Source organism: Phocoena phocoena, chromosome 5, assembly GCF_963924675.1.
Source record: "Phocoena phocoena chromosome 5, mPhoPho1.1, whole genome shotgun sequence".
In the NCBI taxonomy this organism is placed as follows: Eukaryota; Metazoa; Chordata; class Mammalia; order Artiodactyla; family Phocoenidae; genus Phocoena; species Phocoena phocoena.
The window spans coordinates 118,843,700-119,132,057 of record NC_089223.1 but is presented as its reverse complement, the minus strand read 5'-3'; the positions used below and the strand labels follow the sequence as shown (position 1 = coordinate 119,132,057).

General features: G+C 38.9%; 1 protein-coding gene and 1 non-coding gene across 4 annotated transcripts; one reads left to right on the top strand and one right to left on the bottom strand.

The window, feature by feature from the left end:
- The first annotated feature begins 60,000 nt into the window (after positions 1-60,000).
- PRDM5 (PR/SET domain 5) lies at positions 60,001-267,191 on the top strand. Of its 3 annotated transcripts, XM_065877614.1 has the most exons (16): positions 60,118-60,210; positions 78,294-78,377; positions 126,939-127,061; positions 151,890-152,064; positions 154,449-154,623; positions 155,771-155,863; positions 156,124-156,245; positions 160,105-160,184; positions 164,689-164,773; positions 166,020-166,177; positions 180,525-180,618; positions 183,998-184,158; positions 187,340-187,433; positions 221,167-221,252; positions 252,972-253,076; positions 266,879-267,043. In XM_065877614.1, the coding sequence occupies exons 1-16, from the start codon at positions 60,118-60,120 to the stop codon at positions 267,041-267,043; spliced, it is 1,893 nt and encodes a 630-aa protein (XP_065733686.1). The 3 variants fall into 3 exon arrangements, with proteins under 3 accessions (XP_065733687.1, XP_065733686.1, XP_065733688.1); XM_065877615.1 differs by lacking the exon at positions 155,771-155,863 and having other exon boundaries at positions 60,001-60,210; positions 266,879-267,191; XM_065877616.1 differs by lacking the exons at positions 155,771-155,863; positions 252,972-253,076.
- LOC136124010 (U6 spliceosomal RNA) lies at positions 161,660-161,766 on the bottom strand. The gene has a single exon (XR_010655959.1). It is a non-coding gene; the product is annotated as a U6 spliceosomal RNA (small nuclear RNA).
- Positions 267,192-288,358: the final 21,167 nt, after the last annotated feature.

Genomic DNA, 288,358 nt, shown 5'->3' with positions numbered 1-288,358 from the left:
TACACACACAAAAATAAAAAAGGAAAAATATATATATATATAAAAGAAAAAAAAGGAAGAGAGCAACCAAATCAGTAAACAAATCTACCAATGATAAACTCTAAATACTGAACTACGATAAACATAAAAACAGAAACAAAGTAGATACAGAAAGCAAACCCCAAGTCTACAGTTGGTCCCAAAGTCCACCGCCTCAATCTTGGGATGATTCGTTGTCTATTCATGTATTCCACAGGTGCAGGGTACATCAAGTCGATTGTGGAGATTTAATCTGCTGCTCCTGAGACTGCTGGGAGAGATTTCCCTTTCTTTTCTTTGTTCGCATAGCTCCTGGGGTTCAGCTTTGGATTTGGACCCGCCTCTGCGTGTATGTCGCCAGAGGGCATCTGTTCCCTGCCCAGACAGGACAGGATTAAAGGAGCAGCTGATTAGGGGGCTCTGGCTCACTCAGGCCGAGGGAGGGAGGGGTACAGATGTGGGGCCAGCATGCAGCGGCAGAGGCCAGTGTGAAGTTGCAACCTCCTGAGGCGCACTATGTGTTCTCCCGGGGAAGTTGTCCCTGTATCGCGGGACCCTGGCAGTGGCGGGCTGCACAGGCTCCCAGGAGGGGCAGTGCGGAGAGTGAGCTGTGCTCGCACACAGGCTTCTTGGTTGTGGCGGCAGCAGCCTTAGCATCTCATGCCCTTCTGTTGTGTCCCTGCTGATAGCCACGGCTTACACTGGACTCTAGAGCTCATTTAGGCAGTGCTCTGAATCCCCTCTCCACGCGCAGGTGGAGACAGGGTCCAGGCAGGTCCAGACTTTTCCCCAGACTGCCTTCAGGCTAGCTGTGGTGCACTAGCCCCATTCAGGCTGTGTTCACGCAGCCAACCCCAGTCCTCTCCCTGGGGTCTGACCTCCGAAGCCTGAGCTTCAGCTCCCAGCCCCCGCCCGCCCCGGCGGGTAAGCAGACAAGCCTCTCGGGCTGGTGAGTGCCGGTTGGCACTGATCCTCGGTGCGGGAATCTCTCCCCTTTGCCCGCCGCACCACTGTTGCTGTGCTCTTCTCCGCAGCTCCGAAGATTCCCCCCAACTCACCCCGTTCTCTGCCAGTGAAGGGGCTTCCTAGTGTGTGGAAACTTTTCCTCCTTCACAGCTCCCTCCCAGAGGTGCAGGTCCTGTCCCTATTCTTTTGTTTTGTTTTTTCTATTCTCTTTTGCTCTACCCAGGTACATGGAGAGTAGGGCAAAAGAAAAAAAGCCTTTTGGGAAGTCTGAAGTCTTCTGCCAGTATTCAGTAGGTGTTCTGTAGGAGTTGTTCCTCATGTATGTGCATTTCTGATATATTCGTGGGGAGGAAGATGATCTCCACTTCTCACTCCTCTGCCATCTTGAAGGTCTCTCACAGCTGTTGATATCTCTGTAATTAAAATCCTTATGGGGAGAGCAGAAAGCTGGGCTTTTACATCATTTTCTCATTATTTTGGTTTTTCATTCCTATTGGCTCATTGTTTAGGCTTGTCACAGGGGAACTTTCATTAGGATCTTTTGGCTGCAATGTTGTTTTAGCAGAACAAATGGGATTCAAAAACCCAACAAGTATCTTCTCATCATTTTCAATTGATAAAAGAAAGATGCTACCAAACAAAACAAGCTTTAAAGGTATTATTTCAACTGTACTTAATATTTGATCTACAAGTTTAGGTAAAGACTATTGTTTAAGAAAATTTTACAAATATTAAGTCAAAATTTTAAGAGAGTCAGTTGAGTTTTCTACTAGGTATAGAATCTAAATGCCAGAAACTTAAGAATGTGGAAACTAACTCTATGTTGTTGCGTTTCTTTCCTTGGTTATGACATTAGCCTCGAAAGCAGATTCAAAGATACAACTGAAAACTGCTGCTTTGGGGGCATTGAAATCCTTTGATTTTTACTAATTTTGTCCTCAGCCATCTCTTTCCAAATTCAAATATGATATTTGAATGCCTATTTAGGTATGTATGTATCTATAAAATACATGTCTATATATCCACCTCTAAATTTTCATCTTTTGTGGAAGCCCACTTCCAACTCTGGCTAGATGTTTTATTGCTAGGTCAAACAGAACAGAGTAAAGGTAGCTGCTTCCCCCCCATAATTCTGCTCTGGTCTGACCTTTATCACCCAGACATTTAGGGAAGCCTGGTACCAGGATTTCACACATAGTTAGATTATACCAAGGAGCCATAAATAAACTCAAGGTTGCTGACACCACTGCAGACATCAGGATCAAAAGAGGAAATTGCATTGAAACTAAACCTGAGTTCAGATAAGAAAACCTTAGCCTTCAATTTTTTTTGTTGTTGACATTAGTCTTACTAAGGTTTCCTCTTATACTACCTTTGCCTACTTATAAACCAGAATGGAGTCCCGGAAAAACACAACTATAACACAGTCTTGGAAAGCACACACATTTTGAAACTAAAAATTCAATGACTTCCCATTGCCTATATCACAAAATAACCATAGAAAATTTATTAATTTGATAATGGAAGAAAAAGTTTGTGTTAGTAATAATCTATGTATCGGGAGCTGGCAAACCTTACCATTTAAATGTGTTATCCAAGCCATATACTCTACCAAGGGCCGACGAAAAATGTCTGTTTGCAAATAAAAGGTAAATGGCCCTCTTCTGGGTCTGCTTAATGTCATGACTTGAGCTTTTGTGATTAGTTTCTTTAACACATGCCTGTTCTAAGAAGCTTATGCAATGGTCCTGCTGTTTCAGTCCTCACTTATTAAAAACATTCTGTGATCCTCCACATTTACAAAATAGATAATGTGGGTGCCTTGAAACAAGGGCTGTAAAACTGCAATGTTATGAAGCAGATGGGCTCAAATGATGAGAAATGAACAATTTACCCCGTCAACAACCCAGAAACAGAGTGGAAACAATCTCACCCCTCCACACCAAGTAATTTCTAGCAAGTCATAAAACCACAGAGAGACCACTATAGATAATTAATCCTAGAAGAGCTCTCTCAGCTAATCCAAACATCCTAAGTTTAAAGTTAACAAGGCAGTCTCAGAATGATGAAGCAGGTTGCCCAGGGTCGCACAGCAAGTTACAGAGCCTGTTCTTTGATTGCTACTGAAAGGCTTTTTTCTACAATATTTCCTTTGTTTGGCGCCTCCAGTCACTGGCACAATTTCAGAATTAGTTAGCAAACTTTGACCTGATAGTCATAATTATTTCTCAGAAGTATTTTCAATAATCAAAACTTCATGCAAATATAAATTTCAGATTTCAGTGGTAAATGTGATGGTCAGGAGGATAGATTTCTACTCCCCTACATGTTTCCAACTTGCAATAACATTGATCATTAAAACTACCTGGAGCAGGACTTCAGAAATAGCATATACCAATTAACAAAAGTAACATTAAAATGAGAGATTGGCCTATAAATCAGTTCTCCTTTTAGCTGCCCTTTAAGACATTCCATGTCTAATCAAAGTCTATTTTCTTTTGGTAAACAAGTTCTGACCCACTTTTACTTATTGAGGGGCTGAGGAGCAATAAACATTAATAACAACTGTGTGAAACTTAAAAGGTACCAGTTGTTTGCAGGCTTCTGGGTGAAACTAAACGCATTGCTTGCCAAAGCTATAGGCAATGAGGCTTGATAAATGCCAGAGCTGGTACAGAACAGAAACTCTACATCCTCCATCGTTCAAAGTAAGAACGAGCCACAAGCAACACAAAAGAAGGGTGGGCTTATCAGAGAGGATGCTGGTGGGTTTGGTCACATGTGGAATAATGCAGAGGACTTCCAGAGAAGCCAGACCTTGCAAAGCAAGAGCAGGATGAAGCCAGCGCGGGGCTCTTTGGGGCACCTCTGAGTCTCCCACGCTACAGTGGTATCAGCGGGAGCTGTGAAACGGGCCAGCGCTAGTTTCTTACACCATTGTAAACAGTCAGGAGTGAAACTGGAAGGCTCGGTTGTTTGCTTTGTTTATTTTTCCCATCTCTAATATATAGATTTGAGGGATTTCAAATAAGAGTATTGGGTCAAATGACAATCTTAGTGATAAGCTAATGGCATGGGCTGTTTTAAAAGTAAGTATAAAAGCTTATAGTACGAAAGCTATCTTTTATTTCCTTCTAAGTGAAGATACAAATCTAACCTAAAAGGAGAGTTGAGGGTGAGATGTTTTATTGCTCTGCTCTTGAATGTCAGAGCTGGATTGTTAGAAGGGAAGCGCTGGAATAAAGAGGCAGATGTAGAGGATGGACTTGAGGACATGGGCAGGGGGAAGGGTAAGCTGGGACGAAGTGAGAGAGTGGCATGGACATATATACACTACCAAACGTAAAACAGATAGCTAGTGGGAAGCAGCCGCATAGCACAGGGAGATCAGCTCGGTGCTTCGTGACCACCTAGAGGGGTGGGATAGGGAGGATGGGAGGGAGATGCAAGAGGGAGGGGATATGGGGCTATATGTATATGTATAGCTGATTCACTTTGTTATACAGCAGAAACTAACACACCATTGTAAAGCAATTATACTCTAATAAAGATGTTAAAAAAATAAATAAATAAAGAGGCTTAAATTAAAAAAAAAGAAGAAGGGGCGCATTGGGTGACAATGCAACTCGGACCAAGAAAGACAAGTTCTATTAGGAAAACTTTTAAAAACTTCAACCCCAGAAATATTAACATTTCTATGGGAAAATGATGTTATCTAACTGATGTTATCTAACAGTGTAACTGTTGTTATCTAACAGTGTAACTGTTAAGTTTTCATTTCCTGTATCACGGTGGGGGGGTGGGGGGGGGCCTCTGCCCCAGGGATGCGGTGAAACTTATAAAAGGGCATAAACTGTTGAGAGGCTGGGCTGAATTGGAACAAGGCCTAAGCTGGCAGTGCTGATCTGGGAGCCTAGAGCTGAGGGCTCTGCCCAGGTGGAAACCTCACTGGCTGTGGGTGAAAGTGACTTCCTTTTTCAGGAGCTTCACTTTCTCAATGCAAAATGTGGGGTTAGATTAGAGCTTCCCTAATGTTCCTTCTAATAATAAAATTCTATGATTCACAGCATAAGTAACTCCATGTACTCTTTACTTGCCTGAGATCACTGAAAATTATATTTAGTGAAAATCAAAAAGCAGAACGAAAAAGCAACGTTTTATGGATTCAACAATACTTAAGTCAAAAAGAATTCATTATAGCTTAAATTGAATAGAATTCTTAGCAAATTAGGCAGAAATTAGGAAATCACTTTCAGGAGTGGTAAAAATTAGATATCTTTCCTAGATAATAAAAACTTCCACTATGAGTGTTATCCAAATGTTCTTTCTTGTTTCCAATTTTAAGTAATAAAAGAGATCTTGGATATTTTAGTGTCTAGGTTCCTCATCACATAAAACTTAAGACACAATTTTACATTCAGTTAGCTCTTCATGCTATTAAGCAATTTCAATAAAAAGGATTTAAATATTGCATCATTCAGTACTTCCTATAGACACAATTTGTCATAAAAAATAATTTGACAGTATTATTCTTAGAAAAGTCCACAGTAATCACACCTTGTATATTTGTACAATGATTTACACTTCAGAGCAGTCATATACTCATTATTTTACTTAGTTGTCACAGTCATCTTGTTACATAAGTCTTTTATCCCTATCCTTAGGTCGGGATACTGAGGCTCAGAGACATTTAGTGACTCGCTGGAGGTCACACAGCTGCATGTAGCAGCCTTAAGATTGTGCTGACAGTTCTATTGTCAAAGCCAGTTTTGCTTCTCTTTTAATTTTTAGTAGAGTGCTATTGTCTTTAGAATGTGAGCTCCACAGGGCAGGGAGTTTTCTGTCTCTTGCTCCCTTCTCTTTCCCTGATGCCCAGATGAGTGCCTAGCTGGCAGGCACCCAACAAGATTTTATTGAATGTACTATTGGTGATGTTATTATTAAAAACATAATACATAGTTAACATTTTTTAAAACAGAGGAATTGAAAAAAGGTACCAATATTCAACCATTCAGACATAATCACTATTACGTTTCTGATAAATTTGCTTTCATTCTCTATACACCTTTATTCAGATTTTAGTTTTATGTTGTATTCTGTGATTAGGACAGGATGTATTAGATATATGTGTGTATGGATGTATATGTACATACACACATATATACATATATAAATTTTTTCTAGCATATCTTTTGAGAAACTTCACCATTCTCAATCCATACAGTTTACATGGGTTGATTTTTCTCCTTCAAGGGCATTTAACCCTAGTCATGGTGATTGGTTCAATAATCATTTAGAAAAACAACACCACCAATAATAAAGCTAATATTTATTTTGTGCTTACTATGTTTCAGGAACTCTAATAAATATGTATTAGTAATTTGCATTTAAAATCTCATTTAATTCTCATTTAATTCCTCATTAAAAAATAGTAATTATTTTTACCTTCATTTTCAAAATGAAGGTCTTCCCTGGTGGCACAGTGGTTGAGCGTCCGCCTGCCGATGCAGGGGACATGGGTTCGTGCCCCAGTCCGGGAAGATCCCACGTGCCACGGAGCAGCTGGGCCCGTGAGCCATGGCCGCTGGGCCTGCGCGTCCGGAGCCTGTGCTCCACAACGGGAGAGGCCACAACAGTGAGAGGCCCGCGTACCGCAAAAAAAAAAAAAAAAAAATCAAAATGAAGCACCTGAAAGACAGAAAATATAGGAACTTCCACAAATCACATGACCAGTAAGTGGTAGATCCAATATTTAAATTGCAGAGTCTGACTACAGAGCCCACACCAGGCAATGTGGGAAGAGCCAGCTAGAGACTAGAGCCAAACAAGGAGAGCTGGGGCTGGACAGAGAAGCAGGCTCTGCCATCATTTTTTTTTTTTTTTGGCCCCAGATCCAGAGATTCCTGAAGCCATATCCACCTCTAGTTCGACTGGCACACGTGTGGAATATTCAAGGGAATTCATGGCTTTATTACTTAATAACAAAAGACCAGAAATAGCCCAATGTCTACCAATAGAAGACTAATTGTGATATTGTGATTTATAAGAAATATATATTTGGTCATTCAGATAACCAAAATATATTTCTCATATATATATCTGTTCTTCATCCACAGTTCTTGGTTCACAGCTCCAGAAACCTGTGGAATTTCCCAAGTGTTGACAGTGATAAAATTGTCTTTTGTTATATGAATGATGCGACTTTTGGAAAGCACCTAAGGATGGGGGCTGATTTGCCAAGAGAACCAATCATGTGATTAGAGGGTTGGAACTTTCAATCCCACCCCCTGACCTCTGGGGAGGGGAAGGAGCTAGAGGTATAATCAATAATGCCTATGCAAAGAAGCCTCCATAAAAACCCAAAAGGACAGGGTTTGAAGAGCTTCTGGGTTGCTGAACTCATGGAGGTGTTGGGAGAGTGACTCAGAGAAGGCATGGGAGCGCCACACCTCTTCCCCATACCTGTCTTATGCATCTCTTCCATCTAGCTGTCCCTGAGTTATACACCAGTTTATAATAAACTGGTAATCTAGTAAATAAAATGTTTCTCTGAGTCCTCTGGGCCTCTATAGCAAATTATTCAAACCCAGGGATGGAGTCTTGGGAACCTCTGTTTTATCGCCATTTGGTCAGAAGTACAGGTAATAACCTGGGCTTGTGACTGGTGTCCAAAGTCTTAACTGGGGATGGAGCAGGCCAGTCTCGTAGGATTGAGCCCTCAATCTATAGAATCTGATGCTATCTCCAGGTAGATAATGTCAGAATTCACTTGAATTCTTGAACTCCCTGCTGGTGCTTGAGAATTCCTTTATTGGAGGTATGGGGGAACCGACCACCACTTCCCACATTAGAAACTGGATGCTCAGAACATTAAAAGAAGAGTAAAAAAAAAATTTTTTTTTGAAGTATGAAAAGAACAGTAAAAAAAAAACAAAACCTGGAACCCAGCAACTCTCTACCTTAGGAAGGAGAATCTTATAATCTTTTGATCTTTATGGGAGAATTTTTTTTTTTAGATTCCCTTGGTTAATCCTGATTTCATTTGTTTGCACCTAAAATTAAGAAATAAGGATTCCCCTGGTGGGGCAGTGGTTAAGAATCCACCTGCCAATGCAGGGGACGTGGGTTCCAGCCCTGGTCTGGGAAGATCCCACATGCAGCGGAGCAACTAAACCCATGTGCCGCAACTACTGAGCCTGCGTGCCACAAATACCGAAGCCTGTGTGCCTAGAGCCTGTGCTCCGCAACAAGAGAAGCCACCACAGCGAGAAGCCCATGCACCGCAACAAAGAGTAGCCCCCGCTCGCCGCAACTAGAGAAAGCCCATGTGCAGCAATGAAGACCCAACGCAGCCAAAAATTAATTAATAATTTTTAAAAAAGAAATTAAGAAATGTTAAGCAGGTTATATTATCATAGATCAAAATTCACCGTTAGAATATGAATTTCTATCAAGTTGAATCTGCCAAATGGTTAATCACTCTCCCCCGAGACAATCAAATCACAAGAGTTAGAGAGCAAATATTTACTCTGAGGGCAGGTAACCTTGTAGGATAGGCCATGATGAGGCAATGCTCCCCAATCAAAGAGCTGATCTCTTCAGACACTCACATAGAAATGAAAACAAGTTAAATATTTAGCCATAATAAAACTGGAGACTCAATCAAAGCAGAATGATCCAGAATCTCATGATAATTACCTACCTGGTCACTACGCTAAACAAGCAGCAGTAACTAAAACTACTGCACTCGTACCACTCAAAGAGATTCAAAAAAGGCCATTCTTTTTTTTTTTTTTTTTTTTTGAGGTACGCAGGCCTCTCCCTGTTGTGGCCTCTCCCGTTGCGGAGCGGACGCGCAGGCTCAGCGGCCATGGCTCACGGGCCCAGCCGCTCTGCGGCATGTGGGATCTTCCCAGACCGGGGCACGAACCCGCGTCCCCTGCATCGGCAGGCGGACCCTCAACCACTGTGCCACCAGGGAAGCCCAGTAGCCACGTTTTAATGGAATCACCAACCTCACAGGACATCTTTCTGAACAGCTATACTGATGATATCATTATAATAGGCCATTAGGAGTAGGATGTAGCTGTAACTTCCTAAACACCTTAGTGAAATAGTCATGTGCCAGAAAGAGATATAACCTGGGAAAGAGCAGATTCTTTCAATCTCAGTGATTTTTTTTTTTTTTTGGGAGTCTGGGACATATCAGAATACGATCTCCAAAGTGAAGATACGAAACAAAGTGCTGCATCTTGCCCCACTCCACACTACCACCAATAAGAAGAAGCATAAGGCTTGAAAGGCCTTTATAAAGGATTTGGATTTTGAAAGAAGCATACGTCACATTTGTGATGTATGTTCGTGAGTGTGTGTGTGTGTGTCTATAATATGCATATATATATGTATGTGTGTGTTACTCTCTCTCAGATAAGCCATAAAGCTGCCAGCTTTGACTGGCCCTGGGCATTAGAAGTCTTTCCAGCTGGTTCAGTGTAAGCAGTTTCCAAATCAATGGCTGCATACCATATGTTAACAGCAGTGTTGTCAATAGAGCACATCTGGAACAGCAATTATGATTTGAGTCACCGCCTTATTAATTTCAGAAAAATTCCTTTTTATTCTCTAAGACAAAACCCAAGTTAAAAGAGAACATGATAGGAAAAGCCACTTCTACTTATTTCAAGTGTTTAACGATGACGTTAACATCTGTAATCACCCAGAAAATCTATATTGCATTTGGTTAACCCTTTTGATAGGGAAGGGTGATTACAAATGCTTCCTCTTGGCACTTACATCAAAATAGGCTTTACTTCAGAAGTTAGTGAGCCAATGTATGTATTTTGCTACTTGCCAAATGTTCCTATTTTAAAATCTATATTCATAAATGGGGGAAATAACCAGGGTATGTTTGTGGAGCCATTGCGTCAAGATAAAAAAACTCCGTTTATCACCTGAGCTCCGTAAGCCCCAACTGTAACTGGTAGAAAGCAGTGGTATTTAAGCAGCAAGCCTCAGCATCCAAATAGAGCCCAGGGGCTTCCCTGGTGGCGCAGCGGTTGAGAATCTGCCTGCTAATGCAGGGGACACGGGTTCGAGCCCTGTTCTGGGAGGATCCCACATGCCGCGGAGCAACTAGGCCCGTGAACCACACAACTACTGAGCCTGCGCGTCTGGAGCCTGTGCTCCGCAACAAGAGAGGCCGCGATAGTGAGAGGCCCGCGCACCGTGATGAAGAGTGGCCCCCGCTTGCCACAACTAGAGAAAGCCCTACGCACAGAAATGAAGATCCAACACAGCAAAAATAAATAAATAAATCAAATAGAGCCCAGTAATTCCTGAAAAGTCTAGATAAACAACTTCAATAAACAGTCACAGGTTCTTTTAGTGAAGTACAGCAAAAATATCTACAAAACAAACTTTATGCCTTATTACAGTCCTTTGCCTTTAATGTACTCTTCACTAATGAAGCTCTGCAAATTGCATGAGAAGCCATTCCTCTCTACTGAGATAATTCAAGTCAGGCTGCTGTATTGGTTAGGTCTAGAGTATTGTAGAAGATTTGGGTCAGTTGCCTTTCTATTTCAGTTTGAGGACGTCCATTGACCCAGTAGCTATTGCCCAAGTTTTTTGCAGGTAAAACCTTTCTGATTACCACTTTTACCCTGATGCCTACTGTGATAACCATGCGTATCTTAGCTCTGGTGACTGAGAGTTGCCATTCAGCCTTTGCCACCATCAAGCCCATTTCAACAGCGATATTTTCTAACTTCATCCCTAGGAAAAAGGAGAGGGAGTTTCCTCCACTTTTGACAAGCAAGGTGCAGTGAAGCTTGGGCTCAGGTGCTATAAGTAATCAAAATCCCCCTAAGTGTTCCCATTCCAATTTTCAGCTCCCCTCTCTCCCAACCAATACTCTAAATTTCATATAAGAGGCCAGGAAAGACCATGAATTCAATTTACTTTGTGAGGTTGGACTCTATATCTGATCTTGGTTATTCCAGCAAAGAAGCACCAAGAGAGAATGCCTTTTTAAAACACTCATAGAAGGTCCCGGTTCTCTGCCTTTTTAATTGGAGTAAGAATTTAAAACCCTGAGCTTTACACTTCTTAAATCTCTAGAAATCAGAAGGAGCCAGCCCACCCTCAGTCCTTGTATTCCATCCATAATAGCCCATCACAGCAGCCTCTCAGCCTGCCCAAGCCTTGCCTTCAAAGGCCTTTATTCCAGGGGACAATTTAAATAACTATTTTGCTGTTGCTGTGTCCCATTTTCCACTGATAACTGGATTGTCCTCACTGCAAACCCAAATAAATCAGATAACCAAACTTAGTTTACTGTACTTGAGGTTTAATTGCCTGCAACTATTTTGAAACTCACGACTGAATGAAACAAGGTCCAATGGCAGAAAACCAAAACTATTCTAGCAGTCATGAAGAGAAAGGGATTTAGCTGTTTAAAAATCTTAAAAAAAAAAAAAAAGAAAAGAAAACTTAAGAAGAGTCAGAGAAGCACACTTCAGAATAACACTGCAAAGGAGTTTTTACCTCTGCTCTAATTGGCTAGATTGGAATCAGGAAGCTGTAAGTGAACTGTTGACTTCAAAACACATTGCCTACACCCATGTTCATAGCAGCAGTATTCACAATAGCCAAGCGGCGGAAGAAACCAAAATGCCCATCGATGGATGAAAGGATAAACAAAATGTGGTATATATACACAATGGAATTATTCAGCCTTACAAAGAAAAAACTTGTGACACATACACGAGATGAATCTTGAGGACATTATGCTAAGTAAAATAAGCCAGTTACAAAAAGACAAACGCTCTACGAGTCTACTTACGATCTACCTAGAGTAGTTAAGTACATAGCGATTGCAAATGGAATGGTAGTTGCTCGGGGCTGCGGGCAGAGGGAAATGGGGAGTTGCATTTAATGGGTATAGCGTTTTTGCAAGATGAAAAAGTCCTGGAGATTGGTTGCACACAATGGTAATATGTTTAACATTACTGAAATGTACACTTAGAAATGGTTAAGATGGTAAAATTTTATGTTACATGTATTCTACCACAATTAAAAAGAAAAAGCACACTGCCTTAGCTGAGATCCAGGGAGGAGGTCATGACACTGTGACTGCCATAACCACATCTTGTCAGTAGCATAGTAAATGACTGGATATCTGATGTTTGATGAAGAAAAATCCCATGCCTCAAAGATTGTGCTTCCTGGTAGAAAAACAGAACAGTAGGCAGAATGCCTCTGCCTCTCTGGCCTGTGAAACCCTACATGGCTATTTCTGATAGCCACAACCTCAAACCAGCCTCCAGACATTTTAGCAAGCAGTACAGGAAGATTCATCAGAAGGAGGTTAAATGGATGCCAAGTGCCAATCCACTCTATCCACCACAGAAAAATACTTTTCTATAAAGAAAAAATATTTAAAGTACATTTTCAAGACTTCTGGTTTTAGTAAGAGCAAAAGCAATATAGTCTGGGGCTTCCCTGGTGGCACAGTGGTTAAGAATCCGCCTGCCAGTGCAGGGGACACGGGTTCGAGCCCTGGTCCGGGAAGATCCCGCATGCCATGGAGCAACAAATCCCGTGCGCCACACCTACTGAGCTTGCGCTCTAGAGCCCAAGACAGCCACGACTACTGAAGCCTGTGTGCCTAGAGCCCATGCTCCGCAACAAGAGAAGCCACCACAATGAGAAGCCCTTGCACCACAACAAAGAGTACGCCCCGCTCGCCGCAACTAGAGAAAGCCCACACACAGCAACGAAGACCCAACACAGCAAAAAGTAAATAAATTAAAAATATATATAGTTCTGAATCATCCCACTTCTCCTCAAACCTATACAGACAAAGAAGAGGCACAATGGAAACAAAAAATTCCCACAAACTGCATTTTCTGTAAAACAAGGCAATAGAGAAAACTACAGATTATGTACAAGAGGTGTCATAGGCAGAGGTAGGAAAACTGCAAGACAGAAGAACAGAGTGCTGGGAAGCTAGTGGCAGCAAATTCCAGAGATCTCTTGAAAATATCACTCCCAGAAGGAGACAGCGTCATCCTGAGAGGGAGCTGCAGACACCTGGGCTGAGATCAGACAGAGCTCAAGGCTGAAGGAGGCTCATACTGAGCAAAAGAATGGGCAGAGAGGCCGAGAAAGAAAATGGTGAGGACTGTAGCCAAAGGAGCCTGGAGGTGGCAGACCTTTAAAAGATCTTAGCAAAATATAAATTGGATAGTGTGCATTTGTCACCTTGGGAGGTAAACTGATATCTTTTGCTGATGGGCAAGAGGAGAGGACCCCAGGGTATGGAGAGGGAAGATGGGGGGAAGCCTTGGCTGGTGGCAAAAGCCCTCCTGAATCAGATATGACAGGCTGTCGGAGGAAGTGGCACAGATGAAAAAGAAACAGTCTATCAGTCTAGCGCAGCGATTTTCGACGCAGCACAATTTTCTTCTCTAGACAGAGGACATTTGGCAATGTCGGGAGACATTTTCGTTGTCACCCTGGAGAGCATCCTACAATGCACAGGACAGCCGCCACGATAATGAATGATCAGCTCTGAATGTCAGTGGTACCAAGGTTGAGAAACTCTGGTCTAGTAGCAGAAAAGGGAGACCTTAAGCTGTGAGTTTTAGAATGCTACCTTGGCTCATTCCTTCCTCCACTGGAAACTCCTGCTAATGGTCCAAGAAAATCAAATACATTCAACTACTTTGAGAAAGTAATAAGCACAGAATCATATGAAGAGCCCATAAAGGAAACTGTGAAAAAGAGAGGCTCAATTTTTCCAATTTATTATTTTTTTAACATCTTTATTGGAGAGTAATTGCTTTACAATGGTGTGTTAGTTTCTGCTTTATAACAAAGTGAATCAGTTATACATATGTCCCCATATCTCCTCCCTCTTGCGTCTCCCTCCCACCCTTCCTATCCCACTCCTCTAGGTGGTCACAAAGCACTGAGATGATCTCCCCGTGCTTTAGATAATGAAAATTCTTTAAAAAATATTGCCACAGAAGACATTAACATTGTAATCCAATGGTCCTACAGAAATTTGGAAAATTCATGGACGACTACAGAACATAAGTACAATAACTAAAGTAAGAGATGGACACATAAAGGGAGAGAATAACTACAATCTGAAAATTTGAAGGAAATCTGGAGACCACAGGTCATTTTGAACATGTAGGAGGCCAAGAAACGACTAGAACAAAAATACAAACTTCCTAAAATTTAGAATTATATATTTTTTAAAAAAGGAAACAAATCACACAATGAAGCACTTTTATAGATAGAAAAATAATATAAAAGGTAAGACCAAATATATAAACAAGTATAACTAGATTAGTTGCCTGACCAGGGATCAAGCCCGGGCCCTCGGCAGTGAAAGCTCAGAATCCCAGTCACTGGGCCACCAGGGAATTCCCTTCTCCTTTTTTTTTTTCTTAAGATTTAAAAACTGGGGCTTCCCTGGTGGCGCAGTGGTTGAGAGTCCGCCTGCCGATGCAGGGGACACAGGTTCATGCCCTGGTCTGGGAGGATCCCACGTGCCGCGGAGCGGCTGGGCCCATGAGCCATGGCCGCTGAGCCTGTGCGTCCGGAGCCTGTGCTCCGCAATGGGAGAGGCCACAACAGTGAGAGGCCCGCACATCAACAACAACAACAAAAAGATGGCGGAAGAGTAAGACACGGAGATCACCTTCCTCCCCACAAATACATCAGAAATACATCTACATGTGGACCAACTCCTACAGAACACCTACTGAACGCTGGCAGAAGACCTCAGACCTCCCAAAAGGCAAGAAACTCCCCACGTACCTGGGTAGGGCAAAAGAAAAAAGAATAAACAGAGACAAAAGAATAGGGACGGGACCTGCACCAGTGGGAGGGAGCAGTGAAGGAGGAAGGTTTCCACACACTAGGAAGCCCCTTCGCGGGCGGAGACCGCAGGTGGCGGAGGGGGAAAGCTTCGGGGCCGCAGAGGAGAGCACAGCAACAGGGGTGCGGAGGGCAAAGCAGAGAGATTCCCGCACAGAGGATCAGGGCCGACCGGCACTCACCAGCCCGAGAGGCTTGTCTGTTCCCCCGCCCAGGCAGGTGGGGCTGGGAGCTGAGGCTCGGGCTTCGGGTGGAGCGCAGGGAGAGGACTGGGGTTGGCAGCGTGAACACAGCCTGCAGGGGATTAGTGCGCCACAGCTAGCTGGGAGGGAGTCCGGGGGAAAGTCTGGAGCTGCCAAAGAGGCAAGAGACTTTTTCTTCCCTCTTTGCTTCCTGGTGCGCGAGGAGAGGGGATTAAGAGCGCTGCTTAAATGAGCTCCAGAGACGGGCGCGAGCCGCGGCTATCAGTGTGGACCCCAGAGATGGGCATGAGACGCTAAGGCTGCTGCTGCCGCCACCAAGAAGCCTGTGTGCGAGCACAGGTCACTGTCCACAACTCCCCTCCCGGGAGCCTGTGCAGCCTGCCACTGCCAGGGTCCAGTTATCCAGGAACAACTTCCACGGGAGAACACACGGCGCGCCTCAGGCTGTTGCAACGTCATGCCTGCCTCTGCCGCACAAGGCTCGCCCGGCATCTGTACCCCTCCCTCTCCCCGGCCTGAGTGAGCCAAAGCCCCCGAATCAGCGGCTCCTTTAACCCTGTCCTGTCTGAGCGAAGAACAGATGCATTCAGGTGACCTACATGCAAAGGCAGGTCCAAATCCAAAGCTGAACCCTGGGAGCTGTGCGAACAAACAAGGGAAAGGGAAATCTCTCCCAGCAGCCTCAGGAGTAGCAGAGTAAATCTCCACAATCACCTTGATGTACCCTGCATCTCATAAACAAGGAATCACCACAAATTGAGGAGGTGGGCTTTGGGAGCAATGATACATATTTTTTCCCCCTTTTTCTCTTATTGTGAGTGTGTATGTGTATGCTTCTGTGTGTGATCTTGTCTGTATAACTTTGCTTTTACCATTTGTCCTAGGGTTTTGTCTGTCCGTATTTTTTGCACTTGTTATCATTGGTGGATTTGTTTTTGGGTTTGGATGCTTTCTTTCTTTCTTCTTTTTTATTATGTAAAATTTTTTTTAATAATTGTTTTTTATTTTAATAATTATTTTATTTTATTTTACCTTTTTTATTTCATCTTCTTTCTTTCTTTCTTCCTTTTCTCCCTTTTATTCTGAGCCGTGTGGATGACAGACTCTTGGTGCTCCAGCCAGGTGTCAGGGCTGTGCCTCTGAGGTGGGAGAGCCAAATTCAGGACACTGGTCCACAAGAGACCTCCCAGCTCCACGTAATATCAAACAGAGAAAATCTCCCAGAGATCTCCATCTCAACGCCAAGACCCAGCTCCACTCAATGACCAGCAAGCTACAGTGCTGGACACCCTATGCCAAACAACTAGCAAGACAGGAACACAACCCCATCCATTAGCAGAGAGGCTGCCTAAAATCATAATAAGGCCACACACACCCCAAAACACACCACCAGACATGGACCTGTCCACCAGAAAGACAAGATCCAGCCTCATCCACCAGAACACAGGCACTAGTCCCCTCCACCAGGAAGCCTACACAACCCACTGAACCAACCTTACTACTGGGGACAGACACCAAAAACAATGGGAATTACGACCCTGCATCCTGTGAAAAGGAGACCCCAAACACAGTAAGTTAAGCAAAATGAGAAGACAGAGAAACACACAGCAGATGAAGGAGCAAGACAAAAACCCACCAGACCTAACAAATGAAGAGGAAACAGGCAATCTACCTGAAAAAGAATTCAGAATAATGATAGTAAAGATGACCCAAAATCTTGGAAATAGAATGGAGAAAATACAAGAAACGTTTAACAAGGACCTAGAAGAACTAAAGAGCAAACAGTGATGAACAACACAATAAATGAAATTAAAAATTCTCTAGAACAGATCAATAGCAGAATAACTGAAGCAGAAGAACGGATAAGTGACTTGTAACCCCATAAGTTATGGGGTTACTTATGGGATAAGTAACCCCATAAGGTTAATGGCTGATCTTTCAGCAGAAACTCTGCAAACCAGAAGGGAGTGGCAGGACATATTTAAAGGGATGAAAGGGAAAAACCTTCAACCAAGAATACTCTACCCAGCAAGGATCTCATTCAGATTTGACAGGGAAATTAAAACCTTTACAGACAAGCAAAATCTAAGAGAATTCAGCACCACCAAACCAGCTTTACAACAAATGCTAAAGGAATTTCTCTAGGCAGGAAACACAAGAGAAGGAAAAGTCCTACAATAACAAACCCAAAGCAATTAAGAAAATGGTAATAGCAACATACATGTTGATAATTACCTTAAATGTAAATGGATTAAATGCTCCAACCAAAAGACATAGACTGGCTGAATGGATACAAAAATAAGACCTGTATATGTGCTGTCTACAGGAGATCCACTTCAGACCTAGGGACACATACAGACTGAAAGTGAGGGGATCGAAAAATATATTCCATGCAAGTGGAAGTCAAAAGAAAGCTGGAGTAGCAATTCTCATATCAGACAAAATAGACTTTAAAACAAAGACTCTTACAAGAGACAAAGAAGGACACTACATAATGATGAAGGGATCAATCCAAGCAGAAGATATAACAATTGTAAATATTTATGCACCCAACATAGGAGCACCTCAATACATAAGACAAATGCTAACAGCCATAAAAGGGGAAATAGACAGTAACACAATCATAGTAGGGGACTTTAACACCCCATGTTCACCAATGGACAGATCATCCAAAATGAAAATAAACAAGGAAACACAAGCTTTAAATGATACATTAAACAAGATGGACTTAATTGATATTTATAGGACCTTCCATCCAAAAACAACAGAATACACATTCTTCTCATGTGCTCATGGAACATTCTCCAGGATAGATCATATCTTGGGTCACAAATCAAGACTTGGTAAATTTAAGAAAATTGACATCATATCAAGTATCTTTTCCGACCACAACGCTATGAGGCTAGATATCAATTACAGGAAAAAAAATCTGTAAAAAACACAAATACCTGGAGGCTAAACAATACATTACTTAATAATGAAGAGATCACTGAAGAAATCAAAGAGGAAATCAAAAAATACCTAGAAACAGATGACAATGAAAACACAAGGACCCAAAACCTATGAGATGCAGCAAAAACAGTTCTCAGAGGGAAGTTTATAGCAATACAATCCTACCTTAAGAAAAAAGAAACGTCTCAAATAACCTAACCTTACACCTAAGGCAATTAGAGAAAGAAGAACAAAAAAACCCCAGAGTTAGCAGAAGGAAGGAAATAATAAAGATTAGTTCAGAAATAAATGAAAAAGAAATGAGGGAAACGATAGCAAAGATCAATAAAACTAAAAGCTGGTTCTTTGAGAAGATAAACAAAATTCATAAACCATTAGCCAGACTTATCAAGAAAAAAAGGGAGAAGACTCAAATCAATAGAAGTAGAAATGAAAAAGGAGAAGTAACAACTGACACTGCAGAAATACAAAGGATCATGAGAGATTACTACAAGCAACTCTATGCCAATAAAATGGACAACCTGGAAGAAATGGACAAATTCTTGGAAATGCACAACCTTCTGAGACTGAACCAGGAAGAAATAGAAAATATGAACAGACCAATCACAAGCACTGAAATTGAAACTGAGATTAAAAATCTTCCAACAAACAAAAGCCCAGGACCAGATGGCTTCACAGGCGAATTCTTTCAAACATTTAGAGAAGATCTGACACCTATCCTTCTCAAACTCTTCCAAAATATAGCAGAGGGAGGAACACTCCCAAACTCATTCTATGAGGCCAGCATCACCCTGATACCAAAACCAGACAAAGGTGTCACAAAGAAAGAAAACTACAGGCCAATATCACTGATGAACATAGATGCAAAAATCCTCAAAAAAATTCCCCACAGGCCCTGGCGCACAGCAGCTCCAGTCATCCACCCGGGGGGCCTAGATGTAGTGTGCCGTAGGCTCTTCACCTCAGTCCACTTCAGCTCCAGCTGTCCCACGAAGGTGGCTCCAGCACAGTGCAGACCTGATCCCTCATTCCCACCCCAGCCATCCCATCAAGGCAGCCCCAGCATAGCACACCCCAGGACACCCCCCCTCAGTCCACACTCTCTCCAACTCCAGACATCCCATCAGGATGGTCCCAATGTGGCACCTCCTGCCACCCCCTTTGGTCCACGCTTGCTCCAGCCAGCCTGTCAAAGCCACCCAGCACATGCAGTCTCCACAGGGAAGTTCCTACACAGGCCATGACTTCAAGATAATGAGAGGTAGCTGTTTCATCTAATTCATAGAAACAAATACAGGAAGTCAAACAAAATGAAGAGACAGAGGAATTTGTTCCATATGAAAGAACATTTAAAACTTCAGAAAAAAACCCTAATGAAACCAAGATAAGTAATTTACCTGATAAAGAATTTAAAGTAATGGTCATAAACATGCTCACCAAACTCAGGAGAAGAATGGAGGAACACAGTGAAAACATCAACAAAGGGTTACAAAATATAAGAAGGAACTAATCAGAGTTGACGAACACAATAACTGAAATGAAAAATATACTAGAGGGAATCAACAGCAAATTAGATGATACAGAAAAATGGATCAGTGATCTGGAAGACAGAATAGTGGAAATCACCCACCAGAATGGCGAAAAGAAAAAGTATTTTTAAAAATGAGAATAGTTTAAGGGACCTTTGAGACAACTATACTAACATTTGCATTATAAGGGTTCCAGAAGGAAAAGAGAGGAAGGGGCAGAAAACTTATTTGAAGAAATAAAGGCTGGAAACGTCTCTAAACTGGGGAAGGAAACAAATATCCAGGAAGCAGAGAATCCCAAAACAAGATGAACCCAAAGAGACCCATATCAAAATATATATCATAATTAAAACGGCAAAAGTTAAAGGGAGAATTTTAAGACAGCCTCCAAATTCATTCTACAAGGACAGCATTACCCTAATACCAAACCCAGACAAAGACAATACAATAAAAGAAAACTATAGGCCGTTATCCCTGATGTATGTAGATGCAAAAATCCTCAACAAAATATCAGCAAACCAAATTCAACCTATATTGAAAGGAGTATACACCATGATCAAGTGAGATATTCAGGGATGCAAGGATGGTTCAATATCCACAATTCAATCAACATGATATACCACACTAACAAAACAAAGGATAAAAATCGTAAGATTATCTACGTAGATGCAGAAAATAACTTGTGACAAACTACAGCATCATTTATTATAAAGCCTCTCAAAAAAGTGGGTACAGACAGAGCCAAGCTCAAAATAATAAAGGCCATATATGACAAACCCACAGCTAACATCATAGTTAAACTATTTTTGATTTTATATTATGTTCCATGGAAAGCCACTGAAGTGTTTTAAACAGGAAGTGTCCTCACCAGGTAAATATTTTTAAAAGAGCACTCTGGTTTCTCTGTACAATATAGAAAGAAGGAGACATAAATGGAAATGAGAAGACTAGATAGAAGACTATTTTGGTAAATGGAAAGTGATGATGGTAACTTGGGCTTGGGTGGCTTCAGTGAAATGCAGTTTAAGACGTATTAAGGGGTAGGATCCCCAGAATTTATAGATTCATTTGATGTGAGTATTAGAGGAAAAGAAGGTATCAAGGATTTTACTTTTCTTTCCAGTTACCTTGCCTCAAGAATATCAACTGAAATTAGAAACAATGAATCAGAGATCCTTGAGGGCTCTTAGTTGTAAAATTCCATAAATTTGTAATGTTAAGTTTGTGCATTAATAGCTTCATTATTTATGGTTGTTATTATTTTAAACTTAAAATTTAGGGCATGTTAAATATAATTATCAGTTTAAAATTATGACTATCAGGCAAGTGTAAATGAATGTGTATCAAAGATGTTACTTAACTCATTAATAAATGAAAGATGTTTTAATTGGCTCAAAGAACATTTAAGAAATAGCTATCTGAAATTTTTAAAAATTGTTAGGATAAAATTGCCTGATTAGATAATAAACTGGTTAATATCTTCCAAGGTGGTTAACTTTTGTGGTTATCTGTTCCACCAGACAGAAACTATTCATATAACCTTTGCTCCTACAGAATTGTAATATACCCCAGTCATTCAAACATCAAGCCCAGTGCTACACTAAAAGGACACCATATCATCTCCTTTGCCTATTTTCAAATTTCATATAGTTTTTCTATTAGGTACATTATGGTGTCCATAGTGGAATAAATGAGATTGCTCATTTCAGCATAATATAGATTTATAATAATTCTATTTCTATTCTAATTTCTGTCATATTTGGAACCTAGCGAGGGATAAGCCAAAGAAGTCTTTGACATAAGAACAATATAAGGTGGAAAGTGAGTTTTATATAGAATGATGGTTAGAATACTTCCTTCAGATTTAAGTGTAAGTTTTCCATTCCTGGTTAGTCACTAAAATTTTGTTTTAAATCCAGAAGTCTAATTTTAAATACACAAAACTGAATTTGTAGTAGGGAAAAAATACTCTTCTTAAAACTGAGAGCAACATTAAAAATGACCTACTGCAGCCAAAAATAAGATTTAAGGATATTTTCCTTCATTTTTTCATATGACCTTGGCTTGCCTAGTAGACAGCTTCGTAATTCGAACATGTCCTGCTGTGAAATGAAAAGCTGACCAGACTGTTTTGAAGAGCAGATCATCAGGATTGCAGTTTATAGCACCAGCTATCGTTTGCATGTAAACCTCTCATTCTTCTCATCTAATTGTCACACTTAGGAACTGGTTTTCTCTCAGATGTCTAATTATAAAGCATATAAAATTAAATGCTTTACTACTCCATGTTTGTTTTAAACTTTGATACTTTCTCAAAGCATACCTTTGTGGGCAGTAACTTGTATCATTATTCATCTCACTTGCCAGTGGGAAGTCTGAGCCATGAGAAGCAAACATCATGCCAGTGATTTCCCACTAAACTATTCAAAGAAGCTTAGAGTGTATTTTCCTGGGGAGTTAAAGGAATCAGATCATGGGAATTTAGTACTGGCCTAGAATTTGAGTTCCTGAAAACCTATTTTGAAGGTCAAAAATAAAAATTCTGAGAAGAATAATTTTACAGAGGAATTCTAAGAATCTTTGGCTTTTTAGTAGGTGTTACTCATGACTAATGAGGTGTTCTGTTTTGAACTTGGATAAGGTAACTCCCAAAGGTGCTTTCATACAATAGGGTGGGAAGGAGGCCATATCATTCTAGTATCAGACTTGGGAAATGGAAATGGAATTACTCCCAGGGCTAGGATTTGTCTGTCATTTACTACTAAGTAAGCTCAATGGCCCAATTCTCTTTCTCTCCCTGGTAAACTAATTCAAAAGGCAGAGGAAAATTAACTATTTCTTGCTGAATTCAGACAGTTCTAGGTATAATCCAAATGTTCAAATGATTTCTTTGGCTTGTGGCATGCATTTTTTTTTTTTTTTTTTTTTTTTTTTTTTTGCGGTACGCGGGCCTCTCACTGCTGTGGCCTCTCCCGTTGCGGAGCACAGGCTCCAGACACGCAGGCTCAGTGGCCATGGCTCACGGGCCTAGCCGCTCCGCGGCATGTGGGATCTTCCCGGACCGGGGCATAAACCCGTGTCCCCTGCATCGGCAGGCAGACTCTCAACCACTGCGCCACCAGGGAAGCCCTAAAATCTGATTCATTATAAACATATAGGTCAGTTTTACATTTTATTTCATAATACATATGCTTTTATTTTACAATTTAATGATTTTTTTAAATTAATTAATTTATTTATTTTGGCTGTGTTGGGTCTTTGCTGCTAAGCGTGGGCTTTCTCTAGTTGTGGTGAGAGGGGGCTACTCTTCATTGCAGTGTGTGGACTTCTCATTGCAGTGGCTTCTCTTGTTGCGGAGCACGGGCTCTAGGCACACAGGCTTCAGTAGTTGTGGCTTATAGGCTCTAGAGCGCAGACTCAGTAGTTGTGGTGCACTGGCTTAGTTGCTCCATGGCATGTGGGATCTTCCCGGACCAGGGCTCGAACCCGTGTCCCCTGCATTGGCAGGCAGATTCTTAACCACTGTACCACCAGGGAAGCCCAATGATTCTTAAATGACTGAAAAAATAGAAATTTTCTTCCCTATAATCAATATTCTTTATCTGATATTTGAGCCTCACTTTTATTGAAACACTCTTGCCTCATGAAGTAATATACCAACAGATATTTTTTAATGTTAAATCATTTAATGAGCTAAAAATTATCATTAAGATGAACCATGAACTAATTTACTTTAAGATTTTTGTCCTCTTTTCTTCTACCTCTGGAAATTTCCCCATGAGTTCAAACAATTTTGAACAGCACCTTCCGCAACTTAATCATATAAAGTAACCCAAGGCTAACAAGGCAGTAATGAACTCTGAGGCCACAGTTCATCGGCTTCTCCAAAGTACAGTCCTTGAGGCTGCCTCCTGTGTGAGTCTGTTTGGTTAATTCCTCTCTTAGTCCCTGTAAAGAGTCAGCCTGGACGTGAAACAATTTTAGTCATCCTGACATCCCGTTTTATTACTCTCAATTTTGATTAGTGGAAGAAAAGTGAGAGTTTGAAAAACAAAGGCTGTTCATGTCCAATTTTAAGGTTCATTGTCTTTATTTACATCCTCACAAAAGTAAGTCTTCATGTCCACTCTGCACAGCCCAGCAAAGGAAAAATGCAAATTTGCTTGTAGTAAAATTTCTTTGCAGTCTCTAACATCGAAACATTTTTTCTTCAAACCTCTGAATAAACATTTGAATTAAATCCTTCTGAAAGGATTCAACATGTTCCATTGACTTCTTGTATCCCTGCAGTTCACTGCAATGTCCTGGAGGCTCTAATATGCAAATGAAGTTGTCTTAGATCAAATTTGGTTCAGAAAATTGCCCAAGATAGCTGCCAAGCACTGGCCAATCAGTAGGTAAGAGAATGTAGGATAGAAAAGTGGAGTCGCTTTAGGAGAATTCAGTGAAACAAGAGCATATATTGCAGAGCTATTTCTTCCTAGGTCTTTGAGACCAATCCAGGTATATGACAAAGTGAGGCTCTTAGAGATGTCCATGAAGCCTTTCATCCTCTCACTACTAGGACATATTAATGACGATAGGACCATCTTTTGCTATGTTGTACTGATATTATTGTCACATGTGAATGTACATCTTTCAGGAATAAATTGGACAATGATTAAGGTGATTGTTGGGTTATAACCTGAGGAGTTTCCTGGGTGATCTGAAACCAGGGAGGGCAGGGAGAGACCTAAGAAAGAGGCAAGGCATCCAGATTGATGAAGTTTTAATGAGCAAGGGAACTTACATGAGAGGCCTGTCCTGGGTGGCTACAAGGCGAGGAAATTTCTGCACCCATGGCCAAATCTTAAAAGTTTCTAAAGAGGCCTTAACTGGGGTTGGTCATGTATAGTATCCAGATGTCCTCCTTACTCTCTCAAGGCTACATCCTTGGAACAGCACTCACTGTAGAAATGGTAGGCAGACCATACATTCCAAGGACAGGGGCAGGGGTGAGCAGCCTCCGATTGCCTAGGTCCAGCCCAAGGGTCAACTGGCAGTCACGTCCTCTTGATTACCTCCTTAAACAGTGAAGTGACAACCCCTAGAGTGCTTTTGAAAAGGAAGATTCTAGTAAAGAAGAGTAGAAGGAAAGATGGACTGGGGTGACTTATACAAGGCCCCTACATGTTTAGGGTCAATGACCTCTCAGGTCACAGCAGAAGGAACCTCGAAAATTAAGAACAATTGCCATTCCACCGAGATGACTCTGCCCTATTCTGAGACATTCACAGCATTCTTGGTAAGTTAAAATTTTCCCTCATTACCATGGAAAGAGGGAGAAAAAGTGACACCAAGGAAAATAGAGGCCGTGTTACCTTAAGTCTCCCTTGGCCATTGATCAATTTTGTAAGCAAAGATAGAACAGGAAAATGTATCTATTTGCCCAATCTCTTCTTTCTCCTCACACCTCCTTCCACTGACTAACGATTTTGAGGTCCTCACTGCAAGCACATTGACTGGGCATCCCTGCCAAAAGACCCATTAAAACTTGTTCCACTGCTATAATGCAATATTTCCTGTCCTGCATTTTTGCTCTGCCATGGCTATCATTTGAACTTTATAAGTAATGGATAAGACCTGCGCAAGACAGTTTAGAGGCAAATAGCAGAATAGACTTGTTTAGACAAAGATTTAAAAACATACCATCCCAACTGAAGACAGATATATTTTCTTCAGATATTCTCCATGGACCCAGAACAATGGAAAGCTGTCCTGACTATACAACTGGTAAGCTTGCTTTTCAATTTCAATTCTTTTTTAGACTTATCAAGCACTCCAAGGTTGTTATGGAGTTACATATTATCAAAGAATTTCTTTCTGTCAGTATGCAGCAACTCTACACTTCATCCATCGTCTAGAGAAATCTGTCTTGGGGTCAGTTTTGCATGGTACTCTTCATCATGTATAGAAGGAACTGTAAAAGTTTGAGGTAATTTTTTTACATGCAGTACATCCTTGAAATGTTTTTTCCAGTGTACTGTTAGTCATGGAAACACTCAGAATGTGTCCATTCTTGTGCCAATACGAATATTACCTCTCTGGCAGTCTCTGGAGAATTATATCTATGCTATGTAGCTATTTATCACCTTCCAAATATAAGTTAATAAATGATGGGGTGATCTGAATACTTAACACTTCACGTTGAACATAGGTAAATTGGCATTTGTCAATTAGGAGCGCTTCTGCTCTAGCATAGACTTATTTCTTGGGGAACCTCCCAACATGGAATTTAAACTTCCATGTCCTATTCATTACAGAAACACTTCAGACTGTTAAAGCTCTTTCAAGAGTTCATAATTACTTTATTGTACAGTTGTACTGCCAAATGTAGAGAGTTAACTGATAGACCAAAATAGTCCCTTGATCAGTACCTAATTTATAGGGCTTTCCAAAAGGACAATCCCTGCACGGGGAAAAATAAGGCTTCTAAAACACACTGGAGCCACTCAATCACTTGGTTAACTCTTCTGTAAGTGAATACACTCTGTGACTTTCAAGATCACACGTGCTCTGTTCGCGACTTCTCTTCCCGCACCTGCACCTGCACTTCTGTTGTGCTTGGATGTCAGAGCAGACCGCTCTGACTCAAATTATCAAGAGCTCTGTGCAATTTGGAGTTCTGTTGTTTTCTTTTCTACTCAGTTTTGTTTGGCCCGAGTGACCCAGATGTAGGGTAACACCATATTTATGTACCTTCATAATACTCAGTACAACTGAAAGGTTAACCCACCTAGGCTTGACTCTTACAGACTTATTAAGGATGTGGATGATCTCTGATCATTGTTCATTATTCTCAGAATTACTCAATGGGGAGTAAGAAGCATCTGTTAGAGCACTAACTTTCAAATCTAGTTTTAAAATGCCATCCATCCATCATACATTTGGTGGGCACCTCTTATGTTTAGACCACTGTGTGTTAGGTGTTAGAGGCTTACCATAATGTAGGAGATAGCTAAAGAGAGTATGATTCTTAGTTTACAAACTCAAGTGAGCAAAATTTTTTAAAGTTGTATTTATTTTTTTAAAGCCCTCATTCTGTCAAGCTGGAAGAGAATGCAGTTTCAGTCATTACCAAGCTCCCCTGCGAAAACGTGTGGAAAGGTTCTAGAGTTTTATGTATACTTTAGAGTTTTATGTAAACATATATATGTGTTTTATGTTATAGCACATCATAAGATTCTTTGGGTCACTGCTGCTCATTTTTCCACACTGTTCGCTGATAAGACACCGAGGGTTATATCCTAAAGGGACTCAACAGGACTGGCCATTCTGATCCTGTGATGTCACCCTTGGCACGGATATTTTGGGGAAGTTTTAGTCACTCAAAACTGGCCGCTCTCAATGTCCCATGTGGTTATTCCTTCCAAGGGCTCTGTTAGAGAGCAGAATGCAGTTCCCCTGCACCCCAGAGACCTCCATTCCTTCCCCAGTCGAGAAGTCACTTTCTCTACTCTGTACTCCTCCAAGTTGCTGGCTCAAGCTTTGGGAAAATGAAGCCACAAAAGAAAGCATCAAGCAGACAATTTGTGCTTTTTGCCACATGACATCAAACACAGTCCCAAAAGGGGGAGAGAGAGAGATGCCAGAATCCCCAGAAAAATTCCTGATTTTTGTGCTATTCACCTTTTATTGCCCCAATTTAAGTCAATGGAAAAAAAGTGAGGGTTTCTATGACAGAGGTTGTGCATGTCCCCATAGTCCTTGAAATAATCTCTATGGCCAGGCAAATGTCTTGCACTCAGTTGCCTAAGCATGAGTCACGTGTCTTATAGCAAAGAAGATGGAATTAACCTGATTGGTTATCAATCAAGGTTCACTTCTGGAGTTTAGAGGTCAGCCCTCCAAACTGAATAGTTACTACATACAGGAGAGGTTGGGGAGAGAGACTTGATGTGTTTCATTACTTGGTTTAACAGACTATTTTCACCCCCAAACCTCACATTATTTTCTGGTACTCTGTATATAGAATACTTAAATATCAGTTTCAACTTTGGTGGCTGTCCTAAGGGAGCTGAGTGAAGTGCAGGAGACAGTAAACTAAGAAACCAAAGATCCAATTACTAACCACTCTGTTGCTGACCAGTCATGTTTCATTTATTTGCCATTCTCTGGGCACCCGATACGTAACAAGTTCTGCAAAGATAAAATAAACAGTCCCTGCCCTCAAAGAACCCAAGCTTGCGTTCTTCCCACTGATAGCCTCATATTTAGCATGTCTATTGAAAATATTTCCTACACACCTCTGTGTGTCTCTTGCAATTGAAGCAAATAAAAATATCTAAAGGATGGTAATAAACTTAAAGAGTAGGAGGGCATTTAAAAGCTTGTATGGGGCTTCCCTGGTGGCGCAGTGGTTGAGAGTCCACCTGCCGATGCAGGGGACACGGGTTCGTGCCCCGGTCCGGGAAGATCCCACGTGCCACGGAGCGGCTGGACCCGTGAGTCGTTGCCACTGAGCCTGCGCGTCCGGAGCCTGTGCTCCGCAACGGGAGAGGCCACAACAGTGAGAGGCCCGCATACCGCAAAAAAAAAAAAAGCTTGCATGAACATCCCCGATGTAACTTCTGGCAAATAGATCCTCAAATCCCCTTATTCTCAACTCTTAAAAACCTAACATAATTACAACAGCTCTGACCACTTCTTGAAAAATTGAAATGGCCCTTGCTCAATCCCCATCTCTGATTCTTCCTAGGCCTCTTTGTACCACTCAGACTTTCTTCAATTTTTTCTTCCCTTGGCTTGCCTTCCAGCTCTCTTCAGTGTTTCAATTTGCCCTTTGCTCTGACTCTTGCTGGTTCATCCTCTTTACTGACACTGCCTCCTTCCTTCCCCGGCAACCCTGGTTGGGCCTCCTATGCTGCTTTTGCACCCAGTTTTATCTGAGTACATCTGTTCATCTCTCTATAAGTTCCCAACCTTGAGTTCATCCAATTGCAGGGTTTCGACTGTCACCTTTTCAGATAATTCCTAAAGGAATATCATATTCCCTGTCTTTTGCCTGCATTCCAGGTCCCTACTTCCTGAGTGCGGATAGGACATCTCCTGTGAGAAGTCTCAGCATTAGCGGGACAACACCACGGCTCAAATCCTGGTGCCGACTCCTACCACTTGATAACTTTGAATAAGCCATGCCACCCTCTCGGTCTCACTATCCCTCCATTATAGAACGAGGAGGTTGGACCAGATGATCTCAAAAGTCTCATGGAATTCCAAAGACTTCGTGCTAATTTATTTCCAAATCTGAATTGGTCTCTCTCTACCTCAAAGCACTTATTCTTACCCTACTCTCCAGTTTCCGTCGCACTTTACTTTTGACTTTTTTCTGTCTTTTATAACATCTCTCACCAACTTCTCTCTTCAAACCTTGTCTATCTTTTCAATTCCGAGGGCTACTCCCCTCTACCACTTCAGCTATGCCCTAATTTAGCCTCCTTTTTCTTCCTAACCCAAACCTTCTTTATGCCTTTTCTAAAACAATATTTTTATCATGCCATCCCCTGTGTAAAAATTCACAATGCTTTTATTGTCAATGTCAACTTTCATCAAAGCAGATTTAATAGATAAAAAGAGTGTGTGCTTACCCCTTACAAGAGATTTGGGAGCCTAGACCAAGGGGCTGTCTGCAAGTGCAAAAATTCTTTTTAAATGTTTTAAAGTGGATTTTTCAGTTTTCTTCATAATACATCCATATAATAGTCATGATGTTTGGGAATTGAGGTATGGGTGCTGAAGTGGTTAAGTATTTGGACTCCAAAACCTGCATCTGAAGCCCACCCTAACCAACTGGGTGACCTTGGGAAGATAAAAATCTTTTTCCTCTTTGATTATACCCATCTACCGAATGAGGATGATAACAGTACCTATAATATGATATTGTTATGAGGGTTAACTAGTGAATGTAAAGTGCTCAGCATAACTCCTGGCTCACGTAACTCCTGGTAAGGACTTAGTTACATGTTTTGTTCTCCACACTTAACCACTTGGAGTTAAATCTTGGTTCCAGCCCTTGCTAGCTATGTGACCTTGGGCAAGTCACTTAACCATCCTGAATTCCCTCGTCTAGAGGTTATGATAGTATTTACTTTATAAGGTTGCCATGAAGGATAGATGAACTAATCTGAGGTGGATTTACCATGAAACTAAGCCTCTCATTTCTATGGGCTCCTTCTAAGACCCCAAGACCTTGGCAGAGGGTGGAGGAGGTAGCTAGAAATCTACTCATATGGTTATATGTTCTTATAAACTTTCCAAAAATAAGATGTCTTACGTTTGATTAAGACTTCCAAAGACTCCAACCTCCTCCATCCCAGTTTCTCTCTAGTTGGGTGAGGTTGGAGTGGCCCATGGCATTTTGGGGGAGGTGCATAGTTAAGTTACTGCTAGCTGTCCCTGGTGTAGAAATGATTTCCAGGAATATTCCCGTCCCCACCTATGCCATGACAGAGCATGGCAAGGACAGAGGTCACAGTATGAGCACGTTCTATAGCGCCCAGTGCTGAAGTGTGTGGATAATGGTGGAGAAACCAGGTTTGAAACGCATAGTATAAGACAATCTGTGGAAATTTCTCTCCTGTCAGGTATATAGTCCATAATGCATAGTATATAATTATAGATACATAATACTTTATTTTTGATGTCATATTCAATAAAGCTCTCGTACACCATTTTAATTGGAAGTTGTAAAGACGTTTTGGAATATTTCAATAAAGTAAGTGAAAAATTTATAAACTTCACTTGATTTGGTCATATCTTTTGTTATCTTTAAATTTACTTATTAAAGAACTGAAAATTCAGATAAAAATTAATGAAAGATGAAACAGAAGTGTTAAGGTGAGTGATGAAATCTATATAAATTATTTTGATGTTGAGAAGCAAATTGTAATAAAAAATACTTTAGGTGATTTCAAAAGTTGCAATTAATTAAAAGGAAGAGATAAGGTTTGAAAATAATAATAAATAGGCCCTGGGATTGTTTAACAATAAAATTCCTGAAGAGAAGTGAATTATATACACACAGGAAAAAGATTTGCTTGTCTTGATGATTGGCCATTAAATACTGACAGTAACAAATAAAATGAAACACTCATAACCACTGTTACAACCAAATATACCAATTAAATTTAGCTAATCATCAGTTTAATGAGTATGATCACTTCCTGAACGTATATCCACGCACATACACACACACACAACTTTAAGTGCCCCAAAGTCCTACAGTTTATAAAGTTTTTTAAAAAGTAGGGGACTTTAGCAAACTTAACAAAAAATACAAAAGTTTATGTGACTTTACTAATAATAATTTATGAAGCTACAAAACACTTTTTCCAAACTGTTAGCACTTAAAACAAATTTCAAGTAATCATGCTAGAGGAAATTTTAAATTATCTTTCTCTTCTCTCTATGGAAAACGACATCACTAAATCTTTGTCATAAGAAATAGCAACCAGGGTTTCCCTGGTGGCGCAGTGGTGGAGAGTCCGCCTGCCGATGCAGGGGACACTGGTTCGTGCCCCCGTCCGGGAAGATCCCACATGCCGCGGAGCGGCTAGGCGCGTGAGCCATGGCCACTGAGCCTGCACGTCTGGAGCCTGTGTTCCACAACGGGAGAGGCCACAACAGTGAGAGGCCCGCGTACCGCAAAAAAAAGCAAAAAAAAAAAACAAAAAACAAAACAAAAAAAAAAAAGAAATAGCAACCAAAAAGAGTGCACCAAAAAAATGAGGCAATGAAATTATTACAGAAGTGTGTCCAGCATATTGCATTTTTTTTTTTTTTTTTTTTTTTGCAGTATGCGGGCCTCTCACTGTTATGGCCTCTCCCGTTGCAGAGCACAGGCTCCGGACGCGCAGGCTCAGCGGCCATGGCTCACGGGCCCAGCCGCTCCGCGGCATGTGGGATCTTCCCGGACCGGGGCACGAACCCGTGCCCCCTGCATCGGCAGGCGGACTCTCAACCACTGCGCCACCAGAGAAGCCCTACAGAAGTGTGTCCAGCATATTGCATTTTTTTCCCCTGGATTTTGGGATGTTTGTGGTTTCATTGAAAAATTTTGGTTCGAAGTACAATTTATATACTACAGAATGCACTTATCTGTTTTTTCAGCTATTTAAAATTTATAATTTATTATTTCTTTCTCATCTAAATAAATTCTCACTTTCATACCTAATTTTGTGTCTTAATTTTGTATTTTTTTCCTTGAAGGTACCATCCCCTGCAACTGCATACACGTTAGAACCCACAAAACCTGGATCCGCCCCTGGCACTTTGGGAGAAATACTTGGCAGGCACATAGGAAGGTCTCAGTTGACGTTCGCTGTAATTGATGTCCTTCATGTTTTACGTTTCTTAGCTTTGGCGAAATCATGCACTAAAAGATAGGGGCATTCAGGTTTGTGAGTGATGGTTTCACTTATCAAACTCAGATTCCTTTGCTTAATAGACATTTTTTTGGTTCTAAGCTACCTCTTACATGAACATTTGCTGTAGACCTCAAGTTGTATCCTTTGTTCTATTCTGCCTATTTTCTATTCACTACTGACACTTTGCCTTTGCTATAATTTAGGAAAAAATTAACATGAGAATGTGTTATGTATATAATGTATATTTCAGTGGAAAAAAGTTTACAAATCTCAACTCAAGCATACCCACAACTATGCAAAATAAAAGTAAGCTTATGTGCAGAAAATGTACATCTATGTACAATTTGACTAATGGCTAACTTTGGTGAGTGGTTATTATTTTACTCTTTATATATTTCTGTATATTCCAACTGTTCTACAATAAACATTTATTCAGAAAAATTACTTAAAATTAAATAGAGCAAGGCTTCCCTGGTGGCGCAGTGGTTAAGAATCCGCCTGCCAATGCAGGAGACACGGGTTCGAGCCCTGGTCTGGGAAGATCCCACATGCTGCAGAGCAACTAAGCCCGTGTGCCACAACTACTGAGCCTGTGCTCTAGAGCCCACGAGCCGCAAATACTGAAGTCTGCACATCTAGAGCCCGTGCTCCGCAACAAGAGAAGCCACCACAATGAGAAGCCTGCGCACCACAACGGAGAGTAAGCCCCCGCCACAACTAGAGAAAGGCCGCACACAGCAGCAAAGACCCAACGCAGCCAAAAATAAATTAATTAATTAAAAAAAATTAAATAGATCAGATATATTTTATCTGGTTATTTTTAAAGAAGAAAAAGTGCCTTGAATAAAATGTGCCTATATTCAGACTTTTCAATGGGCCATTCTTTTGAAAGTGGTATTCTAATTGGAGCTTAAAGTCAAGAACCTGGCATTCCTGTGATCAACTCCCAGAAATAGTATTAACTTATTCAGTAGCCTTAAGCTCTTCACTTAACCTTTTAGCTCACCCTTTGTTAAGAGAGGATAATAGCCATTCTTGGGGAATTACAATGGCAAATTAGCTTAAGTTTGTAAAGTGTTTTAAAGATGGGTTCCTGTATTAAATTGCTTTGTAAATTTTGCTATTATTTAAAGAAATAATGAGGATGGTAATTAATTATCTTAAGTGTCTATATTCCTATAGTAAAAGAAAACAGAACTTTTTAATAATGTGTAGAGTAAAAGATTGGAATGGAGGTAAAAGGGCTTGGTGAATGAAAGCATGCATGTTTGAAAATAAAAGTCAGGTGAAAACATCAGAGTATGTGTCTTTTCCCCAGGACCCACACAGTTGGTTCTTTTTAAAATTTTGTTTACGTATGTATTTTTGAGGCAGATTGGGAGTTGGGGAATCTGAGATGAGGGGAAAGACAATATTCTTTGCAACATTAATTAAAATATGAATAGGATGGGGGAAAACACTAGAAAATTGAGAAATGATTATAATGAAAGCCTCTTCCTTAAAAGGTAGCAAATTGACAGCATAATGTCACTTTAATAAGCATGCTTCTGCTGATCAAAAATAAAATTCTCCAAACCTGAATTAACCCAAACTTAACTTAGTTGGGGGTGATGGTACTCGTGTAATGAAGAAATTAATGGCCTAGATTGAAATACTGATTGAAGTGAAATGGTTTTGAAATCACTTCTAGATGCAAATGTTACCAATTTTTATCTTCATAAATCATTTGCTCGTAGCAAATCAAAATATATTGGAGGGAAAAAAACATGTTTTTTACATCATCAAATGTATAAGCAAAGAAAAAACAACATGACATGGAGGAGGGGGAGGGGTAGCATTTTCCCAAAGGGTGGAAGGGCCCTCTTAAATACTGACAAAAGGCCTGTTTAATTGTTTAAGAAAGTAGATTATGTCTTTGATTTCTTTTGAGGAACACAAGTTTGAAATCAGTAGTGAACATGTGGTTTGTGTTGAGTTCATGTCAATGCGATTCGTTCCAGGTCTTATATCTCCAACTGTCCCATTCCTATTAACACCAGACTGTGAAGGAAAAAAGAGTCATGAAGCTTGATCTTTCAGAAGCAGAATGTAGTACATAGGATGTTATATGACCTTGCCCATGCCCTGCAGTGATACCACATCCTCCCCTTAATCCTCATCCCTCCTAATTCGCAAGGGGACTCCCCTCGTGCTGAGCTATTGCTGGGGAAGTACAAGAGCTGTCAAAAGCAATTTGATAAAGCAGGGTGTCACCTTCCAGACCCAAGCCCTGAGACTCAGCCACAAACGGGGCCCAGCAGTTTCAGACAATCTCACCTGCACCCAAGGAAGCTTGCTGCCCATTATAAAGGCTTAGTGAGGGTTTGTCTTGCAACTTCTGGCTCTAATTTTGTTCTTTTGAACATTAGCTTAAACCTTCCAGGAGTTCCTTCCAGGTTTATAATTTTCTTGACCTTACTTGACTTGCTTTGCCACTTTCACAATGAGCAGAAACAACTGAGAATTAGAAAGTATTATTCAGATATTTGCTGAAGGAATTGTTTACACTGCTCTTTTTTTATTTTTTAAATTTTATTTATTTATATATTTTGGCTGTGTTGGGTCTTTGGTGCTGCACACGGGCTTTCTCTAGTTGCAGCAAGCAGGGGCTACTCTTCATTGCGGTGTGTGGGCTTCTCATTGCGGTGGCTCCTCTTGTTGCGGAGCACGGGCTCTAGGTGCACGGGCTTCAGTAGTTGTGGCACGCGGGCTCAGTAGTTGTGGCGCACGGGCTTAGTTGCTCCACGGCATGGGGGATCTTCCCGGACCATGGCTTGAACCCGTGTCCCCTGCATTGACAGGTGGATTCTTAACCACTGTGCCACCAGGGAAGCCCCATACATTGCTCTTTTAGATATGTCAGAAAAGAACACAGTTTTTCAAAATCATGGACCGGTAGCTTTCCTATATTGTGAAAGAAGTGCACATTTCTGAGGATCTCTGTCTCTGTTTCAAGAATATGTATCAGATACTCCTCGTCTGATTTTCTCTGTCAGCAATGTCCCCATCACTAAAATAAAAAGAAAGTTTAAATATGGGAAAAAAAGTTTGATGCCATCATTTCTTATGGTTCTTGCTACTAAAGGCCTTGTCTCTGGGGTATAGATTTTTGGCCAGTTAGTCAGTAAACAGTCATTATTATATAATGAGTATTAATAATAGTAAAAGACTAAGTGTTATGGGATAATATTAGGGTACAGTATTGTCAACTTAAAAAATGCACAACGTGAGAGTTGTGAGTTAAGTTTTATTTGGGGCAAAATGAGGACTGCAGCCCCGGAGACAGCATTTCAGATAGCTCTGAGAAATTGCTCCTAAGAGGCAGTGGGGAAGGTCAGTATACATGTGATTTTGGTGAAGGGGAAATACATGCAATCAAGCACATATTTTTTGCATAGGTTTCTGCTAGTCTCGTGCACGTTACTGCTAGTCACAAGAGCAGACGTCACCATGAAGGATTTTAGTGCTTTTCTAGCTTTGAGGAGATGCAAGAATTGGGCTCATAAAATTGGCTCCTGCAAATATCTATCTGAAGACCTGTTCTGCCAGTTTTTCCAGAGCACAGAGTGTCTCATTCCTGCTCTCCACCCTGAACTCCTTTCAGGGGGTGTTGAAAGTCAGCAGCCGCAGCAGCACGTGATTTAATCCCTGTAGAGGTGGATGGCAGGTGCCAATTTGTAGTTGACAGTATGATGTGTATTTTAACAACCTAACGTCTTTCACAGTTTAGTATTTATGCTAAAGAGCTTGACCTTCTGAGACTTCTGTTTTATCTTTCTCAGAGTGTTTTTCATGTGTTTTGCATAAGCAAATGAATTTGAATAGAAAGTTAAAGCTGAATTAAACTCTGGAAATTCTTCACACTTTTTTTTTTAAATCACTAACTCTCCTTTACTAATAAACTCCCTAAAGAAGTTGGTTGGGAAGTTAAGGAATATAATGGTTCAGCTACCCGAATGAAATCCAGAGAGAGAGGACATTAACATTAGGTCTCCCAGTTTAAGAGGAGAAAGCTTATCTTCACTGGTTCAAAAATGCAATCTTTGCCTCCACCTTATTAATTCACTTAATGTTAATTATCATATATATATATATGCATGCCATTGGCCATAGATAATAAAAGGGTAAGCGAGTTGAGAGTCTGACGCTCCTCACCAAAAACTCAGCTTCAAGAAACACCGTTTAAAGCCAAATATTAAGTATGGTGCCTAATCTATCCTGAGCACACTTGTCAAACTGTTGACCACGGTTTGGAGGCTATATGTTTCTTCTATCTGTTTTCTGAAAAAGAAGGCTTAGCATATGAACATCACACTTTTATCCACACCTAAGTCAACTGATTTTTCTAAGGGAAAAGTGCACACTGTTTTACATTTTTCATTTTAATTGCATACTTACTTTTGTGGGTTATTAACACTTGCCAATATCTCCATGAGTTCCAGCCCATCACACTCCTCTCCCCTTCCCTGGATAACCTGCAGTGGACCAACCGTGAGTAAAGTGATGGGCTGCCCACGATCAAAGTCAAGTAAATGATGTGAATCACTTTTGAAGAGGATAAGTACCATCACAGTCATATATTCTTAATTGAAAGACAAATCTTGACCATCAATCGTCTACCATTTATGTGCCTTAAGTTATAAGTGCACCTGGTGTAAAACCTCCTCCTCTTTTTAAATTCTGGCCAAAAATGTTGTTGGGTTTTAAATATATGGAGACATTTGAGAAATTGTATACATACTCCAGTAACTTACCCAGTGAAACATGGCTATGAACTTCCTTTTGGAAGGTATGTGAAAAATATGTGAGTCTGTTAATTTGAACAGAAATGCAGTTCAGGCATCCTTCAGAGATACTGTAAGTTTGGTTCCAGACCACCACAGTAAAGCAAGTCACACAAATTTATTGGTTTCCCAGTGCATATAAAAGTTATTTTTACACTATACTGTAGTCTACTGAGTGTGCAATGGCATTGTGTCTAAAAATACAATGGACATATCTTCATTAAAAATACTTCATTGCTAAATAGTGCTAACCATTGTCTGAGCCTTCAGCAAGTCATAATCATTTTGCAATAGTAGCATCAAAAATCACTGATCATAGATCACCATAACAAATCTAATAATAATTAACAATTTGAAATATTGTGAGACTTACCAAAATATGACACAGAGAAAGGAAGTGATCAAATGCTACTGGAGAAATGACGCATATGCCAAAAAGACACTTGAGGCAGGGCTACCACAACCTTCAATTTGTAAGAAATGCACTATTGGCAAAGTGCAGGAAGTGAAGCACAATAAGAGGTATGCCTGTATTTAAGGGGGATCAGAGTTCCTTTTGATAATTTTCTTAACTATTAATAAATGGCATACAAAAATAACATGTTGTACCAATAAACCAGTCTCTGACTTTGCAGACAGTAGGGTCAGAAACTAATTAAATTAGGAAATTTTAGGTTAGAATGAGCTGGTTTTCAGAAATCTTTATAATGTTCTTTAATTCTGAAAGATTGTACAACATCTATATAAATATAAAAATACTTGTAATCAGAATATTATTTGTTCATGGAAATAGATTGTCTGCAGGAGAACTAGAGTAGTGATACCATGTTCACATCTCAGCAGCTGTTTAAATATTAAAACTACTTGTACAGAAAGAAGGCAATGTGGTCTTATGAATCAAGGAAGACTTCAAGGTTTGGACTGGGAAAGAGAAACGGAAAGAGTGTTCCAGATTGGTGGATTTAGATGAGTGAAGCAAGAAGAAAAGATTGAGGGCTTCCCTGGTGGCGCAGTGGTTGAGAGTCCGCCTGCCGATGCAAGGCGTGCCCGGTCCAGGAAGGTCCCACATGCCAGGGAGCGGCTGGGCCCGTGGGCCATGGCCGCTGAGCCTGCGTGTCCGGAGCCTGTGCTCCGCTACGGGAGAGGCCACAGCAGTGAGAGGCCCACGTACCACATAAGAAAAAAAAGAAGAAGAAGAAAAGATTGAAGACTCACTGACTCTGAGAAGATACATCTAAGAAAAACAGGAGAAAATGGTGGCTTAGAACCAATTATAGAAGGGCTATGCCTCCAACCATACTAATGCATGAATCCCTTAGAGGTTATTCATATTTAGTATTTATAATTATTGTTTGAAATAGTTTAATTGAAGAAGGATGGATCGAATGGGTATTTATCATTTATTGAATAAAGAGATTGATGTAACAGATGAGTTCACCCTTGCAGTTCATTTTCCCCAACATTCTTAAACTCCAATGTGTGGAAACTCTGTTTTCCTCAGGTTCTGGGAAGTTTGTTGAATATCATTGCATGTGAAAGCAATGAACAGTTCTGGAAGACCTATGCTTTCTAGGGGAAATAACCTAGATTGGTACTCTGTGATGTGAGCCATAAGAATAACCCTTGGGTGATGTTTACATGCAAACCCATTCAGTTAAATACTGTATTTACCAAAATTGCTTCCTATTGCTTGGAGGGAAAATGAGGGAGAATTTCATTTTAAAGTGATAAATTCTTGTGTGAGTCTGGTTTAAATGATCTAACTTAATGAATGACTTACTTCTAAAAGATTATTCACACTTGCTCACCGTAGAACCAAGCATAACAAAAAACTTAACTACTGCTTTTTTTTTTTTTTTCCGGTATGCGGGCCTCTCACTGCCGTGGCCTCTCCCGTTGCGGAGCACAGGCTCCGGACGCGCAGGCTCAGCGGCCACGGCCCACGGGCCCAGCCGCTCCACGGCACGCGGGATCCTCCCGGACCGGGGCACGAACCCACGTCCCCCGCATCGGCAGGCAGACTCCCAACCACCGCGCCACCAGGGAAGCCGCTTAACTACTGCTTTTTTACATTACCAAGCAATATTTATTTTATTGAAGTAAATATAGAACAACACATATCTATAAAAAATTAACCTCTACAGTGCACTACTTCATCTAGAGATGTGCAATTTCTCTAGCTGAATGGTAAGTAATAGTTGACTTTTGTGTTTTTTCTAGGAGGCGAGGCTGCAATTTTGTGTTGTAACGCTTTTAGTAACAAAAAATGGAGAAAGGAAAGCAAAAAAGTTATTAGTAGCTTTACATGTAATTATTAGAATTGGCAATCAGTTTTATGTCATCTCTTTGCCAATGCAGAATGGAGGTGAATTTTAAATGGTTACACATTATACATATTACAATATTTTAATTAGCGAAGAAAATCAGCCTCAAAATTGTCTTCCGCAAGTTAAGTATGCCATTAACTATGAACTTGAAAATAGGCCTCCACAGTGATTTTTAAAAGTCTAGTTGATACCTTTCATTGGTGCTGTACTTTATAAAATCTAGTTTTTGTAATAAAATATATTTATTGGAAATGAAACTATATGAATAAAAGTTTATACATTTTTGCACATTTAGTTTTCAAATAATGGCTGAATTTTACACCATTCCAGAAAAATCAATATGTATCTACCTAGTTAGTAAAACTGAAATGCTGAGTTGTATATTTCTGCATGTGAGAGTATATATTTTACTTTTTATGAATTTCTTTGAATCCAAGCTGAATGATTTAATAAAGACAGCCTGAAGGAATATGGGCACCTTGGACAACCAGCTGAGAGGACAGACTCCACTTGTGTGGAGTTTGGCAAGGAAGCATCTCTTAAGTTTTCTCTGCAAAAGTAAAGAGTAGGAGTGGGGAATGGGGCAGGATGTGTGGGGTTGGAGGAGGTGGGACTCAAGGAAAGAGCAACCCTGAGGCACTGGACCCGCACTCCCTGCTTGTGGAACCCATCAACTTATTTTACTGGTTTCATCTAGTTTCTCTGGCACCTTAGAATTCCTGGGAAACTTTATTTTCAGAATCTGACTGTACAGTTCAGAATGCATATTTTCTTCCTAAGAAAACACTGACAATCTGTCCAGGCTTCAGCAAGAGTTTCACACCACTTCCTGAATTTGACATCAAAATTTGCCTGCATCATTACAAAGGTTGAGGGCTATAGGAACACTGGCAGACACCAGCATGAGTCTTGGCTAGGTTTCTCTAGGTTCAGAACGTAACGTGGATTTATTAAATCCACAAGCTTAGAGGTGGGCTTGAATGATTCAGAAAAGAACTGAAAGACAGAAACCACAGTATTCTGACAATAAGTTTATTAAAAATCCATCAATGTTACATTTATTACATGAGAAATGTACTTCATATTTGGTTTAAATCCATTCTCAAATCTCCATCACCAGATCAGCTTCACAAAGATATTGCATTTTACAAATTCCAAGAGATTAAAAGGGGGTTATCAGACAGGAGAAAGAAATGCAATATAATTTGACACTTGTTTTTCATAGAGGATCAGACTTTCAAAGGGATTTTTTGATTAATTAGAGTTAGGCTTAATATCAGGATCCACATTATTATGGCTTGAAAGAGTTAATATGTCTTTGAAATGAGAATAGTTTAGCTCCTATTTATTGGTAGGGCCTGATAAATGGTCCCACAATGTGCTTTAAAATCTTTCTTATTGTATCGTTCTCATGGTATTCTTTTGAGACAGGTGATTACGGCCAGCTGTCAGAAGTCAAAGGTAGCAGAAAATTGTGACATTTTGTTATGGCAGCCCTAGGAAACTAACACAATGAGTGAAAAATAAGAAATCAAGAAATAAAAACTTTATGAATTCCAGTAACATGCTAGAGTTAATAATTTTTAGAATTCGAAGGTATCTTAAAGATTAACTGGGAATTTGCTGGCGTTCCAGTGGTTAGGACTGCGCTTTCACTGCCGAGGGTGCAGGTTCAATCCCTGGTTGGGAGCTAAGATCCCACATGCTGTGTGGAGTGGCAGGGGTGCAAAGAAAAAGAGATTAACTGGCCCAATTGCCTTGTTCTGCAACTGAGGAAACTGAGTTATAACGAGAACTTCGCAGCACATGTAAGGTAGAATTTCAATAAGACAGATCCATTCCATAAGATACCTATTCCTGGTCCTCTTTTCTCAATGGCTTACTGTGTTCAGAGAAAAAGTACCTGTAACCAAAGTCCAGAAAGACCATAAGTAAAATAGACAATATAGATGACTGTATTTGATAGTCAGATCAGACAAAGATCCATTTTTTCCGGGAAGATCAAGGAAGGCATCAAAGAGGATGTAGAATGTGTGTGTGTGGTTTTGTCTGTGTTTTGTTTTAATTTTTAGGTTTGAAGGATGGTAGGCAAGTTGGTAGGCAGAGTGGTGAAAAGAGGACATTTCAGTTGGAGATGGTAGGAACATCCTAGGTGGAGGCAGGACATACTGGCTATGTTTGGAAAAAGTGAGGGATCAGTTGATTGCTGGATAGGGCTCCTATGGAGGTTTAGTCACAAATAAAACTGGAATTGTGGCAAAGACCACGCTACTAAGAGTCAGAGCCTGGGGAAGGAGGGTCATGCTGTACGGATAGCAACATACCCTTGCTGGGTAAGGAAATTTGCTTTGATTCGGGGCCCAGGTGTCCCATCTGTCAAGATTCATTACTCTTTTCCCTGGCAGGAGGTAGTTGCCAATGGGTAATTCAGATCTGATTATAACAGCATCTGGGAACTACTATAATGTTCTGCCTGCTTCTGATTCCTCAAACCTGGTTATTTGAGTGAATGCATGTGTGCTTACATATGTATGTGCACAAGAGAGAGGCCCCCATGCAAAGCCCCAAATTAGTACACGTTGGTTCAAAAATGTCAGTCTATTCTAGCTGATACCATGCCTTTCTGGGCATTAGAATGCCATGAAAACCACCACGAGAAAGTGAGCCATAGCTCTTAAGGCCATATGTTTTTGACACAGAATGTTTGTAACTTCCAATATTCCCAAGAGGCAGAAGCAGTTCTCGAAGGGGGTTATATCTATTTATCCCTGTACGTCTCTAAAGGGAGAAATATTAAAGGAAGTTTTACATTGTGCAAATACTCATTAACAGCCATTTTAATTGCATATGCATTGAGTTCTTGCAATGTCAATGTACAAATTTTATATTTAGTGTACTATCCTTGCAAGAATTTCTTACAAGCCATTTAGATCACGCAGCAATTACTGCAGAATGATGGTGCCTTATGTTTTCATATATATACAGGTTATCACAGGATAAAGTGTTAATGACTTGATGATACCTCAAGTTGTTGTGTAAGGAAAAGGACTAATTTTTAAATCAAGGACTCATCAAGCTTAAGGTAAAAGAATAACACTTAGTCTTTAATCAGCACCTCTGTCCTGCAAACCCCCAATTGTTAAAGATTTTACAAATATTAATTTATTCTCATTCTTTTCAGACTAGTTTTACTTACTGTAAGAAAAATATATGGGTCAACTTAAAACAAAAAATTTCACCTTACATCAATAATTATATTTGACATACAGTTCTTAAGGCCAAATACTTTTTTAGACAAATTATCTTCATTGCAACTTGTACGCTGGGACATTATTTTGTAAGGTATATTTTATTGCTCCGTGAATTTAGGCACCTCAAGTACTTTGCATCTAACTCAAATTAAAATAGTTCCCAAATAACTGAGAAACAATTTAGTCCCAAATGTTTATCTCTAGGTTACAGATGTTTTCTTTCTTCATTTTTCTGCCTTAGATGCATTTGATTCCTTTTTAACTTTATAATCGGAGTTAAATAAATAAACGTTTCCACTGGGAAAATTGGGGAAAGGGCTTTCAGCAGCTGCAAGCTTCACCGCATCGGTAAATTTATGTTTATTCTGTAGTAAAACAATAATGCATGGCTCTGGCCCGAATTCACAGTTAAATTTAATCTGTTTAATTGGGTAAGTTCAGTCTGAGGTCCTTCTGTCCTTCATAAAACTGTACTCTGGCAGTTACGATTCTAACAAACCTCCAAGAGTGAGTTACGGTTTGGTGCTCAAACTGGGACTATCTACAGGATTATTCAGAAAGTAATATCCCAACTGGGGGCACTTTATCTTTTTACAATGGGATATTTAATTTTACTGTGCTTAGAAATATTTGTCAAAGAGGCAAAAAAAAAATGTTTTTTCAAAGACTTTTTTGGCTCTTTCCTCTAGTTTTCTAAGGTAATTAGTGTAATAATGTTTCAGTTCCTTTGAGTGAAGAATATGTTTTAAAACTGTCAGATGAGTTTTAAAGAGAAGTCAAGACTACATACAGGTTAATGAATCATGTCTGAATTTAGGATTTGGGCTCTTTCCCATCCTCGTGGTCAAGTGTTTCTCAGATACATTGAAGATAGATTGTAGGCCCACAAATTAGGTGCACCCTCATAAAAGGCTTAAGCACCATTACACATGCTCTGTTTTCATTGAATGGAGAGGAAGGAAACTGGCATTTTTTGAGCACCTGTTATAAACAGACAGAGTGCTCTGTGTGTTACACACATTAACTCATTCAATAGTCTCTCTCTTTCTATTCTCTCATATTTATCTACATATCTACATCTATATATAGTTTATCTTTGTAGTAAAAGAGGAAACTGATTTTCAGACATTAAATATTTTTTCAATGTGGAACCAGAAGCTAAAAGCTAAAGCCTAATCTTTCTGGCTCCAAAGTCTATTCTCTTTTTCCTTATTTTTACTTTCAAAATTTAAATAAGTAATGCAAAAATCCATTCTCTTTGTAAAAAACTAGAATATTGTGGTTAACATTTAAGTGCTTTTGGAAAACCATCTCTAATCCTGGTCTCTTTCTTCTCTCTGCTGAGATAAACAATTTTATGAATTTAATGTGTATTTTTCAGAACTTTAAAATATTTTGCTAACATATATGTACCCATAAAAATGTATAGCATGGTTTGGTATGTTTTGTTATTTATCACATAATAGTGTACAAATAATTGTATAAGTCACTTTTTATCACTCAACATTCTGTATTTGGGATCTGCCTATCTTGAGACCCACAGATCTAGCTTAACAGCTCTGTGACTATATCATGTTTGAACTTATAATTACAATTACAATGAATATTGTGACAACATTCTGTTACAATTCTCCTTGACCATATGTGCTGGTGTTTCAGTCAGAGGGTGAACCCATATGTAGAACTGCTGGGTAAGAGTATGTACATTTTTAGGTTTAATAGATACTGCTCCATTTCTCCCCAAAGTGGATCTCTCAGTTTTTCTGTGTACAAACAGAGTATGAGAGCACCCATTTCCCCATACCTCACCAACTTTGGAGGCTGTGCTCAGCTTTTAGGTTTTTGCCTAACTGATGAGACAAAAAGTGTTATCTCACTGTTGCTTCAATTCCTTTTTCCCTGATTACTAAAGAAGGTAGCTGTCCTGTTAATGGCCTATTACTCCTATTAATTACTTTTTCATTTTTGTCCATTTTTCTTTCAGGTATTTGTCTTTTTTCTTACTGACATATTGTCTGTTATGCATATTGCAAATATTTTTCTTAGCCCATAGTTTATCTTTTAATTTTGTAATGATTTCTTGAATTGTTCAGAAATTTTAAACAAATGTACTCCATTGTATTGATTTTTTGCATTAAAAATTATTCTTTACGAAGGATTTCTTCACTCCAGGGTCGTAGAGTTATTCTATATTTTCTCCTAGTAATGTTAAAGTTTTCATTTTTATACATGATGTTAGAGGATAGTGTGAAGTATTGATTGAAATTTGTCCTGTCTTTTGACATTACCAAATAGTGTAAGGCTAAAAGTAGAGACAGATCTACGTTGAGAACAAAGTTTCTAATTTTTCCAAGGTCAAGTTCAAAGAGAGCCTGGTCCTTGGTATAAGATTCCTAGTCTGACCCTGGGTGCCAATAGGGCTAACTTGCTTTGACAGCATTTACCAATGAAAGAGAGGAGAGGGAATTTGGAAAGAAAGGGTACTTGCTACAAAGTGTTCTATATGCTTAGAAATATAGCATTGTGTTCTCATCCCTGTAGATTGGGCGTAGTGAACTATTGAGAACTTTTTGTTATAAAACATTAGAGAAATGACACAAGAGAGGTAGAAATCATGGGTAAATATTAAGTCGATGCCATATTATGTGCAAGCAGGTTGGCATTTATGACCATGCCAGTGGTGCACTGCACAGCTCCAGACGGAGCCATTCACACTAACTATGATGTGACTGAAGCCCCTCAGAGCTGTGTAATGCATGACCTGCCTCACTCTGGACTGTGGCACTATCTTTATGGTAAGATGCTAGATAAATAAGGATATAATATGTAAGACATAGTATCTGCCTTCAAAGACCTTAAAGTAGTATTAGGTAAATATGACAGAGAAACACACACACACACACACATGCTCATACACAGGCACACACACACACCTAACAATGTAAGACAATGATTGTTAAGTGCCAAACGAAGGAATAAACAAGACAAACCATGGCTATATAAAGCAGGAGAGATCACTTGCAACTATGATGATCAGAAATGGTTTCATGGAAAAGCAGAAACACAGATTGGCCTGTGAAGGGTGGTAGAAGTTAAATGAGAAGAAAATAATAAAGAGGACATTTCAGACAATGGAAAAAATGTAAGCACAACATTGAGCCAGCAGTCACAATGTCTGAGAGAAGAGAGAATAAGTGGAATTAATTGAATAGGGGATTCTAAAAGAATAGAGGGAGTTAAGGTTGGAAGGGTAGGATGGAACCATATTGTGGACAGCCTTTTGATTTCAGGAAAAGGATTTGAAATATCCAGGTGGTATATGGACTTATTCAAATTGTTAGAGAAAAGGAGTGTCAAGAAAATATGTAAGGAATATTAATCTAACAGTGACGTCTACAGTACATTCAAGCAAAAAAAAAAAAGCTAGTGTAAGGATGTTATATAAATATTATAATAGATGTGGAGCTTCGAGGGTCTAAACTATGGAGAGCGCCAGTGACATGGGAAGAGGCAAGATAGGAATAAAGTGAATCTAAATCCAAGACATCTGGGGAATTCCCTGGCTGTCCAGTGGTTAGCCTCCGCGCTTCCACTGAAGGGCGCACAGGTTCGGCCCCTGGTCAGGGAACTAAGATCCTGCATGCCGCGTGGCATGGCCAAACAATAAAAAAAAAAAAAAAAAAAAAGATAAATAGGTAAATAAATAAATAAATAAATCCAAGATATCTGGTAAACAGGGAGTTGGTATTTCAAGCCGAGATGCTGGCAGACTATTTCTTTTTCTTTTTTTTGTGGTACGCGGGCCTCTCACTGTTTTGGCCTCTCCTGTTGTGGAGCACAGGCCCAGGCCCAGCGGCCATGGCTCATGGGCCCAGCCGCTCCGCGGCATGTGGGATCTTCCCGGAGTGGGCACGAACCTGCGTCCCCTGCATCGGCAGGTGGACTCTCAACCACTGTGCCACCAGGGAAGCCCATCTTTTTCTTTTTTACATCTTTATTTGAGTATAATTGCTTTACAATGGTGTGTTAGTTTCTGCTTTATAACTAAGTGAATCAGTTATACATATACAAATGTTCCCATATCTCTTCCCTCTTGTGTCTCCCTCCCTCCCACCCTCCCTATACCACCCCTCTAGGTGGTCACAAAGCACCAAGCTGATCTCCCTGTGCTATGCGGCTGCTTCCCACTGGCTACCTACCTTATGTTTGGTAGTGTATATATGTCCATGCCTCTCTCTCGCTTTGTCACAGCTTACCCTTCCCCCTCCCCATATCCTCAAGTCCATTCTCTAGTAGGTCTGTGTCTTTATTCCTGTGTTACCCCTAGGTTCTTCAGAACCATTTTGTTTTTCTTTTTTAGATTCCCTATATATGTGTCAGTGTACGGTATTTGGCTTTCTCTTTCTGACTTACTTCACTCTGTATGACAGATTCTAGGTCCATCCACCTCATTACAAATAGCTAAATTTCGTTTCTTTTTATGGCTGAGTAATATTCCATTGTATATATGTGCCACATCTTCTTTATCCATTCATCCGATGATGGACACTTAGGTTGTTTCCATCTCTTGGCTATTGTAAATAGAGCTGCAATGAACATTTTGGTACGTGACTCTTTTAGAATTATGGTTTTCTCAGGGTATATGCCCAGTAGTGCGATTGCTGGGTCATATGGTAGTTCTATTTGTAGTTTTTTAAGGAACCTCCATACTGTTCTCCATAGTGGCTGTACCAATTCACATTCCCACCAGCAGTGCAAGAGTGTTCCCTTTTCTCCACACCCTCTCCAGCATTTATTGTTTCTAGATTTTTTGGTGATGGTCATTCTGACTGGTGTGAGATGATATCTCATTGTAGTTTTGATTTGCATTTCTCTAATGAATAATGAAGTTGAGCATTCTTTCATGTGTTTGTTGGCATTCTGTATATCTTCTTTGGAGAAATGTCTATTTAGGTCTTCTGCCCATTTTTGGATTGGGTTGTCTGTTTTTTTTGTTATTGAGCTGCATGAGCTGCTTATAAATTTTGGAGATTAATCCTTTGTCAGTTGCTTCATTTGCAAATATTTTCTCCCATTCTGAGGGTTGTCTTTTGGTCTTGTTTATGGTTTCCTTTGCTGTGCAAAAGCTTTGAAGTTTCATCAGGTCCCATTTGTTTATTTTTGTTTTTATTTCCATTACTCTAGGAGGTGGGTCAAAAAGCATCTTGCTGTGATTTATGTCATAGAGTGTTCTGCCTATGTTTTCCTCTAAGGGTTTGATAGTTTCTGGCCTTACATTTAGGTCTTTAATCCATTTTGAGCTTATTTTTGTGTATGGTGTTAGGGAGTGATCTAATCTCATACTTTTACATGTACCTGTCCAGTTTTCCCAGCACCATTTATTGAAGAGGCTGTCTTTTCTCCACTGTACATTCCTGCCTCCTTTATCAAAGACAAGGTGTCCATATGTGCGTGGGTTTATCTCTGGGCCTTCTATCCTGGTCCACTGATCTATCTTTCTGTTTTTGTGCCAGTACCATACTGTCTTGATTACTGTTGCTTTGTAGTATAGTCTGAAGTCAGGGAGCCTGATTCCTCCAGCTCCAATTTTCTTTCTCAAGGTTGCTTTGGCTATTCAGGGTCTTTTGTGTTTCCATACAAATTGTGAAATTTTTTGTTCTAGTTCTGTGAAAAATGCCAGTGGTAGTTTGATAGGGATTGCATTGAATCTGTAGATTGCTTTGGGTAGTACAGTCATTTTTACAATGTTGATTCTTCCAATCCAAGAACATGGTATATCTCTTCATCTGCTTGTATCATCTTTAATTTCTTTCATCAGTGTCTTATAATTTTCTGCGTACAGGTCTTTTGTCTCCTTAGGTAGGTTTACTCCTAGATATTTTATTCTTTTTGTTGCAGTGGTAAATGGGAGTGTTTTCTTGATTTCACTTCCAGATTTTTCATCATTAGTGTATAGGAATGCCAGAGATTTCTGTGCATTAATTTTGTATCCTGCTACTTTACCAAATTCGTTGATTAGCTCTAGTAGTTTTCTGGTAGCATCTTTAGGATTCTCTATGTGTAGTATCATGTCATCTGCAAACAGTGACAGCTTTACTTCTTTTCCGATTTGGATTCCTTTTATTTCCTTTTCTTCTCTGATTGCTGTGCCTAAAACTTCCAAAACTATGTTGAATGAGTGGTGAGAGTGGGCAACCTTGTCTTGTTCCTGATCTTAGTGGAAATGCTTTCAGTTTTTCACCATTGAGGACGATGTTGGCTGTTGGTTTGTCATATATGGCCTTTATTATGTTGAGGAAAGTTCCCTCTATGCCTACTTTCTGCAGGGTTTTTATCATAAATGGGTGTTGAATTTTGTCGAAAGCTTTCTGTGCATCTATTGAGATGATCACAGGGTTTTTCTCCTTCAGTTTGTTAATATGGTGTATCACGTTGGTTCATTTGCATATATTGAAGAATCCTTGTATTCCTGGGAAAAACCCCACTTGATCATGGTGTATGATCCTTTTAATGTGCTGTTGGATTCTGTTTGCTAGTATTTTGTTGAGGATTTTTGCATCTATGTTCATCAGTGATATTGGCCTGTAGTTTTCTTTCTTTGTGACATCCTTGTCTGGTTTTGGTATCAGGGTGATGGTGGCCTCGTAGAATGAGTTTGGGAGTGTTCGTCCCTCTGCTATATTTTGGAAGAGTTTGAGAAGGATAGGTGTTAGCTCTTCTCTAAATGTTTGATAGAATTCGCCTGTGAAGCCAACTGGTCCTGGGCTTTTGTTTGTTGGAAGATTTTTAATCAGAGTTTCAATTTCAGTGCTTGTGATTGGTCTGTTCATATTTTCTATTTCTTCCTGATTCAGTCTTGGCAGGTTGTGCATTTCTAAGAATTTGTCCATTTTTCCAGGTTGTCCCTTTTATTGGCATAGAGTTCCTTGTAGTAATCTCTCATGATCTTTTGTATTTCTACAGTGTCAGTTGTTACTTCTCCTTTTTCATTTCTAATTCTATTGATTTGAGTCTTCTACCTATTTTTCTTGATGAGTCTGCCTAATGGTTTATCAATTTTGTTTATGTTCTCAAAGAACCAGCTTTTAGTTTTATTGATCTTTACTATCATTTCCTTCATTTCTTTTTCATTTATTTCTGATCTGATTTTTATGATTTCTTTCCTTCTGGCAGACTATTTCTAAAGTAGGAAAATTGGAGTGATTAAACAGAGTGAGGTTGTACCACTAGAGGTCTAAAATAAACTTTGGCTTATGAATCCAGTAAAGAAAATGATTAAAAATAATGAAAGCCAGTTTTTTGGTAATTTTAAAATTATTTTAGTTATTCAATATTTATCTCTAGTGTTCTTAGAACAAGTGTGAGGATCATATGATTGCAACTAAATATCTTACATGGACCAAATTTTTCTTCCTTAATATAGGCAATAATTGGAGCTTTTTCAGATTTTACATTAGAGCTAATTGCCATATGGAATATTATTGGGCTAGGAAATACTTATCCTTTGAAAAAATTGATGTTGGTATGCATAAATATTTTTGAATGAATGAATAAAGCATTCTTTATTAGATGTTTTCTTTAAAATGAGTTAAAACTCTTCAAAGCTAGATAAATTAACAAGTTCTTTTTAGTTGAATTTTGCTATATTATAGGCTTTTAATGTTTTCCTTTTGAAATTTCCACGGCTACCATATAATCGTAAGCATAAGAAATATTTTACTTACTCTACAATCATTTTAAATTTCATGGGCCAAATTCTCCCCTCAGATGTACTTTTTATAACTCCCAATGAAGTGAGTGGAAATTTAGTTACACTATCTGAGGGCAAAATTTGGAATCACATTTGCAAAGATACTGACCTTTCCTGATTCGTGTTTTATTGAGAAATTGGACATTTAAATTAGCTAGGATTAAGTGTAATAAAGCATTTGAACTTGATGCCATTTTGACATATTGGGAAAAGAAGAAAAATAATGTTTTACTGCAGGTTGCTACTTTTCAGATTTTGACTTTCATTTCCCATGAAAAAATTAAAAAATTGGAGAATTAAACACCTCTACATTTTCTCCTACTGAGCTTGAAAGTTAAAGAGCATTTCAATTGCATGAGTAAAATATTTTTTATAGCATATAATAACAGTGGAGCTCCAGGAGACTGGCAGGAAAAGTGAAAGGAAATAGAAGGTGGAAGAGGGGAATGTATGTGAAATAACTGGACCCAGGAATTCAAAATAAATGAACCAAATAGTTTTAAGATTAACTCATATTATTTCATCTCCACATTCTCATTGTGTGAAAACTATTACAAAGATTCCAAATGGTTCCATTTCTTTGGTGTTGACTTTAATTATCTTTTCTAAATCTCAAAGTAACAGCATATCCAGAAAAATTTAAGTCCTATGTAGACAGAATTTTTCGAGGCGTGTTGCTGATCATGTGTTGTTTACTCTGGGCATCATAGTTTTATGGCAAAGCATGGGTAAAGGTCATTCAGTTCTGTGTTGATAGTTAATTAATCTTGGAGGAACTCTTTTAGTACCTAATGGAAGATCTATTTAAGATGATGGGGCTCATTCTCTCAATGAGAACAATCTTCAGCTTATTCCTCACACCAGTATATCCTGTGCTATGTGTACAGTTTACTACATATGCTATGTACCTGTTGGGTTCTAGTATTCGTTCCATGTCTTCCCATTTCCCAGTGTGTAAAGAATCAGTTCCGGCCCTTGTGAACCCTCTTCTGTGTCAATCATGTCTAATATGCCCCTCATAATTGTTCTTTCCAGTTAAAATGTCCTATCAACTTTCACCTTCAGGAATTTTGCAGCCGAGTCTCCTCTTTGCTTGGGCACTTGCTCAAATACAAGGTATTCATGCTGTTGTTATCAGTTGATGCTTAGGAAAGGCTTTCTTCTGTCCTGTGAACTCTGCCGGATGCTTGCTGTGTCCCTGCAAGACTACAGGGCTCTGTCTCTAATGTGACTGCTCCATTTCTCTGTTCCCTTTCTATTAGTAAAATAAAGGCTATAGTGACAGAAATGCTGTTGAAGCCTCCTTGTCAGCAAGACTTTATTTCCCCACAAATTCTCTGTCTCCAACTGGACAGCAACAAGGACTGCATGGGACATCCCTTGTAGCACATTAAAGAGGCTCCTTCTTTCCTCATCCCAACCTGAAGTAGCGTGCGTTACAGTGAAATTTTCATGTGCTCTTAAGTTTGCAAAGTCTGAGAACTTGTATTGCTTGTTCCTTATGGTTGGCACATAGTTAGGAGTTCTAGAAATACTTGCTGCAGGAATATATAATGGTCTTAAGGATTTACTTTTTAAATGTATGCCACATAATTTGAGTTAAAAATTGAAGAACTTACGAAGTTTTAAATAAATTGGGAGTATTATCAAGGACTCCAAACTAACAAAATATGTTTAACAGAATTTAACTACTGGTAGGTTTCTTTTCTTCCCCTTTGAGAGACACAAATGATCTATGAGCCCAGGGAAGAAAAGAGTTTCCTACAAGCTCTCACTGGGAATTTTTACGGTATGGCTTGTCTCTGTGGAAGCAGCATTGTCTTATAGCCCGCATTATACAGATATTAAAGACATCATTCTTGCCCTGGAAGGATGACTAGGGGCTGCCCTGTGCCTCAGTACAAGCTAATGGATTCACTTCTGTGTCATTATAGCAAACTCCAGATGGCTTGGTGAAGAACGCTGCAATGTAGCTATGAAACTTAGATCTGGTCCATGGTAATAATAATAATAACTTCCATTTATTTTGAACCTATTTTGTGCCTGGGGCTCTGCAAAATAGGCATTATCATCCTCATTGTACAGACAAGGAAATAGAGTTCTCAAGTGGTTATTAACCTTTCCTATGGTCTCATGTTAATACTTTTCATCTCTGTGATTCAAACTCCATATTTCCTGATTCCAAAATTCTTCCTGTTTCCATGGCTCCTCGCCACTCCAACAGAGAGACTGGGAAGCTCTCCTAATAGAAAGGAGTTCCCCATGGTAGGAGCAATGGAGGGACACTCTTCTGGCAGTTATGTCTGGAGGAAGAGGTTTCCAGAAGCTATTTTTGTGGGTAGCCTGTATAATTTAGCACAGACTCTGGCACGATCTGTATGATTTTTTACAAAGTCTTTTTGCTTCCTTCTGGTCTAAGGTTCTTTGCGGTAAATTTTTGCAGAAACATTCAGAAATGATGACTTGAGGAATCAGCGTGATGCCAGTTTTTTCTTCACAGCTGCATAGTGGCCTTTTATAAAGACAGACTTATAATAACTGAATTCCTCAAGCAAAGAGAACAGCAGTGCAAAGGCTGGCTGGATTATAATTCACGGAGGAAACATTTGACCCAAGGATATAAGAGAATCTGTTATTTTTGCCATATTTGATTATTTAAAATTTGGGGGGTATCTTTTCTCCAGGGAATACACCTGTCACACAGCCAGAAGCCTTCCAATTTGGTTTTCCATATGTTGACAAGTTTCTTATAACACAGGATTTAAGTTACCTTCAGGGCAAGCAGTATTAGTAACTTTCAGAATAATATATTGTTTCTTATTTCAGTCACGTATTCTATTTAAATACTATACTTCACAAGTTAGGTTTGGATATAAAAGCTTAAGGTCTGCAGACCTATTTCAGCAACACAAAGTTTTGTTGATGTGTTAGAAATAAGTGACATCCATATACCATTGCCAGTTACAAAGACTTTGAAACTAGGTAAACCAATGTTGAAGTACATTATTTTCCTGAACTCACCTAAAAGGCTAAGTAAAAAATAATGTTCTTCATTCATATGTAAACATATGTTAATATGGTACTTGGTTGCAATTGGAAACTACAGAGGAAATTTTAAAATTAATGATCTTCAAACAGTATTAATTTGCTATGATTGCATTAATACTCAGCATAACAGGATGGAGTTAGAAACTTACCTTTCTGATGATGAAATACTATGTGAAACTTCAATCTGCCAAATGTAAGAAGAAAGAAACAGTCAGCAGAGAGGAGGCCTTATGGAGACCCCAATTCAGTAGGGAATTACATCATTGGTTGTGTATGCTTCCCTTTGTACTGAGAGGTCACCAAGACATCAGCACTCAACTGTGATGTTTATTTGAAATAACATTTTCTATGGAAAAAGTTGTTTCTTGCCTCTGTGCTAAGTAATTAGTAAGACATTACAATTATTATTATTATTATCATGATTTTTGCTCTCTGCATAGTATCAGAGAGTTTATAGAAAATGATCACTTAAACTAAGTTCCTCCTTACTCATTTGGAATGGTATATTAAGAAGGTGATCCCTCCCCCCCTTTTAATAATAGTTCAGTAACTATTTTATTTTAGTAAGGGAAAAGGGAAACCAGTAGAACAAATTGAGTGGTTCTGACAAACGAGAGCATTGGTATTGCTTTTTGGTTAATTACTGAATCTTTTAAATATTATCATTTCTGTGGATTAAAAATTTGTCGATGAGCTAGGCTGTGGTTATAAATAGGATAAGCCTCAAAATATCTGCCAGGTTCAGAGAAACTTTCTGTAAAAGCAGGGTCTTATCTTATAGCCCTCTCTGCAGAGGGGATATCTTTGGAGAATCATATAATTCTACAGTCATTTGGATCAAACTGGAGCATCTGACCTCGGGATAACTATTTACTTGACCTTGGCCAGTCAAATTGTCTGCCCAGTTCTAGAGGAGTTGGAGGTGGATTGGGAGGGGACATGAAAGAAAAGGAGAAGGAGAAAGAGAAGAAGAAGGGGAAGGGGAAGGGGAAGGGGAGGGAGAGAGAAAGATGGAGAGTTCTGCTTGTTCTGGAGGTGCTGCTAAGCCTAATGGGAAGTGTGACTAGAGAGTGAGCCTGACTGAGTCAGCTGGAGGTAGAATCAAGGGCATTGGAAACAAAGTCCTGAGTTATTTTTACCTCCACCACTTCACGGATTCATGCAATTGATTAAGATCAATCACTTCTCTCTTGTGTTTAAAATGGGGTTAGTGACATTTACTTTGCAGGGCTGTTATGGTAGGGCTGTTAGGGCTTTAAGATAATGGATAGGAAGAACCTATCCAGTCCAGTTTCTGGCATATACTAGGCTCAATACCTGGAAATAATTATCCTTCTTGGTTTCTTCCTCTCACTTTACTTCAGCTTCATGTTACTTTTCCATACCTGCTCCATGAACAGCATCTGACTTTTGGGGTGAGAGGACCACTGATTAACTCTTTGGCTTTTCTTTTTATAACATCACTCACTATAGTCCCAATAACTTCTAGCTTTCTTCTAATTAAAGAATTTTATGATTTTTCTCTGATACTGCATACAAGTCTTTGGTGTCGTCATTCAAAACCAAGAGACTAAGGAAAATTTAATGTGCAGACTTTTTCAGGTTTCAGCGTCATCTTTCATGGCACTATTGCTACTGTGGAATCAATGCTATGGAGAGGATGGTTTCAGTGCAAGACTCCAACCACCCCACTCCAGATTTTATTTTTTTATTTTTATTTTTTTTTGCGGTACGCGGGCCTCTCACTGCCGTGGCCTCTCCCGTTGCGGAGCACAGGCTCTCGACGCGCAGGCTCAGCGGCCATGGCTCACGGGCCCAGCTGCTCCGCGGTATGTGGGATCCTCCCGGACTGGGGCACGAACCCGCGTCCCCTGCATCGGCAGGCGGACTCTCAACCACTGCGCCACCAGGGAAGCCCCAGATTTTATTTTTAAGGGTTTTTTTCTTTTCTTTTTTCTTTGAGTCATAGCAAATATTGGGTTGGCCAAAAGATTCATTCTTTTTTTTCCATAAGATGGCTCTAGTAGCACCTAGTTGTCTTTCACTTCATTCAAAACAGTTTTCTTAGATTGTATGAGACAGCTGTCATATCAGCGTGCATTTAAAAAAAGACATCAAAATTGATGAATTTTCGTGTAGCCATTTTAATATTGAAGATGGAAGAATAAAAGCAACATTTTCAGCATATTATGCCTTATTATTTCAAGAAAGGTAAAAACACAACCGAAACACAAAAAAAGATTTGTGCAGTGTACGGAGAAGGTGCTGTGACTGATCAAACGTGTCCAAAGTGGTTTGCGAAGTTTCGTGCTGGAGATTTCTTGCTGGACGATGCTCCACTGTTGGATAGACCAGTTAAAGTTGATAGCGATCAATCGAGACATTAATTGAGAACAATCAATGTTATACCACACGAGAGATAGCCGACATACTCAAAATATCCAAATCAAGCACTGAAAATCATTTGCACCAGCTTGGTTATGTTCATCGCTTTGATGTTTGGGTTCCACATAAGTTAAGCGAAAAAAACCTTCTTGACCGTATTTCCGCATGCGATTCTCTACTAAAATGAAATGAAAACATTCTGTTTTTAAAACAAATTTTGACCGGCAATGAAAAGTGGATACTGTACAACAATGTGGAATGGAAGAGATCGTGGGGCAAGTGAAATGAACAACCACCAACCACACTAAAGGCCGGTCTTCATCCAAAGAAGGTGATGTTGTGTATATGGTGGGATAGGAAGTGAGTCCTCTATTATGAGCTCCTTCCGGAAAACCGAACAATTGATTCCAACAACTAGTGCTCCCAATGAGACCAACTGAAAGCAGCACTCGACGAAAAGCGTCCAGAATTAGTCATCAGAAAACACATAATCTTCCATCAGGATAACGCAAGACCGCATGTTTCTTTGATGACCAGGCAAAAACTGTTACAGCTTGGCTGGGAAGTTCTGATTCATCCACTGTATTCACCAGACACTGCACCTTCAGATTTCCATTTATTTCGGTCTTTACAAAATTCTCTTAATGCAAAAAATTTCAATTTTTCAATTGAAAAATTTCAATTCCCTTGTAAAAGGCACCCACCTGGAACAGTTCTTTGCTCCGAAAGATAAAAAGTTTTGGGAAGATGGAATTATGAAGTTGCCTGAAAAATGGCAGAAGGTAGTGGAACAAAACGATGAATATGTTGTTCAATAAAGTTCTTGGTGAAAATGAAAAATGTGTCTTTTATTATACTTAAAAACTGAAGGCACTTTTTGGCCAAACCAATACATCTTTATTCTTTTCTGCTCGGGAAATTTGGTTTTATATTCATCCACTACAAGTCCTTCTGACTCTCAGGAAACTAAAGATAAATAAACCTCAGTATTTTTTTCCTATCAGGCTTTTAATCTACCATGACAGTTGGAAACAGTCATTAATAATTGAGACACAATCAAAAGATTTTACAGTATGTGTGGTAAAATAATTATTTATTACAGAATTATAGAATTAAATCTTCCCCTGTAATGAAAAACAAGGACTGCACCAGTACACAAGTTTGAATTCAATAACTAGAGCTTGCTTTAGGCATATCAATGAAAAAAGTTTCCTCCAAAAGCAAATTTGAAAATAAGGAGAAATGTATTTGGAGTCATTTCTCTTGTCTCAAGATAGTGCAATATTTTCTATAATAAGTAAATCAGGTGCATGGTAGTACTTTAATGTCAATATTTTGATTTTCTTATTTTTTTAAGACTGGATTTAAACTCTTGATATAAAGCAGAATTTTAATTTCCCTTTTTTCAAAGACAATGTTGAAAGGTCACTTTCTAGCTTTAAAAGTTTTAAGAAATGACTCATCGTACCACTACTGTCTTATAGGCTTCAAAATCAAATTTCCGGTCAGTATGGTGCCTTTTCATCGGGCAAGCACATATCCTTTTTTATGTGTTGTAAGAGAGATCATTATTAAGAGCTTTTTGTTGCTGTTCTCTATGTTTTAGGTGGTAGATCTTCAGAAAACTCCAACAAATAGATAAACAGAACATTGCATGCTTTAATGAAATATACTGTTTGCATTAGTTGTAACAAAATCTCTGACAGAGATTCATAAAAGATCTAGAAAGTTTTTCGTTTTATTAATCTCAGATTTGTTATCACAAACTAATTTTTATTACTGCTTCCTAATTAGTAAAGATGCCTACATTCCGAGAGATAAGCATTCTCAAGCTGACAGCTTTGTTCCCCAGACACATAGCAGCAATGAAAAGGGAGCTATGCCAAAGCAAGGGTCATCAGTGAATGAGGCCTGCGTCAGACCAACTCCAGAAAACACTTCTTCTTCTCTCTAGTGATCAAAAACTGTGGAAACTTTTGTGCCCAAAGAGACATGGCAGGGCATTTGACTGAGGAGCCAGGGTGGCTTGAGGGCCAGGGCTGAAAAGCTGTGTGTGACAAAGGACTGAGCGCCCTGGGGAAAGTGCCACGGCCACCCTCTGGATTGTGGTCTGGTTCCAGCTGGGCCCAGTGGACCTGGTCTGGCCTTATTTTAGCACTGGCTTAAAGGATTCCAGGAAAACCTACTTAGTCCAGATTCTTTGAGGAACAACAGTTGGAGTCTAGGCTCACTGTTGACTAATTTGAAAATCTCAGATTAGCCTCAGAATAGACTTCCAATCAAGACATATTTATTGAATCCCTATTACATGTTTCAAGGCCATCTAATTTCAAATTTCCCCCAAACATTGTTTATTTATTAATTCATATCCACCTACAGGAAGTTAGATATCTTTAATGCTAGGTCAAAGAGATCAAAACTCAAAGAATGATTAAGGCATTGTTCCTCTCACCCCTGGCAAAGCTACCTACCCTTCAGTTTAAAAAAAAAAAAAGAAGAAGATCATTTATTTATTCTGTTCTTTAAAATCTCCAAATATTGCTATTACATGATTTTCTTCATAAAGCTTTTTCAAAAACCTTTTTCTAAACTTTAATAAAATTCTCCTACTTAGGAGATTAGGAACTGTTTGTGTTTCAAAGCTTCCCTTAGTCCAGAAGACTAAGGAATCATTTCCATGTGTGTTGCTAAAAACAAGACAACAGGCCCCAAATGGAGTCCCTTATGCTAAACTCTCCATCACCAAACTGAGACTTAATTACAATTTCGGCTCTTCTAGAAATGGAAGCTTAAGCCAGCCAATTGGGAGGTGCCTGTTCAGCATTAGTTAGGTAATGTGCCTAACAGACTTCCACCATCCCCTAAGAGAAAGGTACCTTGCAATAGCCAATCCACTTTTTGCCTGGTATAACTTCCTCGTTCCTGCTTCCTTCTACCCGTGAAAGCCTTTCACTTTGTATAGCTCCTCAGAGCTCCTATCTGCCAGATTGGATGTTGTCTAAACCACGAATTGTTGCATAAAGCCAATAAGATCTTTAAAATGTATTCAGTTGAGTTTTTTTAATAGTGTGGCCTTTAATTTTGTCAAAATTATTATTATATTAGTTTATAAGAAACATCAAATATTTATTGGAAACATCAAATAGTTCCTGAGAAAAGAACCCAGAGTAGAAAATTATCAAGAATATCAAGAGAAATGAGTAGAGAGCACCCAGTTCCTCTTGAAAGATGAAACATCCTTCTAAAGTTCTTTCTGAGCGCCACTGCGATCGATACCTACTAACTTCATTAAAAACACTAAAAGAAGGGGCTTCCCGGGCTTCCCTGGTGGCGCAGTGGTTGAGAGTCCGCCTGCCCATGTAGGGGACACGGGTTCGTGCCCTGGTCCGGGAGGATCCCATATGCCGCGGAGTGGCTGAGCCAGTGAGCCATGGCCGCTGAGCCTGCGCGTCCGGAGCCTGTGCTCCGCAGCAGGAGAGGCCACAACAGTGAGAGGGAGGCCCGTGTACCGCAAAAACACTAAAATAAGACTTATGGTGTTATTTCACGGCCTTGTTTCCAGATTCCACTGTTCGTTCGGTCATTCCCTCTTATCTCCCCCATCTCCACTGCTCTATGTCTGAAAATCTGGAATTGGTCTGGTGATTTTCAAGGTAGAGGACTCAGGAATAGCTCATCTTTGGAAGTGTAAGAATTTCCCAGGGATTAGGACACCAGAACAGAACTAGTTTCTACTGGATTTAACTATTACTTCAATTGTTCACGACAAATTTTGAGTTAACTTGAAATGGATTAGCTGCAGGCTGCGTATACCCGCTTTCTCTGAACGTTAATCTACATATTTATTGGTCCCCTATGTGTTCAAACCTCTGAAACAAGCATGAAATAAACCAAAGATGCATAACTCACATGTAAAAGGACTAAAATTTCCTAGACCCCGGGGATTGCTCTCAGTAGTTAGGCAGTAAGTATGCCTTCGGTCTAGAACTTCTAAAGTTGTTTTGGAGGATGGCCCCAGCTCGGTCAAGGCCCATTTCGTTTTGCATCTGAAGAGTGCAAAATTCGCCGACTGGGAGTACCAGCTCAGAGACTCAAAACCCAGAGCTGGTCAAGGGCGGGTCCGCACGCGGCTGCGCGGGGCGCACGGTGCGGGCGGGTCGCTTCGGCTCCCCGGCCTCCGGGTTCGAAGCTCCGGGGTCAGCCCTGCCCCGGGCTCCACGCCCGGGAGCGGGTCCGAGCCGCTAACTTCGGGCCAATCAGCGCGCGGCGTCCCCGCGCCCGCAGCGTCCCGGCGCCCGCAGCGCCCGGGCCCGCGCCCCCCACGCCCCCGCGCCAGCAATGGCAGCTGCGGCCTCGGCGGCTCCGGGCCGAGCCAGACCCGGGACGAGGAGGGGCTGAGCCGCGGGGGATCCTGGAATCGGCGGGGAGGTGGGGATTCTGGGAGGAAAACTCCATTTCCTCCTTCCCCGCCGGCCTCTCCCCTCCACCCTGGCACCCCAAATTTCCATGTGTCGTCTCCCGGGCGCAGACCGCCGGTGTTAAGCGAGGCGGCGGCCGCGGCTGGAAAAATGCTGGGCATGTACGTGCCGGACAGGTTCTCCCTGAAGTCCTCCCGGGTTCAGGACGGGATGGGGCTCTACACGGCCCGCAGAGTAAGAAAGGTGGGTGACCCGGCGGCGGCCTGCGCGCCTCTGCTCCCGCCGCGCGCCCTGCGCCTCCCAGGCTCGCTCCTCCGCCGGGCCGGGGGCTCCGCGGGCTTCACTCGCGTCGTCCCTCGCCGGGCCGGCCGGGAGCCCCGCGGGGAGGCTAGGGCAGCGGGGGTGGCCTTCGCCCGCCGCGCCTCGCGAGCGGGCAGCGCCACGTAGGTGTCGGCGGGGCGCGCTCTGTAGCCGGCCGGTCCAGAGGCGGAACTGCCGCCGGCCGCCCTGCGGCAAGATGTCTTTCCTCCCCTGCAGGAAGTGAGTCGGGATGGAGCCTCCCTCTTCGGCGGCTCCGGGAGTGGGCAGAGGCACGCGTGGGCGGGTGTCTTCCCAGGCGCGCACGAGCTCCATCGCCGCTTTTCTTCCTATTGGGAATGCCTCACTTTCCCTGTGGGGATTGCGGGGAGCTGCCCAGAGCGCAGCTCAACGCAGGCCTTAGCATGTCATTCAGACACCCCGCAGTTCTTTCCTTCCAAAATGTGTAATGTGAATCCTGGGAGGTGCCAGCTAGATAATGCATGAATCGTTGAACTTTTTTCTCAGCCTTTCTGCATTTTCCTCGGATCTTTCCTTCCAGAGATTTAGAGACACGTGAGTAGGACCAGCACATGGCAGTGGCCCTAAGGGAACGGCCTGGGAATGTTGGATGTTGAAAGCAAAAAAAAGCCTAGGAGGAGAGATTACTGGACAGTACCAAGTCTTTGGATTTGATGAGACCTGTGTTATAGCCGTTTCAAAGGATGTGTGAAATCAGAAATCACGGAGGCAGTGGTGAAATGCCCAGGGTCATGAGAGCCAGCGTTTACTGAGCAGATACTAGGGCCCATGCTTGCTGCGTTACCTCTGTTAGTAACTTCACTGGCACAGCACTCCCGTGAGAACAGTCTTAATCCTCTTGTAGGAGAGGAGAAAGCAGAAGTACTTGGAGGTTAAATTTCCTGCTGAGTTAGTGAGTTAGGCTTCAGACCCATCGCTTCTTAGTCCAAAGCTCATGTCCTTCCCAGATCTGTTTCTGCCAGCTTCCCAGCACCCCTCACCCCCACTGTGTAGGGGTGAGGTTTGGGCAGGAGCAGACTTGTTCAGTTAAGGTGGGCTAACAAGAGGTTCACAAGATGCACCGGAGACACCAGGATGTCTTTCATCTGAGTATGAGTCTTTCCCCACCCTCTCACCTAAGGAGCAGGTGAAGAAAGGTGCACAGGTGCTTCAGAAGGCCTTCATTGACAGCAGGGCCTGTAAGTATCTCCCAGGGTAAAACTGGAAACAATAAACCCCGTATTTACTCCTTCAAATGGGAGTTTGGGAGAATGCGCAAAGGAGAAAAGCAGGTGTAAACACTTGATCTGAATAGATGTTTTTGCCAAAAGGGTAAATGTTAAATTCAACGTTCTTTCAAAGCAGAAGTTGAGATTCTGCTTTTAATTTTCTCACAAGCTATGAAAATTCCCAAATGGATTTTTCTTGAAGGTCTCAGGACTAAATATAAGTACTTAAAAGTTAAACACAGTTCTTAAACATTATTTTGTTTTATGTTTTTAATAGTGATATAGTAAAAATGGTACAAATATTAGAATTATTAAATGATCCTTATTTTTTGCCTTATATTATTTAGGTTTTTAGAAACAGCTGGCCAATGTATGTTCTTTTGATATTTTTATTAATTCCAAATTCTTTTTACATGAAATAAGTTACTTGGAAGTTTTAAATTATTTTGGGGTGTAGAATGAACAGCTTCCAAAATCATATATTATTGCATTTTATCATTGCAGTACTTACAGATACTTATCGTTTCCTGGTTTGTGTAACTTCAACACGTAAAACGCGTGGTTTCATCCAGGTCACATCTAGAATGCTTACCTATAGTTCAAGTGAATATGCAGATGTTTGCAATAAATCCAAATGACATACTATTGGTGATATAGGTTAGTGGTGATCACAAGATAATCATAAGGTCATTGATCATTGACAGGTTCATTGATGCCAGAACTGACCTTGAAGTAGGCTTCAGCTCCTTTGCCTTCCAGAAGCTGAGGACAAACCTGAAGCTGATTTTAGCTATTCCAGCAGATTTTAGCTGTACTGTAAAGCTAATATGAATATCATCAGTGCATCCCTTACCAGTTTGCATATAGTTTCTCGATGCTTAAATAGTTTTGAAGTTACCTTGTACTAGCTTTAACTCTGGCCATTAATCAGAGGGTCTGCGAAAAAGTATTTCAGCAGCTCTATTAAGGAACTTACTTAAAAGTTTTTATGTTCTCTATTCTAAACAAATTTTGGAATGTATCACAGAAGTTTTATCACACTTTTATAACATGTATGCTTGTATAACAATTCTGTTTTTCAAAAACAGTTGCAATTCATGTCATCTGTTGATTTCAGCTCAGAGAATCTAATCCAGAGCTGTACTGAGGTTGGGGGATTTTGCTAGACCCTCTACCCCCGCTACATTCACCATATTGATTGGGGATTCCCTTACCAATGGGATCCCTAATCCCATTCTAGACCCACCCCTTTTTGTGTGGAGTCTCCTAGAGTGGAGTCCCTGCAACAGAGTCACCTAATTCCCTGGCTCCACCTTAGTCCCACTCGGTGTTTCCTTGGCAGTTGTCCTTTTTTGTAGGCCTGGTGCCGCTGCTGCTTTTTTTTTTTTTTTTTCCTTGTATAAAATCTACAAAATGACAAGAAGAAGAAATGGGAAAGACTTCTTTTTCTTTTCTTGCCATTATGGAAAGTCCTTTCCTTTTCTTGCCATTATGGAAATTTAGAGATTGCACGAAGAGAGGGTCATCTGGTAGATACTTCTGTGTGAGCCATTATCCTTGGAGAAAGAATGGATGAGAGTCTGCTGGAAAGCCCTAGAGTAGAAAAAGGAGGCCTGAGTTCATTCACATTTATACGCATTGCAATTTGCTAAGGGTAAGATAAAAAATAATACAAAATAGTAGATTTAACACTTCAGCATGCCAGACCCTGTTCTAAGTGCTTGCCATGTGTTATCTCATGAGCACAGTTTACTGTTGTAAAAAAGCTGTGGAATTCTGGGTTACTGTGCAGATTAAAATTGTTAGGTACTCAGAGCTGATACAGGAAGTATACATACGATGAAAAGGTATGTAAACATCTCACTACATTACAGTTTTTTATATCATGACCATATTTTTCATTGCCGGCTTATATGATTAACCAGGGGGTGGTGTGTTTGACATTGTGTTTGAACTCAGAAAGTGGAGAGGTAAACCATAAGATTTCTTTGAGCTCTCAGATTCTGTGATTTTACGGAAAGGGTTAAGGTGGCAGATATACCACTACCACTCTTCGTTTCCTTGAGGTTTGTTGTAGGCTGTTGGTTTTTCTTCCCCTCTGACTTTTAGTCTTTCAGGTGTGGCAGTACCATGCTAGGCCTTGGGGATACAGACAGGTGCAAAACAGACAAGGTCTTTGTCCACATGGAGCTTGTGTTCTTGTGTGGGGAGAGACGTAGCAAACAGGTAAAGGAAGGGAAGATTTCCAAGACAGTTGCAGCATGTGTTAAGTGAAAGAAAGGAACGGGGTGATGCATTAGAGAGTGAATGGAGGTGGAGCCTCCTGGTGGAGCATTGATGAGGCTCAGGTCTCTTGATACACACCAGCCACAGTGAATTGACCCCACTGGGGTAGCTCAGTTCCTGGCTTCCTTCCCTCTCATCCCTGTGCCTTTTTGCCTTAGGGACTCCTGAGTGGCATCCTGTGCCCTTGAACCCTAGGGCCGTCTCCCCCTACACTTTGCTCTTCTCTTGAACAAATGCAGGTTCCTAGTTCAAACTTGCCAAATACCCTAGGATCTTATCCACAGCTTCTTTTCAGGACACAACTTATTGGCAGCATGGAGGCATTAGTTTCCTATTGCTGATTCCAAACTATCACACAGTTAGTGGCTTAAAACAAAACAGATTTGGGCTTCCCTGGTGGTGCAGTGGTTGAGAGTCTGCCTGCCGATGCAGGGGACACGGGTTCGTGCCCCGGTCCGGGAACATCCCACATGCTGCGGAGTGGCTGGGCCCGTGAGCCATGGCCGCTGAGCCTGCGTGTCTGGAGCCTGTGCTCCGCAACGGGAGAGGCCACAGCAGTGAGAGGCCCGCGTACCGAAAAAAAAAAAAAAACAAAAAAACAAAAAACAAAACAAGAAAAAACACCAAAAAAGAAAAACAACAACAATACAGATTTATTATTTTATGGCTCTGGAGAATATAAATCTAAGATGGGTAGGCAGGGCTGGTTCCTTCAGGAGGCTCTAAAGAGAGTTTAGTTTCTTGGCTTATAGTTTTCTAGAGGCTGCCCACGTTCCCTGGCTCATGACCCCACATCAGTCTGACCTCAGCTTTTGTCATCACATCTCCTTCTCTGACTGCAACCCTCCTGCTTCCTCTTACAAGGTCCCTTGTGATTAGATTGGGTCCACCCAGATAATGCAGAGTAATCTCCCCAGCTCAAGGTCCCTAATGTAATCCCATCTGCAGAGTCCCTTTTACCATGTAAGGTAACATACAGATTCTAGGGGTTAGGATGTAAACGTTTTCCGTGGGCCGTTATACATCCTGCCACAGCTCCAAAGTATAATTCTTGTGTCTGCATTACGTGGAACATTTTACAGTGCATCCTTCCTCACATACTGGTCCCAATAATATGTACGCATTACAGACCTACCACGTTGATGACTCTTCTGCCTTGTTTTCAGTGTTGATTCTAGCAGAGGTCAACAAGGTTGGCATTCATGCAGTAAAGCCTGGGTGAGTGGTTCCCTTATAAAGAGGAAGAGAAAATATGTACGTGAGAAGTACAATAGGAAATAATAGATTCTGATGGTGTTCGGAATGATGGTGTTTAAAAGAACTTCAGAGGGGATCCAGCTTGCACCTTCTCATCTTACAGATGATGACACTGAAGCCCAGAGAAGCTTTGCTGGGAACCTTGCTGCTCACAGCTGTATTGCAAGCTCCTCTTCCTTCCACAGCACCATCTCCCTCTCCTTCACACCAAGGCAGGCACCTTGGTTCTCTTTGAGGGATTTGTAGCAAAGACATTTGATGAGGTAAAATCCCAAGAGAAAAATAACTGAAAGGAGGGTTTGAATCTGAGTTCGTGAAAATACAAGAAGCTAAAAAAATGAGGCAAGTTGTATAGGGTTAGAAAAACATATGGGAAAGAAAAAACCCCCAAAGAAAAGTAAGTAAAAGCATAGAGGAAGAATCACCATGCATAAATTTTAATGCAAGAAGACTAGATTTTGTGGAAGAAGGTGTTTTGTTGATCCACTCAGAAGGTGACTCTCCTGAAGAAATAATGGGTCTTTATGCTCTGGCTAAAATTCTGCCAGTAGATGTTTGTTTACAGTTCCTGGTGGCTGGTGATAGCTAATCTGGAAACATAATCAGAGGGAAAATAATCACCATCGATGCCTGCCATATGTGCTATCTCTTTTCTGTGTTCACACATTTACACTCTACAAGAGTGACTCAATGCAGCTTTGTATTTCCTGGTGTTATTACAGATTCAGATTTTGTTTTTTGTGTGTGATTATAACAGCTACAGTTAATTCTTTCAACAAATATTTATTGAGCAATTGCAGTTGTTAGGCACTGGGCTAGTTGCTAGTGACAGAACAGTTACTGGATGTGTTACACAGTTTGTATTTAAGCCCTACAAGTCTGCGAGGTGGCCGTTGTTGTCCTTGTTTTATAGATGAGGACACTGTGAAGAAGGTTCTGTCACAAGGGGATTAGTCAGAATTGGAACTCAGATTCTTCCATACATCCCTTTCACTTAAAAAAGAAAACCAAAAATTATTTTTCAATATACTGATAAAATGTTCCATCCATGCTCATTTCCATGAGTACAGACACATACCTATTCACACACTTTTAAAAAGTTATTTTACAAAAAGGAGAAAAGAGTATCATTCAGCAGTATCTCGTAGAAATCCCTCTAGGTAATCTGCTTTGGCTCTAATTTGTTATTTTTAATAACTGAACATATTCTATGTGGAGGATATGACATTATTTTCATTTCTTTGGGTCTTGTTTTACACACTTATTAAGTAAATGTTTATTACCAAGATTGGTACCAGCTGTTTGGAATACAGTAGTGAACAAAATAGAAATTCTGGTTCTTGCATAGCTTGCATTTTCGTGAGAGGAGAAGAAAATTAACAAGGAACGATTAGAAAAGTCTTATACTGTGTTAAAATGTGATAAGTGCTGTAGAAAAGAAAAAGTAGAGCTGGGTGTTGTTGACTTGGCAGACTGTGTGCGTTTGTGGGAGGATGTTTTCCTACATAGGTGGTTGGTCCAGTTAATCCTCACTTTAAGCATTGACTTAAAGGATGGGAGGAAAGTAGCCAAACATTTCTAGGGCAGGAACATTCTAGGCAGCGGTTAGAGTAAAGGCCATAAGATGGGCGTTTGCCTGTTGTGTTCCAGGAGTAAGGAGGCTGGTGAGCCTGGAATGGACTTATCGAGGGGCCGAGTACTAGGGGAGGAGGTCAGAGAGATAGTGAAGAGAAGGGTACCAGGCCTACATTTCTTAGGGCCTTTGGGGGCATTGTGAAGCCATTGGCTTTACTTTGAGTGAAATGGGGAGCCACTGCTGGGTTTTGAGCAGAGGAGTTACATGATCGGACTTGAGTTTATCAGGGTCACCCTGATTGCTGTGTGGAGAATAGTTGACCAGAGGGTGAATGTGTAAACTGGGAGACTTATTAGGATTCTTTTGCAGTAATCCACGTGAGAGGTGATGGTGTCTTAGACCAAGATAATGGCAGTGTTGGAAGTGTAGTTTGAAGATAGAATATGCTGATGAGATAAGTGGAAGAAAGGGAAGATGATTCCAAGGGTTTTAGCCTGAGAAATTGGGAGGATTGGTTTGTCAGCCAGCAGCTGAGATAGGGGAAGATTTTGGTGCAACAGGTTTAAATGGGGAAGATCTGCAGTTTGGTTTAAGGCATGTTGATTTTGACAAGTCTGTTAGACAACAGATATCAAAAAGGCAGTGAGATATAGTTGTTATACCGGCAATTCCTCCTTCCCATCCTTTATGCCATCATTTTCATCGATTTTGTGTGTTATAAACCTTACAGTACATTTTTACTATTTGCCCTTTATACTATCAGTTATCTTCTAGAACAATTAAAAAATAAGGCAAATTGTGTTCTTTACCTTTATTTCCATTTCTGGAGCTCTTCATTTCTCTGTTTTGAGTTACATTTCTGTCTGCTATCATATTCTTTGAGCAGTTCTTGTATCACAAGTTTGCTGGCAGTGAATTTTCTCAGCTTTTGTTTTTCTAAAGTATTTTGCTTTATTGTTTGAAAGATATCTTCTCTAGGTTGACAGGTTTTTTTTTTTTCTCATTACATTGAAGATATCACTTGTTCTTTTTTTTTAGTTTACAAAGTTTCTGACAAGAAGTCTGCTGTAAGTTACATTCTTCACGCATAATCTTTTTTCCTCTACTTTCAAGGTTTTTCTCGTTTTCTTTGCATTTTAACAGTTTGAATATGATGTCTTTAAAAATTTTTTTTAAACTTGCTTTTTTATTTTATATGTGGTTTGATGTCTTTTATCATTTTTGGAAAATCCTTAGCCATTTTCTCCTCAAATATTACTTCTGGCATAAGCTTTATCTCTTCTGGGACTCCAATTACATGTATATTAGACCAGTTGATGTGATATTGTCTCACAGCTCTTACATTCTTTATTCTTTCTCTTTTTTTTCTTTTCCCACTTTGTGTTTGTTTAGGTAATTTCTGTTGCCTTCAAGTTTACTGCTGCTTTTCTCAGCTGTGTTAAGTTACCTGGTGAGTCTGTCAAAGGAATTCATTTTTGAAACCATGATTTTTATATCTAGCATTTTCACTGGATTCTCTCTTATAGGTTCCATGTCTTAGCTGATATTTCCCCTATGTTCTTGCATGTTATCTGCCTTTTCTAGTACATTCTTTAACAAATTAACCATAGTTATTGTTAAAGTCCTTGTCTGATAGTTCTAATGTCTGTGTCATTTCTGCATCTGATTCTGCTGATTGCTCTGTTTCTTGAGAATTTGCTGTTTTTTCCCTTGTTTCCTTGTATGTTTTTATTTTTGTACTTTTGACTGAATGCCAGTGTCAGGCGTGAAACAATCAGAGTGCGGTAAATAGTATTTATGTTTGGAAATATGCACGTGTTTTATTTTGTCATCCTGTTTAGTGTGGGAGTTTGGGTCAACCTAGTTAGGAGATAAGGTGGGTTTGCATTATGTTGTTGTTTTTGTTACTTTCAGTGCCCCCCAGGCTTCAGATTCTTCTAGAGTTGCCTTGTGATTAGGGTGGTGGCTGGGGTGCTCCAGGTTTTTCTCAGTGTCTCTGTTCTACTCTCAGCTTTCTCCTGTCCCTGAGTGCCTGCATCATAGTGGGATTCTCTCACCAAGTTGCCACGCTCTTGTCCTTCCCCCCACAGTAGACCGCTGTGTTATTTGAGGTCTGTGTTCTCTCTGTTCTCTGTCTTGGTCCAGCTTCACTCTTATCTGGGGTTTATCAGCCTGAGCTCTGGGAGTTGAGTTTCCATAGCAGTCCTACCTCTCTTTCCCGTAGGAGCCAAACTTGTGTCTTGTATCAGTGATGGGTTTTTTTGTGGGAGAGTGTTTCCTGTCCCTCACCCGATGGTAAGAATCCTTTGAGGTTGTGGTATAAATTCCTGAGCCCATACTGCTTCCTTCAGCAGCAGTTGATCTTTATTTGTATCCTGGAGATGACAGAGTTTGCTACGTTCTTGTAGTAGCTAAAGGCTTCTCCTAGTATGAGAGAAAGATAAGGGCAGGAGGTATGGGGTGTTGTGCATTCTTGCAGCAGCTGCTGTTCTCCTTCTGCACCACTGAAGGAGTCTCTCTGTCCTTTCTGTCCCCCAATCTTTCTCATATGGGGAGGCGCTTGGAAAAGAGTCTGTAAGTGTGTGTGAGCTCCCCTTGGGTCTGGGACTTCCGGTGGTTCTATACAGTCAAGCTGTCTCACATGCATTCTTTAGCAAACTATTAAAATGTTAATTGATTTCTTACTCGCTTGTATGGTGGCCAGCAGCTCCTCCTTCTGTGATCCGCCATAGGTAAGCCAGTGCACTCTTAAAGAAAAGTTATGATTTTATAGTTTATCAGACTTTCTTATTATTAGGGTAGGAGTGATAGTCTTTCTAAATCTTTGATGGATATTGAACTTTGAAAGTTTTAAGATTAATGGCATTTTCTGTATATTTTTATTTATTATTTTTTATTACTTAACCTATCTGTCCAATTTTGAAAGGTATTTTAAAATCTCCCTCTCTAGTTCTTCTTGCGTTTTTAAGATTTCTATGCTACTGGTTTTCTCACTGTTCCATGTTCTTCATAAATATGCTTTATATCATTACATAACGTAATGCTTTATTCTGTTTAGTGCATTCAGCTGTTAATTTAACCTTGTGTGGTACACTATTGCCTTTCTTTTCTTTGCTTTTATCTGTATATCTTTGTCTACTCATTTTAATTTACTGTTTATCATTTTGTTTTATCTTTTTGTAATCATGTTAGCTAGGTTATATTTCATAATGCAGTATTACAATCTCATTTAATAAGAGAATTTAGCCTTTTCATATGTAGTGTAATTACTGATATAATTGATTTTTATTCTTGTCATCTTTACACTCATTACTTATTTTATATTGTTATAACTTATTTTGAATTTTCCTTATTTTTGCTGTCTGTTCAAGTCACTGTTCATTCTTTTTCCCCCTCTTGTTAAGTTATTAGTTCTACTCTTCTTTTTCTTTAGTGATTTACTTCTTCTTCCCCTCTTTCATAATCAGATGCACATGATTTTTTTATTTGATAACTAGAGCCTCAACCATTTTCTCCACAAAAAATATGATTTCTTCCACAAGATGTTTATTTCTCTATTAGTTCCCTTTTCTCCTTTCTTCCTGCCACCACTCAGCACTCCCCCCAACCTCTGCCTGCCCTGCAACTTTGGGGATGCTTTTATCTTCCTGCCTTCCCCCCAGATTCCTAAGTTTTGATGAAATGGTGTGTTACTTAATAGAATTTCTTTTAAAACTATATCCCTTGTTTCAAGAGTTGTTATTTTTTAATTTTTTTTTTTGCGGTACGCGGGCCTCTCACTGATGTGGCCTCTCCCATTGCGGAGCACAGGCTCTGGACGCGCTGGCTCAGCGGCCATGGCTCACGGGCCCAGCCACTCCGCGGTATGTGGCATCTTCCCGGACGGGGGCACGAACCTGTGTCCCCTGCATCGGCAGGCGGACTCTCAGCCACTGTGCCACCAGGGAGGCCCCAAGAGTTGTTATTTAACTTGTATATTCTGCATACCCAGGTGTGTATGTACACTAGATATTCATTTTCTTCTAATTTTTGTCCTTTGTTCTGGTTGATTTGTTTAGTTAGAGACTTTTTATGGTTCTTTTTCTCATTAAATCATGTGGATAATATTCTCTCTGAATCTGTGTATATCATCAAGTAGCTCTCCTTCCCATCTGACTGTAAAGTATTTCCTGACTGGGTAAGTGATTCTCAGGTTGTTGTATTTCTCTTTCAATTTATTCTCTAAAAATATTTAACTAGGAAATTATGTTTTTTTCACTTTTAAAAGGTTTTTTTTTTGAGTGCTGTACTTGAATCTCCTTACATTCTCGTATGTAATTGACATATTCCAATTAATTAATTTTTTTTTTTGCCACACTGCATGGCTTGTGGGATTTTAGTTCCCTGACCAGGGATTGAACCTGGGCCCTCGGCAGTGAAAGCGCGGAGTCCTAACCAATGGACCGCCAGGGAATTCCCGACGTAATTCCTTTTAATTAAAGTACTCTGTCTCCTACAGATGTTCTGTTTTACAGAGTATGGATATTATTTTTCTGCTTGGTCTCCTTCATAGGCAGCTGGGCCCCCTTTTACAGGCAATTTGCCTTGGTGGTTTTATCGAAGCTCAAGACTGGTTATTGAAGAACACTCTGTGGTATCAGTCCTTCCCCGTAGGCAAAGGGGTCTCTGTTGTCATGGGCCTGCAGTGACAGATAGACTGTCAATTCCCTGTTGGCTTTCTGGTCTGCTTGCACTTTCCTGGGCGGCAAGGATGGGAAGGACTGTGGGCTATGGCCCCAGCCTTCTCTGCCTTTCAGGTTCTTCTCAGGATCCCCTAGTTGACCATCCTCAGCACTCTTATGCTGTTTTTCAGTTAATTACTCAGCCCACTTTAGAGAATGCCTCACACCAGTTCTGTGCCAGAACCTAAGGCTTCGCTTATACACAGTTACCCATACATGCTAGTAGAAGTCGTTTTGCTCAAGAGAAGCAAGTGGCTTAGAGTTGGGGTTAAAGGAAAAGGTGCTGCATTCAGGTCACCATATTCCAGAATCACTTCTCCTTCACAACTCTCCTGCATTTCCCATTTCATATTCATATTATAACTGATGAATTTCATAAAGAATAATTCCGCTATATCCTGGGCACTAGTGCATTTCTTTTGCCTGATATTTGCTGTATCAGCTCAGAGTAACAGAGGCTACTGTAGTAACCTGAAGCTTGGGGGTTATGTTCTCTCTGTAACAAGGTGGGCATTTGCTGCTATCAGTTCGGTGGCTCAAAATGTCAGGGTGGAAGTCTTTGCAGTTCTCTCGGCCTCAAAGTGGCTCCTTTAGCCCCAGCTATCATGCTTTGATTCCAGGTGAGGAGAAAGAGGAAGTAACCAAGGCATTAGGGTGTACCTCCAGACTTAGCTCTCATTTAAGAGCTTTTGTAGTAAGTTCATACAGTGATTTCTGCTTCCGTGTTGTTAGCTGTCTTCTCTGTCTAAATGGGGAACTGGTAATGTCATTTTTCTACCTGGATACATTAGTACCCGCAACAAGGTCAGCATTCTGGTACTAAGGAGGATGGATATAGGGAAGCAACTTGTCTCTACCTGGGCAGTCTTAGTAGGGAAAGAAGATTGGCTATTTTTCATATTGAACTTTTTGGAAATGTACTTTATTGATGGCCTACTTTTATTGCAAGAGCACACACAAGCATAGTACTTTAGCACTGAAATATGATTATGTTCTAAGTGAGGACTCTAGACTCCTTCTGTGAAAAACATCATTATTTTACATATAAATGATTCAACTGCAGATTGATTCACTTGAATATAACTTATTTCATCTATATGTATATATTTTTTATTTGCTGAACCATGTCAAAGTAAATTATAGATATTTTATGATATATTATGACAATCCATTCCTCCATATTTTAGCATAAGGACATTTTCTTAAGTAGCCATACTGTCATTTTAACATCCAACAAAAATACTAGTGATTTCCTAATGTCTTTTAATTCTAGCTCATATTCAAATTACTCCACGTGCCTCCAGAACGTTTTTATAGCTGTTTATTTTCGAACCAGGATCCTCAAGGACCACCTATTATACTTGGTTATGTCTATTAAATCTCTCTTTAACAGTTTCCCTGTTTCCATACCGTTTTTAAAAAAATAACAGTGACTTTCTGAAGAGATCAAGCTAATTGTTTGTGGTGTATCTCACAATCTGGATTTATCTGATGGTTTTCCAAGGCACATTATTTAATGTTCCTCTCTACCTTATGTATTTCTTGTCATCTGAAGAGTTAGATAGAGATTATTTTACTTTTTTTTTTGAAACACACTGACATTGTGTATTAAGCGCTTCTCTCTACCCTCTGGGTACTCTTTATGTTGCAGAAGATAGTACAGTTTTGGCAGTGGGAGACAGGAGGGAACATAGGAAGCCTCCCCCTCCCTCTCTCAATGTGTTTTATCCATGTGCGCTCTTCCTAGGTAGCAGGATCTCCCCAGGCGCTGGGTGAGAGGCAGGACAAGCGGGAAGAGTTCTGTGCATGTTCACTCGCCCTTTGGCCTCTGGAGGTGCCTGGAGAGTTTAGCAAACACTCCTGTCACTTCCCTATGGCAGACACTGGGGAATGAAGGGCTAGAATGATTTACTTCATACTGCGTTTTAGCAGAGGGCATATAATATTTGGTTTTTCCCTGAGTAATACCAGCACCGGGTTAACGTAACTTTTCCATTGTAAAGATAATTTGTGCTTAACTGGTGATCTGTGAGCTGATAGTGTATGAATACCTATTTTACTATCAGCCTTTTACCAGATGGTTTTAGCATCCATTGATAATCCTTCCCTGAATCACTTACATTATTAGGGATTTCAAAATGAGGATTTCACTTGAATGTTCCTCCTTTATTTATAAGTTAGCATTCCTCTGTAAAAAAGAGCTGTTCTTCATCGTTTGCTGCTGTCTGCTTATCCCGAAGTAGCGTAATTATTGAAAGATAGGACAAGATGCTTAGTTCTTTCTCTTTATTAATTTTAGTAAACTGTTATGCCAGCAATGAGACATTTAAAAAATTCTTTTTTTTTTCCTCTCTCTAGCAATCATTGTGGCCTTAAGAATTTGTTAATGTCGGGAGCTTCCTTGGTGGTGCAGTGGTTGAGAGTCCGCCTGCCGATGCAGGGGACGCGGGTTCGTTCCCCGGTCCGGGAAGATCCCACATGCCGCAGAGTGGCTGGGCCCGTGGGCCATGGCCGCTGGGCCTGCGCATCCGGAGCCTGTGCTCCGCAAAGGGAGAGGCCACAACAGTGAGAGACCCACACACCGAAAAAAAAAAAAAAAAAAAAAAAAGAATTTGTTAATGTGTTTCAATCAGTTATACTCTTGTTCTCTTTGATCCCCAAATTGTTCTAAATTTGGTCTGTGGAAGCTCTCTCTAATAGGATTTGAGAGCTGGAAGGAATCTTAGAAATCAACTAATCCAAATTTCTCAGTTCTATAGGTGAGGAAACTGAAGCTCACAAGTTTGTGACATCCTAATGTGTCACAGATAATTAGTGGCAGAGCCAGGATTAGGATCCAGATCCCTGGAGTGCTCAGGTAGTGCTTTTCCCATTATTCTAAGAGAGAGATCTGCAGTAAGTCTTGGTTTCAAATTCCTGCTAATAATATTAATCAAAATGAGAGAAAATGGCCCACATGTTTGCAATCGTACATTTTTTATTAAAAGTTATTGTCTAGTCCAGTGGGTCCCAAATTGAATGGATGTTTATCTGCATTTTTTAGAAACAGCAAAGAAGCGCCACTGTAGGCTCAGCATTGGGCCAGTCTGAGAAGTGAGTTTGACTTGGACATTTGGTATCTACAGGTTGAATTTATCTTACAATCGCATTTTATTGGATCTGCGCAGAATTTTGAAAACTTGAAATTCATTGCCAGTGTAGAATAGTAGTGATTTCACAAACAAATTTTTGAGTTGTCAGCCTCACTAAAATATTTGCAGGTATCTGGCAACATTGGGCTCCCCCTGTGATACAGCAACAGGCAGTTGGAGTTAAAAAGCTTTATAAAAGGGCATGCCCCTCCAACTCACCTCCCGGCCACTCCCTAATGCGTCCTTCCCATGTTTGTTGTCTAATGTTGTGCTGCTTTCCTGCCTCACCTTGTAAGCATTTGAGATAGTGACTCCAGATTGTTAGAAGTGAAGAATTCTTGGAAGGTGTTTTGTAACGTAGTCACAGGTTGAAGGTGATAATAATGATGCTGGCGCACATTAACAGCAAGAAAATGGTCGAGTTGATAGTTTTTCTGCTGCTAGTATGAGATCTTCAGCAGCTAAATCACAAAAAATAAAACCAATGATGATAGGAAGTCAACTAGAAATTTTTGAAATTTTCAAGAAGATAGTTTGAAACGTTAGTTTCCTTCCTACCATTAATTAATGAACCTCACTTTAGGTGTTTAATATGCACATGTATATGTAATTTATATTGTAATGAATCCTATGAAAAATTTTAATTTTTATGGCTCAAAAATGGTCAGATACTGGCAATAGCATATGGTTCATCTAAAAGAAAAAAATTACCCATGGGTGAGTGCCCTAAATCTTCCTTTCATGGGTATGTTACTCGAGCAGGTTTGAAGCCTACGGAGGCAGCAGAGGCTTACTCTTAGGTTAGAAATATCATAGGAAGTGGTTAGTGAACAAAGCAGTGTATACATTAAAACTGTGATGACAAGAAAGTGCTGTTTGTATAGTAGAAATGACAGTGAACAGAGAGAGAAGGGGGTGGGTAGTAGGTGCTGGGATCTTTAGGGGAAGGCCTGAAGTGGGTCAAGTAATTATAAAATCCTCATCAAAAACCAAATATAAATTGTTTTAATTATCTGCAGTGTTTCTTACCACAAGTGTATGGATAACTAAGTGTTGACTATTTATATTGTTGTAATCCTGCAGCCACAGAAACTCAAGTTTATTTGACCACATCATCCCAGTATACTCACTAGTTGTACTTTGAAGGCAATTTTACCAAATCGAGAAAGCCAAATATACTTAGAAATTTATCTCCTCCATCTGTATTTTTATGTCAGTGTTTTTCAGATTGGATTGCAACCCATTGGTGAGTTGTGAAATTAACTTTATTGGTCAAAACTAGTATTTTTTCAAAAGTGAAGTAAAACAGAGTAGACGGTATGGAATACATTGTACAGAGGAAGGGTAGTAGTATTGTTAAAAATTTACGTGTTAGTTTTATGTGTGTTTCTGTGTACACTTGACCTTTGAACAACATGGGGGTAATTTACATGGGGGTAAATGCACACCCCAATTTACATGGGGGTAAATGCACACAGAATTTATAGTTGGCCCTCCACATCTGTGGTTCTTCCACACTGGTGCATTCAACCTTAATTACATATCTTATGTAATTAAGATACCTGCATTTAAGTGGACCCACACAGTTCAAACCATGTTGTCATCTGTATAGATGTGAATATGGTAGGCTGAGATGCAAAATGTATTTCTTGGCTGAGGAAAAAAAAATTGAAAGCCGTATTTATTATAGTTAGAGTTTATGATAGAGTGATTGCTCCCTATTAATGGCAAGGCTTTAAACTCACAGTCCTGATTCTTGTTTTGAATTTTCAAAGCTGTAAGTCCCTTAATAATCTTCCTAGGCCTGCATACAAGCAGGCTTTTTTCCCCAAGCCCAGTGCATTTACTTGGGTTTCCATCCCTTTCTTTTCAGTCCTTTGAATGCTGCTGAATTGATTGATACAATTTTATATTTCCTCCAAATTTGTACTGCAAAGAGGAACTGACTGGCATGGGTAGATCTCTTGCATTGGAAAGCGTGTACTCAGATGATTTCCTTCTGCAGTAGTCGGTAAAGGCTAAATACATGACAAAGTGGAGTGAAAGTTGGACTATATATGCATTAATACCAAATCCTCAAATATATTACCAAAAACACACCTTAATGTTTGGTCTATCTTCCAGGTTGCCCGAAATAGCCAAATAGTCTCCCTGTCTCTTTGGTGTACCTGTTTTTGGTTTATTTAGGATTATCGTCTTGATTTCAGGGATCTCTGTAGCATTTTCTGCCTCCAAGTTAACATTAAACAGTAGGCCTTCAAAGCTTTGCCATTACTTGTGGCTTTTCAGAACCTCTTTTCTTTGTCTGTAACATGAGGGGCTAGTTGTAATTCCTGTAAGTTTTATCATTTGACTGTTGCCTGGAGTTGGGTTTTCTGTTGTTCATTAAGTCATTTATATGCCTTGAAACATTGTTTTGGTGGTTATTTTTCCCCCAACAATGTTCATCAAGATACCGTATGCTAACACATATATATGGAATCTAAGAAAAAAAGGTCATGAAGAACCTAGGCGTAAGACAGGAATAAAGACACAGACCTACTAGAGAATGGACTTGAGGATATGGGGAGGGGGAAGGGTAAGCTGGGACAAAGGGAGAGAGTGGCATGGACATATATACACTACCAAACGTAAAATAGATAGCTAATGGGAAGCAACTACATAGCACAGGGAGATCAGCTCGGTGCTTTGTGACCACCTAGAGGGGTGGGATAGGTGGGGTGGGAGGGAGGGAGACACAAGAGGGAGGAGATACGGGAACATGGGTATATGTATAACTGATTCACTTTGTTATAAAGCAGAAGCTAACACACCATTGTAAAGCAATTATACTCTAATAAAGATGTAAAAAAAAAAATTAAAAAAAAAAAGTTTGTCCACCTCCCAACAAAGAGAAGGGTTCTTCTGTAGAATAGTCACAGGCAGGTTTGGAGGAGGCTCACAAGGGCATGCGTGACCCAGTACCCTCTCTGCACACACGTCTGTGGATCGTCTGCCTGGACAAGCGTGATCCCACCCTCTCTGTCTCTCCAGTCCTGCTTTGGTTGCCTTAGTTGTGAGAACAGTTTTGCTTACCCTTTCACCCTGCCTCACGGGTCCCTCCCTGCCGGGGCCACTCCTGGTGTCTGCCAGCAGCTCTCACCTGGGAACTTGTCCAAATGCAGCTCCACACATCCCAGTCCCAGAGATTCTGATTTTAATAAGCACAGGATTCTGAATTTGTAATAAGCGACGCTGGTGACTCTCATGCTGGTGATTCAAGTACGCACTTTGAGAAGCCCTGGTTTATAGAGTGCCCCCTTGGTTGTTTGAAAGATTGGCAGGAGAATTTAAACTTTGTTTATGAACAGGCTTCCTCTGAGGATGGCAAGTCTACTTTCTTGTTCATGATTGGGACGAATTTATGATTTTTATGGAAACCAGGTGGTTTTCTGCCTGGTAGGCTTGTCTCAAGTCAGGCAAGACTCAGTGCTTCTCATTTTAAGACCACTTGCCAGTGGCTGCAGAGGTTTGAAACATGTAAGTATAGTGTTCAAGCCTTGTCTGAATTTAAATGTTGAGCGATTTAACCCTTTCTTGTTAGCTCCTGTGTTGTGGATTTAGGCTCTTCGGCTAAAATAGATTAAGTTAGATTTTAAATATGTAAATATCTTGTATTGGGTAAATTAATATTTTAAATGCGTCTCAATCATTGGGCATAAGGCTTTGGAGAAAAAAATTTTTCCAGAAGAGAAATAATAGTTTATTTTAGTAACTTGATTATTGATTATTGTACTAATCCTTTTTCAATGTAATCATTACTACTCAGGGTGAAAAGTTTGGACCGTTTGCTGGAGAGAAGAGAATGCCTGAAGACTTGGACGAAAATATGGATTACAGGTTGATGTGGGAGGTGAGCATGTGATTGTTTTAAATATTTAAAATATGTTTTTCTTTGTACCATTTAAGGCATGTATAAAGCTAAGTTAATAGATATTGATTCCAGTTGACAAAGCATTGAAATGTTTGAATTTTAAGGAACCTGAATACCTTGAAAGTTTAGCATTAAAATACTGTTGAAATATCTAACTAGACAATTCTTCTGTAACTCTGAAGTTTATATACTTCATCATTAAAAAAGAAGTTATCCATGAACAAGGATGTTTGGATTTCAAAATAAGCACATTATTTTTATGGATTTAGAATTTGATTTCTGTAACTGAAATTATACTTTAACTTTTATTTCCCAATTGCAGTGCTAATTGCCCAGAAACATTTCTTTTTTTTTTTTAACACCTTTATTGGAGTATAATTGCTTTACAATGGTGTGTTAGTTGCTGCTGTACAACGTGAATCAGCTGTATGTATACATATATCCCCATATCCCCTCCCTCTTGCATCTCCGTCCTACCCTCCCTATCCCACCCCTCTAGGTGGTCACAAAGCACTGAACTGATCTCCCACACAGAAACATTTCTGAGCTCTGTGTTGGAATGAAAATCCCAGCTTAAAATGTACCTTACCTTTAAAAACATATAGTTGAGGAGCTATGACACTGTAGATAGTCTTTTGCAATCTGAAGTCTCTTTGCTGCAGGAATTTGTATATGCAAGTGTATATCTATATATTATGAGAATTTTCATCCCAGTTTATGCCAGTTGTTTTCATTACTGTTCTTTCATAATCTTTAGAAAAAGAAGGGCCCGAGGGATGGAAATAGAAAAGCAGAGGTGTAGATATTGTTGAACAAAAACTTGGAAAAGGAAACTCAGTCCCAAGAATTTTATTTGGTGGGTTCCATGAGGAGGGTGGGAGCTGAGATGGTATAGGTGGGCCTAAGGGAAGTAGGATCATAAAATCAGAAAGATAAAGAATACTGAAACAGAGAACTACACATAAAATGTCTCTCTGAATGTGCATTTATCGGTTAGGATCTCCAGAGAAACAGAACCAGTGGATGGATGGGTGTGTGTGTGTGTGTGTGTGTGTTTTCAAGGACTTGGCTCACAGGACTGTGTGGGTGGCGGGTTGGAATCTGTAGGCTGGAAACTCAGACAGGAGTTGATGATGCTTCAGTCTTGAGGCAGAACTGCTCAGGCAAACCTCAGTTTTTGCAGTTAAGGCCTTTGTTTGGATGAAGGCCACACACAGCTTTGACAGTAGTCTCCTTTATTTGAAGTCAACTGATTGTAGATGTTACCCACGTCTATAAAACACCGTCACAGCAACACCTAGATTACTATTTGATTAAATAGCTGGGTACTACCATCGAGCCAAATTGACACGTGAAACATATCATCATGTATTATCTGCAAGCAAAATACATTTTTAAGCATCACCATGTTGCTGAAACTGCTTGATGTAGGGAGTGGGGTTGCTTGAAGTTCCTGAAAGATCTCTGAAGTGCAGGTGATGGAAAATGGAAATTCATAATACAGTCTTCACCGCAGTTTAAGTGGAAAATGTTATTGATTTGCCTTATTTTAATATGCTGTTTTAATTGTTTATTTTTATAAACCTGAAAATATTTTTAACGGCTTTTACTATTTTTCTGTAAGATCTTAATTTTCTCAGCAGTTAATTTTTTTTTTTTTACCGTGAAGGTTTTCAAAAGCCAAACATGTATGTGACAGAACAGATAACCTAAGTAAGTTGAAAATGATAAAAATAACAGTTTTTAAGGGGTTGTTGGTGACTCCTGATGTCTGTTTTGTTATCTCTGAGGATTTTAGTGTAGCGTCAGGTCAGTGTCTTGCACAGCTGCTATGACGCATTGCTAAGCAGATGATGATTATAATTTTTATTTTGAAAAGAAGACTTGCATATAGGAAACTTAAAGAGGCTGACAGTGCTACCGTAGCTCATCCAGTTTTGCATTATGTATTCCTGTGGTTCTTTGATGTCTTTACATTATTATTTGTTTTTACATACCAGTGTACCTAGTCCTCTCACTTTACCACCCAAAGAGCTATTGATTTTATACATTTTATGTTCAGGTAATGTTACATTCACATAATGATTGCCATTCTTTATTTTCTTTTACTTCTTATGTTATGCTTGTGTTTTGAATAAGTAATATTGGTACTTTTGACACAATTCGGAAGGGTATTGACGAAGAGTCTCCTTGTCCCCTATAAGCCTGCTCTTTTCACCTAAGACCTTTGATCCCTTTAACCCCTTAGTTCATGCACCTTTTCCCTCCCTCCTGTAGTTCTTCCTTCTCTGAGTCTGGTCTTCAGGGTGGATTGTCGGCCGGTCTCTGCTCTGTCCAGTTTTGCTGCCGGGCAGGGCAGGGGAAGACACTCTCAGTGGTATATCTTCCTGGGGGAGATTTGAAAAACAGTCAATACCTTTCCAACAGCAAAGATTTACCGCTTGCTGGCTTTAATCCTGTTCCTTATTATGTTAAACTGGGAGAGCTGCTTCCCAGCCTTGAATTATATTCTTAAAGTCCCTTTTTATTATTTTAACTTTGGAGGTGCCAGGATTCAGAAGGTGCACAGAGAAAGGAGGTTGACTGGTGTTACCGCAGTCTTCTCCTCTTGGAAACTTTTGAGCCTTCTCAAAGGGAGATAACGAGCCTTCCCTCCTCTGTGGGTAAATTGGGACCGGTTAGTTAAGTCATTTCTAATATGCCCCATAGCTCCAGAGCGAAATACCTGCAGCTCTCAAATGTGTGGTCCTTCTCCTCAAGCCAGTGGTTACCTATGTTTATGGTTATGGAACATAAGCCGATGCCTGCGAGAGAGCACATGGCATAGCTCTTTCTCAGTTTATATTTGCACTTGTGGTGCCAATAGTCCTGGTGGACAAGGCCAAGGGCCCCTAGGTGGCCATTTAACACCAAAGAACTTCGAGGTACCAGTGAGGATTGCACCTATTGGTGTGTGTGAGCCCCTGTTAGTTTGGGACGGGGTATAGAGGCACCTGAGGGTTTCATTGGGGAGCACTATCGTCGTCTGTTGCATCCTCCCCCGTCCCCCCAGAGGTGCAGCTTGGCACTCACCGATGCCCACTGGTTCAGAGCATTAAACAGCACCTCAGCCTCGTTCTGTGTTGGCCACCAGGATTTGAGATTGGGGTCTGAAGAGACTCAGTCTCCTCTGTCCTTAAGCCTTCTTGATACTTCAGATTTTTACTTTTATTTTAAAATAAACTGCATTAGCAAAAGAATTCTGGATTTCTCAGGCCTCAGGCCAGTTATAGAGCTTGAGTTTGGAAACCACTGCTCCACTGTAAATGCTTCCCATTGATAATTTGATGGAACGTGCCCAGTTGTTTGTATCGTAGTCTATTCTTCCCTTAGTTAGAAGTCTTTTTGCGTGTTTTCCCAGATGGCTTGGAGCTTGAGATACATTTCCTTGCACTGTCTACCTGCTCAGACTTGCTCTAAGACCAAAATCCGTTCACGTAATGTTGCTAAAGCTCTCAACGACCCTTTGTTTTTAAATCTCCAGCATCTTCTCTTTCTATAATATTTTCTTCGGTATTTCAAACCACAGTTCAGATACCACTCTGCAGGCACTGGCTCTTATTCTAGCACATACCTTTACGTTTTGGTACCTGTAGACTGCAGCACAGATCGTACATTTTCATCGCCACCTGCTCAGCCTATTATTCACGTATTCCAAAGGGGCCGTTGAAGAATCCAGTGTTTTCTTGAATGCTCCAAATGGCTCTGCTCTGATGGCAGTGCCTCTTCCCTTCTTTTCCCAGAGCATCCTCTTGCATTGTCTGCAAGAGGTTTTTGTGTGGAAACTGGCCTGGTAAGTTCTCAGAACTTGGCCTTTCTAGTTTCATGCTGTTGTGGTCAGAAAAGATGCTTGAGATAATTTCTATACTCTGAAATTTGTTGAGGCTTGTTTTGTGCCCGAGTACGTCATCAGTCCTAGAGAATGTTCCATGTGTACTTGAAAAGAATATGTATTCTGTTTCTTTTTGGATGTAATGTCATGAAAAAATTAGATCTAACTGTTCTGTTGTATCATTTAGGATCTCTGTTGCCTTATTAATTCTTTGTCCGGAAGCTCTGTCCATCTATGTGAGTGGCGTGTTATAGTCTCCTACTACTGTTTATGTATTCCTGTTGATTTCTTCCTGTACGTCTGTTAGTATTTGTTTTATGTATTTGGGTGCTGAGTGTAAAATCCTTTTATTGATCCCTTTATCATTATGTAGTGTCCTTCTTTATCTTTCTTTATGGCCTTTGTTTTAAAGGCTATTTTGTCTGATATGAGTATTGCTACCCCTGCTTTCTTGTTATTTCCGGTAGCATGAAATACCTTTTTCCCTCCCCTCGCTTTCAATCTGTGTGTGTCCTTTGCCCTAAAGTGGGTCTCTTGTAGGCAGCATATTGTGTAAGCTCTTGTTTTTTTAATCCACTTTTGTATATCTCTCTATCAAATATCTCTTGTATTTTATCTTGTTCTTTTATCCAATCAAAAGACACAGAGTCTGCCACTCTGTGTCTTTTGATTGGAGCATTTAGTCCATTGACATTTAGAGTAATTATTGATAGATATGTATTTATTGCCATTTTAAACCTTGTTTTCCTGTTGATTTTGTATTTCTTCTTTGTCCCTTTCTTTTTCTCTTTGTTTTTCCTTTTGTGGTTTGATGATTTTCTTTTGTATTATACTTATGTTCTCTTCTTTTTGGTTTTTGTGAATCTGTTTTATGTTTTTGGTTTGTGGTTACCCTGTTTTTCAAGTATGTTTAAACCCTTCCTATCTCTACTTGCCTTAGACTGGTGGTCATATAGGCTCAAATATATTCTAGGGAAAAAAAAAAAGTCTACATTTTCTTACTCTCCTCCCCCACATTTATGATTTTGATGTCCTTTTTTACATCTTCACGTTCATCCTTTTGCTGTTCACTGTGGTTGTCATAACTTTCACAGAAATTTTTTTAATTTCTTTTTTAATCTGTGTACTAGCTTATTTAAGTGATTTACTTTGCAATTGTGATTTTCTCTTTCCTATAGATTCTTCTCTGTTTAGAGAAGACCTTTCACCATTTCCTTTAGGATAGGTTTAGTATCGCTGTATTCTTTTCTTTATGTTTTTTATTTTTAAAGAAATATTTATTATTTGGCTGTGCCAGGTCTTAGTTGCAGCACGCAGGATCTTCATTGCCTCATGTGTGATCTTTGTTGTGGCATGCAGGATCTTTAGTTGCGGCACACGGGATCTTCATTGCGGCAGGTGGGATCTAGTTCCCTGACCAGGGACCAAACCCAGGCCCCCTGCATTGGGAGTGCAGAGTCTTAACCACTGGACCACCAGGGAAGTCCTGCTGTATTCTTTTGGTTTTTGCTTGTCTGAGAAATGCTTTATATCTCCTTCTATTCTAAGTGATGATCTTACTGGGTAGAGTATCCTAGGTTGCAGATTTTTCTCTTTCAGGACTTTGACTGTATCTTGCCAGTCCATTCTGGCCTGCAACATTTCTGTAGATAAATCAGCTAATAGCCTTCTGGGGGTTCCTTTGTAACTAACTCTTTTTCTCTTGCTGCCTTTAGCGTCTTCTCTTTATCTTTAACCTTCATCATTTTTATTATAATATGTCTTGGTGTAGGTCTGTTTGGGTTTTTCTTGTTTGGGACCCTCTGTGCTTCCTGTACCTGGATATCTGTTTCCTTCTTCAGGTTTGGGAAGTTTTCAGCCATAATTTCTTCCAATACATTTTTGATCCCCTTTTCTCTTTTTTCCCCTTCTGGATCCCTATTTTGCATAGATTGGCATACTTTATATTATCCCGTAAGTCTCTTATATTGCTTTCTTTTCTTTTTTTTTTTTTTTTTTAAATTTGGCTTTCTGTCTGCTGTCCTGATTGGGTGATTTCTGTTATTCTATCTTCCAGGTCACTTATTCATTCTTCGGCATTATTCATTCTGCTATTCATTGCCTTTAGCTCAGTTTCCGTCTCTGCAAGTGACTTTTCTAATTTTTCTTGGTTCCTCTTTATAGTTTGTAGTTCCTTTTGCCAGAACTCTGCATTTCCGTGAATGGCCTTTCTTAATTCCTTCAGTATTTTCATTCTCTCCTTTTGGAAATCAGTGTCTATTAGACTGAAGAGATCTGTTTCATTGTTTGTTCCTTCAGGGGAATTATCTTGGTCTTTTAACTGGGAGTGGTTCCTCTGTTTTTTCGTTTTACTTATATATTTCTCTTACTCTGTGAGTTTAGGAGGAACAGTTGTCTCCTGTGGTCCTGGAGGGCTGTTCATACGTCTGGGCATCCCCGTGTAGCTTGTGTGGGTTAATATATTTGGCACAAGGGCTGTTCTTAGTGTGAATGCCTGTCGCCTCTTTCCTCAGTGTGTGCTGGTTGATACCCCCGTGATGGGGGAGTGCTGACACGCGGCTGATTTTCAGTCCAGGGCGGGGGGGGGGGGGGGGGGAGGTGGGCAGGGGGTGGTGGTGGAGGCTTGGGCGTGTCCCTGGAGCACACGATGGGAGCCGAGGCGGCTCCCGGACACTCCTGGAGTCTGCGAGGGCGGTGGCGGGGGTCTCGTAACCACTCCTGGCATCTGGACGGGCAGCAGTGGTGGCTCGCGACTGCCCCCGGAGCCCGGGTCGGCAGTGTCCTGCCCGCTGCGAGCATGTGCATGGGGAGAAAGGCTGCAATCCGGGTTCATCCGCTCCTCTCCTGCACCCTCCAAACCATGGCGACTGGCCGATAAGGTGACCCAGGCTTTCTCCGCATAAACCCTTCATTGCAGTCGCACTGGATTCCCCACCCCCGTGGCTGTTTCCACACAGCCATCCCCAGTCCTCTCCCCCGTTCTGATCTCCGAAGCCCGAGTTCCAGCACCCAGCCCTTGCCAGCACGTGTCAGGCTGGGGGGTGCAGGACTGCGGCACTGACCGTCTGTGCAATTCACCCTCTGCTCTGGCTGCCGCAAACCGGCTGCTGAAGTTCTCCTCCGAGGGTCTGATGCTCCCCTTCTGTCCCGGCCGATCTACCTGCCAGTGAGGGGGCTTCCCAAGGTGAAGGAACCTTTCCTCTTTCACAGCTCCCTCCCAAGGGTGCAGGTCCTGTCCTGATTCCTTTCTCACTCTCTTTTTTTTTTCCTGCCCAGTTACACGGAGATTTTCTTGCCCTTTCAGTAGTCTGAGGTCTTCTGCCAGTGTTGAATTAGATATTCTGTGGGAATTGTTCCACATGTAGACATATCTTTGATGTATTTGTGGGAGAAGTTGAGCTTCACGTCCTACTACACCACCATCTGGATCGCTGCCTATACTCCGCTTCTTGAATCTTTCCCTTTGTACCGGAAGTGTACAGAGTGGGTACTTGATACTCTGCTTCTTAAATCTTGGTCTTTGTGGCACGAGTTGGGCCTGCAGAGGAGTTCCAGGTATATTTGTCCATCAGCCATAGGAGAATTGTGGCCTGACTCACAGGTTCAGTTTGCAGCATCTCAGAGAGCATGGGAGAGAGAGACAGGTCTGCAGTCTGCTGTGGAAGGCAGACCCTGAGTCTGATGGCGGGTCTGCTTAATGCACAGCAGGGGGCTGGGCATGGAAAGGAGTGACTGTCAGGGTCTTAACAATTAGATAAAGAGAAGGAACCATGAAGAAGAGAAACCCAAAGTATATTTACTCTAATTTCTCTCTCTCATGGAGGAAAAAGTGAGGACACATGGAAAGGTGGAGTAATAGTTCTTTGCTGAGAATATATATGTGTAGAATTAGCCTTTCTCATACTGAGAAATGGTAAGGCTCTTTGGAATTCTTTTTTTCTGTTTTTTTTTTTTTTTTGCGGTGCACAGACCTCTCACTGTTGTGGCCTCTCCCGTTGCGGAGCACAGGTTCCGGACGCGCAGGCTCAGCGGCCATGGCTCACGGGCCCAGCCGCTCCGCGGCATGTGGGATCTTCACAGATCGGGGCACGAACCCGTGTTCCCTGCATCGGCAGGCGGACTCAACCACTGCGCCACCAGGGAAGCCCTGGAATTCTTTACAAAACAGAAATAGGCAGGGTAAGTGAAACATGATAGAAAGAGGAAGGATACCAGGGTCGGACAATCTTTAGTCTGATTTCGCCCTGAGGATCCAGTAAAGCTTTTGCTGTCTTGGAGTTTATGTTTCAGCAGGGAAAGATAGACATAAAACACCTTTAATGAGTACTATAAAGAAAGATAGTGATATGGGTATAAAGAAAATAAAACAGGGCAAGAGAACTTACCTCAGATAAGAACTTGAACACATTGATACGACTGCTGAGAGCAGCTACAAAAGACAGATTAAACATAAAAGTGATATGTGTAAGGCCATCAAAGAGCTGTTAAAGCAGAGTACTAGAGTACTGTGATTCCAGAGAGGAGAAAACTTTGAACAGATGAATCAATCATCTATAGCCTTTTTTTTTCCTTGAGGAAGTGGTCAGAGCTTTGCTGATTCTGGATACGGGCAAGAGGCTGAACATTTGACCTCAGCCCAAGGAGAGGTTAGTGTTTGAGCACAGAGAAACAGGTGGAGCTTTTGGCAGTCTTGAGAAGTTGGAGTGACAATACTGGAGACCCAAAGGAACTCAAAAACATTGCTGTCTCCTACTCGAGACGTTTGCGGAGTTATGAAGCTGCATGAGAGGCTGCCGTAAAGTTAAAGCACATACTTCTGAAAGGCAGAGTGTTCTACAGGCTCATGTTGCTGTGGAGGGCCGCTCAGTGCACATCCTGCTTTTCATGTGGAAGCACCGTAGGGTGGTGCTGTAGGAGTAGGATCAACTGAGGCTCGCGGAAGCCTGCCACAGCTGCAGCCAGCTTTGAATCAGCTCACTGCTTGATTAGCTTACAGTGAACAGATTCCACTCTGCCTGGCAGAGGTTGGGGTGAGCCTACTCTGGAGAAATATATCTGGGTCCTCTAAAGTTCTTTTACTACACAGCATCCAGCATTTAATAGAAATTGACTAGCTGCTAAGAGATAGGACCATGTGACTAAAACCATGAGAAAAGCTGGACAATGGAAACTGGCATAGGATTCAGATATTGATTGGAGTTAGCCGATGAGGACTCTAAAATGAACATGATTGATATGTTCTAGCAAATGGAAGAAAAAAATGAACCAAACAGATGAAAAGATGGAGAATTTTATTAAAAAATTGGGAGGTATAAATGCCAAATGGAGATTCTAGACAAGAAAAATATATGAACTGAAATTGAGAACTCAGTGTTTGAATTAGATACTAGATATGACACAGCAAAAGACAGGATTAGTGGAGAGGAAAAGAAGTCAATAGAAAATATTGAAAATGAAGCACAGAGACTAAAAATAAATATGTGAGACGGTGAATACATCTAATGTATCTGTAACGTTAGGATCATTTAGCATTTGAAGAAGAGGGAGAAAATGGGGAAGAAGCAAATTTGATGCAGTAATGGCTGAGAATTTTCCAGAACTGTTAAAAAACATTACCTGATGAATTGAAGCTCTGTGAGCCTCAAGCAGCACTCCTATAAAGAAAGCCACACTCAGGTATATCTTAGTACAACTATGGAAAACCAAGACAATCTTTAAAGCAGGCAGAAAAAAAAGAGACAGTACCTTCAAAAATGAAACAGTAAGACTGATAGCTGCCTTTTAACAGAAAAGATAAAAAAAAAGGTAGTAAAGATAGTCAACAACTGAAATATATCTTTAAGGTAATAGAAAATAGTTGCCAGTCTAGAATTCTATACCCAGCAAAAATATTTTAAAATGAAGGTATAGTTCTCTGGGCCTCTTCAAATGTGATCATCTCCCTGTGTGACTGTGCTTTGGATTTGCTTCACAGCATTAGCCTCAACCGTGTCTTCACTCACTCTTCAAATTTGGAAACAAAGACTACATCCAGATCCCAGCCAGAGGAAAAATTTGCTACTCTGGATTCGCTGAAGGGAGGGAAAGAACAATAGGAAGCACTTAGGTACACAGATATTGTATAAATTGAAATTGACAGACTTTACAAACAACCAGTGAGGAAATTTTCAAATATAACAGAAGTGTTAACAAACTCTGCAAACTATTCAAAGGAGGTCATAATTGATCTCCCAAATCCCAAATTTAAGGGCAATGTTTGCTGACCATGTGCAGATGACTCCTTGGCTTGGGGATGAGAATGAAGAGATGCTGAATTATTTTCTCAACTGAAGTGACAGAATTTGAAGATATTAAATCATATTACAAACATGTTTTAATTTTGCTAAAAATCCTTGCTTTAAAATAAGCTTCTTTGCAACTCATTTTATCTCAGTAAGAGTGGTGACCCATCTTCAATGTTGACTGAAATCAAATGGGAATCTGGGAAGGACCTGATGAAATGTTTATGTCAGACACAAAATAAAGCTGTCTTGAAGAGGTAGCATGAAAAAAATCTCAGACATTCTTCACCTTGTTCACTGATGATATGGGTGCAGGTGCATGCAAATTAAGAGTTCATCAAAGATGATATTTGGCCATATCTATTGAACCTATTGATGATAAAGAAGGAGAAGGAGAAGCAGCTGATGTTCATAATGATGAAGGAGACTTGGTACCTGTTGATGATGAAGAGGATGAAGGTGAAAGGGAAGATGAAGATGGTGATGATGTAGAAGAAGAAGAAAGGTTGAAGGGGAAGATGACTAAAAGAATACTAATAGACTCCAACCTTCCTTTTATTTAAAAATTTTTATATTCTCTTGAGCAAGTTGCCATCTCCAGTTTTTTCCCTCTTATGCTTAGTTCTCTTGTCCTAATGAGGTTTCTTTATATTTTTTTTTGTCTCATATGATAAAGAGATTGCCCACTTATTTTGTGGGAGACTATCTTGAGCAAAGTACAATGGGGAAAAATATCTACACATTTCTTTTTTTTTAAGATTTTTTTTTTTAATGTGGACTGTTTTTAAAGTCTTTATTGAACTTGTTACAGTATTGCTGCTGTTTTATGTTTTGGTTTCTGGCCACGAGGCATGTGGGATCTTAGCTCCCAGATCCCTGGTTGAACCCATACCCCCTGCATTGGAAGGCGAAGTCTTGACCACTGGACCTCCAGGGAAGTCCCTCTGCACATTTCTGATTCAAGTTCCTTTTTATCCCTTCTTGTCTCAAAAAATGTGAAAGTAGTAATGTGTGTTCATCACCATGCACTGTGGGGAAGAAGAAAATTTTTTCCCTTTGTTCTGCCAGAAGCTGGAGGGTGTTCATCTTCCTTGTGCTTAAAATTCTTGATTTTTACTTCTTGAAAGTGCTCAGAGATTACATTGTGACTCTATGTAATATGGGCATTTAACATTATCACCATGTACATGCACTTTGTTAAAAAAAATCTAATAAAACGGAATTATATTGAGTGAGGAGAGGATGGGTTTGAGATGTTAGGGCATTTGAGTGTTGGTAGGAGAGGAGAGAGAGAATGGGGCAGAAACAAATTTGAAAAGATAGTGGCATTAAAGTGTGTATTTTGACAACATAAATTTCAGACCTTACAAATTTGTTTAATAAGTTGTACTGTTGAAAAAAAATTAAAGATGTTTTCACACAAGCAAAACCCAGCAGACCTGCACCAAAAGAAATACTAAAGTAAAGGTAGCTCTTCTGGGAGAAGAAAAATGAATCCTGATGGAAACTCAGAAATTCAGAACAGGGCAAAGATCAACAAAGGGTAAATATGTGGGTGAGTAAACGTAAATATTGATGGTACTAAACAATTATAGTAATGATTCGTGAGTTTAAGAACATACACAATTTATATAATGGTAGAACAATTTGAAAGGCAGGAGGGAAGCAAATGGAATTAAAGCGTTCCGAGGTTCTAGCATTATCAGGTAAATTTATCTAACTAAATTATCTAAAATAATAGTAGAAGATTGTTGTAACTAACAAGTTAAGAAAAGGAAAATGAGATAATTTATAAGATAATTTTATTAATGAAAAAAGCCAGGCAAGAAGTGAGGAAAAAAGAACTGGGTCACATAGAAAGTAAATACCAAAATTGTACCTATACATCCAACTAGATTAATATTTATATAAAATTTAAATGGGTTAAGTGCTTCCAGTAAAACATGGTTATTAATGGATTGGATCCCCGAACCAACCAATGTCCCTTAACAGGCAATTTTAAAATATAAAGACAAAGAAAGCCTGAAAATAGAAGATGGATAAAGATATATTGTGCCAGTACAAATGGAAAGAAATCAGGTTTAACCTTACTAGTATTTGACAAAGTGGACTTTAAGGAAAAGGCATTACTAAAAATAAAGATGGTCCATACACTAGACGATGTACATGTTCCAAATGTGAAAGCAATCCAGATGGAAGACTTAAGCACATCTTTCTCAACTGCTGATGGAGTAAGCAGGAAGATAAAACTGGAAAGGATAGAAAGATAATCTGATCAATATAACATACATGGTCTAATTGACATATATAACAGTACCCAATGATAGTTCATCAAATAATGCACATGGAATACTTACCAAAATTAACCATATGCTGAGTCATAAAGCATAAGTCAGTTGATTTCAAAAGGTGCAATCTTGGGCTTCCCTGGTGGTGCAGTGGTTGAGAATCCACCTGCCAATGCAGGGGACACGGGATCGTGCCCTGGTCCGGGAAGATCCCACATGCCGCGGGCCGGCTGGGCCTGTGAGCCATGGCCGCTGAGCCTGTGTGTCCGGAGCCTGTGCTCCGCAACGGGAGAGGCCACAACAGTGAGAGGCCCGCATACTGCAAAAAAACCCAAAAAACAAAAAAGTGCAATCTCATTAAAAATTCTAGCAAGTTTTTATTTTTATCTTTTGGTGGAAACTGATTCTAAAATTTATGTGAAAATCCGAGGGGTCATGAATTACCAAGGCAGCCTTAAAGTGAAAGAACAGAACTGGAGGAGTTATCAAACATCAAGGCATATTATAAAGGAATTATAATTTAATACTGTTATACTGGCGCAAGGATAGGCAAAAAGACATTACTTTTGACAAAAATGTCATTAACAACATGGTGGGAAAAGGATGGCATTTTCAATAATAGGTCAAAATAATTTTCTTATGGAAAAAAGGTACTTTATCCCTAACTCCCATCATATATAAAAAGGTCAGTTTAATACGATTATAAATGTAAATATGTCAGGTAAAAACAGTAAACCTTTAGAGCAAAATGTTGAATACCATAATCTTAGGTTAGGTGGAGGTTTCTTAAATAAGAAATAATAAACACTGTGGAGAGCAAAATGATAAACTGGAGAACAGTAAATACCATAAAGGGAATGAAAAAGCAAATAACTGAGGGGGAGAAGATATTGATAATGTATCTGTCTCAAAAAGGATTTGTATCCAGAATATATTAAAAACTACAAATCGATTAAAAAAAAAATGGGCCAAACACTTGAACGGGCACTTCACACAAGATATCTAAATGGCCAGTAAATGTGAAAAGATGGTCATCTTCATTAGTCATCTTGGACATGCAAACCAAAAGCACAGTGAAGTGCCATGATATAGTCACCAGAATGACTAGAATTGAAAAGACAGATAATGTCAAATATTTACCAGAATTATTTGAAATGCTGGGTTTTTAAATCAGTGCAGGCGCTTTGGAAAACTAGAGCTGAGTATGTGCATATGATGCAGTACAGCAATTCCATTAGACATATTCCTAGCAGAAATGCGTTCCTGTATTTACTAAAAGATTTGTACGAGAACTTTCATAGCCACAGCATGAGAAGTTGTCTCAAACTGTACAAATGCACATTCATGAGGTGGAAGATTATAAAGCTTTATGATAATGAATGTATTACAGCTATGCTTGCAACATGGGTGAATCTCAGAAACATAACACTGAGTGAAAGAAGCTGGAGACAAATGAATTCGTATTGTATGATTTTGTTTATATAAAGTTCAAAACCAGGTAAAGGTAATTTATAAATCAGTGTTGTGGTTACTTAGTGACTGGAAGTAGGGACCTGGGCAGACTTCTGGGGTGCTGTTTCCTTGTGTGCTAGTTTGTGAGTTTGTTGTGTTTACTTTGTGAGAATTCATTGAGCTGTGCACTTACAGTTTCTCTTTTTTGTTGTTGTTGTTGTATTATACTTCCACAAAAAGCTTACTTAAAAAAATGGGACAGAACGGTGGGATAAAATGCCTTGGCCATGAGTTTCTACTTTAGCTGGGCTGTCAGGTTGTACCGAGACCTACACAACGAGGGTGCAGCCATATGAAGAAGACCTGGATAAGAGCCCAGGGAGTAGCAGAGGTGGCAACGAATTTCAAAGGACAAAAACAAAGCCAGGGAAGCCAGTGGTTAATGGATGATGGGCCAGTGGTAGGGCATGGCATTAGAGAGGTAGTTATAGGTCAGATTATGAGGTTTATTACAGCAGCAGTAGGAAGTCACAGAAAAGATTTAGGAGAATGATGTGATTCTGTTCATGCCTTGAGAAGAGCAGTGTGTCTGCTGTGTGGAGAACAGGCTTGAGGAAGCCGACACACCAGGCAGGAGTCTGTTGCTATAGTGGAGGAGTGATCTGATGGTGACCTGAACTTGGGCCTTAGCAGTGGATTTGGTGAGAAGTGGTCGGCTTCTGGTTGTATGTTATTGGAGATTGGGGGTAGCTAACACCGATAGGGCTTAACTCTGATGAATTGTGTGTTGAAAGAAAAAAGTCCAGAATGACTTTTAAATATTTGGCTTGTGCCATATGGGTGGAAGTTGGTGACATTTCTGAGACAGGACAGCATTTCTGAGGTAGGACAGTTGGAGAGTGAGAGTGAAGGGGCTGGGAGGATGGGGTCGTCTACTACATTGTAAACTTTCAAAGACAGCGCATTGTCTTATTAATCTTTACTCCCCAGGTCTTAGCAGAGTATCTGGAACGTAAATATAATTAGCTAAAAGTTTGATTCGTTTTGTAGTCAGTATTTAATCATTCACATTCAGTGAACATATTGAATAAGTGTATAAGTTATTTTCACCATTGGCCTTCTTAGAAAATATGTAATTTATGGGTTAAAAAAACAAATGTTGATCCCTTGGTATTTTACTACCTTGGGTTTGCCTACTTTGTAGACATTTTTTTTTCTTTTGTCATGAATATGGTGATTTGAGTGAAATACAGCTTTTAAAGAAGCCGATTGGTTAGATATTAAACTGGACACTTTGTTTAGATGTTTTTCTCTTTCTTTGCAGTTATTTTGTGATTACAGCTGTTCTGCTCTCTGGGAATTTGATTGAGCACCAGGTTTCCAATGCGTTTTAGTTTTTGGAAGAAATGTTTTCAATTGTTTAAAATCTGTTTTTTTCTTTATTGTTTATGGAAGTCCTTTTAGGTGTTTGGAACAAGAAAGTTTCTTTACCAAATGTTTTTCTTTTGTGGATGATAACATTTTGTTTTAGATTCCAAATGGAACCACTTAGTGTAGATGTTAGTGGAAAAATACCGCCTAAGAAGCCTTGTAGAATGCTGGGAATCCTAGAGCAGATGTCATGGTACATTCTTCCTGACACTAGTCCTCTAGTTTGGGATAAATCAAAGCGATTCAATGTTACACGTCTTCCAGAAGTTCTGCATTTGTTTTGTGGTGGTGGTTTGTCTGCTCATCACAAGATGGCTCCTGCCTGAGTATGTCAGCCAACTTCTGGCCATTCAGCCAAACCAGAGGTGTGATTAGAAGAACGTTGGGAATCCAGGCTGAGTAGTTTGGTTAAAAAAAGGAACAATCAAACAAACAATATTTGTATTGTTGGAGTACTTTCATCATCCTTGTGCTTCTGATCACAACAGCTCCATAGAAATTTTATGAAATAGATGCATTTGGCAACAAACAGCAGCAGCTCCAATTCATTTAAATAAAAAGGACAATATGTTAAATAAGAGGAAATTCAATAGTCTAGCAGGCTTCAGGGATGGTTGTAGGGGACCAGGGTTCGAGCCCTGGTCCGGGAAGATCCCACCTGCACGGAGCAACTAAGCCCGTGCGCCACAACTATTGAGCCTGTGCCCTAGAGCCTGCGAGCCACAACTACTGAGCCCGCGTGCTGCAACTACTGAAGCCTGTGTGCCTAGAGCTCATGCTCCGCAGCAAGAGAAGCCACAGCAATGAGAAGCCCACGCACCGCAATGAAGAGTAGCTCCTGCTCTCCACAACTAGAGAAGGCCTGCGCACAGCAAGGAAGACCCAAACAGCCAAAAATAAATAAAATAAACAAATTTATTAGAAAAGACAAACCAAAAAAATCCAGTGCTTCTATAGGTTGGAGAAAGTATTTCCAGTAGAGGGAAAGTGTAAATGAAGGGAGATACGTATATCAACCAAGTTATTAGGTTTTCATAACATTTATTTTTCATTACACAAGTAACATGTGACAACATGATGGAAAAATTAGAGCAAAATACATGAAGTTAAAGTTTTACATTATCTTTTTTGTGTCTGTCTACTCTTACAGATCATTTTGTGTGCATTTCCATGATATATTTAAGACCAGCAGGTATTATGAGTTTTTATGTATATCCTATTTCAACATATGAAACAGTAATATCGCATACCTGATATGTGGTCACTGAGAGAGCCTTGTCTTTTCACTGATAGTTTGTGCATAAATGTAGGAGGCATTTGTGAACTATTTTTATAGCAGCTCTATTGAGATACAATTCACATACCATAAAAGTCACCGTTTAATATGTATCAGTAGTTTTCAGTATATTCATAGAATGTGAAGTTATCACCACTCTCTAAGTTAGAATATTTCCATCGCCCCCTAAAGAAACCCTGTACCTATTAGCGATTGTTGTTGAATATTTTATGTACCCATCAATATCATATGTAAAATTAAATTTTAAAGTGCCATGTTTCTCTAAATAGTTTTCCGAAGGTGTTAAGTTCTTACACTGAAAGTTCAGTTAATGCTTTAGGACTAGTTTCAGAGAAAAGATTTCAGATCCCTAGAGAGATCTCTGAGCAGTGATTGTATGCATTATGCACTCTAGCAGTGCAGGAAATTTTAGTGGGGATTGGTATAAGTTTTGGTGTTTATTGCATAAAAAAGAGTTCCATGAAGTTAGTGGAATCCGTTTCCTTATATTTTTAGATTTCTAATTATATAACAGAAAAAGAAGACATTTAGCAAAACAAGAAAAAATTAACTTAAAGTACAGTGCTAGGAGGATTACAGTAACTGGTCTTTATTACCTTCTAGCCCTATAATAATTAATAATTCTATTTTCTTTACATTGAGAACTTAAAAAAATGAGGGCCAAGGGGGGTAAAAATCTAAGTAACCTACTTGCAATCAAATCTTTCATATCTCTTTTAAAAGAGCACTTTTTTTTAATTAAAAAAATTTTTTTAACATCTTTATTGGAGTATAATTGCTTTATAATGGTGTGTTAGTTTCTGCTTTATAACAAAGTGAATCAGCTATACATATACATATATCCCCATATCTCCTCCCTCTTGCATCTCCCTCCCACCATCCGTATCCCACCCCTCTAGGTGGTCACAAAGCACCGAGCTGATCTCCCTGTGCTATGCAGCTGCTTCCCACTAGCTATCCATTTTACATTTCGTAGTATATATCAGTCCACGCCACTCTCTCACTTCATCCCAGCTTACCCTTCCCCCTCCCTGTGTCCTCAAGTCCGTTCTCTACATCTGTGTCTTTATTCCTGTCCCGCCTCTAGGTTTTTCAGAACCTTTTTTTTTTTACATTCCATATATATGCACTAGCATATGGTATTCGTTTTTCTCTTTATGACTTACTTCACTCTGTATGACAGACTCTAGGTCCATCCACCTCACTATACATAAGTCAATTTCGTTTCTTTTTATGGCTGAGTAATATTTCATTGTATATATGTGCCACATATATACAATTCTTTATCCGTTCATATGTCGATGGACGCTTAGGTTGCTTCCACGTCCTGGCTATTGTAAATAGAGCTGCAGTGAACATTGTGGTACATGACTCTTTCTGAATTTAAAAAAGCACTTTAAAATAACCTTATTTAACCTTAAGTGTACAGACCTCCACTGTCTAGTATTATAGCAGCTAGCTACATGTGGCTATGAGCACCTGAAATCTGGCTAGTATGACTGAGGAAACTGAATTTAAAATTTTATTTAATTTTATTTATTAAAATTTAATTAAAAAAAGCTAAAGCAGTGTAAAATTTTTCTGTTAAATACGGTTTTATTCTTTGCTAGCATAACATTTTACTTTTCCATTACATCATGTGAGATATTGTTGTATTATAGGTGTGTGTCAGCCATGTGCATTGTTTTCAGTATTTTATAGAAACATGCCACTGACTTAATACATGTCGGTGGAATGATTCAAATGATTTTTCTGAAGATAAATCAAATGATTTTTTCTGTACACCTATGTAACATTGTAATGTGTATTTGAATATTTTATTCAGACAGAATGAGTTGCAATGATACCTTTATGATTAGTAATTATATAGAAGTATTATATGTGTCTATATATATATTGTTTTTATGTATATTTTTATATTATAACATGGTTATTTTAATTACTATGTCATTATATTAGCTTTCTAATATAAAAATGAAGTACAGAAAAATAGTATATAAAGTATACAACTGATGCAGAATTGGGTGGATTGCAGAAGCTAGCACCACAACCAGAACAATAAAGGATAAAATGAGAATGGAAGAACGTATGCCACAGATTTCACAATAATGGCAATTGTGTTTTCTGCAGCTGAGTAAAACAAAATCTGTTTTTTAAAATAAAAACGTTAAATGAAAAGTAATAAAGATTACAGTATGAAGAGAGATTTTCAGCAAATACAGAGTAAATTTGATAAGTTTCCTTTCACAATTCAAAGAAGTATGAAATTGGTTGCCAAAAATCAGAAATAAATGTACAATTAAAGAATTGCATATGATTTCAGCAGTAGCTGAGAGTGTAATTTTGGCCATCTTGGTTCTTGCTCCAAGGAAAAAAACCTTTTAAGTTGGAGAGATTACAGGAGAAATTATTTTAGTTATTGAAAATTATGAGGAAAAAACATAAACTGAAAGGTCAAATAATTGTCTGTAGAGTACGTGGCTGTTCTAATAATAAAGATCAGTTGAGCCAAAGTTTGAAACATTGCAAGTCTGTTTCTTTGGCTTTAGGTGAGTCATGTGACATGAGACACCACAGAATTAATACTTTCTGCATAGTTTGTTTCAAAGGACTTACAGATTTACAAAGAACAGTCAATACATGGCCCAAATAAATGAACTTTTAGTGTAGATTTTTTAAAAAACGTTTGCATGGTATGGAAGGTAAAAAAATCAAGATTTATGGAATATTTTTAAAGAGAGACTAATGTTTCCCTAATTGTCTTTCTCTAATATTGCTTAATTCTGTTTCATGATACATATTGAAAATATTTGCATTCAGTTCTCTGAGTAGACTCTATGAAAAGTGTTATGGATTCAGTTGTTAAGTTCATTATGTGTGAATGATTTTAATCATTGCCAGTTTATGGAACTGTTAAAAGTAGTAGAAGACAACAAATTTAATGATCTTTGCCAATAATCAATGGCTCAGTTGTGGAAGAGTTTTACAAGGATCACTGTACTGCTAATTCCAAGGTTTTCCTGAAAGAGGAATGCTTGTCAGATGCTCAATAAAGACAAAAAAAAAATTCAATATGATTTACATTTTCTTACCAGTATTACACTGCATTAGCTGAATGAAGCTCCAAGGAAAGGAAAAGAGTTTTGTAACTTAGTTCGTTTCTGAAGTTAAAACTTTTAATAATACAAATTAGTAAAAATGTCTTTACACATTTTTAAAAATGAAATATGTAGATGATTTTAATTGTACATTACATCCCTAGTACTTGTTTATCTTATAACTGGAAGATACATATATTGTACCTTTTGACCACCTTCCTCCAGTTTCCCCTCCTGCCCATTTTGTTTTCTTATTGTTGACTTTTAAGAGTTCTTTTTATCTATTAGATACCAGCAAAGATTTTCTCCCTGTGTGTGTGCTTGTCTTTCATTCTTCTCATGTATCTTTTGCTGAGCAGAATTTTAAATTTTAATGAAGTCAGAATTATCTAACTTTCCTTTCATGGATTTGTGCTTTTGGTATTGTAGCTGAAAAAGCCATCACCAAATCTAAGGTCTGTCTAGGTTTTCTTCCATGTTATCTTCTAGGAGTTTCATAGTTTTGCATTTTACATTTAGGTCTATTATGCGTTTGGAGAAGTTAATTTTGAAAGTTTTAAGGTCTATATCTGGTTTAGTTTTTGTGCATGGGTGTCCAGTTTTTCCAGCACCATTTGTTGAACAGACTGTCTTTTCTACATCGAATTGCTTTTACTCCTTTGTTAACCAGCTTATTTTTTTATTGAAAGTTCTTGCAGATTGCTTTTTAATCAAGCGGTGACTTTAGTGAGCTTGTTTCTTAGGGAATTATAGTAAAGCACAGAAATGAAAGTCTACAGAAGTTAGCTGCTCAAAAATTGTATTATTCTCTCTGGAATTGTTAGTTACCATATGGACGCATAATATTTATTTATTAGGGATTTAAAATATAATTGAGTGACTTAATTGACAACCAATCTGAAAACAAGGTGGTTAGTTTTTTTTTTTTTTTAATAATCAGAAGCTAGTTACTTATTTTATTCTTCTTTTGTCTTTGTCATGTGGCCAGAAATTTTTGCATACCACATTTTATGATTTCCTGGGCAGTAAACATGAAGTTGGTCTAAAGATAATGTCGTTTTAATTGAAATTGTTCTTTAAACAGCCTGGAGTGAAAAATTGGTACCAGCAGTGGAAAAGCAACTGAATTGGTAAATTGGAAAGTTATCCCAGAGACAGAATGTGGTTAACACAGCAGCTGGCCAGTAAATGATTGCTAGGTTAAACAAATGTTACCTTGATTACTTCACTGGCAATTCCAACTTGAAAGATGTGGTACATGAAAGTAACCATGGTCAGAAGTATGGGTGATTGAGGAGGAAACTCTTTGCTACTTGTAAAGGTCACTTGTGTTTCAGGAACAGAGTCTTCTGTTTTTTCGGTGACTTAAAAAATAAAGCTGAACTTGCTTCATGTTCTCTTACGAACGTACTTTGACTCAAAGTTAACATTGGAGTCATTTTCAGCAGGCTACTCTTTATTTTTCTCAGGAAAATAAATGTTTTTTTCCGTTTATAATAAATTGTATGTGGTATTTCTCAGATGATTGTTTTTCTGGATAGGTCTTGATAACAAGTATTTTGAGTTTTGCAAGAGAATGTCCTATAAGAGTTTGTTTTGTTTTGTTTTTAAGGATTCCTCTGAATTCGACTGCTCCCACATGGCATTGTAAGTTTCTGTCAGTATTTTACTTAAGTTCCGTAAAGCAGAATACTTCCTAGTTACTATAGCAATAGAGAATGAAGGCGGCTTTTATTTTTCTAAATTTTTGCGTGCATTCCTTCATGTCCTGGGGATTCTAGACTTGTAGTAAATAGAATCCTTGAATTTTTCATCAAATGTATCTCCAGTAAATAACACTTACAAAAATTAATCTTATCCTGGAATATATATCAGACCTGGAATTTATTTTGTGGTCTTAAGTGTTTTCAACTCTTTTCACTCTGTGAGGTCTGTATGTTTTTGACCTTGTTTCTCTTCAGCTGTTTGGCTATACAGTTAGTTCTGCTATAAGGTGACATGCATGTTCTTAAAAATCAGTGTGCTATGCAAAATTGTTCAATTAAAAACCATAAGGCTTATGGGAAAAATAGGGTCAGGAACATGATATGCAAAAACTTTGTCAGTGACACAAAATAAAAGATAGGAATCTAATAAAAATGGTAGCATAGTTTTACACATGTTAAATAGTTAAGGAATACATAAATAACTGGATAAATAGGTCAATTTACCTTTAAAAAGACCTGAAGTTTGCTTGTGGATGTGTACATCAGAAGGTTTGCACCTTCTGAGTTCTTATGAAGTGGTGGAAAGAGGGTTTTCTGGAATTGGATAGGTTGGAACACCTGAAGTGGATGGGTGTGTCTCATAGCACATATGGTAAACTGAAGAAGGTGGTAGATATTTGAGATGGAGGTGTTTTGTGTATTTCTGTGGCTCATTTCAACTGGGTGCAGCTTTCTTTATTCACCTACGGTTTCTGGGAGACAGAATTGTGAACAAGCAAATGCAAAATGTGTTATGCTCAAATTGTTCCCTAATATATTAGTCACTTTGGAACCAATTGACATTTTCTTTCTTTTTTGAGTTTAATTGACATATAACCTTAGTTTCAGGCGTACAAAATAATTATTTGCTCTTTGTATATACTGTGAAGTGATCACCATGGTTAAGTCTAGTTTTCCCTAGTCACCATACAAAGTTACAAAATGTGCAACACAACATTACTGACTCTGGTCATCATGCTGTACATTACATCCCCATGACTGACTTATTTCATGACTGGAATTTTGTACCTCTTGACTTTCTTCACCCATTTGCCCACCCTCCAACCCCGACTCTGGCAATCACCAATCTGTTCTCTGAATCTTTGAGTGTTGTTTATAAGATTCCACATGTAAGTGAGATCAGATGGTGTTTGTCTTTCTGACTTATTTAACTTAGAATTATGCCCTCAAGGTCCATCCATATTGTCATAATGGTAAGATTTTTTTTCTTTTTAATGGCTGAGTAGTATTCCATTGTGTGTGTGTGTGTCTGCATGCGTGCATACATGTGAGAGAGAGAGAGAGAGAGAGAATCAGTGGACACTTAGGTTGTCTCCATGTCTTGACTATTCTGAATAATGCTCCAATGAACATAGGAGCGCATATATCATTTTGATTTAGTGTTTTTGTTTTCTTTGGATAAAGGCCCAGAAGTGGAATTGCTGAATCTTATGGTAGTTCTATTTTTCAGTTTTTTGAGGAGACTCCATACTGTTTTCCATAGTGGCTGCACCAGTTTACATTCCCACCAACACTGCACAAGGGTTCCTTTTTCTCCACATCTATGCCAGCATTTGTCATCTTGTCTTTTTGATGCTGTCCATTCTAACACCTATGAGGTGATATCTCATTGTGGTTCTGATTTGCATTTTCTTGATGATAAATGGTGTAGAGCATCTTTTCACATATCTGTTGGCCATGTGTACGTCTTCTTTGGAAAGCTGTTTATTCAGATCCTCTGCCCATTTTTAAATTGTGTTGTTTGTATTTTTGTATGAGTTCATACAACTCCTTATATTTTGGATGTTAACTCCTTATCAGATATATGATTTGCAAATACCTTCTCCCTTTCAGAGGTTGTATTTTTATTTTGTTGCTGGTTTCCTTCACTGTGCAGAACCTTTTTAGTTTGATATAGTTCCATTTGTTTATTTTTGCTTTTGTTGCCATTGCTTTTGGAGTCAGATCCAAAAAATATCTCTAACACCAATGTCAAGGTAACACCTGTGTTTTCTTCTAGGAGTTTTATAGTTTCTGGTCTTACATTCACATCTTTAATCCATTTTAAGTTACTTTCTGTGTATGGTGTAGGGAGTAGGCCAGGTTCATTCTTGTGCATGTGGCTGTCCAGTTTCCCCAGCACCCCTTATTGAATAGACTGTCCTTTCCCCATGTGTATTCTTGCCTCCTTTATCATATTAATTGACCAAATGTGTGGGTTTACTTCTGGACTCTCTATTCTGTTCCACTGATTTATGTTTTTGTTTTTATGCCAATAGCATACTGTTTTGACTACTATATCTTTGTAATATAGTTTAAAATCAGGGAGCATGATGCCTCCAGTTTTGTTCTTCTTAAGATTGCTTTGGCTATTTGGAATCTTTTGTGGTTCCATACAGATTTTATTTTCTGTTTCTGTGAGGAATGCCATTGGAATTTTGAAAAGGATTGAGTTGAATCTATTTATTGCTTTGGGGAATATGGACATTTTAACAACATTAATTCTTCCAATTCATGAGTGTGGAATATCTTTCCATTTATTTGTGTCTTTGATTTATTTCATCAGTGTCTTATAGTTTCCAGTGTACAGGTCTTTTACCTCCTTGATTAAATTTATTCTTGAGTATTTTATTCTTTTCGATGCAATTGTAAATGGGATTCTTTTCTTAATTTCTCTTTCTGATAGTTTGTTGTTAATGTATGAAAATATAACAGATATTGTATATTGATTTTGTACCCTACAGCTCTACTGAATTTATTTATTCTAACACTTTTTGTGGAGTCTTTAGGGTTTTCTATATATAAAGTTCTGTCATCCACAAATAGTGACAGTTTTACTTTTTCCTTTCAAATTTGGATGTCTTATTTCCTGCCTAATTGTTGTGGCTGGGACTTGCAATACTATGTTGAATAAAAGTGGTGAGAATGGGCATGCTTGTCTTGTTCTTGAAAGAAAAGCTCTCAGCTTTTCTCCTTTGAGTATGATGTCAGCTGTGGACTTCTCATATGTGACCTGTATTATGTTTTGGTATGTTCTGTTTATACCCACTTTGTTGAGAGTTTTTATCATAAATGAGTGTTGAATTTTGTCAAATGCTTTTTCTGCATCTTTTGAGGTAATTATATGATTTTTATCCTTTATTTTGTTAGTGTTATGTATCACATTGATTGATTTGTGGATGTTGAATCATCCCTGCATCCCTGGAATAAATTCCACTTGATCATGGTATATGACCCTTTGAATGTGTTGTTGAGCTTGGTTTGTTAATATTTTGTTGAGGATTTTTGCATTTATATTCATCAGAGATATTGGCCTGTAATTTTCTTTTCTTGTGGCATCCTTGTCTGGTTTTGGCATCAGTGTAATGCTGGCCTCATAAAATGAGTTTGGAAGAATTCCTTCCTCTTTAATTTTTTGGAAGAATTTGAGAAGGATTGGTATTTTTCAAATGTTTGGTAGAATTCATCAGTGAAGACTTCTGATCCCTGGCTGTTGTTTGTTGGGAAGCTTTTTTTTTTTTTTTTTTTTTTGCCATGAGACATGTGGGATCCTAGCTCCCTGACCAGGGATAGAATCTACCCTGCCCACCCCCACCACCATTGGAAGCACGGAGTCCCAACCACTGGACTACCAGGGAAGTCCCTGTTGGGAAGCTTTTGATTACTGATTTAATCTCCTTACCTGTAAGCAATTTGTTCAGATTTTCTGTTTCATCATGATTCAGTCTTGGGAGAGTGTATGTTCCTAGGAATTTATCCATTTCATCTAGATTGTTGAATTTGTTGGTGTATAACTGTTCACAGTAGTCTCTTATGATCCACTGTATTTTTTTGGTATCAGTTCTGACTTCTCTTTCTTTTCTCATTTTATTTATTTGAGCCCTTTTTCTTTTTTACTTAATGAATCTAGCTAAAGTTTTGTAAATTTTATCTTTTTGAAAAATTGTTTCTTAGCTTCATTGATCTTTTTTTTTAATCTCTGTTTTATGTATTTTCACTCTGACCTTTCTTCCTCCTTGTATTAACTTTAGGATTCATTTGTTCTCCTTTTTCTAGTTCCTTTAGGTATATAGTTAGATTACTTGAGATTTTTCTTGTTTTTTTGAGGTAGGCCTGTATCACTACGAACTTCCCTCTTAGAACCGCTTTTGCATCATCCCCTCAATTTGGGAAAGTTTGTGTTTGTTTCAAAGTATTTAAAAATTTTCTCTCATTTCTTCATTGACCCTTTGGTTGTTTAGTAGCATGCTGCATTTAGTGTCTGCATTTTTTTTTTCCAGTTTTCTTATTATAATTGATTACTTGTTTCATACTTTTGTGATCCATAAAGACGCTTGAGGGGCTTCCCTGGTGGTGCAGTGGTTGAGAGTCTGCCTGCCGATGCAGGGGACACAGGTTCGTGCCCTGGTCCGGGAAGATCCCACATGCTGCGGAGCGGCTAGGGCCATGAGCCATGGCTGCTGAGCCTGCGTGTCTGGAGCCTGTGCTCCGCAATGGGAGAGGCCACAACAGTGGGAGGCCCACGTACTGCAAAAAAAAAAAAAAAGACGCTTGATATGATTTCAGTCTTCTAAGTTTATTGAGACTTGTTTTGTGGCCTAACATATGATCTATTCTGGAGGATGTTATATGTGCACTTGAAAAGAATGTGTAATCTGCAGATTTTGGATGGAATGTTTATATATATCAAATTTATCTGATCTAGTGTGTCATTTAAGGGTGGTGTTTCCTTGTTGACTGGCTGTCTAGATGATCCGTCGGTTTATGTAAGTGGGTAAAGTCCTCTACTACTATGGTATTACTGAGAACTTCTTTCTTTATGTCTGTTAATACTTGCATTATGTACTTAGTTGCTCCTATGTTGGGTGTATAAATATTTACAAATGTTATATTTTCTTTTTGGATTTACCCCTTTATGATTGTGTAATGCTCTTGTCATTCAGAATTGAAGGACAGAGCAAGAGTTTTAATATCTTTTGTTATAGTCTCTATTTTAAAGTTTATTTTATATAAGTATTGCTACCCCAGGTTTCTTTTCGTTACATGTACATGGAATATCTGTTTCTGTTCCTTCATTTTCAGCCTCTGTGTTGGTGAGTCTCTTGTAGGCAACATATAGGTAGGTCTTTTTTTTTTTAATCCATCCAGCCATCCTGTGTTTTTTGATTGAAGAATTTGGACCATTTACACTTAAAGTAATTATTGGTAGGTATGCACTTACTTCCCTTTTGTTAACTGCTTTCTGGTTGTTTTGGTATTTTTCTGTTACCTTTTTCTCTTGGTCTCTTCCCTTGTGATTTGACGATTTTCTTTAGTGTTATGTTTGGATTCCTTTCTCTTATTTTTTTTCTGTGTATCCATTATAGGCTTTTGATTTATGTTACAATGAAGTTCATATATAACAATCTACATATAAAGCAGTCAGTTTTAATCTGATATTTGCTTAAGTTCAACTGCATTCTAAAACCACTACATTTTAACTCCCCAGACCACATTTTATGTTTTTTAGGTCATGTTTTATATCTCTTTATTTTGTTCATCCCTTAACTACTTATTGTTACAGTTGATTTTACTACTTTTGTCTTTTACTCTTCATACTAGCTTTATAAGTGGTTGATTTCACTACCTTTACTGTACATTTGCCCTTACCAGTGAGAGTTTTTTCTTTCATATGTTTTCTTATTTCTAGTTATAGCCTTTCATTTTTCAGTTAAAGAATTCTGTTTAACATTTCCTGTAAGGCTGTTTTAGTGGTGAGTACTCGTTTAGTTTTTGCTTGTCTAAAAAACTCTTGCTCTGTCCCTCAATTATGAATGATAACCTTGTCATGTAGTCTTAGTTGTAAGTTTTTTTCCTTTCCACACTTTGAACATATCATGTCATTCCCTTCTGGTTTGTACAGTTTCTGCTGAGAAATCCACTGATAGTCTTATGGGTGTTCCCTTATATGTAACTAGTTGGTTTTCTCTTGTTTTTTTTTTTTAATTCTGTCTTTATCTTTAACTTTTGACATTCTAATTATAATGTGTCTTGGTGAGAATCTCCTTGGGTTCATCTTGTTTGGGATTCTCTGTGCTTCCTGGACCTGAATGCCTATTTCCTTCCCCAGGTTAGGGAAGTTTTCAGCTTTTATTTCTTCATATAGGTTTTCTGTCCATTTCTCTCTCTCTTCCTCTTCTGGGACCTCTATAATTGCAAATGTTAGTATGGTTGATGTTGCCTTAGAGGTCCCTTAAACTGTCCTCCTTTTAAAATATTCTTTTCTCTATTTTGCTGTTCTGATTGGGTGATTTCCATTACCCTGTCTTCCATATTGGTGATCTGTTCTTTTGTATCATCTAATTCACTGTTGATTTCCTTTAGTGTATTTTTCATTTCAGTTATTGTATTCTTCAGCCCTGATTGGTTCTTTCTCATATTTTCTATTATCTCTCTCTTTTTTTTTTTGGCCATGCCACGTGGCATGCGGGATCTTAGTTCCCCGACCTGGGATTGAACACATGCCCCTGCAGTGGAAGCGCAGAGTCTTAACCACTGGACCACCAGGGAGGCCCCTCTGTTTCTTTTTTGAAGTTCTCATTGTGTTCATCCAAACTGTCTTGAGTTTGGTGAGCATTTTTATGACTATTACTTTGAATTCTTTATCAGGTATATTACTTATTTTCATATCACTAAGGTCTTTTTCTGAGATTTTTGTCTTGTGTATTTATTTGGAACATATTTTTTTGTTTCCTCATTTTGCTTGGCTCTCTGTCATTGTTTCTATGTATTAGGCAAAACTAGCTTCCTTGGTGTTGGATGAGTGTCCTCGTGTAAGTGATGATCCTTCTTGTTAATCCTGCCCTAGCTCTTGGTTGTCTTTTGATTCTTTGTGGTTGTACATGCCACCTGATTTATTCTTTTTTTTGGGGGGTGGGGAGGAGTGAAGATGGTTCTATGATTCTTTCTTTCTTTCTTTTTCTTTTCTTTTCTTTTTTCTTTCTTTCCCATCTTTATTGGAGTATAATTGCTTTACAATGGTGTGTTAGTTTCTGCTGTATAAGAAAGTTAATCAGCTACACATATACTGTATATCCCCACATCCCCTCCCTCTTGCGTCTCCCTCCCACCCTCCCTATCCTACCCCTCTAGGTGGTCACAAAGGTGAGTCTCCACCTGATTTATTCTTGATATGCCACTGTTCAAAACCTGTCTGTTCCAAAGGGCACAATCTCATTTAACGCTTAGTTTCAGGCTGATTAGAAGCCGGACCCCCAGGCAGCAGCTTTTAAAATATACAGGTATATACAGTCCTGTGTGGCTACAGTTATAATCCCTGCTGACCTCCAGACCAGGAGAACTACAGTTGTCCCCTGGCCAACAGTTCTAAAAATCAAGGCTTTTGACAAGTGTTTGAGTAGCTTTCTGGGGAGTCTCATTGTGCTGTTGTGAGGCCAAGGGCATGCGCAGGATGGTGTTTCCTTACTTAGATTCCCTGGGGGTCTCTGCCTATCCTCTAGACATGTGGGAAACCTGAATTCTGTTGCTCAGGGTGAAGCTCCAGGCTAAGTATAAACACATTTTTCACAGGAAGACTGGGGTTGTGTTGTAGTCTGCTGTCTGTGCAGTGTGCTGGTGGTCAAGAACTGTTGGCCTGTCAAGAGCTGTTGTTTTCAATTGTTGTGGTCCTGTGGGCTCAGGAATGCCAGCAGAGCCAGGTGATCATGGGGTGTCCCCTGTGTGGATTGTACCTTTCCCGGCTTTGGCAAGGCAGCTGGAGACTGAGGGGCAGAGCGTGCATTCTTGCTTCTGGAAGGCAGCGGGAAAATGATGTGAGTACACCAGCCTGTGGGCTTCAGCATTGCAGCCGGAGAGTGCCTAGTCTGCGCGAGAATGTCGGCCTAGGCCACGAGTGTGAGAACACCGTGACTGCCCGCCCCTGCCAGTCCCAGCCAGAGAGCAGCCACCTGAGGTCTCTGGCTTCAGCAAAGTGGCTGGTTAGTGCTGCAGTAATTACTCTCCCTGAGTAGGGAGCACATTAGTGTCTGCTAGTGCCTCCCTGCATCTGGGGGGAGCATTTCCACCATTCCCCACCCATTCAGCTGATGCTTTTAGATTCACAAATGACTCTCCATCGCATAGAGTCTTGGCATTTTTCAAACTGCTGTTATTTTGCTGTGTTTCCACCGAGTGAGACCACTTGAGAGCCCTTTAAGAGGGGAGTCTTAGTTTCCTATAGCACTTTGGGACCCTTGTAGGTCAACCCTTTTGGTTCTCTAAGTGAGATGTTTTGGGGGCTTGTCCTTCCAGTGTATATCCCAGGGACCAGGGTGCCCAATGTGGGGCACCAACCCCTCCGTCCTCTAGGAGAAGGCCCACCTGGTGAGATGCCTCCCTATCATGTGACCTCAAGCTGGCGGTGGGAATTTTGGCAGTAGTGCTTCTTGGCCTGTCCTACCTGTCTTGATGTGATCCTTTTTATCCTTTGCTGTGGAGCAGCTCTTCAGCTAGTTCTCAGGTTCTTTCCAAGGGGGTTGATCCATATGTAGCTGTATTGGGAAGAGCTAAGTTCAGGTTCTTCCTATGCTGCCATCTTGAATAGCCCCCCCGCCCCATTACTATTTCATAGTAGCCATCCTAATGGATATGAAGGATAGGTGATATTTTAAGATATATAGTCAATATTCAAAAACTGTTAGTAAGTAGAGTGATGAACCAAATACTTCTATGACGGAATTAAACATGGATCAATGTAAAGTCAATTTTCCAAGTTCAAAATGAGGCATACCAGACTTGATACTGACTCATATGCCAATGTCTCAAGGTTTACTTGGTTTATGTGGACATTTTGGTTAGCAGTATTACTTGGTGGCTAGATTAAAAACCCAGACTGCAAATAAAGAAATAGAATCTTGGAGAGAAGATGGAGAGAAAAGTGCCATTATACTGCCTACTGGTCAGACCACATCAGGAGAGTCATGTCAAGTTCTGGGTATTAGATATGAATCTGGAAATTGGTAAACAGGGGACATTCAACAGAGAGCAGCCGTACACAAAAAGGGTTTGGAAACTGTGACCTGTCAGTCAGTCAGAAGGGAACTGGGGTTCTTAACCTGGAGAAGAGGAGGGGCAGAATCAGTTAGCTGTCTTCATATGATTTAAAGGCTTGCTGTGTGGAGACCGTGCAGGCTTAACTTTCTCGTTTGAGGACAGAACTGACAAAAGAAAACAAAAATAACAATGTGGAAGTAGAGACAGATGTGTTCCTAATCAACATGAGGAAAACCTTTCTGGCATCAGGAGGACAGAGAGTTCCTGTTGTGGAAAGTGTTTGAGTCAAGCTACATGAAGGTAGGAGCTCTGCTGGGAAGGATATTCCTCTCCCACATGGAACCTGGCACAGTGGACTGTGTAAAAGCGGTTCTGTGCCTTCTTCCATGCACAAGAGAGTGTGAGACTCTGGACAAAAAATAGTTTCATACACAAAAGCCTAAAACATAGTAGGTGTCCAGTTTCGCCTGCCCGTGGTTAATCCTACCTGGACTGAGCGAATGAATCTCCCCTTAAGAAGAGTCTGGAACTCTTAGGTGTCCTGACTGCTGGGCATCCACTCAGGGGCATTGAAGAGTTATACTCTCTTTCCGGAGCCCTGACCCACTGCTGACCTCTCTGCGCTTGTTCTTGATATTTCCCGCTTCACACAGAACTCTTCAGTTTTACGTTTCATTCGCCTGCACACGTGCCTTTGCTTTTGCCAGTCCCTTTACTTTTTTGGTACGCGGGCCTCTCACTGTTGTGGCCTCTCCCGTTGTGGAGCACAGGCTCCGGATGCGCAGGCCATGGCTCACGGGCCCAGCCTCTCCGCGGCATGTGGGCTCTTCCTGGACCGGGGCATGAACCCGTGTCCCCTGCATTGGCAGGCCGGCTCTCAACCACAGCGCCACCAGGGAAGCCCCCCTTTACTTTTTTGCCCATGCCCCGCCTTCTTATTCCTGCCAGACTGACCGGGGGCGAGGGGGCCTCTCCTCACTGCTCTCGGAATACGTGAGGCAGGTCACTGTGTTGGCATTTACTACACATTGGGGTGTCTGTCCCTGCTCGCTGGGCCGTGAGCTCGCTCACAGGGATTAAGTGTTGTCGATGTTTGATTTCGTAGTGCAAACGAACCATGTTTATGAATGACATGAAAAGGGGCAGAGTCATGATCCGTGTGTCCCAGTGCCTAGTCCAGTGTTTGACACACTGCACTTGCTTATCACTTTGGAATAATACAAGAGTTGAATACGTGTTTTTTCAGTTTAGGTCATAACATCTTCATATAGTTCTAGAAACCTTAATCTGGTTGGGACGTGTAGGCGGAATCTCAGAGTGGGCATCTCGCAGGCCCTTCTCTTCCGTCTTCTTTCCTGCTTCTCTCCCTCTTCCTTTTCCTTTCTCCTGCCCCTCCCCACCCCTTCCTCAGCCTCCTCCCTCCTTCCTCCCTCTTTTCCTCTTCTTCCTCCATTTCCTCCCTTTTCCTGCTACTACCCCTCCCTGCCTTAACACCATGCAGCCTCCTTACACAGTGTTCTCATGCAGTTCGGCAGGCTTTTTACTCTGTAGTTCATGTATCAGTTAACTGAGCCTGAGTTTTTCCCAAGACCTCAGATCATAGATCATAACAGAGATTCCAGATCACCTGTGTGTTGACACAAGGGTTTTTATTTCCAATATGGCAAATGAGGTTCACACATACCTTGTTCAGTTTCTACACATTTATCTTTTTATTTACTTGTCTTTCTAGATTTTTTGTATTTGTGCCAGTCTCCTGATGCCAACCATCTGTGGATTCTTTAATATTATAGCAACACAGGCTCTGTTTGTATTCAGTGCAGTTTACATTTTTATGTTTGCCAAGACCTTTTGCTGTTATTATGTAGTAAGTTAAATGTGAGAACAACAGGCAGGCTAGAATTCGCTTTTTCTTTTAAACTTAACAAAAATTAATTTATTAATTTTGGCTGCGTTGGGTCTTCATTGCTGTGCGTGGGCTTTCTTTAGTTGCGTCAAGTGGTGGCTTCTCTTGTTGTGGAGCACAGGCTCTAAGAGCGCAGGCTCAGTGATTGTGGCACGTGGGCTCAGTAGTTGTGGCTCATGGGCTCTAGAGCGCAGGCTCAGTAGTTGTGGCGCACGGGCTTAGTTGCTCCACAGCATGGGATCTTCCCGGACCAGGGCTCGAACCCATGTCCCCTGCATTGGCAGGCGGATTTTTAACCACTGCACCACCAGGGAAGTCACTAGAATTCTCTTCATGAGCAGCTTGATTTATTTACATCTGAGTATAAAAAATGTGTAACCAGGTTACTTAGTTTTTGGTCTGTTTTAGTAACAGATCGTAGCTCTAATTTATGTTGAATATAAAAAAGTGGGTTTAATGAATTTTTTCTAAGGATAGGTATGGTGTTTCTGTAAGTCAGAAACACCAACATGTATGTAACTACTCTGCACACAGTGGAGGCTCTCCAAACACTACTGAAAGTTTGCATAAAATTCTACCTGAGAAATTTTGTGTTTTCTTTTTATATAAGGAAGATTAATGCTCATGGACTTGAATACATTCCAGTTAATGATGTGGCCTGTAATTTCCTTACTGTATGATAAATGACTACTCTGAAAGTACATTGTTCTTAGCAGAATTTTTAGGGCAGCTTAGATAATTAACATTTTGATGTGCATATTTGTTATTTTTTAACTTTTGATTAACGAATCACTTTTTTTTTTTTTTAATCTGCGTTGGGTCTTCGTTGCTGCACGCGGGCTTTCTCTAGTTGCGGCGAGCGGGGGCTACTCTTCGTTGCGGTGCACGGGCTTCTCATTGCTGTGGCTTCTCTTGTTGCAGAGCATGGGCTCTAGGCGTGTGGGCTTCAGTAGCTGCAGTGCACGAGCTCAGTAGTTGTGGCTTACGGGCTCTGGAGTGCAGGCTCTGTAGCAGTTGCTCCGCGGCATCTGGGATCTTCCCGGACCAGGGATTGAACCTGTTTCCCCTGCATTGACAGGCGGATTCTTAACCACTGCACCACCAGGGAAGTCCCCGAATCATGTTTTTAAAACACTTTTTCTTTCAGGCCCCAGAGATCAGTTGAAACGCATACATATTCCTTTGTCCGTATTGAAGATGGTAATTTTGTATTTTACAAATGTCAGACCTTTCAAAGCCCAAAGGAGGGCACCTTGCATGTGGTCTCCACTTTGCATATTAATAAGTAGATTGCAGGTGATCAAAGAGGAATGCGTTCTTACGTAGAGACTGCAGATCTTCACGTTGTGCCTAGTTTTTTTTTTTTTTTTTGCGGTACGCGGGCCTCTCACTGTTGTGGCCTCTCCCGTTGCGGAGCACAGGCTCCGGACGCGCAGGCTCAGCGGCCATGGCTCACGGGCCCAGCCGCTCCGCGGCATGTGGGATTCTCCTGGACCGGGGCACGAACCCGTGTCCCCTGCATCGGCAGGCAGACTCTCAACCACTGCGCCACCAGGGAAGCCCCTGTGCTTAGTTTTTAATCTATGGGCTTCACTTCCAGGTCAAAGACAGTGTCGGGGTAGTTCTCCACCAAGAAATCTGTTTTTTTAGCCCTTTTATAGACTGCCTACTGTCCATGCAACCTTTTACACATTTAGCACAATAAGGATCTCTGTCCCCAGGTAAATTAGCATGTTTTTCTTTAATTCTGTAGCGCTGTACTATTGCCAGAGAACCTGTTATCATTCTAATACATTTATGTCATCTCTGTGAAGAGAAAGTACTCTAACGGGTTAATTTCTCATTTTAACCTCTAGGTCCATAGACCTTTACCTGGAAGTCGGAAATCTAAAAAGCTCTGAAAACCAAATTTCTTTTTTTCTTTTTTAATAACACGTTTAGCAGCAGAATCTGACTTGAACTTATGTGAGGCCATTTGTAGCCTTTTGTTTTTATCCTACTTAGATGACTATTCATACTTGTAGTTGCAGAAACATGAATATGTTTGACTATGGGATGGTGTTCCAAACCCTGTAGAAAACATTACATAAATACAGTGTATGCACCATATTACTTTACTAAAATAAACTTTAAAAAAATCAGCTTTCAAAAACATGGTAAAATGTAAAATGGATGGCTAGTGGGAAGCTACTGCATAGCACAGGGAGATCAGCTCGGTGCTTTGTGATGACCTAGAGGGGTGGGACAGAGGGGCTGGGAGGGAGGCTCAAGAGGGAGGAGATATGGGGATATATGTATACATATAGCTGATTCACTTTGTTGTACAGCAGAAACTAACACAACATTGTAAAGCAATGATAGTCCAATAAAGATGTAAAAAAATATATATGGTATTGTGATGTTGTATAGGGTCATTGCCAATTCTTGTTCAGGTAAAAGCCTAAGAACTGTAGATATTTCTGTAGTAGAGACCTATTAAAGGTAAATATAATTGGGTAATAATAGATGAGTAAAGCAGTCAGTTTTAGAGTCAGTAAGGGACTGTTAATAAAAGTAAAATCTTTGTATTCATGTTACAGAACATGGTAATAATACCCACATGTCTAAGTTGTTCTGACTTGCAGGAGTTCATTGCAGGCAACTTTCCAATGTTGTTTCCGTTTCACCCTGTGAACACATTTGGAAGGTAAGGTCCTGGGTCTAGTGAGCTGGTCATTAGAGTTTAATATTAGGATTTTTGTTTGTGCATAAGACAGGTTTTTCTCATTTTTGAGCTAACAGCCGGCAGTAAAATGAGATATCTCTGGGCAAAGAAGGTGTTTTTGTCACTTTGTAATTTTAGATGACTTATCTTAAAAGGTAGTTTGTTGCAAAATTAAAAACACTCCCTTGGGGAAAGCCCTAGATTTGTAAGTACACTTTTAAAAACTCAAACCAGTGTTATATAATACCTTTTGATTTTCAATTTCCCCAACTTCTTCTCTTCAGTGTGTTCTACATCTGTAGTTTTAATGGTTTAATATGTCTTTATGAGGTGAGAAAGTAATAGAAAAATATTTATGGTCAGTAGTTTCCTTATGTCTGAAGTTCTTGATACAAGTTTGATGTCTCTATATACACTAGTGAAAATGTACTCAGGCAGCTCCATAATAAATGTAAAAAACCCCATAATTTAAAGTTTAAGATTTGGAGAGAACTGATGAAATGGGAAATGTAGAAGCATCTACTTTTTTTTTTTTTTTTTTTTAAGAGAAACTGATTGTTTCTGTAACCTAAGAATTAGAATTAAAATTTAAAAAGAATACATGTTAGGTCCCTTCCCTATTTTTTCTCTCCCCTTCTTTCATTTACTATAAGACTAAATTCCTTACATTAAACATAAGTTTATATTATATTTAAAGGCATTCACATTCTTTTTTACATAATTAACATTATTTGCAGATTATAAATCATCATCTATTATGTCATCTAAAGTGAAAGAAGCAAGTCTCTTGGTCCTACAGCTTCAAGGACCTGGAATTTGTCCAACCACCTGAGTGAACTTGGAAGCATATTCCTGCACAGAGCCTTCTTCGCAAACCCTAAGCACATAATCCCATTGAGCTCATCCAGCCTTCTTACCTGTAGAACTGTGAGATAAGAAATGGGTATGCTTTTAAGCTGTTTGTCGTAATTGTTGTGCAGTGATAGAAAACTAATGTAGATTTTTGGTACCAGGAGAGGGTTGTTAGTTTTCTGCTTTTGCCTATAACAAATCACTACAAACTTAGTGGCTTAAAACAACATCCTTTTTTTAATCTTACAGTTTTATTGGTGACAAGTCTAGGTGGATTCTCTGCTTAAGGGTCTTACAAGGTCATATCAGGGTGTTGGCAGGGCTGAGTAATCTTATCTGGAGACTTTGAGAATCAGTTTGCTTCCAAGCTCATTGAGGTTGTTGGTTGAATTCAGTTCCTTGAGGTTGTTAGACTGAGTTCTTTATTCTATTGCTGGGTTTGTTTTCAGTCCCTAGATTTCTTTGGGGTTGCTCTCAGGCTGCCTTGTGGCTTGTCCATCTGAGGAGTGGAGAATCTCCCTCATGTCAAATTCCTCTCATGCTTTCTAGCTCTCTGACTTCTTTTCTGCTATCAGCCAGAGAAGACTCTGCTTTTAAGCATCTTGTGTGATTGGATTAGGCTGTCCCCAAGGATAGTCTTCTATCTGCAGTACAACATAATCATAGTGATATCTCATCGTACTCAAGGTTCCACTCACACTCAAACAGAAGGACATTCTACAAGGGTGAGGGTCCTGAGGAGTTATTCTTAGAATTCTGCATATCGGTCAGCAGCTGGTGACCAAGGTTGTAAGTATATTGAGGTAGCGTAATGTGGTGGGCTCAGGAATTAGATTGCCTTGGTTCAGACTCTAGCTCTAGTACTTAACTAACTGTGAAAGCTTGGACAAATTATTTATTCTCTTTGTGCCTCAGTTTCATCATCTGTTAAATGTAGTTAATATGTAACACCTACCTCATAGGTTATTTCAAGGAGTAAATTATATAACATCTGTAAAGGTGCTTAGTGAAGTGCCAGATACATAATAAACACTCAACTAACAGTTAGCTGTTTCTATTATTATTATTTGTTATTTAAAGCAGTATCATTTTATTTTATGTTTTGGTTTTCGTAGAGTGAATTTGACTGAATCAAAGGCATATTTTCGGTAAGAGTGACATGATAGCCAAATGAGAGCCTTTTGTCACGGGATCTGACTCGTGAGCATCCCTCAGGTGGAAGTGTGAGCACTTTTCCCCTCTTCCAGGCAGAAGATGTGTGTTCTTAGATTGCCTGGGCCAGGTGTGTGTAGGTGTGTACCTGTGTGCAGTGCCGTGGGAGATGGGTAGAGTGACCTGGGCTGAGACAAGACAAATCAGCACGTGAAGGGCCTCCTATGTCATGCCGAGGACTTCTGGCAGAAAATAGGCAGCTTCTAAATAGGCGTTAGCATGGGGAGATGGGTGAATTACAGAGAGAACTCTGAGGAGAGTGTGGAGCATGGATTTGAAGATAGATTTTGAGTCAGTGTGGAAAAATACTCAATTAGGAAAATGCTCTTTATGTTCAGATAGTAGATCCTTGCCAGAACATACCCCAAATCCAATAGTTTTCCTTGACATCTTAACAAGAAAAGTTTAGGATGCTCTGATGGAGGTGAGGGTGGTCAGTCCTGGTGTATGCTCTTGATCAGAAAGAGGCAGAGCATCTGATCCAGAAGCAGGTCCAGGTTTGGGATTTGAGTCCAAGGGTAGATAAGAATCTAGGAGATCAGTCTTTGAGGAGCATCTGAGCTGATGCCCAGGAACTATAATCTGCCATCTGGGTTACCCATCCCCAAGGAGTGGGACTGCTGGCATGTAGAGGACCAAAGAGCACCGACTGGCAGGGACCTGGGCTGGCCTTCATCTGGCCTTGGACGAGTTCAACAGCACGTGACTGTGCCCTGTTAAAAAAAAGTCGGGGTTGAGGGAAAGGAATCCAGCGAATAGAGTGAGTACGTTGTATGTAAAGCAAGCTGGGTGGGATCCCAGTCACTTAGGGACTTGGTTGGGAATGAGATAGCAGATTATCCCATGAGAGAACAAATCAAGAATGCAATTTTAGGATTTTGTAGTACCAGAGTTGGAGCAGGATTGATATCAGGGCTGATTTAGCAATAGCACGAACTGAATAATCTCAGTGTCCACCCGTATTCTTCTCAAGTAGGCCATGAGCTGGTCTCAGAGGTGCAGGGATTTGAGAGTGAGGGTTAAGTGGCCTGAGTGGTAGAGTCAGAGGGCCCCCAAAGATAGCCCAGTAAGCCCCGGGTCTTTGGAAGGGACCACACTCTGGAAGAGTCCCTTGGATTCTCCAAGATTCTTTTTCTCAAGGGCTCTTTCCCAGGGGGATTTCTCATTTCCGTTGACTCCCTAGGCCTGGGCGTATATGGCCAGCTGCAGAGAAATCAGATCAAGGGGAAAGCCCCAGCTTTCTTTATCAGAAAACATCCTCTGCTGAAATATTTGTGTTCCAGGTTTGGATGGCATTCCTTACCAGCCCTTTTGTTGCCAGAGCATGGTTGATGCCAGACACAGCTTGGTCTGTAACAGGGAGACACTCCTGTTCCAGTGACCCTGCTTCCAGGCAACATGAGCCTTTGGGCAGAATTCTAGAAAATGAGCTACAGTAAGAGAGAATTATGTACAACATGGTTGTTGTGGCCCCTTCTGAGGCTGTCCTTCTGTTCACATTTGGATGATAGGAAGTAAGAACTTTCTCTGGAAATTTTGAGTGAGAAACCTAAATCTTTCAGGAGCAGGTGAAGATCCACTCCTTGAAGAAGACTTCCTTTTCTGAACATCCTTAATTCGGAGGATATACTGTTAATTACCCTTACTGATACTGTCCTGTGATACTCAAGGGCCTTCTGTGAATTGTACGTGAGGGTCATATTCCAACATCTTTCCGCTGTATCATGACAACTATAGAGAGTAGGGAATCCTTGGCCAACCCACCTGAAGGGCTAGATGTGTGGGAGGAGGATTTGAGAAGAATTTTCTACTTTCTTCTCTGCTTGCATATGACATAAATATTATTTACGTTCTGTGTTTGTATTCCTTCCTATAGCTGCCTTAAATATGCCTGTCTATCTTGTTTCCTCTTCTTTGGATTCAGACCTTCTAGGGGAATGGTCTGTCTGATTTTCCTTCTTCTAGACTCTATTTTTCAGGTATTAGGTGCCAACTTTCAGGGCCTCTAAACTTCCTACCCGTACCTCTTTCCAGAGCCTTATTATTTCACACCTAGGTCATGGTAATAGCCTATTTAATTCCTTTTCCTTTCATAAAATTTTCCCTCCACACGCATTAGAGTTGTTGGCTGCCCACCCATCATCCATTCTCCTTCATCCTTCCCAGTTGAATCCTCTTTCCTACTTTCCACTCTTCCTCCACGTAGTAGTACATTATTACCAAGAAGATGATTCCTGCTGGGCCGCATCCTGATTAGCCTTTGCACTTTCTGTTAGGTGAAGCACAGAACTTCCTAATTGACACATTTCCCGTTTATTTCTTGTTATTTCTCTGATTTTGCTGCCTGAACCACCACATTTGAGTCCCCTTGTTCTTTACTAGCTGTGTCTTCCCAACCAAATTTACCAGTGTCATTCATCTTGCTTCCTCTGCACAAAATGACTCAGCTGCTCTACCGTTCTTTCATTGTGATAACATTCCCTGCAGTGGAATCACAGCTTATGCAGGGCTTAGGTTCTCAAACCAGTCCATATGGCAACAATCTCATGTCATTAAAATTATGGACCATGAAAAGGAACGGTCCTAACTATAATATTTATTTTCTTTCTTTGAATTTTTCATATTTATTTTTTCCTCTCATTGAATGGATGTAGTTTAATTTGTGTAATTTAAATATGAGTATGATAAAACTGTTGATCTTGAAATGATGTTCTACCTCTTCTGTTGACAAATTTGTATGCCATTCATTCAGCAACTGGAACTAGCCTCATCTTGTGTGTTGGGGATTCCCAAGACTACCCCACATTCAGAGATTAACTAGAAGGACTCCTGGGACTCAGTATATAGTTGTACTCATGGGTAAGATTTATTTCAGTGATGTAGCAAGGCGGTACAGCTGGATCATAAGGGAAGAAGGCTCAGGTAGAGTCTGGAGGAACCCGTGTATAGATTTCCTTACGCTTTCTCCCTCCCATGAGGGGTCACACAGAGCTCACTCTTCTCCCAGTAATGAAAAAGCAGCCACACACATGTGATGTTTCTGTACAGGGAGACCCATTAGAAATTCAGTACCCAAGATTTTTACTGGGGGCTTGTAGGCACCTTCTGCCTTAGCATGCACCAAAATTCCAGATTCCCAGAAGAAAAGCAGGTGTTCAGCATAAACCGTAGTGTTTACACTGTCCAGGAACGGTGAACCACCCTTACCCATTAACTATTTACTGGGGGCACCCTGAGAACACAAGTTCCCATTGCCACTCAAAGGCCAATCTTACAAGCAGGCCTCTGAGGCCTGCTGGGTTTACTCCTTTCGCAAACCTTGTCTACTGAAAGATTTTCATAACATACTCTTTTCTAATATTTTATTTTCACTTTGGTCCATCCTCAGGACTTGGAATCTGTATGTACTAAATGTTTTTGAAATGAATGAAGTTTATTTGTATATCTACTTTATAATAACCAGGCATTGCTTTGTGGGTTTTTTGTTTAAATCATGTTTTGTTTCTTTATTAATACTGAAGATGTTGAATAAAGGAACTATATTTTAGAATTTCATTTGTTGCTTCTCATGGCATGTTTTAAAGTAACCGATAAAGAACTGCATACTAGATGTTGTTAAATAAGTGTTGTTTACTGATAACTAATGTTACCTTTTAGAATTCTTCAGCACAGAACTGTGGTTGTTGGATGATTATAAGAAGGGAAAGGATGAACCGTAGTGATTGGGAAATACTTGATTGCCTTAGGTGTATTCTTATAATAAGATCATTCATTTGTTTCTTTATCGAGGAAGTTGCGTATATTTTGAAGACGTGAATGAAGAGAGTACAGTTAATTTAAATGGGCTGGGCAGATTCAATTTTAATAGCTGTAGAAAAGCTATATATTTAGGAAAAATCTAAAAACAGTGACTACACCATGGAATTTGGGTTAGGAGATAAGAATCAAAGGAAAAATGGATCTTTCTTTTTCTTTTCATTTTTTCTCCCTGTGGACTACACAGTGCTCTTTGTTATTCAGTGTTTCTATAACCCTTGCCCAGAAATGTTCAGATACAAAGCATCATCTTTTAAAAATAGTATCAAAACTATGATCTCTGGATCTTATCATTGTTTTTTTATATGACCAACTCTTTGAAATGCTTTCATGTCTGATAAGTAGAATTTTGCTACTAAAATTTTCTTATTTTTGCCATATTTTCTGTGCCCTTTTAACATACCGTAGGGAGGGTTCTCCAAAAGCTGACTTCAAGGCTTTGTCTAAGTTTCAAATCTGTATTAAAAATAGAGCAACGCTATAGGCTCATAAAACTTTAACCAGATTTAAAGTTTTGTGAATCATTTCTAATGGATCTGATGGATCACACCAAATTGTCAAAAGACATGCTGACTTTATTAATGTGGTTTTCTGATTCCTTGGTGAAATAATACTTTACTTATAGAGAAGTTACCTGCCTTATGATATTGACAAAATCAAATGTAAAAAAAAAAGCCACTAAGCAGTCCAAATGGATGCCACCGTATTTATACACTATCTTTTGCATGTTCTTTACAGAAAACCCCTAAAGCGGTGGGTATAATAAGCTAATGCCAGCTAAATTTACTTTATTCTGTATGCAGTAAAAAACTAGTCTATCCAAAAATGTCACTGAAATCTGACTGTCTGAACATGTTTGTAAAACTGTAGAAAGGGACAGTGGCTACACTGCTAAGGCGCTCTCTTAAATTTACCATGGAAAAGATGATATGCTTTTCACTGTGTCTTTCACGTTGTCATGTCAGTTATTTCTTCTTTTAAAAAATTAGCCCAATTTAAAAAGTACTTTGAAAAGCAAGATATGGAGTGCTTTTAAAGTAAGTCTCTCATTACCTCTTATAAATTATTTTTGAACTTTTAAAGGGAATAAAGGCAAGACAGTTAAAAAAAAAAGACACATTAGCTGAGCTTTTAGTGAATAAAATATTTATTGAGACAGTACCAAATAAAAGGTTTCCATCTCTGAAACAATCTGTACAGGTGCCCAAGTACAGGATTTGCTTACCTACAGAAACCTAGCCGAGTTCCTCAGTTAAACTTGCCTTTGACGGTATCAGGAGAACTTCCTTGATACAGCTTACGTGATTAAAAAGGCAACCTCAGCTAAGACGTGGCAACCAAAAAAGCTTTTGTGATTTTAAATTGCGTCAGTAGAGACAGTGCCCAGATCATAATAGTCCTTTGTGTGCTGACTCCTGTCCCGTGTTAAGAGAGTTTTGACAGATCAGTGTGCATCTATAAGGGGACAACCAGGATGGTGAAGGAACGTTTATCATATCAGACAAGGAAAGAGTTATTTTCTTGTAGAAGAGAAAATGTAGAGAAGGAGGGACTCCTGCCTCCAGAAATTTGAAGGGCTATATGTATGTAGGAGAGAAATTAAAACTACTGAAGGGACAGAGCTGGGATCGAAGGCAGTTGGTCACAGAGCAACATGTTTGAATTTGGCGTAAGGAAGAGTGTCAACTCAGCTGAAACTACACCTGGGTTTGCTACTACCTAGTAATGGCACCTGTTCTTACTTCAGGTGTCCAAGCAGAGGCTACTTGTATGTATATGGGTTTGAATAGGGGTTTTTAGGATATCCTTCATGTTTGTTCCTTGAAAAAGCTGACATGGCAGAAAAATGGTACATACGTGCCCAGCTGTGCTGTTGAAAGCAGTGTTCGTCTTTAAGAATGTCTGTTAGTTGCTGTGAGCCTCACTTTCCTCAGTGTACTGATAACTTTGTGATTGCAAAATATTCATTGGTATAAAGAAGTCATGCATCTTATTCCTTTGAGGCTCACGCAGTGTCTGTGGGGTCACAGGGCAGGGACTGTCATCCCCATTTTAGAGGTCAGGAGACCATGGCTCAGCTCAGCTAGAGGAAATGACTCACCCTATGCGATACAGTCAGAGCTTGGATCACATCTGGCCTTTTGATTCCTGGTCCAGCATTTTTACCATTTTTTACCACTCTAGAATGCCTTCTTGAGGTTCCTTCCAGCTTGAAATATTTAGGGCACTAATTATTTATAATGAAAAAGAGACTTTATTTTTCTCATCAGTCTTTTTAAGTTATTTAATTTTGTGTGTATTATATTCTGGATGTTATTCAGTAAAGAGTCATCTGTAAAAGCCTGTGTTTTCTCTCTGTGTGCTTTGCCGTCTGAGGACGGGGGTTCTGGGGATTAGGATCCTGAGACACTATGTGGGGGAGATATAAGTAGATATGCTACGGTGATATGTGTGTGTGTGTTTAAAGGCACCAAAGCTGGGAAGAATTTTAGACTGAATACTTTGAAAAATCAACAGGAAAGGGCATCCCTGGTGGCGCAGCGGTTGAGAGTCCGCCTGCCGATGCAGGGGACACGGGTTCGTGCCCCGGTCCGGGAGGATCCCACATGCCGCGAAGTGGCTGGGCCCGTGAGCCGTGGCCGCTGAGCCTGCGCGTCCGGAGCCTGTGCTCCGCAACGGGAGAGGCCACAACAGTGAGAGGTCCGCGTACCGCAAAAAAAAAAAAAAAAAAAAAAAAAAAAAAAAAAAATCAACAGGAAAAAACCATCCCTTTGCTTAGAAACTGTAAATCATTAGCATTTCCTAGGGATGATCTTTGCTGATTTCTGAAAGTGTGTCTCTTTAGTTTAAATCTGACAACAGTGTGCTGTCAGAATTGATTATTTGAGCACACTTAGTTTTCTGTGGTCCTAAAGATATCATGAAGCCTGGATAATTAAATACTGAAGGCTGGGCATCTGGCCTTACTTCAGTTAAAAACAATTGCCGAAAGAATGCCTGTAATTTAAATACAAAAATATGATGACATTTTATCCTCTAAAGACATCCATACTCTAAATCTTAGTTCTTAAAACTACCTTCTTTGAAAAGTCTTGTTGAAAGACAGAAAGGAAAATATATTTTCTTTAATAAATCAACATAACATATTGTGACTTCTAATTAAGGATATTATTTGTATATTTTTGGAACTGACTATATTTCACTGCCATTAAATTTTACCATATGTTAAATAAAATTCCACTGGGTACATTTTGCCATGTCTGGGGACCAATCTGGCTGATTAGCTTTGCTCTGGGAACCCTGATGTCCTGTATGTGTTGAGTGAAAGATTCCTCAGGCATTCAAAATAATTGAAGGAAAATAGAGTAACATTGTCGACCCTTCTGCTGTGAAAATGAACCATCCAAGTAATAAATAAGCTTTTCTGTCTATAGTTGACACAATTTAACAGGGAAAATATTTAAATTTAAGGAAAGAAAAATTCTTATATATTTTATTGGATTACACATTTCCATTTCTTTCATTTACGTGTTAGGGTTTACTTTTGTTGAGCTGAATCTTTCTGTGATTTCTTCTGTCCTTTGCTGGGTGGGAAGACAAACTGTGACATATTTAATGCTGCTGATCTTTAATCTGGAAAAAAGACAGATCCGTTGTAGCACATTGTCTTGGACCTTGCAAAAGGATGTCGGTAGCATTTGACAGAGAGTAGAACCTGCCAAGTTCCTGCGCAGTGATAATCTTCATTTAATATACAGCGACAAAGTCCTAGAGATATGAATGACTGGATTAAAGGGGGAAGGTTTTCATTTTCACATGAGGGTTCCTTTCCCTTTCCTACTTTAGCTAACTTATTTTTGTGTAACTGGCTTAGGAAGACTGTGCAGATCAGAGTTTGGGATTGAGATGGTTTTTACTACAAGATGAGAATTTGACTTCTTTGTAGGCCCCAGGTATTCAGAAGATGACCATCAGTAGGACAGTAACCAATACACTTCATTTCCATGAAAATTCAAATAGAATAAGATGGCATTTGGAAGACTAGTTTTGAAAGGAAAAACAATACACATTGGCTGCAAAGGTCAGTTTGATGCTGGAACATGGTACTAAGAGGAATTTTGGATCTTCTTTATTCATTAGTCTTTAAAAAAATGTTCAATTTATTCCCTCAGGGTTCAGTATCAAATTAAAATAGATAGATGGAGACTTTAATAATAGCCATCTGTCTAGAGTTTTTTTGATTTGGTTTCTCTGGGAAGAGGAAAGATGGATTAGATTATCCTTGGATGTCTCTTAGATAGTTCAGTGAGGAGAATGCTGGGGTTAGGGTAGGGAGATAAAAGTCTTGTGAGCAGATAATCCAGCAGCTTGCAGTGAAGTGTTGAGGACTGGAATGGAGGAACAAGGAAAGGACCAGCCACTCGAAAGCTGGAGAAAACAGGTAGCCTGCAAAGACTGTGCAGGGACTTAAGAGTCACTTGGGTAAGTATGTTTAGAGTGAAACAAATGGGCAATGGCTTTGTTAATGAACAAAACAAGTTATCTCAAATATGAACGTGTAGGCCACTGTAGTATATCATTATAGTGTTGTTATGAGAGTATAAGCGATAATATATAAATTGAGATTATGGAATGTGACAAATCTTGTAAGAATTTTAATAAAAAATTAAACTGTGCATGTCTCTTAAGCCAGAATATGATGTGAGAAGGTAATAGACAACCAGAAAGTGCATACATCTAATGGACTGGAATTGAGTTGCTGAGTCATTCAACGTAGCTGGAGCCAAAGGGCCTGGGAAAAAGCTGAAAAAATAAGGAACAAACAATGCCCCTGGTAAAATGGGCTTATTATAATAAGTCACAGAGACATCTTTGTTGTGTTTCACATCTTTGAAGAAAGAATTTCAAATGTCAAACACATCTGATACATATTGTACTTAATACTGGGTAACAAATGTGTAACTAAGAAGAGCCATTATCCAGTTTCTGTAGGTAGTTCTCTCCTCTCAAGTGAGGTCTGCCATGGGCCAGCACGCTGGTGTTTCCCTACATAGAATTAGTTGGACTGTGTGGATTTCAACAACAGTTGTAGGTTTTAGATTTCAGTTCTGAGAAAATTTATCTTTCAGCTATCTAGTGGCGATGCTCCCCGTTCTGCTTAATTTAGTTGTTTGTCAGTATAAACAGTTTTGTTACTGTAGCTGTGGAGGAGCCTGGAAAGATATTTAGATATTATTGTACCCAGATATTTAGAATTACCTTTTTACTCTGCTTAAACACATGTGAACTGGTGTCCTCTTTGAGGAGGGGTTGTAGAGTGTCCTGTTTTTCCCAGCAGTGCGGCTGGACATTTTTGGCATCACCCAGTGGGCAGTGAGGGTTCTGAGTTAACGGGTAAGCAGGAAGGCAGGACAGTTTTCAAGGGCCTCCCAAAGCAGATCTCAGCGTGAGATTGTTATTTAGTGAGAAATTCCCATAGCTTCACACCTAAACATACGAGATGTAAATGTGACGTATTTATAGTCTTACGTTCTTTTAGCGATTACAGTATTGAAAATTAAATCCCTGCTTTCCAGTGAGGGTCTGCCATTTATTAGAGAGATTTTTAAGTGATTATTGAGGATCCTTGGGCCCTTAAGAAAACAGGGATCGTTTGAGAAACATGGCAGATATAAGATACAAGGGGCAGGCTAACTGTATTTTTTCCCAGACAATATGTATTAGAATCTTGAATATCAGTCCTTGCAGTGCACGCAGCAGATGTTCTTACACAGCAGCTTTTGGGTAACTTGACCTGTAGGGGTGGCTTCTTGGTTTCCAGGTCAGTGCACGATCTGGCCTATGGCAGCCTGTCCGATCTCAACGCCCACCATGGCCTATGGCAGCCTGTCCGATCTCAACGCCCACCATGGCCTATGGCAGCCTGTCCGATCTCAACGCCCACCATGGCCTATGGCAGCCTGTCTGATCTCAATGCCCACCATGGCCTATGCCAGCCTGTCCGATCTCAACGCTCACCATGGCCTATGCCAGCCTGTCCGATCTCAACGCCCACCATGGCCTATGCCAGCCTGTCCGATCTCAATGCCCACCATTGTCTTGGTGCTCCTTCTGTTCCAGCCTCATGACCTTCTTGCTGTTCTTAATTTGTTTCCAACTCAGGGCCTTTCTTTTTGCCCTTTACTTGCTGTTCCCTCTAGCCTGGAACCACACTTTCCTGAGCTCTCCCCTGGGCTGTGCCCTCCCTTCATTTAGGACTCTTTTCAGGTCATCTCATCAGAGAGGCGTTGCCTGACCAGCTCATCTGGAAGAACCCTTCTCCCCTCACTCTGCATCCTCCTCTTATGCTTTAGTTGTCTTCATAGCACTTACCTTTACCTGAAGTTATATTCTGTGCTTGTTTGCTCTTAAGTGCTGTGAGGTCAGGCTTCATCTATCTGTCTTGTTCACTGAAAGTTTCCCAGTGCATTAGCAGTACTTGGCACCATGGTAGGGACTCAATCAGTATTTGTTCAGTGAATGAATGATTGTCCAAATGTATCATGAAAACACGTACCTTATTAGGCTAGTTGTGCTTTACTTTATAAAAGTTTGGAGGTCTGGAATTTGTTTTTTCCCACTCCAAGTCAGTGAAGGTATAGTGTTTATATTTGTGTTACTTGGTGTTAGAGATGTGGAGTGCTAATCACTCATTGCTTCCCCCCCTCCTCTCCTCGATTCCAGTTGAATATAAACACACAATGAACATTGGGTAGAGATTGGTATATGCTTTATTAAACTGAGCAAGTACCCAGTACCCTACAATGCAGAGGTTTTGAGAAGCTAGATTCGAAGCAACTTGGATTCAAGAATGCCCAGTGGAGTACTTGCTCCTTTGGCAGTTACCCTCCTCCCTTGATTGAGAGTTGAGTAAATCTGACCGGGAGGGTTTATGGCAAGAAACAAAAAACAGAGAGCTCACCGTCGTTCTCAGCAAGACATGAGCAGGCCATGAAAAGACAAAATTGAACTTGTTTTATTCATCCACTAGTTAAAAATGTGAATTGTGGCCCAGGGGATGTCAGATTCCACTGGTTAGATTAGCAGATTCTCCGCATATGGAAATGATTCCGTAGGCAGGTGGAGAGAGAAATTGAAAGGATTTATCCAGCTCCACCCCTCCCACTTGGGGAACCAAGCAGCCCTGCCGTCTTGGGTGGAAAGAAAGGGGATGGTTTGCAATTATAGTTATCCCCTGAACAATTGCATTTGTGACACATATATTGAAATACACCTACAAATAAATAATCTTGACCAGAAAAGAGCTATCAACACAGGATGTTTCTGAGAGTTGATTGCAATTGTGAGTCATCTAGACATCTGCCAAATTAAAGTAGGCTCTGTTTGTACATATGTTTAAAGGGAAGAATGGATGTTAATCTTCAGCATCTATTCAACACCTGTTAATAAGAAAGGTAATACTTATGAAAAAATATCATGTTATTTTTAGTATGGATAATCTATTTAGTATGGTTAATATTAACTTCAAGTATAAATTCAGGAGCTTTTATGTTTCAGGTTCGTGGGAGTAAGGGAGAAGTTCTGTACATATTGGATGCTACCAACCCACGGCACTCCAACTGGCTTCGCTTTGTTCATGAGGCACCATCTCAGGAGCAGAAGAACTTGGCTGCCATTCAAGTGAGCTTATTTGCTTCTTATTTGTACTCTGTACTGCGAGGGGAGTGAACTAATTTATAACTGTACTCCCTGTTTTAAATTTATTTCCCAATGACCTGCTTCAAATAACAGTAACTAACTCATAAAAGCAGAGAAATCTCATCTAGGCAGCATGTGCAGGAAAGGGCAAGCCTAGCTGTAAATTGACACCAGATCACTCACTTTATGAGAATCCTTGAGGGAATGAATTACATGGGCTGATATTGTCCTTGGCGGATTCTGCTTTCAAGTACTTTTAATTCACTCAGTGAATGTTTATTGATAGTTTTTCTGTTTGATGGTTTATTTGGCTCATAGCACCATATTCTGTGTTATTGTTTGGGAAAGGCTTCATGGAGAAAGTTTATTTGGGTATATCCCTATGACTGTACTCTGAGCTTCTTGAGGGTATTGTATTACTCAGGGTTTTCAGAGAAACAGAACCAATAGGATCTGTGTATCTATATCTGTATATCTATATCTATGATGTGTAGCTGTGTATCTTTCAGTCCGTCCATCCATCCATCCAGAGACAGAAAGAAAGAGACTGAGAAAGAGGCTCATTGTAAGGAATTGGAGGCTGGCAAGTCCAAAATCTGCAGAGCCGATGTCCCACTTTGAGTCCAGAGGCAACAGGCTGCTGTAGAACAAGGAACAGCTGATGGATGGTCTAGTTCAAGTCTGATGACTGGAAGGCTGCTGTAGAATCAGCAAGAGGTAGTGTCCCACTTGAAAGGCTGTCAGGCCTGAAGCGTGGATATTCCAGTTTAAAGACCATCTGGCAAAAGGATTCTCTTTTACTTGGGGGAAGGAGACCCTTTTGTTCTTGTCAGGACTTCAGCTGATTGGCCGAGACCCACCTACATTGTGGAGGGCATTCTCCTTTACTCAAATTCATGCATTAAAACGTTAATCTCATTCAAAAGCACCCTCACAGAAAAACCCAGAGTAGTGTTTGAAAGACTCTCTGGGTACCCTGTGGCCCAGTCAAGCTGGCACATAAAATTAACTCTGCCAGGTGGGATCAATGTTTTCCTGAATTCTGTATCCCTGTATCTTAGTATAGTGCTATACACAACACCAGTCTCTAATACAAACTGTGAGTTGAACTTCGGTGATCCCTCAGTGGAAATTAAGGGAAGAAGAGAAAAGGTCAAGGCAGGGCGTTTTTAGAGAGGCTCTGTAATTAAAACTCATTGGACAGATCATTAAGAGGATAAAGAAGCATTACATTCTGTTGGGGAATTAACTTATCACATGTGAAAACTCAGCTCCTGAATCCTCAACTGCAGAAGAGGAAGCAAAGCTGTGGTTGGCAGAAGCAAGAGGGAAGGGAAAAGAATAAGGGAACTAACAGTTCTTTGAGTATTTACCCATGTGCACTATTCTAGAAGCTTCATATATATTATGTCATTTATTCAAAACTCTGAGAGCTTATGCTGATTTCACTCAATTCCAAGTCTAAAACCAACAGGAGCAAGAGGGAAAAATGCACAGAATTAGGTTTTAAAGTAACCAGAAAACACAGTCATTTAGAATATTTCATTTCCTGATGTTATTAGCTCACCAGATTTCTTCAGTAAAAAGAAGTAGTGGATCACCAGTGTGATTACTGTTTCTTTTGGTATGGATAAATGAGTGATGACTTACCAAAGGGGCCACGTGGGGGATGCAAAATAGGATCTTTTGGCAGCTAGCTGTATTCAAGCCACTTTTTAGATTGTTCATGACATGTGTTGATCCAGTCACACGTTGAAGTTGATCTCTTTTTTTAATTTGTAGACATTATTTTTTTTCAAGTATTTTATATTTTTTTATGGTTTTCTGAGGCATACTTATCTCACAGGATCTTCAGTTATATCCTAATTTTAATTTACAGACTCAGTTTAAGTGTTCCTTTGTAAATGTTAACAATATCAAAATTGCCTGTAGAACCATGAAACCTAATTTAGGCAAACCCATTGTTTTGTAGGTTCTTCATTATTGTGTTTTAGAGAATATTATTCTGTTTAAACTAGATTCTTTTCTTCTTATGCTTAAATAATGATTTTAAGCTGTTCTCAAATTCCTTTTTGGGCATTTCTTCCTATTGGCTGTTATTTCTGTAGCATCAGTAGCTCTCTCCATTTGCCCAAACTTTCAAGGTATAATACGCTCAGCTTTGAGTTTTGCCCCAGAATCTCTCAGGTTTATCCTTGTTGAAGAATGCCCTTCAACTGTACATTTTGCTTATACTGGGTTCTTTAGTTAACGGATTACTGTCAGTAAGTGTTTGTCTCCATCTTTCGCTACCCAGATTTGCTACTCTATGCCCTGTTTATTTCATCATATTGTAGCCACCTACACTTCTCTCCTTTTTGGTAACCAGGATTTCTAAGACTTACACAGTTTTCATGTTAATTCGGTGTATTCAGTGCAGTACTTTTCTTCCTCTATTTCAACTGTGTTTCTTTCCTTGAAAGCAAATAGGAATCTACAAAAGATGACTGTTGCAACTTTGGTACTCCAAGATGTTATTGTTTGACTTGCTAATAGGGGGTGAAGTGGGAGTGGGATTAGAGTAGGACTCATAAACTAGCTGGAGGCTATGTGAAGTTTCACACTTTAATTTAATTAGAATCTATGACTGTTCAGAGGCCACTGTGAGAGTCTTTGGGTGCAGAAGTGATGACAGTGCCTTTAATTCCTTTTAACGTGGTTTTGGCCTTTCCTAAGGGGGGGTTGAGTGCGGTGCTACCATGTTTCTTGCCATGGAGCACAGTATGGATCTTTGCTAGCTCCCTTGAGGTAACGTCTTTCTTACTTGAACAGTAGCTGGAGAAGTGGATTGCTCAGGGTGCAAAATCACATCTGAGCTAGAGGCAGAGAGCTTAATATTTGGGTCACATGGCTGACAGTGATATCATCCTTCTGATTAGTTGGGATTATCTCCTGAGGACTGCGTTCCAGAAACACTGAATTGATAAGAGAAGATCATAATGTTTCCTGCAAAGCATTATGAATCACTTGCATTCCAAGTTGCATCTGAAATTCAGGGTATTCAGGAAATTTTTTATTTGAGCTGTGTGTCCCAGGAGTGAAGTAAATGAGAAACATTTGTGGCTCTGTGGCTTGCTTGGTGGAAAACGTCAATACTTGGTCCAGTTTTTTTGGACAAGGGATTAAGAATTCGAGGTCTGTTTTGGCAGAGGATGGGAACTCTTTTTTGGAGACTCAGTTATACTTCTAGTTTTGCAGTTTATTTGATTTTGGAAGACTTGCTTTGGAAATGATGATTTAAATATCTGAATTACTGAAGAAGGGTCTCATAGGCTAACAATTCCTCCCACATGCGCACATTTCAGAATAATCAGTTGAAGTGGATGTTCAGACCCATGAAAACTATTTCCAACTAAACCAGAAAATTCTAAACATGAAAGATTTGGCTTAAAATGAACCAAGAGAATTCTTAAGCTCCGTAAGAAACGGGTGATTCTTATTAAATGCTAATTTTATTATACTAAAGGAAAAAAATATGTAATATTTGAAAAGTAATTGAACTACTTAGTGTTTTACAGGCTTTTGAAAATTTCTGATCTTTTGGTAGAAAACTATTTGTTTAAATACAGAATTATGACATTTAAAGTTGGAACTTGGAATTCTTTAGTCATTTCAGAGCTAGAGTATTGTATCTCATGTTCTTAAGACATGTGTCCAGACATACCTTTCCTGGGACTTTTCACAGTATATTATCTTATCAACGTAATGAAAGATGGCTTGTTGTTCTAAAAAAAAAAAAGGAGCATATGGAAGAATATTTGGGTCTTGGTCCACTACTCCGTGAGGGGTGCCAGGGGATGGGGTGGTCTAAGTCTAGAGGGCACTGGGCTTTGAGCTGAGCTTGTGGTATCAAAACAGCTCCACCCCGATTCCGATGTCAGTTTGGTTTCCCCATTACCAGGAAAGCTATTTTATTACATATTATTTGCTCTCCTACCTGTGCCTTGTGAGAGGATGGACAGTCTTAGACAGTTTATCCCAGAGTCTTTTCTGGTGACACATGGCATTTCAGTATGAAGAAGTGGGAGATCAAATGTGGCTCTCCAAGGAGAGCAGCAACTTGCGTGTTTTTAGAGCCCAAATAGTACTTTCTCCATTGTCATCAAGCCACCAAGGTCAACAGGCTTATCAAATAGTGTTGATGCAGAATGGTACCAGCCAAGCAGCCAACCAAAAGAAATATCAGAAGGATTTATCACTTATACCCAAAATTATACATAGTTTCCTCTAATTCTGTTTCTTCCCTATTTCTATTTTTTTCCTATCAGATTTATACAAATGGTATTTCTACAATATTTTCTAGACTCTGTATGTTACAGAATTGTAAGGTGCAGCTCTCTGGCAATTTTCTTCAATAAAATATCAGTTAAATAACTTGCAGGTTTGTCTTTTAATGGGTTATCTTCCAGTAAGGTACATATTTGTCTTTCACTAGGGTAAAAATTTAAACTAAATTAAAATCACAAGTAATTGGTCCTATGAGGTTTTAAATACCAACCCTACTGTTGCTGTATGTTCCTACAGGGAGTGGGGGAATTTTATTACTTATCAGTTTATTATTTTCAATGAGGTTGTAGTTTATTGGTAGGAAAAATGAATATGTATAGAGAGATCTTTAAGATACATAGTGATACCTTGAAGGATGAGTTAATCCTTAATAATGATGATGTTGGCAGCTAACCCTTTCTGCATGCTTACTATATGCCAGTAAATGGTGATATGTATTAAAACCTTAATACTTACTGTGACACTATAATTATCATTTCCCTTTGTCACATGAGGATACTAGCACACAGAGAATCTAAGTGACTTGTCTGAGCCACACAGCCTGGGGGTAGCTGGATAGGATTTGAACCCTGGTGAATTATCTCCCCTGTCTACTCTCTGAACCTCTGTGCTCTAATACCTTAGAGTTGAGATAAATTATAAAGGAGTAAAGTCAGATTTAAAAACCTTCCAGGGGGAGGGATAAATTGGGAGATTGCGATTGACGTGTACACACTGCTATATATAAAATAGTTAACTAATAAGGCCCGACTGCGTAGCACAGGGAACGCTACTCAATACTCTGCAATGACCTATATGGGAAAAGAATCTAAAAAAGAGTAGGTATATGTATATGTATAACTGATTCACTTTGCTGTACACCTGAAACTATAACACAACATTGTAAATCAACTAACTATACTCCAATAACAATTAAAAAAAAAAAAAACTTCCATATGTCTGAACTTGCTATTTACATATTTTGAAACTGCTGAAAATTTGCAAAACAATTTAATTTTTAAAAATATATTTTAAAGTTATTTACATCACATACTCTTTGATCTTTTTTAAGTTCCCCAACTACCCATAATTCATTACAAAGCATTGCACTTTCTTCTTTTCATATAAAGGTGATGTCTAGGCAATATCTGTCCTGGCCTCTTTTTCCCTTTGGTTCCTTACTTTTTGTCTTAGCTGCTAGCTAATGTGTTAAAAATGAGATAAAGTTAACATTTAGATCTCTTGAAATTAAAAAAAGTAAAATTTCAGAATCAGAGCATGTCAGGTTAGGTATAGGGGAAATTTTCGAGTAGGTAGGATTTTCTTTGTCTGTCAATCCAGAAACCATACAGGTAGTTTTCTCAACTACCTCCATTGAAGACCATCCTGCTTCCCAGTGTCCTTGTGTCACCCAGCAATAGAGTAGGATGTGTTGTTGCCTTTTGACTCATCCAAGGGTTCTATGAATCACTTTAGAGCTTTATTGGAGCTTGACTTTTGAGCTATTTTTTTTTGCATTGACAAACATTTATTTCATTTCTTATTTTAAAAATTTTTATTGGAGTATAGTTGATTTACAATGTTGTGTTAGTTTTCATATGTACAGCAAAGTGAATCAGTTAGACATATACATGTATCCACTCTTTTTTTTTTTTAGATTCTTTTCCTATATAGGCCATTACAGAGTATTGAGTGGAATTCCCTGTGCTCTACAGCAGGTTCTTATTAGTTATCTATTTTATATATAGTAATGTGTCTATGTCAGTCCCAATCTCCCAATTTATCCTCCCCCACCCCGCCCGCTACCCCTGGTAACCGTAAGTTTGTCTTCTACATCCATGCCTCTACTTCTGTTTTGTAAATAAGTTCATTTGTACCCTTTTTTCCTTAAGATTCCACATATAAGTGATATCATATAATATTTTTCAGAACGATTTTTATCTAGCCTATATTATTTCTATGTATTTGTGGTTACATTAGTTACATATTTGCTGTGTAACAAATTTCACCCACATTTTAACAGCTTAAAACAACAAACATTTATTATTCATACCTTTGCTGAGGGTCAGGAATTCAGGAGCAACTTAGCTGGGTGGTTCTGGAGTTCTGGCTCCAGGACTGTCACGAGGTTGCAGTCAGGTAGTCAGCTGGGGCTGTTTGGTCTCGGAAGACTTGATTAGATTCCACTTCCAAGTTCGCTCACATAGCTATCAGCAGGAGGCTTCAGTTCTTCACAGTGTAAACCTTCCCTAGGACTCCTCACGACAGAGAGAAACAGCTTGCTTCTCTGAGAGTGATGTGAGAGAGAGAAAGCAGCAGTCTTTTATAACCTACTTTTGGAAATGACCTACCATACCATCATTTCTGTACGATGCTGTTAGTCACACAGACGCAGACCAGCATGGCACAGTGCAGGAGGAGACTCCACGGGAGTGTGGATACCAGGAGGTGGGTCGTCACTGGAGGCCGTCTTCGAGGCTGGCTACAGCAATGATCAGTGTGGGGGATGTGCTTTATAGAAGGAAGGGGTAAGGTTAGAATCAATGACAAAATGAGGCCTTGATATAGAATCAGAAGGAATGCAGAACCCAGCCCAGTTCGGATACTGTTAAGGAAGGCCATTTTAGGCAGTAGTTTCCTGACCCTTAACCTCACTGGCTGAGCAATTTATTTAACTCGTTCAGTCAACCGATAGCTCCCAAGCGTCTGCTGTGTGCCAGGGCCTGTGCTCAACATTGGAGATATTATAGTTAAAAAGATGATCTAGTTCCTGTTTTCATAGCAGTAAAAATAATCTTTAAAACTCTGTTCCTCTTTGTGAATTAGTGGTAATAATACCTACCTCACTGGATTTTTGTGAGGATTATATTAAATGAGATAACATATGCAAAACCCCTGACCCCTGTATGTGCCAATATATGTTAGCAAGTATTTGCATTATCACTACCCCTGCCATGTCCATAGTTGTTGTCTTTATAGTTTTGTCTCTATGTAAAACAGAACGAAATCTGTTTTATTTCCTCTAAATTCCTCTCAAGGTAGCTAATATAATTCTAAGCATGTAGAAGACTTCTCAGTAAACATTCACCACTGACAGGACAACCTGCTGGATGGAATGATGGAACCATAAGGGGCCCGCCCCTGACTGTGGCTGCAGACGCCTGGATCCCGGCTCCTGGGCACCTTGGTTGTTGGATGCACAGGGACACACGTGATTGCTAAGGGCACTTGACCACTGTTTACCGTGACTTTGCTGGCTGTGGCTGTGTGGCCTGTCTTCCCTCTGGAAAGATAATTAGGACTTTATAGATGCAAGAAATGTCCTGACGTAGAAGATGTCTTGTGCTGTGCAGAGACCTTTACTAGATACAGTGGTTTGGCAACCTTAGAGATAGGTTTGGGATCATTATGATGTTTGTGCTAAGCCACTTTTCAGCTTTCTTAAAGAAGCAGGTTTTGTGCAGGTTGGTTGTTTCCTAAAGAACATGTCTACATTCTGCCTGCTCTCAGCTGTCTTTCAGTGAATGCTGGATACTAGTGGGGAGCATCCCTAGAAATCACTTAAAAGGCTCATAATTTTGTAACCCAGCAAAGCATTAACCAAAAGGAAGCCAGAGGGCTGAAGAGTGTGTGTTTCCTAATTGATTTGGGGCCTTTGGTAACAGGGTGTTAGAGATAGTGAATGTATGAAATAGAATTGAAAATAGAAATTCTGTGAAATGATTCTTTGTGGAGGAAAAGGTGCTGAGTCTTTTAATATTTAATCTAAATTTATTATTCATTTAGAATTAAATTCTATTTAATATTGGATTTAAAACTTAAAATTTAAAACTTAAAAAATATTTAATTAAAAATATTCCCCACACCACCAGAGCAGAAACCCAAACCACGTAATGTATCGATGGTCTCACTTAGAGAAATGATTTATTTACCTATGAATTTCTGTCACTAGTCGGAGTTCCTCAAGAACAGTCTGTGTCAGTTTCGTTTGTTTTCACACTGCCCACCCTGCATGGATGCGTCTAGTGGGGCCCAGTGGGTGCTTGCTCACGTGACTCCTCTGCTGACTTTTTCCGGAACTGGTACACCTAGTTGCGTGCGCCTTGGCAACTTGGAAAACCCTTATGTCTATTTCCTTTGAAATGACCGAGAGCAAATGCTTCCACTTGAACTCTGGCCTGCAGTTTGCGTGCCTGTGAGTATTTGGTCTGGCAGGGACACTTTCACTCTGTCCCTGCTGAGTATGTATGGTACATGTGTACACATCTCAGTCTACAGTGTAGGCATTTTTATCTCTTAGCCAGATGACTGTGTGGCCAATAGCACCTCATCATTATGTCAAGTCCTTTTACAGACATAACCACAGACAATCCGAGTCTTAAATTCAGATACTCTGTTGAGTAACAGCTAGACAGTCCAGTCTGGACTAACTCAGAAACCTGGGATATAGAGGAATGAAATAGCAAAGGTTAATGGGACAGGAGGTCTTTGCTGTGAAGTGGTAGGGTTCTTTGAAATCACACTTAACAAATGTAATAATGAAAGATTGGTATTTGAGAATTAATCAACATTGCATTAAATACACTGGAACCAGCCTATGCCATTACAAAGTTTAAGAAGAGGTATGGTAGAAATTAAAAAGAAGAAAGTTTAAAATCTTTTAGTTGCTAAAAAATATAGTGAAAAGAAGAGACAGTTGTTATTGATGCAGTGAAGCAAACAACATGAATACCCCATTTATCAGAGGAAGAAATTAAACTAATAAATATATATATTATATATATATTGCTTATATATTATATATGAAATTTATTTTTAAGTGTTAAAATCTAGACACCTAAAATTAAGTATACATACTACTTGTTGCCAGGCAAGATTTTTTTGTGTGTGAACATAAAGAAGGAAATGATTTGTTTTTGTTTTTCAAAATTGGAGATACATTTTATGATGTGTTTTAGATTTCGTTTTTAATGATTGGTATTAAAATAGGTAATAAACTGCAAAGTGCAATCAATGTAATGCATATAACAGAAAACACTAGAATTAGCCACATTTATTTATTTATCAGTGACAGTTGGGTTTTCTATGGAAATTTCTATTTAGAGAAAACGACTCTATCCATTTCACGAACAGATTCTCATAAAAGGTTCAGCCACTACTAGGCAATAAAAAGTAAAACGTGAAGTGCCACATTCCATCATTGAACTGATAAAATATTCAGAAGAAGGTGTACAATTTCTCTTACAATTTATGTATCTTTCAATTGACGCAAGCTCCACAATTCGGCTAAGTATGTTAAATTCAAGATCTTGGGGAAACTGGCTCACAAGGCCTTAGGAGCGATGTTACCTTAGAACCGAATCTAATCATCCATAGCTGTGTCTTAGTCCTCTTTGGAAATCTCACATGATTCAGAAAAGACAGGTTGGGGAAAGGAGAAAGGACGACTGCTTACTGGGTTGTAGGCCGCTGTCTGTGGTGCGTCATTGCGTCAAGAAGGAACAGAGTCCAGTGGAAGAGGAGTTCTGAGCTTGAGTATGGCCTTTCCTTTCACTTGGAACTTTGTTTAACAGGAGTCTAGAAAGTAATTAAATGTATCATTATCATGACTGATTTATGTCAAAACTATACACACTTTTTATTACAGGGTCATCCTTCAGTATCCGTGGGAGATTGGTTCCAGGACCCCTATATATACTGAAATCTGTGGGTGCTCAAATCCCTTATGTATAAAATGGTGTAGTATAGTCAGCTCTGTGTATCCTCAGATGCAGAACCCATGGATGTGGGATACGGAGGGCCTACTGTACTTAATTAAATGGGTAATCAACTGACTCATGTGTCTGTGATTTCTTAAGTTGGTATTTAATGAACATTTTTATTAAATTCACCTCAGTGCACAGAGATTAAAGCAGCATTTTCTGATTTCTTTTCCTGTGGTTAAGTAAGTCCTTTGCGATATAGTTGTGTACACTTTATGGTGGTTTACACATCTGTCTGTTCTATTAGTTTTTCAGACAGGAGACAGGAACAAAAAGGCACATGGTCATTCTTGCTGAGAATTTACCCTACTTTTCTTCAAGCAATAGCATGTAAAGCCAGCTAGGCTTTTGAGAGCTTTCCCTATGTGACTTAATTCTGTGCCCACTTCTAGACTTTGGAATGTAGTGTGCTTATATGTAGCTTTTATTTTTCTACTTTTCCAGATTTAAAATGCTTATTATCAAGCATTTATATGCTTCTATTAAACTTCTATAACTATATACTGCTTTGTTTCAATTCAGTAGGACCAATATCATGTTGTACCTAAGGGAGATTCATAATAATCCCTTGAAATACTTTGCACCTTGCTGTCAGGTAACACATATGTTAATACTCTCTTGACATCATCTAAAACCCATAGGAAACCCCACGATATTTTTACCTCTAGAAAGTCAATCAGTAAGTGAAAACAAAACAAATGAAAACAGATTATCCATGCTTGTGAAATGAGATTTCAAACTGTGCGACTTTGGCCCATTATAAAAACTTGTAGAATTTTTGCATCAGCATTATTTCATTTAATTCCAACAGTTCCCCCCAAAAGTAGTAGCGTTATACCCATTCTGCAGATGAAAAAGCTGAGCTCAAGTTTATAAAGCCTAGAAGTGGCAGAGCAGAGCTTTCTGACCCAGTTAGTCGGACATGCCGTTTTGGTATCCAGGTTCTCCCAGAGAGAGAGGGATGCTGAGCCCAGTTTTTATCTAGAAGACTCAGAGGAATACATGTACATTTTAAAGCAGTGATGAATATATACTTCAAATAGTATTTCTTTTTGTTCACCGTGCTGTACATTATATCCCTAAGACTTATTTCATAACTGGAAGTTCATACCTTTTGACCACCTTTACCCATTTAGTCATTAAATACATTTTCAATAAATGAAATTGCAGAGATGTTTACAATTGACCTATTGCCAAAATTAGTGAAATATGTAACTGTGAGACTTACAGGAGAAATCACAGGCAAAAGTTATTTGGGATTGAGTACACTTGATTTGGGGGTTCAGTAGTCAGGAGTATGCTTCTATAAAAGAATATAAGTAGCCTGTTTTAATGTGTGTAAATACTTGAAAATTAACAAGATGTTCTAAGAAGAGGCATTTTTCATTTATTTTGGTGAATGTTAAGAAAAGTGATATAAATAAGACTTAGAGATTCCGCAACTTCTGACATCAAACATGCACACCTACTTACAGCCGCACCTCTTCTCTCTCCTTTCTCCCACACAGAGAAGGGTCCCTCCTCTTTCCTAAGAGCAGGCCTCCCACCCGTGCATCTCCTCCTGGTGAGCACTTACAATGTAGGTTATCCCTTTTCTCCATTCGATATTTACCCTCTCACACTCAACAGCATTCTTTTCATTGGTTTTAAACATCAGGTTTCTCTTTCTTTTCAAAGTCTTTCCCTCTTGATTCCATATTCCCTTCCAGCAGGGACCCTTTCTCCTTCCCTGAATTGTGCATATGCCCGGTCTCCAGTTTTCTCACCACCAGTACCCTCAGCCCACACTGACCAGGCTTCTTCCTCTCTCAGCCTTCCAGTGGTTCTCTCTCAGGTCACCACTGCTCTCCAGGTCACTAAGCCACTTAAGGCTTTTCTTTGCTAGATCTTTGCAGCAGCATTAGGTGTTGCTGACAAGTGCCTCCATCCTGAAACATCTCTTCCTTTGGCTTCTTCGAATCCACCTACCATCCTAGCCAGCCTTTTTCTTTCTTTGTTTCTTTTTTTTTCTTTTTGCACCTTATACTTTTTGCCAGCTCTTAAATGTCTCAGTCCCTTCCATTGCTTCGCACGTGCATTTTCCCTTTGCTGGGTTCTTCCTATTTGTGTCCTTGGAATCCAAGCTAAGTTATCACATTACCAGGAAGCCGTCCCTTAACCCTGGAGGAGGTGAGTTCTCTCCGCTACATGCTCCAGTAGCACCGTGTCCCTCTCTGCTCTCACACTTATCAAGTCATTTTCCATTTCTCTGGTGGTTGATTCATGGCAGACTCCACTCCCAGTCTGTAAGCTCTTTGAAGGTAGGCACTGTATCTGTTTTATTTCACTACATTATACTTAGTCCTTGCATAGTTCTTGGTACGTAAAGTGCTCAAAAAATTCTTTTTTCAAATGAATTACTTATCTCTATCAGAAGTTTCATTTTAGTTAAAATAAAAACTCATATCTAGGTTAATATGTTTTCTTTCACCAAAAGGTATTTCAAATGTACTTTAGTTTTTCATATAGATTCTATTGTAACAGTATAACAAACATCTTAAATTTGATTTTATTAGCTAGGGTTCTCCAGGGAAACAATGAATAGTATGTATGTGTGTGTATGTGTGTATATATATAAAGAGATTCCTTATAAGGAACTGGCTTACGTGATTGTGGAGGCTGACAAGTCCCAAGAGCTGCAGGATGAGTCAGCAAGCTGGAGACCAGGGGAAGCTGATGCTCTAGTTCCAGTCTAAGTCTGAAGGTCTGAGAACCAGGATAATCAGTGGTGTAGTTCAAGTCTGAAGGCCCTTAGGCTTGAGACACAGGAAGAGCCGATGTTTCAGCTTGAGTCCAAAGTCGGGAAAAAGGCAATATCCCACTTTGAAGGCAGTCAGGCAGAAGGAAATCGCTCTTACTCCCTGACAGGTCAGCCTTTATTCTGTTCAAGCCTTCAACTGATTAGATGAGGCCCACCCACGCTGTGCAGGGCAGTCTGCTTTACTCAGTCTACTGATTCACATGTTAAGGTCATCCAACAACACTCACACTGACACACCCAGAATAATGTTTGACCACATATCTGGAAACCCTGTGGTCCAGCCAAGTTGACACATGAACTATACCATCACATTGATCAAATTAAGAAATATCTTACAATTTTCTACTTTCAGTCTTTTTTCTGTCACGTCAGCCTCTTGTGGTTGCCTTGTAATTTTCCTCAAATGCTGTAATACACAGGGCATGTTTAATCTATGCCTGACTTTTCAGTACTTCCATGTGTTGAAGCTGCTTTTTCTGTCTAGTGTTCTGCAACTTTCCTGTAATGCCCAATGTTCTAGCTAGGTTTGTTCTTTTCATAGCGCAAATATACCCTCTGTGATGCTGTGACTTTGCTGATGTCCTTCTCCCTACTTTAATAAACCCATTTTCTCATGATCTTATCTTGTGCAAAACCCATCCAGCTTGTGAATTTCAAACACTGTTGTGAAATTACCTCCCAAAATTCTACAGCTGCTACTCTCTGTGCAACTGTCTTGACCCTTTTTGCGCTTTATTGTATTTTAACCATTTTGTTCTGTTTCCACTGAGAGCATTTAAAGTGCTTCAGGACAGGAACAAATACGGGTATTCTTGTGAATGTGAGTATTCTGCAGTATTGTGCACATCATGTGCTACAATAAATGTGTTGAATGAATATTCAGTTTCTTTAACAGGTTTTTGAATTAACTCTAGGTCTGTTGAGTGGGGTATGCTTGGCCTGACTCTGGTCTTCTTTCTAGGGAGCACATCTGCTTGTCTAATTTGTTCCCTTATTTCCAGTTGGTTGAAGTATCCCCAAGTGTTGGCTAACTTTTGAATGCTTAAGAATTTGTTAGGGTTGGGAAATGGATTCTAGAACCCTTTTTGTAGTGAGTTTCACTTCCCTGAATGACATTCTTGCTTTTACTGTCTTATTAATTCAAAAGGAAATTGCATTTGTTTCCCTCTTACTTAGTTGAATTCAGCAGATCCTTTGTTGACACCCTTCCATGAGCAAGGTGTTGCATCAGTATTGAGATTCATATAAAGAGGAATATACTAGAGTGCCTGCCCTCAGGGAGCTGGGAGTCTTTGGGGAAGGGAGGAGACAGGAGAAGGGAGTGTGCTTAGCTAACACTTATGCAGTTTAGAATGATGACTGTTTAATGAATGATAATTTATATATAATACAGGTAAATATACTCTTCCCCGTGTACTTTACAGCCCAGTTGGAGCTACAGCTAAATAAATACAGATCAAGGGTAAACACTTTGAGAGGGCCAGCCAGATGGTTAGGGAGGAACGTTTGGGGGACCTATAGCTCTGGCTTGCTTATATAATAATTTGGGTGAGACCCTGTTTTCTGATGTGATGTGGACCAGTACTTGGTCAATTAATAGAAAACGAATTATCATAGAATTGATATTTCAACCATTGCATTTTAACTTGTTTTAGAAATATACATTTATTTGCCAGGATTTTGATCTGTGACCAAATTCTTTTTGATTCTGCCATTTAGGTTCTCTCACTAGAGTTTGCTACCGTATTTTTTTTCATAACCACTCTGTATAGTATCCAGTTTTACTAAAAGACACAAAGGTAAGGCTTTAAAAAAGCTGTCAAATTACACAAAGCAAAGCAATTATAAAAGATGGGAGGAAATCATAAAAATAGAAGGATTCTACACTCAGGTTGCTTTGCAAGTCTTTCCAAAACCTTCAGTTGATCTTCTTAGAAACTATTGAATTTTTTCTACTCATATATTTTTGCTTTATGTAGTGTTTAGCTAAGTTACATAATTAGAGTAACTTGTACCAGTGGCATAAACCGGTGTGGGAACAAACACAGCTGACCCTTGGGACTCAAGCAAGCAAGTCAAGTGATGAGGACAGGAGTGTGCAGGCAAACCAGGGAGCAGGCTGCTGACTGAGAGGATGTGGCCTTGGCCATTATTCGGCAGATTTTAGGATATGCAGAGTGTCAGGTAAATCTGGGAATCAGTTAATTGAAGGTCAGTTAAAAGCATTTCCAGGGCTTCCCTGGTGGCGCAGTGGTTGAGAGTCCGCCTGCTGATGCAGGGGACACGGGTTCGTGCCCCGGTCCGGGAAGATCCCACGTGCCGCGGAGCGGCTGGGCCCGTGAGCCATGGCTTCTGAGCCTGCGCGTCCGGAGCCTGTGCTCCACAACGGGAGAGGCCACAACAGTGGGAGGCCTGCGTACAGGAAAAAAAAAAGCATTTCCAATATAAAATAGAGCAAAAAAGGGAATGAAATGTTGCCATTTGCAGTAACATGGGTGGACTTGGATGGCATTATGCTAAGTGAAATAAGTCAGACAGAGAAAGACAAATACTGCAAGTTATCACTTATATGTGGAATCAAAAAAAATGCAACAAACTAGTGAATATAACCAAAAAGAAGCAGACTCAACAGATAAACCACAAACCTAGTGGTTACCAGTGGGGAGAGAAGGGGAGGGATGGGGGAGTAGGAAGTATAAACTATTGGGTGTAGGATCGGCTCCAGGATGTATTGTACAACATGGGAAATATAGCCAATATTTTATAATAACTGTAAATGGAAAGTAACCTTTAAACATTGTATATAAAAAATAGAGCAACTGTACTGTAGGAACACAATATGCCTTCTAATCCCTTGTATATAAAATAGCTACCCTATTCTCCATAGCATTATCTTATTCTAGAATTTTTTGGCCTGTCAATATTGATAACTTACCTTTAAATAAAGTAGCTGAGGTATAGTAGTTTTTTTTTTTCTGTGAAGAGCCAGTTTCTTAGGATCACATCACTTCTATATAGCAAATTTTTCTTTTTATTCTTCTTATTTTTTCTCTTGACTTTTTTCTCTATGATGTCAGATTTGTTTCTTATGATGCTTCAGACATTACTATCTTTGCTTGAACTCCTCCAAGAGAGATACGTGTATGTGTTAGTGATTTGTAATTGATAGTCTTTGCTTATAGATTTGATTTTTTGTTTCATATAGTATCCCGTTCCTAGGAATCATATTAAATTTTTTTCTTGCTATGTGGCTAATGATGAGTTGTGATTAGAAAAGAGACAATTTTATTTGCATTTGTCTTCATTTTTCTTATAGGAACTTTAATGCACTTCAAACATGAAATTAGCTTATCCTGCACTATTCACTGTTTTAAATACTGTTTTCCTTGATTGCGAGATGTTTTCTTCTTACTCTCAAAATAATTTTTAAAAATGTTATTTTGCTTAAATTATCGTATTGGTCAACTTTTGCCAAGAAGACTGCTCTAACAAACAACCTTAAACTCTTAGTGGTTTATAGCAATGCAGATATACTTCTTGTGAACACAAGTATGGGCTGCTGGAAGCTGCGATTCACAGCTCCATTCCACTTGGTGTCTGAAGGAACAGCCCTTATCAGGGACATGCATTTTCCTGACAGAGGGGAAAGAGCAGTGACCCAAACATGTGATGGCTCTGAAAGCTTTCCCTTGGACATGGTTCACTTTGCTTCTAATCACATTTCATGGGTCAGTGCAAGTCACCTGGTCAAACCTGATACAGCATGCCCCCCACCTGCAGCACTCTGAGCCACATGGCTACTTAGCACTGTCCTCCTCCCGGGAGGGGAGTGGTGAATAAACTGGAATGCTATGATCTGTCATAGTTATGTCTCATTTTAAGGATTTTTGGTTTTATTGTTAGTTCAAAATTAATAGATACAGTCAGTGAACTTTGCTGCAGAAATGATTTTTTTTTCCTGATTTTTTTAGTTTTGTGTATGGAGCTCTATAGAAATGATGTTGAGACTGATTCAGGATTTTAGTCAGGAAAAGTTAAGTGACAGGATATTAAATATGGAATTTTTACTATTTCATTATATTTTCTTTTCTCCACCTTCGTCACTTGTCTCCTACTTCTATTGATTATTGAGTAGAAGTCCAAACTTCCCCCGCCCCACAATGGTATAGATTGTTTGAATTTGTAAGACGAAGAATTGTTTTGAAGATACTTCCTTTTGTGCTGATTACCCATTAGTCGTCTTAGCTAGATAATCTGGATTTTCGCAGCTTACTACCTTTTCAGTACAGTGAATTGGGCCTTTGCCAATTAAAAAATCGTGATTTTTCTTACATAGTCCACATGTGGACAGCAGTCTGCCAACAAATAAACAAATACCAAGTTAAGTTACAGACAGATGCAGCTGAAATACCAAGTCACCCATGGCCTCTTCTGGAGTTATGTTTATTTGCTCACAGTGAGGATTAGCATTTCTTTGCAAAACAAGAGACAGTTACTTTTGCTGTTTAGAAATAGCAGAACTGAACCTCAAGTGTATGAGTTCAGGAAATCTATCCTAGGGAGGCGTGGTACTTCAGAAGGGACAATGGGCAAACTGTCAGAGAAAGTTGAGGTTTATACATAATGTCGGATGTCGAAGGGAGATAGGAAATTTAGTTACATCTCCTAGATATCCAGGAGTAAATGTTTTGAGATAGTGGTAGAATCAGAAAGGATTAGACTGGAAGGCATGTTTAGTTTATTTGGTCCTAACTGTGGTCACAGTACAGAAGCAGTCACATTGGCAAAATCTTACCAAGTGATGGCTTACGTTATCTGATGTAATTTCCAAGGAGGGGCCCTCTGACCTCACAAGGTTGTATATTCCAGCTTTTCCTTGACAGCCCAGTTAAATGGATCTCTCCATTCCATTCCTTCCGGTAGAGTGAGGCCCGAGAGGAAAAGCCATGATCACATCAGCACGTAGGCGTACTTTTCCCTTCATATTCATTAACTCGGTTCTCATGAAGATGGGTTTATTTCACTTGTGCTTGAACCCAGCTCTGGAAGGAATGCGAGAATAAAGTTCACCTCAGTCATTTTCCAGAGGTGATAGGAGACCTGCCTAAGGGGAAAGAGCCCAAGAGTGAAAGCCAAAGCTGTCTTTTGACGGGGTATTATTTTTTTCTGCTTTATGGTTGAGGAAGTTGAGGCCCACGGGGATAAGGGAGCTGCCCGCATAGCCGGAGAACGGCAGAATAGTATCAGTTCCTAGATCCCACTATCCTCGGCCTCCTCCCTAGGCCTGGCTTCTTGCTCTGGAGCGGGGGCTGGGATTCCTTTGTCCACGGACTGATTCCTGTGGTGGAACTTCCCAGTCAGTGTGCTAAGGTACCCTGGTAAGCGAAGAATAGGTTCCTATTGTGGTGTGAGATATTGGTATTGATGATAGTATTTTTTTTTTTTTTTTTTTTTTTTTCTGGTACTCGGGCCTCTCACTGTGTGGCCTCTCCTGTTGAGGAGCGCAGGCTCCTGACGCGCAGGCCCAGTGGCCACGGCTCACGGGCCCAGCTGCTCCGTGGCATGTGGGATCTTCCCGGACCGGGACACGAACCCGCGCCCCCCGCATCGGCAGGCAGACTCTCAACCACTGCGCCACCAGGGAAGCCTTGATGATAGTATTTTTATTTACACTAAGTTAACACATTCAAAATTCATGACAGTTGAATACGTCTGTTCATATGGCTATTCTCCTATAATTTCTGAATTCAGAAATGATTCTTCCAGTGCATACAAACTTTGGTGGAGCCCCCTGCCTCAAGAGAATGCTCTGTAGTGGCCGTACCACATGGCACTACCTCTGACTTTCCTGTTGAATCATCCCAGTCAGATTATTGCTTTTTTCTGGATTTGTTTGTCTTCATTACATAAGTTTGTTTCGGAAACTCTGACACTCAGAATTCCCAGAGACGTTTTTGTGTGTGTAAATTTGCATGTAAATCTGAATTCCATAATACGTGACGTTATCAGAGTGATGACTAATAAAATCCAAGCCACCACTATTTTTTTCAGCTTTCCTAAGAAACATCAGAATTCTATGCTTTTGTTATCAGAATGCATTGGCTGTCCAGAGGAAGAGCTTTGCAAGTAGTTTATTATCTAAAATAATTATTTTTCCATTGGGGATTTTGAATGACTCTTACTTTGCAGACTTGTCGAAGAATAGAAATTAGCTTTAGGGAATTCCCTGGCGGTCCAGTGGTTGGGACTGTGCGCTTTCACTGCCGAGGGCCTGGGTTCGATCCCTGGTCTGGGAGCTAGGATCCCGCAGGCTGAGCGGTATGGCCACAAAAGAAAAAAAAGAAAGAAAGAAAGAATAGTAATTAGCTTTAAAACGGCTGAATTGACTAATACTCTTAGGCCCCTGAGTGAAGGACCACATGAAAATACATTTATATATACAGAGAAGATACATGTTTAAAGCAAAAATGTGTAGTTGGTGTTTTAGTTTGAATCCTTAGGAAGAATTATAATTAAATGGAGTAACATCTGTGAACTCTTGAGGGAAAACTTCATCACCTTGTTCTCCTCCTTGACCCTTCTCCTCCTCTCACACTCCATATACAGTCTGTCAGGAAATGCTGTCAGCTTCTCTTCAGATCATACTCAGAATCTGATTACTTCTCACCATCGCCACTGTTTCCCTGCCATAATCCTCCCATGTCACCCCTGTCCGTGACCTAGACTACTGTAATAGCCTCCCACCAAAAGTAAATGAAGGCAGATATCACTGAACTTTTTACTAGTGCTTTTCTTCTGTAGACACAAGCATATTAGTGTTCTCTTTTACTATGCATATCTGTAACATAATTGAGCAACTCTTATGAGTATAGCTCATTCTGTGGGGATACATGGCAATTCTTGTTCACTTCCTTGAGGAAACCATCTTTGTTTGGGGAGACAAGAGGAACACATGAATGTCGTTGATCACATGAATTAAATGATGAAAACCACAGAAATAAATTACAGGTAAGTGTCCAGTTGAAGAACTCCTGGAACCTACATGAATTTAGTAGATTAGAAAAGGTTTCACGGAGGGTGGACGTGAGCTGTTGCTCAGACGCTGCTGAGAAGTCGTAGCCGGGAGGCCAGGTGGCATCTTTGCAGTTGTACTGAGGAGGAATGAGTTCAGTGTTTTCTGAGAGGAAGTGTACCAGTTGGACTAAAGAACAGAAGGCAGGTTAACTTGAAGGATAGTTGGGGATGAGAGGATGAAGTGTGGGTTTAGATTACCAATTGGTAAGCCATTGGAGCCATGTTTGGGACAGGACTGGTACCACATATTGAGAATCCTGAGCTGTTGGATACTGTGTGTGTGTGGGGGGGCAGCAAATATTACTGTTAGGAAATCTTTTTTTTTTTTGGCTGTACCACGTGCCCTGTGGGATCTTAGTTCCCCAACCAGGGATTGAACCCATGCCCCCTGCAGTGGAAGCACGGAGTTTTAACCACTGGACGCCAGAGAAGTCCCAGGAAATTTGTTTGTTTGTTTGTTTGTTTTGGTTGCGTTGGGTCTTCGTTGCTGCACACAGGTTTCTCTAGTTTCGGTGAGCGGGGACCACTCTTCGTTGCGGGCTTCTCATTGCGGTGGCCTCCCCCGCCGCGGAGCACAGACTCTAGGCACCACAGGCTTCAGTAGTTGTGGTGCACGGGCTCAGTTGCTCCGCAGCATGTGGGATCCTCCCAGACCAGGGCTCGAACCCGTGTCCCCTGCACTGGCAGGCAGATTCCCAACCACTGGGCCACCAGGGAAGTCCCAGGAAATCTTAAGGAGAGCTTAGAGTGTGCTTTGGAGAGCATGATGGGTGTAGCTAGAGTGACTCACTGTCCTGGCCTGCCCAGGACTCTCTCAGTTTCAGCACTGAAAACCGCATGTCATGGAAACCCCTCAGGGAAAGTAGATGGTTGGTCACTTAAGGTATAGTATAGATCAGACAAGCAGTTGGTACCTGAGGTCCAAACCAGAGTAAAACGTTAGCATGTTAGCAAGTGAACAGAGCATGACAATCAGAAATCCAGAGCAGTTCAGAGCTCTGGTAGGCAGGCCGTGGAGTTGAACTATATTTTGGCTGACAGCAGTTCAGCCAAATGAAATTGAGCATTGTCATAGCAACTTAGCTTATGTGACAGTCTAATTGAATCAAAATAAATATTTTAATCACTGACTTTCAAGTTTTGTTTAATAGTAATACTAATAATGATAGCAGTACTTATCATTAATGAAAACTTGTGTCAGGCACCTTGCTAGATTTTACAAATATTCTCACCTTTAATCCTCACAACCAGCCTATGAGATAGGCAGCATTATTTTCTTCATTTTATAGATGAGGAAACTGGTGGCTTGAGAGATGAAGCTGTTTGCTCAGTTCCACAGCTCATTAGTCATAGAAGGAGACTTGAACCCTGGCCATCCCAAAGCTCTTAGTTACTATTTAGTACCAGTTCCTGGTGTCACGGAACCTGGTTTGTTTATTATTTACTTTTTCCTTGTACTACAAAAGTAATACTTGTTAACTCTAGAAAAATTGAAACACGTGGGCTAGCAGGAGACTATGCAAAATACAATTTCCTCTGTTTAGAAACAAAGTCTGTTGACACCTTTGTTCATATCTTTTTCTTTGGGGGGCACATTGATATATGTTTTTTTCTATACAAATGACATTTGATAAATCTTTTAAAGCCAATTGTTAGACATTTATTCTTTTTCAACTTATTTTGTTGGATGTTTAGGCTGTTGTAACTTTTTGATACTACAAACAGCTTATAGTAGACATAATTAGCTGAAGACGTTATACAAATAAAACAAAGCAAAATGAAACAAGACTGAAGAACACAAAAAATTCATAATGATGGACAATAATGCAGGAGATGCATAGCAGTTGTAAAATCACTCTCTGTTGTATCTGGATCACCAATACAGTGAAAACCAGTGACTAAGGAATATTTGCTTCTGAACACACCATGATGTTGAACAGCTTTCTTTCAATTAAAGTTGAATTTTCAGCGAAGTCACCTAGAGCCCATAACAGGAACCATAAGCAGGACCCCAGCCCCCAGGCAAAGTCCCAGGAAGGCGCTTAATCCCTGAAATGTAAATACAAGGAGTGACTCTGCTAGGAGGAACTGTGTTCAGGGGAATAAGCCACAAACCCAATGACCAGAGACCATAGCTGAAATAAAGAGAAGTAAATTTAAGGATCAGAATATTAAAACAGTTATCAAAGCTGGAGGTCATGGCCAGCCTAGTGACCACTGGGAGTTGATGCTCAGTCCTGTAGTGTTGGGTCAACGCTGTTTAAATCCTTCTTGGCAAAGGGCCGGAGATTGGGCCTGGGATGAACCTACAGGTGGGGAAAATCACCCCAGAGAGTTTGAGAGAGCTCCAGGGATTAGAAATCTGGTAGGTTCTAACAATCAGAGGTTTTGAAGAAGGAGAATAATATAATGAAAGGTTGTTGAGTGATTAAATCAGTAAGGAAACAATTTAACAGGATACTTCTTACAGTAATTTTATTGTGGTGGCAAATGAAAAGGAAGAGGCTCTTGGTCTGGGTAGTGGTAGGAATTATATGTAGAGAGATATCTAGATATCTATCTGCATTAAATAAATAGATTGGAGCAGTACCTGTCATGACATTTCTCTTATCACATGTTTGGCACACAGATAGAACATGTACTTGATCCTTGGAGCTCGTAATGCAGCCATTACTTTTGTTAAATTGAAGTTTTAACTGGTATGTTAAAATTTTCTTTTATTACAGAACCCCTAAATAGGCATGTTGTGTCTTACGATTGCTGTTTAAGTTAATACTGTCATGTTTTACAATTAAAAATGATTATCTTCTCTTGGTGCTATGAAGGTCATTCATTATAAAATGGATGACTACTATGCTGGAAAGACATTTCAGTTAACTTTCTTGGATATTGATCAGATAACCACTAAGGTTTATGATTATTTTCTGAAATCTTCATTAGGTGAGCCCTTTGTTGCTTTGGTGACTCTTTTAGCAAGTAGTTTCCAAAACCTGGGAAGTGCCGCTTCTGAGTTAATTGAAAAAGAAATCTTTCTTTTGCTGAGTGTCCGCATTGTTTGTTTTTGTTGTATTTTTGTTGCATTAAAAGTAACAGTTGTATAGAAGTTAACTCTGTTCTTAATTAGAAATAACTTTCTGTGTTTCTGGAGGTATGAAATTCATGAACTTCCAAGAATGCTGTAAAATATTACAGGAACTTCATTTAATCAACTGCAGCTAATGGTCAATGTGCTTCATTGCTTTGAACTTCGGAGTCAGTCCTCCCTTACACAGTATTTGATAAATGTGATCATAATTTCTGCCTCATCCATGGAATTTTCTAATATTTATTGTTTTTAAAATTGCACTTTAAATTGCAAAGTAATCTTTGTTGTAAGAAGAAACTAAAACAGTATTCAATATAGACTCCTACTTCTCCCAGCCTCAAAATGATAACTTTATAACAGTTTGATGCATATTTTCCAGTTTTTCATGGGGTTCTGCTTGTGTATACATACATATATATACACGCATACATTCATTACAGATTTCTCCTACTCCTCTGTCTCTCCCTCCCTCACCTAGGTGCTATGGTATTGCCAGAGGAGAGGAGGCTTTGTTCTGTGTTCTTCGCTTTATTGGATTTCACTCCTGGGTGGAGCTTATTGTCCTCCTTCTTTCCCTCACTTGCCCACCGCAATTCAGGTTATGCTTTGCTTCTCTTTATCCTCAGCAGCCAAGCTAGGAGCCCTCCCAGAACAAACCCTCAACTGTGTAAAAGACATCAATTCAGGGTGTTTCTCCTGGGGACTGCCGGCTAAGCAGCCCCAATTCTGGCTTCCCTGGTAATTGGCCCCGGGCCCAGAGGGTTTTTTTTTTTTTTTTTTGCGGTATGCGGGCCTCTCACTGTTGTGGCCTCTCCTGTTGCGGAGCACAGGCTCCGGACTCACAGGCTCAGCAGCCATGGCTCACGGGCCCAGCCGCTCCGCGGCATGTGGGATCTTCCCGGACCGGGGCACGAACCCGTGTCCCCTGCATCGGCAGGCGGACTCTCAACCACTGCGCCACCAGAGGGGCTTTTTGTATCGTTGGTTCCAAGTATGAAGTTTCTCTGGGGTTTCCTTGGGTTATTCTTTGCTGCATTCCTCTTCTCAGTCTGTTATGGGTTGAGATTTCTTCTGCGTTAGCAACCCTGGCTAATTTCTTCCTCTAGAATTTTCTAAAAAATGGTGGTATGTTAAGGGTGGAACTTGCTTTCTTCTTTCTTCTGTCATTTTAGTGGGATTTAGGTACACGTGATGACCCAGTCAATGTTTTGAACCTCCCAGGTACCTAGTCTTTTTTCTATTACCGGTCCAGCTTTTTGGAAATTCTTTCAGGGTTCATTTGCAGTTCCTCTGGTTTGTGTTATAACTTGAAAGTTTTCTTCTTCTTTCAGTTTTGCATTTTATATTAATCATAATTAAGTCATTGATATCTCATTGCTCTCTGTTTGGGTTCAGAAGTGACACCATTACTTAACAAATTTATTTTCTACTGCATTTATGGACCTCCACAAGGTGTTACTGCATAAAGCCAATTAATGATGCAAAATTTAACTTTTAGAAATTTAAATAATTATCCTTATTTCATTTGATAGGTATACATGTCACTATCTTTAATATATATTTGTAGTTTATTTGCCAGGTGACTAAATATTGTCAGTTTCCTTTTTCAGTGTTCAGATCAAGTGGAGATATAAAAAACGGAGCAGTAACTTTTCTTGAGCCCATGATACTCAGTGTATCTTAAAAATGATTTCTTAGTTACTGTCAGAAACGAATGATTTAGCTTTTTTTATTATTGAGGTATATTGGTCATATAACAGCACATATTTTTAATTTTGTCTCAGGAAGGAGAAAACATTTTCTATTTGGCAATTGAAGATATAGAAACAGATACAGAGCTTCTGATTGGCTACCTGGATAGTGACATGGAGGCCGATGAAGAAGAACAGCAGATTATGACAATGATCAAAGAAGAGGAAGGTAAAAATTCTAAAGGACAATCAACAGCTGGCAGAAAAGGTATTACCTCTAATTGATGGTCCGAGAGAATGAAAATTGTAGGAGAAATAAAGTTTGAACTGTGCTTGATTATAATTGCAATATAATAGGGTGTTCTCAAAATAAAGTTAGTTTTTGTCAGAACTCTCGGAGGATATTCAGTTGTGTGCCTCTCTTCCAGCAGGAAGGGAATGATGGGTTGGGGTGGGTGATGGATGTGCCCTGTAGGACTGCCAAGGTCAGCGGCAGCTCCCAGCTTTCACTGCTCTCACGGGTGGGTAGCCAGTAATGAGGATTTTTGTACTCCAGCCCCGAGTCTGCCATTCATCCATGTTATAACCAGGCAAGTCACTAACTCTGAGACTTTACTTTCTCATCTGCACATGGGGAAAGGTGAGTGCAGAGGTCCTGCTGGGCCCTGTGGGATTATTCCTGGGCCTCACTCTTAAGATCCTTTGAGAATCTGGAGCATCTGGAAATCTTTCTTTGTTCTGATCATAGAGGCCTACAGCATTGCTGGGTTGTTCTAGTAGGGTAACCAAAAATGTATGATGACCATAGGTAGACTTGCTTAAATCAGCCCTGCAATCTAGGAGATATATGTCACTTGTTTGTCATCTGCCAGGGAATAATCAATTGTTATTAGGGCTTGTTTCTGTTTTGTTGTGTTTTACTCCTGATGGGGTTTGAGGGAAATTTGAATGGTGTTAAGGGTGTTCACATTTTGTAAAAGGTTGATACTTACTATAGAGAATTTTTCCATTTTGCTTAACAAAGCCGCTTCAGAAGTGACCCTGGTTTCTTTAGTCACTGTGGTATTAATGTCTTTTATATGAATTTTCTATTCTAACTGTATGTCATTGGCTGAAAAAGTATGAGTATTCCCAGTATTGCCAGATTATGCTTCTGTTTCTTTATTTTAGTTGGAGTATTTAAAAGGAAGATGAGGACGGGCTATCTGTTTTGTCTTTCCAAATATGCATTATGCTGTTTGGAATGTCAGATTTGGGGTGATGGGAATTATTTCTGTACTATTCTATGTTTTCTTTATTTTTGTATTTATTTTCAGCGTTGCCCCCAGGGTACGGTATTACTGTGTCCACTGTTTTACCTTAAAAATAAGTCTCCTCCTTATTATTACCCTGATATTTATTTAGTTAACAAAATATCAACTTCTATTACTTTTGTAAGAAGAATCAACAGAAACTTACACAGATTCTTAGAACATATGAATCACGTGCTTATATTGTTGATATTTTCAGTTTAGAATTCAGTTTCATTTATAAAAGCAAAATATAAAACCCCAAAAACAAACAAAAACCCCCCAAAACAGAAGCAAAACCAACCAAACAGTGATCAAAAGAAACAAAGAATCCACTCAGATGTCAAACAGTGGAGAGTTTGGTTAAATAAGTAAATTATGGTACCTTAAGTTAAAAAGAAATTTGACTTGAGAAAATATTAAATGGAAAAAAGAGCAATACATGAAATTGCATAAAAAGTATGATCATAAAGGTTCTTAGACTGCACCTGAAATATGAATGCACAAAAGACAACTCAGGCATGGAAATAGATCACAGCAGTTGTCTCTCCATGGTGGGCTTATTGGTGATTTTTATTCTCTTCATATTTTCTGCATTTTATCTAAATCTAACCTTGGGACTTCCCTGGTGATCCAGTGGTTAAGACTTCTCCTTCCAGTACAGGGCGTGCGGGTTCCATCCCTGGTTGGGGAGCTAAGATCCCATCTGCTTCGCAGCCAAAAAGGTAAAATGTGAAACAGAAGCAATATGGTAACAAATTCAATAAAGACTTTAAAAATGGTCCACATCCAAAAAAAATCTTAAAAAAATTAATCTTATTTGATAATCAGAAAAAATATGTAATTTAAGAAGCACACTTTGAAAAATTTGCGTAGAGCCATGAGAGTCCATATAGGACTGACAGCCAGAGAGACAGTGGAGCCTCACTCCGCCTACTGTAACGAGTGCTGTTTTTATGACCTTGGCCTTTTTTCATATATATGTGAGATTCCCCTTGGTAATTCAACATAGTTCCCCTTGGTTGAGTTTTTCTCTTCTTGCAGCTAAAAGTGAACTCAGGATAACCCGTTTCAGGGAAGACTTCGCCGTTGCAGTTCAACATTTGTTATAACTCTTTGATGTGAAAAGTTAATGTTACAGGGTAAATTAAAAATTGATTTTGATTTGGATTAATTTGGTGAAACACAAGTTAAATGATTTAAAAAATAATGTATTGTTCTAGTAACACTTCCTATTATTTTTCATGGGCAACCTATTCATACTCATAGAGATAATAAAAATTTACTAATCTGGTACCATTAAGCACAATTAATTTTGATTTTAAAATGAGGGCAAAACTGAGCAGTTCTTGGCTCTTCGCAGATCGCTTTGGCTGTAAAGAGGACTATGCCTGTCCCCAGTGTGAATCGAGTTTTACCAGTGAGGAAATTCTTGCTGAGCATCTTCAGACATTGCACCAGAAACCCACAGAGGAGAAAGAATTTAAGTGCAAGAGCTGTGGGAAGAAATTCCCAGTTAAACAGGCTTTGCAAAGACAGTGCGTACATTCAAGAGTATATCTAAAATTATAAGCTGACACGTTGTTTAACTGTTTCATTCCGTTTGTCTTATAGTTTCTAACCTGTGTGCGTGTGTGATGGTGTGTGTGTAGAAATTAAGCATTCTCTATTGTCACTGTCGTAAACTTCTCTTACTATAGTACACTGGTTTTTGAAACATTCTGATTATGAAGTTTAACAAGTAAACATTGTTTATGCTAATCAATCTTTGTCCATTTAATAACTTGCCGTTAAATATTAAGCTCATTGGTGTACTAATTTGAAATCTGATATGCATAATTTAGCTAGTGCTTTGAAGTGGCAGATCAAGTTTCAGCGGTCTGCATTCGATATTCCCTCTGAAATGTGTAAAAAAAAGAAAAGAAATAGTTTAAGAAATGGAGAGAGTTCAGAGTATGAAGAATACAGGGCCATTTTGGGAAGCACTGTTTATTTCCTAGCAATGTCGGAGAAATAATTTAAAGATGAATATGTACAAGATATGATGATGAAATGAATTAAATGGTCCCAGTCATTGCTCTGCACCCTTTATTATCTTAAATATATTAACAGCATATTAAGTTATCCTTTTACTTAAGTATTGTACAGTATCGTGAATTATTAAAAATGAGAAAGTGGATACATATATTTACAAACTTATTTTTAACAGAATGTCACCTTGCATATGAGCAAGAAATCTTTAACATAGGCTTAATGTTTCATTTTTTAATTCATTAAAGTAAAATTCTGAAACATGCTGTATTTCATATTAAGACAGTTTTCATATATGCATCCACTTTTGCTTATGAAATGTGAGGTGAAAAATTTCTGTTCAAAACTTAAACTTGGAAATTCTCTTATACACTCTTTAAAAAACCAGGCAAGGGCTATATAGTTTTTAATGAATAGATTTTAAAACTGCATTCTAGTCAGCTTTTATTCAATTTAGTATTACATATTCTACACCAAGCATACTTTTGCTGAGCTGAGTCTTATAGTTCAACTGTAGGTGCTACTTAAAATTTTAAAGGGCAAAAGGCAGAATGAAAGGAGAGATCATGAATGTGACTTCATTCAAAGTAGAGATATTTTCCTAAGTCTTTGTCTTAGACTTCCAGTTTTTGTTTTTTGTCCATTTCCCCTCAGTGTTCTTCAGTGCTCAGCGAAAAGCAGTCTGAAGGATTCTTCACGAAGTTTTCAGTGCTCTGTTTGCAATTCTTCCTTCAGTTCAGCGTCAAGGTTTTGTATCTGAGTTATCAGATGGCTGTTATATAATTGCGGGTCATCATTGGCATGCATGCTTTCATGCTTCTTAGTGATTTAGTATCATATGGCTGCAGAATTTCAGTGCTTTCCTTCCTACCTGCCTAGGTAACACTTGTAATGACCCTGAAACTCTACTGGGGAGCATGCATTACAAAAGCCAGCCTGGATGTTAGAAGTTTGTAGGTGTCTTCACCATTTCTTCTCCCTGTTTCCCATTCCTGCTTGTCTTGTAGTTTTGAGCAGCACCAGGAGACTTGCCGGGGAGATGCCAGGTTTGTGTGTAAGGCTGACAGCTGTGGAAAGAGACTGAAGAGCAAGGATGCCCTGAGAAGACACCAGGAAAACATCCACGCCGGTGAGAACTCATCAGAGGGTTGTTTTTAAAGGGGCTTCCTCTCCCCAGGCCACAGCGATCTGTTTTTAATTCTCACTCTTGAGGAGAGAGCTTGCTTTTCCATTGTATTTCACACAGATGTAGAGCTCTGGAAATGGAATTTTTTTCTTCCACTGAGCACTATTTCTTTTTGATTTCAGCAATATTCGTCATTTTTCCTATCTCTGAATTAATCATAACTGGAAACCTAAGCTAGAATCTAGTTGTGCTTGGTAGCCAGGTGCATTAAGAATTAATGTTTTAAATAATAATTTTAGTATTTTAGCATGTGAAATTTCTCTTTTAGTAGATATATTTTAAAACTGTTAAGTGGTGCCCTTCTGCCTTAATATTTTTACAGTAAAATTCCATTTTTTAAAATCCTTATATTTCTTCTATATTGGAGAAAATTACTGGCTACATTTTGACATGCTAACTGAATATATTTGGATTTATAAAGTAGATACAATTTGAATTCCTTCTAATGGCTAGCTAAACAATAAGACAACTAGAAAATTTGTCACTTAGATTTCATCTGCTTGGCACATGGTAAATGTATTTTGACTTTAGGGATTGACTGTGTTGCACTAAATCGAACAGATGATTATTGTCAGAGTTAATGTTTTATTTCTTCAGCGTCTTTTCCTTAAAGGAGGCTGAGGTTCATGGCACCCCTCTTATCCTTCTATACTTCCATTTTTCTCATGTGTTTACTTTTGCCGTTGGCTTCTGGGTGGAAATGTCTTTCTGCATATGAGGAAAGTGTTATTTCTTTTCTCCTATCCTGTTTATTCTCACATTCAGGAGAAAAGAATAACCGGTACTCAGTTTCTGTTTCCTGTATTTGTTCATGGTCCAGAAAGTGTCTCTTTTAATGCTAGTTACAACTTCGCACCACCAGTTTGGGCTGCATACTCAGTACAAGCCATATTTGAAAGCTCAGGGTGGCAGAAGTTGTGGGCTTGTGAAATGTGGCTTCAGAATGGTGCACATCACTTGGACTTCACAGTGTTCTGATTTCTTTCTTTCCTTTTGAAGGATATAGAGAAGATGACATTTTTCTGAATTCTTTCTACTTGGGCCTTTCCTATCTTTGCAAAAGGCAATCATAACTTTTTGATAGACCTGTCTCTTCCTAGTTTTCGTTTTTTTAAAGCTGTTATTTTTAAAATGCTGTTCTTAATTTTCTCCATCTTTGTCTGCGATGTATTATAACAAATCTTTCATGTCATTTTTAAGGTTAACTTTGCTGAACTAAGTAAAAAAACAGATGCACACTGAAACTCTGGAAACTTGCATTCTTGTTATTGGGCGTGTGGTCTTCAGACTGTGCTAGAAGCATAATTTCTTTGAGGATTCTTGTAGTTGGTCTTGGATATTAAAATATTACTGATTCTGAAAACTTACGGTGATTTTGTAGGAAATAAGATAAAAGGAAGTTTTTTATTTTTCTGTGTTGTGGATCACATAAAATATGAAACTTACTGTATTTCAGCCAGAGGCCACCATGCATACTTTTTGCTGGAGTTGGTGCTCAATCGGTCATTCATAGCCCCTCTCTTGCTTCTTCCCTCGCATCTGTTAGCTACACAGACATTTGGGGAAAGAATATTCCATATTCAGAATAGGGAACAAAGCAGTGTTCATACACATGGTCGTAGAACGCTTTACTGTAGAAAGACAAAGGTATTCAAGGAAAGAGAAGATCTTGCAGCTTTTACCACCGACAATGACAAATGTTCCTCGTTAGATGATATGAATTGAAGATGCTGAGACGAGAGAAGCTGAATTTTAAAATATGGATCACATTTTTCCATAGAAACTGTAACATATGGTGGGTAGGTTCTCAGACTAGCTCCTAGAAGCACACTTAACCCACATAGTGCTGAAACTCACAGTACTTAAGTGACTACGTATTCAGTACAGTTGTATTAATTTTCAGTGCATCTCCTACCTTTGTAAGTAATGTGTTCCTGACTGTTTTTGAAAGCTGAATCAGAAAGTCAAATGTCAGACTTAACCTGAATATAGTAAAACTAAAATGGTATAAAGTCTAGCTGTGGCTTTGTAGATGCTATTGTCCTTGAACCTGGGGAAGCTTGTAGGGTGACCTTCCCAGTTACTCAAGAGGAAACAGTGAAGGGTCTAAACTTCCTTAATTCACCGTAACCATCTTTCTCTTTTGATTTCGATTCTGCGGATGCTGACATAGAGATTTTGTATATATGGGAAATAACATTTATCTACATTCTCAGGCAAACAGTCATAAACTTTTCCCATGTTTCTTCTCTGAGGAATTAGGATTCCAGTCCTAGGATGAAGAATAGAAGCTATAGGAGGAGAGAAGAGATTGAAGAGTAGGGATGGGGGTTTGGTGTATTGCCTGTGATTCTAGCTGGAGGAGCCATGGCAGGAGTATTGGGATAAGGTGAAACAGGTGGTTGAGGAAATGTCACTTCTCTTTCTCTTCTCTCCCTCAAGCCTGACCTACCTTCTGGGAAAGAATAAGTTCTAGTCTCAGAGAGCAGCTGAGTTGAGGGATAAGCTAGGGAAATAAAGGACTGTGGGTTAAAGGAGGGACATACCCGCTGGTGCAAGCTGGAAAAGAGGGAATATTCTTTCTCAGTGGCCCCTCATGTATAATAGATATGGATGGAGAATTGATGACCAAATGCATGCTGTCGGATATTCATTTTCCTCGGGAGAATTTTCTCCTTTAGTAGCCATATTACTTGTCAATCACCAAGAAAATTTTTCTTGGCTATACTATTTGGCATGCTAAAAATAGTGCATTATATGAAATCCGTATCTTGAATGATAAGACAAAAATTAATCTTTTCCTTTTTCTGAAAGTGTTGCTATCTCGTAAACACAGTCTTTTAATCAAGTCATTTTGTAATCGTGTTTTCTACTGATTTTAGATTTCTTTCAAGAAAATAGAGAAGTGAGGTAGTGGATGAGGTTGAGGTTTTGGCAGGAATAGCCATGGATTAGTCATTTTGGGGGCCAGGCAGTGGCTACATGGTGGTTCATTTTATTATTTGTTTACTTTTTGAGTATTTGTAGTCAATCAATTCAAAATTGAAAAACCATTCTGTGGTTACTTATGGTCGTGCAGATGATATTGTTATTATATCGTATTTGAAAATCTTGTTTTGTTGAGTCTTTTGTTTTTTATAACCACTGTGAAATTTGAAATTTGAAATGGTCTACTATAATTATAATCACTCTATAAGAAGACAAAACTGAGCTTTGTTTTGATTTGTAAAATAATATGAATGCCAATATAATGTTTCATTGTTCTTGATTTTACCTTATTCTGGTTTTTAACATTAATATGATAAATCATATACTCTCAGATCTTGCAGGCTGATCAAGTCTAGTGCTGAAAAGAATAATCTCTGAATTCCATTTTTAAAAATCCAGCTGATTAAATCAAATATTCTGTTAAAATTTAAAGCAAGTAGCAAAATCAACTTACGAGTTAATAAATACAGGTTTTCTTTTATGTACGCATTTGATTAATTTTAAGTTTTCACGGAAGTGTGCTTTTCTCTTTTAATACTAAATTAGAACGTGGAAAGGTGAAAGGCCCATTTTATATATGTAGAAAGTGGTATACCAAGCTGAATATTTCTCAGATTTTGAAAGTGTTTAAAATGTAGCCTCTTCTTTATCTGAGTTTAATGGATATCTCTACAACACTGAAAATTTTGGAGTTGTAAGTTAAGAAGATGAAATACCTGTTTAGAAATTATAAATCACCTAGAAACACTGTATCTAATACTCCTCTTAATATTCTCATATAAATCATGGTGGTATTTTATTTTTTTTTGTTTAGGGGATCCTAAGAAAAAACTCATATGTTCAGTGTGCAATCAAAAGTGTTCTTCAGCATCAAGCCTGCAGGAACATAGGAAGGTCAGTAAGATAAAGACTAATGCTCATCATAGTGTAAGATCTTTTAGTCATTTATAGTGTCGGCCGTGAAAATTTTTAGCTGATTTTTGTATTGTAAAGACAGAGTTTTGTCATTAATTTAACTACTAACATATTCTAAAATGCAAGACTGATATGCAGAAGAGCGAACTCTCGCAAAAGAATATTTTGAGTTGTTTATTGTTGTTCAGAATTAGTAGAAATATTTCTCCACCACAGTATTGTGTCTGACTGACACCTCATACTGGTTTCAAGCTTTCCCAGTTGCTGTTTGCTCAGGAAATACTATATATTTGAGGAAACCATATATTTTTGTGTATTTATGATATGCTCTGCAGTGGACGCATATTATGGTTAAGTGTGGCAAAACGAAGACAAAGAGCTCTGTTGTTTTGAAGAGCTAAAAATAATGTAGAAGAATGTCAGAGTGTTGTTAGCAGAAACGATTATGCCGTTGACCCTTGAACAACAGAGGTTTGAACTGTGCTGGTCCACTTTTAGCAGATTTTTCCAGTAAATACATACTCCAGTACTACACGATCAGGGGTTGGTTGACTATGCAGATGCGGAGGGCCCGCTGTAAAGTTACATGATTTTTCCACTGCAGGGAGAGATTGCGGGGTGGGAGTGGGGTGCAGTGGGTCCAACCCCCAAAACCCCATGTTGCTCAAGGGCCAACTGTGTTAGGAGAAAATAAATTTAATACATTTCGCAATAAGCATTAAACTTACTAAGTTGCTATCTTAATGTGAAAGTTATCCTGAAAAGTAAATGACAGTTATTAACCCTAACAACATTAGCACTAGTTAATAGAATTTACGACAGAATAGAATTAAATTAAAATTTAGATTTTGTTCGTATCATGGCAGAGTCCAAAAATATATTTTATGTTATATTACAATAACAAAGATATAAATGATTATTTCCTGAGTTCATATATTATTTTTTCAGAATATCTAGGAGCATATAATATTGTCTTTTAGTCATTTAATACTAAAGAAGAGAGGAGATGATACTAGTGAAAGGAAAATTTTACTTTTGTTATGGTTTGTAAGTTGAATTTTGTCTCTTTGTGTGTGTCTGTATTCCAAAATAACTTGACAGGCCTTAAAACTCATATGATATTCGATGCTGTAACTCCAAGCATGTGCTGTGGATTTAACCTGTAACATATAAGACAGTTGAATTGTTAAGATGTCTGAGGTTATATCCTACATGTTGAGTGATTATGATCCTTAGGGAGAAATAATGCAACAGCACTGGACAGGAGTGAAGACAGTGGATGTCACCTTCTTCTGTCCCTAACCCCCCATGTATACAACATTGGGCCTGTGTTCTCTCATTTATGAAGTGTGACTTTTGAACTGATCAGTGTCTTTTAATTACTTCTCTTAAGTGCCATGAAACTACTTTTTTTTTCTTTTCAGTTTCCATGTGGTTGTTTTAACAGATTGTTTAAAAATATGGAGTACTTCAAGAATTTGCATATAATTCTTGTTCAGGGACCATGCTAATCTTCTCTGTATCATCCCAAACTTAGTGCAAGTGCTGCTGAAGCAAGCACTGAAGCTACTTTTTAAGGGAAGTTTTGCACAGAACTCCAGTCCAGATGCTGCTGCTTTTACGTCTCTCTTCCTCTCTTCTCATCACCCTTAAGGTTTCTGAAGCAGAACCTAGTCTGAGACAAAAAGATTAAATCCAGTTGAATAAACATTAAAAAAAAAATCCTCATACTTTTATACTTCTTTGATTTCCTTCCCTGATCTTAAGAAGTTGAAATTTAAGATATCTTACCAAATTTCAGATTTTCCCAAATAGACTATTTCAACAAAGTTGATAGTGGGGCATATTTCTGAAAAGTGTTCTCTTTTCCATTTATTTGCTTCATAACATAAGAACTTTTCCCCCAGGGAATATCTTGGTAGATTTAAATCCTACCTGGTGATGGTGGAATACAGCCATTCTGTTTCTGCAAATGTTAATAACTTACTAGCTCAGTGCAGCTCTTCATTACAGCATAACTCCTCTGACTTAGCCTTTCTGAATCCACAGGCAGCTTTTACTGACTCCATTTTTGACTATTCTTATAGTTGGGTATGTCTAATGTCTAATAGAGTTTGGTTGTAGTATTTCACCTTACCAGTAGATGGTGCTGTATGAATAGGTCAATTTTATATTATAGTCTAGAACAGTGTCTTACATTAGTATGTACTGCCCTATATTACAATAAGATACATTATGATCCTTCCTGAAAATTATTTAATTTGGGACTTCAAATGATAAGTTATTACCATCCATGTCAATTTAACAAGCTGGACATTTTACAAAAGGTGCTTTAGTTAGCATTAGGCATTAATTAGTGTCATTTTCACTTTAAATCTGATTGTTTTATTAAAACTTTTTTAGGAGTTTTGAGAATAGCTTTGGATTGAATTTTCTACTATAAATAAGATAGTCAATACAAAAATGCTTTCATGTACAGTAAATATTCTATTTTATAATTTTGATAATATCAATTCAATTCAACCTTTAAAAATGTTTCATGGGGCTTCCCTGGTGGCGCAGTGGTTGAGAGTCCGCCTGCCGATGCAGGGGACGCGGGTTCGTGCCCCGGTCGGGAAGATCCCACACGCCGCGGAGCGGCTGGGCCCGTGAGCCATGTCCGCTGAGCCTGCGCGTCCGGAGCCTGTGCTCCGCTACGGGAGAGGCCACAACAGTGAGAGGCCCGCGTACCGCAAAATAAATAAATAAAAATGTTTCATGTTTCAGAAGCCATGAGAGTTAAGTGAACAAATATGAGTATATTTTGCAGTAATTTATTTAACAGCTGCCACTTTTATATGGATAAATAATTTAAAATTTGTATATACTAATTAAAATTTAACATTAAAAATGAAAATAAATGTTTTCATTTATGCATGTCTCAGAAGGCACATCATCATTTTTTAGAGTAGCTTATTATAAAAGATATATGTTACGGAAACAGAATTTAAGAATATAAATCTGTTCTTATTATCTTTAAACATTACACCTCATATAATTGCTGTGAGGGTCTTTGATGATTGAAGATGTTGCCTTTAAAATTTCTTAGTCTGAAAGTTTTCCTGCTGTACTATGTGGTGCTTGCCTTCCTCAGACCTGTCATGTGGCTGGACATAGGCTTAAGGCACAGACTGCAGACCAGGGATCTGTGAGCCTTGCCCCAGCTTCCGTTTCCCTTCCTGGTGCCGTCTTTTCACCATTCCTGCCTTGAGTTCCTCTGTGGTCACTTAGGTCAGGGGAGCCGTTTACCAGTCCTCCACTCTTTACTCATTGCTGTACCACTTCAGAGTCTTCTGCCTTAGCTTTCACTCTGTAGTGGCCCTAGATATCCTGCAAGGATCACCACAGTATCTTGGCTTCCTGCAGAAGGACCTTTGCTTGTCTGGGGTTTAGTTTTGTGAGCACTACCTTTAATGAGGTTGAAACAAAAACAGGACCTCACCAAAACCATTTTTGGGTGATCAACGTTTCTAATATAAGGCTTCTTGCAACACATTCTTCTTAGCACTTTGTACCTTGTTACTGGTACTAAACTAAGCTTTTGCTTTTCATACCACCTATTCAGTTTCTCTCATTTAGTGTCTGGGAGGGAAAGAACTAAATTTAATATTAAACTGTAATATTTATTTAGCCAGTTGTTTGCTAAAGTTATGCTCCTTCCCCTTATAATTTTTTTTTTTTTTTTTTTTTTTTTTTTTTTTTTGTGGTACGCGGGCCTCTCACTGTCGTGCCCTCTACCGTTGCGGAGCACAGGCTCCGGATGCGCAGGCTCAGTGGCCATGGCTCACGGGCCTAGCCGCTCCACGGCATGTGGGATCTTCCCGGACTGGGGCACGAACCCGTGACCCCTGCATCGGCAGGCGGACTCTCAACCACTGCGCCACCAGGGAAGCCCCCCTTATAATTTTTTAAAAATAAAACTAATAAAGTTTTTTATTGTGGTCCTCCTATCCTGTGAGAGTTTTGCGGTGAGCTAAATGCTTTTCAGAATCATGTATCTCCTTGTCTTTAACATTAATTAATGTGTTGTTCTGTATTACGTATATTTAAGTTTAAAGGAGTGTTGACTACTGTAAAGGGGATATTTTTACTGGCAAGTTACGTATTTCCAAGTCTAAATTTGTGCATAACAGAGACGTAATGTATACTAGGTATAATTTTTTACAGAGAGTATAAATTTATTATGCACTTTAAAAATAGGTCAGCTGTTTTACATATTTAAATAACATGCAGTCTTACATTTTTTTAATGATATGTTTCTACTAGGTAACATGTTCATTGCATTTTCAATTTATGTAGGATAGTGTGAACAAATTAGGGCTGAATTATAATATATAGTTTGGATATTGCAGTAGCAACTGTCCACATGTTTATACTTTTACTTGAGCTCTGTACAGTTTTTGGCTTTGATAGTTGACTTAACTGTCAATTTAACGTTTTGCAGATTCATGAGGTATTTGATTGTCAAGAATGTATGAAGAAATTCATTTCAGCTAATCAGCTAAAACGTCATATGATCACCCATTCAGGTAAAATACATATTTTTCCATTTGTATTGAAATCTCTACAAAAGATTCACCTCGTCATTTTCAGGAGCTCTGAGAGTGGTAATCAGGAGACCTGGTTATTAGTTCCAGGTTGGCCATTGACCGGCCATGTGATTTTGAACAAGTTACTTAGCTTCTCTAGACCTCAGTTTGTTTCTGAAGCATATGTGGTTGGACTAAATGAAATTGAAGATCTTCAAACTCACCATTTAATTTGTTACCTACTCCTCCTTGGGCCTCTGTTTCTATATTCTTCATCTGTGAAAAGATATCCTACCTTTCAAAATTGCTGTTCAGGTTAAACGAAGTCATCTATATACCACGCTAGCAGAGTGTCTGATATTTAGGAGCGATTCAGCAATTATAGTTCTGACATTTCTAGATATTTTCACATTCTAACTAAGGAACTAATAAATGTTAGTGAGAAATTTATAAATACATTTTGAGAATATAAGTTTTTAAAGCCATAGTTTCATTTTAAGCAAGTTTGAGTAATAGGTCTGTTACACAGACTTAGAAAAATTCAGCTCTGAAAATAACTTTTGCTTTATGAAGTCTCTTTCTAGAGTTTAGAATGTCTGTACTTTGCGACCATTTAAGTCAGAATGTTTTTGAATAGCTACTTCATTTGGAGACATATATAGATATTTTGGCAAATGAAAATGGAAGATCAAAAATGGTGGATCGAAAATAGAAGATCTGGTGGCCTTCAGATATGCTTTGTTTGAAAAAGTTGTCAACATTACATGAATATTGTATAAATGTGGATTTTACCCAACAACCTAAGTGTGTAGTTTCTGCTGAGAATTGGAAGCTTGGCCTGTGTGGGGTCTGTTGGCCCAGCAGGAGGCAGGTCTGTCCTTTACCTTCATCACTGTCAGGCCACTCACCCTTTGCATTCGGAGTCGTGACCCTGACTTTGAACTCATACTGATCAGCAGATTTTTCATCTGGAAGTAGGATTTCTTCCTTGAATTGAAGCTTCATCTTTATATCTAAGCTGCTTTATACATTTAGCTTGCAAATAGATCAATAAAAGAACAAACTGATGTTTCTTTTGTGAATAGGCTCACATATCTAACAGATGGATTGGGTAATAGATTGTTTCAGTTGTTTGGATCATGTTTTAGTTGACTTATCCATAAGAAGTAATACAAGGTAAGGCTGTTTTCCTTTTTATCCTTTACCTTTATATAGATATGAGATTGTCTCCACTCATTTTTCACAGAAAAACGACCCTATAATTGTGAGATTTGTAATAAATCTTTCAAGAGGCTCGATCAAGTGGGTGCTCACAAAGTAATACACAGTGAAGATAAACCTTACAAATGCAAGCTTTGTGGAAAGGGATTTGCCCACAGAAATGTTTACAAGAATCACAAGAAGGTAAAAGCTTATTAATATTGTTATAAACATATGTATTTTTGCTGATTTCCTGATATAATTACCAATTGTTTACCTTCAAAGAAGTTTTTGGATATCCGAGTCATGCTGTGCATATGAAATAATTGGAGAAGATCTTGCTTCTGTTTTCTAACCACTCACTCAGGCCGTAACGCCTGTGGCCTTGTTTCCTATCTGTATTCTCTACTGACACTGTTCTCCTCACAAGCAAGAGTGTCATCCAGTGTTTTCCAGCGTTGCAGTAACTGCAAAGGCTTCTCTTCTTTCTTTCTATAAAGTTTGACACTCGAAATCCTCTTCATCTATGGCACCATTTTAGTGACTCTGCTAGGTCTTCTGCCAGTTTCTCTGAGTGCTTCTTTGTTCTCTGAACCCTCCCCCAGGGGGTTATCCTGGCTGCTTTGACTGTAGGCCTCTTCTATGTTCTCAATGTCAGCTATATCCATGAATTCTGGTACAAACTCTGTACTGATGATTTCCAAGTGATTTATTTTGTTAATCCCAGCTCTCAGACACACATTTGCCACTGCTCGTGTGATACATAACTGGGCACCTTTTGACCTAATGAATTTAGCACGCTCCAGATAACTTCACTTTTGGAAGTTTCTGTTAATTTCTGTTAAGGACAAAAGCATCTAATTATCCCTGTCTCTTTCTGTAATATTAGCCCCTTTTTAGAATTAGAAGCTAATTCTTAAAGATTGTACCCTCTATGTTGCCTTATCACCGTCACAATCATCCATTGCTTTACCATTTCCACATCCTGATCATGGCTCATCTTCATCACTTTAATACCCATCTCATTCAGCTTCTTGTTACGTATCACTTCCCACTTATTCAGCTGACTAGATAAATCATCCCGAAGCACAACTCTATCACTCTTGTACTCTAATATTATAAGTAGATTTCCAGCACCTATTAACATATGATGCTTTACCCTGTCACTTGGAGTTCTCTACACCATGACCTCAGCTTCCTTTTCCAGCTTTGTATCCTCCTATTTTCTGCATGAGACATATCAAAAACAACTCAGCATGACCTCTCTAACTTCTCCCGTCCCTCCTTCCTAGCAGGACTCTCTTCAAGTTACAATCTCTTAGTTTCGTCTATTGATTTTTGTTTGTATTTCCTACACTTTACTCAAGTTCTTGTATCAGAAAGTTAGTTTTGGGCTTCCCTTGTGGTGCAGTGGTTGAGAGTCCGCCTGCTGATGCAGGGGACATGGGTTCGTGCCCCGGTCTGGGAAGATCCCACATGCCGCAGAGCGGCGGGGCCCGTGAGCCATGGCCGCTGAGCCTGCGTGTCCGGAGCCTGTGCTTCACAACGGGAGAGGCCACGACAGTGAGAGGCCTGCATACCGCAAAAAACAAAAAAAGAAAGTTAGTTTTATCTAATCTACTTTGTGTAGGTAATAAATAATGTTTGAATTGAATTCAGAAAATGTGTGCAAAGATATTCATTGTCTTAGAAGTGTATGTTTAAATTTGTGATGTGATACATATTTGCTTATTGATTTTGGTATATTGTAGGATGCTGTTAAACAGCGTATAAATAACGCATTTTCAAATAACTTTGTTACCTTTTTATTTGCAATATTCCATTGGAATTATAATTATTTCAGTATTTATTGGGACTTTACAAACACATCATTTTATCTCTTTAAATCATTTAAGAAGTTACGATATCAGTTTCAGCTTCAGTCTAAAAAGAAAAGAAAAGGCAGATTTACGAAAGAGTAAACAGGATTGATGGATGGTGTACCAAATCATCTCTGCCTAATTTCTTGCTGACCGCCCTTATGTTTAACTCAGGCATTATATGTTCAGAGGCAGGACCACATTCATTACTGCTGCACTGGAATTACATGCCTATAAAAAATTATCTGGCTAGTTTCCTGCTAAGTCTCTGGAACCCTCTTGCTCCTTTCTTTGATGAAACTGATCTACCCACATTTACGAGTTTTTCACAGTTTGACTTATGTTATATGCCATATGGGAATTTGACACAGGATCTTTGCACCATCTCTCATACCTTTAATCATAAATCATATGAAGGTAATAATGATGCCTTGGGAAGGATAGAAACAACGATGCCTGTAATTTCCAAAGTGGAAAGCACATTCAATCCTTCTGCTCTGGACAGTTGTGCTTCTCACTGTGTTATGATCCTAGTGTGTATTTGGTATGGTTACATGAAAATGTTTAAAATATTTTCCAAGAGTTATGGTGAAAAAAGCAAATCAACTTTTTCTTCCTTCATTATTCATTAGTGGCTAGTTCCAAACCTAAAAAGTAAGGATATGCAAGGAAAGCAGAAAAAAAAACCCCACTAAAAGTCAGACCCATCTTCATCATGTAGCATGACCAAAGGTTGTTATTTTAAATAAATTATTCTTTGGAGTTTTTGATTATGTAAACTTGTGTATTTCTATTATGCTTATCTGGTTTATTTGGGGGTCAATTCTTTTAACATTTAAATTTGCTTGAAAAGGAAATATTTTCATTGTGATGGACAATAGGGCGTGAAATTTTGAAGGAGTGATTTCTGTTTCTTAAACTTAATTACTTGTTTTGTCATTTTGCCAGTTAGATGAGCTCAATAGGTCAAAATTAGTTTTTCTTTTCCCTAATCCTTTCTGACAGTCATTTAACCTGATTCATAGTTGTATTTTTAGGATCTAGTTAAATAAAGATTGTTCTTCTGGATCCACCTATATTCTGTGATCCTTTAAATCACAATTGGACAGACATTTCAGAACCACAGGAAACAGAAATTAGTTAATTAGTCTTCACCCTCCATTCTGTTCCCTGTCAGATTTAAAGCAAAGCCAAACTGAGATGTGTATAGTGCTTTCCTACTCCTGTGATGGGTGTGGTATCTAGATGGACTGAGCCATCTTGGATCCTGGAGCTGGCACTACTTGCTGGGTGATGGGAATGAGTACAGAGAGGTTTTGTCCTGATTAAGTCATAAACAAGCTCCTGGGGGAACGAGCTGTGTCTCTTCAAATGAGAGACCTGTTTTCCTGACCTTTATATGACCTTCAAGGGATGAACATTAGAAGCCGATGAGGAACTCTGGTCATAACCTCTCCTAAAATAATTCCATTGGGTGTCCTCTACTAACAGCTCATCCAGTGATTTCCAAATTCTGGGCCACGACCACTTTGTGGGTCTTGAAGTAATTAACTGGGTCATGAATAGAATAGAACAGAACAGAACAGAATAGAATAGAACAGAACAGAATAGAATAGAATAGAATAAAAAATACAATAGAAAGTATGAGAGTAAGGGTCATTTAATGAAATAATACACGTGTGTGCGTGTCTGTGTTAGATTTTGATATAAAAATTATCTTTTCAGTCATGATCACACAGTTTGAAAGACACTGCAGGTCAGACTTTGTGCAGGTGAGATTTTATTAGACCTTAAAGAAAAGGACAGGTCTCTGTCTATAAAGAAATCAGGGATTAGGTTCTAAAACCATAATATACGGCATAAATTTTACGTAATAAAAGAAATCTTTGGCAATCTCTAAGAAAGGTGCCAAGTTGTACATTGAAAGACAGTGGCTCAGTAATTCCGTCACAACCACTTTTTCCTTCAACTTTGCATCAGATTTCTCTTCTTCAGGCGGGTTGTAGGTGAAGTAGTGGGTGGTTCATTTAAGGTGTTATATGTCCAGAATTGCCTATTTTTGTGTTCTAGAAGCACATGCACAAGGCTGAGATGCTCACACTAAGGGGGGCATGCATGTAGGAATTGAACCTGACAGAGGAAAGGAACAGATACAGATGTTCCTCTGAAGCTCATGTAGTTAATGGCAAATCGCTTACCCTGTTTCAATTATTTTTCTTCGGTGGATGGTGGGATGGCATCCTACAGTTTCTAATGTAAGCACCTTATTTCTTGTACTAGACAGTAACCTTTGAAGATAGATGCTGTACTTTAATTCATGGCACCTGTTGACCACATTGTGCTTTGAATGTGGCAGACATTTTCCGAATGAATAAAAATTCATGAAAAAATTATCCCAAATAAATGATTTAATGCTCCTAGTTAAATGGTAGTTATGATACGAGGAGTGATTTCTCTAAATCTCTATTTGCAGTATGTATTGCATTTCCCTTTCTGAGCACTCCCTTTCTTGACTTTATGAGCATATCAGTGATCTAGTGATCCACTGAAGTCATGGTTGTGTTCCTTCTGCACTGGGTTTATCAGCCCGAGATAGCTAAGAACTCTTTAAACCTTTCATTTGAAGACACTGCACAGTTCTAATTTTCTGAACCCTTTCCTGGCTCTGAGTTAGATATTTCACATGTAGCTCACTTACTCCCAAATCAGTGATGGCCCTTTGTCCCCTGAGAAACTTTAGTAGAAGAACCTGCCTCCCAGCTTGCTTCTGCTTCCCCAGATTATGATTGAAGAGCCGTCAACTAAAGACTGTGCCTTGGTGTTTCCCTGAGCCACAGCATTGCTGCTGCCCTTCAGAGGTTTCTTCACCCCGGTTCCTGTGGGCACAGGGCCTTGCCTTCCAGGTCTCTAGCCTCTGACTCTTGCCTTGCACTTAAAGGTTCAGACTGGCTCTTACCTCCAGAATACTGCCTTTGTTCTTTGCTCTTTACCAGCCCAGCCCAACCCAGAGGTTGAACTCACTTTACTTGACATGCCTGATCAAGTGCACACCGGTAGCCTTCTTAAAACCACAAAGGGAAATGTTCTTTATCTTTGAATTAATTTTGTTTTCCTTCTTTTTCCTTTGTAGTAGACATCTTATGAAAACAAATCGCTAAAATCATACATGAATGCATGGGTAGTCAGTTATGCAGCTTAGGTTAGAATCCCCAGCACCAGCCACCCTCCCTTCTGCCTACCACGTTTCTAGGCCCCTTCTCAGTGAATAGCCTCTGGGCTTTCCCAAGTATTTTAACAACTGTACACGTTGTTGTACAAATTATTTGTTCATTATTACCACATCTACTACTATATTCAAAGGCAGGTGATCCTAGTAACCGGAGGGTATTTTGTAGACTGAGTAAAATTCAGTTTTTATCCTCAGCGTAATGCGGTTGACATACCTTAAGTCACTGTGATGGGCTGGAATAGGGAAGAATAGAAATGGGAAGGTGCGACCTGGAGGTGGTTGGGTGGCAGAGCTGGGAAGGTGGGGGGTAGAAGGTGGGAATGGTGACCATTGGAATGGAGAAGAGAGTGTAAGAAGAGACTCCAGAGTGTTAGGTTGGGAGGGGCGCTTTCAAATGCTGTAAGTACAGAGCACCTCCTTCGTCACCCTAGTAAATCGTCAGGAACTTCCACGTTCCACACGGATGTTTCTGGTAAGAGGATGTGCTTTTTGGGTGGAGCTTGGAGAAAAACACAAGGTCTCAGCTACCCATCTGGGAGAGAAGTACATTTAAATGTGAATGGTTTTATGACACAGATGTCATTCAGGAACTTACTTCTTTGCCTTGACATTATGACTTGGAGAGCATTTCAGGTAGATTCATATAAAGCTACTCATTTTTTATGACCATTACTATTTTGATACTTCAGTGAACATCCTTTTACATAAAACTTTGTAACTTTGCCAAGAGTATTTATGCAGCTAGATCTTAGGTATGGAATTTATGGGTCAGATATTAAGTTTACTTTAAATTTTGATCACTCCTGCCCAACTGCCTTTTGAAAAAGCTCTTATTTTGACTCAGTGGTGATGAAAGTGCTCCTTTACCTGTGCCATCACAAACATCTAAGTTATCAGCCTTTTTTTTTTTTTCAGTCTGAGAAGTGAAAGGTGATGTTTCATTGCATTTTAGCAATGGTGGGTGAAATTCTTTTTATGTTTTTTTTTTCCATTTTTCTTCTGAGAAATGCTTGTAGGTACTCCTTGTCCTTTTTCTGCTGGCCTATTTGGCTGTTTTCTTATTGATTTCTAGGAGCTCTATAGATATTATGAATATCAATACTTTGCTGTTTTTGTTTCTAATATTTGTCCCCATCTATCAACTTGTATCTTTTGAATAAAGAAGTTTTACATTTTTATGTTTTCAAGTATGACATGGATTATGAGTTTTATGGCTTCTGAGTATTTATAGCTTCTGAGTTTTAAGTCTTATTTAGAAAACTTTCTTATTCTAAGATTATGCAAATACTCGTCAATGCTTTTAAACGTTATATTTCTTTTTAAATTGGTATTTTAATCCATCATAATTTATTTTTAGGTATGGATTGAAATATTGATTCATACCACTGCTATCACATTATTGAACGCCTCTCATATAAATCTATTTTTGGACTCCGTTCTGTTCCATTTAATCTGTATTCCCTTGCAATATCAGACTATTTTAATAGTTGCGATTTATAATGTTTTTTAATATCTGTTGGACAAGGGCTCCTTTGTAGTTTTCCTTTTTCAAAATTCTTTTACATGGTGTTTTGGGAAGATTAACGTTAATAAGCAGATGTCTTATCACTGCTTCCTTTTTTTTTTTGCGGTACGTGGGCCTCTCACTGTTGTGGCCTCTCCCGTTGCGGAGCACAGGCTCCGGACGCGCAGGCTCAGCGGCCATGGCTCACGGGCCCAGCCGCTCCGCGGCATGTGGGATCCTCCCAGACCGGGGCACGAACCCGTGTTCCTTGTATCGGCAGGTGGACTCTCAACCACTGCACCACCAGGGAAGCCCCACTGCTTTCTTTTTATCTTCCTGGAAATCAGTGTCATATATTAAAAAACAGCTCCTCTTCACAAAAATTCTTCAAATATACCCTTGTTCTTCTGAATGGTTTGGTTCAGAAATGTTCAGGATAGAAAAAGCAGGAAATAAAAACAGTTCATTTTCCTCTATTATCATTAATTCTCCATTATCAGTATATTTCTTATTTTTTTCATGTATTAAAACATGGTATTTAGTATAACATGGAGATCCTTCCTTTGTCCCTTTCATTTCTATTCTACCTGAAATTCTACCAAGTTTGGTTGACTCGTTTCTCAGCCCAAAGGATCTATTAGAAGATTAAGTGAAAGAGGATTGGGGGGAAAAAAAAAAAACTCAGGTTAGCTGTAGCCAGAAGACTTGGTGATGGTTTGTTACACCCAGAGAAAACAAAAAACTTTAAAAATAAACTGTGACTCATAGAGCATGGCAAATGAGGGAGATTTAGCATGAGGGCAGGAAGTGTACTTAGGTGAACCCGCAATAGACAGGGTAATGAATTTTAAATGATGTTGATAGTCTTAGTGAATAGGCAGTATAAATTTGGAAGCTAAGTTAAAATAAATGGAAAATTATTACGTTTTTTAAAAAGAGACACTCTTCTCTCTTCTATAACAATTTGTATCAAACTAGAAAATGCCACAAACTTGAACCAATGAAAGCTAGAACTGTACAAATGAGAATTGTATGTTATCATTAAAATATGCTGACGTGAAGTATTTTCAGTAAAAAATAAGCTTTGAACCTAATATCCCATATTGGGTGTTTTATATTTAAAATTAGAAACTAGAATCAGTTTAGAATCAGACTCTGATCTTTTGACTTTGTTTGCATCTGTATTATGCTGAAAATAGATATGTTTAGTGTTTATAAGGGTTTCAATTGAGAAAATGTTGACACTTAGGTAATTGGGTAGTGGTTTAAATACACACACACATAGACACACTGACATTTTACTTTCTATCTATCTATTCCAAATATTTGGAATCCTGTTCTCATCCTACTTCCTATTATCTGTTAATTTCTAGGGATTTATACTATAAGAAAACTATTTCCTGTTGAAGGACTGGTATTAATTTTTAGAGTAATTTTTGGATAGGACTGGAATTGATCCATTGTTGTTTGCTTTTCTGTTTGTAGTTGAGGAATCGGCACTCGTTTCTCTTTGGATGGCATATAAAGTTCAATGCAAGACTACCAGTTTATTTCGCCATCTTGCCTAGCAAACAAGTTATCCACTAAAGGAGCTAGTATAGCTGCTATGATGTGTTACATATGACTTATAAAAATTAGGAGGCCTCCTTTTGTGAAGAAAATTCTGCTTCACATTATTATGATCCATCTGAAAAGTTTATCTTCAGTAGTGAAGCTACAACTGTCTGTTATCTGGACAGTTTGTGAAGGGACATGGTTGCTGTTTCCAGATATTCAAAGAGCTTCATTTGGAAGTGAGAATAAACTTGTTCTGTATGGCTCTAGACTAGCTGTAGTAAATAGTGGCCATGCAGAGGCAGAACTTTTAAATTAATGGTCAAATCAGCTAGCCTGAAGAGTCATATGTTGAAAGCACTGTTTGCTACAGGTATCCTTGGTTACAAATATGAGATACCGTCTCTCAGCAGTATAGAAGGGGGGAAAGCCCCCTGAGTTGCCTTCCAAGGAAGACTTCATCTGAAAGCCTATGATTATTTCTTCTCGTAGCAAATTCCCTTTGCCTTGATCAGGGTATTACAGTTGGCCCTTTGTGTCTGCGGATTCCACGTCCATAGACTCAACCAACCGCGAATGCAACGTATTTGGAAGAAAAATTCCAGAAAGTTCCAAACAGCAGAACTTGAATTTGCTGTGCACTGGCAACCATTTACATTGTATTAGGTATTATAAGTAATCTAGAGGTGATTTAAAATATACGAGAGGATGTGCATAGGTTATATGCAAATACTATGCCATTTTTTTGTTTTTGGAGTATAATTGCTTTACAATGGTGTATTAGTTTCTGTTGTATAATGAAGTAAATCAGCTATATGTATACCTATATCCCCTCCCACTTGGACCTCCCTCCCACCCCCTCCTATCCCACCCATCTAGGTCGTTACAGAGCACCAAACTGAGCCTCGTGTGCTTTATAGTATGTTCCCACTAGCTGAGCATCCTTGGATTTTGGTATCCTCTGAGGTCCTGAAACCAGTCTCCCACAGATATGGAGGAGGAGTGTCCTTAGGGCTGCGGGGACTTCAGTAGTTGGCCCCTTGAGGTTACGGTTTTGTACTAATGAGTTGTGGCTTTCAAGCAATGGAAAGGTTGGACTGGCTACTCAAGGCTGTACTCCATCTTCACTTCTCTGTGTAGCATGAGCTACCTTTTTCTGTACGGAGCTTAAAGAAACTGATTTCTTCAGTATTTCTCCAGTTTCTGTTCATTTTTGTGAGTCCTTTTAAGGAAGCCAGTTGTAAGTCTGACAGTAAAAATTTAATCCACAGACCTTGTAAACAGCCAGATGACACACATTTTATAAAACCTTAGGTTTATTATGTGACCCTGTGGGACAGTAATATACTTTTATATAGACTTCAATAATGAAATTTTTTTAAAAGAATAGTTCTAACACATGTATCTCTGGAATATTTTTTCCAGTTTTATTTTTTCTCTACTTATTTCCCCTGAATTTGTCGTAGTTTTCTTGTTTTGCGCATGACTGAAAGAAGAAATGTCATTTCAAGTAATATTGCTAACTGTGGAGCTGTATATATTACTGATAGCCAAAGTTATTTTTAATTGTGAATGGGCCTGATGAAAATGCTAATCTGCTCTCATGAAATTAGTATTTGATTTGGTTGGCTAGAAATGTGGTAATTTGTTAACTATTGTATAAAAATTATGTTGTAAACTTTCTGAAGCATTCTTGAGACATTTTACTAGGTATTACAGGTAGTGCAACACATTTTCTTATGTATTTTCTACATCTGCAACAATAATCAGACATGGTGCATAAAATGATGTATTTCATAGTGCCAGTTCGTGGACTAGTTCATTTGTTACATCAGCAGATATTGGTGTCTCAGTGCCTGGCATTTAAAAGGAGGGTGTTCTGGGGCTCAAGGATAATGTGATGAATAAGTCAGTGGAAAGTTTGGAACCCTGTAGAGATGAAAAATTGAAGGATAAGACACCCTTTAAGAGGGTTAATTTTATTTGGTATTTGTAAAATATATCTTGGAGACAGAAGTCCTCTCTCCACAACTTGCAGGTATTTCACTACCACCTTACTTAAGTGAGATTGAATGCTGAGACTTTCACAAGTCATGCCATCACAACTCCGTGGTGTTGGGTGTTGGAACCTTTTTGACAAAGTATTTATTCACCTCGCTATGTACTAACAGCTTACTGCTTGAAGCGTGCTACTGACTTCAGGTCAGTATCTAGAAGTTGTGGCTTTGGTTTGGTTAACATAGGTCTAAGGCATTATGCTGTCCCAAGTTCTTTAATCATCAAGCCACTAAATCATATCCACAAGTTGTTTTGTCCTGTATTTGGAAAAAGAGAAAGAATGGGTTAGGGTGGAATATACTTTTGGAAGATTAAAGCAACCCTGTGTTCCAATTTGGATGCTCTAAAAATGAAAGAGTTTCTTTCTTTTTATAATGATATTATCTACTAATTGTAGAAAATTAAAACATCAAAGAAAGTTCTAGAGAACAAAGCAAAAACTCTGTCAAATACCACTGTCCACTTTACTGCGAAAACCCTCCTCAGTGTTTTGTAGAACATCTTCCTAGACCCTGTTCTATGTGAGTATGAATGTGCCATAAATGGTATTCTACTATATAATGCTTTGCATTCGGCTTTTGACACTCAAAATATGTTATGGAGACTATTCCATATCAAAGAAAAAATATATTTAATAGTCACTAGAATTTAGTTAACTAGGTTTATAACTGTCAATGGGAATTAAAAAAAAATTCTTTACTTTTTAAAAAAAAATGTGCAAGGGAATTTCCTGGCAGTCCAGTGGTTAGGACTCCATGCTCTCACTGCCAAGGGCATGGTTCAGTCCCTGGTCGGGGAACTAAGATCCCACATGCCGTGCAGCGCTGCCAAAAAAAAAAAAAAAAAGTGCAAAAATTTGTCCGATATATTTCTATAAAAGGAATTGGTTAGTCAAGAGGTCTATGCACAGTTATCATTTTGGTAAATAGAGCCACACTGCCCCTCAGAAAATTTACATTCCCAGTTACCAGATGTGAGATTGCATGTTCTTACCCCTCAGACAACACAGAATGATATCTATCTTCTTCACTTCTGCCAGTCTGATAGACCATAGATAGTATTTTGTTTTAAATTTTTCATTCTTTAATTGCATTCATGACTTGAAGTATTAATACTGTACGTAATCTGACATCCCCGAGTTTTATAGCCAGTAATCCAGACTTGAAATATTCAGCTGCCTGTTGACATCTCTTAATAGTCATCTGAACTTGTCCAAAATCGAACCCCTTATCTTTTACCCAAACTTGTTTCTTGCTTGCTCTTTCATATATTAGTTAATGGCTAATCCATCCTACCATTGCTCAGGTCACAATTTTGGAGGCATGCTTGCTTCCTTCTTTCTGTGTCTTATGCTTCATATCCAGGTCTCTCTGCAAAACCTGTTCACTTTCATAATAGATCCAGAAGCCTCTGACTTTCCTTCACATTAGTGGCTCCCACCCTGGTATAGGTCTTAATCATCTCTTGCTTGGTTTATTGCTATTACTTCTCTAGTTTCTCTGCTTTCCCTTGTCTCCCTATATCCTGTTCTCAACACAGCCACCTTAGCATCCTGTTAAATGCCAAGTGACTCATGCCTCTTATCTGCTTAAAACCCATTAGGGAGATTTTATATTTCTCTCAGTAAAAGACAAAATTCCTGTAATGGCCAACCAAGCCCTACATGATTTGCTTCTCCCATTTCTCCACCGTCTCCCATTTCTGTGCCGCTTCCACTTAGTTCCTATCACACTGGCCTCCGTGGAGTTTCCTGCCTAGATCACCCAGAGGGAAACCTGCCCCTGTTGCCCCAGTGCAATCAGATCTTCTCTCAACTGTCACCTTCTCAGCCAGAATTTCCTTGACCACCTGTTTAAAATTGCTACCCGGGCTTCCCTGGTGGCGCAGTTGTTGAGAGTCCGCCTGCAGATGCAGGGGACACAGGTTCCTGCCCCAGTCCGGAAAGATCCCACGTGCCGCGGAGCGGCTGGGCCCGTGAGCCATGGCCGCTGAGCCTGCGCGTCCGGAGCCTGTGCTCCGCAACGGGAGAGGCCACGACAGTGAGATGCCCGCGTACCGCAAAAAATAAATAAATAAATAAAAAATAAAATTGCTACCGCATTCTCTGAAACATTTGCTGTCCTCTTTCCCTGCTTTATTTTTCTCTGTAGCATGTATCTGATATTTTATCATTTGTTGATTGTTCCTCTCTCTCTGCTAGAGTAAGAGCTCCACAATAGCAGAGACATTTCCCTTTTTTTACCCACAACTATATCCCCAGAATATAAAATAGGACTGGCATGTAGCGGCATGAAGTGCATATCATAGACTTGGCGCAAAATAAATAATCAATGAAATTTTAAGAGTGCTATTTGGAGGAGAGTCCTTTTGCCCTTTTCGGGGAATTTTTATATTATTAATTTGCTATAACTCTTTATATTAGTAATTTTAAACTTTTGGTTTATGTTGCAAATATTTTCTGTGTCACCAAATATTTTTGCCTTGCAGTTTTAAATTTAATGCTCTCATCTTAGTACCCGGTTTTCTGCCGTGCCTAGAAAGCCTTTTCCTACTCAAAAATTATTTAAATATTTACTCATATTTTCTTGTATATTTAGTGTCTTATTCTTCACATTTAAAAAAATTAAGCTGAATTGAAATGGGATTTATCTCTTGTAATGGGTGGGGAATAGACACAACTTAATTTTTCCTGAATATCTATACAGTTGCCTCACAACCATTTACTAAACAGTCCACTGTTCTTATACCAATTTGAAATGCCATATTTTCCTATACTGAATGTTCATATATCTTTGGTAATGAAGAAACCTACTCTTTGTTCTATTCTATTGATATGTTTATTCCCACCTATCATTTTAATATCTCTAACTAAATAGCACATTTGAATATCTGTCGTTTATCCTGAGTTTTAAATATTTGTTCCTCCCATCCTTTTTCTATGTTTTTCACAGTTGAAAACAGTCATGATAATCCCTTTCTCACTAACATTATGTTAATAGGTAATATTTACATCTTTAATATTATAGTGTCCATTAGACAAAGAAAATGTATAAATCTGTATGCTGTGAATCAAGTGACTTTTCTTTAAATAATTCCCTTTATTTTTATACCACAGTTATCATAACATAACCCATCAATTATAGATTTGCTTTATTTTAATAAGAGGACATAGTTCAGTTTTTTACATGTTAGCATTTATGAGCATTGTTATCTCGCCATCCGTGGTAGAATAGAATTTTACTTACTGATTTGTGCCCAATGGGTTAATACTGATGTGTAATGGAAAACAGGTGAAGTGAGTAAGCTGTTTTTACTGTTGTTTTTTGGTTTTGATGTTTAGATCTAGCAGGTGGATTTCTGTTGTTTCTTGTTTACACGTAGATTTTTGTCTGTCGTGGATTAATGGTGCTTCCTACATCCGTGCTGCTTGACTTTGGGCAAGTTACTGAAACTTTTTGAGCCTTAGTTTTCTCATCTATAAAATGGAGACACTAATGGTATCTTCTTTATCAAATTGCTATTAGAATTAAGTGAAATAATTCATGTGAAGTGTTTAGCATAGCATTTGATCCAAAATAAATACTTAATTAATGATACCTGGTGTTAATTATAACATGAGTAAATGTTCTAGTTTAATTTTGGGGAAAAGCAGCACTTAGGACTGAAAATTATTTGAAGCTAGTCAGTGAAGTTGAGGGAAAAGGGTGGAAACAGCCTCTCTTATTATATAGTTCCCTTTGTCTGTGTTGAAAATGTTGTACCAGCATAAAGTCTGTCCATTGATAAAGGAGGTTTATTTTGCGGTACGCGGGCCTCTCACTGTTGTGGCCTCTCCCATTGCGGAGCACAGGCTCCGGACGTGCAGGCTCAGCGACCGTGATTCACGGGCCCAGCCTCTCCGTGGCATGTGGGATCCTCCCCGACCAGGGCACGAACCCGTGTCCCCTGCATCGGCAGGCGGACTCTCAACCACTGCGCCACCAGTGAAGCCCCGATAAAGGAGGTTTAGTCTTTAGATGAATTACGTATCATTTCACTCTGCAAAGTAGGTTCTGAGAAATCTCAATGTGTATTGAGATTAGCATTTGAGATTATAGGAGCAGTTTCCTTTACTGTTTATCAAGTTTATAATTAATTAATGTGAGAAGTTAAAAATACAGTCCTTTTTTTCCCATGAACACAGCCTATTTGTGTTCCCAATTTTACGGGGGAAGAATGTCACCAGAAGGAACAGGATATTGTCCACCTTCACGTCTTTCCTGGTCACCATCATGAATCCAGGCTCCAATTATTGTAATGACTAGTTGATTCTAGAGAGTCCTGACTCACTGTTTCTTTCGTCTGCAGACCCACTCTGAAGAGAGGCCTTTCCAATGTGAGGAATGTAAAGCTTTGTTCCGGACCCCATTTTCTTTGCAGAGACACCTGCTTATACATAACAGTAAGTCACAATCCAGGCAGTTGAGGACCAAAGGAATTATATCATATTTTGTTCTTATAACCTTTGAGAATGTAGGCATCACAGAAGCGGACCTATAAGTAGTTATGTAATCTGCTTTTAAACTTAAAAAGGACCGATAACTGCCTTTCCCCTTTTTGTCCTTTATCCTTGATTTATTTTCCCACAGTAAGATTAATCATTTTATGAGACATTTTATTTTATATCATTTTTCCCACTATTAAAAGCTGTGTATAAAAACATGTTCAGTAAAATGTCCTTGAAATTTGTTCTGAAACAGACGTTTTTGTTCCCTTTTAAATGTAATGATTAAGGAAACATGCCTGACTCTTTAAAACATGCAGATATCTGGCATGATTTTATTAGCTCACAGGCTTTTAAAATTGGAAAGGATCAGAGTAAACATCTAATTTAACCTCTTCATTGGAGGGGAATTGAGAAAATTGAGACTCAGAGAAGGGTTGCACAGCACTGGGGGTAGCATCCAAGCCTGTTAGTCCTGTGTTTTTCCTGCCTACTCCACTGCCTCTGATTTCTTACTTCTTTTGGCAAGGGAATTTTTGGTGGGGGTAGGGGGAATTAAGTTATTCACATATGTACCATGAAGTCTGTCTAGCAGTTACACTGAGAGCTGATTTTAGAATACCACAGTTTTTAGCCATGTCACTTTATTCAGAGAAGAAATTGTTATTGCTAAACAGAGTTCTAAAGTGGGTTCTGTGTTCAGATTTTGAAGCAACCAGAGATTTACTACTTTACTGTATCTAAAGTTAAATAAAAATGGTATAACATAAGTAATAACTTCCTTTTAATTTGACTTGTTTAATCAGTAGAACATCCTCTAGCATGTAGTTTCTAATGCTTATTAAATTTTTAATATTTCTGAGGAAAGCAAAACAGTCTTGACATTTGATTGTACAGATCTTGGAAGAAATGTTCTCTGGTCACGTCAAAGTATCTAAAATGCAAAATAATAAAGATACTAAAGTTTTTATATTTATTGAGTGGTAATGATGTGATGAAATGCGTCTTTTCCTATAGGAAAGACAGTGCTGAGATCTCATGTCATTCTGTATTCACCTTACAGCTCTGGAGAAGTTGTTAGCACCATTTTCCATTTTCCTTATAAAGAAGAGCTATGCATTTAAGAAATAAAATATGTCATGTAACAGCAGGAATTTCCATCCCATTTCACTGTCATTTGATAAAGAAAATGGCTAAAATAGAGAGGACAAAAGACTAGATCTTGTCTTATACAATAGGAAAGTTAAAACCCATTTAACTTCAAAACATGAGGATTGTTTTAGAAACTTACATCAGCACTGTGGCTCCAAGTATGAAAAATAAGATGTCATAATTATTTTGGAAATTATTGTTATTTCCTAATACACTGAAAGCCAAAAGGCAGGTTACTAGCTAGCTTCTTGGTTTTAAGATAGGGGAAAATCCTGATAAATTTAAGGTAAAGAAATCTGATAAAATCTCGTATCCGAATTTTAAAGTTCTGATAAACTTAAAACAAAAAAATCTGGAATTAAAATACGAAAGAAGAAAGGTATGGACTTCCTTGGTATAGCTTGAATAAGATTTTTGTACAGGAACCAATACTTTGATCCACTTAATAATTTAATGGAAATACTTTGATAGGAGCAATCGTGGAGTATTTTTTTCCAGTGCCTGAATAGATTTGGTATTATTAACATTTACAATTTTATGTCACTTGTCCTTTTACTCTCACTGGTTATACATTTTATACAATATCAATAAAATTTTAAATAAATCTAGAAAGATATATGAAGACAAACTAGGTGACAACAATAACACCCTGCAACAAAAAAGCACAAAGGCAACATATAAACACAGCTCTCAGAATCTATACAGTTCATGCATGGTTTGGTATGACTTGGTTTCAAGTATCGAATTTCAGCAACTCAACAACTTCCTTAGAGACTTTAAGAGAATTTAAAGAGCCATACTTCTGTTTGAAAAGACAAAGGGAGGGTAATTTGCCTTTTCCTTTTTATTTTCGTTCTTCTTGTCATTCCTTCCTTAAATTTGGTGTGACGAACTAATAGGATCTTCACATTTCTAAATTTATGTTAGTTAAATGGAGGGAAGGTAGGAGAGCTTGGTTGAAATTGAGGTAATCTCTTCTTTAGATGTAGACAGTTACCTGCATATTTTGTCTCACAGTGAATATAATTTTTGAATCTGTGCTATTATAATTGTTCTCTAAAAGGGAAAATATATGCAAATACTAGTCTGTCTTTATACACGCTACATATGTTTTATATCTTTCTGGGAGGTTCACTATCTTCTAATTGTGTACACTGATCACTTAAAATGTATTTAAAATGGACTTTAGACATAGCATGGTATGAAAGTTTAAAAAATCCCATAAACTCCCTAAACATAGCTTCTGGAGTTGCTTTCCTGCAAGCCGAGGCTATTTGATGGGAAGGTGAAAACCCTCCCAGGTACCCTCTCCGGGACGCATTCGAAAGACGCTGTGTCCCACCACGGATCCCCTGCCCAGGAAAGAAGAGGGGCCTGAGGGCACTGCCAGGGGCCAGGTGGTGGAGGCCCCCCGCTGGACTCTAGGGTAGAGCCCTAGACCCCCGCCCTAGAGCTGGGGGGGGCCCTTTGAGGGACTCTAGGGTAGAAAAGGGGAGTTGCCACTCTGGGTCCCCCTGCCCCAATCCAGCTGCCTCTTTGAGAGGCAGCCCCCAAACAGTCTGAGAGCCTGGAAGTTGAAGCCCTTCCCTAGCCATTTCACAGCAGACCAAGGACTGCATTAGGGGGCCTCCAGGCCAGGTTCCTGAGATAGTGGAGTTGTAGCCCTCTCCTGTCCCGGGGTGAAGGATCTGCTCTGACGTCCGCCTTCAGGGGCTTCCCTCCAGTTTACTGCCTGGGAGCCAGTTCTGCCTCTGCCCCTGAAGGCCAGAGGGAGAATGGTGGGGTGAGGGGAGTTCAGGAGGGGCCCCAAAGGCACCTCACTCTGCAGAACAGAGACCTTTTGTCAAACTCAAGCCCCTGCCTTAGAAATACATACTTTTAAAGAAAATTCATAGGACCTTTAGAAAATTAGTGAGTTCAGTCCCCACATTTTCCAGTTAAAGGCACTGAGTATCTACGAAGGTTAAAGGACTCTCCCTCCCCCCCACATGATTCACACAGGGAATGAGCAAATATGGAACTGAACAGTTGTTGGAAAAATGACCTTTTATGGTTATGATAAATTGTTAGAGCTGTAAAGCTGAGTTTTTGGAGAAAACAGCCGTAAATCTAGTACATGTGAGGGGGAGTTAACAGCACCCTGCTGTTGTGTCTGTTTCTCTTATTTGGCTTTTTCATTTCTAAGGTGAGAGGACTTTCAAGTGTCATCACTGTGATGCTACCTTTAAAAGGAAGGACACCTTAAATGTTCATGTCCAGGTGGTTCATGAAAGACACAAGAAGTACAGATGTGAACTGTGTAATAAGGCATTTGTTACACCTTCAGTGCTTAGAAGTCATAAGAAAGTAAGTAGAAGCCTTCCGTGAGTTTGAATGGATTACGTATTTTAACCACACAGGCGTTTATGTTAATTATCATGTGATAATCAATTTTATATGAATTTATCAACATATTTACTCAAAATGACAAATACGAAACCCATGAGTGATAGCAGCTCTTTAGCAAATGTCTGTTTTCTTCATTTTATCAGAAGAGAATATATTTGTCATATGAAAGCAAACCTAGATTCAGGTATGGGTGCTTCACAGTCCTAAACTATGCTGATAGGTGGGTCTTACAGTGTACTCGATGAACGGGAGCTTTTCGACTTTATACATTTTTGGATTAACGTAGGTTCCTTTTTTTAAAGATACTGAGTAGAGCTTTAATAGTTTTATTTTTCAAAGCTAGTTCAGCTATCTATTGACAAGTTATTAGACTGACTTCTTCTAGGATTAGAGTGGTCCTTCTTTATCTTGCATCCCAAGGACCCAGGGAAATTCCTGGTACAGAACAGGGACTTGATAAGTATTTGCTCAACTTGAATAAAATGACGTTCATACTGATGGTGATTTGGAGATTATCTTATTTGTGTTATGCTAATTACCTCCAGCAAATCAACAGGTTATTTTTACTTGTTGATTAAATACATTTTAAGTATATTTTTTAAATAGCAAAATTCATATTATAACTCATGCAGTTGAAAGTTTTAATGTTGACTTCAGAAATGACTGTGAAGTGTGGTAGTCTCTGCTGCTCGGCGTGTCCTGCCTAGTGAATGTGAAGTGGCTTCTGTGTCATTATGACTTTTATTTTGGTACCTGTCCTTAATACAGCTGTTTCAAAAGAACTGGACTGAGTAACTTTCTTTTCTTGTATCTTTAATGCTGATTAATAATGATACTGTCTTCTCTTTTCAAAGCTCTGAATAGAATAATCTTTCAACTTTTCTTTGATTGGATTACTTTTTCATGAATTTAATAGACTTTTATTATGTTTTAATCAATGAGGGAAAGTATAGTGAATTTTCAAGAAAGATATAGTTGTTTGTCTGCAATAACAGATTATCATAGAATATATTTTGTGGTGCATTGTTCATTTTTGTCTCATACGTTTATCCAATATTGTTCTCATAGTGATGTTTCCATGCTTTCTAACCATATTTAAGATTTTGTAGTGTTATACTTTCAATATCTTACAATACCAGCCAGTCAAATTCTGTACCTAATAATAATATATATTTTTTAATTAAGCCAAAAAGAACACTTTAATTATTTTAATTAATATTGCCATAGTATCCTTTAGTTTGAAACTTAAATTACTGAAGTACTATAAGTAACTGAATATAAGTAGGTGAACAATGAAATACTTATGTAGCAGCAAAAGAAATCCTGTGGATTTTATAAACATACTACAAAGAACTTGGTAGTTTCCTGTTTGGAATAATCCCATGTTGTAATAATAGATGTATACCATTCCCAAACAACGTTATATTAATCAGGAAAGAATTGCCATATTTTGTCCCTTCTGTCAGGGAGTGAGAAGAACACAGGTCTGTTATATGTTAAAATGTTATACCATTTCCTTTAAATTGAACCATAATGTGGACCATGGGAGTAACAGCTCTTACTGAGGTGTAAAGAATGTATAACTGTTTTGTATAAGAACTTGTAATGAAAATAGAAAGTTAAGTGCTGCCAATTGAAGAATCGAGGAGATGTTTGTTGTAAACAGTATCATTGGCTAGTGCGGCTGTTGATTAGACTGTATTCCTCAAACTTGAATGTAATATAGATCTTTTTCAAGGGAAAAACATCTAGAGGACACTGAAGTTGACTAAGATATTTCATTTATAACTCTTTTAAAAATTACAAATATGATAGTGTATATCCAAATATAGATTATAATTCAAATATGAAAATTTATAAATTAAATATCAACCAATAAGGTTATAAACCAATTATATTAAAGTTAACAATTGATTTAATATGGAAGATGAGAATGTTTTGCTAAGTTAGTGGTTCCTCGAGGTTGTCAGGTTCTGACATAATTACCCCACCCTTTTTTCTCTATCCCAGCTAGCCTGTCTTTTCTTTCTGGGAACACATCATTTTTAAAAAACCTTTTTAAAAAACCTCTTAAAAAACCTTTCCTGTTCTTTCTACATTAGCTCATGGCAATTCAAATAATAATATTTGCCAGTAATTTGCGTAAAAACAAAGGCAAGCACAGGCCCTGGAAGTTCTGTTTTGTGGCGGTGGTGGTAACCCAGATGATCCACTATATGCTTTTGTTCATAGTTAGGTTATCATTGAAGTTAACAATTCTAAAAAGGGTCTGAGAGAATGTGCAGGTATCTGAAGTAATTGCTTCCTTCTCCTTTTCCCTTCTCCTAAGTTTCAAAACCAATGGGACTTGAAAAGTAGCTCTGCCGCCTCATTTATTGGAATGACCTATTTTGATGTTGGTAGAAACACTGGTCGCCTGATGAGATTGTGAGACAAGTTTAAAACACCTCACCTGCCTCCTTTTTTGGGAGAGGTCACTCTTTTTTTCTTTGAACTCTCTTAACATTGTATTGAAACTGGCTTTGGTGATACTCATTCACCTTTTCTTGTGTGGTGGTTTTATGTCCAGGTTAAAGGTATTGAAGGCAGCAGTGATCTTTCAAATTGACTGTTCAGTTAACACCTGCTGAATTTAAAGATCAAATCAGATTTATGTTCCTTTTTGCTTTGCAGTAAAATCAATCCAGTCTGACAAACATAATGCAAGTAACAGATTACTTTATTGAGATTAATTCTGTCCTCAAGCACTAAATACACACAAAGAATGTGAAAAATGCTTCTAAGGAAGTGTTTCTTGGCAGCAGTCAAGGGCAGCTGTAGCCCCATTTTGATTATGTGGTTTTGTTAACGTATACTGGTTTTGTATAACTTAATCATTTTTAGATGGGGGCTCCATAAAGGCTTAAAATGTAAACTGCAGAGTTATTTTCAAATTAACACTAACACATGATTCTAAGAGGTTTTTTTGAACCAGTGGGAATAACCATGATAAATTGTTTAAAATCTCATTGTGATATTAAATCATTTTAAAGGAACATAATCCTGGGAAAAAAAGGATTTACTGTTGTCAGAGGCACTTAATCATTTTAACCTCGTTCTTTATATTTGTTCTCAACCTTTTTTATTCCTTTCCGTTTAGACACATACAGGAGAAAAGGAGAAAATCTGCCCATATTGTGGCCAGAAGTTTGCCAGCAGTGGTACACTGAGAGTTCATATCCGTAGCCACACAGGTATGTAGATAAAAACAACATAGAGAAATCAAATTCTTCCAAGAGAAGGAGTTTCTAATTTTACAAAATGACTCCAAGATTAAGAATTAATCTTGACTGTTTCCTCTCTGGTAAAGTTTTATAGCATCCAGTTTCTTACTCTAGAAAAGTTTTGAATAAGTACACTTTCCCAAACTAAGTTAAATATCTAAAGTGGAAACTGATTAATGTTTGGTTGTGAAATAACTGTGATTTACTTTATATACTATTCTAATAGATGGAATAGGGTGTAGCAGTTTTACAGAAGGCTAAGGGCCTCCTCTTAAAAATCCCTCCTGTAACTCGCATCAAATGTGGCCTTTTAAAACGTAAAAAGTCCTTGGAATGTGGCTTGAATGCTATAAGATTTTATTGGATGCAAGGGTGACGTGACCATAGTATCTGTTATGCCATGAATTGCTTCCTAAAGGGTTTTCTTCATTTCTTACAACTTCCTGTGTAATTTCTCCCATGAGGGAGGGCTGTGCCCTAGTGAATGAACAGCTAAATATTCTTCAGAGAACTTTGGGTTTTATCTGTCATGTAGAGAAGTTCTTGAAAAGACTTGAAAGAATACTCCTAATTTTGATAGCCAGATTATTGTGTGTGAATCTTAAGTGGTTCTCAGTAGCTGGACTGTGTTTGGTAAACTGTGTAACTGGATTAAATTGCTGAAGCTTTTTATTCAAGAGCCGTAGTATTTGACTTTCTTTATCATTGTGTCCCTAGCTCCTAGCTCAGTGTTTAGCACAATAACTGTGTTGTGAGTGAAGAAGTGTTAGTTTAAGCAGGTCAGAGAATAATACTGTGATTATTATACAAAGGTGGAAAACAAAAGGACAGCCATGCAGCATGATTTCTTATTTTGGAAATTTTCTGGCTAAAGCTGAAAAGCGTAGGTCAACTTAGTAGTTGTCATCTTAGAATAGCGTCTTAAATACTTTCAAATGAAACATATAACCAAGAACAGATCAAGCATTATACATGATGGCTGTGGAATAATGGGCACCCTAAAGAAGGAAAGGAGATCTTCTTGACTAGAAGTATCTACAGAAAGTGATGGCTTTTGGGACACAGTCCAATATGTGTAGCAGAAACAACACAGCAAAAAGAAAAGTGGAGAGAAGCAAAAAGAAAAGGGCAGCAGAGAATCACGCTGAGGACAGGTGGGCTTAAAATAGTGCCAGAGACTCTTAGCACCATGTCCTGATTGTACAGAAGAGGCAAGTAAATGATGAAGAGAGAGGAGAGAGAGCTCTGAAGTCCCAGGCCAGCCCCGGAACCTAACAGTGTAGTCTTTGACGTCAGTGGGCACCCCTCTCTGTGCCCACTGTGTTTTGGGGGCCATGCGGAATTGTGGCAGACATGGTTAAGGGTGAGAGTGAAATCAGCAGCCTTCCATTCTGGATCTGTAGTTCTTAGAAGACGTCTTTGTGCCACCCTGAAAATGTAACTTATAATTTGCTCCGCAGATTTTATGTCTGTATGTGTGTGCTTGTGTGTATAATTTGTATGTGGAAGGAGGGCAACTAGGAGATGGGGAAAGTGTATTATTTCTGTGTATCATAGTGATAAGTTTAGAGTAATGCCCTGAGACATTATCATGTAATTGAACTATGGTTGATATAGTGTGTTTTTAAAAGGCAGTGATTATTGTTCAGAATGCATTAAAACGTGTATTTCAGCATAGAAAAGATGAATCCAATCATAGAACACTTGATTATTCAAAATAATTGCATCCTTGAGAATTCCATGTGCCTACATTTTAGTTTACTTGTAGAGGACGGGCAGTGGAGAAGAATAAACTTAAACTAGTAATGTCTTCTAAAATTTTAATTATTATCTGCTACAAAGTTGCAGTCATAAGATTTTTTTGAGCTCCAAGAATTCTCTGTGATAAAAATATTAATAAATATTTGTAGTTTTTTTGTTGTCATGTTATGTTCTATAGTATCTGTAATCTAAAGAATATTTTTAAAAATTCAAATCTTTTTTATATGATTAGGTTATTTAAATGTTGTACAGGTTCTAGTTTATTGGTTTCTGATCAAGAAAACTGGCCACCTAAATTCAGCACAGTCAGCCAGCATATACATTTAAATAAGCAAAGTAAAAATATAAAGGTGGCCTATGTGTTTATGTATGTCCACACAAATAGTTGTATAATTATTTATTTACAATTATTATTTACTTATAACTGGATTTTTCTGTTTAAAATCAGACTCATTTCATTTTCACATTTTACAATTCTTCTTTGAGTTATTTTGATGTGAAGCCTATGTTTTTGGTGACAGTTGCCTGGCAGCATGGCTGGGGCTGTATTTGAAGTGGTCGGTGTCAAGCAACAGAGGTGACTGCGGAGACCTGGCAGGTTGCTGGTGTCTGGGCTTCCATAACAGTCCTGGCATGGATTTCTTTTCCTGCATGGACTAATGCTGCTTTTGCCTCTCTTTTTTTTCGTTTTGTTTTGTTTTTGCGGTACGCAGGCCTCTCACTGTTGTGGCCTCTACCGTTGCGGAGCACAGCCTCCGGACGCGCAGGCTCAGCGGCCATGGCTCACGGGCCTAGCTGCTCCATGGCATGTGGGATCTTCCCGGACCGGGGCACAAACCCGTATCCCCTGCATCGGCAGGTGGACTCTCAGCCACTGCGCCACCAGGGAAGCCCTGCTTCTCTTTTATTCGCTTTGTCCTGTCCTCCAAATCACGTGCATCCATTTTCCCTTCCAAGCTGGAACCTGGCTCAGTGACCAAATGGGTTTATGTAGTTATTTTGCTTCTATGATGATAACGCTCGCATTTTGAGTTCTATAAATTCACTTTTTCTCTCTTTATTATTTTTTCTTATGAAATCACGTGATTTTTTTGTGTGCTTTATAATATTTTAATGTAACATGTCTTCAGTCTGGTTCCATTTTTCTTTCTTTTTTTTTTTTAAACATCTTTATTGGGGTATAATTGCTTTACAATGGTGTGTTAGTTTCTGCTTTATAACAAAGTGAATCAGTTATACATATGTTCCCATATCTCTTCCCTCTTGCGTCTCCCTCCCTCCCACCCTCCCTATCCCACCCCTCCAGGCGGTCACAAAGCACCGAGCCAATATCCCTGTGCCATGCGGCTGCTTCCCACTAGCTATCTACCTTACGTTTGTTAGTGTATATATGTCCATGACTCTCTCTCGCTCTGTCACAGCTCACCCTTCCCCCTCCCTATATCCTCAAGTCCGTTCTCCACTAGGTCTGTGTCTTTATTCCTGTCTTACCCCTAGGTTCTTCATGACATTTTTTTTCCCTTAAATTCCATATATATGTGTTAGCATACGGTATTTGTCTTTCTCCTTCTGACTTACTTCACTCTGTATGACAGACTCTAGGTCTATCCACCTTATTACAAATAGCTCAATTTCATTTCTTTTTATGGCTGAGTAATATTCCATTGTATATATGTGCCACATCTTCTTTATCCATTCATCTGATGGTGGGCACTTAGGTTGTTTTCATCTCTGGACTATTGTGAATAGAGCTGCAATGAACATTTTGGTACATGACTCTTTTTGAATTTTGGTTTTCTCAGGGTATATGCCCAGTAGTGGGATTGCTGGGTCATATGGTAGTTCTATTTGTAGTTTTGTAAGGAACCTCCATACTGTTCTCCATAGTGGCTTTACCAATTCACATTCCCACCAGCAGTGCAAGAGTGTTCCCTTTTCTCCACACCCTCTCCAGCATTTATTGTTTCTAGATTTTTTGGTGATGGTCATTCTGACTGGTGTGAGATGACATCTCATTGTAGATTTGATTTGCATTTCTCTAATGATTAATGATGTTGAGCATTCTTTCATGTGTTTGTTGGCAGTCTGTATATCTTCTTTGGAGAAATGTCTATTTAGGTCTTCTGCCCATTTTTGGATGGGGTTGTTTGTTTTTTTGTTATTGAGCTGCATGAGCTGCTTGTAAATTTTGGAGATTAATCCTTTGTCAGTTGCTTCCTTTGCAAATATTTTCTCCCATTCTGAGGGTTGTCTTTTGGTCTTGTTTATGGTTTCCTTTGCTGTGCAAAAGCTATGAAGTTTCATCAGGTCCCATTTGTTTATTTTTGTTTTTATTTCCATTTCTCTAGGAGGTGGGTCAAAAATGATCTTGCTGTGATTTATGTCATAGAGTGTTCTGCCTATGTTTTCCTCTAAGAGTTTGATAGTTTCTCACCTTAAATTTAGGTCTTTAATCCATTTTGAGTTTATTTTTGTGTATGGTGTTAGGGAGTGATCTCATCTCATACTTTAACATGTATCTGTCCAGTTTTCCCAGCGCCACTTATTGAAGAGGCTGTCCTTTCTCCACTGTACATTACTGCCACCTTTATCAAAGATAAGGTGTCCATATGTGTGTGGGTTTATCTCTGGGCTTTCTATCCTGTTCCATTGATCTATCTTTTTGTTTTCGTGCCAGTACCATACTGTCTTGATTACTGTAGCTTTGTAGTATAGTCCGAAGTCAGAGAGCCTGATTCCTCCAGCTCCATGTTTCTTTCTCAAGATTGCTTTGGCTGTTCGGAGTCTTTTGTGTTTCCATACAAAATGTGAAAAATTTTGTTCTAGTTCTGTGAAAAAGGCCAGTGGTAGTTTGATAGGGATTGCATTGAATCTATAGATTGCTTTGGGTAGTATAGTCATTTTCACAATGTTGATTCTTCCAATCCAAGAACATGGTATATCTCTCCATCTATTTGTATCATCTTTAATTTCTTTCATCAGTGTCTTATAATTTTCTGTATACAGGTCTTTTGTCTCCTTAGGTAGGTTTATTCCTCAATATTTTATTCTTTTTATTGCAATGGTAAATGGGAGTGTTTTCTTGATTTCCCTTTCAGATTTTTCATCATTAGTGTATAGGAATGCCAGAGATTTCTGTGCATTAATTTTGTATCCTGCTACTTTACCAAATTCATTGATTAGCTCTAGTAGTTTTCTGGTAGCATCTTTAGGATTCTCTATGTATAGTATCATGTCATCTGCAAACAGTGACAGCTTTACTTTTTCTTTTCCGATTTGGATTCCTTTTATTTCCTTTTCTTCTCTGATTGCTGTGGCTAAAACTTCCAAAACTATGTTGAATAAGAATGGTGAGAGTGGGCAACCTTGTCTTGTTCCTGATCTTAGTGGAAATGCTTTCAGTTTTTCACCATTGAGAATGATGTTGGCTGTGGGCTTGTCATATATGGCCTTTATTATGTTGAGGAAAGTTCCCTCTATGCCTACTTTCTGGAGGGTTTTTATCATAAATGGGTGTTGAATTTTGTCAAAAGCTTTCTCTGCATCTATTGAGATGATCATATGGTTTTTCTCCTTCATTTTGTTAATATGGTTTATCACATTGATAGATTTGCGTATATTGAAGAATCCTTGCATTCCTGGAATAAACCCCACTTGATGATGGTGTATGATCCTTTTAATGTGCTGTTGGATTCTGTTTGCTAGTATTTTATTGAGGATTTTTGCATCTATATTCATCAGTGATATTGGCCTGTAGTTTTCTGGAAGAGTTTGAGAAGGATAGGTGTTAGCTCTTCTCTAAATGTTTGATAGAATTCGCCTGTGAAGCCATCTGGTCCTGGGCTTTTGTTTGTTGGAAGATTTTTAATCTCAGTTTCAATTTCAGTGCTTGTGATTGGTCTGTTCATATTTTCTATTTCTTCCTGATTCAGTCTTGGCAGGTTGTGCATTTCTAAGAATTTGTCCATTTCTTCCAGATTGTCCATTTTATTGGCATAGAGTTCCTTGTAGTAATCTCTCATGATCTTTTTTATTTCTGCAATGTCACTTCTTACTTCTCCTGTTTCATATCGAATTCTATTGATTTGAGTCTTCTCCCTTTTTTTCTTGATGAGTCTGGCTAGTGGTTTATCTATTTTGTTTATCTTCTCAAAGAACCAGCTTTTAGTTTCATCGATCTTTGGTATTGTTTCCTTCATTTCTTTTTCATTTATTTCTTATCTGATCTTTATGATTTCTTTCCTTCTGCTAACTTTGGGGTTTTTTTGCTCTTCTTTCTCTAATTGCTTGAGGTGCAAGGTTAGGTTGTTTTTTCGAGATGTTTCCTGCTTGTATTGCTATCAACTTCCCCCTTAGAACTGGTTTTGCTGCATCCCATAGGTTTTGGGTCGTCATGTCTCCATTGTCATTTGTTTCTAGGTATTTTTTTATTTCCTCTTTGATTTCTTCAGTTATCACTTCGTTATTAAGTAGTGTATTGTTTAGCCTCCATGTGTTTGTATTTTTTACAGATCTTTTCCTGTAATTGATATCTAGTCTCATGGCGTTGTGGTCAGAAAAGATACTTGATACAATTTCAATTTTCTTAAATTTACCAAGGTTTGATTTGTGACCCAAGATATGATCTATCCTGGAGAATATTCCATGAGCACTTGAGAAAAATGTGTATTCTGTTGTTTTTGGATGGAGTGTCCTATAAATACCAATTAAGTCCATCTTGTTTAATGTATCATTTAAAGCTTGTGTTTCCTTATTTATTTTCATTTTGGATGATCTGTCCATGGGTGAAAGTGGGGTGTTAAAGTCCCCTACTATGAATGTGTTACTGTTGATCTCCCCTTTTATGGTTGTTAGTATTTGCCTTATGTATTGAGGTGCTCCTATGTTGGGTGCATAAATATTTACAATTGTTATATCTTCTTCTTGGATCGGTCCCTTGATCATTATGTAGTGTCCTTCTTTGTCTCTTCTAATAGTCTTTATTTTAAAGTGTATTTTGTCTGATATGAGAATTGCTACTCCAGCTTTCTTTTGGTTTCCATTAGCATGGAATATCTTTCTCCATCCCCTTACTTTCAGTCTGTATGTGTCTCTAGGTCTGAAGTGGGTCTCTTGTAGACAGCATATATAAGGGTCTTGTTTTTGTATCCATTCAACCAGTCTGTGTCTTTTGGTGGGAGCATTTAGTCCATTTACATTTAAGGTAATTATCGATATGTATGGTCCTATTCCCATTTTCTAAATTGTTTTGGGTTCGTTATTATATGTCTTTTCCTTCTCTTGTGTTTCTTGTCTAGAGAAGTTCCCTTAGCATTTGTTGTAAAGCTGGTTTGGTGGTGCTGAACTCTCTCAGCTTTTGCTTGTCTGTAAAGGTTTTAATTTCTCCATCAAATCTGAATGAGATCCTTGCTGGGTACAGTAGTCTTGGTTGCAGGTTTTTCTCCTTCATCACTTTCAGTATGTCCTGCCACTCCCTTCTGGCTTGCAGAGTTTCTGCTGAGAGATCAGCTCTCAACCTTATGGGGATTCCCTTGTGTGTTATTGGTTGTTTTTCCCTTGCTGCTTTCTTTGTATTTAATTTTTGACAGTTTGATTAATGTGTGTCTTGGCGTATTTCTCCTTGGATTTATCCTGTGTGGGACTCTCTGTGCTTCCTGAACTTGATTAACTCTTTCCTTTCCCATATTAGGGAAGTTTTCAACTATAATCTCTTCAAATATTTTCTCAGTCCCTTTCTTTTTCTCTTCTTCTTCTGGAACCCCTATAATTCAAATGGTGGTGCATTTAATGTTGTCCTGGAGGTCTCTGAGACTGTCTTCAGTTCTTTTCATTCCTTTTTCTTTATTCTGTTCTGCAGTAGTTATTTCCACTATTTTATCTTCCGGGTCACGTATCCGTTCTTCTGCCTCAGTTATTCTGCTATTGATCCCATCTAGAGTACTTTTAATTTCATTTATTGTGTTGTTCATTGTTGCTTGTTTCATCTTTGTTTCTTCTAGGTCCTTGTTAACTGTTTCTTGCATTTTGTCCATTCTATTTTCAAGATTTCAGGTCATCCTTACTATCATTATTCTGAATCCTTTTTCAGGTAGACTGCCTATTTCCTCTTCATTTGTTAGGTCTGGTGGGTTTTTATCTTGCTCCTTCATCTGCTGTGTGTTTTTCTGTCTTCTCATTTTGCTTATCTTACTGTGTTTGGGGTCTCCTTTTTGCAGGCTGCAGGTTCATAGTTCCCACTGTTTTTGATGTCTGTCTCCAGTGGCTAAGGTTGGTTCAGTGGGTTGTGTAGGCTTCCTGGTGGAGGGGACTAGTGCTTGTGTTCTGGTGGTTGAGGCTGGATCTTGTCTTTCTGGTTGGCAGGTTCACGTCTGGTGGTGTGTTTTGGGGTGTCTGTGGCCTTATTATGATTTTAGGCAGCCTCTCTGCTAATGGGTGGGGTTGTGTTCCTGTTTTGCTAGTTGTTTGGCATAGGTTGTCCAGCACTGTTGCTTGATGGTCATTGAGTGAAGTTGGGTGCTGGTGCTAAGATGGAGGTCTCTGGGAGATTTTCACCGTTTGATATTATGTGGAGCTGGGAGGTCTCTTGTTGACCAGTGTCCTGAAGTTGGCTCTTCTACCTCAGAGGCAGAGCCCTGACTCCTGGCTGGAGCAACAAGAGCCTTTCATCCACACGGCTCAGAATAAAAGGGAGAAAAAGTAGAGAGAATTAGTAGAAGTATGAAGAAAGAAAGGAAGAAACAAAGAAGGAAAGGAGGGAAGGAAGGAAGGAAGAAAGCAAAGAAGGAAAGAAGGCAAGAAGAAAGAAAGGAGGGAGGGAGGGAGGAAGTAAGGAAGGAGGGAAGGAAGGAAAAAAGACAGAAAGAAAGAAGATACAGTAAAATAAAATAAAGTATAATAAAGTTATTGAATTAAAAAATAATTAGGAAAAAGAAAGGGACGGATAGAACCTTAGGACAAATGTTGGAAGCAAAGCTATACAGACGAAATCTTACACAGAAGCATACACATACACCCTCACAAAAAGAGGTAAAGGGGAAAAAATCATAAATCTTGCTCTCAGAGACCACCTCCTCAATTTGGAATGATTCGTTGTGTAAAGGAGGGAGGGAGGGAGGGAGGGAAGGAAGGAAGAAAGGAAGGAAGGAAAGGGAAAGAAAGAAAGAAAGAAAGAAGGTAAAGTATAATAAAATTATTAAAATTAATTATTAAGAAAAGAATTTTTAAAAAAACCATGGACGGATGGAACCCTAGGACAAATGGTGGAAGCAAAGCTATACAGACAAGATCTCACACAGAAGCATACACATACACATTCACAAAAAAGGAAAAGGGGAAAGAATCATAGATCTTGCTCTCGAAGTCCACCTCCTAAATGTGGGATGATTCGTTGTCTATTCAGGTATTCCACAGATGCAGGGCACATCAAGTTGATTGTGGAGCTTTAATCCGCTGCTTCTGAGGCTGCTGGGAGAGATTTCCCTTTCTCTTCTTTGTTCTCACAGCTCCTGGGGCTCAGCTTTGGATTTGGCCCGCCTCTGCATGTAGGTCGCCTGAGGGCGTCTGTTCCCGCTCAGACAGGACGGGGTTAAAGGAGCCGCTGCTTCGGGGGTCTCTGGCTCACTCAGGCCGGGGGGAGGGAGGGGCACGCAGTGCGGGGCGGGCCTGCGGCGGCAGAGGCCGGCGTGACGTTGCACCAGCCTGAGGCCCGCCGTGCGTTCTCCCGGGGAAGTTGTCCCTGGATCCCGGGAACCTGGCAGTGGCGGGCTGCAGAGGCTCCGTGGAAGAGGGGTGTGGATAGTGACCTGTGCTCACACACAGACCCCTTGGTGGCGGCAGCAGCAGCCTTAGCGTCTCCCGCCAGTCCCTGGGGTCCGTGCTTTTAGCCGTGGCTCGCGCCCGTCTCTGGGGTCCGCGCTTTTAGCCGCGGCTCGCGCCCGTCTCTAAATCACGTGATTTAATTCAGCCCTTTCCCACACTAGGTTTAGTGATTTGTGTTTGTGCTATAGGGTAACGCAGGTATGGGGTCACAGCCTATTCTGTAGGAAACTTTTACTGTTAGGGAGCACGCAGTGAAGTGGCGAGGACCCTGAGTGAAGGTGGGGTGGGAAGCGTCAGGACAGACAGCTAATGCAGCCTCTGAGGAGCAGGGCCCTCTGGATCATTGGTGCTCACGTTTTGGCCTCAACACTCCATATCATCTCAAAAATAATTGAGGACCCTGGGAAGCTTTCGTTTGTGTGGGTTGTGTCTGTAGCTATTTACTATATTAGAAATTAAAGCTGAGAACATTTAACAATATTTATTAATTTGTTACAAATAATAATAAGAAACCCATTACATGTTAACATAAACAACATATTTTTATAGAAAGTAGCTACATTTTTCTAATCAGAAATAATATTGTGAGACGGGAGACATTGTTTTACATTTCTGAAACTCTCTTTAATGTCTGGTTCAAGAGGAGACAGGTCCTCATGTCTGTTTCTTCATTCATCCTGCTGTAACATGTTCTTTTGATTGCTGAATTAGAAGAAAATCTGGCCTCACATAGGTATGCAGTTAGAAGAGGAGAGTTCTTAACCAGCCTTTGTAAATAATTCTGGATATTATTTGTTACTACAGTAAAATTCAAAAAGTGGTCTTTTTTTTTTTTTTAAAGGCTTGTGTTGTGGAACTTAAAATCATCTCCGTGAACTTCTCTTATTCTGTCGCATTAAAATCCATTGGTGTGTCTTGCACTTTGAATGATCTTTTACCCATGCGTGATTCTGTAACATGTTGCACAAATCACTTGGAAAATATTGGCTCACTGAGTTACGTGGATCCTCCACATGTGTTAGTGTCATCACCGATCTCATTAGGCAAGTCTTAAGTATTCGGAAGCCTTCAAGCACATGGTAGCATGTACAGATTTTCCAAAATTCTAAATTTTGCTTTGACTGCTCTAATTCTTATGTGTGGTAAGAAACACTTCCCTCCCTCCCTCCCTTCCTTCATTCCTTCTTTCCTTCTTTCTTTTGAAATGACAGGCTTCTTTTATTTTCAAAAAACAAATGTTTACCAGATACCAAATCTGAATAACCATATTTTATATGTCAATCATTTTGTTTCAAGTAAAAATGGTGTTCCATGAGAAAAAGCTGTTAGGTGAGCTCATGACTCAATCACACAAGTGCTTTTCCTTGAGACAACTTTAATATATCAATATGCATTACAAGTACTTATTTCCCATTTTATAACTAAGAATATTAAAATATCTTACTCAGAGTTAGGGTTTAATAAAATTAATAATTTTTACTTCATCAAGGACATTCTGTTTATGAAACCAGCATGTATTTCTGTTATGAGTGTGTGTCTGTGAAGATGCAGTGATGACTAGTACCATCAGATGCCACTGTCTTGATCTGCACCAAGGCCCAGCAGTTTTACCCACTGTTACTTGTGTACCATTAGTGCAAAATCAACACAGTGAAAAAGGAAAATAGCATAATACTATTATTGTGAAAGTAGTTTTGACCATGAAGACCTCGAGAAAGAATCTTGGGGATCCCCAGGAGTGCACAGACCATATTTGGGGAAATAATGCTCTAGAAGGACCACCTAGCCAATGATAAATGCCTAGGAAAATAGGAGTGTGTGTGTGTGTGTGTGTGTGTGTGTGTGTGTGTGTGTGTGTGTGTGTGTTTTGGGGTCAGGTGAGGTAGAAGTTGCAGAGAAGAATGTGTTGCCTGTGCAGGTAAGGATCCAGCTGACAGAGGCCATCCTATTTAACTGACACCATTTCTCTCATTTGATTGCTCAGACTGGTTTGGTTCTAACTGTCACTCTGTCTTTTGAGATAAATTCTTAAGCTGCTGCTGCTGCTTCTACTGCTACTGCTACTGAAACATGTTAATGTCCATTGTCATTGCCTTTGCTGGAATCTGGATTTTAAAAGGGCTGGCGATGAGTAGGAGGTGTGCCAACGGTGCACTTTTATAGGTACCGTTTGCTGTTGGGTTGATATGTTATGTTTATGATTGTAAACAGAAAACCATTTAAAGCTTTCCAACTTTGGGCATATTTATAGGTATACTGCAGACCTTACCTCTCAAATTTGCCTGCAGATAGAACCTTTCTAAAAGGTTATCCTACCAGTAAGCTATTTCTTGCTATGTGAAATCCTTTAGTTGGGGTTTGGAGGAATCTGAGTGATAGTGAGATTGCACAACTTTCCCCACCTAGAGAGTTGTCCTGCTCAGTAGAAGCGGGTCCCAATGTGTCTCCTCCTCTACCTTCCTCTGCCATGGGAGTCTGCTTCGGGTAATGGAAAGGGCAGCACTTCAGAAACAACTAATTTGAATTCGAATCCTGACCTCTGCCACTTACTAGCTGTGCAGTTTTGAGCAAACTACTTAACCTCTCTGAATCCACTTTACCTCATAAGTCCTTTGTGGAGAATAAATTGAATCGTGTCTACTACTTAGTGCTGCTGGTTCATAGTATTAATAGATGGTCAGTTAATTGTCATAAGTATAATCTCTGAAAGTCTTCTGTAATATTCCCACTGAAGACTACTTTTCCAAAATTAAATGAATCATTGAATTGTATTCATTAACATTGGGTGGCAAGGCTTTATTGAATGATGTAGTTTCTTATATTATCTCTTCTTCCTTTTCTTTGGTTTTTCTTTCTTACAGGACATCATACTGAGAATTTTATGTTCAATATCTTTCCTTTTCTTTCTTTCAACTTTATCAAGATCTTAAATTGTTGAATATGCTGGAACTTTAATAATTTATAAACATCTGGATTAACTCTTGATAAGGAACTAAGTTAACATCATGATGTCTGGCATAATCATGGAATTTTCTTAGCATATTACCTTTGGAAAAATGCACTGTAGAGGGGTATGTTCCTGATTAACTAAGCCTTTCTTTTAAATAAGTATTTAATAAAGGGGAACTCAGTTGGAAAAATTATTTTTGGTGGTATTTTAAAATCTGAACTATTGTATGCCTCACTTTCTTTATTGAAATTAAACCCTAATGACCTCCAGAATAATCTTTCACAAATTAATTGACCATATGACATGAAAACTTGTCCTTGGCTTTTAAAATTATTACTACCTTCTTTATTAGACATAAACCCTAAGTATGCTTGATTACTAAGTCCAAAAAGGCAGTAAGGTTTGTTTAAAAAATATTGTCCTGTTTCTTGAAGAACTGTTTATAAATAGCAAAAAATTAGAGATTGAGCCTGCATATCCAACATTCAGGAGATTGGTTATATAAATTATGGTATATCTATAAATTGGGATATTGTATAGACAATAAAAATGATTGTATAAATATAAACATGAAAAGAAATGAGAATGATACGTTTCAAAATAAAATAGTATATTTTTGAAAGGATAAAACATTGTTATATTAAGGCCTTAAAGGTTAAATACTAAATTAGTAACTGGTTATTTCTGTGTGTTGTGAATATGGATAGTTTGAATTTTCTTCATGATTTTCTGTTTTCTAATTTTTCTATAATAATTTTCTTGTACAATAAAAATATTTAAAGTATATTAATCTTATATTATGATTACGCAGCGTAACTGTTACTGTCAGAACCTTCCTGCTAAATTACTTAGGTGTGACATGTCTTTGCATCTTACTGTCAAATGGGCCAGCAAGAAGAAGTACGTAGAAAAATATATGTTGAAGAGAGAGAAATGAGAATAAGAAAGCAAGTATGGTAATATTAAACCCAAGTGAGGGTATATAGTGTTCATTGCACTATTTTTCTAATTTTTCTTCATGTTTGAAAATTTTCATAATTAAAAGTGGGAGTGTATTATTTCAATAAGAACAATGGAATGGACACAGATGCCAACCAAGTGCAGCTGAGATCTGTCTCCTGAACATCCAGCTTCATAGCTCACGTCTTGTGTACATCTCCCTCAGAGCCGAGTTCTTTCAGCAGGGAAGACTATATTCTTTAAACAAAACAGACTTTCGTTGTTTTGGTTTTTGCTTACAGTTACACTGTTCAGAGAGAACTCAGATTCTTTTGAAGAAGCAGAGTATCGTTACTTCATGCTTAGCCATCTTGAAAAAGGAATTCCATGAAATTTGCAATTCTCATGGATTATTCAGAAGTTTTCTTTGAAATACTTTGGAAAGCATATGTATTATTTTATAAAAGAAGGTGTAAAGAATTGATGAGGCTCACCCAGTCAAGCTATTTTCCTACTTAAAACTTTTCAGTGGTTTCCCCTTACCTTGTGCAAATGAACATCCCTTGCACTTGACATCCCAGGCTCCTTTACTGGGCTTCTTTCACTCCCCTCCAGTCTCCAATTAAATGTTACTTTCTCCCTGATGTGTTACCTGCCCATCGCTTCACTCCCCTCTTATTAGGTTGGCATGCTCTATGGTGTACTTCTCTCCACACAGCACCCTTCAGATGCTGGCACTTCTTCAGTAGTTTGTAGATTCTTGCTTCCTTAGAGCTGTGCCCATATCTGATCCTATTCAGAGCACTACCGGGCATAGAGAAAGAACTGAGTGAATGTTTCTTGAATAAGTAAAAGTATCTACAAGTAGATTGCAGTACCTGTAGGATAGTGGGAAGGATACTGGCTTCATAGTGAGAAGTCCCAGATCTGAATCCAAATTTAATTGACAATAGAACCATTTTTTCATATAATACCCACAAGAGTTTGTGGAATTCACTTCGAGAAATGTTAGCATCAAAGAATAAAATTGCTAAACTCCTCAATCTATCAGCTGGGCCTACTCACAATGTAGTAAGCTTTTGCTTTTCTTTCCATTCTTTGTGACTCCTTTTAGCTTGGAATTGCCTAGTTTTTTAAATTGTCATTAGAAAAAACAGAGAGGAATACTAGCCCTGACAAATTGCCCATGCATTTTGTTTGATGAATCAATTCTATAGGAACTAGAATGATTACAAACAATTGTGTGGTATATTATAGTCTCTTGCACTATGTAGCCTCTCATCTACTAGAGATTTTGAGGGTTCCCATTGTTTGGTGTATATGAATGTCTCTTCTCAGTTATGATTTATCTGTTCCTTCACTAGATTCTAAGCTGAAGGGCAGGGCAGATCTGGCTCAGGTTTTTAATCAAGTTAATCGAAGGAGGGAACCTTTCTCAAATATTTTCTAAGTTAATCCTTTCATAGTCAGTGTGATGGGTTTCCAATATCATTCTCATTTTCTAGGTGAAGAAGCTGAGATTCAGAGAAGCAAATGACCTATCCAAAGTAATAAGATCCAAATCTTTTTACTTCAAATTCTGTTTTATTTTTGTGTTCTCTTCTTTTTTTTTTTTTTTTTTTTGCTACACGGTTACATAGCTGCTACACAGTTGTTATTAGTACCACAAAAATTTTATAACTTTTCCAGTATAAAAGATGAGTGAAATTCTGAAAGTATTATATTATTTCTGTAGTATGAAAATTTTATGCTTTAGAGACAAATGAAAGGTGTTTTGGTGTTTTGATTTTTTTTTTTTTAAGCAGCATTTACTTGGTCATTTACTTCTGACTCATTTTTTTTTTTTTTTTTTTTGTTTGTTTTGTTTTCCGGTACGCGGGCCTCTCGCTCCGGACGCGCAGGCTCAGCGGCCATGGCTCACGGGCCCAGCTGCTCTGCGGCATGTGGGATCTTCCCGGACCGGGGCACGAACCCGTGTCCCCTGCATCGGCAGGCGGACTCTCAACCACTGCGCCACCAGGGAAGCCCATGACTCATTTTAATAGTGGGCAGTAATACACAGAAAATGATGATTAAGTTTAGTTTCACCAGATTCTTTTTTTTTTTTTTTAATTGACTTTGTTTTTAGGGAAGTTTTAGGTTCACGGCAAAATTGAGAGGAAGGTACAGAGTTTTCCCCATCTGCTTCCTCCCCCTATGCATGTGTAATTTCCCCTACTATCAGTATTCCTAACCAGACTGGTATGTTTGCTATAATTGATGAACCTACATTGACACATTATAATCACCCAAAGTCCATAGTTTACCTTACGGTTCAGTGTTGGTGTTGCACATTCTGTGGGTTTGGACAAATGTGTAATGACATGTATCCACCATTATTATATCATCCAGAGTATTTTCACTGCTTTAAAAATCCACTTCGCTTTGTGTGTTCATCTCACAATTCTCAACCCCTGGCAACCACTGATCTTTTTACTTTCTGCATAATTTTTTGTTTTCTAGAATGTCATATGGTTGGACAGATTACTTCTTTTATTTCTGAGAAATGATTATTAATTGATAGTTGAGCCTTTCAGTGAGGTGGATGTACATTTGAATACACTGCAATGTGATGAGATTTTTATAGAGGTAATAAATAGTCTTTTCATCATTTTCCCATTATGTTGAAGGAGTCAGTTTCACTTTGTTTTTATGGTATTCAAACTGTACATCAATATCTGGGGAAGTCAGTTTTCTTTTTTGTGACATCAAATAACACTAAGCTTTATGAAGAAGAAATATGATTTCAGTTTATGTTTCTTTCTTCCCGTTTGCCATTTGGTATCTCTCATCATGTCCTATTGCTTTGTGTAGTGTTAAATGCACTTTTTTCTTTTCTTCGTGTTAACTTTCTTACAGCAGGCTTTATTTTATTGGCTCATGGCTGTGGTCATTCTGTAAGGCGTGATCACTTAGCTGTTGGATTACTACCCGTTTTTTAGTGCTGGGAGGGATCTTCCTATTTATGTCTCTGTTGTCTTTTTTTGTTAATAGTGTTTAAAAACTACATTTTTAAAATCTCTCCAATTCTTTCATGTTTCGATTGATTTTTTTCCTTTACTACTTTAAATAACCAACCAGTTGTATCCTTGGTTCACCCTCTTTCTTCTTTGTCTACTGCTTCTCTGTCTTCTATTCCCATTGTTGCCATATCGTACTGCTGAGGGTGCAGTATGGCAAAACTCTGGTTTTCCATTAACATTGAAAATATTATTTGTCACAAACCTCGTATCTACCTTCTAAAGTCCACTCATTCTTCATAATTAGGTGATTAGAATAAGGACATGCATGGCAAGTGTACACAAGACATCTGCTTGTATAGATTATTAAAATATAATAGTCTTCACTTTTAGAAAAGAAAGGAACTTCAGAAGTTTTCTAGTTCAAGCCTTTTAATTGAACTAATGCCCAGAAAAATACAATGATTTGCTAAGGTTACATAATTTATATGTGGTCCTTCTAGAACTAAACTAAGGCTTAAACTTTTTCCAGTATATCACATTGCTGGTATTTTTGTTTCTTCTTCTTTACCATGCCTCCTAACCTTTACTGTTACTCTCGAACTCACCCTAGAATTTTGTAAATTCCTTCCATAATGCATAACGTTAGATGATATTATCATGTTGATAAACAACCAGTTGAGGATAATAATCTCGACTTGGAAGCTTGAGGGTATGTAGTTTGTTACTTATGGTCTAACTGAGGTCTTTAACTCTAGGTATAGAGAAACTTCTGTACCACAGGATCAACCGTCTATGATACCATATTATTTTATACCTGGTTTATATCCAGAGTCAGATCCTAGAGTCAGATTACAGGTTTTCAAGTTCCATTTTATTGATTTCCTCCTTGTATGAGCTATCATAAAGTGCTTAACCTCTTCAAGGCTTAGTTTCCTCACCTGAAAAACAGGTGTAATAAAAGCACCAACTTCGTAGCCTTGTTTCAAGGAACAACTGAACGTGTAGGCGAAGAAATCTGCACGGTGCCTAGCATGGTGTAAGCGTGCTATAATGCGAGCTGTTGCTGCCAGCTGTGCTGTGTGTTTTGTTTTTGTTATTCCTACTTGTATTTAATCACAGGTATTCATACTCCCTTAATATAAGGTCTGACCCTCTAGTCCCAGTGTCATCATCATCATCTTCTTTATAACCTTTAGTAGCAGCATATAGATCATCTCCAGAACACTGATGAGGGTTTGCTGTCAAACAGGCTGGTCTGGGGTGAGTGAGGGTGCATGGACTGTATGTTGCCATCATCGTTAGTGAAGGTGAATGTTTAGGTCTGTGCCTGGCAGGCAGCTCTGTAATTTATCATCCAGTTTCCTATGTTGGAATGACAGAGATGGCACTCTGCGGGTCAGCTGAAATAGTAGAGCATGTTCTCCCGTTGGTTTATAGCTTCTTAGGGTCAGTGAGAGCTGGGGTTAATTCCACAAGGGAATCCATGGACTGTGACATGAATTCCATCAGTCGTTCATAAATTATGAAAGAAATTCTAGGAACTACTTTTGGGGTTTTAAAGCTCTGGGCCAGAAGGTTAATTACTTGCCTACAGTTCCAACCAACTTTCCGTGTTAATAGATACCGGCTGTGTTGGCCCTTCTGTTCTAGGCTTGCTTGCACACTGTTATTTGAATGTAGTAATAAATCACTGTCTTAGGAAATATTTAGTTTTTTGGTAACTACCTGTGATCATCTTAGAAATAAAGAATTGGTATATCATGGTTTGATGATACTTGGATTTTAGCCACTGTTTTTCTTCCTTCTCTAATAGTTTTTCTAAAGGAATTTTTTCATTCTTTGTAGAATATTTGTCCAAAGTTAATAAAAACAGTAGCTAAGTAACTCTAAGGCAACAATTACAATTAGTCATAAACAAAAATAAACAACAGTCATTGTAAACACAAATGAAAATTTAAACATGTCTTTTCACATTTTTATAATTAGATAACCCCTATATTTTGAGAGGGAATTTATTTTGCTATCTTTATTTTCTAAGTGGTTAATTACTAACGTTAGGTCAAATCACATATTCTTTTACCCACAGGTAATCTAAGAGTTAACAGAATAGTTGAGTATAGAATCTGCATAGAAATAAAAGATTTCCTCTACCCCCCCATCATACTTCAGAGATTGAGATTGAGAGCTTCAGATTTTCCCTAAGACGTCTTACTCGTGGGTAGAGTCTTGAGCTCTATGTATGACTCTTATTTTCTCAGTGTGATTTTGATACTTCAGATAATTTCTGATCAACCACATCAGTGGAATAAACCATTTTTTCCTCTTTTCTGTATTTATCTCTTCCCTGGTTGATTTTGGGCTAGTAACAAGCATATATAACAACTTAAGAGGGAGAGACATTCATTTTGACTTTCATTGGTAATGTAATTATCTTTTTTTTTTTTTACTTTTTTCGAAAATATCAAAGGCCCTAGTTTTTTAATACAAAAATTATAATGTTTATGTCAAGGTTAGTCATAGGCTGGGATATGGGGCACATAAGGAAGAGTGAGGGAGTGACATTGTGTTGGAATATAGTGTGATGAACTATCATCAAGTGAATTAATAGTACAGTCACAGGGACCATGATAAGATGGATCATTTAAAATATATCATCATTTATGTAACTATTTTTATCATTTCTTTTTTTGATCTGCTGGGATCCTCAAAAACAGAAGTGGCCTGTGCAATGATTTTCATTATTAATACTGTATTTCAGCAGCTTTATTGGTAAATTACTAGCTAATATTATCAATAGCTACCTCTGTTAAATCTGGAACACAGCATTTTTTTTTTTTTAGTTTAGGAAAACCGAAGGAGATTTGACTGCCTCTGATGTGTGCTTTCTCCTGCCACTGCTACCATGTTTCCCCCGAAGAACAGCTTCTCTGTGTGTTGTTTTTCTGTAGTTCTGAATTGCGCCTCAGGCCTGGGGAAGGTTTTATAGCTTTTCAGGTTTTGGATAAGAAACTAGTTTTCTGGGTTTCTTGCTGCTCCCGGTTTTATACTCTGATTCTTCCTTGCTGGCCCTGTGAGCAGGAAAACCCCTCTGTGTGCAGGCATCTAAGGTTTAACTGCTTCATCACTGCGTGACCACTCTTCACAAACTGTGCTTGTAAATACTGGGTTAAATAAAACTTCTGGTAGAAATTCCTAAAAATGGAAAACTACTGGGTGAAAAGATTAATGATTTTCCCACCAAAATCTGACTCCCTAACAGCAAAACCAGATCAGTGATTACCTTATTTTACTTACCAACCTTACTGTAAAGTGTCTCTTCACACAGCAGTGTGGAGAACTCATGTAGGAGTTTTTCTTTCTGGTCAGAACCTTTGAAACTTCCTCAGTGTCTGGATTGTGCTGAGGTTTCTCCTATTAAACAATCCACTTTGCTTCTATCAGCACCCGTATCAAGGACCTGAGGAAGGTGTTTTGCTCCCTTCAGACGAAATGACATGTAATGGGTGTCATTTACATACCTGGTTGGCCCAAGCCAGGGCATCCTGAGTAGGAAGCCTTTTACTTTCTCTTCCTAGTTAACTGTTGTCCTTTCGTATTCTGCATCTCATATCCTGTTTTGTCTGCATCAGTAAAACTGTTTTTTGTTTTGCCCTCCACCCATAAGTAGGTCTGGCTCTTTATTATTTCAGACTAGAAACTTAGTGGGCACATGGCTCTCCTATTTTTCTTCTTCCCAGGGAACCTCACCTCACTTGATGTGGCATCTTTCAGAGATGAGGGTGGGATACCGTAACTGAAGACTCTTAAGGAAAACAATGCATCTTTTACTGTTTTGGAGCTCCATAGAAACTTGCACTTTTTAAAAAAGACTCAATTTATTTTGATTCAGGTGGCCAAAAAAAAGGTCCCCTCAGTCATCTTTTGATTTTTACATTTTATGATCCACTTCCTTACAGTAGTAAACTCTTTAAACTTTTAAAAGTAGAATATCAAATGTAAAGTTCAGATTTTGTTGTCTTTCTTTTTTGAAGATGGCAAGTGAAATGCCACAGGATTTGATGAATAGTATTCCAAGACTAACAATGTGGGGTTCAGTGAGGTCAGTGGGGTGTCGTGACTCTCTTTGCTGCAGAGGAAAAGTATTTCAGTTCATAGCAAGTTGCCAAGAATGAACTTGAGCTGCTCCCATTAGCCAGCATAGCATTTCACTTCTCTCTGTGGTGCGCTGCTAATTTATTAGACGCTTCATAGGTTGAGGGGTCTGGAATGGTGGAATTGGAAAAAATGATTGGGTAGTGCTTACACAATTATATTTTTGGTTTAATTTTCATTTAGAATGAGTGACTTTGATGTTTTGTAACAGTTTCCTTAGTCCACAATAGCAGAATAAGCCAGTCCCATGATATTTGTGAAAATCAAATATAAAGTTCTAAGCAATTCCCGTATAATATATATATTTTGAAGTTCAACCATATGGAACCATCTTAGAGTATTTTTCATGAAACATACACTTCTGAGGTTTGCTTTTTCATTTGAAAGTGGCCGTGTCCAAAACTTAATTTTAGAAAAATCAAAGTAAAAATTAAAACTATGGCTCCAAAATCCTTAAACATTATGTAATTTAACTATTTAAACATTAATTTGGATTCATCGAAAATTAGAGTTTGACCTTATTCCATCTTAAATTGCATTTTCTCTGTATGTACAGTTTTTCATATTTTCAGAGATTTATGGGAGTTCCCTGAAATCTATATAGGTTTTTAAAAATATACTAACAGAATAAAAGTTATTATTATTAAAATGCTTTCTGGAAATAATCTGTTTTTATTTTAATCAAAAAGTCTTAAAACATACATTATGTAGTAAACTTTTCCACTTATTTAAAAATCTCTCAAAGTATAGGGCTCATTGGCCATACGCTTTTTTAAAAATTGTGGTAAAGGGACTTCCCTGGCGGTCCAGTGGTTAAGACTTCGCTTTCCAGTGCAGGGGGTATGGGTTCGATCCCTGGTCGGGGAGCTAAGATCCCATATGCCTCATGGCCAAAAAACCAAAACATAAAACAGAAGCAATATTGTAACAGATTCAATAAAGACTTTAAAAATGGACCACATCAAAAAAAACTTTAAAAAATTGATAACAGTCAATATTACTAAGTTTTTTGCGTTCAGTGTGTTTAGTGGTATGAAGTGATATTTGATTTCTGAGCTTCTAATAGAGTGATCAAGTTCATATCTAAAATTAAATCCATGGTCTAAATTTAAGAATATCAAGATATCTAACATAGGTATATCAAAGTTTGCAATATTTTCTTTAGTAATTTCATGTTGTGTAAACATAGATCTTTAGAAAGGATTTGTTCAAGATGGACGTTGGGGTGATTACATGGCAATAGATGGATATTCAGTGGTTTAATGGCTTTAAGATCTTTCCTTTTATCCTGAAGATTCATGCTAACCTGAATTCCCTTCACATATTTTAAGATATTGTTTAATATTAGTATGTTAATCCTTTAGTGAGGCCTGGAATTCTTCTGATGTGTTTAATTATATTACACAAAACAATGGTAAAGTCAATAAATTATAATACTAATGGCATATATTAAACTAGAATCAGATGTTTTTTCCTATTGTTTTTGCCCATACTCGCCAGTGGATGGTTGTGGTCATAATGCATTTTCTTTGTAAAAGACTCAAGGTAACTTATTTGGGGACCAGGCTAGACTCTGGTAAAGTCTTACATGTGGCACCCAGATGTCCCCTTTCATTACCACCAGCTGCCTTTGGAAGGCCATCTGCAATTTTCTGGAGCTCTTTTCTGAATATCCACACAGCCCCTCTTGCATATTTCAAATACTTCTAAGCTTCTTCTGTCTCAGGTGTGCCAACAGTGAGAATTTGGAGGCACCTATTTCAAGTCCAGTAAGCTAAAATGCTTCCAGTTCAATGATTAAGGGTTACAAAAAAGTGTGCTTGAATTGGCATCTAGGTACTACATTCATTCAATTCTTTTGCCTTTCCTAATGACCTTTTCCTAAGTCCTTTTCCTGTGCAGTCCCACCAGGTTCTTAAACCTATGTGCACTCCCACCAGAGGTCTTTCTTAAACCTATGTGCACTCCCACCAGAGGTCTTTCTTAAACCTATCTCCTTGTTTTATTTTCTTCCTACAATGTCAGTATCTGGAATTATCTTATGTTTTTTTCTTAATGTTTACTTGTCTTTCTCATTTACACTAGTAAAATTGAAGAGGCAGTGATTTTGTGAATCTATTCGCAACTGCATTCCCAAAGCCCAGGACAGTAACTAGAAGATGGTATGTGCCCAAAAAATATCTATTTAATGAATGAATAAATTAGCTTCATGGACTACCTACTTTGTGGCACCTTGTAAAATCAGCTTAAAATCAACCTTTTACAGTTGTCATCATGTTTCTGTATGTTCCTTGATGTTTTTGAAGAAAACACAAGTGGACTTTAATGATATTCAGTGTCAGAACATAATTTAAAGAAAGAAGCAGATGTGAAGAACTCATTTATTTTCCTTAGTCAAATGAGAAAATTTGCTGTTAAGTACATTTCAATATTATTTATGTTACTATGCTTATTGAATCTAACTACTGGTAGCTAAATCTCATAGTGTAGTATGGGATATTTGGCAGTACTGTTTTTCCCTTCTAAATGTTGAAGGTGGTTACCTGTATGTAGTTCTCAAGGCATAGTTTAATATTATGTCAGTATTTGCATCCGCTTGGGATCTGCTTTGAGATACAACATACATTCCTAACCTGCCCCTGACTTTTTCCTGATGAGCTTTGGTAACTAAAAGAATGCCGCGGTGTACCAGTCAGAAAGATCTGGTTAATGTCAGCTGTAATTGCAAGAAGCAGAGTTTTTGTCAGTAACTTTAGGAAGTCTAACCTAATTTATATAAAATACTAGCCATATTATTAATTTATGTTATGGTATAAGAGTTAAAGATTAAGGGTTAAAATTCTGATTCCACTATTTAATAGCTATGTCATCTTGAGCAAATCACTTATCTTTTCTGTGCCTGCTTTCCTCATTTGTAATCTAGAGATATGAATTCCTAGATCATAATGTTGTTACAAGAAACAAAATTACTAATATACCTTAAGTATTCTGAACCGTAGAACAGAGCCTACTAGTAGGCTCTGTGTGTTTCAGCTGTTGCTTATATTATTTCCATTTACATTGGTTTTTAAGCTCAATTTTTTTAGCTAGTTTTAAGATTAATTTTCATGTTAGTCAGAATTTGAACATTGCTATGAGCCTATGCAAAATGTAAACGGTCAGTATCTAAATCTACCAGATATTTAAAAGTAATCATTACTTGGATTTGCACCATATTGTACATCAGAACCTATGTACTGGCAGTGTTCAAGCAAGAAAAAAGATCTGTGTTCTTAGAGTTAACTCAAGAAAATTCCTGTTCATACCAGGATAATTTTATATGTAAACAAAAATATTTCCTGGAAACTTACTCATCACAATAACTTGCACTAATGAGGGAAAATATCACATGCATAATGTGAAAAAAAAAACCCTAAGAATATCAGCTTGTCTTTAATATGCAAATTAGACAAATAACTTTACTGTTTATCAGCATGTTGACTTATACACGTAACCTTCAGCTTTAGATTGTGTGGGACAGCAGGTAGCTTTGTCTTCAGAGTCTAAGAGAGGCAGGCTTGCCCTAAACATGCTCCAGCCAAAGGGTAGAGAGGGTAGCAGCTTAATGTAGCCTAGGCTGATTTGCAAACCTCATACTCTAGTTTTCAAATAACTTCTGTTTATTAAAGCCATTTACCCAGTGACATCCTTTAAAACTGGAGTTACATCCTGGGGTAGTGGAATGAATGAGTGGAGTGGGACTTAACCCAAGTTTCCCAAACCTATCACCTCGGTATCGCTGGATCTCAGGGTTGGAGTGGGGATGGGGTGGAAACACTGGCCGTCTAGAGTACCAGTTTCTCTCCTGAGCAGTCTACACAGGCCTCGCAGACAGCAGACAGACAGACAGACATCAGTGAAGATAATAATCGCCTCCATTATGAGCAGGGTGATTGTATGAGTGTGCTAGGACTGTAACAAAGTACCACAGAGTGGCTTAAACAACAAAAATTTGTTGTCCCGCCATTCTGGAGGCTAGGTGTTAGCAGGACTGTGCTCCCTCTGAAGTCTCCAGGGAAGGATCTGTTCCAGGCTTTTCTTCCGGCTTCTGGTAGTTCCTTGCTGTGGCAGCATAACCCCACTCTTCACCTGGCATTCTCCCTGTGTTTGTCTGTCTCTACAAGGCCATGTTCTTAAAAGGACACCAGCCATATAAGATTAGGGACCCAGACTACTCTAGTAACATTTCCAACAGCCTTATTTCCAGATAGATTCATATGCTCAGGTACTGGGGTTAGGACTGCAACATGTGAATTTGGGGGGCACAATTCAATCCATAATAGGTGACCATATGTTTTTATTGTCCCCGTGGGGTCACTCGTGTAAGTGAAAGGGAGTGCTACTTGTCATGTGGTAACTGGCATAGAGACTGCTTTAAACAAACCTGAATGTTTGGTCCCATTTTTCAGAGGTTCAGTGAGGTTGCATGACTTCCCCAGAGTTACACCTAGGAGAGGATGAGCATTATTCAAACTCAGAACAATCAGATTCTAAAAGAGGAGAAAAAGCTCATGTCTGTAGTGGAAATTTCTGGATTACGACATCAGGTAAAATGGGGAACGAATTTGTTATGCTCCGTTCTCTAAGATTCCTTAGTATTATCTATATTTCGTTCCTTGCTTAATCAATTTTGGCTATCATGAAAGAAAATAATAATTCAATATACTACATTAGGTTTAATTAACATATAACTAACCTGATGACTGTAAATCTTTGATTTTGTGTGTGTGTGTGTGTGCTGGCTATTCTATTTGTCTTTGGAGAGTAATACCACACATAAAGCTCTGTGATACAAAGAGAATAGCTGTGAATATTAAATTAATTTATGATTGCTAAAAATTTGTGAAACGACTTTTCGTGTCAACCACTTTACTGTTTACCATGCTTTATCTATTATCTAGATTGATTAGATTGTTAATAGATAAATAGGAATTAAACATTTTAGCCTTCTTATCACTAATGTAAAACACTTACTTTGAAAATCTAAAAAAGTACTTTGCTTTTCATACTTTATGAAGAAGAAAATAAAACATTATCTGGACTTCGATGATCTAGGAGTTAGCCCCACGAGCATTAGCATCTTGCTGTTTTCTTCCAGTTCTTTTTCTCTGTGTGTGCATGGTTGAAGGTTAATGATTAAGAAATCAATTAATAACCGTTCCTGCTACTACTCCTGCTGCTGATGCTATGAATATTATTTTCATTCTTGCCATCACCTTCAAGGAAAAAAGTTCTAGAAATATCAGAGAAGTGAAATTAATATGACTTCAGAGGTTAGATGTAGGGAGAAGTGAGTAAAAAAAAGGGCATCTTGAATGGCTATTTAAGTTTCTTTTTTGATAGCTGGATGATGGTGGTATAACTAATCAGGACAGGATGTACAGGACACATAGGATCAGAGTCTAAAGCTCAGGAATGCTGAATTTGAGTTGTTTGTGAGATATCCAAATGAAGATACCGGGTGGGTGTATGGATATCTCAAGACAGAGGTTCAACAGAGAGATCTGGAATGAAGGTAAACACATATTATCGACTTAAGGTTAAAATAAAGTATTTTCATAGTTTTTCAAATAAATTGGACTCTAAGCCTTTATTTTGCATGTGTGTGAAAAGCCACACCTTCCCAGTTCACAACCATAAGGTAAAGAATCCAGGTTGATTTACTTAGTGCAAAAGTTGATTTTGTCTCACAGAAGAAATTGGCAAGTCTGGATAATTCATTAGAGTCTTGTTCTCGTTAGTGTTACCATTGTTATTTTTAGGTTTTTGTTTTTTCTATCTTGGGTGGTTGTCATTCTCTCACAGTGCCCACTTCAGACAGAGTTCAAAGGGAGTGACCTGGGTGCTCCTCAAGGAGCAGCTGGGTAAGTTGCTGAGCTGGGAGCTCTGCCCCAGTTGCTTCCATGTGATGTTACTGCCAACAACACAGGGTTCAGAGAACAGGGCGAGGCCCCCTGTGCCATGCAGCCTCCAGGCCCAGGAACGTGGCTGGACATTTTGTGAAGCAACTGGGGAGAGGTCAGGGAAGGCCATGATGAAAAGTGACCATTGGATTGAGCCACTAGGAGCTCATTGCTGACCTGATGGGGGCGTTCGCTGGCATAACTCAAGTAATACGTGATTGAACGAGAAAGAGAATCAAATGGGATGTGAGAGAGCAGAGGATCGGCACACTACTTGTCAAAAGGCCTGTCTCTGAGAAGGAAATGAAAGAATCGATAAATGAAACGATGAATAAATGAAAGTCAGTAAGTGAGTGATTCTGAGTTACTGTCCATTCTGAATAATTAGTCTTTGACCAGTGGGAAGCTTCAGATTCCTCCTGGAGATTAAATTTTGTCATATTTTTGTCAGCTTACAGTAGAATTTTTTAGAAAGTGTGATGTGTATGAGTATGCTTGCTTGTTTTAAAAAAAATGGTTTGGCTGTTTTCTAAATAATAATCTCTAGATATAACCTCGACTCAGTTATAACAGAAGGTGGTTCTGTTTAACATACACCAATTTTATGAAGTTCTTTTAAAACTCATCTCCTTAACTGAGATAGACTATGAAATCTTTTTTTTTAAACAGCTTTATTGAGGTATAATTCACATATCATACAATCTACCTAAAGTGTACAATATATTGTTTTTAGTATATTCATAGATATGTGCGGCCATCCCTACAGTCAATTTTAGGACATTTTCATCTCCCTAAAAAGAAACACATTACCCGTTAGCTATCACTCCTGTGTTTCCCATCTCCACCCCCAGCCCTAGACAACCACTAATCTACTTTCTGTCCCTATTCTGGACTTCCATAGGAATGGAATCATATAATATGTGGCCTTTTGAGTCTGGCTTCTTTCACTTAGGATGATGGCTTTTTTTTTTTTTAACGTCTTTATTGGAGTATAATTGCTTTACAATGGTGTGTTAGTTTCTACTGTATAACAAAGTGAATCAGCTATACGTAAACATATATCCATATATCCCCTCCCTCTTGCATCTCCCTCTAGGTGGACACAAAGAAACGAGCTGATCTCCCTGTGCTATGCTGCTGCTTCCCACTAGCTCTCTGTTTTACATGTGGTAGTGTATATATGTCCATGCCACTTTCTCACTTCGTCCCAGCTTACCCTTCCCCTCCCCGTGTCCTCAAGTCCATTCTATACATCTATGTCTTTATTCCTGTCCTGCCCTGAGGTTCTTCAGAACCTTTTTTTAGATTACATATATATGAGTTAGCATATGGTATTTGTTTTTCTCTGACTTACTTCACTCTGTGTGACAAGCTCTAGGTCCATCCACCTCACTACAAATAACTCATTTTGTTTCTTTTTATGGCTGAGTAATATTCCATTGTATATATGTGCCACATCTCCTTTATCCATTCATCTGTCAGTGGACACTTAGGTTGCTTCCATGTCCTGGCTATTGTAATTAGTGCTACAATGAAAAATGTGGTACATGACTCTTTTTGAATTATGGTTTTCTCAGGGTATATGCCCAGTAGTGGGATTGCTGGGTCATAACGTAGTTCTGTTTTTAGATATTAAGGAACCTCCATACTGTCCTCCATAGTGGCTGTATCAATTTACACTCCCACCAACAGTGCAAGAGGGTTCCCTTTTCTCCACACCCTCTCCAGCATTTATTGTTTCTAGATTTTTTTTGATGATGGCCATTCTGACCGGTGTGAAGTGATATCTCATTGTAGTTTTGATTTGCATTTCTCTAATGATTAGTGATGTTGAGCATCCTTACATATATTTGTTGGCAATCTGTATATCTTCTTTGGAGAAATGTCTATTTAGGTCCTCTGCCCATTTTTGGATTGAATTATTTGTTTTTTTAACATAGAGCTGCATGAGCTGCTTGTAAATTTGGAGGTTAATTCTTTGTCAGTTGCTTTGTTCACAAATATTTTCTCTCATTCTGAGGGTTGTCTTTGTGTCTTGTTCATGGTTTCCTTTGCTGTGCAAAAGCTTTTAAGTTTTCATTGGGTCCCATTTGTTTATATTTGTTTTTATTTCCATTCCTCTAAGAGGTGGGTCAAAAAGGATCTTGCTGTGATTTTTGTCATAGAGCATTCTGCCTATGTTTTCCTCTAAGAGTTTTACAGTGTCTGGCCTTATATTTAGGTCTTTAATCCATTTTGAGTTTATTTTTGTGTATGGTGTTAGTGAGTGTTCTCATTTCATTATTTTACATGTAACTGTCCAGTTCTCCCAGCACCAGTTACTGAAGAGGCTGTCTTTTCTCCATTGTATATTCTTGCCTCCTTTACCAAAGATAAGGTGTCCATATGTGGGTGGGTTTATCTCTGAGCTTTCTATCCTGTTCCATTGATCTGCATTTCTGTTTTTGTGACAGTACCATACTGTCTTGATTACTGTAGCTTTGTAGTATAGTCTGAAGTCAGGGAGCCTGATTCCTCCAGCTCCATGTTTCTTTCTCAAGATTGCTTTGGCTCTTCGGGGTCTTTTGCGTTTCCATACAAAGTGTGAAATTTTTTGTTCTAGTTCTGTGAAAAATGCCATTGGTAGTTTGAGGAATTGCACTGAATCTGTAGATTGCTTTGGGAAGTCTGGTCTTTCTCACAGTGTTGATTCTTCCAATCCAAGAACATGATATCTCTCCAACTGTTTGTATCATCTTTAATTTCTTTCATCAGTGTCTTAGAGTTTTCTGGATACAGGTCTTTTGTCTCCTTAGGTAGGTTTATTCCTAGGTATTTTATTCTTTTTGTTGCAGTGGTAAATGGGAGTGTTTCCCTAATTTCTCATTCATATTTTTCATCATTAGTGTATAGGAATGCAAGAGATTTCTGTACATTCATTTTGTGTCCAAATTTATTCAGTAGCTCTAGTAGTTTTCTGGTATCATCTTTAAGATTCTCTATGTATAGTATCATGTCATCTGAAAACAGTGACAGTTTTACTTTTTCTTTTCCAATTTGGATTCTGTTTATTTCTTGTTCTTCTCTGATTGCTGTGGCTAAAAATTCCAAAACTATGTTGAATAATAGTGGTGAGAGTGGGCAACCTTGTCTTGTTTCTGAAATTAGAGGAAATGGTTTCAGTTTTTCACGATTGAGAACGATGTTGCCTGTGGACTTGTCATATATGACCTTTATTACGTTGAGGTAGGTTCCCTCTATGCCTGCTCTCTGGAGAGTTTTTATCATAAATGGGTGTTGAATTTTGTCGAAATGTTTTTCTTCATCTATTTAGATTATCATATGGTTTTTCTCCTTCAGTTTGTTAATATGGCGTATCACGTTGGTTCATTTGCATATATTGAAGAATCCTTGTATTCCTGGGAAAAACCCCACTTGATCATGGTGTATGATCCTTTTAATGTGCTGTTGGATTCTGTTTGCTAGTATTTTGTTGAGGACTTTTGCATCTATGTTCATCAGTGATATTGGCCTGTAGTTGTCTTTCTTTGTGACATCCTTGTCTGGTTTTGGTATCAAGGTGATGGTGGCCTCGTAGAATGAGTTTGGGAGTGTTCTTCCCTCCGCTATATTTGGAAGAGTTTGAGAAGGATAGGTGTTAGCTCTTCTCTAAATGTTTGATAGAATTTGCTTGTGAAGCCATCTGGTCCTGCGCTTTTGTTTGCTGGAAGATTTTTAATTACATTTTCAATTTCAGTGCTTGTGATTGGTCTGTTTATATTTTCTGTTTCTTCCTGGTTCAGTCTCGGAAGGTTGTGCTTTTCTAAGAATGTGTCCATTTCGTCCAGGTTGTCCATTTTATTGGCGTATAGTTGCTTGTAGTAATCTCTCATGATCCTTTATATTTCTGCAGTGTCAGTTGTTACTTCTCCTTTTTCATTTCTAATTCTATTGATTTGAGTCTTCTCCCTTTTTCTTGATGATTCTGGCTAATGGTTTATCAATTTTGTTTATCTTCTCAAAGACCCAGCTTTAAGTTTTATTGATCTTTGCTATCGTTTCCTTCATTTATTTTTCATTTAATTCTGATCTGATCTTTATGATTTCTTTCCTTCTGCTAACTTTGGGGTTTTTTCTTATTCTTCTTTCTCTAACTGCTTTAGCTGTAAGGTTAGGTTGTTTATTTGAGATGTTTCTTTTTTCCTGAGGTAGGACTATATTGCTATAAACTTCCCTCTTAGAACTTCTTCACAGCATCCCATAGATTTTGGGTTGTCATGTTTTCATTGTCAGTTTTTTCTAGGTATTTTTTTGATTTCATCTTTGATTTCTTCAGTGATCTCTTGGTTATTTAGTAGTGTATTGTTTAGCCTCCATGTGTTTGTATATTTTACAGATTTTTTCCTGTAATTGATCTCTAGTCTCATAGCATTGTGGTCAGAAAAGATACTTGATATGATTTCAATATTATTAAATTTACCTAGTCTTGTTTTGTGGCCCAGGATATGATGTATCCTGGAGAATGTTCCATGAGCACTTGAGAAGCAAGTGTATTCTGTTGTTTTTGAATGGAATATCCTATAACTATCAGTTAAGTCCATCTTGTTTAATGTATCATTTAAATCTTGTGTTTCCTTATTTATTTTCATTTTGAATGATCTGTCCATTGGTGAAAAAGTTGGGGTGTTAAAGTCCCCTACTATGATTGTGTTACTGTCAATTTCCCCTTTTTTGGCTGTTAACATTTGCCTTATGTATTGAGGTGCTCCTATGTTGGGTTCATAAATATTTACAGTTGTTATATCTTCTTCTTGGATTGATCTGTTGACCATTATGTAGTGTCCTTCTTTGTCTCTTGTAATAGTCTTTATTTTAAAGTCTGTTTTGTCTAATATGAGAATTGCTGCTCCAGCTTTCTTTTGATTTCCATTTGCATAGAGTATCTTTTTTCATCCCCTCACTTTCTGTCTGTATGTGTCCCTAGGTTGAAGTGGGACTCCTATAGACAGCATATATACAGGTCTTGTTTTTGTATCCATTCAGCTAGTCTGTGTCTTTTGGTTGGAACATTTAATCCATTTACATTTAAGGTAGTTACCGATACGTATGTTGCTATTACCATTTTCTTAATTGTTTTGGGTTTGTTATTGTAGGTCTTTTCCTTCTCTTGTGTTTCCCACTTAGAGTAGTTCCTTTAGCATTTGTTGTAAAGCTGGTTTGGTGGTGCTGAATTCTCATTGCTTTTGCTTGTCTGTAATGGTTTTAATTTCTCCGTCGGATCTGAATGAGATCCTTGCTGGGTAGAGTAATGTTGGTTGTAGGTTTTCTCCTTTCATCACTTTAAATATGTCCTACCACTTCCTCCTGACTTGCAGAGTTTTTCCTCAAAGATCAGCTCTAACCTAATGGGGATTCCCTTGTATATTATTTGTTTCTTTTCCCTTGCTGCTTGTAATATTTTTTCTTTGTATTTAATTTTTGATCGTTAGATTAATGTATGTCTTGGCGTGTTTCTCTTTGGATTTGTCCTGTATGGGACTCTCTATGCTTCCTAGACTTGATTGACTATTTCGTTTCCCATAATAGCGAAGTTTTCAACTATAATCTCTTCAAATATTTTCTCAGTTCCTTTTTTTTGTCCTCTTCTTCTTCTGGGCCCCCTATAATTCAAATGTTGGTGCATTTAGTGTTGTCCCAGAGGTCTCCGAGACTGTCCTCAGTTATTTTCATTCCTTTTTCTTATTCTGCTCAGCAATAGTTATTTTCACTATTTTATCTTCCAGGTCACTTATCCATTCTTCTGCCTCAGTCATTCTGCTATTGATTCCTTCAAGAGAGTTTTTAATTTCATTTATTGTGTTGTTCATCTTTGTTTGTTTGCTCTTTAGTTCTTTTAGGTCCTTGTTAAACGTTTCTTGTATTTTCTCCATTCTGTTTCCAAGATTTCGGATCATCTTTAGTATCATTACTCTGAATTCTTTTTCAGGTAGACTGCCTATTTCCTCTTCATTTGTTTGGTCTGGTGGGTTTTTACCTTGCTCCTTCATCTGCTGCGTGTTTCTCTGTCTTCTAATTTTGCTTAACTTACTGTGTTTGGGGTCTCCTTTTTGCAGGCTGCAGGTTCATAGTTCCCATTGTTTTTGGTGTCTGCCTCCAGTGGGTAAGGTTGGTTCAGTGGGCTGTGGAGGCTTCCTGGTGGAGGGGACTGGTGCCTGTGTTCTGGAGGATGAGGCTGGATCTTGTCTTTCTGGTGGGCAGAACCACGTCCGGCGATGTGTTTTGGGGTGTCTGTGACCTTATTATGATTTTAGGCAGCCTCTCTGCTAATGGGTGGTGTTGTGTTCTTGTCTAGCTAGTTGTTTGGCATAGGGTATCCAGCACTGTAGCTTGCTGGTCGTTGAGTGGAGCTGGCTGTTAGCATTGAGATGGAGATCTCTGGGAGAGCTTTCACCGTTTTATATTACGTGGATCTGGGAGGTCTCTGGCGGACCAGTGTCCTGAACTCGGCTCTTCCACCTCAGAGGCTCAGGCCTGACACCCGGCTGGAGCACCAAGACCCTGTCAGCCACATGGTGTATAGCACAGGGAACTCTTCTCAGAGCTCCGTGGTGATCTGCTAGTGTTGTTAGGCCTCCTGCAGAGGCAGGGGATGGCTGTGGCTCACCGCAGGGACAAGGACACTGGCAGCAGAAGTTCTGGGACGTACTCCTCGGCATGAGCCCTCTGGGAGTCTGCCATTAGCCCCACCAAAGAGCCTTTAGCCTCTGAAATCTTTTTTAAAAAACGAAGTATCAGTGAAACAGTGATCCCTATAACATGCAGTATAGTGACAGAACAAATTGATGATACGAAATCTTTTTAACAGGTTCTTAAAATTAGATTTAATTTGGGCTCAAATATTAAAAGGAAAATGGAGCGAGCCTGAACGTTGCTTGTTTCTGAGTGCTGGAATTGCTCTGGGCTCACAGCCTCTCCGCAGGAGGGAAAGCCTCGTCCACCACCCTGAGCTGCCCCAGGTGTTGGCCCTGCTGTGCCTGAGCCTTTTCTTGGCAGTGCAAGAGAGTTTGTGGTGGCCAGGATCTGGTGCGGGAGGAGTGATGGTACATGCCTGCTTTGCTGCTTTCGAGTTTTCTGACGGGAAGCTTTCCTTTGTCTTGTAGGTGAGCGTCCCTATCAATGCCCTTACTGTGAAAAAGGATTCAGTAAAAATGACGGGCTGAAGATGCACATTCGTACTCACACCAGGGTAAGATTATATTCTCTCTCATTAATATTTATTATAAAATCCATACTTATTTTAAAAAGTTTTAACTTTACCTGAGAAAAGAAAGGTGGTATATCCAAAATCATACATTTATATTTATGATGAACATTTGGGAATAATTTTTTTAGACACAACAAAGAAACAGAAATTGAAACTCCCAAAGCATCCCCATTCTTTGAATTGTGAACCAGTTTTTAGGAGTAATAGGAGTTATAAATGACACACTGCCAAGTAAATAGAATGTAGCATTTTAATACTGAAAAATACAAGGATGCTGTCTGAAGAATATTTGCCAGTAATGCAGATGCCAGCACTTCTTGAACAGAGGTGCTCCTGTCAGCATGTGACCATTAATTAATGCATATGAGCAAGTATACTTGCAAGAAAGACATTGAAAATACTTTGAATTATCATGGGAGGTGGCAAACAAGGAAGGACAGCTTCTTGCTCTACAGGGCGTGCCCGGTGCTGTCTTTCATTCTTTTTTTCCGAGGATGCCCTTTGTGCCTCTGCTGTCAGCACCTCTCACTGGACTCTTGTCATTCTGTTACTTATGGCTTTTTCAGACTCAAGCATCTGCCTCACATGCTATAAAAATAAATGAGCGGCTCACCTTCCATGCAGCTACATTTCTTAGCTCACTGTTCAGTTTAGGACACAATTAGATACTTTATGTGAACTTTCCACTTGAAAATTTGATGTTGTTTTTAAACAGCTCTTCTTGATTTTGCTCTGTCCCATCTTTTCACTGCATTAACTTTCACACAGCTCTGTTCAGCTTGGTCTTTTAAAAGTCCTTATGGTCTGTATGTAAATGCCATATTTTTTCAAATTTTAAGAGACATGCCTAATCCCCTTAAGAGCAATTCTAATTTAGGCTTCTCCTGGATTTCACTTTTTACCTGAGCTGTAAAATGAAACTTGAGAGAAAACACATAATAATAATACCTTTCCAGTGTAATAATAATATGCTAGCTTTCCACTTCAGTTCTGTAGGCCATAAAAGATAACCTCTGAGGTCCTGTTAAGAAAATACTCCTCTTTGTGGTGGAGGAGAGAGGAGGCTTCTGTGTTCATTAGAGCAAGTCCACATTGCGTTTCTCATATGATATAAAATGTCATATTCATAGTATGTGGATATTAGGAACTGGAGTAATGGCTAAATATAAAATTCCTTCATAGACCATAAAGGATTAGACAAATGTTACTGTTCACAACATGACTTAAGTGTACATACTCAAAATATTTATTTCACAGCGAGCCCTATTAAAGAGGTTTAAGTTAGTTTAGTTTAGGAGGTTGTTTTATGTGTGTGCAGTTGTCACAGTAGTGCCAGTAATGTATTTTGAAGATATCAACCAACAGGCAAAGGAGCCCTGGTTTCTCTTATCAAAACTCATGAGGCTAACCAAAATCTGGTACTCTATAATTATACCTCAGAAGAGACTGTTCAAATTACTGCAGAGAAAAAAATTACCTTTTGTGTTTTCTCAAGAAAGGGTGATATGATATTTCCAATTCACCTACTTTGGCTTTTACTTTGTTTTAATATAAAGTTTATTAATGGGAATAATACTAATAGTTAAATACAAAGGCCACTAATCACATGCCAGGTACAATATTCTAGAAGTTCACATTTATTCCTTCATGTAAGCCTCACAACAATTCATTAATGCATTTAACAATTCACTTAAGCCTCTGCGAGGTAGGTATTATTATGATCTCTTCTTTAAAAATGAGAAACTGAGGCACAAGCAAGTGAGTAGCAGAGTCGAGATTGGAACCCAGGTAGTCTGGCTTCAGAGACCACCCCCTCACCTACTATGCACACACTACAATGCCTTTTATTCAGTTAATTCAATTAAATATTTTCTTATTCCACTGACTCTGATATACTTTCCTGTATATTTTCAAACTAAGCAAACTGCAGTAATGAACCCAGAAGTTCATTTAAAATTTATTTAAAAGTCTCATGTTCCTTTGAATATTTGGGCCTTGAGTCCAGGATCCCGGAATGCCTCAGGGTGTCCAGGTGCTGTTGGTATCTTTTTAGCAGCTCTCAGGCACTGACTTCACAAAAAGAAAACAAATTCCAGCCTGTGACTAAGGGAACACCAGAGAAGGCCTCGACTAGAAGCCCCAAGATTTTAGACAGAATCCCATACAATTAGTAGAGAGTACTAGCAAAGGAAGAGGGTAAAGAGGTACAAAGAGGCCTTTGGGATTTTGCTTCAAACACTTTTAAAATTTTTCTTTTTCACTCATTATTTATACAGACTGCATCATTTTGAAATCCTGTTTCCTAAGCATTACAGATGTTCTTAGCATATCAGCAACTTTTCAAAAGCTAGTTAAGGTTATTAGCTAATGCAGTCAAGTTAACATCGAGAACCAAAAGAGACTTTTTAAAAAGCATTGTAGAGGAACAGTCTCTGAAAGCTTATATTTTTCCAATATTATTTGGGTTTGTAAGACTCAATTCAAAAGATAACATTACGTTTGGATTGTAACACTTTTCAGTTTCAATCTTTTATTCACCTTACATTTAGTATTTAGATAGCTCTAACTCCAGACATTTTTTTTTGTTCTTTTATCAAAAGCTTTTAATTCCATTACAACAACTGTATCATTCAGCAGGTTGAGTCTTTGAGAAGTTTTGGTGAGACAACACAAAATTGCATGCCACTCCAGCCCCCCCCCCCCGATTTGCATTCTGTGAAACCGCACAGACGCCTTAGGGAAGGAACACAAAGTCCTTCACTTTGGAGATTATTTATTGGGTCCAGCAAGGGCCCCAAGCGTGGGAGATGATTTTGCTAAAATCTAAATTTTGCTCAAAGGCTAAACAGTCATTAGTCTTTCACGGAGAGGCCAGGACTCAAGGCGAGGGCAGGTAATTTATTCATTTCCTACAGTATATTCTCTTTATTTTTGGTTTCCAGCACTTAGACTCTGATGTACTAGATATGTCCTTCTTCATTCATCCTGCTTATATTTCTGGTTTATTATTACTAAATTTGGGAAACTTCTCAGCTTTTTTCCCCAAATATTTCTTTGGTCCCTTTCTACTTCTCTTTTTCTAATAAGGTGCCAGTTACATACGTTGGGCTGTTTGATATAGTCCCATAGCTCTTGGTAGTTCTGTTCTGTTTGTCTCTTTGTATCTTTGTGTTTCTAATTTCTCTTGGAGTGTTTTCAGTTTCACTGATTCTTTCCTCTACTGTGCTCAGTCTGCACATTGAAGGATTTCATCTCTGGTATCATCATGTTTTTCATTTCTAATAGTTCCATTTGGCTTTTTAAAAATAGCTTCCACGTCTCTGTTGCAGTTGCCCATTTGTTCATGCACGTTGTTCACCTTATCACTGGATTCTTCGACAATATTAATTACAGTTATTTAAATTCTCAGGTGGTTCCACCATCTGGGCCATCTTCCAGTCTCGTTGTGTCCTCTATTCTGTCTCTTGGTAACGGGTTGGGGGAGGGTTTGCTTTTTGTGTGTCACACAGAATTTTGATTGAGTGCCTATTACTGCACGTGAAAGAATTGCATAGACTGAGGTAAATACTATTTATACCTGGAAGTAGGCACACCTCTTCTTCTGCCAGGCCCTTAATACGAGAGGTTGAGCTAATCCAGTAAGTAGTTACGCTGGCTTTGGGTTATGTTGTTGCTATAGTTACCGTAGGCTTTCATCTCCTCCCCCGGTGGTCTGCCATTTCCATGATCTTAGTGGGAGGCCTGGAGGGCCAGGGGATTCCACAGTAGTTCTGCTCCATCATCAGGTTTTAGCAGACCCTGCATGTCTTTGCCACAGAAGTGGTCTTTGCCTTTGTCTGTCAGCTGGTGCTTGTTACTCAGCACTAGACCTGAGTGGGGTAGGGGGTGAGCTTCAGTGAGGGTGTTGGCCTTGTGAGCAGTTCCTTATCTCTCTCTGTAGGTTCTCTCCTCATCCACCTTCTCGCTTGGGTGATGAAGGAGACAGCTTTGGGGAAGGAGTAGGGCCCCTTTAGGGTGGGGTTGGACAGTTGTCTTAGTTTGGACACTGTGGCTTCAACCAAGACTTATAAAACAGCCTCAGTGATAATATTAATTTTCCCGGGACTTTTAGGCTTGGAGATGCTCCAGACATAGTTCCAGGACCACTGCCCCCCCACCCCATCTCTGTTGTCTTTTGTCTAAAAGGTCTTCTTGACCACCCTAAACTATATCTGAGGTATAAATGCCATTTCTTAACTCTTTGTGTGTAATAGCTCAAGTCCATTTTAGTACATTATACTCAGGAACTATAGATCACCTGAAAATCAGGGACCTCAGGTTTATGTTGTTAAGACACATTGAGCCAGAACACCGGCTGTCAGTGAGTTAACATAAGTGCTCATAAGTATCCGTTTTGTAAACATTAAGTTCAAAGAAATTGTTTTTTGTAACCTTTTACCGCAGAAAGCTTCATGTCTCGTTTAATCACTTTTGATGTTCAACATGGAGAACACCTGGACCAATTAGAAAGTTATTCCAGAAACCTTGCCTTTGGAACACCAGTTAAAACACCCAATTGGCTTACACAGATTTCAGTGTTCTAGGATCACAGCTGAGTCTCCAGCCTTGTTTGAAGGAACAACCAGATTAGTTATTAAAAATATTAAAATGGAATTAATTGCCAGTGGTTAAGAGTAATGGCCAGTCTCTTATGTCATTTTATATTTTGTTAATTTTCTTTCATGAAACTTCCTGTCCCTGATCCTTAGGCAGTTCAGATGTTTGGCGGGTTTATAAATGTGTGCACGTTGCACTTTCTTTAGACACCTTGTAGTGAGACCCTGGGTCTCCAAGGCCAGACTGGAGTGGGTGTCTTGGACATCAGGCAGTTCTGGATTTATCTGGAGGCTTCGGGGTGGTACAGCGTTGTAGCAACTTGTAAAGTATGCAAAAATTCAGACCACAGCATCCAGCTGGTGAATCATGTGGGAGCAATGTAAGCTTGATGTTGAAGGAAAAAGAAGAGCGTTAATTTCTTATGGGTGAAGATGTTGGAGGAGGGGGATTGAGCAGCGGATGTCAAGGGGAAGAAGAGGTAAGAAGGAGCTCCCTAGCTCCAGGAGCATGGGATAGAATTCTCAGGGTAGCCTTGGTTAAGAACAGAACGAGGTCTTTTAAGGAAGAGAGCCAGCTTGGAATCCTCATGAACACATTATGAGGCATGCCTAAAAAACTTAGGCGACAGAAGCAGGTCTGCTGAATCAGGTAGCGGGTAGGCGAGTTGATTCCAGAAATGCTGGAGAGAGAGGGTGGCGTTTGAGCTGAGCTCTGAGGACGGTAGAGGAGGGTATGCTGGGCACATGTAACCACACGGACAAAGTGAGAGCAGTACGTACAGACCCAGTTAGGGTGGCCTGTCCCCTGGGACCAAGTCCGAGGATGCACGTTGAAGTCTGACTGCAGCTGAGACAGGCTAGGACCGAGGAGTTGGTCTCAATCCTGGAAACATATCTTGTTTTGAGTGGTGTGTCTTACTTTGAGGGGTGGGTCACATCGTCGGCTCTCTTTTGGAAAGGTTGCTCGGAAGTCATCCTTGAGAGTGAATTGAGGCAGGACTGGAGGCGGGGCCCCCGAGGCAGGCATGCCAGAAGCGGCTGAACGAGACAGAGCACCCACACCAGGCAGCCTTGGGATTTGAAAGTAGGGAACTTGTATGAGAGACAGCTTTGAAAGAGTCTTGACAAAGTCTGGGTGTGTAGTACACGTAGGTGGTGAAAAGTAGGGACGGGGCTGAACCTGAGATCCTAGAAGGGGTGCTTTGGGGGATGGGGAGTTCCCACAGACAGGAAGAGTAGGTAGTCGATGTAGAGAGAGCAAGTAGAGGAGAGGAAGGTGTTGCCGGTTCACACCTGTGCAGGCTAAGTATGTGAAGAACATGCTCAGCTGTTTCTGTTTTTATATCTAGGTAAGAGGAAGAGATTTTTAAAAATTCAATAATTTTTAAGTTTATTACAATTTTAGAGAAAACTTAATTAAAAAAATTTTTGTTTTTCTAAACTTCATCAGCTTTTGTGATGTAGGGACAAGAGGATCTGGCGCATTGCCATTATTTGAAAACATCTTTAATTTTGTTTTGGAATTACTAAATCTTTTATTGTTTTTAGAACCCACATATTGCTTGGGGGATTTTGTATGGCCTGCAAATGAATTGTTTAAGATAAATGGCTTTAAGATACCATTGTATTTTCTTTGGCTCAGGAAACATACCTGCATGAAATGGAACATGCTTATTCTATCACAGTAAGCTCCCTTTTCTCTGTAAAAGGGAAAATCAGACCATTTGAAAAATAACTTTCTTTCCAGGGACTGACATCGTTCTTTTCGCCCTTTCTTTCCCCTTTTTCTCTGTGGAAATTCTTCCTGATGGCCATCAACCCCCTTGGCAGAGTGCCTCCCCTTCTTACTCTCTGTGCAGCTCTGCTCTTGAGCTAGTCAGCTCTCTTAAAATCACCAGCAAAGAACGTTTTCAGCTTCTTGGTTAGGTATACTGTTTCGGCATGCCAAATGATGGTCCTAAAAGTAGGACTTCGGGTCCAGGCATTCTAGGATCTGAGGAGCGGTTCCCTGAATTTCCCTAGGTTTTGAGAGTAAGAGGTGACAACTTAAAATAAGTTGGATCTCATACGTTTGACAAATTTATTGGGTGGGTACATTATCCTATAGGAAAATAGACAAAAGTCTTATGTGGAATGAAATCCTGTTTCACTGTATTTAGGGTTATAAGCGTAGAGTTCCACTGATGTGTGGAATTGAACTGGACCTAGGCATCAAGTGTGATTTTTCTGCAGAGTTTTTTTTAATAGTGCTTACATTTTCATTGAGTATTTTTGTGCCTAACTTGATTTTTAGAAGGAAAAAAAAAAAGCTGGGACTATCCATCTAAAGCATAATGTGCATTAGTTGGAATAATGGTGTGGTAAGGTAGCCTCCGAGACGGTTATCCTCAGTTTCTTCCCTCCCCATATACATGTGCTGCTCTTTACATCGACAGGTAGAGCCTAACTTCCCTTCTTTTGAATCTGGGTTGGCCACAATGACCTGCTTGACTAATAGAAGGCGGCAGAGGTGATATTCTAGGACTTCTGAGACTAGGTGGTAAGAAACCTTGCAGTTTTTGCCTACATCTCTTGGAACCAACCACCATGCTGTGAGGACCCGAGGTCACGTGGAGACGCCACAGAAGGGCGCTCCGCAAACAGCCGACAGGAACTGCCAGCCATGTGAGTAAGCCATTTTGGAAACCTAGGCGACTTCAGCTGCGCCCAACTGACCGCAACTTCAAGAAAGATTCTAAGAGAGAACTTTGCCTGTGTAAGAGTCAGTCCACAAACCCAGTCACTCCCACAAAAAAAATACCCCCCCGTCAGTCCATAAAACCATAAGAAATAATAGCTTGTTTCGGGTCACTTAAGTTTTGAGGTGGCTTATTATGCAGCAGTCGATAACTGGGCGAGGGCTAAATATTACGTATTGCTGAATAAGTACAATTTTCATTGTGAAATATGCTTCTATATTTTAAGGTCATTGACATTTCTGGACAAAGTGTTAACGTGAGCACTTGCAGAGGTTAGCTGTTGTATCACAATATCATCATTTGGCAATGGGAGCCATGTTTTGTAATTGGAAAAATATAATTCTTAAAATTCAGTTTAAAAAATGATACGGTTGTTCAGAAAGGCATACACTGTTCTGAAAGAGGATTTGAGAGACCTAGAAACATGCACTGTAAGGCTCTCACGATACTTATGTGCTATTTAATTCATAGATCCAAAGTCTGGTGGCAAGTTTGCTTATGTAACCCTGAAGTATGTATAAGTGAGCTAAATTAAGAGGTTTCTTTTCAGTTAATAGGCCTTATAATTGGTGTGGCAGTGGGATGGCTGGAGTGATGAGACCCATTGCCATTATAACATTTTCTCTTCCATGCTTTTTAGAAAGGTAAATGGACCTCCAAAGAGTCTAAAACTAGGTTATCTATCCGTATTACAAGCAGGAATGATCCCTGTTTCGGGGCCTTTGGTGTGTAATTCTTGCCTTTGGGGCTGGGGTCTGGCAAACTCGATTAGGGGTGGTCTCCGTTCAGAGGTAATGATCATGAGTAGACTGTTACTTGCGTCATTTCCTGTTTAGGACTTTCTGTTTGATTTGGCTACTTTCTGATTGCAGCTGTTTAAAATACACAAACCTCTGTTTTTGAGTTTAACAAATTGACTGTTATAATTTGTTTATATGCTTCTCCTTTCTAGACCTTCACTTTCATGTGGACAGGAACCTTACACCTCTTTTTCCTCAGCATCTGTGTGTGCCTGACACCTAGTGGGTTATCGGATTTTTTGAATGAATGCAGTTAAATTATATCAATAGTAAACTATATTAAATTTACCAAATTAACTCAGAAAATATATAGGTAAATAATATATATGAAATCATTCATTCATTTACTCGACAAATATTTACTAAGTGACTACAGCATGCTGTAAACTGAGACTACAGCAATAAACAGATTAGACATTGTTCCTACCCTCAGTGGAGCTTGAAGTCTGTGTATCGTAATAAGAGTAATTCTTACTTAACCTGCAACGCCTTCTCATACTCAGAAGGTCCGAGAAGACAAGAGTGTCTTCAGCAGATATTTGTGATGTGTCCATCATGTGCCAGAAACCGCTGTGTCACCGGCCCTGTCTGTGTCCATCAGGAAAGATGCACGCTAAAAACGTTATCTTAAGTAATAAATAAAATGAAGTATGCAAAGTGGTGGAGAGGGAAATACTGGGTCCCAAGTGTGTAAGCAGGCGCTAAGCCTGGTCCTGAGATCCTGGCATCTTTGGTGTGGCGCTTTCCTGCCTCACGGCAGTCCTCCTTCATTGTGTTGGTTTTCTTCTGTTATATGTGCATCTCCACGTTTGCTCACATTACAGTGAGTAAAAGCCAGTTCTCTCTGTCTAGGCAGGAATGGGCCCCTGTATACCTTTTGCTCTGTGCTCGACGTACCTTGTTTGTGTGTATACTGAGCCCACTTTGCCCTGCCTGCCTTCTTGGACTGTTCTTGTCATCTGGCTTTAAAGACTTTATTCTGAGAGGTCTGTCTGCCGAAGAGGGAAGCTGGAGGTCTGTGGTCCTATGATGGAGCCATTCCCACCCTTTCTATCTGCCCTGACACACCTGGCAGGGGAAGCTCAGGTGGGCTGTGCACCTCAGGCCATAGTGTGGGCTACATACAGTGCTTCAGGCTCCGGCCTGAGCCCCTGCTGCTTATTTGCTCACTGAAGACAGCATCTGGTATGGACACGAATGATCACATTGTTAGGGGATGACATTAAAATTCATCTCATTTGTAGAAAAGGAAGTAGACCACTTGTAAACTGTAGTACTTTACTATTAATGAGAAATCGCTTTACCGCTCTCTATAGTATATCACTGTGCCAAGGCTTTGAGGTTGTGCCAGTTGATCTAAAGGTTGTCCCTTTTAGAGCCGAGGATACAGGATAATTCATTTATTCTGCAACTCTTTATTAAGCCTACTGTGTGCCAGGACTGTACTAGGTCCCTGGGATAACATGGTTGACTGTCTAGTACAAGGCGCCTAGGAGTTTCAGGTCCTTTCATGTGATGGATCGTGGTGTGTAGAGAGGGTGTCATAAAAAAAGAGGCTTCCAGCGTGAGCAGAGGACAGATGATGAAGGTTCTCTGGATGCTCGATGAAAGTATTTAGAATTTACCCTCAGGGCTGTTGAGAAGTCCTGAAAGGTCAGGGCCTCAGAGTTTTGGCTTTTTCAGGCCCGTCTAAGTACTTTGTTTATAGCTGATTACCAGCCAGTACCAGCCCTTCCCTGACTGTCAGGTGCCCTTGGTCTTAAATGTTCGAGGTCTCTGTTCCATGGTCATGGTTCCTGGGACTCTGCTTAGCCTGCTGATCCCTTTTGACTACTTTGCCCAGGGAGTTTTGGGCAGGGACAGGGGGTGCTTCCAGGCAAGCCATCCCTGGAGAAACAGTAAAAGCCTTTTCCAGTGACCTTTTTCGAGTCTACGTTTGGTCTTCCTTTTTTCCCACTGCTTTAGAGTAAGGAGTAAAACATCTGCCTAAAATCAAATGACCCTACCACCCATCCCGCCCCCTCCAAACCTGACAGGAGAGCTGTTTTCAGCATTTTAAGTGATCCACTCTTTTCTGCTCCAGTAGGGTAAAGTAACACAAATACATATATCACATGAGTGCCTTTTTTCCCCCATCGGTCACATAAGCAACCCTGAGGGACTATTAACACAGCTAGGATCAACATGAAATTTTAACTGAGGTATTGGTGAGGCTTTGAGTTCATTATCATTTGAGCTTATGGGTAATGTAAAACTCAGGCAGAATTTCATTGGAAGGGATTATTATTTTTTTTATAAATTTATTTGTTTTTATCTTTAGCTGTGTTGGGTCTTTGTTGCTGCGCACGGGCTTTCTCTAGTTGCAGCAGGCGGGGGCTACTCTTCGTTGCGGTGCGCGGGCTTCTCATTGCAGCGGCTTCTCTTGCAGTGGCGGAGCACAGGCTCTAGGCACGAGGGCTTCAGTAGTTGTGGCATGTGGACTCAGTAGTTGTGGCTCGCGGGCTCTAGAGCACAGGCTCAGTAGTTGTGGCGCACGGGCTTAGTTGCTCCATGGCATGTGGGATCTTCCCAGATCAGGGCTCGAACCCGTGTCCCCTGCATTGGCAGGCGGGTTCTTAACCACTGAGCCACCAAGGAAGCCCTGAAGGGATTATTTATGGAATATTTGGTTAACTGATTTATAATGCTGTTATCCTGAACAGTAGGAATAAAATCAGATCCCTGCGTTTTAAGTTGCAAAGACTTACGATGACATATGGCCTTTCTTGATTATCTCACATAATGTCTTAAAAATTGAAAACAAAAGAATTTATCTTAGAGCACTCTATGACAGTTTCTATTTAACTTTTCTTAACAATGACCTCAAACAGTTGTTGCATAGAGAACTTCTAATTAAGTAAGAAATTTTTGACAGATGTGGTATGTTTCATATTGTAACTCTTAAGATTTAGAAGAGCATACATTTAGTCTCAGTTGCCCTTTTAAGTTATGTGCTGTATATTCAAGGAAGGGTTAAGAAAAAGGGTTAGCTCTTAAGTATTCTGGGGGAAAAGATGATCAGCTAGAGCATAAGAAGCCCTGTGAGAGAAGTATTCCAAGGGTGTTACAAACACACAGAGGAGGAGTCCCTGCTTCACCAGGGGAGAAGGGTACAGGCAAGGAAAGGTGTCAGGAGAAACATCAGTGAGAGTTTAGTCTACAGGACTAGAAAGCTCACTCACGAAGACTCCATGGAATGAAAAAAAAACGGCAGAGCAACAGAAGATCCTCCGAAAGGAAACCAAGAAGGAGCAGCCAGAGAGGCTGAAGGAGAACCAGGGGAAAAGAGGTGACACCAGAGCTCCAGGAGAGGAAGAGATTTAGCACTTCAGGGAGAAATCACATGTCCTATCTTCCCCTTGGAGTCCCATGACCTATAAGCATACTACAGGTTGGAAAGTCCAGCGATAAAGATGTTTCATATATTGTTTGTTTAACCTAGCATTTACCAAGGTAATTTGAGCAGAGTCAGTGAGTGTGTGTGTGTGTGTGTGTGTGTGTGTGTGTGTGTTACATCTCACGGAGGGTTGTGTTCTACAAAACACTATTTAGGAAATCTTGGTCTAATTCATCCCATGATTGGCTGCCACAGTAATACTTACAAAGGTCAACTTCGATGTGTCTCAGTTACTAAAGAAAACAAAAATGAAAACAAACCGACGGTGGCTCCTCATTGCCTACAGACTGGCACCCAGACTGGCCTGAGGTGCCCTGTGCCTCCTGGCCATGGCGCCCCCTGCCCATGGCGCCCCCTGCCCTTTGTCCAGCCCCACTTTCCTTGAGTACACAGACACACAGTATTGAGAGCATGTCCTCCTCCCTCAGCTCACCATGTTTTTCTGCATCGGCTTCAATATTTCTTGAGGGTACGAATAAAATAATCCTGTCCTCTGGCCTCTCCCCGCTTCCTGTGGAGATCTTAGCTCTCCTTAAAACTCCTGATCAGGCATCAGTTTCTCCACAGCCTTCCCAGCCACCCCTGCCATGGACGTACTTTACTGATACATTAATTCTACTATATTAAATCAGTTTTTTTCACTTTCATGTCATAGTTTTCCTTTTCTTCTTTTTTCCTTAGCGCTCCATTCATTTATTCAAGTAATTCAGCAGTGTAACTGTATGTCTTTTAATTTTCTACTTATCCTTATTGGTGTTTATATATCTTTTCTGTAAAAAGGGAAACTTTCTAAATAGTAGGAACTCATTAGATACTTGTTGAACTGATCATTACGTGTCAGCTAATCATAAGTGTAAGTCATGGGGCTTTAAGTCAGTGGCGTTTTAGTCCAACTGTCTCTTCCTCTCCCCTGGCACCCACGGTGGAAACCCGACACGTTGGCTAAGGGCTCCTGGATCCTCCTGAACTGTGCCTGGGAGGGCTGGGCTGGGGCAGAGTGCTGTCAGAGAATGTCATCGCTGTAATAATAATGCAGTTGTTTCAGGGATGTCTGCTGAACTCCTTCATGAACTCGGTATATCAACAAGGGGTGTATGTAGAGCAGTTTGCAGATTTAGCTAAAATAAAACTCTATAAATATTTAGCATTTAAGCTGATGGCTGCTTTGCCACCACTATATTATCTTTAGACTTCAATAACATACTTCAGGAGTTAAAGGAAAGTACATACTGTCAGAAATGTGTAAAGAGAATTTTTCTTTGTTTTTAGGATAGACAGTATACAATTAATTTTTAAAAGAAATGAGGCCATTAGTTTTAGAAAAGTAATATATTTCTATACTGTTTTCTCTGTGAAAGAGACTTTTATATTCATCTTGCACTCTATTCAGGGAGTTTTAATTACTAAAGTATCATAAGAATCTTGAAATAAAGGACTGTCTATTTATATGAAGGTCCCGTTAATGGAGTTCAAGAACAATGCCATATTGAGGCTCGTACATAATTTCCTTTCTTTATAAAATCACCTCATTTATCTTGTCATGGTTTGTGTGCCTTTTTCAATTTTGAATTACATTATTCATAAGCATATTTTGATAATACATAGAAGAAAGCAGGTTGATATAATATATAAAATACCCTCATTGAATTCCTATTATGGGCTAAGCATTATGATAAGCAAAATCCTATGAAATAGGTATAGTATCTCATGTTACAAATGTGGGAAGTGAGGCTTGAGAGATTAGGTAGCTCGTCCAGAGTCATACGACTAATAGTGGGCAGCATGAAGATTGGAACTCAGATCCCTTTATTGCTAAAGACCTTATTCTTTATTACTACGTATATAGCTACCAAGATGTTCTAAAGGATTATCTTCCATATTCCATGAACCAGTCTTTTACAAAAATTCTAAGAATAGTGGTGTTGACTTCTCCAGTTCAGAAAAAACTCATGGCTGCTCCTAAGTCCACTGGACTCCTCCCCTCCCAGCCCCCCTTGCAAGGTCCCCAGGATTCATGCTATAGTGTCTTGCTGGAGAATGCTCCACGAAGACTGTCACAAAGGTACCCCTCATAGAAAATTATTCAACAGTACTAGTATGACCTCTATAGGCGTTTTCCCTTCACTTGCATTTAAAACTATTTTCAAGAAAATATTGTTAATATTTTGAAAGCCACCAGGGAGAGATATTTCACGTGCCTCGTAATCCATTTAAATAAGTGAAAATTCAGTGTAGGGAGATTTACTCCTCACATCTTATGTAAATCCCTCATGTTGCAGTTTCTCTGCATCATTGGAAACTAAAACAGCATTTTCAATGTCAGAACCTTTCAGATCTTTGAAGATGGCTATTTTGGGTATAATATTTTTCCAGGAAGATACATCTCAGCCAAGAACGACTCACAAGGTCACATAGCAAGTTGATAACAAGATCAGCGGTCAGGACATGTGAACTATGGCTTTGGAGGACCCGTCAGGCTGGTCAGTCGTGCTGCTTTCATCTCCAGGAGGTTATGAATATTTTTTAAATGCTTTGATTTCAGTATTTAGGATAGAAGTCTATTGTTTTTGATTCAGTTTAAATTATCATGTGGATGTTCCCTTTTTCTCCCTAAAAGAAGCTTTGTTCTTTGATGTTTTTCACTCTAAAAGAGGCAGTTAGTGGTTCTAAGAACACATCATTTACAATTTGACTAACCCAGACCATATTTATGTTCAAGTGAAAACCTGCGTATCCTGAGAAACATTAAGGCTCTGGCTATCTCCTTTTTCACTTTCCCAAGACTGAGTCCTTATGCTCTGTATAAATCATGGTTCATGAGAGAGAAAATCACCTCCTTGTGGGGTCCTAGATGCATAGCTTCTAGGTGGGCTTTTGCTCCACTGCTTTTGAGGACTACTTGGATGTGCTACTTTAACATTTTTTTATTGAACATTTTAACATTAATTTAAACATGTAAAATTCCATTCTTTCCCTTCAATTCTCATCTCATTTTTAGTTCTGTTCTCAATTGTAAATTATTTTTTGTCACAGATTTGGCTATTTTCCAGTCAAATCCTATTTCTTGTGTCTGTCTTCTATTTAGTTGATCTCCTTGTTATGGGAAATCTGTCTAATGTGGGTGCTTCCCTTTCTTGTGACCTCAGTTCTTCTAGGAAGTATTTAAGTACAAATATTAAAAGGTTAATGCCATGCCTGTAATGCAACACTGAGCAGAGTACGTATGTGGTGGTCGATCTTGCTTGGTGAGAAAGTGAAAGAGGAATTTGTACAAAAGAAGTGACTCTACCAAGTTCTATGATATCATGTCCTTGCAAAATGAAAGCAGGCATTAACTCAAAGAAAAAAGCCAATTGGTCTGTTTCATTTTTATGAATATTTGGACATTATTAAATGTAACTCAGTGTTCTCTGAAATCATTATTGTATGGAAACAGAATCAGAAAGAATATATATATTTATATTTACCATTACATGTGATATAAATATATAATTACATAATTGTATAATATATAACTTATCCATAAAAATATAAATTATACATAATTTTTATAATTTTATAAATACATAAAAATAAATATAGGGTATTTATAATTTTAGAAATCTATAAGATATCTAAAAATATATCATATTTTTTCAATTTAGGTTCCTCTATAATTATATGCTCAAGATTGTAACTAGAAATAACAGGAACCAGGATTGAGAGAAGTTTCTCAAGTACAATTTTGTCACTAAATGTTATTTATATATTAATGTTTATAGTATAAGATTGTAAAGACATATCAGACAAATGGATTGTGTTCCTAAGTTTTCTTTTGTAGAACTCTGATTTATAGTGATGATGGTGGTGCTGATTGCCTGTGGCCCTGATGCTGGATTGTAATAGATGCGTAGTGTAGATTACTGATTTGAGATTTGGTGTTCTGGAAATCATGAAGCAGGAGGAATGGGCAAGAGGCTCTGGGGACTGGTAATCAGATCTGAAACCTTTGACTCCAGGGTCAGTGGCTGAGCTAGGGCAAGTTGTGAGTGACATAAACCACTCGTCCAAGGACTGATCATTATAATGATGGAAAACCGATGGTCTGAGGTTCCTCAGTGGTACTTTCAGAGTATAAAGTACTTTCTGCCTCAGCAAAAAGTGAAGACATTTGAGAACCTTCTTAAGCTTTAGCACTACCCTTGAGGCTCTCTGAGTGCCTGGCCGCTGAGCCCTAAAGCCTATGGTACTGGACTTGACCCAGGTCTCAAATATCCCAGAGTATTCATACCAGAGGCAGGCTGGATCCCAGCCCCAAAACTCAGCACATCAGTGGGGGAAATTCTAGAGGTTTTCCCAGGACTAGTCTCAGTAAGCATTACAGTGTATTAATTTGAATTCCACGTAACTCAAACTTTTGTTATTACCATATACATCATGTCTATATGTATACATATCATGTATCTATACACATATACATATACCTTTCTTATGCATGCAGTTTGCTGTTGCAGCTACTCCTTGTATTCAGTGAAGGAACATATTTGGTTCACTGTGCCAGTATAAGTTAAAATGAACATTTTGCTAGAGTGGATGTGCCTGACTGCTTTGGATCTTATATGTGTATATTTGGCTTTGTAGAGGCAACAGAAGTGAAGGAACTAAAATTAACGTGTTTTTAGACATGCAAGCAGTGTACCAAGTCATTGCCAAAAAAATGACATTCCATCTACGCTACAGTCTTCAACATGCGGGACAGTTTATCACCAAGTAATATATGACTGAATGCCTGAATTTTGAATTTTTTAAATATTAAATTCTGTTTATATTTCCCCATTGGCAGGACATAAGTGAGTTCTCCAACATCTGTCGTTTTAAGAGCTGAGATGTCTGTTCCTTCTTATGCAATACGGGGCCTAGAGCCCCAGGGATCTACTCTACTACCCACCCCCAACCTCACTTTTGTGTCTTGGGATGACCAGTGTATGTTTTCATCCCTTTCTGAAAAGAGGTCTTTGGAGATTGGTTGTGTACTTTATTTGATAGGAAAGAAACACATGCACTCATTGAACTCTCCCTGAGCATGTGGACCTCACTGTGGCCTAGGTCCTTTCTGTGCAAACTAAGAATTATGTTAACTGACTCTTCTGCCAAGTGTGTTATTTATGTTGATTTGACTTAGACAATACCTGGCTACTGTAGAAAAACCATTGCCACCGCACTAAAAGAGAGAGAACAGATTTCTAAGAAATTGGACTGGCAGTTCTCTTCTTACATGTCAGTATATTCTGAGGGGACTGGTATCTCTAAATCAAGAGGTAAATGTAAAGAATTAAATCGGTAAAACAAGATCAATATGCAAAAGAATGGCTCAGAATTGAGATCTGTGATTCCATCAGTTTCCTTGTGTCTTGGAATTTAGTAAAAACAAGGAAGTGGCCTCAATTAAGTCTTTTCTTTTACCTAATATATTCGGAGAGAATGATTTGGACAATTTCTGAGTAACAGTTCATCTCTGTCAAAATGTTCTTCCTTTAACAAAACAATAAAACAAAAACCACCTTCTTGAGGGAAGAGCATTTTGTTTGGCCAGAGCAAAAACGTGGCACTTCATCCTGAAGTACTGCTTTTCTTCATCCTTGTGCTTCCAGTACCCTTAACTTATGCCCGCTGGGATGGAAGCCCCTCTTCTTGGTGGGGGTCATCAGTACTTTTCCTGGTAGCTGAGTTCATCCTGCCAATGAGAGTGTAGACTGTGGCTCTTTATACGTGGGATGAGAGAACAGGAGAGAGGATGAGGGGGAGTTAGGCAGGGCTTGTGTTAGCAGTCTCTTTCCTATTTAGTCTGTTGCTCTCTCAAGTGATGGCTGAGCGAATGTACAGGGACGATGCATATAGTTGCCTAGATGGTGTCTAAGTGGGACATTACAATGGGCTGTTATTCCTAAATGCAGGTGGTGCTGGTTAATAGAGAAACCAACTTGGCATTATCTTGCTCTTTGCCCCACAGTGAGGGGTTTCCTGGAATGTGGGACTTTTAGGGCTAAAACCAGGCTAATCAGGGATAAATGGGGACAGTTGGTCATACTAGTCATGGTTCTTGAGATCAATTATTGAGAAGTCTCTTCACAAGGAACATATTGAACCTAAAACAATCAGAAGCTACTATTAGTTACAAAGTTCACCACTACTACCAAAAAAAAGCAGAATCTGATTTGTTACTCGCTACTGTTGATGACTGTAGGTTATTATTTTTAGGAGTAGGGATGGTATTTTGCAGAAGCTATGAAGTATACATCAGCCTGCTGGAGTCTGTGTAGTAGCACCAGAGATGACAAAAAGTTTTCCCCCAAAAAACCTCACCCATTTGTAAAAGAAGATTGAGCTCAGATTTACTCACTGAACAAAACTATATCAGATGAAAAGGGTAAAGAGTGGAGATGCTAATTTTATGAATTTCTTCCTTTTTTAACATTTTAGGCTGACCTACTTTTTGTCAAAACATTTTATGACTTGAGCACATTCAGATATAGCAAGATCTCTGCCAGGACAACTGTGGAATTCTCACCTGTGCAAATAGACAGGCTGTTTTTTCCAGCATCTTTGAGGTTTGAAAGGGGCAGGTTTATGCTACTAGCTCCTTGCCATCTGTGCAGTGTGTTGATTCAGAGATGTAATTTCTATTGATGATATGATTTCCTCTGACTTCTGCCCACTCCTTGCTGGGTTTGTTTCACCCGTTGACGTGAACTTGGCTGAAATGACTGCTCTGTTGGCTATTGAAATGGGTGAATTAGTTGCATGTGTGATAGCACCTTTCTGCTGTGTTCTTATTAGTTTCAAAATTGTGTAATGGGATAAGTATGTTATTCCTTTAGAATTAGATACCTTTTTCTAAGGCTCTGCATTTATGTAATTCCTTTCTTCTAGAGACCTCTGAATAAACTTTATGGTTTTTATTCAAGATGGATTACACTTGCCACCATCACATATATCAGAAAGCATGCTTGTTATTTTTGGAAGTAGGCAAGTTGAATTAAATCAATTCTCCGTGGACTGATTGGATCTGCCTCTTAAATGTAGTCTGTGACTGTATTGAGTTCTCATTCACATCATTCTCTGTACCCCTATGTTATGCCCCCTAAATCGACAGGGATATTTGGTATGTGCTGAATACCATATTTCAAGTTGTGTAGCCACAAAAGCTCAGGTTGATGGACAAGTACACCTCAACTCCGTCTACTCCATCTGCCCTATCTTTGCTTTGCCGACCTGTTGGAATCTTCTTGAGGATAAAGACCGCATTTTAAACCTTGTTGTGTTTCCCACAGTTTCTAACACAATGTCTTGCTCAATATTCATGGGGACTTTTGCTGATAAATTCGCCCTCAATTACATCATCATCTAATCATGGGAATTGTCTTGATTGCTGTCAGCTCACTTGTAAATAGAGCTTGAAACATTTAAATTAATTGGTTTGTAAGCTTAAAATACTAGTTCAGATGTAGGAAAGGACCTTTTGAGAGGAAGTGGTGAATATTTTTCTTCCTAAATTTGCCTTTGGTGGTGGATTACTGTGTCTGAGACTCTACATTTCTTAGGAACATTGGTAAATAGAGATCCCTGGAACATGCAAAAACAGAATTAGGCTGTCTTAGACTTGTAAGACTTACTTTGATTTTCAGTAGCAAATTTTTGGGATACAAAGATACAAACAAAAATGTTGAAGACAATATGTGACAAACGAGTAAGGCAGTTGAATTACCAGCCTGTGCTCTCATAACTGACAATTTGTTTCTCATAATTGGCTTTCATTTGGATTGTTATTTAAAACTCAGCATTTTTGCCTTGGACATTGTATTTATGTCTTGTCTGTGTGTGTGTATGTGTGTATATATATCCCCTCTATTTTTTATCATATTTATTTCCCTTCTATTTCTTTCCTTTATTTTTGCATTATAATTTGCATATCATCTTAAAGTTTACTTTATAATTTTTAACATGGTGAACATAAGTTTTTCCTTATTATAAAATTTTCCTGTTCATACAATCACTCTTCTTTTACATGATTTTTGAGGGGAAAAAAGCTAAACAGTTATTATGCAGAGAAAAAGTTTCCCTTTAGATAACTTAAACAATAACACTCTTTCACTTAACCAGCATTCCTTTTCTTCTAAAGATTCTTACAATGCACAGATCTCATATTGTTCTCAGAATTCTTATCAGCAAATATATTTTCAGCTCCTTTTGAGCTCCCTTCATGTGCATAAGAAAAACACTGCTGTCTAAAAGAACACTCACTTCCATTTTTAGAGCTGGGGGTTCTTAGACTGTGTTGAACATTATCATTTTTAATAGCCAGCCACTGACGTCGAGTTTCTTGTTCATTATTATATAGTTATATAGTGTTATGCTTCAGTCTGAGCTAGACGTACTCTCTGCCACTAGAATAGAGCTGCCGGAATATGACGTGATAGTCGGGAAGATGTAGAAAGCGGAATGCTTTCACGGCTACGTAACCGAAAGCCTAACTTAGAAGGGCTTAAACTGTGCTATTTATTAAGTCCCATAACAAGACTTGCAGAGGTAGGGCCAGCCTGGGGTTGGTTATGTAGTGGCTCAACAGGGTCTTCCGTGGCCCAGGTCCTTTCATCTCTCCTGCGGTCCTCAGTCAGCTCCTCGGCAGCCGCTCGGGCATCACCTCGGTACGTGGTCGGCCTCACCAGGCAGAGGAGGCCTTTTCCCGAATGCCCTGTGGGCTTACTTTCTCTTCAGTAACCACAGACATGTCATGTGCTCCAGTCTAAACCCATCACTGCAGAAGAAATGGAGTTTCCATCATTGGCTTAGCCTAGCAGTTTCTAAATGGGTCTGCATATTAGAATCTCCTGGAGAATCCCAGGCCACACCCCAGAGCAGTGCAGTCACACTCTCTGGGGGATGGGTCACCGGCATGAGCAGTTTTTGAAGCTCCCCAGGTGATTCCATGGGCAGGCAGGTTTGGAGGCCAAGGCTGAGCCTGATCAAGGTTCCCTGTCTTGGCTGGGCTCTGGAGTCACCTGTTCCAGAGTGCTTGACCAAGGGAGGGGTGTGCATGGGGAGGAAGCCATAGGTCACCACAGACCCCAGCCCTGGAGTACGAGTGCCTTATTTTGAGTCCTGCCCTCTCTACCTGATTGTATAAACCTTGGAAATATTTTTAAATTAATGTTTCTTCGTCTGCTAAGTGAGAATAACCGTACCAATTTGCAGCGTTGCTTAACAATTAAACGGGGAAAAGAAATCCTTAAAAGTTCCTAGCACTTTGCCAGCCATGAAGTGGGCAGTCTGTAAACATGCACCAGAGTGACCTGGTGGTAAAGCATAAGTAATAGTGAGAGAAGGGGAGATAGAAGTTATTGCTGCTGTTGTCGTCATTATTACTATTGCAGTTATTACTTGAGAGGATGGTGGACCAGATCATAAGTTCTTACTGATCTGTTCTGGTTGTACATTAGAAGAAGCACCTTGGGAGCTTTTAAGAAACACCAATGCCTGGCCACACCTAGACCAGATAAATCAGTCTCTGTGGGGTGGGACCTATCATCAATATTTTTAAAAAGAGTCCCAGGTGATTTGAATGTGCCGGCAGGTATGAAATCCACTGGGCTAGAGCTTAGGAGAGTGAAAGTATGAGGAAAATTTTAGTTAGGTTGGTTTATCTGACTGTTCCAAATGGACCAGTTTGTGTCACTCCTGTGGCCGCAAGAAAACAAGGTTTTTGAGCTAGTTTGGGCAATTCTTTGCTTGGTTTATGCCAGACAAGCTCTTCTATCACCTCTGTGCTCTCAGTGATAGGACTTTCTTCCAGCCATGCCACTTACACACATTATTCTTTGGGCCTCAAGAGTGGATTAACTAACAAGTGACTGAGTGCTTCCTTGTTTCTATTTAAAGTCTGTATACATCCCTTAAATTTAAAAATTATATTCTATTTACTGGGCTTACTTTTAGTTTTCTGAATGTGAATTGTGCACTACATTTTCCTAGTTTCCACAATGTGTGTTTTCCATGAGCTACAATGCAAGACCAGTTATGGATGTCTTGTGTAGAAACCTGCTCTAAATTTTCTCCTAGCTTTCTGTAGGCTTCCCTAAGAGTTAGAATTTTTAGGTGCGGTGTTTACTAGGCCTTGGGTATGTTTTGTCATATGTTGAAAGATCACACCAGCTATAAAAATAAGATGGTGACTAAAAGGCCACAAAAGCCATAAACATCTGTAAAAGAAGTTTTCTAGGCGAGGCTGCTCGTCAGAGGGAAACTCAGTGCCTTCGGATGGCGTGCAGCTGGTGGCACGTGCACTTTCAGAAATGGGGCCGTTAGGGGGAGCTGTCAGATATATGGCCTGCCGTCCTGGGGGCCGCAGATCTGTCCGCTGGGCTGTGTGTAACAGCAGCCCGTGGGGCCACCCTCACAGACCCTCCTCTAAATGCCACCCGTAATTCTGTTGCCAAGTGGATGCTTTACAGAAACAGGTTGCCGTCTTTTGGTCACAAAGCCAACGTTACCAAGAGAATTAGTTGGCTCCTAGGAAAAATCTGGAAATTTCAGCATGGGCTTCACAGTCTCTGCCACACTGAGAAGCACACGTCAAGGCTGAGCCCTGGTCAGCGGTCAGGGTCACTGCACGACGCTGCCTAGAGCTTTCTTTTCCTCTCAGAGGATCTGTCATGTGGAGTCCCACGTGAGGTCAGATGCTAACCCAGTTACACAAGACACCCTCTTCTCTGGAGGCACATTTGAGTGAACAAGCTGGGCGTGCTGGGCTGGGAGAGAGGAGCTGGGTTTCGGGACTCTGCTGCTGGCCAGGCCGCATCTCGGGGCTTACAGCAGGGCCGGTCCCAGGAGCACCGGGTCACCTCTGAGAAGCCATTTCTGAGACAGTGTTTCTGATATCTGAGATGGCTTAATGTTTTACCAAGTCCATCTTCCTGATATCAAAAAGGGCCCCTCTAAAAAAAAGACAGGATCTTTCAAGCAGAATGGTGATGTTTTAAGTTTTAAAATAACATGAAAGCAAAAACATAATAATAACAAAGCAATTTTAAAAAAATCTTTTTACTTTTTATTAAAAAAAATTCAAACCTACAGAAGCAGAGAGAATAGAATAATGAATCTCCATGTACCGTCACCCAGGTTCAAACAAGTATTCATTCTTCCTCCATTTATAACCTCCCTACCTCCCAGCCATAAAACTTGGAATTTTTATATGTAATATTAAAATGATATTTAATTCAAGGTTTAGGTGTCATTATATTTTAGAATTTGTTCACCTAGCTGATGACGAGACTGAATCATGGACATCCTGTGATCAGACATTTTTATTCTAGACCAGAGCTATTCAAAGTATGGCTGAAAAAACAGCACCAGCCCAGACTCTTTGTTTCTGGTCTGTGATGAAATAAGTATGAAAATTGTGAGGAAGTGTTTAGAACTTTTATAGCATTCTGACTTTGCTGCATATCTAAATGCACGACCATTTTTTTTTTTTTTTTAGTAATTCATTTTAAATATATTTTAGAAAAGCATCAGTCAGCAGCACATTGAGAAAAACGCAGCCTTTCACTACAGATGGTTCCAGAAGCACTCTTCTGTACAGTGCTTTTGCCATTTTGCCACTCAGGATACATTTGGTAACGTGGAGATATTTTGAGTAGTCACAGCTTGAGTGGAGGTGCTATTGATACCTACTGGGTGCATGGGATAGCCCCCCTCCCAACCAAACAAAGAATGATCTGGCCCTAGATATCATAGCACTGAGGCTGGGGAACCCTGCTCCGGGTCACAGCGGAGCTCTGTGCCTTGTCTCAGGAACGTCTGGCAAATGAGTCTTGCCAAGGTGCAGACTAGAAAGAGGCTAAGACTGTCTGTATATGATCTTGCCTTGCACTTGAGGTGCCATATTCCACTTTGGAAATTAGTGAGACACTCTGCAGATGGAAAAGTCTGAGGGTTAAAGGACATTGCCCCAAATCCTTTAAAAATATAAAAATATAATGTAGCCCTTTTAAGTTACAAGTTGCCCATTCCATCTCTGCCGAAGTTTGTAGTAGGTCCAACAGGAGCAAGTCAACCACTACTGTAGCAGCTGAGAAAATGGGAAACTAAAACCTTACAAAATTTTTGTTTATTTAGAAATTTCATATTTAAGAAATGTATAACTTAACAAAATAAAATTCATGCATTTAAGAAACTCACAGTTCGTATTTAAGAAATTCATGAACCTCTGCTTCATGACGTGTTTTGGATTTTCTTTTAAACTTAGAAGTAGGAAATGATCATCTAGTAAAAGGCTTTGTTTTTCTGAACTCTAATAGGGTAAATATTAATAGCTATAAAATAACCTTAATCTAGAAAACATAATCAAGTGAAATTAATTTGTTCCAAAAGATAACTTTTAATTGTAAACACTTGTGTGTGTGTGAGAGAGGGCGTGTCAGAGACACTTGTGTCTACATCTGTTTCCTCTTTAGTGAGTTTCTTCTCTCAAATTGTACTTGATACCCAGGTTGCTCACATGGAAATTATTTCATTAACAGCACAGACCCTCTTGGTCTCGTTACAGCTTTGAGCAAGACAAATAGAGAAAAGGTTTGTCCATCAAGTGAACAAACTTTCATTTAAGTTATAATAGCCAAGTGTTTCACTCACAGGTTGAACCCACTCATAAGCAAACCGTGTTTATGTATATTCAGAATACCACAGGCTCTGACAGTCTTTATTACCATACTCACTAGCCTGCCTGTGTTCTTTTAATTGCTTTACTAATTTTCCTTTCTTAACTGTATTGAGGCCAGGCTACCACTGCCGTGAAAGAACATTTATTAACCATCATTCCATGACTTCCTGACACCATTTACACTGACCTCTGACTACACGGGAAAATGCTCATTTGTGATATTTTCTTTTTCTATTTGATTGTGGCCTAGCACGAAAACACTCATTTTCTCAGTTTCCCATTTTCTCAGCTGCTACAGTAATGGTTGACTTTCTCCTGTTGGACATACTATAGACTTTGGCAGAGGTGAAATGGGTAACTTGTAACTAAAAGGGCTACATTATATTTTTATATTTTTAAAGGATTTTGGGCAATGTCCTTTAACCCTCATAGGGAATCTGTGGATCATGTATCCACAGCATGTGGATAATCTGCCCATGATCCATCCTTGTCTTTGGTAGTCTGTGTAATGGGGGACGTGCTTCTTTACCTCCTGGCAAGCAATTCTTAACTAAACTACGAGAAAGCCTCCAATAAATTTCTATTTCAGAGAATTTCAACATTTAGACCCCTCCAAGATTTATAAACAATGTGATTTTTTTCTATAGAGCCCTCTGAAATGATTTTGAAATTTAGTTATTCCGTTTATGTTGGCAAGAAATATAACATTTGAAGTTTCTGTTCCTTTAATAGATGGGCGCTAGCACAAAAATATGACTTTTTATTAGCTACATCACAAGGTGCAGGGCATAAGAGCTCTATAAATCCTACCTTCTGAATGAATTCTGCCAAACGCTGTTTGATTAAAGCTAGGCTGATTAGACCGCTGATGAATTCTGCCTTTGGTAGATTACACAGTTTAACTGACAAATAGATTGCCTCCATTCCGTAATGGCTCCCCAGTTACGATGACAAAGGACAAGCTATTTGTCAGTTAAACTGTATAATCATTCAGAAACAGAATTCATCAAGAACCTAATCATTTTGTCTCTAGTTAAATCCAGCTAATGAGTTAAAATGTGTAATGTATACTATGCATTCCATTCTGAAACAGTTACAGACAATTTCCATGATACTTCATTGAATCAGATTTTGTGCCCAGTTTAAAGATTTCATAACGGAGGGAAAGATAGCGGAAGAGAAGTAATGAAGTTAGGATGCGATTCATGTTAAGATGACGACATTGTTGTGCTCTTTGTGGAGGAGGGGTGTTGAGGCTTTGGAAGTCCAGCAGTATCCAGACATGTTTGCAGTCCAGCCACAGCGGCCTGCAGGCTGTTTTCCAGTGTGTCCTTGGGAAGGTAGTAGATAGCTCAGCCACAGTAAGAAGGCTATATGGCTTCCGGAGCTTTCTCTGTCACGTGGTCCCTTGCTGTGTCAGTCACTAATTACCTAACCACCGTCATCTTCAGTGAACCTTAATGCAAGGATAGGCAGTGAAGATCAGAACTGAAGCTCTCGTGAACCCTTGCGCACAAGCATGGATTCTTCTGGATTGCTAAGTTATGACTGAGTATACTCAGGAATGTTCTAGAGGCAGCAAAGATTTTTTCACAATTTTCAGAGAAAGGAACAGGAACAGGTGCAAGTGTCTTTGTAATAATATGCTCTGTACCACTCAGCTTACTCTCTGTGCCCAACTGTGTTTACCATGTGAAGGGTGCTATTTCTTTAACATGGCTGATTAGGAGTAATGGAAGAAATTAGTAAGGAAGGGGGATGAGAGTTTCTGTTCTGAGAAAGAAAATGCATGTATTTCCTCCTATTTCAGTTCATTTGATATTCTTAAACTTGAGATGAGTGACCCGTGACCTCCTGGCTCTTCCTCTGGCATAAAAGCTTTTTCTGGTGCAGGAATTCTCTAATACTTGATTTGGCAACATTGACTATAAATTGGAATCCCTTCCAGGGTGGGCATTAAAGGTCCTCCCAAGGAGCACTACAAAGCAGTCTGACCAATATGTGTCACGAATTATACCCTTCCTTTCAGGATCTTCAGGAAAAGTATGGACTCTTTGAATAAGAACTAGAGATGAAGGAGACAGACAGGCCTTTGAGGGATAAACATAGTTTCTTCTTTGCTATGGCCTAAGCACTCGGAGAACCCTTCTTTCTAGACTGACAGGGAAATGTGATTTGGGGGTCCTTTGTGAGCTTATCTGAGAGCAAAAACCCCAGGGAATTCCTGGCTACAAATGGTTCTCGGTAAAGAAGAGAGTCCAGGCAAATACAGAGCTACTTAATCAAACGGGTCCCTCTTCCAACGGTGATTCTCAAACTTTCTGAAGTGGAGGGACCTTTCTGACATTATAAATTTCACCCCCCACTTTCCTGCCAACATACACATAGAAACACATGATGGCTGTTGCACTTTTAGTGTCTTATAGGAGAAAATAATTAAGTGAAAGTGATATAATTCAGTGGCATTCATAAATGAATATATTGAGTTAATCACCAATAGGATCATTTGAAAATATCACTATGTGGGTGAGTGTATGTGTGTGTATAAGACATTATTTATTCAATCCAAGCCAATGCATAACATATTTGAGACTTCAAACCTCTAGTGATAACTGCAAAGCCCCTGTAATCCACCAGAATCTCCATATACTGGCTGGGAACCTCTCAGTATCCATAGGGCCACCTCTAGGATGCTTACCTAGACAGTATCTGCTATGAGGAAATTTAGGAATGAGTGAGAGGGATGGTCTTAATCAGTGATGCTCAGAACTTGCTTTTCACTGCCTTCTCTTCCCTGAAACTTCTCTTAGGATGTCATTCAGCTAGTTGGTCCTGTCTTAGGTTGTCCTCTGCCAGACATTTACCTGTCATTGGCAGCTGCCACAGTCATATGCCTCTCACTTCTTTACAAGATCTCGTTTTACAGATAAATTGCAGGGAGAAAAGCTTTCCTTTTTTTTTCCTTTTCATATACATTGTATTGATATGTTTTATATGCTTTAAAAAATTAAGTTACATGAAACATTTGGATATAATAAAAGCTAATAAACAGTCACAGGAATTCCCAGAAAATTCCTGATCTAAATACTTAGAACTACATTTTCCTTTTAAAGATTTTCTTTTAACTAGGCAGTATTTGAAGAAATAATAAATGCTAAGAATAATGCAACATGTGAAAAGAGATTGTGTTTATTCAGACTAGAGGGAAAGGCCATAAACATCGTATTTCGTAGACTGCCAGTAAAACACAATTACTTTTTTCCTGTTGATTGTGAACAGTCAAATTAAAATACATTTTTCGTGTCCTGAAAATTATACATACGGTTACTTCCATTTCTGGCAATATGGTAGACTCCATTTCCTGCAAAAGATACCCCGTACAATGCTATCAAATGCTGGATAAAATAAAGCAAACAGCAAATATCTGAATGTGTAAAAAAAAAAAAGTAAAAGTGATCTTCAGGACCCAACAAACAAAACTGAAACCCAACTCCAGAGTGGTGAGGTCAAGTTGAGGATGCAGCACCTTGCAGGGTGTTTACAGTTTCGGTAAACTCAAGACTTGGTTTTTAATGGTGATGGAAAAGGAGACAAGCTCTGGGTTCAGGTTAAAGGGCAAGATGGAACCACATCCCCCCCATAATTCTGGGACCCCAGAAAGACTATGCTCAAAATGAAATCAGAGGCTAGAAATAATCTACTTTTGGCAAACAGAAATGCTCGGGATGTTTAACTGTCTTGAAGTAATTGCTGGCTAGAGAAAGAGTTCTCCTTAGAGTTTGTAACCACAGTCCTTCCCTCAAGTGTGTTTGGAGTTCAGCCTTAAAATGCTTGCCTGACCAGAAAACCCTCGGGCAAGAAGTAAACCTAAAATGATCTCTGATTGATAGCATCCTGGAGTGCCTGGCGGAAGCAAACACAAATGCTGTCTGGAGGGACTTACCCTCAACCTGGGGGTCACAGGAGTTTAACAGATAAAGACCACCAAACATGAGCTCATGATTTCAAATTCCAGAAAGACCCAAGGAAACAAGAGCCATGAGCACGAGACAGGAGAAACCACAAATAGCAGAACTAGACTTCCACAAAGCAAATAAGATAACGATTTATCAGATGAAGAAAGTTGTATAAATGCCTAGAATATTTTTAAATAGGCATAAGCAGCACGAATAGAAAGTAAGATTGTATCAAAAATTTAAGCATAATTGAAAAGAACCAAATACAAAGTTCTAGAAATTAAAACTACAGTATAGGAAATTAAAAACTTAAAGTGATCCTATTAGGTAGCAAGTTATTCGTACCTGAATTGAATTGATCAACTGATCCTAAAGAAATTACATAGAGTGTGATACAAAGAGATGGAAATGGCAAAGGCAGGTTAAGAGACATGAAAAATAGAAAGATCTAATTGGGGTTGTAGGCTTTCATTCAATGACAAATGAGAAGCAAAGCCACTTTCAATCAAAATCAGCATTTACTGTCAACAGATCCTTGGAAATTCAAATATGTCAGAAAGCATGAAAAGTAAAGAAATTGTTAAAGTGTGTCGGGCTAAACCACACTGATTGTATAAAATAATAATGATTCCATACCGGGCATTAAAAATCAAGATACAAATGAAATACTGCTACACATAACATGTAAGACAGAGCATTCTACAGGGCATGTTAATTAATACGAGGTAAAATAAATAACTTTAATTGTGTTAAATGCACATGGTAAAAAAATTTTAAGGATAACCAGTAAAAGGTTAGAAATAGAGTTTGTAAGTTCTGTAATAATGCAGGGGGGAAAGGAAATCCAAAACATGAAAGAAAATACAGGGGAAAAAACCTTAGAAAACAAGCAAGATAAAAGCAGTACACAAAATAAAATGTTAGAAATTTATGTACACAAAATTAAATGTTAGAAATTTATTTAAATATATTATTAATAATGATAAATATGATACTATTGTATTTTATTATAATAGCAATTAAATTCTATTATAACAATATAATTTTTAAATGATAATAAATATTAAAAAGCAAAGTTCACTATCTTAAGAAAAGTGCCATTGGTTTGGGTTAAAAAAATTGAGTCGTATGCTGTTTACAACAGACGCTTATCATACCTAAGGATATATAGACTGTTTGAAAGTAAAAAGATGAATATACCAGGCAAATCCTAATTTTACTTTTTGCCTCTTTTTTTAAAAACTGAGATATAGTTGACATATGACATTGTATAAGTTTAAGGCATGCAACCTGTTGATTTGATACATTTGTATATTATGGTATGATTACATCATAGTGTTAGCTAACACCTTCATCATGTCATGTAATTATCATTTCTTTTTTTGCAGTGAGAACATTTAGGATCTAGGCTTTTAGCAACTTGTAGCAACGGCATACTGCAGTGCAGTTGACTGTATTCACAACGCTGTGCATTAGATCTCCAGAACTTACTCATCTTCCAGCTGCAAATTTGTACCCTTTGACCAACGTCTCAACAAGTCTCCCAAACTCCAGCAGATATTAATTTTAAAAAGCTTTTATAGCTATATTAATACCAAATTAATTTTAAGGTAAAAAGGATGATTACAGAAGAAGAAGGTCATTTCAAAATGATAAAAGGTCCTATTTTCCAGGAGTAGAATCGTTTTAAACTTACATATACTCACCGTGTACCTAATGAGAGTTTCAAAATTTGTAAACTACAGTGATAAAATTATAAGGATATACTGGATATTGGAGTGTAAAATGGTTTATTCACTTTGTAGAGCTACTTGGCCATTCCTAGAAAAGTTGAAGGTGCAGTTCCACTTCTAGATATACATACCGTAGGGAATTATGCTCATCTGTGTTCAAGTATACATTTACAAGAATATTCAGAACAACATTATTTGTAAGAGTGAAAACTTGGGAAAAACTTAACTATCCATCACTGGAGAATGTAGCCATTGGATGTAATACTATACGCACTAAGAATGAATGAACCGGCGCTCATGTTCACAAGAATGTTCCATTTCTTAAGCTAGCGGATGGGTACACATATGTGTGTTTGATTGTTTACATACCGTTTTGTAGGTCTGAAAATTTTCATAATGTCTTTTAAATACCAAGGAGAAAATATAAATAGAACTTGTCTACGTTAACATGAAATATAAAACATATATACACACTACCTCAATTCAAAAAGTGTCTATAACAGTATTGAAGCTATATTTGAAAAAACACTGCAATTTTACTTTAAACAAATCTGTTTATCAGTGCACTATTTAGTAATTAGTGGCCTGCTGTTTTGATGAAACAATGTTAATTAATTTATTTTGCAATTTATTCCAAGCTAAAAAGACGGTGATGTAAGTTCCTGGTATCAAAGATGGCTAAGGAATGTGGATAATTTTTTCCTTTGCCTATGGATATATTTCTTTTCCTTAAGAGTCTATGACCAGCTGTAAAACAATGCCTCATTTTAGAAAGTAATTTAGATTTTATAAAAGAACATCTCCTACCTAGGAAAAAAGATTGGACCATAGAAGTGCTAACACATATATATGGAATCTAAAAAAAAAAAAAAAAAACTTCTGAAGAGCCTAGGGTCAGGACAGGAATAAAGACGCAGAGGTAGAGAATGGACTTGAGGACACGGGGAGGGGGAAGGGGAAGCTGGGACGAAGTGAGCGAGTGGCATGGACATATATACACTACCAAATGTAAAATAGATAGCTAGTGGGAAGCAGCCACATAGCACAGGGAGATCAGCTCGGTGCTTTGTGACCACCTAGAGGGGTGGCATAGGGAGGGTGGGAGGGAGACACAAGAGGGAGGAGGTATAGGGATATATGTATATGTATAGCTGATTCACCCTGTTATACAGCAGAAACTCACACACCATTGTAGAGCAGTTATACTCCAATAAAGATGTTAAAAAAAAAAAAAAAAGGAAATGAAAATACTTAAAGCACAGTTGAGCTCTAACTTCTTAAATTTACCCCCAAAATCTGTTGAACATTTGGTTCTGAGCTTTCATTCCCAGGAATCCCTTTGAGACAGTGAACAGTTTGCACCATCTAAACCAGGGGTCCCAAACTGTCTTGCTCCACGAAACCTATGTGGCAGGCTCTCCGAAACCGAAAGAAAACATAAGTTCAGTTCAGTAAGTAGTTAGATCACAGCAATCATGCAGAATCTCCCTTTGCACAGATAGGACTGCATCGAAGGAAATGTTGTACAATGTAGTGTTGGAACTGTGAACCACCTGGTAGTTTTAAGACTGCCCAAGAGATTTTGAGTACTCCTGTTTTCCCCTGAAAATTTAAAATAATTCATGACACCACTATGAATGTGCTGCCAGCACCTTGCAGAACTAGATAAAACACCCTCCCACGTACACCTTCAAAAGGAGGGCTCTGCATTCACTCAAATTCATGGTCTCTTTTCACTGACTGCAGGAGAAACCATACAAGTGCTCAGACTGCAGCAAGGCCTTCAGCCAGAAGCGAGGCCTGGATGAGCACAAGAGGACGCACACCGGAGAAAAGCCTTTTCAGTGTGATGTGAGTTTGGCTTCCCTTTTCTTTCCCTAGTGTCCTCCAGTAACCTCCGGTAACAGGAGATATGTATGTATGTGTGGGTGTATCCATGCATCTATTTGTGCATGTATGAGAGAGAGAGAGAGAGAGAGAGAGAGAGTGTGTGTGTGTGTGTGTGTGTGTGTGTGTGTGTGTGTGTGTGTGCTTTACAGTGCTGATCTGTGTCTATTAATGTCTTGGGCTCTTTATACCTTTTGATTGCATAATCCATGTAACCACGTTGTAGCAATGTTTTTTATCCTAGTTTACTGGCAGCAAATGAACTCTGATTTTCTTTAAGACATGCCTGTACCCTGTTTTAATGCAATTTAGTTGTTCTTCCAAGGTATAAATACATGATGATTCAAGACAGCTTTCATGTGTCTGTCCAAGTCTTTGACAGGTTAATGATAGTTAAACCAGAGATTTAACTGGTTATAGATATTATTTATTTTGTTAAAGCCAAACAATTTCTAAAATATGCATAAACTCCTTTGTTTAAAAAACGCCACTGCCAATTGTTTAGATTTTCTGCTTATGACATTTGAAGTGAAATGAAATTATCGACATAGTTCACATTATTAATGAAAGGACAGAAATACTACCATTGTCAGTAAAATTAATTGGATCATTGATTAATCTAGAGAAAAATGATTCATCGATGAACAGCATCACCGTTCTGTGTAAGATTGACAGTTGACAGAAAATTGACACAGGTGTTAGGGAAAGCACTTACTTCTTGTTCTTATTTCTAACACAAAAATAGCACACACACAAAAAAGTATTAATGTAGCTCAATGTAAGAAGAAACATTAAAGTTGTAACCTGTGAAATTGCACAGTACATAGTTCTCTTTAAATGTTGAGGGAAACTTGAGTACTCAGTCCCCTTGGCATATCCCAAAGGATAAAGGATGGAGTAAGCAGTCCATATGAAAGGAAACTCACAAACATAAGATGTTTTCCTTGTCTTTCCATGAAACTTTGGTGGTAAGGTTAAGGCAACAACGTACTCCCAGTGGGCCTACTCATAAAAATACCTTTATCAACAGTGAACTTCTTTAAGGAGAGAACTACTTGTAGAGAAAGAAATGTACACATGGAGAGCTCTATCCTGGACTGGAGGTACAGCCAGTTTCATAATTTAATGGATTGAATGTTCAATCCGTTGGTGCTTTTATTGGAAGCATTTTCATAAAAGCAAAACTTTTTTTGGATTATTTAATTGCACAACTACACAAATAAGTGATGGGAAATAGAAATTAAATATTAACTGTGTATGGGCATCTTCCTTCTATCATGCTCTACCTGACTTTTATTTATGCTGAATATTTTTGTGGACTGCTTCCTTACACAGACTGGACCATGATGTTATTTTTTTAAAATTATGTCACAAGCATGATTTTTTCTATCTACTTCTATCCCATTTACTTCTGTCAGATGTTCAAATCTTTCTGAGCCTTATCTGCAGTCCGGACTGGTCCGTTGAGGAGAGATCCAAGTTTAATGCCTCCAAAACTTCCCTGAAATGCAGCCTGGTCAGGGAACTGGCTGTCTGTTCCAAAATCTTACTCTCTTAACCTACCCATTCCAGATAGAAGTCCTCCTTTCTCACCCCACTTCCAGTCTATCTCCTTCCTAAATGGTTCTCAAATCCATTACTTACTCTCAGTTTCCATTCCCACTAGCAATGTGTAGCCTGGACCCTCACCTTACTATTTCTTATTACATCCTATCTTATTACATTTCTTATTATATCCTATAGATGTAATAATCCCCCACCAAGGTGATTTTTTAAAAATCGAAATGAAATTCACATAACATAAAATTAACCATCTTAAAGTGAACAATTCAGTGGCATTTAGTACATTGACGGTGATGTGCAGCCATCACCTCTGATTCCAAAACATTTTTGTCACCCCCAAATAAAGTTCCATACCCGTTAAACAGTTCCCCCTCACTCTCCCCAGACCCTGGCAGGCACCAGTCTGCTTTCATTTCTATAGGTTTACCTATTCTGGATATTTAATATAAATGAATCATACAATATGTGACCTTTCGTGACTGGCTTCTTTCACTTAGCACAATGTTTTCAAGGATAATCTACATTGCAGCTTGTATCAGTACACCATTACTTTTTATGGCTGAATGATACTCCATTTTATGTATACAGCACAGTTTATCTGTTCATCAGCTGATGAACATGTGGGTTGTTTCTACCTCGTGGCTGTTGTGAACAGTGCTGAGACAAACGTGTGTATACAAGTTTTAAGTACCAGTTTTCAGTTCTTTTGGGTATATACCTAGGAGTGGAATTGCTATGCCCATATAGTGATTCTATGTTTGACTTTTTTTTTTTTTTTTTTTTTTTTTGCGGTATGCGGGCCTCTCACTGTTGTGGCCTCTCCAGTGCTGGAGCACAGGCTCCAGACGCACAGGCTCAGCGGCCATGGCTCACGGGCCCAGCCGCTCCGCGGAATGTGGGATCTTCCCGGATCAGGGCACGAACCCGTATCCTCTGCATTGACAGGTGGACTCTCAACGACTGCGCCACCAGGGAAGCCCTATGTTTGACTTTTTGAGGAACTGCCATACTGCTTTTCACAGTAGCTGTACCATTTTATATTCCCACCAGGAATGCACAAGGATTCCAATTTCTCCTCATCCTTGTAAACACTTATTATTTTCTGTTTTTTAAAATTATAGTCATCTTAATGGATGTGAAGTGGTATATCATTGTCATTTTGATTTACATTTCCCACAGGATTAGTGATGTTGAACATCTCTCCATGTACTTGTTTGTCAGCCATTTGTGTATCAGCTTTGGAGAAATGTCTATTCAAGTCCTTTGCCCATTTTAAAATTGTGTTGATTGTCTCTGTTGTTGAGTGTGAGATACTGGATACTAGACCCTTATCAGATATGATTGCAAATATTTTCTTTCATTCTATATGTTCTCTTTTTGCTTTCTTGATAATGTCCTTTGATGCACAAAACTTTTCAGTCTTGATGAAGTTTAATTTACCCATTTTCTCCTTCTCTTCATGCATTTGGTGTCATATCTAAGAATCTATTGCCAAATTCGAGGTCATAAAGATTTACCCTTATATTTTTTTCTAAGAGCTTTATAGTTTTAGCTCTTACATTTAGGCCTTTGATCCTTTATTGTGTTGAGGAGGTTCTCTTCTAGTTCTCTGAATATTTTTATCAAGACAGGGTTTTGAATCTTGTCAAATGCTTTTCTGAATCACTTGAAATTATCATTTTTTTCCTTTTGTCCTGTTAATGTGGTGTGGTACATTGTTTGATTTCTTTTTATGTTGAACTACCATTACAGTCCTGGGATACAGCCACTTGTTCATGGCTTATAATCCTCTTAACATGATCTTGCATTCAGCTTGTTAGAGGTTTTTTTTTTTGCGGTACGCAGGCCTCTCACTGTTGTGGCCTCTCCCGTTGCAAAGCAACAGGCTCCGGATGCGCAAGCTCAGCAGCCATGGCCCACAGGCCATGGGATCCGGGGCATGTGGGATCCTCCCAGACCGGGACATGAACCCGTATCCCCTGCATCGGCAAGCGGACTCTCGATCACTGAGCCACCAGGGAACCCCCTGTTAGAGTTTTTTGTTTTGTTTTGTCTTGTTTTTTTTTGTTTGTTCATTTGAAGATTTCTTCCTATATATTCATAGGGGTATTAGTCTGTAGTTTTCTTTCATTGTAATATCTTTGTCTGGCTTCGGTATCAAGGCCGTGCTGACGTCACAGAATTAGGAGGTGTTCCCTCCTTTTCTATTTTTGGGAAGAGTTTGAGAGGATTGGTGTTAATTCTTCTTTAAATGTTTGTTAGAATTCATCAATGAAACCATTGAGTTCTGGACTTTTCTTTGTTGGGAGGTTTTTTGATTCAATTTCTGTATTTGTTCTAGGTCTTCTGAATTGTTCTGTTTCTTCTTGAGTCTGTTTTGGTAATTTGTGTATTTCTAGGAATTTGTCCGTGACAACTAGGTTGTCTAATTTGTGGGCATACAGTTCATAGTGTTCCCGTATAACCGTTTTTACTTCTTTGGGTTTGGTAGTGATATCACAACGTGACATTTTTAATGTAAACTCAGTCGTGCTTCTCTGTGATGGCTTCTCACAACCTATAAGGTAAAATCTGCCTTCCTACCTGACTGAAAGATTATTATGGTCTTTCTCGATTCTTACTATCTTATGTCTTAATAATCTTATCTGTCAGTATTCTGCAGTTTCTTTGCACTAGCACTTAGAGTTTCCTGAAGCAGTGATACTGTTTCCTATCTGTCTCTTGTTCCAGGTACCTTGCATACACTGTTCCCTCTGCCTAGAAAGTCTTTTTCTGCTCCCGTTCCCACTGTCTACCATACATATATGACATTTGAGTGGCATTTGAGCAAAATTGTAAAGAAGAAACTGATACGTATCCATTTCAGTTCTTTACAGTTTTGCTCAAATGCCACCTCACTCATCAACACTACTCTAACACCTTAGGCCCAGTCGTTCCACGCTATGCAGCGCCCCCAGCATGCCATACCTATTCAACTTTAAATATCTTTAGCTACTACACATATGGTAGATGACTTCCAAATCTTTCTTCCCCTGCCTAGATTTCTCTTTGAACTCTAGACAGATACTGTGAGGTGCCTCTGAGACATCTCCCCTGTATTCCAGACTGAAATCATGATCTCCCAGCCTTCTCAAGCTCTCAACATGTTTCCTTTAACTACCCATCTCTCTGAGAACTCCACTGTCTCCAAATAGCCCAAGCCAAAGGTCTGAGCCTCATGCCAGACACCTCTCTTTCCCTGAGCCATGACCAATAGCATCATCTAGTTGAGCTTCTGTAGTTAGAAAGACACAGTGATCCATGGTTTGTATATAGTCTCTGATTTCACTACAGTCCAGAAATATATAGGTGCTATTTCCACTTATAGGAAGCAATTGAGGCTCCCTGGGGTTGAATGACTTGCCTATCATTCACTGCTTAAAACTGGCCAAATCTGGATTCCAAGGATCAAACCCATGCAGCTTCCTTTCAGCCCCAGTAATTCCTGACCCTCTTTGCTTGTCTGTATTTCTCAAACCTATCACCTTGTCTAAGTTTCCATTGCCACCTTCACTTCTCTCTTTCTGTCACCCCCTACATCCAGTGCAGTAGCAAATCTGATTGGCTTTGTATGTAAGTTGAGAATGTGAACACTTCTTACACCTCCACAACTAACAACCTAGTCTCCTGGAACAACACAAGCACTTTTTAATTGATCTCCCTCCTTCTAGCTTTGCTCTTTACAATCTGTCCTCAACTGGCCACCCACAGTGATCTTTCTAAAACCCGAGTCAGATTTTACATATGTGTGTGTAGAGTACATATGTATTACATTACTCTCATTGGCTCAAACCCTCAAAGACCGTACATCTCATTTAGAGTGAAAACCAGAGCTGTACCAGAGTCTGGAAGTGGCCACGTGACCTGCACCCCCCGCCCTTGTGCCCCAGCCTCTCTGGCTTCACCGCCCCCTCTGCCTCACTCCAGCCACATGGCTTCCTTGCTGTTCTTTCAGACGCACTGAGCTCACTACTGTGAATAGGTCTTTGTATTTGCCGTTTCCCCAGCCTGGAACGCCCTTCTCGGGTATCTTTATGATCTGTTCTTGTGCTTCTGTCAGTTCTTGGCTCAAATTTCTTTCTCTCTCACTTCCATTACTTTCTTAACCCTCACCCCATAGTCACCTTCTCCTTCACTGTACTTACATCCACCTGAAATATTACGTATTTGTTTAATTATTTATCATTTATTATAAGCTCCATGACAACAGAGTTTTTCGTTGTTTATTGCTGTATTCCCAGCCCTAGAACAATGCCTGGCGTATGAGAAGCAGTCAAAGAATATTTTAAAGGAATGAACAAATGAATCAATGACCACTGTCTTAGTTTATGTCCAAATCATTTCTGGCTTGGTGTGGAACATTGTTTTGGCCTCCCTGATTCCAGTTGTGTACTCTCTAGCTTGCTAACTAAATTATACTTCAGTTTCAGTCTCTTCTTCAAGTCCCACCGCTTGCAGAATATACATCCTTCCAGTTTCTTATGCTTATCAGGGTCTCTAGGATTTGGTTCCAGCCTTCTAACTTCCTTTTCAAGTTGTTCCCCTAACAGTGTCTCATCTTCAGCCTTAGTGAACAGTTTTCGTTCCCCACCTGAGCCTTGCTGTTCACTCCTCTGTACCTTTGTACATCTCCTTCCTTCTCCCTTGAACGTCACTCCCCAACTTAGGACGTGATAACCCCTGTGCATCCAGGAAGAGTCATCGCCCCCTCCCGTGTGCCTCTCTTGGCATTATGTTCATGGCATTGCAAGTATTTCTCCTAACGCTGTGGACTCCACTGAGGCAGGGCAGAGCGCTCTTTGTCACTGTTCTCCTTACTGAAGTGGTAGACACATTATATGTGATAAATATTTGTTAACTGAAGATGTCTGTATACAATTCTAACATTATCTCCAAGGACTTTCTATTAAACATGCTGTTTCCCTTTATCTTAAGACAAAATCAGTTTACCTCTAGCCTAGAGAAGGAATAAAATATTTTCCCATTTTTGGGGAATGTGAATTAATACTAAGTTGGAGTAGGCTGAAGGGTTGTATAAGAATCACATGTGGAAAGAAAGAAAAGGAAGCATCTCTGTTGCACTGTTGGAACTCCTTGCCCTTCCCTATTTTTAAAATGACTATAAAAGACCTTACATTTGGCTGATTTATACAGAGCATCAGTTTGAAGTCTCTTAATGACTGCATTTAAGTTCATGAGAACACAGCTCTTAATGTCTAGGTAGTCAGTTTCACAACCGCGACATCAGCTACTCTCGGCTGACATTTAATCCTCTGCCCTGGCCCTCGTTCAGCAGTCTGTTGGATTGTTCCAATCCCGTGTCCTATTGGAGCTTCTCGAACTCCTTAATTCTGAGCCATCATCAATGACTTCGGCATCCTGCCCAACTTCCTTTCCATTTCTCCAGCCTGCCACTGCCGTAATTTTCCCATGGTGACTATGTAAATGGACTTGAGCTTCGTATCCCTCACAACACACTGGTGAGCTGAACTGTCTGAGAACCTCCTTTATTTTTTCAAAGAGATGTTTATTTCTTTAAAATGGTGTCAGCCAGGCAAATGGAAGAAAGTATAGTGGGCTCACATATCTCTGTTTGAAGTGAGAGACTTTTTTAATAGTTGGCCCTTGAGGGCTGGTATAGACTCTGAACCCAGACTGTCTGGGTTTAAATGCTGGAAACCACTTCCTCATTCTGTGACCTTGGGTAACCTGCTTGAGACAGAAGTGTGTGTGTCAGTTTCCTTCTGTGAAATGGGGATAATACCTAAAAGGGTGGTTTGTGAAGATTGAACAAGCTAATGGTTCGAAATTGCCAAGGGTCATTCCCGGCACACGGTGAAAGCTGATGTCAGCCCTTAAACCTAGTCCCTGTGCCAGAAATAAATAACTGTAATAAAACAGTGAACAAGACGCCATGTCCCCTGCCCTCATAGAACTCACATTCTTGTGGAGTACAGACTTAAACAAATAAACCTGAATAGATGTCTCATTGCATTTTGTGAAGAAGATTGGGAAGGGAAAAAATGGGGTGGGCTGTGAAAGAGTAGTTAGGGAAGAATTCTCTGAGAAAGTGGCTCTGAGTAGCCTAGAAGGTGGAGAGTAGCCATGGGGGAGAGAGCATTCTAGGCTCAGGGAACAGAATAAATCAAGGCCTGTAAGTGGAAAAGAGCATGCAGTGTTAGGGAAGTAAAAAGGCAGGGGGAGCTGGAGCGCGGGGAGAGAGGAAGAGGGCGGTGCAAGGTGAAGTGGGAGAGCAAACTGGTAGCCTTTCAGCCACATTAAGAAATTCATTTCGAATCTGATTTCAACAGGAAGCCACTGAAGAGTGGTATCTATTGTTCTTTTGACGTGAGGTTTAGAGAAGGAGCCAGGGAAATAGAAAACAGGGAATCAGTTTTAATTCTGTCTTACGTACGATCACAAATGTTCATTTATACTTATAAAAACAATTCAGAGTTTCTTTTACTTGAAAATAATTTCTAAAGACACCTTCTTTGGTTTCTTCAGAATTATTCCACAGCCTTTGGGTTACTTACATTGCTCACAGGGATTGCATCTATCAATCACCTATCTATCTTTCCCTTTCTTTCTTTCTTTAGTGCAACAAATATTAATGGAATGACTACTCTTGCCTTCCTGTTCCTTAGGACTAGTAAGGAGAGACATTAAAAAGCACACAAATAATTAATTACACTCGAGGTAAGTGTTATAAAGGAAAAGTAAAGGCTACTATGAGAGCATGTAACAGAAGACTTCTGTCAGAAAGATCATACAGGCCTCCCTGAGGAATGCATAGGAGGCAGCTAGAAAAAGAGAAGTGAGAAAGTACTGAGGCAGGAAGGCTGTGGTGTCTTCAACAGCCTACACTAAAGCTGATTAGTTGGGCTAGAGTTTAGGAGTTTCCCTTAAAGTAAGTAAGGATCCAGTAAGGATCCATGGAACAGTTTTATGTAGTAAAATGACATTTATACTTTTAAAAATCCCTCCACCTGCTGCGTGGAGCATGGACAGAAGGGGATACGGATGGATGCTGAGAGATTCAGATAGTATTTATCACCTGGGTCCTTTTGACAGTGTAAAATTGTCCATACATTACAGGGAATTTGCATCTCCTCTCCTATATAAAATGCATGGAGCAACCCCCATTCTTCAGGACAGTTACACACCTCCCCTAGTTCCAAACATTTCCTGAGGGGAGGGGAAACGGTACCACCTCTTTGAGAACCACTGCCACTGGCTATTGCAATAATCTAGGCTTTGGTTTCCGGAGTGAGGAGCTGCATATCCCAGGAGGCCTAGGAGACATCCACTGGGAAACGGGAAGGAAAGATTACAGTTGTGATCCCTGCTTATTGTGTATTTTAAAACTAAGAACAAAATTAAACTTTATTAATCATTGAATAGCGGGGCTTGACTTTGGTGCCCTCTGTTACTTTGGTGCCCTTGTTAACAGCTGGTTTCTTGTGATGTACAGTACTAAACGTGATCTGAGGGAAGGGTGGCAATTCCATGGTGATGCAGGTTGTCACTTGTTTGTTTTCCGTGCTTGCAAGGATTGCGATTTATGTGTTCCCAGTTAAGTGGAGATATGGATTCTGTTATCTGTTTTTAAACAAAATAATCTTGTACAAAAGAGTCCTTTACAGAAACTACAGATTGAAAATAATATTAATAATACAGACACAAGGCAACAAAAAGAAAACAACAGAGTTAATATTACTAGTCAGCAGCAAATTTAGATTAAACAAATGACACCATCATATCTGGAAAAAAGTAAACCAAAACACTGAAATTATCCAGAAGACATCTGAAATATGTTTTTGTCTACATTTTTCTTAAAAATGACTTTGACCCTAAATATCATATCTTAGATGTTGCCTAATGAAAATATGAAGTCATAATCATTAATACAAAAACGTTTATTTCATCTTTTTTTCAAATTCTCTTAAAAGTTTGTCTCTAATAATATAATTTATAAATACCTTAGTACACTTGGTATATTTTATTTAAAAATACAGATAATAGGTGCGTGCGGAAACGTTTTCTTAGTGCTGGAGAATCACTGGTCTAGGCAGGTAATGGTTTTCACTCGGGTTGTGGCAGCACAGATGGCGACAATTAAATGTTTTCTAGAAATGTGTGCGGGGAAGAAGTGGTAATTGACTAAATGAGGTGGGGATGAGGGAGACATTGGATCAAGGCTGACTGCCAGATTTCCAGCACGTGTCAAATGGATGGCACACTTTTGTTTTGAGAATTAGCTTTGGGAGACAAAGAGTCTTTTTTTAAATTGAAGTATAGTTGATATACAATGTTATATAAGTTACGGGTGTACAATACAGTGACTCACAATTTTTAAAGCTTATATTCCATTTAGTTAGTCCATGGAACTACATTCCATGTAGTTATTATAAAATATTTGCGATATTTCCTGTGTTGTATAGTATATCTTTGTCGCTTTTTTTTTTTTTTTTTTTTTTTTTTTTATTTTTGCGGTACGCGGGCCTCTCACTGTTGTGGCCTCTCCCGTTGCGGAGCACAGGCTCTGGACGCACAGGCTCAGCGGCCATGGCTCACGGGCCCAGCCGCTCCACGACATGTGGGAACTTCCCGGACCGGGGCACAAACCCGCGTCCCCCGCATCGGCAAGCGGACTCTCAGCCACTGTGCCACCAGGGAAGCCCTGTGGCTTAATTTACACCCTATAATTTGTACCTCTTAATCCCTTACCACTATATTGCCCCTCTCTCCTTCCCTCTCCCCACTGGTAACCAGTAGTTTGTTCTCTGTGAGTCTGCTTCTCTTTCGTCATATTCAGTAGTTTGTTGTATTTTTTCAATTCCAGTTCAACTTTAGACTTACTGAGTTTGCAGCACCAGTGAGCTATCCAGCAGGCATTTAGATCCTCCACTGTGCAGATCAGGAGAGAGGGCTTGGATCAGAGATAAGATATTGGCGAGTATGTCCATATAAACAGTAACAAAGAGCATGACTATGATTAAGGTCACCGGGGGAGAAAACACCTAATGAATGAAGAAGTGGGCTAAGGAACAGGTACTGAGATCCAGACTTCAAGGTTAGGGTGGAGGAGGAGGCTGTACCGGAAAATGGGGGGGGGGGGGGCGGGCGGGGAAAGGCCAGAAAAATAGAAGGAAAACAAGGAGAACAGGTCCTAATGGAAACTAAATGAAAGGCAGGAGGGAAGTGGCCAGGTATGTCAAATGATACTGAAACTTCATGTTAAATGAGGATTCAGGAGTCCCCATTCCATTTAGCCATGTGGAGGGGGTTGGTGACCTATCAAAGCTGTTTAGGGAGTTACAGCACTTGACGTATCAGTGTGATGGCAGTGGGCTTGAGGCACGCATGGAAGATGAGGATGTAGAACCTTCACTCAGCCAGCGGTATTTTTTGCATTCCAAAGTAACATTTGGAAGTTTGTTTCCTTTTTTGTTCTAGAAAAATTAGGAAATACAGAAGGGAATAAAGACAGAAATGAAATGATTCCAAATTTCTCAACTGATGTCAACTAATATTAACATTAATCTCTTGATATTTTCCTCCAATACTTATTTATACAGATACAGTTACCATCTTTATTTCAGAATTGTAAATTGTGCATTAATTTTATTCTGTTTTCTGCCCTTTACATTTTCCCTTGCCTTTTTTTACATATTTTTTGAAGTATGATCTTTTTTTAACAGCTGAGAAGTATCTCTTCTCGTTATATCAAAATGAATATACTCATTAACTTTGGGCAAATAAGTTATTTGTAATACTCCACTTTTATAAATAATTCTGGGATGAACATCTTATATATACATCTTTGACTAGGAGCTATCATACTGGTAGTACTCCTGGCTCTTTTAAGGCTTGTGAAAATACTAATACTAATAATCTCTGTCCGTCCAAGGTGCTTTTGAGGAAGGGCTACTCAGTATGGTTGCACCGTCATCAGCACCATTTTCTTAGGCACATTCCAAGCCCCCGTGTAAACTTATGTTTGGGTGTGTGTGTTGTTTTAAGTACATTTCTTGAAAAGAGCATGTGTTTGCATTTTCCATTTTACCCTAATTTCAGAGCCTTTAAGGGTACTCAGTATTTTATATCACTTATCATAACTCATGTATTATATAGTCTGTCATTGTATTTTATGGTCTTTCGTGTTCCTGGGTCTTTCCTTTTTATCCCGATTTTTACTGCATGACATGAACTTACCTGGCTTTGTTTTTCAGTGACTTTAAAGGTATATAGTCTGTTTTAAATTGTGATTGTAAAACTTATGTTTACAAAGGTATTTCATAAGAAGAACGTCCTTTCCTCAGACTGATTGGAAGCATTATGTTTGTCATGGAAAATTATTCTGTTTGCTTTCAAATCATTTGTATATTGCAGGGAGCTGCTACTCTTTATAGTAGCTGTGTTCTCTCTCGGACCCCACATGTGGTAGCTGTTGTAGTCTCTTCTTTCCAACCTGCTGATGATTCTTTTTGCCAGAGAAGATGAAAGAGAAAAACTAGGCACTAACATTTATTGAGTGTCTTCAGTACAACATCCATTTGCATAGATTACCTCATTTAATCTTAGTATTAATTCTGTGAGATAATGATCATTGTGATCATTTTATAGGTGAGGGAACTGAAGTTAAAAGGCATAGTTTGTTCATTTAAACTTCCTTAGGAAGTGATAGGATCAGGTTGAAACTTGGTTAGTTAATTCAACAAATACTTATTTAGTGCTACTCTATAGGCACCGTCTTATCCCTTAGGATATATGAGTGAATAAAATATATGAAGATTCTCTGCCTTTATGGATCTGAGGTCAGGGTGCCAGAGTAGTTGGGTCTTTAGTGAGGGCCTTCTTCCTGGTTATGCCTCACATGGCCTTCCTTGGTGTGTGCATGCAGAGAGAGAGAGAGAGGGAGAATCTGTGTCTCTTCCCGTTTTTATAAGGGCATTAATCCCATCACTCCATCCTCATGAGCTCATCTAACCCTAATTATCTCACAGTGGCTGCACCTCAAACACCATCACATTAAGGATTAGGGCTTTAACTCATGAATTTTGAGGGGACACAAACATTCAGTCCGTAGCAAACTCTTAAAACTTATTTTATGTCACACTATGCTACTAAGGTGTAATTCAAAATACATTATTATTGGATTACTCCCTCTCTTCACCAAACTGGGGGCTTGCCCTTCTGTGTTTCTTGTTGCTGAGCATGTAAAATCCCGCTTCTCTCATAAAGAGAGAGTGAATCTTTTATTTGTTTTTGTATTTTCACATGCTTCACCTCATTCAGAACTTCAGCTTTCTTTCCAGTATTTTTACAAGGCTTTACCTCTCCCATTATATTCACTATGTTTTTCAGGGAATTTTCACATTATTTAAGTATTTTATTTTATCGTGCATGTGCTTTTGAAGAATTGCATGTAAATGGAATTTTTGTGAATAACAGCAAACTTTGAATGAAAATTTGGTATTATAAAAGAATTCCATTTCATTTTTATTTTTGAATAACTATGCCTCACATCTTCTGGGTTAATTTAATATTTTAAATTATTGGGCTGTTTAATGTCTGTTGAGTCAGGTGGCAATGTCGCAGAGCTTACATGAAGAAAATGTGAAGTATTTTTAATTGGAAATAAAGAACTGGAATAGTGGATAACGAACTTCTGCTTAGGACGCTTAAAGCAGTGTTAACCTTTTACTTCACACATGGGTCCAGATTGAAGGGATCACTGGTGAGACATGTCTTGTGCTATTTATGCCATATACTAAAAAGATGCCCTCTAGATCAAGGCATTTTGTTTAAGAGGTTTAACGTGAAATTGTTAATACATTGAAATATGGGGAGAAAGATACTGTTTCCAGGGAGTTGTGTCTTTAGAGATGTTTAAAAATATAGTAGCCGGGGGAAGGGAGAGTGGTTGGGATGCAGAGGACACACATTAAATGCAAACAACTCTTGGAACTATAATTAATTTTCTTTACCTTTTACCTTGGATGTTAAGTTCCATTTATTTCCAGAGCACTTTTGTTCTTAAGCCTGTCAGTATATACTTGATAATAGGAATTTGCATATTGTATTTTGTGTAAGTGATAACTTGGTGTATCTTCAGATTTTTCAGTATAATGTGATTGGTATCTTTGGGTCTTTTCTAGGTTTGTGACTTGGCTTTTAGCCTGAAGAAAATGCTGATCCGACACAAGATGACTCATAATCCTAATCGTCCACTGGCAGAATGCCAGTTTTGCCATAAGAAGTTTACAAGGAATGACTACCTCAAAGTGCACATGGACAATATCCATGGAGAGGCTGACAGCTAATGGTAGCTGTAAAGGAATTAAGCCATTCAGAAGGGCTCCTAATACGAACCCCCGATTTCTCTCCGCTGATTAGCATAGCAGAAGTAGCGAAAAGTAATTCACTGGTCTCAGAGTTCTTATTTGCCTACCTTTAGAGTCTGTAGATACATACGCAAAAAAAAAAAAAATCCTACTTCTGTCAAGAAGTGGTACAAATGGAAAAAAATAACTTTGTAGCCTTCCAAAATACTACTTGTGTTATGTCTTATAAAAATGGAAAAAGGAGCCATGGCTCTTCTTGGCCATCTCTCTATAGTGAAGTTTATTAACATACTCCGTATTAGGCATTTTTTATTGTTATCCTTGTGTGTGTGCGTGTCTGTGTGTGTGTGCATTTGTGATGCTGGTTATTGCAACTGGTTATTACTAGTTTAGCCAGAAAGAGATTAAGATTTCCAAGATATTTCACTGCAGATAGAGGATAAGGGGCAAGAGTTTGCAAAGTCTCAAGCATGATAACAGGATAAAACTTGCTAAAACAGGCCAAAAGTTGATCTTAGTTAATAAATAGCTCCTTATAACAGATCAGTTTAAAATAAAGAGGTATTTAAGAACTGAAACATTGATTGAAATGTTGCGCATTTTAGACAATTCTCAGGAAACATTATTTCCTCTCATCAGTCATAGGCTGACATTCATGGTCTAGATAAGATCAACACAAAAAATGACCATAACACTTAAATATTTATCAGGCTGATCCTCCTGAATTTATACTAGCGAGCTTTAGAAATTAACAATATATAAATATATATAACGAAAAATGGAAACAAAATAGGTTCTCATTATCTGTTGACTGACAGGGTAACAGGACAGTAGGTGTATTACAATATTAGTCATGATACACCTGGACCTTTACCCTCTCATTTCATCAAAGTGCACAGAACATATTAGTGCAGACATAACAGAGTCCTCAGAGCATTAACGTTCTGTTTCACAAAAGACATTTTTCAGAATCTTGGCAGTAGATGATTCTGAAACACTTCTGAATTACTCTCAATCCTGTATAATTAGGAATCCAGAATAAAAAACATAAACCTGGCAATTGTTACGATTGAAATTATCACTGATGCTTAAGGGGAATTGAAGCAAGAAGCATAATTTCTTCCTTTAGGTTATATTTCAATTAAATACTTGAGAGCAACATACAATGAATAGCTTGTTTTGGGAGAAGAGAGGATAAAATGTAATAGTGTTGTCAAAGCAGTGTAGAAGAATCCAAAAACCAGAAAAAAATTAAAATGAAGCCCAATTCATGAACTTTCCTATTTGGAGACCATTCAGAAGAGAGAGGAAGTATAATTTTAAGGAAGGTTTTTAGTTTTACTGATTTCTGGAGAAAGGTTACCTGAAGACAGTTCTTTGAAGTCAGGAATCTTGTTTTAGAATTATATTTATGCTCAGTTGCAGTTTTAAAAAGAAACATAAAGATTCGTTATAGATGTTTTAAACTCTGTGAAAATACTAAATTTGAGACTCGCCAGAGACAATTTTTAAAAATATAAATGCCCAAATGATAATTTAGAAGATATCTAATAAGTATGGCTATATGTAGCATCTGTTCTGAAATTATAGACTGTATTTTATACAAATAGATTTTGGTCTTGTTTCTTCTCACTGTGTCATTTGTTTCAGTAGTATATTTTTAGATCTAAAGTGTTTTCAATTTAACATGACAGTGTGCTTAATATCATTTGAATATAAAAGGACAGCTGTAAAATTTAGTAGTGTGTATTATTTAAACACGATCTACTCATTGCTTTGGATGCCGCCTTCTCTGTATGGGATGCTTCATAGCCCGATTATGTGATGAATGTGAACTTGAAAGGAAGCCAAATACCAATTTTGTATAACCTCAGTGACTCACAATTTACAGGGCTGCTGAGGAAATTACCCTCAAAACCATGTCATGTCCATGCTGCGGAGTGAGCCGATGATGAGGTGCTGGACCTGATCAGGCTGAAGGTTTGTAGTCAAGCGAAACTTTAGAAAATGGTGTGGAGAGACCTACTGGTACATCATCCTTTCTTTTGAAAGCACTGAAACCAAAACAGGTCCTTAAAAGACTCTTTGCGTGCTGTCACCTTTTATCCAAAAGATGATTGATTATTTATAAGCATTTCAGATATATTAGTATTTGTATCCTGGAACTTTTAAATCACTTAGCAATAATAAAAAGATAAAAAGTGATTTGGTTTAATTGAGAAATTAAGAGCATGAATAAGACAATCATAGAGGGAAAGACTTAGAGGCAAGCTGGAGTGCAGGTACTCACTTGGAAGTGTCTTTCGCTTTTCTGCTGTAGAAGGTTATGGCTCCTGTACTATCCTGGGAAAAGGCCAAACTCTTACCCTGAAGTCAGGCCTAAATAATTTTGAAAGGTATTCAATAATACAGGTAGGTTCAGATATGCTTTTATATCTTTGTATATTAACATTCAAGATATTTGTATATGTAGAATTTCTTTTTGCTTTACAATCACTGGCTTCTATTATTTTTTTTTTCCATTCCCTTTTTTTTTTTTTTGGTCGGGGGAGGTAGTTGTTGGCTATACCGAACACTTTGTTGATTAATCATGATTAACAGTTGCAGCATAAACGTATTCATTGGTGATTCATTCTTGGGTTTACACAGGATAGTTAAAATGCTACTTCTAAGAAACATTTTCTATATCCATTGTGTGTGTGTGTGTGTGTGTGTGTGTGTGTGTGTGTGTGTATGCAGAGGATCACTTTTATGAAATGCTTATATGCAAATACATTACTTTGTTCAAAACTCTTCTGACCTATTTGGCAGCCAACTCATTGGATAAGTGTGAATATGGATCACAGAAGGTCTTATGACCTTAGGTTTTGCATTCAATTTTATGTGCTCCTGCCTCTCCCAAAGCTGAAAGGGAGGGAGGAAAAGAGGATAGGTACTGGAAATATTCATTTTTTCCTTCACAAATCTAAATGTTGCTTGTGAAAACTCATCTTGGGGTTGCGAATATATGGAGATGGGTAGGTAGGAGGAAATGTGTCTATTTAAAACCCTAAGATTTTATCATTAATAATGAGGTTTATTTGCATGTACATATATAAATGCAGTATTTGTGAATATAGCAGAACTTCAATAGCATTTTTATTTTGTCTATAAGCTATATAATCACTACCACAGTTGGTGTTAGCATTGTATTTTACTGCAGGACTGTAACTAGCAGAGTTCTATCGTAAAATCCAAGTGAACATTTTAAAGTTGTTTTTGATGAAGAAAACATAATTTCCATTACTCCCAGACCTCCTGTTTTATAGTTTATCTCTAAGCATTTCTAGATCTGGAAAGTATCTCTACAGTTAAGCCGAGTTGATTTCAGGGCCACAAGAGAGAACACTGTCTTTAATTCTCATCTCATTCTTGGTCACACGTAAACACCGTGTGAAAAGCAACATTACTACTAATAAAAGAAACTTGACTTATAATATTATTTCTGATATTCACAAATATAATTTAAGGATGATTAAAGTTATGGCTAATGTTTTAGGTGTTCCTTTTTTTAAAAGTGGTGTTTCATCATTTTGGTGTTGTCTCAATCTTGTGAGGTTTCCCTGATACAAAAAAAATCATCATCATCATGGTGATTCTCCAAGTAGCAGATTTAGAAAGGATACATTCGTTTAACTTTGATCTGTCAGAATTCATTTAACTAGCTGAGGCACTAGTTCTTTGGAATTTTCATAGCCTTAACTATCTTGGGCTCAAAACTGTGTTATCACTGCTGGTTGTTAATTTGTTGTATGACAGAATAAAAAACTAACTCTGGAGCCTTCAGTCTGGGCCATGTCAGAATATTCTAGATTTCCTAGGCCCAGGGACTAGTACAGAATGCAAAGGGGATCTTATCCCAGAATGGTGCTGCTGTTGCAGTGTCAAAGTTTACTTTCTACGTTTTTTAAAAACAATGCTTAACACAATACTGTAAAACAGCATATATAAAAATGTTTATATTTGTTACAAAATAGGCTTCCTAAATACTTGGTATATTTAACTTCCTAACCCTGCAAACATTTTGGCACTTAGAGTAAGTTTTTATGCCACCTTGGCATATTCCATAGCAAAAGGAAGCTAAGATTTTAGGTAATATTGACCATTCTTGTGCTGAAAATTGAGAAGGGACATGGGACCACTGAAACTTGATGATCTAAATTAATGTAAAGGAGTTTATATAGAATATCACTGTTTCTGACAAGAAACACTGTAGACTTACTAGGAATTAATTACGTAGTAAGCACACACACATAACACGCATTTGCCTCTGCAAAATAATATAAAAATGAATTCCAGCTTGTCGTGGACACCTCATTTTAAAATTTTGTCTTCTTGGAGAACATCAAATAATGCTCTATTCCTTAAAGTTAATTTCATGTGACATCTTTTACATAATGTTTTGACTGGCATACCTTTTCCCCCCCATTCTTCTACTACAGACTATTCTTAGAGTATATGTACATTTTGGATGTGTTTCTAATAAAGGACTTACGGTAAGATTTCACATTTTTATCCTCTGAAATTGCTGTGTGCTTTTCATTCTGTGATGATGAATCTGTCCTGCCTTTTCTAGTCTCATCTAGCCTTCATATGGCACACTGGGCTTGTATTGGAGTCTGTACTTAGGGAGAAGTTTTTTCTTTACACCTAACATATGAAATTCATCGTCACCAATGTGTAAATCTGATAAAAGCCTGACATTGTAGACATAATTCAAGAGCCTCCTTTGTATGGTTCTTGCTGACCCATGGTAGCTGCTGATGCACAACTTGCAACAAAAGAGATTCCTGAAAAAGTATTCCTGGGGCTTTGATACCATGGACGCAAGTATAACTGCTGAAATCTGAATGGATACACCACCATTACTGGGATTTAGTTGTTGAAACAATACGTCCTTTGTTCATTTTTTAATATTTGATAAAGCAACCCGTCAAAAGGGAAGTACGTTGACCTCCAACTCGATATTTGTTTTTCCTTTCTAAAGTAAGTATTAGCACCTGGAGAGCTGAAACTGTCTTTGATGAACAAAAGGAAGTCTGAAACTAATTTTTATGAAATTGAAGCAAACCGTACAGTTTCCTATGCTAAGTAGGAACATAAAAGCATGGGGAACAAAATCACACTTAATTGATTCTAAAACTTTTATTTAAATTGGCAAATTGATGAGTCTTTTATTGAATATTACATATAGTAATTAGAAATTCTGAAAAATTAAATTTTGTGGAAATTAACCAGTCACTACTTTTGACTGTCTTAAATCTAGTTTTATTATTGAAATGTAGGAAATCTTCTGACGTTACTTTCTGGTAGTCAGGTTTAGCACATCATAACTGTTCGCAGGTCACGTTCTACCTGGTAAACACACCACTTCCTCCAGAATGTAACAAAGTAAAGCAGTGTCCAGTGCAACACCCCTCAGTGTCACTTTCAGCCTTTTCTGCTCTTCTCACGTGGAATCCATCTCTTGTGCAGTTTCAGATGCTGCATAACTTCGTGTAGTCTCCAGTTTCACCGTCAGCTGGGTCCTGAGAGTGACAAGTTGGTATTGTTCCCAGACTCAAATTATGATGTTTAGGACATTAAGTTGTATCCTTTCTATATCCTGACTATAAAATATGAAATTGGGGCAGACGAATTTAGTTGATTCAGGTAGTATTAGACTAAGTATGTGAGTTGAGCCCATTGGCTTTATACTGAGAAACACTACCCCATAGTTTTCTAAGTTGCAGATCTTACCCCTAATTGTGCCGGCTCTGTAAAGGGCACGCGTCTTGTTTCGACTACAGATACTGAGAGGGAGTCATGAGGATAAAAGAAGAATTCCACATGTATGTCCTACAGACGGGAGTACAACAATACCCTTCTAAAAATGGGTAGGTTCGAATTAAAGTTTCAGGTAAGAGTATTGCAATGTAAGAACTCAAATGTCTTTCCTAAGGCTTAATATATGATAAAGTTGAGATCAACCCTCCATCTCATGCCTTCTCTTTCTTCTCTTACTGGAGATCAATCACATCACACTTATACAACACCACTCTGAGTCTGAGTTTTATACATATGTAGAAAAAGATGGGATCTTCTAAACGTCTGACATATTAAGTACTCCTTTAAAGGAGTTATTTATAACTTATGTACATACCTATGATGGTACATATTTATATTGATATTCAATGAGTAAGTTAAAACCAATGTTCAGTTAGACCAAAATTAGCTGAGTCAGGAAAATAAGGAAAATATATTTTGGGGAGGGGGACAAAAGTCATTGAATTTGAGATGAGTGTTACATATAGTTAATAATTAGAGACAAATTTTCCACAGCTTATTTAAGTATTAAATTAATAGCATATTTCCACATTTCATGTATATTTCACCTTCTTTATAAATAATATTGTTAGCTTGTTTCCTGGATGGTCTATTGCAAATGCACACACACATCATGGGAATTGAAAATACACATACAAAATTGAAATGAACAGTACATAACCAAATTTCATGTTTTAATCAGACAATAAGATGATAAGTTACAGCCACAACATACCCTACACACTCCTGCTTTGAGTGAGGAAGTACTTTAACAAAGGTATAGTGTAACAAATCACTGAGAATTTAGTTACAAAATATTTTTTACCTGAAATTCGAAGTTATACAAATCCACAATTCTCTCATACTTAAAAAGAGGTAAAGGGCTTCCCTGGTGACGCAGTGGTTGAGAGTCCGCCTGCCGATGCAGGGGACGCGGGTTCGTGCCCCGGTCCGGGAGGATCCCACGTGCCGCGGAGCGGCTGGGCCCGTGAGCCATGGCTGCTGAGCCTGCGCGTCCGGAGCCTGTGCTCCGCAACGGGAGAGGCCACGACAGTGAGAGGCCTGTGTGCCGCAGAAAAAAAAAAAAAAAAAAAAAGAGGTAAGGAAAGAGGGAAGGGAGAAAGGATAGAAAGGGATTAAACCTATTTTAGACAAGGAAAAAAAATCAAGAAGTGAAAACAACTGTTTTCCCATTTGAAAGGGAAGGATGGACATAAGAAAAAGGGTTGAAGGATCATAAATTTGGAAAGATGATAAACTAACATTTATCAGCTGAATTATGTCAATTTTCTTAACAGTAAAATGACTTTATTAGTATCTGCTTGTTGGTTTTGTTGTGAGAAGTAAGTCAGAAAATGCATATATTTCTGCAAAGGGTGCCTGGCATCCTAACTGGAGTTCAAATAAATATTACCCTAGTATTCCTCCAGGTAAATCCCTTATATATATGCTATTCAGAAACTTCCACTACTCCCCAACATTCCAGCTCATACCTTGAAGCAAACTTGTCACAAGCCAAATTAGACAAGTTTTAAATTGTGTATCACTGACATAATTATGGTCTGACAGAAGCATTTCATTTAGGAATGTTTTCGAAAATTCTTAAATACTATGTCAGTTTAGAATATCATACTTTTAGAAATGACCTGTTCTTTTAACTTAAGCATAAAAATAAGATTTTTGTTAATTCGTGGATTATCAGGTATTTTTTTGTTCTGCTTAAACTACATTTTACTATTATCTTAAAGCACAATCTAATCAATAATTTTGATTTTATACTTGAGCTACCTACCTCTCCACTAACAAAGTAGTAGTACCCACGTGTTCAAAGGGGAACAACCCTATTGTTCATATTTTAAATGCCATAGCTCACATCAAAATGAAACTCTGCTATAATATCAAGTGACAAAAACTGGGTGGTTCCATATAAATTTTAGGATTATTTGTTCTAGTTCTGTGAAAAATACCATGAGTAATTTGGTAAGAATCACATTAAATCTGTAGATTGCTTTCGGTAGTATGGCCATTTTAACAATATTCTTCCAGTCCAAGAGCATGGGATATCTTTCCATTTCTTTGAGTCATCTTCAATTTCCTTTATTAATGTTTTATAGTTCTCAGTGTATAAGTCTTTCACCTCCTTAGTCAGCTATACAGGGTGGGATTTTAAAAGGTATTGTTTCTTACATTCCCTTTCTGATATCTCATTGTTAGTGTAAAGAAAGTCAACCGATTTCTGCATGTTAATCTTGTGTCCTGCTACCTTGTTGAATTTATCAGTTCTAGTAATTTTTGTGTGGAGTTTTTAGGGTTCTCTCTATATAGTATCATGTCATCTGTATAAAATGACAATTTTATCTCTTCCCTTCCAATTTGAATACCATTTATTTCTTTTTCTTGTCTGATTGCTGTGGCTAGGACTTCCAATACTATGTTGAGTGGAAGTGATGAGACTGGGCATCCTTGTCTTGTTCCAGATTTTAGTAAGAAGGCTGTCAGCTTTTCACCATTGACTGTGATGTTAGCTGTGGGTTTGTCATAATAGCTTTTATTATGTTGAGATATGGTCTCTCTATACTTCCTTTGGTAAGAATTTTTATCATGAATAGATGTTGAGTTCTATCAAATGCTTTTTCTGCATCTATTGAGATGAACATGTGATTTTTGTCTTTTGTTTATGTGGTGTATCACATTGACTGATTTGCAGATGTTGAACCATTCTTGTGAATGTGGGATGAATCCCACTTGATCATGGTGTATGATATTTTTTATGTGTTGTTGGATTCGGTTTCCTAATATTTTGTTGAGAATTTTTGCATCTATATTCATCAAAGATACTGGCCTCTAATTTTTTTGGTGGTGTCTTTGGTTTTGGTATCAGGGTGATGGTGGCTTCAGAGAATGTCTTTGGGAGTGTTCCCTCCTCTTCAGTTTTTTGGAAGAGTTTGAGAAGGATTGGTATAAGTTCTTTCTATGTTTGGTAGAATTCATCTGTGAAGCCATCTGGTCCTGGAGTTTTATTTGTAGAGAATTTTTAAATTACAGATTCTATTTCACTTCTAGTGATTGGTCTGTTCAAAATATCAGTATCTGGGGCTTCCCAGGTGGCGCAGTGGTTGAGAGTCCACCTGCCGATGCAGGGGACACGGTTCGTGCCCTGGTCCGGGAAGATCCCACATGCTGCGGAGCGGCTGGGCCTGTGAGCCATGGCTGCTGAGCCTGCGTGTCTGGAGCCTGTGCTCCGCAACGGGAGAGGCCCGTGTACCACAAAAAGAAAAACAAAAAGTATCTGTTTCTTCCTGATTCAATTTTGGTGGGCTCTGTGTTTCTAGAAACCTGTCCATTTCTTCTAGGTTGTCAAATTTGTTAGCATATAAATTGTTCATAGTAGTCCCTTATGATGTTTTCTATTTCTTGTTATCAGTTATTATGTTCCTTTTTCATTTCTTATTTTATTTGGATTCCCTCTCTTTTCTTGGTGAGCATGGCCAGAGTTTGTCAATCTTCTTTACTCTTTCAAAGAACCAGCTCTTGGCTTTATTGATTTTTTCCATTTTTTAAAATCTATTTTATTTATTTCCTCTTTTCTGATTTTAGGTTTTGTTTGTTCTTCTTTTTCTAATTCTTTTAAGTGGTAGGTTAGGTTGTTTACTTGAGATTTTTCTTGTTTTTTGAGGAAGGCCTCTATTGCTGTGAACTTCCAAGAACTGCTTGCGCTGCAACCCATAGATTTTGTATGGTTGTGTTTTCATTGTCATTTGTCTCAGGGTATCTTTTAATTTCTTCTTTGATTTCATTGTCGACCCATTGGTTTTTCAGTAGCATGTTGTTTAGTCTCCATGTAATTGTTTTTTTTTTCTCATTGGTTTTTCAGTAGCATGTTGTTTAGTCTCCATGTAATTGTTTTTTTTTTTTCTCATTTCTTGTTCTGCGGTTGATACCTAGTTTCATGCCATTGTGTTCAGAAAAGATGCTTGAGATCATTTCTGTACTCTTAAATTTGTTGAGTCCTGTTTTGTTCCCTGGTATGTGGTCAGTCTTAGAGAACGTTCCATGTGCACTTGAGAAGAAAGTGTACTTTGGGTTTTTTGTTGTTGTTGTTCTTTTTGGGATGTAATGTCCTGAAAATATCAATTAAGTCTGTTCTATTGTATCGTTTAGGATCTCTGTTGCCTTGTTGATTTTCTGTCTACAAGATCTGTCCATTGATGTGAGTGTGGTGTTAAAGCCTCCTACTATTATTGTATTCCTCTCAATTTCTCCCTTTATGTCTGTTAGTATTTGTTTTTTGTATTTGGGTGCTCCAATATTAGGTGCATATATGTTGATGATTGTAAAATCCTCCTCTTGTGTTGATCCTTTTATTATTATGTAGTGTCCTTCTTTATGGCCTTTGTTTCAAAGTCTGTTTTGTCTGATATGAGTATTGTGCCCTTTCTTGTCATTTCCATTTGCATGAAATGTCTTTTTCCAACCTGTCACTTTCAACCTGTGTCCTTCACCCTAAAGTGTATCTCTTGTAGGCAGCATATCATATGCTCTTGTTTTTTAATGCAATCTGCCACTCTGTGTATTTTTTATTTTTATGTTATAATGGAGTATAGTTGATTAACAATATGTAACTTACAGGTGTACACTAAAGTGATTCAGTTATACATACACATTTATCTATTCTTTCTCAAATTCTTTCCCATTTAGGTTATAACAGAGTATTGAGCAAAGTTCCCTGTGCTATACACTAGTTCCCTGTTGGTTATCTGTTTTAAATATAGCTGTGTGTACATGTCAATCCCAAATTCCAAATCTGTCCCTCCCACCACCCTTCCCCCCAGGTAACTAAAAGTTCATCCTCTGTATCTGTTGAGTCTCTTTCTGTTTTATAAATAAGTTCATTTGTATCATTTTTTTTAGATTCTGCATATAAATGATATCATATGATATTTATCTTTCTCTGTCAGACTTATTTCACTTAGTATAATAATCTTCAGGTCCATCCATGTTGCTGCAAATGGCATTATTTCATTTTTTAAAAAATGGCTGAGTAATATTCCATTGTATATATGTACCACATCTTCTTTATCCATTCATCCATCGATGGACATTTAGGTTGCTTCCATGTCTTGGCTACTGTAAACAGTGCTGCAATGAATATTAGGGTGCATGTATCCTTTCCAGCTATCTTCTTCTCTGTATACATGCCCAACAGTGGGATTGCTGGATCATATGGTAGCTTTATTTTTAGTTTCTTAAGGAACCTCCAAACTACTCCAAAGTGACTATACCAGTTTACATTACCACCAACAGTGTAGGAGGTTTCCTTTTTCCCCACACCCTCTCTAACATTTACTGTTTGTAGACTTTTTGATGATAGCCATCTGACTGGTGTGTAGTTTTGAGTTGCATTTCTCTAATAGTTAGTTAGTGATGTTGAGCATCTTTTCATGTGCCTGTTGGCCATCTGTATGTCATCTTTGGATAAAATGGCTATACAGGTCTTCTGCCCATTGTTTGATTGGGTTTTTTCTTTTTTTTATATTGAGCCACATGAGCTGTTTCTTTCTTTTTAATTTTGGAGATTAATCCCTTGTTGGTTACATTGTTTGCAAATATTTTCTCCCATTCTGTGGGTTGTCTTTTCATTTTATTTATGGTTTGCTTTGCTGTGCAGAAGGTTTTGAGTCTGGCTAAAGGGTTATCAATTTTGTGTATCTTTTCAATGAACCAGCTTTTAGTTTCATTGATCTTTTCTATTGTTTTATTTCTATTTCATTTATTTCTGCTCTGATCTTATGATTTCTTTCCTTCTATTAACTTTGGGTTTTGTTTGTTCTTCTTTCTCTAGTTGCTTTAGCTGTAAGGTTAGGTTGATTATTTGAGATTATTCTTGTTTGTTTCCTGAGGTTAAAAATGTATTGTTATATACTTCCCTCTTAGAACTGCTTTTGCTGCATCCTATAGGTTTAGGATCTTCGTGTTTTCGTTTTCATTTGTCTCTAGGTATTTTTTGACTTCCTCTTTGATTTCTTTGGTGATCCATTGGTTGTTTAGTTTAGTAACATATTGTTTACCCTCCATGTGTTTGTGTTTTTTACAGTTTTTTTTTTCTTGCAGTTGATTCCTAACCTCATAGGGTTGTGGTCAAAAAAGATGCTTCAGGGCTTCCCTGGTGGCACAGTGGTTGAGAGTCCACCTGCTGATGCAGGGGACACGGGTTCGTGCCCTGGTCCGGGAGGATCCCACATACCGCGGAGCGGCTGGGCCTGTGAGCCATGGCCGCTGAGCCTGCGCTCCGCAACGGTAGAGGCCACAACAGTGAGAGGCCCGTGTATCGCCAAAAAAATAAATAAATAAAGATGCTTCATGTGATTTCAGTTTTCTTAAATTACCGAGGCTTGATTTGTGGCCCAGCATGTGAGCAATTCTAGAGAATGTTCCATGTGCACTTGAGAAGAATGTGTACTCTGCTGCTTTGGGATGGAATGCTCTATAAATATCAGTGAAGTCCATCTAGTCTAATGTGTCGTTTAAGGCCTGTGTTTCCTTATCGATTTTTCTGTCTGGACGATCTGTCCATTGATGATAGTGGGGTGTTAAATTCCCCGACTATTACTGCGTTACTGTCTCTTTCTCCTTGTTAGCCTGTTATAGTGTTTGCCTCATATATTGAGGTGCTTCTATGTTGGGTCCATATATATTTACAGTTGTACCTTCTTTTTGGATTAATCCCTTGATCATTATGTAGTGTCCTTCTTTGTTGTAACAGTCTTTATTTTAAACTCTATTTTGTCTGATATGAGTATTGTTACTCCAGCTATCTATCTTTTGATTTCCATGCATATAGGCTGTCTACAAGAGATCCACTTCAGATCTAGGGACAGATACAGATGGAAAGTGAGGGGATGGAAAAAGCTATTCCATGCAGGTGGAAATTAAAAGGAAAAGAAGTCGACAGTAACACAATAATGGTTGGGGAATTTAACACCCCACTATCATCAAAGGACAGATCATCCAAACAGAAAAAATAAGGAAACACAGGCCTTAAATGACACCTTTGACCAGATGGACTTCACTGATATTTATAGACCAAAAGCAGCAGAGTACACATTCTTCTCAAGTGCACATGGAACGTTCTCCAGGATTGCTCACACACTGGGCCACAAATCGAGCCTCAGTAAATTTAAGAAAACAAAACGTATCAAACATCTTTTCTGACCACAACCCTATGAGGTTGGAAATCAACTACAAGAAAAAATAACTGTAAAAAACACAAACACGTGGAAGATAAACAATATGTTACTAAACAACCAATGGATCACCAAAGAAATCAAAGAAGAAATCAAGAAATACCTAGAGACAAATGAAAACGAAAACACGATGATCCTAAACCTATGGGATGCAGCAAAAGCAGTTCTAAGAGGGAAGTTTACAGCAATACAGTCGTCTTTCTTCCCTCAGGAAAGAAAAATCTCAAACAAACAACCTTCCTACACCTAAAGCACCTAGAGAAAGAAGTACAAGCAAAACCCAAACTTAGCAGAAGGAAAGAAATCATAAAGAAAGATCAGAGCAGAAATAAATGAAACAGAAATAAAACAACAGAAAAGATCAATGAAACTAAAAACTGGTTCTTTGAGAAGATAAGCAAAATTGATAAACCTTCAGGCAGACTCAATCAAGAAAAAAAGGGAGACGACTCAAATCAATAAAATTAGAAATGAAAAAAGAACTTACAATTGACAACACAAAGGATCATAAGAGATTACTACAAGCAACTAACTATATATATGCCAATAAAATGGACAACCTGGAAGAAACAGACAAATTCTTAGAAAGGTACAATCTCCTAAGACTGAATTAGAAAGAAACAGAAAATATGAACAAACCAATCACAAGTATGAGATTGAAACTGTGATTTAAAAACTCCCAATAAACAAAAGTCCAGGACCAGATGGCTTCACAGGTGAATTTTTATCAAATATTTAGAGAATAGCTAACGCCTATCCTTCTGAAACAGTTCCAAAAAATTGCAGAGGCAATAAAACTCCCAAACTCATTCTGTGAGGCCACCATCACCCTGATACCAAAACTAGACAAAATACCACACAAAAAAAGAAAATTACAGGCCAGTATCACTGATGAACATAGTTGCAAAAATCCTGAACAAAATACTAGCAGACGGAATCCGACAATATATTAAAATGCTCATACAACACGATCAAGTACTGCAAATCCATCAGTGTGATATACCACATTAACAAATTGAAGAATTAAAACCATATGATCATCTCAATAGATACAGAAAAAGCTTTTGACAAAATTCAACACCATTTATTTATAATAAAAACTCTCCAGAAAGTTGGCATAGAGGGAACATACATCAACATAATAAAGGCCATATATGACAAACCCACAGCTAACATCATACTCAATGGTGAAAGCCTGAAAGCATTTCCTCCAAGACCAGGAACAAGACAAGGATGTGCACTCTTGCCACTATTATTCAACATAGTTTTGGAAGTCCTAGCCACAGCAATCAGAGAAGAAAAAGAAATAAAAGGAATTCAAATTGGAAAAGAAGTAAAACTGTCACTGTTTGCAGATGACATCCTATACATAGAAAATCCTAAAGATGCCACCAGAAAACTACTGGAGCTCATCAATAAACTCAGTAATGCTGCAGGATAGAAAATAAATACACAGAAATCTCTTGCATTTCTATACACTAACAATGAAAGATCAGAAAGAGAAATTTAGGAAACAATCTCATTTACCATCGCATCAAAAAGAATAAAATACCTAGGTATAAACCTTAAGGAGGCAAAAGACCTGTACTCTGAAAACTATAAGATGCTGATGAAAAAAATCAAAGATGACACAAATAGATGGAAAGATAGATATACCATGTCTTTGTATTGGAAGAATCAGTATTGTCAAAATGACTATACTACCCAAGGCAATCTACAGATTCAGTGCAATCCCTATTAAATTACCAAGGGCATTTTTCACAGGACTAGAACAAAAAATTGTTATATTTGTATGGAAGCACAAAAGACCCTGAATAGCCAAAGCATTCCTGAGGATGAAAAATGGAGCTGGAGGAATTAGGCTCCCTGACTTCAGACTGTACCACAAACTACAGTCATCAAAACAGTATGCTAGTGGCACAAAAACAAATATAAATTAATAGAACAGGATAGAAAGCCCAGAAATAACCCAAGCACCTATGGTCAATTAATCTATGACAAAGGAGGCAAGAATACACAGTGGAGAAGACAGTCTCTTCAATAAGTGGTGCTAGGAAAACTAGACAGCCACATGTAAAAGAATGACATTAGAACACTCCCTAACACCATACACAAACATAAACTCAAAATAGATTAAAGACCTAAATCTAAGACGAGGTACTATAAAACTCTTAAGAGGAAAACATAGGCAGAACACTCCCTGACATAAATCACAGCATTATCTTTTTTGATCAGTCTCCTAGAGGAATGGAAATAAAAACAAAAATAAACAAATGGGACCTAATTATATTTAAAAGCTTTTGCACAGCAAAGGAAACCATAAAAGAAATGAAAAGACAGCCCACCGAATGGGAGAAAATATTTGCAAATGAAGCAACCAAGGGATTAATCTCCAAAATATACTAACAGTTCATGCAGCTTAATATCAACAAAACAACTCAATCAAAAAATGGGCAGAAGTTCTAAATACACATTTCTACAAAGAAGACATACAGATGGCCAAAAAGCCCATGAAAAGACGCTCAAGATGGCTAATTATTAGAGAAATGCAAACCAAAACCACAATGAGGTATCACCTGACACTGGTCAGAATGGTCATCATGAAAAAGTCTACAAACAATAAATTCTGGAGAGGGTGTGTAGAATAGGGAACCCTACTACATTGTTGGTGGTAATGTAAATTGGTACAACCATTTTGGAAAACAGTATGGAGGTTTCTCAAGAAACTAAAAACAGAACTACCATATGATTCAGCAATCCCATTCCTGGGCATATCTGTGGAGAAAACCATAATTTGGAAAAATACATGCACCCCAGTGTTCATTGCAGCATTATTTACAATAGCGAAGACATGGATACAACCTAAATGGCCACTAACAGATGAATGGATAAAGAAGATATGGCACATATATACAATGGAATATTACTCAGCCATAAAAAAGAATGAAATAATGCCATTTGCAGCAACATGGATGGACCTAGAGATTACCATACTAAGTGGAAGTAAGTCAGACAGAGAAAGGAAATTTCATATGATACCTCTTATACGTGGAATCTAGAAAAATGACACAAATGGGAATTCCCTGGCTGTCTAGTGGTTAGGGCTCTGTGCTTCCAGTGCTGAGGGCCTGGGTTCAGTCTCTGGTTGGGGAACTAAGATCCCACAGGCCACATGGCATGGCCAAGAAAAAAAAATGATACAAATGAACTTATTTACAAAACAGAAACAGACTCACGGACGTTGAAAACAAACTTATGGTTACCAAAGGGAAATGTGATAGGGAGGGATAAATTAGGAGTTTGGTATTAACATGTACACACTACTTTATATAAAATAGATAATCAACAAGGAACTACTGTGTAGCACAGGGAACTCTACTCAATATTCTGTTATAATCTATGGGAAAAGAATCTGAAAAAGAATGGATATGTGTATATGTATAACTAAATCACTTTGCTGTACAACTGAAATTAACACAAAATTGTAAATCAACTATACTCTAATATAAAATTAAAAAATGAAAAGATGTAGAGAGACCCAACTGACTCAAATGAATCCAACCGCTATCCAACCTGTCAGCTAATGGTGGTCACATGGTTGAGCCCACACAAGTCCAGCGGCAGAAACACCTCAGACTAACCACAAAATTGTCAGAAATAATAAACAGTAGTTTCTTTTTTTTAAGATATTCTGTTTTGGGTGGTGTGTTATGCAGCAATAGATGACCAACACTGTCCCCTTGACAACATTGAGAAGAACCACAAATATAAAGTAAGAACAAAACGTATTATGGGTTTTCCAAAATTTTTATCCTCCAGTGAGTGTTTAAGTCTTTATTATTTTATTTAAAATTTATAAAGGTGACTCCACAGCTGGACTTCAGTCTGGAGGTATGTCCTCTAGCTGTGCATGTGTGTGACTGTGTGTGTATGTGTGTGTGCACTTGGAAAGTTTTATACAGACATGTCCTAATAGAGTTTTAAATAAGTATAACCATTTTCTTAGGTTCTTATCCCTGGAAAAATTATAATCTCAAAATGAATTTCACTTACTGTTATTTCAGAGAACTGAAGGTTTTAAAGTATCTTTTAAAACAACTGATGAGACCCAGCCTAAAGAGGCTGGCTCAAACTATTTTTAATCCTTTCCATGTGCTATATGACAGTAGATTTTACAGCTTGTGAGAATTTGGGTAAGGAAAATTTATCTTGCAATGTTTAAAAGAGGAAGCCCTTAACTGTTTCTCACTAAGAAAATTCCAAATGCTAAAGTCAAAATTTTTTACTTAATTTACCAATTAATTAGTAAAGAGAAAGAGATCTTCAGGGAATCATTGACTTCTAATAAGGAGGTTCCATAGAAAACATACTAAGTTCTAGAGCAACTAGCGCTATGCAGCTCACCTTGCCTGTGAGTTGAGCAATTGCTTTATCCCCATGTCCACAGGATAATCTTCAGCACAGACTTGTCCAAGACTTCCTGCTGACCTATCAATCTGAATATACACAAATTACAAACTTCTGTGATATTCCATTTGTAAGTTTTATAGTTTTTAAACAATAACTATTTAATTAGTGACTAAGAGATCCTTGCAAATATGATTGGTAGTTTGGGGGATAACCTGCAGTTTGAAGAAGTCAAGAAATCCCAAATGGTCTGTTAGCCGTGGAGGTTTTGCCTAGTGCAGAGCTATAGTGTGTAGTGCTCCAGTTGTGTCCCATCTGGACTTGGCATTTGATTCTGAAATGGATCATACTCATTAGTGCTTATATTTCTCTTTCTCTACTTTCCTTTACGTGCCAAAGACCTGGTTGTGACCAAAATGGAAGTTAAACTAGTTCCATTTTACTCTGGACTAACCTTAATTCCTCAAGTGTGACTTAAATATACCTATTTAGATATACGTGTGAATGAGTATAATGTTATTATCATATAGATATGCAGTGTTAACAATGGGAGAGAGCAGTGGCAGAGATTTCCAAAATATAATAAATTCAAAAAGACCTTTACATTTTACCACATGAAAAAATGCTCAACATCACTAATTATTAGAGAAATGCAAATCAAAACTATAATGAGATATCACCTCACAATGGTCAGAATGGCCATCATCAAAAAATCTACAAACAATAAATGCTGGAGAGGGTGTGGAGAAATGGGAACCCTCTTGCACTGTTGGTGGGAATGTTGATTGATACAGCCACTATGGAGAACAGCATGGAGGTTCCTTAAAAAACTAAAAATAGAACAACCATATGACCCAGCAATCCCACTCCTGGGCATATACCCAGAGAAAACCATAATTCAAAAAAGATAAATGCACCCTAATGTTCACTGCAGCACTAGTTACAATAGCAAGGACATAGAAACAATCTAAATGTCCATGAACAGAGGAATGGATAAAGAAGATGTGGTACATATATACAATGGAATATTACTCAGCCATAAAAAGGAACAAAATTGGGTCATTTGTAGAGATGTGGGTGGACCTAGAGAGAGTCACAGAGTGAAGTAAGAAAGAGAAAGAACAAATACCGTATGCTAACACATATATATGGAATCTGAAAAAAATTGTTATAGATCTTATTTACAAAGCAGAAATAGAGATGCAGATGTAGAGAACAAACGTATGGATACCAAGGGGGAAAGGCAGGGTGGGATGAATTGGGAGATTGGCATAGACATATATACACTATTGATACTATGTATAAAACAGATAACTAATGAGAACCTACTGTATAGCACAGGGAACTTTACTCAGTGCTCTGTGGTGACCCAAATGGGAAGAAAATCCAAAAAAGAGAGATATATGTATATGTATAGCTGATTCACTTTGCTGTACAGTAGAAACTAACACAACATTGTAAAGCAACTATACTCCAATAAAAATTTAACCAAGATGTAAGGCCAAAAACTATCAAACTCTTAGAGGAAAACATAGGCAGAACACTCTATGACATAAATCACAGCAAGATCCTTTTTGACCCACCTCCTAGAGAAACGGAAATAAAAACAAAAATAAACAAATGGGACCTAATGAAACTTCAAAGCTTTTGCATAGCAAAGGAAACCATAAACAAGACCAAAAGACAACCCTCAGAATGGGAGAAAATATTTGCAAATGAAGCAGCTAACAAAGGATTAATTTACAAGCAGTTCATGCAGCTCAATAACAAAAAAACAAACAACCCGATCCAAAAATGGGCAGAAGACCTAAATAGACATTTCTCCAAAGAAGACATACAGATTGCCAACAAACACATGAAAGAATGCTCAACATCACTAATCATTAGGGAAATGCAAATCAAAACTACAATGAGATATCATCTCACACCAGTCAGAATGGCCATCATCAAAAAATCTAGAAACAATAAATGCTGGAGAGGGCGTGGAGAAAAGGGAACACTCCTGCACTGCTGGTGGGAATGTGAATTGGTACAGCCACTATGGAGAACAGTATGGAAGTTCCTTAAAAAACTACAAATAGAACTACCATATGACCCAGCAATCCCACTACTGGGCATATACCCTGAGAAAACCATAATTCAAAAAGAGTCATGTACCAAAATGTTCATTGCAGCTCTATTTACAATAGCCCGGAGATGGAAACAACCTAAGTGCCCATCATCGGATGAATGGATAAAGAAGATGTGGCACATATACACAATGGAATATTACTCAGCCATAAAAAGAAATGAAATTGAGCTATTTGTAATGAGATGGATAGACCTAGAGTCTGTCATACAGAGTGAAGTAAGTCAGAAAGAAAAAGACAAATACCGTATGCTAACACATATATATGGAATTTAAGGGAAAAAAATGTCATGAAAAACCTAGGGGTAAGACAGGAATAAAGACGCAGACCTACTGGAGAACGGACTTGAGGATATGGGGAGGGGGAAGGGTGAGCTGTGACAAAGCGAGAGAGAGGCATGGACATATATACACTACCAAACGTAAAGTAGATAGGTAGTGGGAAGCAGCCACATAGCACAGGGAGATCAGCTAGGTGCTTTGTGACCGCCTGGAGGGGTGGGATAGGGAGGGTGTGAGGGAGGGAGCCGCAAAAGGGAAGAGATATGGGAACATATGTATATGTATAACTGATTCACTTTGTTATAAAGCAGAAACTAACAAACACACCATTGTAAAGCAATTGTACCCCAATAAAGATGTTAAAAAAAAATTTAACCAAGAAAAGATCTTTACATTTTGCAATGTAAATTTCTATCTTTGGATGCAATTGGATACAGCAAAATTAACTTCAGTGGGAATGGAAGGAGCAGATCCCCAGATGCTGAGTTAAGGTTCAGGGATGGGATATCAGCAGCTAAGGCAAGGTCGTGTAGACAATGTCCTGCTAAAATGAGACAAGAACAGGAGTTCAGTACTTTAGATTCAACAGATATCATATCAGGCTTGAGACTCTGTGCTAATCTCTAGCCTAGGACATGCCGGATATCACAGTCTCTGGGACCTGCTACATCCTAAGAACTTGCACACGTGGAGGCCAGTGTCTGAACTGTTGTTCAGAACATTCAGCTGTCAAATGTTGTAGATAGTGCAGTTGCTGCAACTGACACCTTCCAAGGGATGATTCTTTTGGTTCATGGACCCTCAGAGCATCCGTGTCATGCATTTTTAGACAATGCTCCTGGTGCAAGTTTTCCAAACAACTAAATACTCTACGATATTTTCATCCCTAAGGTGCTCTCGACTTTCTTTTTCCTAATACAGTCCATGTCACTCACCAACAACCACCCCCAGGCTCTGCCGTGTACTGCCCTAACCTTTCTCCTATATCTTCTGACACTGCCTCTTTGTTTTCAGCATGCTCTCCTATAGCATCCAGTTTTCTCTGAGTGTTTACTTCACCTTCCAATTTTGCTGAAACATGTCTCAAATGGTGGATGCTTTTTCTCTTATGTCTCTCAGACCTCAGAGTCAGTAGGTGGGACTGGTGCCAAGGGATGGAAGTTTGGCTTAACATTCGAAAATCAATGAAATTCACAATATTAACAAGTAAAAAAAAATGATATGATCATTTCAGTAGACACAGCAAAGCATTTGACAAAATTCAACATCAATATCTGATAAAATTCTTGGCAAACTAGAAATAGAAGGAGAGTTCCTCAACCTGTTACAGATCATAAGCAAAAATCAACAGCTAGCATCATACTTCATGGTGAAAGACAGAATGCTTTC

Coding starts and splice junctions, on each gene's coding strand:
- PRDM5 (XM_065877614.1), top strand. CDS start 60,118: ATGCTGGGCATGTACGTGCCGGACAGGTTCTCCCTGAAGTCCTCCCGG. Junction 156,246..160,104: donor CCAGGAAAACATCCACGCCG/GTGAGAACTCAT, acceptor TTTTTTGTTTAG/GGGATCCTAAGAAAAAACTC. Junction 160,185..164,688: donor GCCTGCAGGAACATAGGAAG/GTCAGTAAGATA, acceptor AACGTTTTGCAG/ATTCATGAGGTATTTGATTG.